This window comes from Phocoena sinus, chromosome 15, assembly GCF_008692025.1.
Source record: "Phocoena sinus isolate mPhoSin1 chromosome 15, mPhoSin1.pri, whole genome shotgun sequence".
NCBI lineage: Eukaryota > Metazoa > Chordata > Mammalia > Artiodactyla > Phocoenidae > Phocoena > Phocoena sinus.
The window spans coordinates 59051076-59258150 of record NC_045777.1 but is presented as its reverse complement, the minus strand read 5'-3'; the positions used below and the strand labels follow the sequence as shown (position 1 = coordinate 59258150).

At 48.4% G+C, this 207075-nt stretch overlaps 2 protein-coding genes across 2 annotated transcripts in view; one reads left to right on the top strand and one right to left on the bottom strand.

Annotated features, from left to right (window-relative positions):
- The first annotated feature begins 20673 nt into the window (after positions 1-20673).
- On the top strand, positions 20674-197433 carry LOC116740470. Its single transcript, XM_032606118.1, has 69 exons — positions 20674-20728; positions 25786-25946; positions 31051-31121; positions 32585-32750; positions 32827-32961; positions 33621-33795; positions 35682-35827; positions 41937-42040; positions 44089-44254; positions 51519-51704; positions 51832-51984; positions 53503-53647; positions 56035-56193; positions 56992-57116; positions 59449-59643; positions 66238-66393; positions 66984-67168; positions 68098-68280; positions 69393-69484; positions 70799-70962; positions 73052-73211; positions 73444-73523; positions 78048-78234; positions 79310-79465; positions 79893-80026; positions 81224-81382; positions 87415-87595; positions 92722-92933; positions 94562-94750; positions 95167-95306; positions 96345-96507; positions 96630-96716; positions 98928-99065; positions 99161-99280; positions 100407-100499; positions 103877-104094; positions 106142-106326; positions 119311-119619; positions 120285-120514; positions 120590-120727; positions 121716-121793; positions 132119-132326; positions 134940-135106; positions 136534-136646; positions 137701-137782; positions 141139-141276; positions 143917-144079; positions 146305-146426; positions 147011-147151; positions 148589-148702; positions 148803-148931; positions 149557-149718; positions 151096-151260; positions 154092-154260; positions 154679-154863; positions 155092-155184; positions 155336-155540; positions 156819-157003; positions 157085-157182; positions 159412-159596; positions 162262-162467; positions 162598-162778; positions 163502-163611; positions 163919-164035; positions 164180-164321; positions 164405-164535; positions 195185-195191; positions 197169-197180; positions 197270-197433. The coding sequence occupies exons 1-69, from the start codon at positions 20674-20676 to the stop codon at positions 197431-197433; spliced, it is 10173 nt and encodes a 3390-aa protein (XP_032462009.1).
- Positions 197434-204573: 7140 nt separating this feature from the next.
- The window catches only part of RMI2 (RecQ mediated genome instability 2), a 4840-nt gene continuing 2338 nt past the window's right edge, over positions 204574-207075 (bottom strand). The window contains exon 2 of the mRNA XM_032605763.1: positions 204574-205719. Within this exon, the coding sequence (XP_032461654.1) occupies positions 205571-205719 (149 nt within the window). The 3' untranslated portion in view covers positions 204574-205570. The remainder of the gene's footprint in view (positions 205720-207075) is intronic.

The window sequence follows — 207075 nt, the reverse complement described above, 5'->3', positions numbered from 1 at the left end:
AATTTTACAACTATCACTACAACCCATCTTACAACATTTTCATCAACCCCCAAAAGACACCCCATAACTTTTAGTTATCACCCACCCATCTACCCCACCTCACCACCCACCAGTCCTAAGCAACCGCTAATCTATTTTGCCTCTGGAGTTTCCCATTCCGGACATTTCATATAAATGGAATCGTATAGTGTGTGGTTTTCTTTGCATCTGGCTTTTTTTCTCTTAGCATGTTTCCGAGGTTTATCCATGTTGTAGCATGTACTGGTACTTCGTTCCTTTGGACGATCAGATGGTCTTCCGTTGTATGGCTATATCACATCTTGTTTATCCATTCATCTGTTGATAGCTACCTTTTTCTAAGGAATTCATGGTTCTAAAATGGCTACTCATTGTAGTGGCTGTTCAAGAAAGAATTAGCTGTGCGCCCTTTGTCAGTAAAATGATTATTAGTTTCCTTCTGTGTTCTTTTAAAATCTTTTATTATGGTAGCAAATCAAGGTTGGAACTTTGGAGGATGAAAGGGGCTTCTATGTATGATTATACCGGGCAACACATGTGAAGCAGGGTTGTGCTGGGCAAACCCGAGGTACAGATGCCCTTCCTGGGCCAAGTGAGAATGATGAATGGCCTTGTTCAGCGGGCCCTGGGCTGAGGATTCGGGGTCCTCGAGAAACCTAAGTGTGATTTTTTTTCAGGCCTGTCCAAGTGCTTTCAAAGGCTCTACCTGGCAGCCCCTGACCCCTGCCCGGGGGGTGGGGGTGGGGGAAGGCAGCTGCCCTCCCTGGCGTGTTTGGTGACAGCCAATGAATTGCAGCCTCTGAGGGGAGTTGCAGACAAGGGCCCAGCCCCCCCAACGCTGCTCTGCATACCTGCATTCCTAGGTCTTTTTATCTGAGGCCTCAGGCGGTGGTCTCCTTCAGGTGTCCCTGCTGAGGCCTCCCTGTGCTATAGGTGGGGAGGAGGGGAACCTTGAAGATGCTCTTCCACTCCTCTTCCCACCCCCGCCAGCTCAGGATCCATAAAACTGCCATAGACTTTTTGGGAGGCTCCCTCAATAAGTGAGAAAAGCAGCACGTCTGGGCTGATCCCCCGATCCTCCACGGGTGCCAGTTCCCTGGGGGAAGTGGAACAAAGGGAGTCAGCGCTTTCCCCACTGTAGGAAGTGACACAAAGTGTAACGCCTTTCATTTTGGGCTTGTTGCATGAATTGGCTGCTCTGACACCAGGCAGCTCCACCAGGTCTCTGCAAGCTGAAGCTGCGCGCTCCCGACATCAGCTGGAAGGGTTGCTGGACCTTTGATTGCGCAATGATGTCTGCGGGTGGGGTGGCATGGAGCTGGTGTATTGAATTTAGAATGTGCCGATTGTGACTGCCTGAAATTGGCACAAGCCACCCACTTGGGTCCTCGGGTAGCTCCCACTTTAGGGAAGTGAAAACCCCAGGGTCGTTTTGATTAAAGGGACAGTTTCAGTACTTTCACACCAAGGAAGTAAAGTCACAAATGTATTATTGACAGAAACAGTGGGGGAGGTGATAGTGCAGTCAGCTGTGGGGAGGGCAGTCTTCCATCCCAGGTCAGAGGGGTCGGGAGATAGACAGTGAGCACCTATGACTTACCGCCTGTGGTTGGGGCAAAGGCCACTCACTTTTCTCACGCTCAACTCTTAAGTGGTTATTTTTCAAAGCACCCTGGGAGAAACAAAGCAGGAGCTTGGCAGGGTTGGCGGGCGTAGGGGAGGGGAATCCTAAACTCAGATCCTACAAGGCTGGACTCCTGGTGTGAGCAGGGTTATCATACTGTAAAAAGTTTGGTGTGGACAAAAAAAATGTTGCCTGCTATTTCATTAAACAAAGAATGTTGCCCGCTGCCAAGCCATCAGCCACTGTAGCTGCCCCCGAGGGGAATTCAGGATGGAGAAAATCAGCTCCACACGCAACAGGCCAATAAATCAAGAGATGAGTTTTGGGGGGCAAGGAACAGCGACTTTATTCGGAAAGCCAGCAGAGCAAGAACATGGTGAACTAGTGTCCAAAAGCCATCTGCCCTGAGTTAGAATTCAGACTTCTTTTATACTAAAAAAGGAGAGGGTCAATTTCTGGTTCTGTTCAGGCTCCGAGGGGACTTGTTAATTTCTTTCTTCCTGCAGCCATTCACAGGTGGGCCTGGTCAGGAGGTTTACTGTGAGATAAACAAAGGTGTTTTAGCTTAAGGCTCATTACAAGGGAGCAGGGTTCCCAGAGATGGGCCATTGTAATTTAAGCTTATAGGCAACATCCCTTTCATGATTAACTTGTAACAAAAGTAATAGAATACAAAGGTTAAAGTAAAAGAAACAGATCCAATATGGGGTCAAATTTTTTCTTCCCTGTTACAACACTGGCCCTAGATAAGATGCATATCAAAGGAATAATTTCAGTGAGCCCAGACTTGCATCTTCCCATATATAGAAAAGCACAAAAATCATTAACTTGAGATGTCTGCTTTTGGTGATTAGCAATAATCTTTTGATATTCGATTACATGTTTTCTTCAGCAAAAACTCCTATATATCCTGGCTCTTCCCTTACCTCTTTGAAACAGTTCCTCAGAGCTATCTGCCCTGGGCTACAGCCCTTAGAAAGTCCCCACAATAAAATATAACTGGCAACTTTTAGTTCCTGCATTTTTTTTCCGTTGGCATTAGGCAACAACTCAAAACAGCTGTTTTCTCATCACAATTGACCCTGTGATGAGGAATACTAGAGGGAGGGGTGGGCTTCGCCCTTGACAAGATATACTGTCGGTTTTCAAGTGTTTCATATCCATGGCCTTTATGGGCCTCCCCACTTTCACCACGTCAAAACACCTTTTCACACTTCTTTTCCCTGATAGCACTGTGTCCTCATCCTTCAGGAGTTGCCAATATTACATCCAGACGTCTTGGCCCTTTCACTTATAAACAATTTTTAAATTTTATTTTATTTTTAAAACTTTCTTTTTTGGCTGCGTTTGGTCTTTGTTGCTGCATGTGGGCTTTCTCTAGTTGTGGCGAGCGGGGGCTACTCTTCGTTGTGGTGTGTGGGCTTCTCATTGTGGTGGCTTCTTGGTGTGCAGCATGGACTCTAGGCATATGGGCTTCAGTAGTTGTGGCACTGGGCTCAGTAGTTGTGGCTCACGGCCTCTAGAGCGCAGGCTCAGTAGTTGTGGTGCATGGGCTTAGTTGCTCCGTGACATGTGGGATCTTTCCTGGATCAGGGCTCGAACCTGTGTCCCCTGCATTGGCAGGCAGATTCTTAACCACTGTGCCACCAGGGAAGTCCTAACAATTTATTTCTGAATAAACATCATATGCCCCAGAACAAAATTCAAACGGTACCGAGGCAGGAGATAGATGGACTCCAGGCGAGGCACTTATAATTGGCCTCCTTACATTTCATAGGGCAGGAAAAGTGGGCTTCAGGCTGGACACTTACAACTAGCCTCCTGTTTGCATTTCCTGAGACAGGAGATAGGTGGGCTCCCGGTAAGGCATTTACCATCAGCCTCCTGTTTGCTCTCCAGAATGGAAGTAACCACTGAAACAGGGTAAACAGCCAGGCTTTGTCTCTTGTGGATGCCCTAATATAACAGTCATGGCAGGAACAGGGGCAAAACCCTGTTTGAGTAAAGGATCAAGCGATCACATATTCCCCCCCCAACACCTTGGGGTAAGGGAGATACCACACACGTGCAGGAAATCTCCTTGGGGGCCATAATGAGTCCTGCTTCTTCCAGACACCTTTGTGTCAGTTCCTGCCCTATATAAATGACTTAACTGCCTCGTTACTGCACTCCCTCTCATTAGGGAGGGTACCCATGCCCTTTCTCTCTAGGTGTGCATCTCTGCCTTGCTTCTACCTTAGCTAAACAAACTTGTTTCTCTGTGTGCTCTCCCACTAGTTGTGCTGTGTCTCTAATAATAAACTTTGTACCTGTTTTTACAGTTTTTGCCTCCATGAGAACTGAATTTTTCACTGGGGGCAAGAGCCAGGGAAGAATAGCTTCTGGCCTCTAGCCCTTGCTGGCCTGGTGGCTAGGATTCCTGGTTTTCATCCAGGCTACGCAGGTTCAATTCCTGGGCAGGGAACTAAGATCTCGCTTAGCAACACAGCTCAATTCTCCCTCTCTGAGATCAGTACAGTGAAGATGGACTCCCTTACACCTCTGGCCCCTCATCCAGTTTTTTACCCCAGACAAAACCACTGTTACCAGTTCCTGGTGGGTCCTTCTGAAACCGTGCAACTCACAGTGGGACTTGAACCCACATGCTGGGACTCGAACCCGGCCAAAACCCACGGTCTTCAAACTGAGATCACTCACCTGGTTTCAGGACTTAATGAAGCTCAGGTTCTTGATGTCTCATGGCAGAAAGAATTCAGTGAGAGACAAAGTGGTAGGTAAGAAGTGGATTTATTTAGAGAGAAACACACTCCACAGACAGAGCGTGGGCCATCTCAGAAGGTGAGACGGGCCCCAGGGTATGGGGTTGTCAGTTTTTATAGGGGTGGGAAATTTTATAGGCTAATATGTGGGAGGAGTATTAGTGGAAGGGGCGGGGATTTCCAGATATTGGGCCAGCGCCCACTTTTGATCTTTGTGGTCGGCCTTGGAACTGTCATGGCGTCTGTGGGTGTGTCATTTCGCTTGCTGATGTGTTACAGTGAGCGTATACTGAGGCTCACGGTCTAGCGGAAGTCTACTTGTCCGCCATCTTGGACCCATTTGGTTCTAATCAGTTTATGTCATGTCCTCGGGCTGTCATTCTTTCAAAGGTTGTGCCCTGCCCCCTTCCCTCCTGTTTCACTTCCAGAGAGCTCTATACATTAACAAGGGTATTTTCTCTCTTTTAACATACAATGGTGGCAGAAAACATGCAACACCCTGAATCCTGCTTTTTTTTTTTGCTTTAACAAAATATTATGGATCTGGCCCATTTTTTGTCTATAGTACATACAACTCCACTGTGTGGATATACATGTCCTTTGTGTAATTCACCTGACCTTGTACAAAGGACATGGCGATGGTCTCCAGTCTTTGGATATCACAGGCAATAATGCTGTGAAAGAGCTCGTGGATTTGTAAGCAGATAGGACAGTGGGTCCCCGGAGAAAGAACCGGGTATGGCTTTCTTGACATAAGAGGAGCCATTTTGGGCTTCCCTGGTGGCGCAGTGGTTGAGAGTCCGCCTGCCGATGCAGGGGATACCGGTTCGTGCCCCGGTCCGGGAAGGTCCCACATGCCGCAGAGCGGCTGGGCCCGTGAGCCATGGCCGCTGAGCCTGCGCGTCCAGAGCCTGTGCTCCGCAACGGGAGAGGCCGCAGCAGTGAGGCCCGCATACCGCAAAAAAAAAAAAAGAGTAGCCCTCGCTCGCTGCAACTAGGGAAAGCCTGCACACAGCAACAAAGACCCAACGCAGCCAAAAATAAAAATAAATAAATAAATTTATAAAAAAAAGAAAGAAAAAGACAAATACCATAAAAAAAAAAAAAAAAAAGAGGAGCCATTTTTGGCCTAAGCCATTTTGTGATCTAAGCCTGACCACAAGGCTTGCCCTTGAACAAGTCTCAGTAATTAGTCGTCTTAAGGGAAGTGAAGAAGTGCAGGAACAAAGCAAAAGTAGTCAAGAAACAATAGTTCAGCAATAAAACTGAATCCTAGTTCTTCCTCAAGGGATGTAGGTAACATTCTGATACAGTCTTTGATTTCTGTAGGAACTAAGGCCCCCACCCAGGTGGTGGATGGGATGATGTTGACCCTCCTGATTTCAATCAGCTAAAGCTTGGACTCTTGTCGAGGAATTCTATGCTGAATTTCCCTCTGCTCAAGCCCCTTCATGAATATGCACGTACCCTCAGTTTAAAACTCCAATTTTGCTCTTCGGGAGACACTGCCTTGAGAAAGATCCCTGGTGTTCTCCTCACTTGATAAAGTAATAAATCCTTCTCCTGCTCTTTGGCTTGGTTGTGTCTCTTGGCCTGATGCCCACCAAGAGGCGAACCAAGCTTTCGGGTAACAGGTTTCCTGTTTTCCCCACAAGCAAGTACAGTTGTAGGATAATGTGGTGGGGAGGTGGCCCCTGACGATATCCACGCACGAGTCTCTGGAGCCTGTGAATATGTCATAGCCCAAGGCCAGAAGGACTTTGCAGATGGGATTAAGTTTATAGACCTTAACACAGGGAGATTCTCCTGGATTATCTGGGTGGTTTCAATGTGGTAAACTGAATAATGGCCCCCAAATACATTCACATTCTGATCTCCCAAACTTGTGAATGTTACCTTATATAGCAAAGGGACTTTGCACATGTGATTAAGGTGAAAACCTTGAGATGGGGGAGTCTCCTGGATTATCCAGGTGGACCCACTGTCATCACAGTTGTCCTTAAAAGAGGGAGGCAGGAGAAGTCAGAATCAGAGGAGCAGGTGTGCCAGAACTGAAGCAGAGATTGGAGTGATGCACTTTAAGATGGAGGAAAGGGCCATAAGCCAAGGAGTGTAGGAAGCCTCCAGAAGCTGGTAAAGACAAGGAAGTGGTTTGTCTCCACTCAGAGCCTCCAGAAGGTATCAGCCCGGCCAACACCTTGTCTTTTTTAGTCCAGTGAGATCCTTGTCAGACGTCTGACCTCCAGTACAGTAAAAGAATAAATGTGTGTGGTTGTAAGTCACTAAGTTTCTTGTAATTTATTATCACAGCAGCCATAGGAAACGAATACTCCCAATCTATCACATGAGCCCTTAAAAGCAGAGAACTTTCTCTGGCTGGAAGCAGAAGGATGTAATGGAAGGAAATATTCAAAGCATGTGAGGGGCCACGAGAAAGGCCTGAGAAGGAATGTGGGCAACCTCTGGGAGCAAAGCCAGGCTCCCAGCTAGAAACAGAGACCTTAGTCCCACAATCACAAGGAACCGGGTTCTGTCAACAACCTGAATGAGATTGGAAGCAGATTCATCCAGTGAAATAAAATTCATATTTTATGGTAAGACCAGAACATTCAAGCATAAAAATTCTTCTCTGTCCTTTGGCCTCCTCTCTCCCCGCAGTGCGTCGTGTATCTGCATTGTGTTTCAACCAAACCTCCCCCATCTGCAGGAATACCTGCTCAACCATAAAAAGCAACATGCTCCCAGCATCACCAAGACAACTCCTTAAAAGATAACATTCCTTCGAGATCTTGTAAAGGGTCACATGACCCACCACAATGATGCTTAGATTTGGATTATAATCTGTCAATATGTCATTTGATGTACAGCCCTCTGTCCAAAAAAAAAAATTATATAACTGTGCCTTGACTTCTAACAGGCAGAACAATTTTCAGAGCTTTCTGAGACGCTCTTCCTGGGTTATAATCCTCAAATTTGGCTTGAAGAAAATTGTCCATTTCTTTCTTAGATCAACTGATTAATTTTTCATTGACAATCCCTAGAGCCTCCAGAAAGGAACACAGTCCTTGGCGGATTACATAAATGGCACATGGAAGCACACAGTGGAGTAGCAGAAAAGAACAAGTCAGATCTGTGATCTTTTATTAAAGAAAAACCAGGCACAGTGTTGCATATTTTAGGGCACCATTATATGTTAAAAGACAAGACAGAAGGAAGAGAGAAAATACAAGGGTTTGCTTGTCAACGTGTAAAATTCCCTGGAAGGAAGGATCCACCAGGGACAAGTGACAGCTTGATCTCAGCCTGTGAGGTTTGAAGTAGCTGAGCTATTGCTGCACCTGGACTTCTGACCTCCAGGACTCTGAGATCATAAACGGGTGCTTTAAGCCATTCGAGTGGTGGTAATGTGTGTTATAGCAATAGTAAAAAAAACTAGGTAAATTCCTAAAAAAAAAAAAGTTTTCTAAAAGTGGGTCCAAAGTAAGTGCACTTAAATTTTAGCAGCTGCTAAATTTCCTCCTCAAAGTTTGTGCTGATTTCTGCCCTGATGTAGTGCATGGGATGCTTGTTTCCCCACAGTGCAGCCAGAAGACCATTTGTCACAGTGCTTTATCTTTATCTGGTGGATGAACAGGATATCACATGGTAGATTTTAAAGAGTTTATTGAGGTATAATTGACATACGGCAAACCACACCTATTTAAAGAATACAATGTGATACATTTTGACAGGTTTATACTGGTAAAACCATGATCACAATCAAGGTAGGGAAAATACTCATGACCTGCAAAAGTTTCCGCATTCTTTGTTATGTAAATTCCCCATTCCATGCAACTAGTGATCTGCTTTCCAAATTTTCAGTTTCTAGAATTTTATATAGGGACCCCCATTCCCCGGTGGTCCAATGGCTAAGACTCCACGCTCTCAATGCAGGGGGACCTGGGTTCAGTCCCTGGTCAGGGAACTAGATCCCACATGCCACAGCTAAGACCCGTCACAGCCAAATAAATAAGTATTTAAAAAAAAAAAAACTTCAAAAGACAAGAATTTTATATAAATGGAGACATACAGCATGTACTCCCTGCCCCTGCCCCGGCTTCTTTCAGAATAATAATTTTTTTCTTTAAAATAAATTTATTTATTTATTTATTTTTGGCTGTGTTGGGTCTTCGCAGCTGTGTGCTGGCTTTCTCTAGTTGTGGTGAGCGGGGGCTACTCTTTGTTGTGGTGCGCGGGCTTCTCATTGCGGTGGCTTCTCTTGTTGCGGAGCACGGGCTCTAGGCTCGTGGGCTTCAGTAGTTGTGGCACGTGGGCTCAGTAGTTGTGGCTCACAGGCTTTAGAGCACAGGCTCAGTAGTTGTGGCACACAGGCTTAGTTGCTCTGCGGCATGTGGGATCTTCTCGGACCAAGGAACAAATGCATGTCCCCTGCGTTGGCAGGCAGATTCTTAACCACTGCACCACCAGGGAAGTCCCTCAGAATAATTATTTTGAGGTTCATCTATGTTATTTTATGTACCAATAGTTTGTTTCTCAGGACTTCTCTGGCAGTCCAGTGATTGGGACACCATGCTTCCTCTGCAGGAGGCGTGGGTTTGATCCCTGGTCAGGGAGCTAAGATCCCACATGTCGCATGGCCAAAAAAAAAAGTTTCTCTTTATGGCTGAATAGTGTTTCATTGTATGGATGTACTGAATACGTTTATCCATTCACCTGTTGATGGACATTCGGGTTGTTTCCAGTTTTGTTTTTGTTTTTTTTTTGTGGTACGCGGGCCTCTCACTGTTGTGGCCTCTCCCATTGCGGAGCACAGGCTCTGGACGTGCACGCTCAGCGGCCATGGCTCACGGGCGCAGCCGCTCTGCGGCATGTGGGATCTTCCCGGACCGGGGCACGAACCCGTGTCCCCTGCATCGGCAGGCAGACTCTCAACCACTGCGCCACCAGGGAAGCCCTGTTTCCAGTTTTGAGCTTTACAAACAAAGCTGTTATGAATATTTGTGTCCAAGTCTTTGCATGGACATGTGCTTTCTTTACTCTTGGTTAAATATCTCAGAATGGAGTGGCTGGGTCAAATGGCAGGTGTATGTTAGACTTTTGAAGAAACTCACTTGGTAGCTTTATTTTGTATTTCTTTTTTTTTTTTTTTTTTTTTTTTTTTTTTGGGTACGCAGGCCTCTCACTCTTGTGGCCTCTCCCATTGCGGAGCACAGGCTCCGGACGCGCAGGCTCAGCGGCCACGGCTCACGGGCCCAGCCGCTCCGCGACATGTGGGATCTTCCCGGACCGGGGCACGAACCCGTGTCCCCTGCATCGGCAGGCGGACTCTCAACCACTGTGCCACCAGGGAAGCCCTATTTTGTATTTCTTTTATGCCTGAGGTTGAGCCTCTTTTAGTTTGATGAAAATCTATTTATGCAGTTTTCTGTGAACAGGATGCTCATATACTTTGTCCATTTATTAAATAATCTGTCTCTCTAGCTATGTGTGATGCTATTTTCATCATGTGATAATTCCCATGTGTACTTGATTCCTTTCTGGCCTCTCTCTTTTCCACTTGAACATAATATGGAGGCAGAAGACACTTAAGCAGTAATTTACAACCCCTTCATTTTGCCAATGAATAAATGAGTCCAGAGATATCAAGTGACTTTTCTAAGATCACACAGCTAATTGAAAAAGTAAAAAGATGAGCTAGCACTCCCCTCAAACCCTGGCGTTTCCAGTCTCACTAACAGCCAACATGGAGCAGACTTTATTTCAAAGACAAAAGATATGGCAAAAAATAGAAGTCATACAGTGTCTGCTTTCAGATCACAATGGAATTAAACTCTAAATCAATATCAGAAAGACAGCTAGAAAAATCCTTAAATACTTGGAGATTAAAACACACTTCTAAATAACACGAGTCAAAAAAGAAATCTCGAGAAAATTTTAAGTATTTTGAACTAAATGAAAATGCAGCTTATCAAAATGTGTTGGGGTCAATAAAGGCAGTGCTTACAGGGGAATTTATAGCACTGAATGCATATATCAGAAAAGAAGAAATATCTAGAATCAATAGGCTTCTGCCTGAGGAAACTAGAGAAAGAAGAGCAAATCAAAGAAAGCAGAAGAAAAGAAATGATAAAAACTCGAGCAGAAACCAATGAAGTTGGAACAGGAAACCAGAGAGAATCAACAAAACCCAAAGCTAGTTCTTCGAAAAGATAAGTAAAATTGACAAGCCTGTAGCCAGGCTAACTAAGAAAGAAAGAGAAAGGACACAAATTGCTAACAGCAGAAATGAGGGATGAGACATATCTATAGATCCCATGGACTTTAAAAGGATAGTGAAGGAATATAAACAACTCTATGCCCATAACCTAGATGAAATGGACCAGTTCCTTGAAAGACACAGTCTGCCAAAACTCACCCACGAAGGAATAGACAATCTGAACAGACCTATATCTGTTAAAGAAATTGAGTCAATAATTAATAACCTTCCAACACAGAAATTACTAGGCCCAGTGGGTTCACTGATGAATTCTACCAAACATTTAAAGAATACATTATACCAATTTTCTACACTCTCCTTCAGAAGATAGACGCAGAGGGAATAATCCCCTAACTAATTCTAGGAGGCCAGAATTACCCTACTATGAAAACCAGACAGGGCTTCCCTGGTGGTGCAGTGGTTGAGCGTCTGCCTGCCAATGCAGGGGACGCAGGTTCGTGCCCCGGTCCGGGAAGATCCCACATGCCGCGGAGCGGCTGGGCCCGTGAGCCATGGCCGCTGAGCCTGTGCGTCTGGAGCCTGTGCCCCGCAATGGGAGAGGCCACAACAGTGAGAGGCCCGCGTACCACAAAAAAAAAAAAAAAAAAAAAAAAAAAACCAGACAAAGACACTACAAGAAATGAAAATTACAGACCAATATCTTTTATCAATATAGATGCAAAAAACCTTAACAAAATATTAGCGAATCAAATCCAATAATGTACAAAAAGAATTGTGCACCATGACCAAGCGGGTTTATCTCAACTATGCAAGATTGGTTCAACGTTTGAAAATTAATATAATTTATTACATCAACTGGCTAAAGAAGAAAAATCACAAGATCATATCAATAGATGCAGAAAAAGCATTTGACAAAAACCTTACATGCATTCATGACAAAAACTCTCAGTAAACCCTGAGGAATAGAGGGGAACTTCCTCAAACTGATAAAGATAATCTACAGTTTATGTCATACTTGATGGTGAGAAACTAGAAGCTTTCCCCTGAGATCAGGTGCAAGACAAGAACATCTCTTCACTACTCCTTTTCAGCATAATACTGGCAGTCCTAGCTAATGCAAAAATATAGGGAAAGGATATATAAAGTATATAGACTGGGAAGGAAGAAATAAAACTGCCTTTCTTTGCAGATGATATGATCAACTATATAGAAAATCTGAAAGTATCAACCAAAAAAATCCTGAAATTATTAAGCTATTATAGCAAGGTTGCAGAATGCAAGATTAATTTACAATAGCCAATTGCTTTCCTATCTACTAGCAATGAACCTGTGGAACTTGAAATTAAAAACAATACCGTTTACATTAGCACTCCAAAAATGAAATACCTAGGTATAAATCCAACAAAATATGTAAAAGATATACATGAGGAAAATTACAAAACTCTGAAAGAAATCATAGAACTAAATAAATGGAGAGAGATTCCTTGTTCATAGATAGGATGACCCATTATTGTCAAGATGTCAGTTCTTCCCAATTTGATCTATAGTTTCAATGCAATCTCAATAAATATCCCAGGAAGTTATTTTGTCAATATCAACAAACTGATTCTAAAGTTTGAGGAGAGGCAAAAGACCTAGAATAGCCAATACAATATTGGAGGAGAAAAGCAAAGCTGGAGGGCTGACACAACCTGACTTCAAGACTTACTATAAAGCTACAGAATTTAAGAGTGTTGTATTGGTGAAAATATAGACAAATAGCTCAATGGAACAGAATAGACAGCCCAGATATAGACCTACATAAATATACTCAGCTGATCTTTGACAAAGGTACAAAAGCAGCACAATGGAGCCAAGATAGCCTTTTCAACAAATGGTGCTGAAACAACTGGACATCCACATGCGAAAAAAAAAAAAAGTCTAGACACAGGACTTACACCCTTCACAAAAATTAACTCAAAATGGATTGCAGGGACTTCCCTGGCAGTCCAGTGGTTAGGACTCTGTGCTTTCACTGCTGAGGATGAGGGCTCAATCCCTGGTCAGGGAATTGAGATCCTGCAAGCCATGCAGCATGGCCAAAAAATAATTTAAAAATGGATTGCAGACCTAAATGTAAAACACAATTATAAAACTCCTAAGGGACTTCCCTGGTGGTCCAGTATCTAAGATTCCACTCTCCCAGTGCAGGGGGCCAGGGTTCGATCCCTGGTCAGGGAACTAGATCACTCATACTGCAACAAAGATCCTGCACTCTGCAATGAAGATTCCTCGTGCCTCAACTAAGACCTGACACAGCCAAATAAGTAAGTAAATAAATATTTTAAAAGAAAAAAACAAACAAAAAACAACAAACCTCCTAGAAGATAACACAGCAGAAAATCTAGATAACCTGGGATTTAATGATGACTTTTTAAATATGACACCAAAAGCATAATCCATGAAAGAATAAATTGATAAGCTGGAATTGATGAAAATTTAAAACGTCGGCCATGCAAAAGGCACTGTCAAGAGAGTGAAAAGAGGGGCTTCCCTGGTGGCGCAGTGGTTGAGAGTCTGCCTGCCAATGCAGGGGACACGCGTTCGTGCCCCGGTCCGGGAAGATCCCACATGCCGCGGAGTGGCCCGTGAGCCATGGCCGCTGAGCCTGTGCGTCCGGAGCCTGTGCTCTGCAACGGGAGAGGCCACAGCAGTGAGAGGCCCGCGTACCGCAAAAAAAAAAAAAAAAAAAAAGAGTGAAAAGATAAACCACGGATTGGAAGAAAACATTTGCGAAAGATACATCTGATCAAGGACTATTATCCAAAATACCCAAAGAACTCTTAAAATTCAACAATAAGAAAACACACAACCCAATTAAAGTATGGGCCAACAACATCACTGATGAACATAGATGCAAAAATACTTAACAAAATACTAGCAAGCAGACTCCAACAGCACATTAAAAGGATCATACACCATGATCAAGTGGGGTTTATCCCAGGAATGCAAGGATTCTTCAATATATGCAAATCAATCAATGTGATATACCATATTAACAAACTGAAGGAGAAAAACCATATGATCATCTCAAGAGATGCAGAAAAACCTTTGACAAAATTCAATACCCATTTATGATAAAATCCCTCCAGAAAGTAGGCATAGAGGGAACTTACCTCAACATAATAAAGGCCATATATGACAAACCCACAGCCAACATCGTTCTCAATGGTGAAGAACTGAAACCATTTCCACTAAGATCAGGAACAAGACAAGGTTGTCCACTCTCACCACTATTATTCAACATAGTTTTGGAAGTTTTAGCCACAGCAATCAGAGAAGAAAAAGAAATAAAAGGAATCCAAATCGGAAAAGAAGAAGTAAAGCTGTCACTGTTTGCAGATGACATGATACTATACATAGAGAATCCTAAAGATGCTACCAGAAAATTACTAGGGCTAATCAATGAATTTGGTAAAGTAGCAGGATACAAAATTAATGCACACAAATTGCTTGCATTCCTATACACTAATGATGAAAAATATGAAAGAGAAATTAAGGAAACATTCCCATTTACCATTGCAACAAAAAGAATAAAGTATCTAGGAATAAACTTACCTGAGGAGACAAAAGACCTGTATGCAGAACACTATAAGACACTGATGAAAGAAATTAAAGATGATACAAACAGATGGAGAGATGTACCATGTTCTTGGATTGGAAGAATCTATATTGTGAAAATGACTATACTACCCAAAGCAACCTACAGATTCAATGCAATCCCTATCAAACTATCACTGGCATTTTTCACAGAACTAGAACAAAAAATTTCACAATTTATATGGAAACACAAAAGACCCCGAATAGCCAAAGCAATCTTGAGAAAGAAAAATGGAGCTGGAGGAATCAGGCGCCTGGCCTTCATACTATACTACAAAGCTACAGTAATCAAGACAGTAGGGTACTGGCACAAAAACAGAAATATAGATCAATGGAACAGGATAGAAAGCCCAGAGATAAACCCACGCACATACAGTCACCTTATATTTGATAAAGGAGGCAAGAATATACAATGGAGATATGACAGCCTCTTCAATAAGTGGTACTGGGAAAACTGGACAGCTACACGCAAAAGAATAAAATTAGAACACTCCCTAACACCATACACAAAAATAAACTCAAAATGGATTAAAGACCTAACCAGGCCAGACACTACAAAACTCTTAGAGGAAAACATAGGCAGAACACTCTATGACATAAATCACGGCAAGATCCTTTTTGACCCACCTCCTAGAGAAATGGAAATAAAAACAAAAACAAATGGGACCTAATGAAACTTAAAAGTTTTTGCACAGCAAAGGAACCATACACAAGACTAAAAGACAACCCTCAGAATGGGAGAAAATATTTGTAAATGAAGCAACTGACAAAGGATTAACCTCCAAAATTTACAAGCAGCTCAATATCAAATAAACAAACAACCCAATCCAAAAATGGGCAGAAGACCTAAATAGACATTTCTCCAAAGAAGACATACAGACTGCCAACAAACACATGAAAGGATGCTCAACATCACTAATCATTAGAGAAATGCAAATCAAAACTACAATGAGGTATCATCTCACACCAGTCAGAATGGCCATAATCAAAAATCTAGAAACAATAAATGCTGGAGAGGGTGTGGAGAAAAGGGAACCCTCTTGCACTGTTGGTGGGAATGTAAATTGATACAGCCACTATGGAGAACAGTATGGACGTTCCTTAAAAAACTAAAAATAGAATTACCATATGACCCAGCAATCCCACTACTGGGCATATACCCTGAGAAAAGCATAATTCAAAAGGAGTCATGTACCACAATGTTCATTGCAGCTCTATTTACAATAGCCAGGACATGGAAGCAACCTACGTGTCCATCGACAGATGAATGGATAAAGAAGATGTGGCACATATATACAATGGAATATTACTCAGTCATAAAAAGAAATGAAATTGAGTTATCTGTAGTGAGGTGGATGGACCTAGAGTCTGTCATTCAGAATGAAGTAAGTCAGAAAGAGAAAAACAAATACCATATGCTAACACATATATATGGAATCTAAAAAAAAAAAAATTGGTTTGAAGAACCTAGGGGCAGGACAGGAATAAAGACGCAGATGTAGAGAATGGACTTGAGGACACTGGGAGAGGGAAGGGTAAGCTGGGACAAAGTGAGAGAGTGGCATGGACTTATAAATACTACCAAATGTAAAATAGATAGTGGGAAGCAGCCGCATAGCACAGGGAGATCAGCTCCATTCTTTGTGATCACCTAGAGGGGTGGGATAGGGCGGGTGGGAGGAAGACGCAAGAGGGAGGAGATATGGGGATATATGTATATGTATGGCCGATTCACTTTGTTATAAAGCAAGAGGGAGGAGATATGGGGATATATGTGTATGTCTGGCTGATTCACTTTGTTATAAAGCAGAAACTAACACACCATTATAAAGCAATTATACTCTAATAAAGATGTTAAAAAAAAAAAAAGTATGGGCCAAAAACCTTAACAGACACTTCCCCAAGGAAGATACACAGATGGCAAATAAGCATATGAAAAGATGATCCACATCATATGTCATCAGGGAAATGAAAACTAAAACAACAATGAATACCACTACATACTTATTTAAGTGGCTGGGCTCTGAAGCTGACAACATCAAATGTTGGTGAGGATGTAGAACAACAGGAATTCTCATACATTGTTGACAGGAACGCAAAATGGTAAGATTACTTTGTTTTTTGTCTTTTGTGGCTGAGTCGCACAGCTTTCAGGATCTTAGTTCCCTGACCAGGGATTGAACCCAGGCCACAGCACTGAAAACCCAGAATTCTAAACACTAGGCCACCAGCCAACTCCTGGTACAGTTACTTTAGAATAGGGTTTAGTGGTTTCTTACAAAACTACTTATACTCTGACCACATGATCCAGCAATAGTGCTCCTTAGTATTTACCCAAATGAATTGAAAACTTATGTCCACACAAAAATCTCCACATGGATGTTTATAGCAGCTTTATCTACAATTGTCAAAATTTAGAAGCAACCAAGATGTCCCTCCGTAGGTGAAATAAACTGTGGTACATCCAGACAATGAAATATTATTCAGCTCTAAAGAGAAATGAGCTATCAAGCCATGAAAAGACATGGAGGAACTCTAAATGCATATTGCTACGTGAAAGACATCAATATGAGAAGGCTAGGTACTGTGTGATTCCAATTATATGGCATTCTGGAAAAGGCAAAACTACAGAGGCAGTAAAAAGAACAGTGGTTGCCAGGGATGCAGAGGCTGATTACAGAGTATTTTTAGGGCAGTGAAAATACTCTGTATGATACTATAATGGTAGATATATGTCATCATACATATCTCCAAACCCACAGAATGTACAACACCAAGGGTGAACCCTAAGGTAAACTCTGGACTTGGGCTGCTGATGATGTGTCAGTGTAGGTTCATCAGTGGTAACAAATGGACAATACCATTCTGATGGGGGATGCTGACCATGGGGGAGGCTGTGCGTGCACGAGAGCACGGGGTATTTTGGAAACCTCTATGCCTTCCTGTCAATTTTGCCGTGAGCCTAAAACTGCTCTGAAGAAGAAGGTCTTACAAAATATGGCTGTAAGGACAAAATCTTCTGTGAAATCCTCTACCTATGTAAGAAGAGCTCACTGCGCCCCCTACTGGTCAGGTCCTCTCTGCCATGGGGTATCTCTCGCGGCAGCTCTGCAAAATCAAGCGTCTTTTGATGGTTTAAAAAGAAGTCATCTTATTTTTGGTAACTCTGACTTGGGTGTGATGGACCTTAGTTTATCCTCTGCCTTATTTCAGAAGTGGAAGCTCAGCCTCCAGTTGTCTGCCAACCCAATCCTGCAAATTCTTTCAAGGAGGAAGCAGGACCCAGTTTTCGTCGGAGGATGAAGAGGTGGGAAGGCTTGTCTAGGAGGATCTGATTGTGAATCAAGTCCTCGAGTCCCGGAGCTCCATCCTATCAGGGCATCAGATTTTTGTCCAGTAATGACAGACACGGGGAAGGGAGGCCAGAGATGCCCGGAGCCCTACCCCCGTCAACTCCGGTAGATCGGCAGACCCCGATGGTCATGAGAAGGGCCTGGGGGGAGGCGCTCCCCACCATGGTTCTGATTTTCCAGGCCTAGACTGTGATGTCGCTGTATTAACTGGGAAACACCACATGGAAGGTTGCACGGTTTTCTTTCAGATTCCTGACTCTGAAAGGAGAAGGAATCCAGAGTTGTGGGCAGAGACCAGAGTCTCTAGGAGGAAGAGATGGAGGAAGTGAAAACCGTTGAGCGAAGCTGCCCAAGTCAAAAGAACAGGGACTCTGGAGCAGCACTAGGTTTAAAATCCTCACAAGCTGTATGACTTTGGGCAAGTGACTTAACCTCTCTGTGTCTCTTCTTTGTCTGTACAATGGGATGCTGCTAGTTCAACCTTGCAGATTGTTGTTAGTGGGGGCGGGGGGGGGCAGGCGGGGAGGTTTGACTGAATGAGTTGATATTCAGCGAGTGCTTTGCCCTGTACCCGTACAGTTTTTTTTTTAAATAAATAAATAAATACATTTATTTATTTATTTATTTATTTATTTTTGGCTGTGTTGGGTCTTCGTTGCTGTGCGCAGGCTTTCTCTAGTTGCGACGAGCAGGGGCTACTCTTTGTTGTGGTGCGCGGGCTTCTCATTGTGGTGGCTTCTCTTGTTGCGGAGCACGGGCTCTAGGTGCGAGGGCTTCGGTAGCTGTGACTCAAAGTCTCTAGAGCGCAGGCTCGGTAGTTGTGGTGCACGGGCTTAGTTGCTCCACGGCATGTGGGATCTTCCCCGGGCCAGGGCTCGAACCTGTGTCTCCTGCATTGGCAGGCGGATTCTTAACCACTGCGCCACCAGGGAAGCCCCCAGTTTGTTTTTAATTGAGATATATTTGACATATGACATTATGTGAGTTTAAGGCCTCGAACATATTAGTTTGATACATTTATATCGCAATACGGTTGCCATTGTAGCATTAGCTAACACCTCTCTCGCATCGTATAATTATCATCTAGTGTTGGGAAAAATTCAATCTAGTTTCTTAGCAAGTTCAATGTTTACGATACCATTTTGTTGTCTATAATCACTGTACTGTGTATTAGGTCTCCAGGACTCATTTCTCTCCTAGTTGCAAGTATACAGTTTTCTAGTAACATTACGATCTATTCTTTGAAGTCCCGGGGAAATCTCTCCTTTGTAAATTGCCCCCAGTGACTCCCCACACAATAACCATTCCTTTCTAACCAGAGCTCTCCTTGGTACATTTCTTGTGTTTTTGCACGTGCATCTCATTTCCCTTCAAGAATTTTAGCTCCTCCAGGCCAGCCCTGTCAGATGTAGTTTTCTGCTTTTCCTCAAAGCATTTAGTAGCCCCCCAGAACACATCGAGGGCCCCCAGGCAGCTGTAAGCTGAAGGGCTGTTTGAATCTTCAGCCCTATGGGGGTTTCTGCACTCAGCCAGTGAAGATGTTTGAGCTGGAGGATGGGAAGGTGAAATTACTGGTTTCAAAATATAAAAGAAAATGGCCCAAGTCTAAAAGCCTGATTAGGGAATTCCCCAGTGGTCCAGTGGTTAGGACTCAGTGCTTTCAATGCCAAGGGCCCGGGTTCAATCCCTGGTCAGGGAACTAAGATCCCACAAGCCACGTGGCATGGCCAAAAAAAGACAAAGCATAATTAATTATTTCCATAAGACATGTGTCAACCAGTCAAGTGGGTCTTAATTCAACTTTAACAAAATTACATCTAACTGTTAATTGAGGGATGAACGAACAAACAAATGTGGCTTATCCATTTGATGACACAATATTCAACTATAAAAAGGAATGAAATACTGACACACACTACAGCATGGCTGAACCTTGAAAGCATGGTCTCACTGAAAGAAGCCAGACACGACAGGCCACGTATTGAATGATTCCATTTCTATGAAATGACCCAAAGAGGTAAATCCGTGGAGACAGAAAGCAGAGCAGTGGTGACCAGGGACTGGGGTGACAGGAATGAGGAATGACTGCTTATGGGGGGTGGGATTATCTCTTATGGTGATGAAAATGTTCTAAAATTGATTCTGGTGTTGGTTGCACAAGTCTGCGAATATACTAAAAACCATTGAATTGTGTACTTTAAATGGGAAAATTGTGTGATATATTATCTCAATAAAGTGGTTTATAAAAAAGCACACTTATTGTGGGAAGCAGGTGCATAAGAGGAGGGGCTGGTCCACGAGGCCTGCAGGGGCCTGATGGAGGTGGTGGCTGAGGAACTCTGCTGCCTGGAGCCTAAACACCAAAGGGTGCAGGTAGATGTGGGGCTTGGGATCACGTGTGAGAGGACCCCTGGCCTCCCAGAAGACTTGCGCCCCCTCTCTGCTGGTGGTCCTAATGTGTGCAGGAGGGAGGCCTTGGGCCTGAAGGATTGAAACACCCCTCAGCTGCTGAGAGCCGTTTCCGAGGCTGGGCTGGCCCTTCTCTTTGCTTCGCCCACCATGAGTGCTGGGAAAGACAAGCCCAAAATCAGACCTCAGAACTCGATAGTGGTGACGATTACACAATGCTGTGAATGTATTCAATGCCACCAATCGCCGCTTTAAAATGGTTAAAATGGTAAATTTTATATCTATTAGACCACACACACAAAAAGGCAAACCATGCTATGTTGCCTTCTGCCCTGAGAGCTTCATTTCCAAGGCTTGAAGAGGCAAACCTTTTTTTTTTCCCCCTAGACTGAAAAGGGATTTTTCCCCCTCACTGGTCAGAAGCCCCTCCCTCCCTCCCCGTGCTAAGAACTTTATTGGAGGCTCCTGACTGGCTGGGTCCTCGCCCTGGAAGCCACCTCCGCCCCTTCCCATCCCCAACTCCTGTGCTGGGAGTGTGAATTGAAGCTGAGCCCTTCGCTTCGGGAAAGAAGGTTCCTTTCTGGGCTGCTCTGAGCCGCTCTGGAGAGAGAGGCTGGCTGTGTCTCCCTCGGGCCAGCGGCAGTGCCAGCGCCCATGGGGCTCCTTGGTCTGGTCCTGCTCTGGGTGCTGACGGCCGCGACTTCAGGGAGTAAGTAAAGCTGCTGCAACCCTATTCCTTCCGGGGTGGAATGGCGGCAGCCCAGATGCACTGGGGACAGTGTTTTTATAGCCAAATGTATGTTTACCTGTCCTGCTTCTGCCTCCCTTGGTTTTGCCTTTCATGGGGCAAAGGAGGGAGAGATTACAGGTGGATCCCTCATCTCTCACTCCCAACTTTCACCAACATCCTCTGGAAACTGAGACCAGATCTGAAATCCTGAGTAAGAAAATGCTGACTTCCAGGCTCCTGAGCCTGGGTGCAGGGATGCTTAGCTGTCTGCAGGGATACTAATACTCCGATGCAGGGTAACAATGTGGAATGAACTTTAATTTGTTGTCTATTTACTGCAGGAAGGTACAGGACAGTGCTATCCATTAAAAATACAATGCAAACCAATATGTAATTTAAAATTTTGAAGCAGCCACACTTAAAAAGTGTAAAAAAAAAAAAAGCAAGTGAAATTAATTTAATAATTATTGTACTTAACCCAATATATCTAACATATCATTAGAAAATGTAATCGATATAAAAAGTATTAACAAGATATATTTCCTGTTCCTTGAAACCCAGTGTGTACTTTATACTTAGAACATATTTCAATTTGGATGCCAAATTTTCATTGCAAATACTTGATCTCTTTTTAGATTTCTTAAAATTTCAAGTTGAAAAAGTACTTTTGTATACTAAGTTGTTTCAAACATACTTAAAAGTTTTCCAATAATTGACTTGAGCACGGTTTTTCATTTAAATTTAATTAAAGATTTCTTCATAACGCCAGCCACATTTCACATGTGGCTGGTGGCTACTGTCCCAGACAGTGCAGGTCCGATCACAGCTGTTTTACTCACTGTATTTTCACCTATTTGCCTCTCACACAGCTGGTGTTTAGTGAATCTTGTGCTGGCTGGATATATAAATGAACGGGGATCACAACTGACATCTGAGAAAGCTGAAATGAGACTTGATTTCATTTCTGAAATGAGATGACATCAATTTCAATCCATTTCAGATCTCTCCCTAGAGGTGATGGAAAGATTTATTACCTCCCAGCACTCATTGTTTTCCCCTTCTTGGTTGATTTATTTAGTAGGATCATCCAATGGTCTTTGTTTGTCTGAAACCTTTTTTAAACTTTAGATATGTCTTTTTAAGTGCTTGAGAAATGGAAGGGAAACAGACTTGGTTCAAGCAGAATGCTCTGAGAACACACTTTACTCCTGGGAGCTTGTGTTGGACCTGGGCTTGTAGGCATCACTGCCCTCGCATAGCAGGGCGGAAAAGCAGATGTAGAGGTTCGGTGGAGCAAAGAAGCCAGAATGCTGGGTCTGTGCACAACTGGGAGTTTAAAGATTATGCACACACATGTTCAATCTGACGCCCAGGGTCCAAGTGATCAGAGTTGAAAGAAAGTTGAAAGGGAGACTGATTGACTGAAATGTCTTTGAAATGTGATTTTTCTATTGATATTCTACTTTAATGCAAAGAGCATTTTGTTGGATGAGCCAAAACATTCAGGGGGGAAGAAACCCCTGCCAAATACCCTAACATGTTCTATTATTTCAAAGGGTTTAAATGGAATGGTATAAAATGCATTTTCCCCCCATTCTGGGCAAGTGTATTTTTCTTAAGGGATTAAACAGGGTGGTATGTGTAATGATTACCAGTTGAGGCACAGTGGGGTGGTTTTGAGGATAGAAATGGTATTATTGGAACGTCATTGTATGAAAATGCCTGCAGATGGACCCCTGGCTAAGGCTGTTCTGGAAGGCTATGGATGATGCCCAGAAAATGCCCAGGCGTGTGGTTGGAAGGAAGGACAAATGAGGAGTTGACAGTAGGTGGAAATGGGGAGGCTTTCAGGTGACGTTGGGACAGGCAGATGGAGAGATGCTGACCCTCCCCAGGCAGGTGGTCTGAGGATGCCCTGCAGAGTGTCCTCAGCAGCCTGAGGAGGTCCCTGGCCGTTCTGTTCATACTCTGGTTGTTCTGCAGCTTAGATGGTGGCTAAATGAGGTGTTACGAGATCTGCTGGGGAGCCAAACTAGATAACCGTCCTTTACTGCTGTAGCCTCTGGGTCTTGCCTTTGTTGGTTCACCTGTTCCTTTATTCACTCACTCATTCCTTCATGATAATGTAGTGGTTAAGGCTGTGGACTCAGGGTGCCTGGGTTGAAATGCTGGCTGCCCTCCTAACTGTGTGCTCTCCGTCTCTATGCCTCAGTGTCTTTATCTGTAAAATGGGAGTAATAATTGCCCTTACCTCAGGGGACTCTCAGGAGATTGAAGGCGTTTAATGTATAAATTGGTTGGAACAGTGCTTGGCACACGGTAACTGCTGTGCAAGTGTTAGTTGTATTCATTCATTTAATCATTCCAGTCTGTCCTGGGGATCAGGAGCTGGGGGATACAATTTTGACAAAGGTGACCAAAATAATGAAATCATTAGAGTTTCACAAGCGTTATGAAGAGAATAGGATGCTAAGATAGACTACCAGGTCTGTATCAGAGATAGACACTGAGAGGTGAGGTCAGGGAGAGATGTTTTATTAATTGATTGATTGACTGATTTGCTGTGCTGTGTCTTAGTTGAGGCATGTGGGATCTTTAGTTGTGGCATACGGGATTTAGTTCCCTGACCAGGGATCGAACCCAGGCCCCCTGCATTGGGAGTGCGGGTCTTAGCCACTGGACCACCAGGGAAGTCGCCGGGGAGAGATGTTTATGCTGAGGCCTGAAGGAGCCTAGGATGTGAGAGCAGGTGGAAGAGTGTTGAGGCCAGAAGGAACAGCATGTGCAAAGGCCTTGAGCTGGAGAAGGACCAGCATGGCTGGAGGTCAGGAGTGGGGGTGAGATGTGGCCAGAGGGGCAGACAGAGGCCAGCTCTCATGGGAAGGCTTTTATTATGAGTGCATATGGGTTGGGGTGGGTGGGGTGAGAGACTTAGGGGCTGTTAAGCAGGGAGTGATGTGACTGGATTTAGACTTTTAAAACATGACTGCTGTGGGGGATGAACCGTAGACATGGGGGATAATTAGGAGGCTGCTGCAGTTGTCTAGGTGAGAGAAGATGTGGCTTTGCCTAGAGTGATGATGGTGATGGAGATGGGGAGAGAGAAGGATAGAGGGAGGGAGGGAGGAATGAATAGAGGGGGGGATGGATGGGTAGATGGAGGGAGGGGGGGAGACCTGATGGAATTGGCAGCATTTGCTGGCACATGGGACTTGGGGTGATGATAAGGGAAAAGAGGGGAAGCACACACAACTCCCAGGTACCAGCTCTAGCAATGGGGTGACGGTGATGCCAGTGCCCAAGATGGGGAAGAGCAGGGTGGGGACGGGGCAGGGAGTCACTCCCAGCCCCATGAGAGAGAGGAGAGCTGGAATTATCTCTTTTTGTCCCCTTGGCCCCCGGACCCTTAAATGTCCTATTTCAAGAGCAGGTCAGCAGCCCACGGGGTGGGGCTGTCGCGTGCCTCCTCCTGGCCTTGCCCTGCTTCCATCTGATTTGTGGTTTCAGAAATTCCAGACTCGCCGGTGGAGCAGGCGGCCTCTTGCATGACTTCATGCTCAGGTGAGCGAGTCTCTCCGGAGACCTTATTACACTTCTGGTGACGCTGAACCTGAGACAGGGCCGGTAGGTGGTTGGGGAGGCGAAGCTGACCACTGCCAGGTGTGATGAGGGACAACCCCAGAGGGCCTTGGCCACATTCCCAGGGAGGCCATTTGGGAGGAGCAAGACCCGTTCTGCAAAGGCCACCAAGTCACCAGCATTTAGAGAAGCAAATAGCACCCTCAGCTTAAAACGGCCTTAAGCCATCCCAGCCCTAAGGCCACTGGGCTTTTTCCTCATACCTCGTGGTCTCCAGGTGGAGTAAAAGACTTCAGCCAAGTGATTCTATTTGCATCTTGGGGTAGAGTAGATTAGAGAAACTTGGGGCAAATTGTTTGGAAAGAAGCATTTTGGGAATGTGAGATGTGGTTATATTTGAGCACAAAGAAATTAACATGAATATGTTAAGTCAATTCCAAGCCCAGGAAAAGGGGGAGGTGTCATAATTAATAATTTAATAGTATTTTGCAATTGGCCCGCTGGTCTAAAGAGAAGGTTCAAGAATCATAGACTCTGATAAACCATAATGGAAAAGAATATGTAAAAACGTCTATATGTGTATAACCAAGTCACTTTGCTGTACAGCAGAGATTGGCACATTGTAAATCAACTAGATTTCAATTAAAAAAATAAATAAGAAAGAAAGAAAGAATCACAGACTGCTCCCTAGATCTGATCTTCCCCAGAGCACCTACTTCACCTCCCCACTACCTCCAATACCTCCAGACTGGCCAGCCCTACGGCTCTGTTTTCTGTAAAGATCAGGATAATCTCTCCAACCCACCTCCTGCCCCCACTGATAACCACCAAGGCAGTAGGTGAGGAATCAGACTGCCAAGGTTTGGATCTCAGCTGTGCAACCTTGGGTAAGTTAGTTAGCCTCTCTGAGCCTTGGTTTCCAACTCTGTAAAATGGAGAAAATAAGAGTGCCCACCTCAAAGTTGTTATGAGGCTTCCATAAGTTAATATAAAATAGATCAGTGGTTCTCAACAAGGATGATTGTATCTCCCAGGGACATTTTGCAAATTCTGGAGACATTTTTGCTTGTCACAACTGGGGTGTGCTACTGGCATCCAGTGGGTAGAGGCTGGAGATGCTGCTAAACATCCTACAGTGCACAACAGAATTATACGGCCCAAAATATTAATACTGCCGAGGCTGAAAAACCCTGATGTGTATATAAAGCTCTTAGAAGAGGGCCTAGAACATGAAACACTGGGTAACATTTATTAAGCACTTATTGTTATTATCTTTATTTTCTCCTTCACTCTCTTGGGGTCTGCAGCCACCCAGCCTTCCCCTGAGCTGGGAGCAGGCAGCTCATAGACCAAAGGAGAGAGGGAGGTGGCAGTAAGGATGGCTAAGTAGTCCAGGTGGAGTTGAGTCTCAAAAGGTTTCGGATTGTCAAGGTGACACTGCGTCCTCTGCCCTCCAGGTTCAGCTGATCCCCACCTCCCCCTGGGCACCAGATACACCTATCACTTTTCCACCAACACCAGCACCAGCCTGCAGGGGGCCCGGGAGGAAGGGAGTGGCCTTGGTCTCCAAGGCTTGGTCACCCTTGATGTGCTTGGCCCCTGCCAGATGGCTTTACGGGTGAGTATCTTTGGGTAACCAGGAGGTCATGTTGACATGGGGGACGGCCAAGGGGAAGCCACAGTCCCCTGAAATTTCCCATTTGTCTGATAAATGGAGAGGAGCTTTCTGAGGAAGCTCAAATTCAGCGAGTGAGGGCTCTAGAGTAACGTGGGAACATGGTGCCATTTTGGTTGTAGGAGGTACCATGGTAGGTCCAGTGCGGGGAGGAGCAGGGGTTAAAGAAGGAGTGAAGGGTATTTCTTGGAGCAAGTAGAGCCACAGGATGGGGACAGGCTGTGTCCTTGGGAGGACTGAGGGTCACAACTGGGGAAGCTGCAAGTCCCAGGGGTGAGCAAAGTCAAAGCAAGTTAAGGTCTTGTAGACAAAGGAGCAGACTAGGGTGGACACCAAAGACTTGGTTGGGGCCTCCAGGCCTCCCCTGGGTTCCTTTGTATAGGCACACCTCAGAGATATTACAGGTTCGGTTCCAGGCCACTGAAATGAAGCAAATATTGAAATAAGGCAAGTTACACAAGTTTTTGGGTTTCCCAGTGCATATCAGAGCTATGTTCACACTATACTGTAGTCTGTTAAGTATGCAATAGCATGATGTCTAAAGAAAGTACATGCCTTAAATAAAAAGTATCTTATTGCTAAAAAATGCTAATTATCATCTGAGCCATCAGTGAGTTTTACTATCTAATAGTAACATTAAAGATCACTTACACAGCTCATGCTAACAAAATAATAATGAAAAGGTTTGAAATCTTTTTAAAATTACTAAAATGTGACACAGAGACAAAATGAGCAAATGTTCTTGGAAGAATTGTGTTGATAGATTTGCTTGATGCAACCTTCAGTTTGTACAATAAAAAATGCAATATTGGGCTTCCCTGGTGGCGCAGTGGTTGAGAGTCCACCTGCCAATGCAGGGGACACGGGTTCGTGCCCCAGTCCGGGAAGATCCCACATGCCGTGGAGCGGCTAAGCCCGTGAGCCATGGCCGCTGAGCCTGTGCGTCTGGAGCCTGTGCTCCGCCACAGGAGAGGCCACAACAGTGAGAGGCCCACGTACTGCAAAAAAAAAAAAAAAAAAAGCAATATCTGGGAAGCATGATAAAATGAGGTATGCCTATACTGGGCAGTGGTGGTGTTAGTACTGGCTTCAGTCAAGGTGGAATTATGAGGTAGATTCTCTTGGTGGTTGTAGGTTTCTTTTTCATCAAGATTTTCCTGAAGCTCCTCCATGTTCTTGCAAGTGGAAATGCCTGCCCATTCTTCTCTGTCCCCTTTCTGATGACTCTCACGTGTTTCCTGGACAAAGCCTCCCACCCTGCCTAAATGGTCTCTTAGTTTTCATTAAAGTCTTATGTCCTACTTGGGAAGCGTTTTTGAACTGGCTGGAGCACTTGCTGACAAGAGTTTCTCAAAACTGCTTTGGGGGATTCCCTGGCTGTCCAGTGGTTAGGACTTGGTGCTTTCATTGCCAGGGCTGGTTGGGGAACTGAGATCCTGCAAGCCAGGCGGCGGCAAAGAAACAAACAAAAAACAAAACCCAAACTCTTTTGTTATGTTTCATGTAGACCTCCGGATGGGGTCTTTTATGGGGTGGCTCTGAGCTGCCTCTGAATTCTTAAACTACCCAAAATGTTAGTCCTGGTCAGAGCTGCCACTTTACTAGTCTTTGCTGTCCTTTAATGTCTATCAAAACAGTAGTAGTTGTTTTTTCTGCAGGGCCAGTTTTCACAAGGCAAATTGTGTACTGTGGTTTTATTTGCTTGTTTGCTTTGTTTTTAGCATTAATAAAATTGATAATGTCTAATGTTGGCAAGGGTAGAAAGAATTGGCTCATTTCAAAGATTTGTGGCACAGGGACTTCCCTGGCAGTCCAGTGGTTAGGACTCTGCGCTTCCACTGCAGGGAGCGCGGGTCCAATCCCTGGTCGGGGTATTAAGATCCCACAAGCCACGTGGCGCAGCCAAAACAAAAAACAAAAAAATCTATTTGTGGCATAAATGGAAAATTTACAGCCACTCAGGATGCAATCAATTAAATATATTTTTGAGGGAAAAGGGTGAAAATAAGTATTGAGAACAATGAATTTCACTGATTAAACACTCCTCTGTAGCCACCCCCAGATCAAGACACCCCCATAACCGCCCTCATTCTCTCTTCCAGTCACTTCTGCCAAAGGCTCTCCTGAGTTCTAGCACCATAGATTAGTTTTGCCTGTCTTTGAACTTCTCTTTAAATATTTATTTATTTATTTAGGCTGCGGCGGGGTCTTAATTGCGGCATGAGGGCTTCTTAGTTACGGCATGTGGGCTCCTAGTTTCAGTATGCAGGCTTCTTAGTTATGGCACGTGTGATCCAGTTCCCCGACCAGGGATCGAACCTGGGCCCCCTGCATTGGGAGCTCAGAGTCCTACTCACTGGACCACCTGGCAAGTCCCTGAACTTCTCTTTAATGGAATCATACAGGATGTTCTCTTTTGTGCCTGGCTTCTTTTTATTTTGATTAAAAAAAAATTTTTTTTATTGTGGTAAAATGTACATAACATAAACTTTACCATTTCAAGTGTACAATTCAGTAGCAATAAGTATATTCCTAATGTTGTGTAACCATCACCACTCTCCATATCCAGAACATTTCATCATCCTGAACAGAAGCGCTGTACCCCTTAAACACTAACTCCCCTTTTCTCCTTCTCACAGCCCCAGGTAACCTCTATTCTACTTTCTGTCCCTATGAATTTGCCGATTCCAGGTGTCTCATGTAAGTGCAGTCACTTATCACAAACAACTCACGGTCAACTTGTGACCTTTTGTGTCTGGCTTCTTTCACCTTTTATAAGGTCTTCAAGGTTCATCCATATTGTAGCATGTAGCAGAACGTCGTTACCCCCCCCTTTTTTTTTTTAATATGATACTTTCCAGCTTTGCTTCTTTTTAAATATTTATTTATTTATTTTGGCCACGCTGGGTCTTTGTTGCAGCACGCGGGCTTCTTCGTTGTGGCATGTGAACTCTTAGTAGCGGCATGCATGTGGGATCTAGTTCCCTGACCAGGGATGGAACCTGGGCCCCCTGAATTGGGAGTGTGGAGTCTTAACCACTGGACCACCAGGGAAGTTGCCCCCACCTTTATTTTTAGAATATGTTGGTGTTGTATTTTAATTCAAAGTGTATATTTTTATTTTTAAAAATTTTTTGGCCACACCACACGGTATGTAGGATCTTAGTTCCCCGACCAGGGATCGAACCCATGACCCTGCATTGGGAGCAGGGAGTCTTGACCGCTGGACTGCCAGGGAAGTCCCCAGGACTTCATTCCCTTTTAAAAAATTAGGTTTTGTTTTTTTATTGTAAAAACCCTATAAAGTTTACCTTTTTTTCATATTTATTTATTTGGTTGCGTCGGGTCTTAGTTGTGGCAGGCAAGCTCCTTAGTTGTGGCTCACAGGCTCCTTATTTCAGCTCTCTGACTTCTTAGTTGTAGCACATGGGCTTCTTAGTTGCAGCACATGGGCTCCTTAGTTGTGGCAGGTGAGCTCCTTAGTTGTGGCTTGAGGGCTCCTTAGTTGTGGCTTGCTGTCTCCTTAGTTGCGGCACGCAGGCTCCTTAGTTGCGGCATGCGAACTCTTAGCAGCATGCATGTGGGATCTAGTTCCTGGATCAGGGATAGAACCCGGGCCCCCTGCATTGGGAGCGTGGAGTCTTAACCACTGCACCACCAGGGAAATCCCAATTTACCCTTTTTTTTTTTGCGGTACGCGGGCCTCTCACTGTTGTGGCCTCTCCCGTTGCGGAGCACAGGCTCCGGACACGCAGGCTCAGCAGCCATGGCTCACGGGCCCAGCCGCTCTGTGGCGTGTGGGATCTTCCCGGACCGGGGCACGAACCCATGTCTCCTGCATCGGCAGGCAGACTCTCAATCACTGCGCCACCAGGGAAGCCCCAGTTTACCCTTTTAAAGTGGGCAGTTCAGTAGTTTTTTTTAAAAAAAAATCTCTCTCCTGTCTCTACTAAACTTTTAAAACATATGCTTTAAAAATACTGTTATCATGGATAGCTTTCAAGCAAGTGGTCAGACATAAGCGGTATTGGTAATGTGGCCGAGGGATTCATTGTCCTGGACCACATCTCACTGTCAAGTGGAACTGTATTTCACCCTAAGATTTCAAGCCTGGGTTACTGGGGAGGTGACAGACCCTCTGTCGGGGGAGGGGAGCTGGTGTTGAGGAGACAGGGGAATTAGGTTTTAGACAAGATGAATGAGGACTAGTTACTTTGAAAAAGTGAAATCACGGGGCGGTGAAACCATGTGATACTATAACGGTGGATACATGTCATCATACATTTGTCCAAACCCATAGAATGCATGACACCAAGGAACCCATATGTATACTACGGACTCTGGGTGATAATGACATGTCAGTGTAAGTTCATCAGTTGTAACAAATGTTCCACGCTGGTGGGGATGTTGATAATGGGGAGGCTGTGCATATTTGGGGGCAGGGAGTATACGGGAAATCTCTGTACCTTCCCCGCAATGTTGCTATGAACCTAAAACTGCTCTAAAAATACTCTAATTTTTAAAAAAATGAAACCAGTCAGGTTAGGGATGCAGGTTTTAGGGGTGATTTTATTCATCTTTAGAGAGCCCATCTTTTGCAATAAGTACACACACACACACTCACCCTCCCAAACACACACGTGCAACCATGGTGGTACTGGGACATCCAAGTCTTTTATTCAAGATGACAACGCTTTTTTTTTGGTTTGCTTTGCAATCCTAACTTAGTTTTGTTTATACCGTGGAGCCATATGAATCTCTCACTCAAAGTTCCAGGGCCTTTTGGGGCAAAACGAGAAGCTAATGAGAACTTTCTGTACATTGAGTGGGGAGCAGAGGTGCCTGGCTATTTAAATTATTTATCCCTAGAGACATCCGGCATCTACCAGCCCGACACTAGACCCTTCCGCTCAAGGGATGGATCTCTCTGCCTAACCCTCCACGTGGGTCATGCTGGGTCCCAGAACTACTTTAGGTGGTGCCGGTGCTGGTGCGGTCCTGGAATTCCCCAGGAGAGGTCACCAGCTCTCCGTGCTTTCTGCTTCAGCTCCAACACTTCCAGGTGACATCCATCCTGCGGTCCAAGGTGGAAGTTCTGAAGGAGTCAGAGAGTTTGAGGTAAGACGCTGGGCCTTGCTCCCGATGGGGCTGGATATGTGAGCCCTGCTCCCTCTTCCAACGGCCGCCGGGCACTGGGTGCACCAAATTATATTGGAAGAACCCGATTCGGGTGACCCTGCTGCAGCAGAAAGAGGCTGTCTCGGACTGAAGTTCAAAGAGGTTCCACCTTTGTTTTGACCGTGTAAACTCCCAGACCAGACCATTGATGAGGACCACTGTGAGCTGTCGTGATGTGGGAGCCTTGAATGAGTCCACATTGCCTCAGGCGGCCTTCCCTTATCTGGTGGAAGGAACTCGCCCCATATTTTCCTGGCTGTCACGCCCAGCATGTCCAGATTTTGTGTCTGCCCAGCACCCTCTGGCCTTCATCCTTAAGAACATTCTGGAAGACACTGGGCACCCATTGAGGTCTGCCCTTCTCCTTCCCCACCCCCGCTGAGATGGGGGTTTTCCTGGAGGACCCATAGCTTCTCCCTTCCCAAGCCAAGCTCCCCTTTGTGACTCAGCCAAGCCTGGAATTCTCCCTGGGCTGTGTTTCCCAGGGCTCCCAGGCAGCCTCAAAGCTCAGTCCAGCCACCAGCCTGAGGACAAGCCCATCTCCACAGATTCCTCTTCCTTTTTTATTGCAAATTCACTTGTTAAAAAAATAAAGCCTTTGTGTGGGCATACAGGGATGGGGGATGCTGCTGTGGGGGCAGATGGAGCCCTACTGAAAAGCTTAGGGTGGTCTTCTCGGAGGGGACAGCCTGGGCTATTGTCCCTGGACGCCTCGTCAGAAATGCGAGTGGGCAGGGCTGTCAGCTCCTGAGAGACCAGACTGACACTAGCTATTCTGGAAGGGGCGGGCGCCATTAGCATTTCTCTAGCCCGAGGCCTGAGGCCCTGGGGGCTGCCTCCAGTGGGGGTAGGGTTGGGGGGCCCAGGCTCCACTGGGAGCTGGAGAGGGGGCGGTAGCCTCCCCGGGAGTTCAATAGGGCCACTTTTATCCCTCAAGATTCTGCTTGCTGGCTAGCTGGTGGGGTTTGGGGTTTTAGCATTTTCCCCTTTATCGTGGGGCATCTCTCTCTTCCACCTCCATCCACTGTCCACAAAGGTGGGCACTCCCCCAGCCCTCATCCCCGACCTGCCCCATCCCCTCCCTCACCAGGCCATACCAGACACTTTTTGTTTATTCAAGCTGGGTTGACACAGGTACATTTCGTCCAAGTGGCCGCAAGGTTGGGAGCAGCTTGGAGCAGAGAGTTGGCTGCCTCCTGTGTTGTTTGAGAAGTAGCTGGAGAGCTGAGCTGAGCAGAGGAGGGAAGCGGGACCATTTGGGGGGATATGGGGGTACCTGGGTGCTTCCCATGGGACTGACCTATGGGGTGGCGCGCAGGAGGGTCAGGGATGTTCTGGCCCTGATGCGGAAGAGGTGGCCTGGGACCTTGGAAGGGTCCCCCTGACGCCCGGTCCCCGCGCAGTGCCGCTCTGGGCCGCGTGCCGCTGCGCTTCGTCCTGCAGGCAGGGCGCGTGTCACGCCTGTGTCCTGGCCACCCCGAGCCGCGCTGGACGCTGAACGTGAAGCGCGCTGTGCTGAGCCTCCTGCAGGGTCGCCCGGGCACCCGCAGCCCCCAGACCGTCGAGGAGGTGAGGTTCGAGCCTGGAGGGGGTGGGTGGTCGAGTGAGGGGGGAGCAGGGGGCTGACTGGGCCCCGCTCGCCCAGGAGGATATCCTGGGCAGGTGTCCCACCATGTACCAGCAACGCGGAACCAGGCTGCACAAGACCAAGGACCTGGCGCAATGCTCCCTGCGCAGGGTGCGCGCCTCCCTGCGCTCCCAGGCCCTGCCCGCAGCGGAGGTGAGTACCGTGCCCGAGACCCTCTTTGCAGTGCCGCCTTCTTTCCCCTCCTCCCTCCTTAGCTCCTCTCCCTCCTTAGCCCCCCTCCCTTTTCTCTTTATTCTCTGCTCCCCCCCCCCCATCTCTCAGCCCTTCTGCCCACCACCCTGCTCCCCTCCCGCTGCTTCTGTCCTTTCCCTTGCCCCCACTTCTCTCATCCTCCTCTCCCTCCACCCCTCACCCTACCCCCTCTTCTCCCCTCCTCTTCCCCTCTCCTCCTCTTGGGTCTGTAGCTCCCTGCAGGTGAAAGTGTTGTGTAAATAGTAAGCAACTGTATAAGGATAAGGGATGATCCCTGCTAACACGATTATACAAAGCGTCAGCATCTAGAGGCCGATGCAGGACTGCAGACTCTGGTGGTGGTATTCATCTTCCAGCTGAGGCTTTATCGTTCCTCTCCTTGGGGTTACTGCTTATTGCACGTTCTTGCTTTTCTTGGCCTTCCACCTCTCTCTATGGGGAGGGGGGTGCTGAAGCTCCAAGGTAGCCCCCAGAGGGCTCCCCCGCAGCGGGCTGCCCCCCAGCCTTGGCCCTGGCTGCTGGTTTCAGGGGCCCCGGGGGGGTGTTCCCTCACTGCCAAGGCCTGGCCTGAGCCTCCGCCTCTTCCCCTCACGGTCCAGGAGGCCTTCCGCCTGACCTGCGTCCAGAGTTTCCAGGCCGGAGTGCTGGGGGAGGCATCCTGCATGGAGCTGGACACCGTGGGGCCCCTCTCCGGGGAGGCGAGTGCTGTGCAGATGTGGACCCTTTCCTCGCTCACCCTGCTGTATGAGGTGCCCCAGGACCCGGCTGTCGCAGGTGAATGAGGGTGGGTACAGAGACCCTTAGTTGAGCCTCACAGCCTCCTCTGGCCAGAGGGGCTCAAGCAAGCCTAGGCTCCATCCCTCTGTCCCTGTCTGGACACTCTTGAACTGTTTCTGAAAGTGACCATCGTCAGGAGAGTGAGCCTCTCTTTCTAGAAGTTTCTCTCGGCTCACATGGCCCAGGCTTGGTCTTGGCCTCCTCCCTGGGTGGTCCTCAGTGGAGATGGAATCTTCTGGTTCCCAGCTTTTGTGGGAGAATCCACCTTACATCTGATGACCTTTCAACCTGACCATTTTGGGGGCAGACTGACTCAGGTTTCCTGATTTTCTAGAAAGTTCCTGCCAACACGTAGCATCCCCTGGAGCTTGGGTCCCTTCTATGATTTCGCACAGAAAGAAACAAGCAAGGCATGCATCTGAGGAAAAGAGTTGTTTGTTTTTGTTCTTGTTTTCCATGGTGGAAAAATGGCTATTTCCCTGAATAATGAAATAAGGGTAGTTAGTTCTTACTGCCGACAGTTTGGAAGGATTTACTGTGGGCCAGTATCTGTGCTGAGGGCTTTATGGGGATTATTTAATTTAATTCTCATCATGACCCCATTAGGAAGTTACTGTTATTATTAGTTGTATTTTTCATTTAAGGAAAACATTTCCAAGAGATAAAATGACTTGTTTGAAGTCACAGAGCTAATGAGAGCTGGGACTTGGACCCCCGGGGTCTTTTCTTTAGCCCTGGTGGGTTGAATCATGTTTGCCTCGGAGGACAGACTCCCTGCCTGCACCACCCTGGGGAGAACCCAGCAGGTGGGGACTGAAGCCCTGCATTCCCAGCATTCCCTCTGGCTCCACAGAGCCCAGGCTGAGATCCCAGGCTGACCTGCCCCCTGAGCCCTCCCTCAGGCACAGACACTGACAGTGACTGGGACATCTAGTGTCAGGACCTGTGGTTCCCCGTTGAGTGGAATGAGCTTTTCATACATACATTTTTTAAACAGCTGTAGTTGAGATGTAATTCATATACTGTGCAACTCATTTATTTAAAGTGAACAATTCAGGGAATTCCCTGGTGGTCCAGTGGTTACAACCGGTGCTTTCACTGCTGGGGTCCTGGGTTTGATCCCTGGTTGGGGAACTAAGATCCCCGTAGCTGTGTGGCGTGGCCAGAAAAAGAAAAAAAAGTCAAGTGAACAATTCAGTGGCTTCTAGTAGAGTCAGAGCTGTGCATCTATCATCACAATCAACTTCACTACGTTTTCATCACCCCAAAAGAAACCTTGCACCCATTTGCTGTCACCTCCTGTTCCCTCAGCTCCTGGCAACCACGAATCTACTCTCTTCATTAGTCCATTCTGGACATTTCATGTAAATAGAATCATATAGTATGTGACTTTTTTTTTTTTTCTTTTTTCGGCTGCACTGTGTGGCATGCAGGATCTTAGTTCCCTGACCAGGGATCAAACCTGTGGCCCCTGCAGTGGAAGCGCCGAGTCTTAACCATTGGACCGCCAGGGAAGTTCCCAGTATGGGGCCTTTTATGACTGGCTTCTTTCACTTCCCAGAATGTTTTCAAGGTTCATGCATATTGTAGCATGTGTCACAGCTGAATAACCCTCCATTGCATGGATGAAGTTTTCATGTTTTCTCTGTCAGTCCCAAGAGGGCTTTGGAGTCAGCTTATTTGGCCATCCCTTACTGATGGGCACATAGGCTGTTGCCCGTCTTTTGCTGTTAGCAGTAACACTGCCATGATTTTCCTTATGCATGTTCCCCTCACCTGTTGCCAGAAACATGCTGAAGGAAGCGTTGGCAGGGTGAGGGCGTGGCTCCCAGGGGTCCTTCTACTCACTCTGGCATGTCCCCCATGCGGTCATCCCTGGCCAGCACTTCCCATCTCAGATCCAGACGATGGAGACTTAACCCCAAGCAGCCTGTTGTACGAATGGGAGGAGACACCGTCCCAGGCTACGGTGGCCATGGTGGCTGCATCAGTGAGGAAGCTGTGCCTGGCTCAGACCACAAGCTTCGAGGTAAGTGGCTTCTCCAGCCACAGGCCAGAATCTGCCTGGGGCCTGGTTCCCTGGGACACCTTCCTCTTCCTACCAGATCCTTTACGGTCTACTTGCTCAGATGTTCAGTATCAGGACTGCTGTGTACTGTCGGGTAGGTTGTGCACTGCACAACTATGCCTGGTTGTGAAAGCAAAGAAGGGGAAGAAATCTAGCTGGTGTGTGCAAGCCTTGGCCTAGTGCAGGTTGGATATGAGCTTAGAGGAGGCCTTTTTCTCCTCTGTCTGTCTTTGGGCAAATGGTCCTTTTGGGCTCATGGACTAACCTTCTGGACCTGGCCTGTCCTAGAGATCTCTCAGGAAATCTCCAGCCGTACCCAAGCCTCAGCCTTGAGGAGTTTCCACCAAGTCAAAAACACATGGCCCAGGCCTTCCTTGGAATTCCCAGCTGTTTAAAGTCAAGGGGTGGACATGATGTCGAGGTCTCATAGCTCAGAGAGGTTCAGAGGTCTCTGAGACATCTGTCTGGTTCCCTCCTTTGTGACTGATGACACTGTTTCTGAGAGTACCAAGGCCATGCTGTGATGATGTGCCTTCTCCCTGCCTGCTTTGTTCTGAGACAGAGCCCTCCACCTGCCTGTAAGAGGAGAGCCCTGAGGAAGGCGTAACGCCCTCCCTGGGGAAAGAAAATGATGCATCTGGGCTCCGTGTGGAGCCTGCCTTCCCACGTTCTCCTCCTGATGGGACCTTCCACATCACAGGAACAATGTTCCTATTGGCAGGGCCCTGGCTTGACTAGCCTGTGAACTCTTTGGTTTGTTCAGCAAGATGAGGGGCTTACTCTGTGCCCTTATGATGAATGAGACAGAAATAGTCCCTGCTTTCCCAGAGCCTAAGATCCAGCGTGGGGGAGATGGATGGTAACCATTGCAAATGTACAAGGGTTTTAGCTGTTGATGGGCACTGAGAGAACAGAGCGGGGATGTGGCTGAGTGGCCACCTTAGGCCAGGGGTCTAGCAGGGTACACTGGAGTTGAGACCTGGGCTGCTCCCTTGGGAATCCAGGGGACTAGTGCTCCAAAAGGAGGGTTTGGCCAGGGCCAAAGTCCTGAGTCTGAACCTCGCTGGGCGTGTTTGGGGAGCACGCAGCTCAGCCTGGCTGGAGCTCGATGGTGAGGACCGGTGGGGTCAGGTCCTGCAGGGCCTCGTGGTCAGGATGCCTTCCAGAACATTCTAGGCCCATAGTAATCTTTGTTGTAACATCCCTGCCATCCACAGCTCAGGGCTGGATGTCACCAGTGACATTTTGAGGACTTTCACTGTGTCCACTATTTCTGCCCATCTCAGCGTTGCTGATGACTTCAGCATGACAGCCCTAGCCTTTCCTGGAAGGCATTAAAGATGCTGGGATTTTTCTCATTCAAGTCCCAGGGCCTCTGTGCCGAGGAGAGAAGCATGGGGTGTTTTAACTTTGATCCCACAACAGCCTGGGAGGGTTCAAAATATACTTGCTTGTTGACTTGGGGTGCCGCAAATTTATAAATGCCTGTTTCACTGGCTGCTTTCATAGGACCGAGGACTTGGGGGCTGTCATGTACCCAGCTGGACAGAAGTAGGTCGTTCCAGGTGTGGACAGGGCTGGGTGCGGCACCACTTCTAGGCATGGTGCCAGGTGTGCCAGGCACACCCCCTGCCCTCCGGAAGCTCGGCTTTCTGGGCAGCACTTGGGTAGGGGGCCTGTCAGATATATGGATGCCCAGACCCCAACCTTTGACGTCCTGGCCTGGCAGGTCTGGGCTGGGAACCAGCATCTGGGTGCAAAGCTTTGTGTTTCTCGGTGTTGCTCACGTGAAGTCAGTGGAGAAGGATGTTGTGAGGCCAGTGCCCGTCCAGCCCCAGCCTCAGATCCAGGAGTGCCTTTACTGCCGGAAATGTCTCCATCTGGAATTCTCAGCACCAGAGGCCCTCACGGATGCCTCTGGCTGCGTGAGGCGAAGCGTTTAGTTCAGAAGAGAACAGGGCTGGGGGCATCCAGACTGGGGTTAGCCCCCCTCGGTCCCTGGGGGGCTGGGCTGAGATGGCTCAGACCCTTGTGTCCTGCTCAGATGCAGGAAGCAGAGCCAGGTCCCACTGCGCCTGGGATCATGGGCCCCAGGGTGCTGGGGAGACAAGTAGAGAGGGGAAGAGGGGTGAAGGGGGCATGTGGGGGAGGCATGAGATGCAGTTTTAAATGATGGATGCCTGGGAAGGCCTCACGGGGGAGGTGACGTTGAGTAAGGACCAGGAGGAGGTGAGGAGTGAGTGGGGTGGACAGGGGTTTGGGGGGGGGGGTGGACTGCCAGAGGGGGTGGGCCCAGCATGTACGCCAGGGCAGGAGCTGCACGGTGAGCGAGTTTCAGCACCAGTTTGAGTGGCAAGGAGGCCTTGTGACTGGAGCGGAGTGGGAGGGTGAGAGGGGACAGGGTCACCCCCTTAGGGGGGCACACAGATTGCTTAGTTCCCCGACCAGGCACTGAACCCACTCCCCCTGCAGTGGAAGCACAGAGTCTTAACTACTGGACCGCCAGGGAAGTCCCCAGATTGCTTTTACTCAGGGTAAATGAGGAACCTTGGAGGGTGTTGTGATCTGATGTACATTTCAATGCTCACATTCTGGCTGCGGGTGGAGAATAGACTGAGGGCCAATGGGATGTCGGGAGACAGGTTAAGAGGCTGTTACAGTAACACAGGTAGGAGATGAAGGAGGCTTGGTCTGGGGTGATAGTGGGGGTGGGGTGGGGAGAAGAATCAGATTCAGATATAACGTGGAAAAAAACATCTAAGAATATGTTGAATATGTATAAAATACGTTGAATATGTCATCAGTAAATACAGACTAGTACATATGCACATACCGAATGCATATTGAACACTCACACATGTACACACACATTATACGTTTTGCTTGTGTATAGCAGGGACTCGTGTGCAGCTGGCTGTTCACTGTTTCAGGGACCGGGAGGGAGCCAAGGCTCATGCTCATTGCTCTCTGGAATCCTTGATCTCGTGGACCTCGCGCGAGTCAGAGAGCAGCCCCAAGGAAAGGGCCCTCAGCCCTGCGAGGTGTGGTCCAAGCCCACCAGCTAGTGGCTGACAGAGCGGGCTGTTAGTCCAGGCAGCCTGGCCCACAGCGAGGATTCTCACCCTGGCACTCCTGACTCCTTGGGCCGCCTTGTGCACTGTCGGATGTTCTGCAGCATTCCTGAGCATTACCCACTAGATGCCAGCATCACCCACATCCCAGTCATGCTAACCCAGAGTGTCTCCAGAGGCTGCCAGCGTCCCCTGGGGAGCACGGTCACCCCCACTGAGAACCGCCGCTCTACATCCTGTGTCCTAAGCTGTCTCCTCCCGTCTGGCCCCCTGACTGGGCACTTCCCCTGACAGAGGTGGCTCGGGGCCAGGCGTGCTGTGGGCCTGTGTCTCCCCTCCTGGAGACTGGCAGTGCCGGCCCCAGAGGGTGCATGGCGGCTGCCCTGTATTTATAGTGCTAACAAGGAAGCAAATTGTTCCCACTAGGGAGGTCCCCTGGGCTGGGGGTGAATTACTAAGGGCCTTGTTCCTGAAAATGGCTTTTCAGGGATGCTTTGGTGCACATCAAGCAGTGCCTTGGCCTCCCCGGGAGGACTGAGGGTCCGTCGGTTACCGGGGGGACCGACCCCGTGGGCTTCAGCTAAGAATGCCTTTGCCCCCTCCCCATTGCTGATGGGCAGGAGACAAGATTGGTTTTTCAGTCTGGAAACAAAACCAGGACTCAATGGAGAGAAAATTCCCCAGCCTGACCCCTCTGCAGAGAGGCCCCCCGAGTTTCCACGTGGGGGGCAGCGGGCTGGGATGGCCAAGAGCCTGATGGAGTGAAGGAGAGGATGGGGAGAGAAGCAAGGCGGGTCGGGCCCCACCCCTTCCCAGGGCTGCCGGGGAGGATGCCTGGGGAGGGCACAGCTCCTGACCACCATCCAGGTTGCTCGTAACAGGACACCCAAGTCACAGATACTGATTCAGCACCGACTGTGTACAGCGAAGTGTGGACGGTGGTGTGCGAGGCTGGCTTGTACCGATTTGCCAGAGCCAATGGTTAGATTCCGGAAATCCTGCAGGCTGGTTGTTAAACAGACATTACTAAAGACTAAGTTATACCGACTTACAATGAAAATGGATCATATTCGAAACAAAGGTAACGAATGCTCAAAATCCTCACTACCGAGTTATCTTACTACATTTTAATCTGCACCGGAGGTTATTTGCATCTACCGCAGGGTGGACCTGTGACGCAGTGCTGTGCTTCTGCACAGTGATTCCCACGTCTGCGTTCAGTGATGGCACACGGGCCGCTCGTGATGGGCTGCAGTGGGAGTATTCACACCTCGGAAACGGGCAAACAGGGCTGGCTTTTCTTTTTTCCCATGGCCTTGAGTGTAGGACCCTGGTTAAGAGTGTGGGTTCAAGTCTCGCTCGGCCACTTAGTAGCTCTGTGTCCACTGGCACCTGACTTAAATGCTCTCTGTTAAGTGAGGATAATGACGGCCCTTCACAGGGTTAAGGTCAAATGAAATGGTCCCTGTAAAGTGCCTAGAACAGCACCTGGCACACAGCTGAGGCTCCAAACAAAGTAACCATTGTTATTATCGTTTGCGTAGATGTTGTTAGTGGCGATGGTGGGGATGGGCTTCTCACCGAGGAGGCAGGAATGACATCCTCCTTCCTCCACCCGCAAGCCTTCCGGGATGAGCTGCTACAGCCCCCTCCTGCTGTGTCTGGCTCTGGAAAGCTGTTCCTGAAGCCAACACTTGCAGCCCGAGGCCTCCCAGAGCAGGACGCCTGCTCCTGAGCGGATGCCCAGCCAGGCCCCGCGGCTGCACATGTGCTGGAGGTCTTAGAAGCAGATGTGTTCCGAGTCCAGGGAATCACAGACGATGCCCGGGCAAGGCATCCACCAGCTGGAGGGAAATGCACCTGAGCCTGTCCGGAAGGCGGCAGGCCTCCTGGGGTAGCTGCCCCAAACTAGGCCGATGCTGGCCAGGGCCACTCTAAAGGTGGTGGTCGGCCCCAACAGGGGGCTGCTTGTGTGTCCCGCATGAGGAATTAAAGGCAGAACGAAGGGTCCCCATCGGCTCCACCGGCAGAAGGCACACACAATGGGGATGCTGCCCAGACCCTGGGGGCAGACATGCTGGTGAGAAGGGAGGGGATGGGGGGGTTACGCTGGCCTGTGAGGGGCCTGTTTCGCGTTTGCGTCTTGCTGAGGTCAAGCTCTGTGCACGGGGACTCAGTCCCAGCTGCTCAGAGCAGAGGAGGCCCGAGGTGAGGCAAACCCGTCCCAGCAATAGTGGACCCCTGGCTGGGTGGGGTGAGGGCTCATTCTTGGCCTTGGCCAAGCACAGCAGGAAGCCAGGACCTCGTCACTCTCTCTGTGGCTTTGGGCTCGGGCCGAGGCAACGAATCTGAGACTGAAGAGGCACCGGGGAGGGAAGGCAGGATGTGGGGCCGGCATCCCAAGCCAAGCATCTCCTGAAACCCGAGAGGTGCGGGCTCTGAATAGAGTCCTTTATTTCCTTGAGTTTTTGGAGACTTGGTGACTGTGCTGGTCAGACCTGCAGACAAGGGGCAAAAACTGCAAACCCCTGTTGATTAGCCATCACTGCTCATAACTCTGAAAAACGTTCACATACTTTTTTCATTAAAAATATCAGAAGAGATGGCTATCTCACTAACTTTGTGAAATACGCTGACTCATTATAATAACTAGATTATAATCGTAGTGAACATGTATTGAGCTTTTATTAGAGCATAAAGCCCACAAATGCAGATGCCGTGTCTCTTCTTCACCCGCACATCCCTGGCCCCTAAAGCATGCCTGGCATGTAGTAGGTGCCCAATAAATGCTTGTTAAATTAAAGAAAAAGAATGGGCCAGCCTGTGTGCCAGGAGCTGGGATTCAGTGGAAGGAAGCCCAGACGAGCAGCCTCATCTCTTTGGGTCTGTGACACTGTAGGCAGGAGATCCTAGTGTTTCCAGCCATGCCTGGAGGCAAGGAGATGGATGAGGTGACCCTTGCGGTTGGGGCCTCTCACACTTTCCTCTCTGATTTCTAGGCCGCAGAGCTGTTCCTGACGCTGGTGTCTGAGCTCCGGGGCCTCTCCGCGGATGAGCTCATGGAACTCTGGGAACATTCTTTTTTCGAATGCCGAGACAACTGGTAAGGGCCTCTCCCCAAGTCGGGGGCTGGTCCAGGAGCTGCCTGGGGGTCCTGGTGGGCTGGGTAGTCTTGATGCTGTCCTAGGTCCTCATTGAGAGATGGATGGCGACACTTCAGCTCATCCCTGTGATACTGACTTGTCGTCCTTCAGTCTGGGGACGTCTGCCAAGAAGGCGATTAAGAGGGGAGCTTCCCACGGGGGCTTCCGGAGACTGGAGGCTGCAGGACCTGGCCGGATAAAGACAGGCATTGTTCCCTCCCCACACAGGGACCCTCTTGCTGAGAGCTGGAATTAGCATTCCAATGCGCCTTGGGTACCCTTCTCCTGGGGGTGGAGGGGTGCTGGGCAGGGCTGGGACCTGCCTGATGTGAGGGCAGCAAGGGGTGTAGAGAGACCCCCAAGCGTGGAGGGGAACCTCTGAGGACCTAACTCCATCGGCTGAGGGCTGTGCAGGGGAAAGCTTGCGGCTCCTTCCCCGAGTCCAGCCGTTCACTGGGCCCCTGAGATCCGGATTTCAGGCTTGTGAGCTTTTCAAAGGCTCTCAAAAAGATTTTGAGACCTGAAAAAATTTTATCTACTTGGAACTATGAAAGACCCCAAATCAACATTACCAAATGTCTGATTGAATGACCACCAAACTTAGTAGCTAATAATGCACAGATAACTTCCAAGCGTTTTATCTCTTATTCACTCATTTAATCCTCACAATGACCCCATGAGGTAGGTGGTTTTATTATTCCTATGTTACAGCTGTGGAAGGAAACCAAGGCACAGAGCAGTTAGGAAACTTGCCCAAGGTTACACAGCAGAGTCGGGATTTTTGACCCAGGTGGTCTGTGCTGCTCCATCGAATTCTTATGGGCTTAAAGATAAATGATATTTGACTTGGGCACATTTTAATTATCTTTGGTGTAGGAAGGGGCCCCTGAGTCTTCCTGTGGAGCTGCCTGTTCCCTTCGTGACTCACCCTACTTGTCACTCAGGATTTTCCCACAAGCCCCTGTGTCTCACTTGTCTACCTAGATGTTGGGAATCAGGGAGAGGGGAGACCCTCCCCAGCTCTAGAAGTTTCCAAGAGGACTGACACTCTTGAGAGAGTTTTCTTGCCCTCACCTCCTCCTCCATTTCTGCCCAGAGGCTGGTTTTCCAAGGCCCAAATCTATGAGGAAAAGAGAGGAAACACAAGGGCAAGAGATGGGAAGGACAGGTAGGACATTCCTCAGATGAAGTGGCCTGTGTTCCTGAGGGCTCACGCTCATCTTGGGGCTGGTCTTGTCATCAGCATTCCCATTTTATAGATGAGCAAATTGAGGCCAGAGACTATTTATGGGCAGATGGTGTGTGTGGAGCGGGGCAGTGGGGGTGCCTGGTCCTTTGTGGCCATGGATGCCACTCATCGGGGTTGATGGGGTGGGGGGGTCCCAATCTACCCCCTGCCCCGTGTGCCCTGCTGCCTCATGTGACCCCAGCTCTGGGAACCTCCCGTTTCTACTGTGACCTATGCACCCACCCCCGTTCAGTCATCATTTTCCTGTTTAGACCCATCATTGTGCAAAGGTTGGAAACCTTTCTGGAACTTCTCAACCTTTCGGTAATCTTAAAAAAAAAAAAAAAAAAGGGAAAAGATCCTGATGTTGGGTGAGAGCATTAGAGGTTTAATGGGAGGCAACCTGCTAATTGTTGATTCCTGTTCTATGCAAGGGGTTCTCACCCTACATGGTGACCATGGTTGGTTTCTGGAGAGCAGTGGGCAGGGACTCATGTCGCCCCAAACCGCTGTGTCTCCAAGGTGGGCAGCACTGCAAGGGTTTAGACTGGACCGCTGGTGTCTCTGTGGCCCTAAGAGCACAGGCCCCCGGCCAGGCCGCCTGGCTCCCAGGCCCGGCTCGACCCCTTCCCGGGGGTGCGAGTGTGGACAGGTCCCTACTGTACCTCCGAGCCTCCGATCGCTCCCGGATGACCTGAGGCTTCACAGGAGATGTCCTGGAAGGCTCCCGGGGTGTGTGGGTCACCTTCATGACGTTCCCTGGGCCTCTCTCCGTCTCAGGCAGCCGCTGGTGGATGCCCTGCCCTCTTGTGGCACCAAGCCTTGCGTGAGCCTCATGGCGGAGCTCATTGTGTCCGGGGAGTTGGAGGCAGATGAGACAGAGGCATGGCTCTGGTCACTGGCGTTTGTCCCGCAGCCCACAGATGCTATGGTCCACGCGCTGCTGGTGAGCCTCTGCATACCACCCCGCCCCGTGTCATCCCTCCCCTGCTCCACTGCTGATTGGATGCGGTGGGGAGGGGTGGGGGAACCTTCTGTCCTCCGGGCTTTGTGCCAGTGCCTCGTGGGACCAGTGGAGGCAGGTCAGAGAAATCCGGGTTTGAGTCTCAGCAGTGTCCCTCCCAGCTATGTGATCCTAGGCAAGTGACTTGACCTCTCTGAGCTTGTTTTCCAATCTGTAAGGTGGGGATGGAGCAGTACTTCCCTCTTGGGCTCATGGTGAGAAATGAGATGCTGAATGTGAAGCAGTTCTCCTGATGCCTGGCACAGAGTCCAAGCGCTTTAAATTAGAACTGCTATTATTCCTGTAATCAAGCATATTTAATGAATCTTGAGATTAGGAAAGCATGTGAAACTAGGCCAATAATTTCTGACAACACAAGGTCTTATTTAACCCCCACGATGCCTCTATGAAATAGGTGCTTTTATTACTCCCATTTTACAGATGAGGAAACTGAGGCCCAAGGAGGCTGGGTAGCTGGGTGATGCAGCTGCTGTGCCTTTCCCTTGGACCATGGGGGGTGTCCTCACTCAGCTGGTGGTGGGGTCACTTGTCAGTTCTCACCCTGCTGTCCCAGACTGGTAGTGGGCCAGGATTCAGAGGTCACCAGTGGGGAGTGGAAGCGGTGATGGGCCAGCCAGGGTCCCTGGACCCCTGTGCTGGCTGATGAGGGGGTCTCCAGCAGGATCTTTCAGTCCTCATGCTGGAGGGGCTCTGGCCACTCTCCAGTTGGAGTGTAGGGAGCATTCACCCCTGGCCTGACCCCTGACCCACAACTCCAGAGTTGGCAGTGGGGCTGTTCTAGGCTGTGATTGGCTCCATTCATTAGGGGATTGGGCACTGACTTGGAGCCAGACGAGGGCCGGGCCCCAAGGGGCATCACCCATAGCTCATGGCCTAGCAGGTGACACTCTGACCATAGGGACGTCAGCGCCATCCAGGGCCTGTGGAGGCTCAGCCAGTGGCGGGCAGGGTCGGGATCCCTGTTCCTTCTTTGTTTGTTCGGCCTGAATGCAGTGGCCAAAATCACAGACTCTGGTGCTTGATCCCTCTGCTTCAGAACCCAACCCTGTCCCTACCAGCACGAACTTGGGCAAGATGCTTCACTCTTCTGTGCCTCGGGTGCCCGTCTGTGTGGTAGGGGCAACTCGTAGGGTGATGGTGCAGACTAATAGTTGTTATGACGTGGGCTAAGTGCTATGTACGCACTGGTGTCGCTGCTGTGACCACTTGCCAGGAACACGCCGTGAGCAGAGCAGGTGGGTGTCTCGGCTGTCTCAGAGCCCAGGATCTTCTCTCACCTGCTTCTCGTAGGTTCTCATCCTGCTAGACCAGAGCTTGCACCTCTCTGGACTGTATTTGCGTGTTCTCTCAAACTGTCACAAGGATGCACATGTGCTGTGCTGGGCACGTGCTAGGGATGCAGGCTTGCTTTGTGCAGCCTGAAGCGGGAGGATGGAAGGGAGAGGGGGGTAAGAAAAAGAGGGAGGGGGAGGAGGAGGGAGGGGGAGGGAGGAAGGCAAGAGATTATTATTATTATTTTTTTTGCGGTACACGGACCTCTCACTGTTGTGGCCTCTCCTGCCACGGAGCACAGGCTCCGGCCGCACAGGCTCAGCGGCCATGGCTCACGGGCCCAGCCGCTCCGCGGCCCGTGGGATCTTCCCGGACCGGGGCACGAACCCGTGTCCCCTGCATCGGCAGGCGGACTCTCAACCACTGCGCCACCAGGGAAGCCTGGCAAGAGATTATTTTAACACACTTTTTATTTTAGGATAATTTTAGATTTACAGAAAAGTTGCAGATAGTACAGAGTTCCTGTACACCCCTCCCCACTTCCTCCATTAGTAACATCTTAAATCACCAGAAAGTGTTTGCTACAACTAAGAAACAGACCTTGCTACCTTACTGTTAACCAACTCCAGCTGTTCACATCCTACTGCTTTTTCCACTAATGTCCTCTGTCTGTTCCAGGGTCCCACCCAGGGTCCTACGTTGCAGTTGGGGGGGTGTGTTCTTACATTTTAAACTATACATTCAGTATATATATACTGAATGTATACATAAACTATACATTTTTTTTTTTTTTTTTTTTTTTTTTGCGGTACGCGGGCCTCTCACTCTTGTGGCCTCTCCCGTTGCGGAGCACAGGCTACGGACGCGCAGGCTCAGCGGCCATGGCTCACGGGCCCAGCCGCTCCACGGCATGTGGGATCTTCCCGGACCGTGGCACGAACCCATGTCCTCTGCATCGGCAGGCGGACTCTCAACCACTGCGCCACCAGGGAAGCCCTAAACTATACATTTTAAACTAAGCTAAACTATACAGGAGACTGCCCTGCTCTTAAGTATCCAGTTTGATGTTTTCACATCCGTGTTCACCTGTGCAACCACCCCTGGACAAGATATAGGACATTTCCAGCTCCCAGTCGGTGACCCCAAAGGTCATGGTGATTCTGACTTTTCTGACCATCACTAGGTTTTGCTTGCTTTGGACGTTCACACCCGTGGGCTTGTGTGCATCTGGAGTTTGGCTTCTTTCTCCCATGTTCTCTGTGAGATTCTGTCCGTGCCGCGTGTGCATGCACACGTGTGTGTCAGGACTTTGCTCTGTTCTGTTGCTGGGCTGTATTAATGGTGTGTTTTGCTGAACAGAAGTTCTTTGTTTTGGTGAAGTCCAGCTGATCAATCTTTTCCAGCTACTGCTTCACCTCCCCAAGGTCATGGTGCTTCCTATGTTTTTTTTTTTTCCTAGCAGCTTAATTGCTTGGCCTTTTGGGGAGGGTTGGTTTGGATATGAGGAACTGGGTTTGGCACAAGATGAATGGGTGTTAAAGCCACATTGGAAAAGTGGTCATAGGCTTAGGGATGATTTTATGTTTCCATCTTTAAAGATTAAAAAAGAAAGTTGAATATTTTAGGCAGACTTTTAATTGAATTATTTTTTTAAAATACTGTTTTATTATTTATTTATTTTGACTGCACTGGGTCTTAGTTGTGACATGCGAACTCTTAGTTGCTGCATGTATGCGGGATCTAGTTCCCCGACCAGGGATTGAACCCGGGCCCCCTGCATTGGGAGTGTGGAGTCTTACCGTACCCCTGGATCATCAAGGAAGTCCCGAACCAAACCTTTTAAAGTCAGAGATTTTGGCATTAAGATCTGGTGTTCTGACTCTTGTGAAGTTGAGGGAGGCTGACAATTCTGGACAGACCCCCAGGGCAGCCATCAAACAAGCAGGGTCATTACTGTCTGGACCCTCTTGGAACCCAGGCCTGACACTGGCCCAGCTGTCCTGGCCCTGTAGCTCCCAGGTGGGGCCTGACTCCCAGCAAACCAAGTGGCTACAGCTGTCCTGCCCTCCCCACAGAGCCCTCCCAGGCTTCTGGCTCCATCTTTGGCCCTGGGAGGGCCCAAGTCTGCCCTGCCTTCCTGCTGGCAGCCTTCCTGGGGCAGAGCGGGCAGAGGTGAAGGCCTCTGGCAGGCAGGAACCCTCACCCCGCGGGTCTGAGTGGCTTCTTTCAATCTTTTCATAACCCCTGCATCCCAGCCGAGCCCTGCTTTCCCTCCTCTGTGTTAAGAAAACAGAGTGTTTGTTTTCATTTGCCAAATCTGGAATAACATTGCACATGCTTTTCCAAGCCACAGGTCCCCGTTCCTTCCACAAAGGAAACACACACACACATACACACACACACACACACACCAAGACTCACATACGTATACCTGAAGACGGTTACATGGGAACATATGGGGACACACACCCACAGGAGGACACATATCCACACGTACCCACATATTGAGACATATTGAGACATACACACCAAGACTCACACGTGTACCTGGACATGCAGATGTACTCACACAGACATGCCATACATGTACACACACACACACACACACACCAGGATACACACACAGGGACAAGTAGGGACATCCACCCACACCTGGACACCCCCCCCCAGGATAAACTGGGACAAGTGTGCATTCACACACTGGGACTTGCATGTGTACATACGGGGACACACCCACGTCAGTACCTGTGCGCACACACGCATTGGGACACGTGCCCTGGGATATGCATGTACCCTGAGACACGTGCACACCTACACAGGAATTCACACACCCACAAACACTGAGATTCTAAAACACACACACACTGAGATGCACGCACACAGATACCCTTGCGTGGACACACAGACCTGGTTAAGACCATGAACCCAAGGGAAGAACAGCTGGTGCAGAGGCTGTATTTCCCCCAGGCTGCCAGGCGGTCCCTGCTCTGGGCTGTAGGAATAATAGAGGCCACTGCCTGATGCCCAGTGCCCGGGTCTGGTTTTCACGAATGAGTCCAGAATATGTATTTTGAGAAACAGTGAGTGCAGGGGGAGCGCCCAGCCTGGGAACCAGACCCTACAGGGTCAAGTTTGTCTCTACCACTTTCTGGCTGGGTGACCTTAGGCAAGTTACTTAACCTCTCTGTGTCTCAGGCTCTAAGCAGGTGACACGTGTGCCCTGTTAACAGCAGAGCCTGGCACATAGGGAGTGCTGTGTGTTTATTAAATAAAATACGTCTTTCTTGGTTTTCCTCCGAGAGGCCTAGAACCAGCGCTCCCCTCTTCTGAGCCCCCCGCCCCCCCCCCCACTTTTGTCTTCCTCTCAGCTGAAAGCTTCAGTGCCCTCGGGTAAGGGTGGCTGAGCGTCTGGGGGAGCTCTGCTGAGCAGCTGGAATGACCCTCCTCCGAATCAGCCTGGGCTGAGTCCCTGCCACTGTGAGGCCCCCAGAAGAGAGGGGCCTGTTTGAGCTGGGTGGGTTGGGCAGTCTGACCCCCAAAGGAGGGCTGGGTCTCCTCCTGCTCTTCAGGGAACCAGACTGAAAAGGGCCCCAACATGTGCTGTGGGAGAGTCTTGATTTTCAGGTAGTTTTCGAGCTGATTGACAAAAACATAGCCATTATTAAAAATTAAATGATCTAAGCTTGCAGTTAGAGAAATCATATTAAAATAAAGGTACGAGATGGATAATTTATTTATATTTGGTTGCATGGGGTCTCTGTTGCAGTGAGCGGGCCTCTGATTACGGTGGCTTCTCTCGTTGTGGAGCACAGGCTCTAGGCGGGCGGGCTTGAGTAGTTGTGGCACCCGGGCTCAGCAGTTGTGGCTCGCAGGCTCTAGAGCGCAGGCTCAGCAGCTGTGGCGCACCGGCCTAGCTGCTCCGCAGCATGTGGGATCTTCCCAGACCAGGGCTTGAACCTGTGTCCCCTGCATTGGTAGGTGGGCTCTTAACCACTGCGCCGCAAGGGAAGCCCCGAGAGATGGATAATTTCTAATGGTCTTACTATGCGATCCCGTGTCCACACCCTCAGGCTTATTTGCATTGCTTGTGTCGTGTGTGGACCAGTCACAGGAGATGTGCCTGCTGCTGACTCCCCATCTCTTCCCAGATCCCTTGTAGTGACTCAGCTCAAATCTCCAGGGTGGGAGCATTTACACCATGGAAATTGGCAAGCACTATACACAAGGGACTTTCTTATTTCCTGGGTCTGTTACCAAACTCAGGTTCAGCGGCTCACCACTAAAAAGCCAATAATTCGAGAGGCAGGTGTCAGTAGAAAGGAAAGTTGCTTTAATCAGAAAAGCCGGCAGTCTGGGGAGAAGGTGGACTTGTGTGTTGAGACCAACTCTGAAGATTCTGCTCAGCCATGACAGTTTTTAAAGGGAAACACGGGGGGAGAATCTCAGTGAATCACTGGGGCAGGAGATTGGGTTCTGCATTGTTCTGTGCATGCAGACTGGCTGACTCTCTCTTCAGATGTTATCTTGCCCGCGTGATCTGCTTGCAGGACTCCTTAGGGGTAGAGAGCTAGTTGGGGGTAGAGAGCTAGTCATTCTTTATTCTTACTTTCTTCTTTATTCGTACTTCTTTTTATCTAGGAAAAGAATCAACAGGTTAGGCAAGGCCTGGTGTGCATTCAGAAAAGCATAAGTCAGGAGGAGTTCGTTTTAACTGCTTAGTGATCTCATTCCTATAATTAGGCTTTTAGGGTTAGAGGGAGGACAGAAATGGGTGAACAGGAAAGGGGCAAAAGAGCTGCTTTCATCAGTAGGTGGGCTGGGCAGTTGCTCACCATTTACACTAATGCTACTGGCCGTGCCTTTCCCTTTGGGTTCTTTTGGATTGGACCCAGGGCCGCCTCTGTTAAAGACAGTCTCCACTCAGAGCACATCCTTTCCTCTTTCCATCTTTTTGCCCAACTTCCTATCGAGACCCTGGGAGAAGAGCAAAGCCAATGCTGGGTGCCCTCAAGCCCCCACCAGGTCCAGGACAGCATGGTCCCAGTCGCCCCAGCTGACAGGCGGGAGGTACAGTGGCCTGGGAGCTCTCTCAGCCCTTGCCAGTTCATCCCTCTCACTCCCAGAACTGGGGGCGGGTGATGCTCTTTGGAGAAAACCAGCCTGGCTGGGTGGCAGGACACAGCTTGTCTGGTTTCCGTCTCCCCTGCTGTAGACAGGGGACTGTGACCACTACTTGGGGATCCTATGGTCCCAGAAGAGATGGTTGGTCTCTCGTGCGGCTTTACAGAAGGGCGTAAAAAGCTGGCTTACTTGTTTTGCCCATTGATCACAGAGAGAGAACTTTGGTTTTATTTCTTACACGTTTCATACATCTTGGGAGGTGGCAGAGCCGTGCCACCACCCGGGGTGGGCCCTGACACTTTGTCGGAGATTCTTCACCATATTCCACCCAGAAGAACCTCACCACCCCCACCCTGCTCCCCCAGACTGGTGATGTAGCCCAGGGTTCCTCAACCCTGGCACTGTTGACATTTGGGGCTGGGTTCTTCGTTGTGGGGCTGTCCGCTGTCTTGGAGGATGTTTAGCAGCATCCCCGGTCTCTGCCCACTAGATGCGAGCAGCACTGTCCCCCATTTGTGACAACATCCCATCTCTAGACTTTGCCAAATGTCCCCTGTCCCCACACCCTGAGGTGTGGTTCTCCATCCTCGATGCACGTGAATGGTCATCTGGGGTGTTTTAAGAAATGCCCCATGCAGGTCCCACCATGGACAATTTATTCAGACCCTCAGGGGTGGGGGGCCGGGGCCTCTGTATTTTTAGGAAGCACCCTAGATCTGCACATGGCGAGACCTGTGAAGGACCACTTACCAGGCTTCTCGGCTGGGGTCGGGGGGCCGGTTTCTGTCCCCAGCCACTGCTTCAGACCCCGGAGGCCAGCCCCAGCGCCTTCCTGGGCATCTCAGCTCTGGTGCATAACCTCTGTGTGTCTCTGGACGGGCCCTGTGGGCAGCTGCCTGGTGTTGGCTCCCTCGTGAGGATCCTGGAAGACGCCTTGGGTGCCAACTGCACCTTTCAGGAGTCCTCAGATGCTGATCAGGTGAGGACAGCCCCATCCTGGGCACGGCCCCTTGATGGAGTCCCTGTCAAGTGGGCGAGCTGTAGGCTGAATGGGTGGGCTGGGCGTACCCATCAGGCCTCAAGGCCCCACCACTATCTTGTTTCAGCTCCAGCTCGTGCTGAAGGCCATTGGCAATGCCGGCCTGGCGGCCGTAGCTCTCACCCCCAAGCTGAGCACTTATGCGTCCCTGAGGAGCTGCCCGACTGAGATCCGGCTGGGGGCCATCCAGGCCTTCCGGAGGGTTCCCTGCTCTGCAAACGTGAGCTTCTGCATGTTATTTCATTGTGGTTGGCATTGGGCAGTAGTGGGTCTCAAACCACTGTTCACTTCTTTATTTGCTCACTCATTCATCACATTTACCGAGCGCTTGCTATATGCTGGGCACTGTGGTAGGTACTTGCGTGAACAGGTGTCCAGGTCTCTGTTCTCATAGAGCCTGTGTCTATGTGGGAGGCATATATTTATCAAATAAATATACAAATAAGTATATGATTACAAACAAACTATATATAAGCCACCTGTGCTGCAAACGCTCTGGTTCAGGGGTCGGCAAGACATGGTCCATGGTCTACATGCAGCTTATTGCCTGATCTTGTATGTAAAGCTTTGTTGGAACACAGTTGCGCCTGTTCATTTATGTGCGGCCTGGGCTGCTTTTTTGCTACGACAGCAGAGTTGAGTAGTTTGCAAGAGAGACTGCATGGCCTGCAAAGGCAAAAAATAATTGACTATCTTTCCCTTTACAGGAAAAGTTTGCTGACCCCTGTACTAGTGGGTCCTGTCTCACTTAGAGTCAAAGCCAGAGTCCTTATAGAGACTTATCAGGACCTGTGGTCTGACCACTGACCCACTAGCACCTCTTGGCTTCACCTCCTACTTCCCTCGCCACCTACCCCCCCCCCCCCCATAAGCCACACTAGTCTCCCTGCTGTTCTTCAAGCCTGCAGGGCTTACTTCTGTCTCAGGCCATTTGCATGTGCTCTTCTCCCTTCCTGGAATTCCTTTCCCCTGTATATCCCCAGGCTTTACTCCTTTATCTCTAGAAGGCCTTTACTTAGAAATCACTTTGCTGTCAGTCTTCCTTGGCTATTTCACCTGAAATTGACCTCTTCAAGCCCCCCACGCCTCCTGCTTCCCCATTTTATTTTTCCCTCTTTAGCAGTTATTATCACCTAATGTATTATATATTTCACATATTAACCTTATTTAGTGTCTGTCTCTGCACTAACATGTAAGCTTCAGGTGGATAAAAGCTGGGTTTGTCTTGTTCATAATTGTCACCCAGCACCTCGCACCTTGCCAGGCACATAATGGGTGCTCAGTAAATATTGCTGCATGAGTGGATGGGTAAATGGCTGTGCTATGAAGGAAACCAACAGGTGATGGGGCAGAGAATCACGGGGTAGGGGAGGTGGCTTGCTTAGGAAGGGGGGTCGGGAATACCTCCTGTGTGTCAGTTGCTGTGCTGTGCTGTTTCCTGTAAATGAAGTTTTCTTGGAATGCAGCCACGCCCACTTGTTTATCCCTTGTTACCTGTGGAAATTGATGAGGCTCTGGCTGGCCTGTGGGAGGATGGGGATTAGCAGTGACTGGGGAACCTACCACCTCCCACAACCGGGCCACAGGTGAGAGTGTCTAGAGCAGCTCTGGAGACGTCAGGAGAGCTGGGGCAGGGCGTCGGGGCCACCTGCTGGAGCCAGTGCAGATGAGGGGACATCGTGCTCCTGGGTGGAGGTGGGTGGTCCCTGAGTGATGACTTTCCCCCTGCCCGAGGCAGCGATCCGTGCTCTCCAGCCTGTACCAAAGCCCCAAGGAGGATGCTGAGATCCGCATCAATGCCTACCTGGCACTGATGAGATGCCCGGACGAGGAGGTGTTTGCCCAGGTGCGGCGCACCCAGGCAGGAGAGCCGTCCACCCAGGGTGAGCAGCTGCAGGTCGGGGTTGGGGGGCTGGGGCTGGCCTGGTGCCACCTGGTGGGTGCAGGGGTTCAGGAGCGTGCTCACGTTCCATCCGTCAGGTGTTCTGTCCCCTTCCCGTTCCCCTTCTCTTAGCACACTGTCTGGACAAGTGGCCTTGCATGCCCCCCTCCCCCACGTGGCAATTGAACAACCTTGGAGAAGTTGGTTCTCTGTGGTCCTCAGTTTCCTCATCTGTAAAGTGGGGTGGAAGTCGCTGAGTTCCCTTCTAGCCCTGGTCAGGTCATGGCACAGTACCTGGAGGAGAGACTCGAGGCAGAGGAGGGACAGTGTCTGCGAATCTCAGATCCCTTGTGGGGTCAGAGAGTTCCCTTTAAACAGGTGGAACTTCAAAAAATAGGTTCAACTAATTTTCAAAAAGTTTTTACATAATGTACAGTGAGTTGACATAATTTTCAGTGAGCTGAGAGCCTGGGGCCTGCCAGCCTGGGTTCAAATCCCAGGTCAGCCACTTCCTACCTGTGTGCCTTTGGACAAGTGACTAAACTTTTATGGGCCTCCATCTTCATCTGTGAAATGGGCATAATAACAATACCTCCCTCGCAGAGGAAGCATAAAATGAGTTGGTACAGGAAGACATTTAAAACATTGTAAGAGCTGTGTGCATAGCTGTTACTTTTAATGTTATTATCACCATTGTTACTACTATGTAGCCAAAATTTCAAAGCAGATGGCAAAATATAAATGGAAAGTTAAAGTCTGCCTTCCATGTCTCCCGATCCCTAAGTCCTGTTTCCTGAGGGTACTGACTGTGGCCAGTTCTCCTGTGTGTCCCATCAGAACGTGTAGGGTACGTATGGACATGGGCGTGTATCTCCCCAGTTCTCTTGTGTGTCCCATCAGAACGTGTAGGGTACGTATGGACATGGGCGTGTATCTCCTTAACAGCAATAGCGACTCAGGATCATGTTATACATGCCATTTTGCTCCTCAGTGCGTCTGGGAGCTCTTTCCACATCGGCACACTTGGACTCTGAGCTACAGCTGTTTGGTGTTCCACTAGGAGCTTAACCGTCATCGACGTTACCAGCCCCACCGATGGGCACTTAGGTTGTTTCAGGCCTTCTGCCATGAGGAGCAACAACCAAAATGAGTCTCTCTATATATCCACTCCTGGGCCCTTGTGCTAATCTAGCCAGAGGAGAAGTAGCCAACGTAAAGGGGCACACTTTTTTTTTTTTTTTTTTTTCGCGGTACGCGGGCCTCTCACTGTTGTGGCCTCTCCCGTTGCGGAGCACAGGCTCCGGACGCGCAGGCTCAGCGGCCATGGCTCACGGGCCCAGCCGCTCTGCGGCATGTGGGATCTTCCCCGACCGGGGCACGAACCCGTGTCCCCTGCATCAGACTCTCATCCACCGCGCCACCAGGGAAGCCCAGGGGCACACATTTAAAAGTCTGAAGTGATACTGCTAAACTACCTTCTAAAGAAACAGCAAACCCCGCTCCCTTGCCAAAAGGAAAAGAAATGGCTACAAGAACAGCAGACCGCTGTTGGCAGGTTCAGGGGTGGAATGGGGGTGGGAGAGGGGCCTGTTCTGCATCAATAGGCCACTGGGCCAAGTCCCTCAGAGGGCATCAGCCAAGGGACAGCCTCGATGGAGGCCCTGGGGTATCAGGCTTGCATGTTGCCTGATGGAAACAAAAGGCAGACTCAGCTCTGTTCCGTGTGGATTGTTCCAGAAGCTCCCTGCTGGGCATTCTGAGACATCCTCTGGGACAGGCAAGAGGACTGGGGTTCCCAGTTAGAATAATATCCTCCGTTGGACTTTCTCATTGGTGCTCTCATTTCATTTTTACCACTCTAGAGAGCCTCAGAGGGTCCCCATCGCGGACTGCATGTCACCCCTTTCCCAGCCCTGAATGATACTCAGTCCTTTAGGTCCAGGCACTGCCCTTGACTGATCTGCACAAACAGCCCTGAGAGATAGGTCATTATAGTTCATTTTACAGATGAGGAAACTAAGGCTCAGATAGGTAGAGTAACCAGCCCAAGGTCACACAGCTCATTAATGGTGGAACTGGGATTCAGACTCAGGGCTGACTTTCAAACCAGGACTTTGCCCACAATACCCCCCTTTTCCTTCTGGAAAGCATGTCAGAATGCCCTGCACAGGCTAGATTTCTAAGTTCCATTAAGGCACTGCTCTTTGCCGCCGTTTCTTCAAAGAGGATGTGGTTCTCAGTAGCTAGGCTCCTGAGAAGCCCCTGGTGGGTGGAAATAGCAGGACCCAGGAATGGGGGTTGCGGGGTCTTTTCTCTGGGTTGTGCCAGCTCCGGGTCCTCCCTCACCATTCCCCCCTCCCCTCCCCACTGGCTGCGCTGGGACTCCAGTGGGCTCCTTTGTGTGGAGTCACCTCCTGCAGTTGCTGGAGACGGGCGACCCCCTGAAACGGGCCCTCCGGGAGGCCATCCCTGAGGACATTGTCAGCCAAGAGTTCCATCCAGAGACCTGGAAACACTCGTCCTACTCTGACGTCACCTTCCGCTCAGGTATGGGCATCCTGGGCAGGTATTGTCCTGCTCTGGGACCACAAAGGCTTGGGGACCTGGGAGTTCTAACTCCTGAGGACATGTGGATCAAAGATACCATTTCCCAAATGTCAAATATTCACATGCCACTTCCTTGATTTTTTTATTTTTATCTTTTTGCTGTATCCAAAATAGCACCTGCCATTTTTGTTGGAAGAGTTAAAAAATAGTTAAGTGTGAGCCACTTCATAGCATTCAACTGAATAGTACTTCCATCTTTTCTCTAAACTGGTTCTTTTAAACTTACACTTATTCTAAAAGGAAACCTTTTATCCCTACCATTAGTGGAAGATCAGTTTAACTCTGTAAAAATAGGGTTATCCTAAAAAGAAATGCAGTATCTGTGAAACACTGTTGTTCAATTCTCATGGATCCTTGCCTGCCGAGGGCTGTGAATTTGAGAACTGCTTTTTCCTGGGTGAAAAAAGGAGATTAACATCGAAGAGAGACAGCTGCCTCCTTGTAATTAATCAGAATCAAGAAGGGACCCTGTTCTAGCTTAGGTACCCAAACCCCCTCAACTGCTCAGCAAGTCTGGGGGTGGGGTGCTCTGGCTGCCCCCTCTCTGCCTGTCAGCAGGTGTGGGTACATTTGTGACCCTTCTGTTCTGACCTTCCCTCTGCCCTTGGTAAGGCTTAGGTCTGAGCTTCCTATCCTGGCCAAGAGGATGCACTGTGTGTCTGGCCCTGTCTCCGGCGATGGTGGCCAGCTCCCACCCGGTTAACGGTGTGGTGTATACTGATCCTCTGTCTGTTCTAGCATCGGGCAGCCTGGGAGCCAACCTGGAGGGTACCCTTCTCTTCTCTCCGGCCTCCTTCCTTCCCCGTTCTGCCACAGCCAACCTGACTGTCCATGCCCTTGGTCGTGCCTTCAACCTCCTAGAGGTAAGAGGGGGCCTTGCTTCTCCTCAGGGCCTCTCCTGGGCTTGGGGCCATTCATCTATCTTTCCATCCATCACCTCTTGTATCTATAGATCTACTCTCACATCTTATACTTCCAGCTTTTGACGTCTACCCACCCGTCTGTCTGCCTATCCACCCATGTATTCACCCACCTACTGACTGATACATAAATCCATTCAACTACCACCCACCCCATCCCTCCTTCCCTCCCTCCTTCTCATCCATCTATGTACTTTGCATCGTCTCTCCATCTGCCTTCTCACCTACCCATCTATTCTTCCAGTTGTCATCCATCCACTCACCTATCCATCCTTCCACCCACCCACCCACCCATCCATTCACACCCCATCTGTCATCCATCCATTATTCATCTATCCATCTCATTAATCCCTCTCATCCATCTACCCTCCCACTCATCTCTCCATCTGCACTTTCACTCAATCATCTATTTATTCTCTCAGTCACCCACCCATCCATCCACCTAGTCACCTACCCACGTACCCATCCATCCACCTGCTCTTCCATACGTCTATACCTCTTCTCTGTCCATCCATCCACCTATCCATCCTTCTATCCTCATCCATCTGTTCATTTATGTACTTGTCTACCCACCTCTCCATCTACCCTCTCATTCACCTATTTATTCATCTACCCTTCCACCCACCCATACATCTATCTATCAGTCTCCTCACCCACACATCTCTTAATCTATTCTCCCACTTATCTATCCATCCTTGCATCCATCTATCCACCTGTCATCATTGGACAATATCCATCTTCTACCTGACATGTACCAGGCCCTGTGCTGGGCTCTGAGAATATGATGATGAACAAGAGAGACATATCTCTGCCCACTTGGTGCTCACAGCCCAGAGAGGTAGACAGATAAGAAATGAGTAGACACATTGATAAAACGATGGCAACTTTAAGTAGTGTGTTTAGGGAGGTGAAGTTTCAGCTGAGATCTGAAGGATGAACAAAAGCAGTCATGTGAAAAGCTGAGGTAAGAGCCTTCCAGGGAGGGGGCCCAGTATGTGCAGAGTTCCTAAGAGAAAGGGCTTAGTGTGTTTAAGGAACAGAAATAGAGTAGCAAACTTTATTTATTTTGTGTGTGTGCATCTGGCAAGTGTTGATTTTTCTTTATTGTCCAGCAAACTTTAAAGTAATGGATTGACTTGGGACCCTTCCATTTCTTCCCCCCAGGTCCCTGTAGCTTGTCTGAGGGAGGGTGCTCTGTGCCGTATCCCAACCCTTTCTAATTTATGGAGAACAGGGCACCTATCATCCAAACTTTGCCCGCGGGGCTCAAGGCTGACCCTCTGGTGATTTCTCTGCAAATGCTCTCAGAGACACTTGGATGGGAGGATGGAAAGAAGGGATGCAAGAGTGAGTGAACAGATGGGTGGATGGATGGGCAGATGGAAGGAAGGAGGGACTTGTTCGTTCATCCATCAAATTTTGAGAATCAACCAGCTCATCTGTTAGTCAGGGTTCTCCAGAGACATAGAACTCTTTCAATAGGATTATGGAGGCTGACAAGTCCCAGACCTGCAGTCAGCATGCTGGAGAGCCAGGAGAGCTGATGGTGTAGTTCCCGTCTGAAGGCAGGAAAAAGCCAGTGTGCCAGTCTGAAGGTAGTCAGGCAGGAGGAATTCCCTCTTATTTGGAGGAACGGCAGACTTTTGTTTTATTCAGGCCTTCAACTGATTGGATGAGGCCCACCCACATTATGGAGGGCAATCTGCTTGACTCAGTCTACTGATCTAAAATGTTAAAGCCATCCAAAAATGCTCTAACAGTAATGCCTGTAATAATGTTGGACCAAATATCTGGGCACCCCGTGGCCCAATCAAGTAGACACAGAATTAACCATACCACCAGGGGTTGAGTGTGCTTAGTGAATGAGACACAGGTCCCTGTCCTCATGGAACTCAGGATCTTGCAAGGGAGACACACAAATTAGTCTGAGTGTGACCTTGGAGTAGTGTGCTTGACACTCAGAGGAAGGAGTGATAAATTTGGCTGGGGGAGGGGAGGGAGAATGTGTGAAGGGAGTGATATGGGAATTTAGGGAAGGCTTCCCAGAGGTGGTGACATTTGAACCAGGGCTTAAAGAATCAGTAGGAACTTGCTTTGTGGCACTTGCCAAGTAGATCTGGAGCTTGATGACTTTCTAAGATTGTACCTCTTGGCACTTGGGCCTGGATGGACCCTGGGGAGCCGAGGGCCCCCTGTTCAAGCTCCCAACCCCATAGCTCTTGGTCAACCTTGTGACTGGGTTACTCCTCCCTGAGCCCCTGGCTTTCCTTCCTAGCTGGGGCTCCGGCTGGAAAATGCCGAGGAAATAGCCGGCAGGCTATTTGGCCCGAAGTCATTCTGGGGGCAGGAAGAGGAGAGACAGGCCCAGGCGGAAAAGCCCCCAGAGCCAGGACCAGGGCCTACACCACAGCCAGCCAACCCCGCCTGTCCAGGAGAAAGGTCCACAAAGATGAGAGACCTGCAGCGGAAGGTAAGGGAAACGCCCAAGCCCACCTCACGCCCACTCCTCTATGCTGTCAGGTGTCAGCTTGGGCTTTGGGACTGGGGGACCCAGATGTCCATGAACTCTGACCCTGCCCTCCCACCCCCTTACAGAAGCAAATTTCCGGTCCAGATCTCAGTAGTGAGCTGTATCACATACATAGAGAAGTGCCCACCTCATGTGTTTCCCCCAGTGGAACACATCTTTACAACGAGCGCCCAGACCCTCATCAGCTCCCCAGACACCCTCTTCGGCCCCCCCCTTCTGATTTACCCACCCATACCCAAGGGTAACCACTGTTCTGACCCCTAAAAGCATCAATGAACTCTACTTTAAAATCAGCTTTGTTGAGATATAATCAAACTACAATAAATGGTATGTGTTTAAAGTGTACAATTTGATAGGTTTTGACATATGTATATACCATGAAACCATCACCAACTAAATCAACATATCCATCACCCCCAAAGGTTTCTTTGTGCTTCTTAATCCCTTCCTCCTGTTCCCTGTTGTGATAGGCTTCTTCTGTCAAAATAGATGTTTGTATTTTCTGGAATGTTGCATAAATGGAATTATACAGCGTATACTTTTGTTTTTAAAGCATGTACTCCTTTTTGGCCTGGCTTCCTTTATTCAGTGTAAGTATTTTGAGATTCATCCATATTGTAGAGTATACTAATAGTTTATTTCTTCCTGTGGCCATGTAGTGGTTCATGGTATGGATGAACCACAGTCTGTTTATGTATTCACCTGTTGGTGCATATTTGTGTTATGTCCAGTTTTGGGCTGTTACAAGTAGGACTGCTATGAACATTCGTGTACAAGTCTTCATATAAATATATGTTTTCATGTCTCGGGTAAATATCTAAGGATGGGATGGCTTAGATCATACGGTAGTTGTATGTTTACTTGTGTAAGAGCTAGCTAAACTGTTCTGCGAAGTGGTTGTACCATTTTGCATTCCCACCAGCAGCGTATGAGAGTTTTAATTCTTGTACATCCTGGCCAACACTTGGTAGGATTAGACTTTTTAGTGTTTGCTATTCTAATTGTTTGTAGTAGTATCTTGGGGCTTTAAAGTACATTTTCCTAATGCTACTGATGTTGGGCATCTTTTAGGTGCTTACTTGTCATCCATACCTCTTTGGTGAAGTGTACGTTCAAATATTTTATCCTTTTTTAAAAATTCGGTTGGCTTCTTATGACTGAGTTTTGAAAATTCCTCCTCATTCTGAACACAAGGCTTGTATCAGATATGTGACTTGCAAATATTTTCTCCCAGTGTATGTCATGGTCTTTTCATTCTCTTAACAGTGTCTTTTGAAGAGCAGATGTTCTTGATTTCAATGAACTCAAGTTTATCCATTTCTCTTACGCATAAAGTTTTGGGTGTTACATCTAAGAAATCTTTGCCTAATGCAATGTTACAGAGATCCTTGGGACCCTCTGGAGATTTCTAGAGTTCTTTCTCTGTGTGGCTCTTTCCTCTCTTGTACTCTGCCCTGCAAAGTCCAGCTACCTTGGTCTCCCTGGACTCCCAGATCCTCAACCCCGAGAGTCTGTCATGCCCCGCTGTTCCCCTCCCTGCACCTCAGCCTGAGCTCTCTCCAGGCAGTAAGCTGGGGCTCACCTTGCTGTTTCCCATCTCTTGGGTTCACTGTCTCACATTACCTGATGTCTCATGTCTTGGGAACTTTTGTTTCATCTGTTGCTCCACGTGGGAAGATAAGTCCAGTCCTTGTTACTTCAATATGGTTGACAGCAGAGGTCACATCCAGCTTCTTTTGTGAACTTAATATAAATGGAATCATTCACCGTGTACTCTTTAAAAAAATGAGGTGAAGCTCACGTAAACATAAAATTAACTATTTTAAAGTCTACAGTTCAGTGACACGTAGTATATCCACAGCCTTGTGCAACCACCACCTCTGTCTAGTTCCAAACATTTTCATCACCCCAAGGAGACCCCACGCTCATTAGCAGTCACGCCCCGTTCCCTCATTTCCCAGCCCCTGGCAACCATTAGTGTGCTTTCTGTCTCTATAGATTTACCTATTCTGGACATTTCATATAAACAGAATCATACAATATGCGGCCTTCTGTGTCTGGCTTCTTTCACTGAGCACGTTTTTAAGGTTCATTTGTACTGTGGCATGTATCAGTACTTCATTCCTTTCTTTTTTCTATTGCACAAATAGTTTTTTAATTGAAGTATAGTTGATTATAATATGATAGTTTCCCGTGTACAGCAAAGTGATTCAGTTATATATATACATACGTTTATGTATACACACCTGCGTATATGTATACATACATACACGTATGTATATAAACACATATATGTATACATACATACATACCTGAATATATACACACACACACATATACTTTTTCAGATTCTTTTCCATTATAGGTTATTACAAGATATTGAATATAGTTCCCTGTGCTATACAGTCGGTCCTTGTTATTTATCTATTTTATATATAGTAGTGTGTATATGTTAATCCCAAACTCCTAATTTATCCCTCCCCAACCCCTTTTCCCCTTTGGTAACCATAAATTTGTTTTCTATATCTGTGAGTCTGTTTCTGTTTTGTAAATAAGTTCATTTATATCATTTTTTTTAGATTCCACATATAAGTGATAGCATACGATATTTGTCATTCTCTCTCTGACTTCACTTAGTATGATAATCTCTAGGTCCCTCCACGTTGCTGCAAATGGCATTATTTCATTCTTTTTTATGGCTGAGTAGTATTCCATTGTGTATATGTACCACATCTTCTTTATCCATTCATCTCTCAATGGACACTTACGTTGCTTCCATGTCTTAGCTATTGTAAATCATGCTGCTGTAAATATTGAGGTGCATGTATATTTTTGAATTAGAGTTTTCTCCGGATATATGCCCAGGAGTGGGATTGCTGGATCATATGGTAGTTCTATTTTTAGTTTTTTAAGGATGCTTCAGACTGTTCTCCATAGTGGCTGTACCAATTTACACTCCCACCAACAGTGCAAGAGGGTTCCCTTTTCTCCACACCCTCTCCAGCATTTGTTGTTTGTAGATTTTCTGATGATGCCCATTATAACTGGTGTGGGGTGATACCTCATTGTAGTTTTGATTTGCATTTCTCTAATGATTAGTGATGTTGAGCATCTTTTCATGTGCTTCTTGGCCACCTGTATGTCTTCTTTGGAGAAATGTCTACTTAGGTCTTCTGCCCATTTTTTGATTGGGTTGTTTGTTTTTTTGATATTGAGCTATATGAGCTGTTCATATATTTTGGAAATTAATCCCTTGTCGGTTGTATCATTTGCAAGTATTTCTTCCCAGTCCGTAGGCTGTCTTTTTGTTTTGTTTTTGGTTTCTTTTGCTATGCAAAAGCTTATAAGTTTGGTTAGGTCCCGTTTGTTTATTTTTGCCTTTATTTCTTTTGCCTTGGGAGACTGACCTAAGAAAACATTGCTACAATTTATGTCAGAGAATGTTTGCCTATATTCTCTTCTAGGAGTTTTATGGTGTCATGTCTTATGTTTAAGTCTTTGAGGCATTTTGAGTTTATTTTTGTGTATGGTGAGAGGGCGTGTTCTAACTTCATTGATTTACACGCGGCTGTCCAGCTTTCCCATCAGCACTTGCTGAAGAGACTGTCTTTTCTCCATTGTATGTTCTCGCCTACTTTGTCATAGATTACTTGACTGTAGGTGTGTGGGTTTATTTCTGGGCTCTCTATTCTGTTCCATTGATCTATATGTCTGTTTTTGTGCTTCATTCCTTCTTAAGGCTGGATAACAGTGCATTGTATGGATGGGCCACGTTTTGTGTGTCCCTTAACCTTGGTTTGTTTCCATCTTGTGACGATTGTGAATAATGCTGCTCACATCCTCTTTTTTTGTGTCTGACTTCTTTTGCTTAAAGTGTGTCCATGAGATCCATCTATGTTGCTGTGTGTACTTACAGCTTGTTCATTCTCCTTGCTGTGTAGCATCCCATGGTGTGACTATAACACAGTTTCTTTATCCATTTACTTTTGGTGGGCTTTTGGGTAGTTTCCAGTTCCTGGCTTATTATGGGTAGTACAGTGAACATTTTGTGCATGTCTCTTTGGTGAATATATGTGCACATTTCTGTCCAGTGTGTACCTAGCAGCGGAACTGCTAGGGTGTGTGTGTGCTTTCCCCGCTTTCCCACTTCATATTGTTACTTGAGTATTTTCTTACTGAAAACTCATTGTACGCATACATTTTGACACCCTTTCTGTGGGTGGGGTCTCACTTTACGTAACCGTTGCCCCAACAATAGACAATGAGATCGTTAGCATCTTTTTGCTCTTATAAATGTCATTTCCACATACATCTGGGGGTAATCAAGGTGGTGGCTGGGGCATTTGTTCAAACGTTAACACGTTTACTAACCACCAACTGTGACCCCAGGGCCCAGGAGCACAAAGATGATCAGGACGCGGTCCCTACCATCAAAAGCCTCTTGGACCAGATCTGGGGCCAGCAAGTAACTTGAATAAGGGCGGTGGGCTGGATATAAATGTTTTTTCTTAGAATCCACAATCCCTTTGGTCTGTTGTTTTCTCCCTTGTGATAGATTCACATCCCAAGATATATTTTGCACAAGCACAGTGACGAATGGCAACAGTCCTTGGCCTGAGTGTTGGAGAGACAGCAGGGAATGGTGGGGAGTATGGCAGTCAGGCATGTAGCACAGGCCTCAGCTCAGGGTGGCAGCCACTGCTCAGCTCTGAACACTTGTTGCCCCTTGTTGTGAGTGCAGGTTGGGAGGGAGGGGGAGACAGGCCAATAATTCTCTTTTTTGAGAAGCTGGCTACGTGGATTTTATAGAAAATCTCCCACTTTTTAAATATCAGAAATAAATTTAAAAGTACACACTGCATGAAAAATAAAGACCAAGAAACTGTCACAGACCAGGGCAGACTGAAGAGACATGACACAACACTAAATGCCATGTGGCACCCAGATTGGATCCTGGAATAGAAAGAGGGTGGGGTGGAAAAGTCCGATAAAGTCCAGAGTTTAGTTAATAACATGCCGGTGTTGATTTCTTAGTTTTCACCATGTTTCCTGGTCATGTAAGATGTTAACAATGGAGGAAACAGGGTGACGGGTCCATAGGAGCTCTCGGTACTATCTTTGCAACTTCAAAAAATATTTTCTTATTGGAGTAGTGTTGATTTACGATGTTGTGTTAGTTTCAGGTGTACAGCAAAGGGACTCAGTTATACCCGTACCTATATCCACTCGCTATTAGATTTTTTTTCCCTTATAGGTCATTACAGAATAGTGGGGAGAGTTCCCTGTGCTGCACAGCAAGTCCTTATTAGTTATATCTATTTTAGATATAGTAGTGTGTATATGTCAGTCCCAGTCTCCCAATTTATCCCTGCCTTCCCTTTCCCCCCTGGCAGCTATAAGATTGCTTTCTACATCTGTAACTCATTTTTGTTTTGTAAATAAGTTCATTTGTACCATTTTTTTAGATTCCACCTATAAGCGAATCATATGATGTTTGTCTTTCTCTGTCTGACTTACTTCACTCAGTATGACAATCTCTAGGTCCATCCATGTTGCTGCAAATGGCATTATTTTGTTCTTTTTATGACTGAGTAATATTCCACTGTATATATGTACCACATCTTCTTTAGCCATTCATCTGTCAGTAGACATTTAGGTTGCTTCCGTGTCTTGGCTATTGTAAACAGTGCTGCGATGAACATTGGGGGGCATGTATCTTTTCGAATTATGGTTTTCTCTGGATATATGCCCAGGAGTGGGATTGCTGGATCATATGGTAGTTCTATTTTTAGTTTTTTAAGGAACCTCCATGCTGTTCTCCGTAGTGGCTGTATCAATTTACATTCCCACCAACAGTGCAGGAGGGTTCCCTTTTCTCCACACCCTCTCCAGCATTTATTGTTTGTAGATTTTTTTGATGATGGCCATTCTGACAGACGTGAGGTGATACCTCATGGTAGTTTTTTTGTTTTTTTGTTTTCTTTTTTTTTAATTTTTTTTTTTTTTTTTTTGGCTGTACCGGGTCTTAGTTGCGGCACGAGGGATCTTTTTAGTTGCAGCATGTGGGATCTAGTTCCCTGACCAGGGATCGAACCCGGGCCCCCTGTATTGGGAGCAGGGAGTCTTAGCCACTGGACCACCAGGGAAGTCCCCCTCATGGTAGTTTTGATTTGCATTTCTCTAATAATTAGTGATGTTGAGCATCTTTTCATGTGCTTTTTGGCCATCTGTATGTCTTCTTTGGGGAAGTAACTTTTCTGTATGTCGAAAATTATTCCGAAATAAAGTTTGCTAAAACTCTCTCTCTCTCTGTCTCTGTCTCTCTGTCACACACACACACACACACTGCACTGGGCATTGAGCAGACTGTGCAGGTCCAAGAAAACACATATGCAGGTTCTGTCTCTGGGCCGTGAGTTTTGCAAGCCCTGTTCTGGACCCCACAAGCCCTTCACTTTTCTCTCCAGGAGCCCCTTCCCCCTCCCAAAGTCCAGGTACCTTGCCCGGCTAACCCAGACCTGTTCCTGGTTACAGGTGGCCCAGAGGCATCGGGAGCGGCGGGCACTGCAGTGTAAGCTGAGCATGAAGGTTTTTGGGCACGAGCTGAGCTTTGTGAACTGCGGGGCGATGGGGAGTCATGTGACACGCCGGTCCCTGAACCTGGCCGAGCTTGCTGTCAAGCTCCTGAAGGTACCTCAGGCTGGGCTTGGCCCCTCCCTGTCGTCTGGTCCAAAGATGTTTCCTTTGATGCTTTGGGGAAATACTAAAGTACTTTCAGACTTAAGAGCCTGGAATTTGGAGCCAGACTGCCCAAGTTCAAAAACTGGCTGTACCACTTACCACCTTGGGCATGTTGCTGAACTTGCCACGGCCTCAGTTTCTTTATCTGTGAAATGGGAATGATAGACTAGTAATAGTATAATAATATCTACTTCATAGAGCTGTTGAATCAAGTGACTTCATGCAGTAAAATTGCAACAACACGTTTAGAGTGTGCCTGGCACATACTAAGTGCTCTGTACCGCAGGCAGGGCCCACACCCCTCCTTACCTGGCTGACCCTGGATGCTTGACCTCTGACCATGTCCCTTGGTAAATTATCTTGGTTCAAACCCCAGCTCTTCCTGTTTCTAGCTACATGGGCTCGGCCGGGTTATTTTATCTGTTTGTGGGCTCTGTTTTCTCATCTGGAAACTGGAGACAATGATAAGGTCCCCTCTGAGGGCTGTGTGAGGGGTAAGTGAGGCCGTCACGTGCACTGTTATGGTCCTCTGACTGCAGGGGCAGGAAGTGCAGGTGAACCGAAGGCTGAACCTGGCCATGGAGGAGCTCACTTTTCCCACCATGTCTGGACTCCTAGCCCGGCTGACCCTAAATGCCTCGGCTGCCATCAACATCCAGGTCGGAGGGACAGCCAACTTCCAGCAGCGCTCGGATTTCTCTGTGAATGGTTATGTCAAGCCCAGGTAGCTGGCTCCTCAGAGCTGGGGGAGGTGGGTGGGTGGGGGCCTCCCCCTGCAGAGAGCTGGGGCATCAGCATGGGCTGGAGGGGAGCCCCGCTCTGCTGACCACCTGTTATATCAACTACTGTTGATGGAGTGTTTTTTGTGCCAAGAGACTTTGAGGAGAACGTGGGCGGCTACACCCACTTTACAGGTGAGAAGACTGAGGCTTGGCAAGGTGAGGTTCCATGCCCGAGGTGGCACAGCAGTGTGAGGCAGCTGGGATTCGTCTCGTGCCACAAGTCCACTCTTCCCTCTGCTTCCTCTGCCTCTGAGGGGAGGGGAGATGGGAGAGAGGGAAAAGCATTTAAGGCACATGGGCTCTGAGCCCACTGAACTCACATGGCCGCTCACGAGGTGGACACTTTCCTTCTTCCCACTAAGGGTTGAGGAAACTGAGACTCAGGGATGAGTGCACAGCTGACCCAGGGCCACATGGCACGAAGGATTTTGAGCAGAATTTGACAATGCTCACCTTCCCAGGCCTGCTGGGCAACTGTCCCAGCCACTAAGCCGACCTGTCCTTGGTTTCTGGGTCTGATGTGGGGTATGTGGGTGTCCTGTTGATGGCTGCTTTTTGACATTGGAGACTCTGGGTTTGGGCTCAGTCAGCTGGGGCTCCAGAACTGGCTGTCCCATGTCCCAACTGTGGGACCCACACAGCTGGTGTCACCTCGCTGAGCCTCGGTTTCCCCATCTGTAAAATGAGACTAGTGATGGTGAGGATTCGATGGCGATGTGTAGAGTGCTTGGCACACATGGAGTGCACGGTCAGTGGTGTCCATGGTGGAGGGGCTGCTCTGGCTCAGGACCACGGAGAGCAGCCGGGTGGGTTGGTGCTGGCTTTGCCGTTGCCTGGGGCTGCAGGATGCAGTTGTGTGCCTCTTCCTCAGCGCCCTGCTCCAGATCTCGGCACAGATGGGCACAGTGGGCACCCTGGGGCAGGCTGGGCTGAGGTGGGTGACCGGCGTCCGTGGCACCGCCAGCCTGGATGGAGGGATCCGGATAAAGAAGGGCCAGGACCTCAAGGTGCATCTGAACACACCCGAGGAGGCTGTGGAGCTGCTCCGCTTCAGGTGGGTTCCCGCACCTGGAGAGGGAGCCCGTGAGTGCACCTGTGTGCGAGCCAGGCTGGGCACAGGTGTGGGTGCCTGTGTCTGTGGGAGTGTGTGCACGGTCACCTTGCGTGTGCACCTGTGTCTGACCCCGTGTACCTGTGAGTGTGTGCGCCTAAGGATGCGCCTGCGAGTCTGTGTATGTGAATGTGTGTCTGTGGGCGTGTTTGGGAGAGTGTGTGCGCATGTCGGTGAGTGGGCTATACGTGGGCGTGCGTGTGTGTGCACATGTGTCAAGGTGGGGTGGGTGTGTCTGTGACAGGGACTGAGGGCAGCCTAGAGGTGGGGATTCCCACACTCCTCAGCAATTTCCGGGGGTCCCTCCTGAGGCCTGCTTGTCCCCAGCCCCCTGGAGAGGTGACACTTAGAGAACAATGATTTCCAAGGAAACGGGAGAAGCTAGGCCGCCCCCACCTCCACCTGCCTCCTTCCCTGTGCCCCACCCTTGCTGGAGGCACTGCTGCCCTCCTGACCCTCTCCCAGCAGCAGCCAGTAGAGTCCTTTAAAATGTCAGTTAAGTCCTACCGTGTTCCCCCCTCCCGTTTAAAATCCCTTGCTTGCTTCTAGGATAACCCCACTCCACAAGATTCTCCTGCCCGATGGAGGCCCTGCCCACCCCCCTCACCTGTCTCCTGTCACTCCTTCCTGCCCCTCACTACCCCCTTCCATTCTGACCCCCTCTCACCACCCTTTTATCTGTGCTACCAAAGAGCCCCCTTTTCTCCCACCCCAGGGCCTTTGACCTGCTGTTCCCTTTGTTTGGAGTGCTGGCTCCTTCTCATCCTTTGATTCTCTGACCGAATGTTACCCCTACAGAGAGTCCTTTCCGAACCCTGAGCTGAAGAACGTCCCGCTCTGTCTCCAGGACAGACCCTATGCCCATGCCGTGCCCTATTTTAGGTTTTTCACAGTGCTTGTCACCCTCTGTGTTCATGGAGTGTCTCCCCCACCAGTGTGCAGACTCCCCAAAGGCCTGTCCTGTTGATAGTGGGATTTGCCCTAGTGCCTTGCCCTGGTGGCTTTATGGTTGAATGAAAGCAACTCGCCTGGCACGTTCCTCCTTTCCCACCCAGCTCTCAGCTGTTTCTCATCACTGGGGATGGCATGAGGAGCCTCAGTCACGCTCACATCCCTTCTGAGGCCCAATCCTGTACCGACAAGGAAGGTAGGTGCCAGCAGGGCCTCCGTGTCATTGTCCCAAGATGGTTGTCCTGGGGGCTGAGGGGTAAGATGCCAGGTCCAAATTCCAGAGTTACTCTTCTGCCCTAAAAGTACTTATGCCCCTTAACTCAATGATGCTGCTTCTAGAACTCTACCTTATGAAAATAAACCAAAATCATCTTAAAATGCCCTGTGCCCAGAGATGTTCGTTGCATCATTATTTACAGAGCAAAAAAATAGGCAACAACTCAAATATCCAACAGTAGGCGAATGGCTTATTATAAGGGCCTTTGAGCTAAGAATAGGCTTTTACATTTCCAAATGCAGAAAAATAATCAAAAGGACTATTTCATAACATGAGAAATTTGTGAAATTCATATTTCAGTGTCCATAAATGAAGTTTTATTGGTGCAGAGCCACGCCCGTTGCCTGTGGCTTTTCTTCAGCAACAGCAGAGTTGAGTAACAGACTGTGTGACCAGCAGAACCTCAAATATTTACTATCTGGCCATATACAGAAAATGTTTGCCAATTCCTGGTTTAGTAAAGTACTGAGATATCCCATAACCTTTAAGCTCTGTAATGAAGGACATATTTTAATAGCATGAGAAAATTTTTTGATAGTAACATCAGGTGAAAGGCAACAAAATTGAAAACAGAGGGGAAGGAGGTATACCAAACAGTCACAGATCTTGCAGTCATGTTGGGGGTGAGGTGGGGGAGGGGCCTACTTAAATGATTTCTTTAGGCTAAATTCTGTCCTAAATGCTTGCTGAGCTGTTAATCCTCACAGCTACACCATGGGGCTGGAACTGTTATCACTCCCAGCTGACAGATGAGAAACACCAAAGCACAGAGATGTTAAGTAACTTGTCCAAGGTCACACAGCTGGGAAGTGGCAGAACTGGAATGTGGATCCAGGCATTCTTGCTCCAGAGTCTGTGTCCTACACAGTACTGCCTGACACTCTGATAGTCTACACCAGGGGTCCTCAACTGGGGACAATTTTTGGCCCCTCAGGGGACATTTGGCAATGTCTGGAGACATTTTTGGGTGTCATCCTGGTGCGGGAGGTGCTACCAGTATCTAGTGGGTTGAGTCCAGGACAGCTTCCCACAACAAGAAATTATCCAGACCAGTGTGTCGATAGCGCCAAGGCTGAGAAACCCTGGTCTACACAGGGTTACAGTTAATGTCTACACAATACTGTTTCTCAAAAGAATGTAGAGATGCTCCTTCTTTGCTGATGGGTGCATCCATGGCCTGCCTCGAGCCCTGTGGCTCTCTACTGACCACGCTGCCTGCTCCCTTTCTCACAGCGTCCCGCACTTGGGGCTGGCAGCTGTGCACTGAAGTGAGCTGGCCTCCAGCCGGGCAGCCCTACCTGCTCTCCGTGCCTGTGTTTGCGGCTGTGATGCTGAAGAAGCAGGACCGGGGGCTCCAACACTATCTGCTGGAAGCTGCCTATACCCTCCACCCCCCGGTAGGCCCTACGGAATGGCTCCTCCTTTCCCAGCCAGGTTCTGGGTCTCCCTAGGTCTTCTACTCAGGCCTCAGCCTTGGGGATCACTCATAAAGACATAAGCCTCCTCCCTGGAGCAGGACCAGCTGGGCTGGTCCTGCTGTAGTCTCCCTCCTGCCTCAGGACCCTTGCACATGTTCATCAAGCCAGGGATCCTCTGTCCCTGGCTTGATGACTTATAACTCTGAATCAATCTTCAGAGCTCACTTTAGGGGGGTCACCTCCTCAGTGAAACCTGCCCTGATTACCCGGAAGTGGTCATATTCCCTTGTTATGTGCTCTAGTACGATCATGTTCCTTCCCTTTAGATCACATTTGTGTTCATTACTGAAACCAGTTGGTTAAGATCTGTCTTCCCCACTAGTCACTCAGTTCCTGGGAACAGATCCAGTGCCTGTTTTTCTCACCCCTGTGTCCCCAGCACCTGGCACAGAATGGGCACTCAGCAGCCCCCTATCTGATTTCCCAGTTCCCGCTCTTGTCTCCTTACCATATGTTCTCCACCAGCAGCCAGACAGACCTTCCAAAATCCCAAAATGACTGTGTCCCTCCCCTGCTCAGAACTCTCCAGTGGCTCCTATTCCTCTCAGAGTAGGACCCACTCGCCCTGACCAATAGGCTTTCACTGATCCAGCCATGCCGGCCTCTCCTCCCCATCTCCGCAAATGTTTACCAGGCTCACCGCTCTCCAGACACACCGACCTCCTCCTTATTAAATGCCAAGTGCATTGCTGCCCCAGGGCCTTTGCACTGTTTCCTCTGCCTGGAACAGTCTTTCCCAGACATCCACTCAACTCCTTCCCTTGCTTCCTTCAAGTCTCATCAAATGCCCCCTCCTCAGAGGCAGCTTCCCTCCCTGACCGCCCAGTCCAGAACAACGACCCTGTCAGGACCCCTGACCCTCCGAGTTTGTCAGCAGAGTGCTCAGCAGCTGGTGGTGGTGAGCTGCTGGCTTACCTACTTCTGTGTCTGGAGGTCCTGTGCCTCCGCCTCTAGAATGTAGGTGCCAAGAGGGCGGGACTTTGTGTCTAACACTCAGTTGCATTCCCTGTGCCTGCAGCTGTGCCTCACACACAGGAGTCAACATTTATTGGTACTAAATGAATGACGATGATGCGGGGTTGGTTTTTTAAAAAATTAATTAATTTTTATTTATTTTTGGCTACATTGGGTCTTCTTTGCAGTATGTGGGCTGCTCATTGTGGCTTCTCTTGTTGCGGAGCACGAGCTCTAGGCACGTGGGCTTTGGTAGTTGTGGCACGCGGGCTCAGTAGTCGTGGCTCGCGGGCTCTAGCGCGCAGGCTCAGTAGTTGTGGCGCACGGGCTTAGTTGCTCTGCGGCATGTGGGATCTTCCCGGACCAGGCCTCGAACCCGTGTCCTCTGCATCGGCAGGTGGATTCTTAACCACTGCACCACCAGGGAAGTCCCTGGTGCAGGTTTTTAAAGGGGGCCCGTGTCTTAGGCTGTGTTTTCCCAGAAGCAGACTGGAGCCAAGGATTTGGGTAAAAGTGTGGATGAAGAAAAGACTCCAGGAGGACCCAGGAAGAGGGTGGAGAAAATAGGGTAGGGAAGGGGAAGAAGCTGAGCAGGAGTGATGGCAGGTGCGGTGGCAGCCTCAGCGTGATCCCTGGAGCAGGAGTTTATCTCAGAGTTTGGTCCCCTTGAGGCTAAGGAGCCGGGATGTTTTTCCCTCCTGTGCCGGAGGGCAATGCTCTGGAGGTCCCAGGTGCCAGGGGTTAAGAGCAAAGTGCACGGAAGCTGGGAGATGAGCATGCTGAGCTGGTCAAGGGGTCTGAGGGGATCTGGGCAGGGTGCCGATGGTGTGCGATAAGCCTCCTTCCCTGGCTGTTTGCTGAACAAACTGAGATCCTGTCCCTGTGGTCCTGAGTTGTCCTGTAGGACTCTCCTCCAGGATACGGATCCCCAAATTCCTGGTTTGGGGCTTCTTATCTGTTCTTAACAGGACAAGGATAAGCATAAGAACTCAAGTTTTTGAAGGTGGGGGGCCTGGATGGGTTCTTGATCTTGAGGACTCTGCTGTGTTTCCAGAAGGACTGCTGGCTCCCTCAAGAAGCCTCAGCCCACGTCTTCATGGGCACACCCAGGTCGGAAGTGCCCAGGGACGTCGGGGTGGATGTCAGCTACAGCTGGCCCCAGAGGAAGTTCCGGCTCAAGCTTCTCCATCCCAAGAAGAAAATTGAGTTGGACGGTAATGACAGTGTTCCTACCCATCACCGTGCCCTCGGCCATGTGCCAGATGCAGCCCGCTCACTGTGGATTCCTCAGCCACCCTCTGAGGTCGGCACTAAATATAGCCCCATTTTATGGGCGAGGAGCCACAGGCTCGGAGATTAGGAAGCCAGCAGGACATCCCCTGGTGAACACAGGGGCGGATCCAGGATATTGAACCCTGGTCTCTAAACTCTCGTTTTGTCTCCCAGGAAAGATTGACACTCTGCAAAGTGGCTGCATGGGTCACCTGGAACTGATACTGGACGACAGGGACGTCTACTACATCAAGGTTTGTTCCCTGTCCTCAGCCCACCGGCGTTGGCTCCTGCCACCTCCCTGGGCATTTCAAGCCCCAGTCCCTGTTTACTCATCACCACCTCCTTTGGTGTTTTAGCTGTTCTTCTCCTTCCACCTACCAATAACGTTTGTGACTTCTTGTTACCCAGAAGAGTAGGAAGAAGAACAAAATGAGCTCAAATCTCACCACTATTGATGTCATAAATTGATAATATTAGTAACACAGGAGCATGCTTTAAAAAATTCAGAGTAGAGAAAGGTATAAAAAGGTAAGTGAGGGCTTCCCTGGTGGCGCAGTGGTTGAGAGTCCGCCTGCTGGTGCAGGGGACACGGGTTCGTACCCCGGTCCGGGAAGATCCCACATGCTGCGGAGCGGCTGGGCCCGTGAGCCATGGCTGCTAAGCCTGCGCGTCCGGAGCCTGTGCTCCGCAACGGGAGAGGCCACAACAGTGAGAGGCCTGCGTACCGCAAAAAAAAAAAAAAAAAGGTAAGTGAAAGAGTGCCGCTCCCCAGATTTCCAGAAGAAATGTCAATGCACACACCAAGAGATCTGTATGAGTTCCCCAGGGCTGCCTTAATTAACAAAGTGCCCCAAATTTGGGGGTGCTTAAACAATGGAAATTTTCCCCTCACAGTCCTGGAGGCTGGAAGTTCAAAATCAAGGTGTTGGCAGGGTTGGTTCCTTCTAAGGGCTGTGAGGGAGAATCTAGTCCATGCTTCTCTCTTAGTTTTTAGTAGCCTCAGGCATTTCTTGGCTTGTAGATGGCTGTCTTCTCCCTGTATCTCCACGTTGTCTGCCTTCTATAGGTATCTGTGTCCAAATTTCTCTTTTTGTAAGTTTACCAGTCATGTTGGATTAGGACCCATCCTAATGACCTCATTGAATCATCTGCAAAGTCCCTTTTTCCAAGTAAGGTCACATTCACAGGTCCTGGGGGTTAGGACCTCAACTTCTTTTGAGGGGGAGCACAGTTCAACCCATAATACAGTTCAACCCATAATACTATAGATTTATAAAACCTTTGAGTTTAGTTTTATTCTTTGCATGCTGCTTTTTTTTTTTCAGTCAAAAATATATCTTTTTGTACCAGCACATACTGGTACAATTTAATTTAGTTAAAAAAATAGGTAATACATTTAAATGATTCCAAGTTCAAAAGGTACAGAAGGGCATAGAACTGAGCGTCTAGTACGATGGCCCCTATACACATGACTATTTAAGTGAGTCAGAGTAACAGAAAGTTAAAGATATGCTTTCTCAGCTGCACTGGCCACTTTTTAGAACCTTCCCATCATTGTAGAAAGTTCTATTGGTCAGCATAGGTATAGAGTTAAAAACTTTCCCTTACGCCCCTCCTCAAAGCCAATCATTGTTCATTTTCTGTGACTCCTCTTAGAAATCATCTATGCCCACAATCCCCAAATAGATATCAATATATTTCGCCCCCATCTTTTATTTTAAAAACAAGAATGTCTACCATGTATTTTGAATGGCCAGATAATAGTCAATGGGATGGAATTTATTTAGCTGGTTCCGTAGTGGAGGGCTCTGGAGTTTTTCCCGGGTTCTTGGTCTTATAAATCACCCTTCCACCTTCAGGGTAAATTCTTAGCAGTGGAATTCCTGGAGCAAAGGTGTGTGCATTTTTCTCTTCGTTATAGGTACTTTTTAAGGTTCTCAACCAGGAGGACCTGGATGGGACTCAGTGGGTCCATTGAAGCCCCTGCAACTGTGCAGAAGTTTTGTGTCTGTCCCCCTTCTGGGGAGAGGGTTTAGACCTTCCATCTGATGCTCAGGCAGGTCAGTGACTCCAAAAAGGACAAAAACAGCAGGTGTAGACTCGCTCCTGCCAAGCAGGACCTCTGGGCCCCTTTGGCCGTGAGTCTGATGATTCTGCCTCGGTCTCCAGTGATTTCTCAGAGAGGTCTGGGTTGAAAGTCTGGAGCCAGGGCTGGAATTTTTGCTACATAAACACACACTCAGCTCCTAGATCTGCTTCCTGTCCGGGTGGGAAGACCAAATATCAGGGGAGAGCATCTTCCCCCTAAAGCCCCAGCTGCTTGACGGCTGAGACTACAAATCGTTTTCAGAGCTCCCGGGAGCCCTCGAAGCAATCCCTGTTCACTAAGCGCACAAGTGCTGATTGCCTGCACCTCCCTGCAGACCTGCCTGCCGCTCTCCAGAGGGCTGTCTGCAGCCTGGAAACATTGGCCTTTAGAGAAACTCCAGTTCTAGCTGCCTCAGACCCATCATGATTAACGGTAACAGCTGGGGCTCTGGAACTTTCCAAAGCCTGTTCTCGGTGGGGGGGGGGGGGGCACGGGTGACTTTGACCCCGGGTCCCTCTTTTAGTCCTCTTGGTAAGCCCATAGGAGATGAGGAAACTAAGGCAGATGAGCTCAGGAATGCAAAGCAGCAAAGCTGGGTTCGACTCAGCTGCGTGTTTATGGGGTTTAAGGATGGCATGGAGGAAAGTGTTAGATTTCAGTGCCCCCTCCGCTGGGTGCAATGATAGAGCATCCCCAAGTCCCAGGTTACCTGGAGAGCCCCAGTTTACTGTTGACCCAGCTCAATATGATTAGTGGTCTCTTTAACCGTTAAGTGTCCTGGTTTGGATGAGAAATTCTGCAATCATCCTGTTCATGGGCTGCACTTTGAGAACAACTACAGCTACTGCCGAGAAGCTTCTGATACAAACCAGAGAAAATCATCTCCAAGACACACCATTAAGTGAGAGAAGCAGAGGAGAGTGGAGAGCCTGCATCTTTTTTTTGTGCAGAGTAAGAGGGGACGTGCACGTGTGTGATGGAGTGCACACGTACACACACGTGCGTGCACACGCACACATACACACATACATACAGGCTCATACATATAGGCCCATGCTGTCTCTGGAAGATGCCCAAGAAGTGGACACAGTGGTTGCCTTGAGGGAGACTGGGAGACCAAGAAGGGGAACGAAACCTATATTTTTCATTGTCTTTATTAACTTATTCAACGACTGTTTATCAAGCACCTACAATGTGCCGGGAAGACAGCACACAAAAGAGATACACAAAATTCTCTCCTTTTGGAGCTTACATTCCCATAGGAGAGATAATCAGTAAAATAAATAAGCAAATTGTTGTGATAGGAAAAGGGAATCAGTGAGCTGGATCCAGGGGTCTGAAGTTATGTGAGAAGAAGGGTCTGAGGGTTGGCTTCAGTTTTATTTTTAAAAATTTTTATTATTTAAAAAAATTTTATTTGGCTGCGCCGGGTCTTAGTTGCAGCACGCGGGATCTTCGTTGCAGCATGCGGGATCTTTCTTTAGTAGCGGCATGCGGGATCTTTAGTTGCGGCATGTGGGATCTAGTTCCCTGACCAGAGATCGAACCCGGGCCCCCTGAATTGGGAGTGTGGAGTCTTAGCCACTGGACCACCAGGGAAGTCCCACGGCTTCAGTTTAAAATAGACCGACAGGGTAAGCCTGATTGAGAAGATAGCTTTTAGCTAAGACATAAAGCGTGTGCAGAAGAGAGCCATGTGGTTCTCTGGGGGAAGGGTATTGCAAGTAAAGAGCACAACATGTACAAAGGTTCTGGGGCAGGAAAGTGCACCGAAGCACAGCCTGAGCCCCCGTGTGCTTGGAGCGGAATAGGAGAAGGGACAGAAAGGTGGGAGGACAGATCACGTAAGGCTTTGCCAAAGAGTGATCAGAAGAGAGTGATTTGTGACCGTTGTCAAGGAACAAAGGCAAAAACAGGATTTACAAGAGAGTATAAAGTAGTGGACAGTCTGGAAATAGGTCGTTTTTACATCTTTTGGGTAAACAGATCAGCTGGCAGCAGCAGAGAGGTCCTTGGGATTGGTCTACAGTTGGGGTGGCCGTCAGAGATGACAGCTGCCATGGCTACGGGCTGTAGTTGCTCTGGAAAACCTCAATGATGGAGACACAGAGCACGTTTGGGGCCATCTGTGTGTCCTGCCTCCCGGTGTCTGTGGGCAGTTTTGCCTGCGTCTGGCCAGGGCTGCACTGCTGACTTCCGGAGACAGTCTTGGCCTTGTTGGCCTTTGCAAGGACTTTGGCTTTTACCCTGAGGAAGAGAGGTGTGCCATGATCCTATGGAAGGGCTTGCCCTGGTCACCAGGGTGGGAGCCAGGAGAGCCGGGAGAAGAATGTCACAGGAACACAGTGGCGATGAGCAGGCTCAAGCTGGGGCAGTGGTGGAGGTGGCTGAAGTGGTCGGGTCCCTGAATATTCTGCAGGGAGAGCTGGCCAGAGTCCCTGATGGATTGGATGGGGTGTTGAGGTTGGGGGGATAGGGAGGAAGGGTCCTTCAAACTTATGTTTGAATTTGTAACAGAGATGACCTGTTTTGAACAATATTGAGCTTAAGAAATTGCAGGAGGATCAGCCTAGAAGCCCATTAGCCAGGCTGTGTCTCCTGCCCTCTGTCCGCTCCTGGTTCTTGCGGTCCGGGTGGAGCCTGCTGGCAGAGCCTGTCCCCTCAAGGGATGCTGGGGCCTTTCCAGGGCCGGAGCAACCTGTGGCCAGCAGCAGGTGGTGAGGCTCAGCGGATCGAGGCCCAGCTGGAGGTGAAACTGGTGACATCGGGCAGCCCTGTGGTCCTCGCCGGGAACCTCAGCCGGCAGGCAGGCAGCAGGCTGGCCTTCTCCGTGTCACTGAGCAACCTGCTGAGTGACCAGGCCCATGTGTCAGGTAGGAGGAGGGACCCCTTTCTGCCACTTTTCTTCAATGGCCAGGCTTGGGGAGGGGAGGGTGGAGTGCCCCACTTGGAGTCCCCATCACCCGATCCCCCAGTATTCACATTCCATCCAAGGAAAATCCAGGCTCTGTATCTGCTCGCAGCTTCTGCCTGAGTCCCCCAGATGCCCCTCCAATGCGCTCAACTGCTCTGCAGGAACCGTCAACCAGCACCTTTTGGGGTGTTTGGATTCTGACCCACATTACATGTCACACAATGTGTAAAAAACACATTTCGCATTTTGACCCGAATCGCATGGGGCACTGTTTGTATCTTGAGCATGCAGCCTGGCCTGGGTACTGACCAATCTGACCAGATGCCCACCCTGGTGCCAGAGCTGGCTTGGAGCCCTCCTGGCGATGCCGCTCGTGGGGTGTTCTTGGAGATTCCTGGGGAGTGATGTGAGTGGCTAGGGCTGTTGACTAGCTGGCCTATGCATTTTTTTTTTTTGCGGTACGTGGGCCTCTCACTGTTGTGGCCTCTCCCGTTGCGGAGCACAGGCTCCGGACGCGCAGGCTCAGCGGCCATGGCTCACGGGCCTAGCCGCTCCGCGGCATGTGGGATCTTCCCAGACTGGGGCACGAACCCGTGTCCCCTGCATCGGCAGGCGGACTCTCAACCACTGCGCCACCAGGGAAGCCTATGCATTTTTGATATTTTAACCTGCATGGCTATACCTGTGTGATCTGGCTGAATATCAGTGTAGCAGAAACAAGTTTCAGAAGGTGAAATTTACCTGATGATCCTTGATGCACTGTCATTTATGTTCTGGTCCATTCTATTTTGTTCTACTTTATTTAAAACTTTTGGTCTGGACCCACAAAAGTGACTTTTGGGGTTGCCACCTGGACAGTGCAAAACACTGTCAGTGGCCCTGATGGCAGCATTCCTTGGCGGAGACTCAGGCACTGGTTCTATCGCGATACCCACCTGGGCGGTTCCCACTTCCTTTCCTCACCTGGTGCTGGGGGTAGGGTGTCAGTCTCTGGGGCGCAGGCCATGACCACACCATGCCTGCTCTCCCCGCAGCACTGCTGGAGAAGAAGGTGGAGGAAGGGCAGCAGGTGGTGGCCCTGGATGGCGAGCTCTTCGTGCCAGGGCTTGTGGGGGTGCGCACCCAAGGCCTGCTGCGGCAGCGGGCCCGCCTCTGGACGAGCTCCCTGAGGATCAAGTATGGCCTCCTGGGTACGGCACCGCATGCTGGCTGCGGGCGAGGTGGGGAGTGGCCGGACCTGCACCGTCTCCCGGGGCTGTGGCTCCAAGGGCTAAGGTGCCACTGTCACCTCGGGTGTTTTGGCCTCACCATGAGGCTCCTTAGCTAGTGAGTCATCCCATTGGCTTTGTGTGGAGCTGAGCACCTGCCTGTTAAAAAAAAAACAAAACAAACAAAAAACACTACGTGTGTGTGTGTGTGTGTGTGTGTGTGTTGGGGGGGGACATAAATCGGTCTCTTAAAACCTCCCCATCGGCAGGTTCCAATGAGTGACATTAGGTGAGGCAGATCCAGGGGGCTGGCTGAAGCTGGGCTGTACTGGACGCTCCTCTGTTTGCAGTGAGGATGGAGGGCTACCTGGCAGAGGAAGGGCAGGGGTTTTTGGGTTGCCCTGCACAGGTCAGGCGAAGCAGCTGGTACAGGAGTGCAGCACCAGGCAGAAGCTGCGGGTGGAGAGCGGCTCAGAGGCCACCTACAAGCTGGAGCTGGACCACGAGCTCCACTGCACGCAGATCCCAGCATTCAGCCACAAGGTGGGTGCCGGGGCTGGGCGGGGGGTCTGGAGAGAGCCCCCGGGGTTAGGGAAGTGGTGGGTGAGCACCCTGAACCCATCGTCAGAGAGATGTATTTACTCAAGGTTGTGAATGGGAATGGATTAGGAATTGGAACTTTAGTCTCATCTTTCCCCTGTTCATTTGGTGTTTATTAAATACCTACTCTTTACCCAGCACTAGGGGAGAGCTGTGCTTAAGGCAGCACCTGGTCTCTGCCATTCCATTGCTGGGGGAGGGTGTGTGGTAGAGAGCAAGAGACATGGACCAAATCAAGGGAAACGTTAAGTTCCATGGGTGGTAAACAGGACGGAGGCCGAGAGAACGTAGCACAGGGGAGTCTAATTTGGACAGGGCAGCAGGGAAGGCTTCTTTGGGGGAAATGAATTTTAAGCTGAAAATTAAAATATGAGATAGTTCTGTTCCCAAGGAAGTGTGCCACAGGCAGAGGGAACAGCAAGTGCAAAGGTCCTGGGGCTGGAGGGTGATTGGAGCGGTTAAAGAACTGGCAGTTCATCAGAGTGGCTGGTGGGGTGAGCAAAAGGGAGAAGTGACTGTTCCTTTATTAATTGTTACGAGTTTGCTTCTCCCCCTGAACTGTTGCCCCCACAAGGGAGGGGGCTTCTGGCTTCTTCATTCCTGGCTATCTAGTGCCCAGCGAAGTATCTACTTGGTACTTGGGGGAAAACGTGTTCAGTGAGTGAATAAATGGATGAGCCTGTGTTGCCTCGACCTGTGGTTCAGAGGTAGGAGGAGACAGCGGCTGCCAGGAGCCCACAGGTGGGAAGGCCCGATCCACAGAGGATCTGTCCAGGGAGCCGGAGGCTGCTGTGGGAGAGTGAGGGCAGGGGGAGATTTTGGGTTCATATGAAGCAGATCAGGAGTCATCTTCCCATGGCAGCTGACTCTTTCTACTCCTTGTCAGGGCATGGACCAGCGTGGGGCACGTTAGCTTTTCACCTCGGGGCCAGAATTTAAGGGGACACCAGAAACTGTGAAGGTGAATCGTATTCTAATGCAATATTTTACAAGATCAAAACCAGTGCAAAAAAATCTGTGCTTCCTACAGAGCTGTCACCCCAGAAAAGCAAGCCTGCATCTCAGGGCGGGTGGTTGTGGGGAGGCTCAGGTCTGCGTACACAAGGCTTCCTTGGGGGTCTCCCTGGTGGGGTGTCCCAGGTCCAGCTGCGGCATGAGGAGGGCTCAGGCCACCTCCACTGGGAGCTGGAGGCGAGCTATGGGAGGCACTGGGATGACAGCCGCAACAAGAGGCACCTCCGCATCAACCAGACCTTCCAGAACGACTCGGGCCCAGCCCTGAGCAATTACTTCATGGAGGTGAGTCCAGCCTCCGCAGAGCCGCGTCCCTGGGGCTCAGCTTGCACATGGCAGCTGGGCAGCCCCGCTGCCTGTCCCTGCAGGTCTTGGTTGCAAGGACGCAGGAGCTAAAACTCAGGCTCAGAGACCTTACCTGTGGCATCTCCAGCCCCCTTGCCCCTGGGGCAGTTAAACATTTGCTGGTGTGCCAAGGGGCAGTTTGCAAGAGGGGCTTGGGAAATACAGATTTCCAGCGTAAAAATGCATTTTGGAAACGGTTCACTTGCAGGTTTTCCTGGAGGGTGAGCTCTTTTTGGTAAATCAGGAATAACTGAGTGCTTAGCCCCTGAACAGGTATGTGCTCTTATAAGGCACACGTTACCTTTCTGAGTTTCCTAATTGTTTTTAAAAGTGTTTAATTGTGGTAAAATATATGTAACATGACGTTGACCATTTTCACCAGTTTTAGGCATATAGATCAGCAGCATTAAGCACCCTCATATTGCACGGCCATCACCACCGTCTATCTCAAGAACTTTTTCATCTCGTAGAACTGAAACTCTGTACCCATTAAACAGTAACTCTCCATCCTTCCCTCCCCCAGGCCCTGCAACCACCAATCTACTTTCTGTCTCTCTGAATTTCACTACTCTAGGTAAATTCATATAAGTGGAATTGTATAGCATCTGCCTTTTTGTGACTGGCCTATTTCACTTAGCATAATATCCTCAAGGTTTATCCACATTGTAACATGAGTCAGAATTTCCTTCCTAGTCTGGATAATACTCCATTGTATGGATGGACCCCGTTTTTTTGATCCATTCATTCATCAGTGGACACTTGGCTTCCACATGTGGCTTGTGTGAAGAGTGCTGCTATGAACGTGGGTGTACTAATATCTGTATGAGTCCCTGGTTTCCATTCTTGGGGGTGTATATCCTGAAGTGGAATTGCTGGATCATACAATAATCTGACTTTTAATTTTTTGAGAAACTTCCATACTCTTTTCCATAGGAGCTGTACCATTTCACCATCTTAACATCAGCACACAAGGGTTCCAGTTTCTCTACATCCTCACCAGCACTTCTTAATTTCTGGGTTTTTTTTATAGTAGCCATCTTAATGCGTATGAGAATCTTGTGGTTTTGGTTTGCATTTCCTTAGTGGTTGATGACACTGAGCATCTTTTCGTGGGCTTATTGGCTGTCTAATTATCATCTTTAGAGAAATGTCTGTTCACATCCTTAGCCCATTTTGAATCAGGTTTCTTTTTTTCTTTTTTTTTTTTTTTGCGGTACGTGGGCCTCTCACTGTTGTGGCCTCTCCCGTTGCGGAGCACAGGCTCCGGACGCGCAGGCTCAGCGGCCATGGCTCACGGGCCCAGCAGCTCCGCGGCATGTGGGATCTTCCCGGACCGGGGCACGAACCCGTGTCCCCTGCATCGGCAGGCGGACTCTCAACCACTGCGCCACCAGGGAAGCCCTGAATCAGGTTTCTTGATTTTGTTGTTGTGGTTGTTCAATTGTAGTTCTTTATATGTTGTGGATATTAACGCCTTATAAGATATATAGTTTACAAATATTTTCTCCCATTCCGTGGGTTGCCTTTTTACTCTATGAGTAGCATCCTTTGTTGCACAAAAATGTTTAATTTTGATGTCGTTCAGCTTATTTATTTTGACTTTTGTTGCCTGTGTTTTAGGTGTCATGTTCAATAAATCAATTGCCAAATCCAATGTCACGAAGCTTTTCAATCCCATGTTTTCTTGTAAGAGTTTTATGGTTTTAGTTCTCATGTTTAGGTCTCTGATCCATTTTGAGTTGAACTGTGTATATTCATTCTTTTGCATTGAATATACAGTTTTTCCAGCACCATTTGTTGAAAAGGCAGTCCTTTCCCCCTACCATAAATGTGAGTTTATTTCTGGGCAATCTATTGTATTCCATTGGTCTATGTGTCTGTCTTTTATGTTGCAACATACTGTTTTGATTACTGTAGCTTTGTGAGACCTCCCACTTCGTTCTTCTTTTTCAAGATTGTTTTGGCTATTTGTGGGTCCCTTGAGATTCCATATGAATTTTAAGATGGACTTTTCTATTTCTTCCAAAAAAAATACCGTTGAGATTTTGATAGGGATTGCATTAAATCTGTAGATTGCTTTGGGTAGTATTGAACCTTAACAATATTAAGTCTTCCAATTCAGGAACACAAGATGTCTTTCCATTTATTTATGTCTTCTCTAATTTCTTTCAGCAATGTTTTGTAGTTTTCAGTGTACAAGTCTTTTGCCTCCCTGCTTAACTTCATTCCTAAGTATTAAGTTGATTTTAAATCATACCAATACTCCATGAATAAATTCTCCTTGTGAAAAAATATAACATTTAAAGTAAGGCTAAAATTCCCTTTCACAGTTACCATCACTTTTCCTGGTCCCCTCCTCAGCTGCCTGGAGAGAACCATGGTTATAATCTGGAGAACTGGAAAGGAGATCTTTTTCTATACGTTTGCTCTGTGGAGCTGTCACAAGCACTTAGTTTTGTTTGGTGAGTCATGTTGTATGTCCTTTAGCAATGGACCTTGGAGAACTTCACGTGTTGTTGTTGTTAATTAATTAATTTATTTATTTTTGGCTGCGTTGGGTCTTCGTTGCTGTGCACGGGCTTTCTCTAGTTGCGGCGAGCAGGGTCTACTTTTCGTTGTGGTGCGCGGGCTTCTCATTGCGGTGGCTTCTCTTGTTGCGGAGCACGCTCCAGGCACACAGCCTTCAGTAGTTGTGGCTCGCAGGCTCTAGAGCACAGGCTCAGTAGTTGTGGCACATGGGCTTCGTTGCTCCACAGCATGTGGGATCTTCCTGGACCCGAGCTCAAACCCATGTCTCCTGCATTGGCAGGCAGATTCTTAACGACTACGCCACCAGGGAAGCCCCTATTGAATCATATTCTTGATTGAAGTCATCCTTGGATAACCTTACCTACCTCTGATCATACCCTGCTTCTGTCAACAGAAGCAGAAGAAGTTTCTTATTTCTGGAAAACATCTGGCTCCAAGGGTCTTAGTGAAGAGATTAGAGGTTTGTGGCAGCATTTCTGCAAGCCTTCGTAAGCGTGGCAGACACCATGCAAGGTTCTGGGGAGACAGGTATGAGTAAGATAATCTTTATCTTTAAGAAGCTGACAGTGAGTAGAAGAGGGAAAGGCAGAGTGATCAATGGTGAGCCATTAATTATTGCCAGACTATGTGTCAGAGGCTTTGTTTGTATTATCTCATTTAATCCTTGTGAGGCAAGAATTATCTCTTCTCACTTTACAGAAGAGAAATGGTGTAAACAGACTTAGCTGAGGTCTCACAGCTACTATGTGGCAGAATTGGGATTGAAAGTCCAGTCTGCCTCCTTTCAAACCTCAGGCTCTTAGCCTCTTGGCTGGACTGAACAGTGCCAGACTTAATTTACTATAAAATAAATTTACTATAAAATAATTGACTAAATGATCTGTCAAGAGAAAACTCTTCCCAGTTCATTCTATGCAGCCATTATTATCCTGATGCCCAAACCAGAGGAAGACATCATAAGAAAAGAAAAACTAAAGACCATTACTCTTATAAACACAGATGCAAAATCCACAAGAAAATACTACCAAACTGAATTCAGCAATATATAAAAAGGATTACACAACATGACCAAATGAGGTTTATCCCAGGAATGCAAGGTTGGTTTAACACTTGAACATCCATCAAGGTAATACATCATATTAATAGAATAAAGGACAAAAACCACATGGTAATTTCAATAGACACAGAAAAGTATCTGGCACAACACCATACCTTTTCATGATAAAAGTACCCAACAGTCTAGCAATGAAAGGGCACTTCCTCAACCTGATAAAGGCCATCTATGAAAAACCCACAGCTAATATCATACTTAATGGCAAAAGGCTAAGTACTTTCCCTCTAAGATCGGTAACAAGATAGGATGTCAGGATGTCTGCTTTCACCATCTGTATTTAACATTGTGCTGGAGGTTCTAGCTAGGTTGATTAGGCCAAAAAGAAAAAAGAAAGAAAAGGCATCTAGATTGGAACGGAAGAAGTAAAACTATTTCTATTTACAGATGATACGATCTTGTATATAGAAGACCCGAATGAACTCACCAAAAAATCTATTAGAGCTAATAAATGAGTTTATCAAAGTTTCAGGATACAGGATTAATATACAAAAATTAGTTGTATTTCTCTACACTAGCAATGAAAAACCTGAAAATGAAATTAAGAAAGCAATTTCATTTACATTACCATCAAAAAGAATAATAGGAATAAATTTAACAAAAGAATGTAAAACTAATACTCTCAAAACTACAAAACATTGTTGAAAGAAGTTCAAGAAAACCTAAATAAATGGGAAGACATCCCATGTACTTGGATTGGAATATTTAATGTGAAGTTGGCAATACTTCCTAAATTGATCTACAGATTCAATGGTCCCCATCTATTCCTATCAAAACCCGAGTTATCTTTTTGCTAAAATTGACAAGCTGATCCTAAAATTCATGTGGAATTTCAAGGGACCCAGAGTAGACACAACTGTCTTGAAAGAGAAGAACAAAGTTAGAGGATTCACTTTTATTGATTTCAAAACTTACTTCAAATCTACGGTAATTAAGACAGTATTATGGTAGTGGTGTAAGGATAGACATATAGACCAACAGAGTAGAATTGGGAATCCAGAAATAAACCCTCGTATTTACAGTTAGTTGATTTTTGACAAGGGTGCCAAGATAATTGAAGAGGGGAAAGAATAGTCTTTTCAACAAATGGTGCTGGGACAATGGATATTCACGTGTAGGAGTATGAAGTTGGACCCTTACCTCATACCATATATAAAAACAAACTCAAAATAGGTTGTAGACCTAAATTTAAGAATTATGAAACTCTTAGAGGAAAACATAAGAGTAAATCTTTATGACCTTGGATTAGGCAAGGGTTTCTGAGATATGACACTGAAAGTATAAGTAATAACAAAAATACTTTGGTCTTCATCAAACTTAAAAACATTTGTGCTTCAAAGGACACCATCAAGGAAGTGAAATAACAGCTCACAGAAGGGAAGCAAACATCTGCAAATCGTATGTCTGATAAGGGATTTGTATCCAGAATATATGAAGAACTCTTACAACTCAACAGGAAAAAGACAAAGGATTTGAATAGATATTTCTCTGAAGAAGGTACACAAGTGGCCAATAAGTACATGAAAAGTTGCTTAACCTAATTAGTCAGTAGGGAAATTAAATCAAAACCACAGTGAGATGCTGCTTCAAATCCACTAGCATAGCTGAAACAGAAAAAAAAAAAAAAAAGACAATAACAAGTGTTGGTGAGGATGCAGGGAAATTAGAACTCATATTGGTGGGATCATAAAATGGTGTGACTGGAAAAAGAGTTTGGTGTTTCCTTAAAATGTTAAACGCAGAATTACCATATGACCCAACAATTCTACTCCTAGGTACTCAAGAGAATTGAAAACTTATGTCCACACAAAACATTTATAGCAGCATTATTCGTAATAACCCAAAAGGAGAAACAACCCAAATGTTCATCAATGGATGAATAGATAAAGTGATTTATCCACACAATAGAACGTTATTCAGTAATAAAAATGAACTTCTGACACCTGCTACAACATGGATGAACCTTGAAAGCATCGTGCTAAGTGAAAGAAGCCAGACACCAAAGGCCACAGAGGCCTTTGTATGATTCTATTTGTAAGATTCTATTTGTAAGCAATGATTCTATTTGTAAGCAATGATGATTCTATTTGTAAGCAATGTCCAGGCTAGGTAAATTCATAGAGACAGAAAGTAGGTTAAAGGTTTCTGGGGTCTATGGGAAGGAGGCAATGGGGAGTGACTGCTAATGAGTGCAGGGTTTCTTTTTGGGGTGGGGTGGGGTGGAGCAATTCCTGGTAGCCAGGGATCTCAGGTGGCAGTGGAGAGCCAATGGAATGTTCTAGGTCAGGAACAGCGTGATCTGATTTGCATCTTGGGTGTGGGTCTCCTCCAGTTTGTGCTGCAGGTGCCCGCGAGGCAGGTGGATTTCCATACGCAGCTGCACCACTTGAGCCTCCGCCAGCCCCACGTGGAGAGCAGCACATACCTGAAGGTGCAGTACAATGGGCGGCTGCCCTTCGTGGCAGGCTTGCAGTGGAAGGACACATCCAGGGCCACCCTGTGGAAGTGGGAAGGTGAGTGTCATCTAGGGAGTGTCCTTGGTTAGTGGTGAAGACTTCTGCCCTCTAGGCCTTTGCTCAAGCCATGCCCACTAACTGGAACACCCTTCCCTTTTGTTTGCCTGGGTAATTCAAGACTCAGACCTCACATGCGGCCCAGGAAACTTAAAAATCACATCCTGATTTCTTACCCTCATCCATAGAGCTCTACATTACAGGGCCTTGCCTACTTCTCCAACCTTATCTCACCCTACTTTTCCCATTGCCCATCATCCTGCAGCCCCACTGGCCTCTCTTCTGTTCCCCAGACATACCTCAGGGCCTTTGCACTTGCTCTTCTTTCTCCCTGGAACACTCTTTCTCTCCTTTAGAAAATGAATTTACCATGGTTTTATCCTTGAATTAATTTTTTGAACTTATTTTTATTGAAGTAATACAGAGTTTAAAAAGTGAATTAGACTATGACTTGGTAATTGTTGAAGATGGGTGAGTGTTATATGGGAGCTCATAATATTCTGTGTTCATGTAATATGTACTTGAAAAAATTTTAAGTTTTTAAAAGTTAAAATTATAGCCAATACAGTAATTTTCTGCTTCACGTCTTCCAATCCCAAATTTTGCGAAAATGGCGAGCACTGTAAATTCTTTTTGCTGTTTCTTATCAGACCATCCATCTTTTATAATAATCACACTTCTTTCTTTCTTTTTTTTTTTTTTTGCAATACGCGGGCCTCTCACTGTTGTGGCCTCTCCCGTTGCGGAGCACAGGCTCCGGACGCGCAGGCTCAACAGCCATGGCTCACGGGCCCAGCCTTTCCACGGCATGTGGGATCTTCCCGGACCGGGGCATGAACCCGTGTCCCCTGCATCGGCAGGCGGACTCTCAACCACTGCACCACCAGGGAAGCCCCACACTTATTTCTTGATTTTTATTTCATAGGCATTCTCAATATATTTCTTACTAGAGAGGAAGAAAATTTAACTCTTACACCAGCCCTTTTCACATGCCTATTTCCCTCCATCCCCCTAAAAGAGTTATAGTTTGTTAATAGTCAATGTTTACATCATTGTGGTGATAAATGTCCCTCACAGCTGAGGCACATGGTATACTAGGATTCTAACATTTTGTTTTTCCTGGAGCTATAAGAGCCTTTTTTCCCCGTTTGATTAGTTTTCTATTTTCCTCCTACTGATTATTCCCAGAATTTTTAGCAACAATGCAAAATTCTTCTCCAGGTTGTTGAACACGTCAGATCACTTACCAGTTTCAATCTGTTCTCATATTTTTCTTGTAGACCCTCTTCCTGGAGCCTCTGTTCTGCTGCTCCAGTGTAGACCAGTTGCACAGCTGTAGTCCTAGGGCATCCCCTCACTGTCATCCTGGGAGTGCCTTCCACTTCTCTGGGTCACAGCCCCTGCTTCTTGCACTCGTGTCACATGCACTCATGTCAACCACAAGTCTGTGGTTTCTTGGTTAACTTCTTTGTTCCGATGGAGTGCATCTTCCAGTAGCTTCCTGAGAGAGGGTGCATGGGAGATACATTCATTAGCTAGGGCTGCTTTAACCAATTACCACAAACTGGGTGGCTTTAAACAACAGAAATTTATTCTCTCACAGTCCTCGAGACTAGAATTCTGAAATTAAGGTGTCATCAGGGCCACTTTCTCTCTGTGACCCTGGGTAGAATCCTTCCCGCCTCTTCCTACTTCTAGTGGTGACCACTGAGGCTTCATGTTCCTTGGTTTGTAGCTACATTGCTCTAATCTCTGCCTCTGTTGTCACATGGTGCTCTGTGTGTGCGTCCATGTCTGTGTCCAAATTTCTCTCTTCATATAAGGACACCACTCATCAGATTTAGGGCCTCCCCTACTCCAGTATGATCTTATTTTAACTAATTTTATCTGCAATGACCCCATTCCCAAATAAGGTCACATTTTGAGGTACCAGGGGTTAGGACTTCATATCTTTTTGACAGACACAATTCAACCTATAACAGGATGTAAACATTTTGAAACCCTGAATGTTTAAACTCTTTTTTTTTTTTTTTTTTTTGACGTGGACCGTTTTTAAAGTCTTCATTGAATTTGTTACGATATTGCTTCTGTTTTATGTTTTGGTTTTTTGGCCGCGAGGTATATGGGATCTTAGCTCCCCGACCAGGGATGGAACCTGCAACCCCCTGCATTGGAAGGCAAACTCCTAGCTACCGGACCACCAGGGAAGTCCCTAAACTGTCTTTATTTGATCTGGCTGAATAGAGAATTCTAGGCTGGAAATTATTTTCCCTTGGGATTTTTGAAGACGTTGCTCCACTGTTGATTTGAATCAGTTGAGAGGTCTGGTGCTATTTGTGATCCATCATCTTTTGTCTATGACCCTTTTCTCGCTCTCTGGAAGCTTCCAGGAGCTTTTCTTTATTCCTAGTATCTTTAAATCTTATGATGATGAGCCTTGGCATGAATCTCTTTTCATTCACCGTACTGAGCACTTAGGCCCTTTCCATTTGGAGACACACCATTTGGGTCTTGGTAATTTTCTTGTACAGTTTCTTTGGTAATTTCCTTCCTTCTGTGTTCTGGAATGTCAGATGTTTTCCTCAGAAACTAAGCCTTTAATTTTCTTTCTTTTCTGTCCTTTGTTCTGTCTCTTTGTCCTTTTGTTCTGTTGTGAGGGCTGATTTCCTCAACTTCATCTGCCAGCCCCTGTACTGTTGTTTTAATTTTAGCTAGCTTATATTCCCAAGAGCTCATTTTTTGTTCCTGAAAGTTCTTTTCTTAGAGTGTCCTGCTCCATGAATACATTATATTCTCTTCTCTGAAAGCATAAATTATAGAATTGGGGGGCTTTGGTCTGTTCTCCCTGAGTTTCTTTTTTCTTTTTATTTCTGAAGTTCCTGTTAGTGGCTTTTCCCACATGCCAGGCAAGACTTGGATATGTGCTTTTGTTTAAGAGTCGGTCACTTGGAACTTGTTTGGAAGGATGCTCTATGTGTGGGGGGGTGGTGCTCTTTTTTAAAAACTTTATTTTATTGAAGTGTAGTTGATTTACAGTGTTGTGTTAATTTCTGCTGTACAGCAAAGTGATTCAGTTATACATATATGTGCATTTTTTTCGTATTCTTTTCCACTATGGTTTATCACAGGATATTGAATAGTTCCCTGTGCTATACAGTAGGACCTTGCTGTTTATCCATCCTATATATAATAGTTTGCGTCTGCTAGTCCCAAACTCCTAATCCATCCCTCCCTCACCTCCCACCCCCTTGGCAACCACAAGTCTGTTCTCTGTGTCTGTGAGTCTGTTTCTGTTTCATAGATAAGTTCAATTGTATCATTTTTTTAGATTCCACATATAAGTGATATCATGTGATATTTGTCTTTCGCTGTCTGACTTACTTCACTTAGTATGATAATCTCTAGGTCCATCCATGTTGCTGTAAATGGCATTATTTCATTCTTTTTATGGCTGAGTAGTATTCCATCGTATATATGTATGTGTGGACGTGCTCTTGTTGACTGGTGGGCTTCCCTGTTGCGTGGTTGGGTGGGGTCCTGGCTCTCCCTGAGGAGCTGGGGCCCATATCTGTGGAGCTTTTTTTTTTTTTTCAGTTACTCTGTTCTTCTGTGGAGCAATCTTCCCATCTCCTGTGGGACTGGTACCTCAGGGCAGGGCATTGGGCTGCTCTGTATTCAGTATCTCCCTGTTCTCAACTTGGCAGCTTACCCACTGCCCTCACTGTGTTGGATCCCCCTGCATCCTGGCCTCTCCGCCTCAGTTTCCCCACATAGTGAATCTCCCATCTCCAGCAGGAGGTGGGGGAGGGTTTCTTCCCTTTGACAGACTCCACTGCCTCTCATTTAGGGCTCAGCTCAATGGTTATGTGTTTATGGGAGCCTTCACTGACCTGCCTGACCTTAGTCTAACTCCCTCTTTCTTTTCCTTCCTAGCACTCAGCATTTTCTACTTAGGGTAGGTCTCATTGTATGTTTATTTGTTCGAGATCTCTCCCCCATCCCCTTACCACCCCCAGACTGCAAGTTCCATGAGGGCAGTGACTATGCCTCCTTGTTCACTGCCGAGTCCCAAGTGTCTCGAGCAATATTTACTGAATTAGTCCTTGAGTGATTGGGAGTATTTATTACAAAATATGAGAGGGGTCCAGCAACCTGGTTTTAGTTCATCATGGAAGGGCAAAAGTTTATGCAAAATGTCAACTTTTTTTTTTTTTTTTTTTTTGCGGTACACGGGCCTCTCACTGTTGTGGCCTCTCCCGTCGCGGAGCACAGGCTCCGGACGCGCAGGCTCAGCGGCCATGGCTCACGGGCCTAGCTGCTCCGCGGCATGTGGGGTCTTCCCGGACCGGGGCACGAACCCGTGTCCCCTGCATCGGCAGGCGGACTCTCAACCACTGCGCCACCAGGGAAGCCCGCAAAATGTCAGCTTTTTGATGATGGTGACGATTGGTCTTTACTCTTCTGAATGGGTGCTTCCTCTATCCCAAGACCCAGTGATCAGTACTGTTGTACCCATTTTAAAGATGATGGAAGCACAGGTTTGAAGAGGTCACACAGTTTGGAAGAGTAAAGGCCATGTTCTTGATCACCCCACCCCAGTGCCCCCTCTCCAACTGTCCCAGCATTTCTTTTGTCTAATATGTCATGAAAAAATTTCAAACATACAGAAAAGTGCAAAGAGTTGTGCAATGAACACCAACATACTCTCAACCTAGATTCTACCATTAACATTTTACTCCACCTGCCTTCTTACACATCTGCCCACTTAGCCATCCATCTTATTTGTTGGTGCAGGTCAAATGAAGTTGTAAACTTCAGTACAGTTTCACCCCTACACATTTCAGTATTGTATCATTAGCTAGAATTGCACACATCTCCAAGGTACCATTTGATGAGTTTCGACAGGTGCACAGACCCGTGACACCCAAGCGCCTGCCAAAATTCAGAACGTTACCATCATTCCAGAAAGTTCCCTTATGCTCCGTCCCAGTCATTCCAAGTTTTGAGATACGCCCATAGTGACCGTGATGAGACTATGGGAGCCTCTAGCTCGCTGCCTGCGCTCCCTTCTTCAAAAGCTCCCCTCTTGCCGGGGATGCCAGTTTCTTCCTCTCTGCCTCTCTTAGGAGCCTTGAACCTGGATAGTCCATGGCTGATGGTCTCGGCGGCTCACAGGCTGTACTGGCCCCACCGAGCCACGTTCCAGGCTGTTTTGGAGCTGACGCTGGGCAAGGCCTGGACCCTCAAGAATCTGGTGATGAGCATGGCCTGCAAGAGCCAGGCCCTCCACAGGGAGGGCAAGATCCACGTCTACACCCCAGCTACCACCTACCTCCGGGTGCGCATGCTTGGCCACACCACCTGCCCCTCACTCCCGCCCCTGCAGACAGGGAGCCTGATTTCCTGCAGTTTAGATCTGTGCAGGGGGTTAAAACCGAGGTCCGGGGTCGATAACAGGTCGCAGATGTGTGACATCTGGCTCACACACTATTAACGTTCTTCAGAATTTGTTGCCAAGTGAGTTTGGGAGAAGGAAACAAAATAAATCTCAATTTCCCATATTCTTGCTTAGCAGCTGGTAAAGTAAAATATTAAAGTCGTTTGAAGTGGTACCTCGGAAACAGGTAGACATCAGGCTTTTGCTTAATTCCAGAATGGAAACTTCAAGGATGTAGGTCAGCTTCCCACCACCTGCTCAGTGTAAGTCTGCTTCTTTGCACACATTTGATCGTTTGGCCGTAGAAGCATAACAGCGTTTGGAAGAAAACCAACCAGAGAAGGACTTCCCTGGTGTCACACATGGGATCCTGGCACATCAAGCCTCTCCCTGTGTTGGGATGATGAGCGGACACAGGGTGTGGTCCAGGCCTGGGGCCCAGAAGGAGGCAGCTCGGTGGGCATGCTAGGGGACAGCTCAGTCCCCTCTGAGGCAGAGGCCAGTGGCACCAGAGTGGAGTCGGAAGGAGCAGGTGACTCCTGGCAAGCTTAGGGACCCTGAGGAGGCCACTGTGTGACAGATAGACCCAGGACAGGATACAGTGTGGGGTTGACCAGCCCGTTCCTTCAGATGACCCAGCCCAGGGAGGGGCAGATGGTGGCCTGGTGGTTTGAAGGTGTAGCTGACTGATGTGCTGACAGATTTGCTGATGGATTGGTTGGGGGAGGGGGTGAAGAAAAGACAAGTAACCCCAAGTTTTTGGTTCAAGCAGCTGGGTGGAAGCAGGTGCCGTTTGCTGAAATGGGGAAGCCAGCAGTGAAGGGCCTGCAGGTTCTGGGGGAGACCTGAGGTCGGTGACATAGGGGGTAAGGTCTTGGGGAGTTCTAGTATTTGTCAGGAGGTTCAGTAATTCCCAAAGCCCATCTTGGCCCTGTCACCTCTCCTCGTGAGTCCCCCGAGGGAGCTGCGTGGACAAGGGACAGAGGCCAGCCGGGCACGAGGCACCTTGATGTTCCTAGTAGGGCTTGTGCCAAGGGCGCTGTGCTGGGGTACACAGCCCAGCACAGGGCTGAAGTGCTGTGCCTCCCCCAGCCCCAGTACAAGCCAAAGTAACACTCCTCCCAGGGCTCTGAACACCATGACGGTGATGCAGGGACAGAAAGCCACCTGCGAGCGTGTGCCCTTCAAGACACAGAGACCCTGCCTGCTAATAACAGTGGCTCAGTAGATCCTATTCCCTCCTTGAGCTGAAGGGAAGAGAGGGGAAGGGATGGTCTTCTCTGATAACTCAGATTCACTCTCTGTTCGGGGTTGAGAGAGAGAGAGCAGTTTTTCCTCTTTCCTCGTGACCCTGTACGGAACAACCAATTCTGCTTGGACCCATTGGGAAAGGCCTCGCAGAGATGGCATTGGAGGGGTTTTGAAGGATGAATGGGAGCTCACCAAGTGGAACTGGGGAGAAAGGACATCCCAGGAGGAGGAAATAGGGTGTGCAAAGGCACTGGCCAGCCTCTTCACCCTCACTGCAGGTTTCCACAGTGACAGCCGTAGCACAGAGCATCTTTCGCAGCTGGGGTGAAGTAGAATCAGCCTGGAGTGCAGCAATGCAGGGTGAGATCCATGCCGAGAACAGTCAGGACCGTAAGATCCTTCACGGCTGGTTGAAGGGCCCCCAGCAGGAGTTGAATTTAACGGTGGCCTACAGGCATACAGAGCAGGTAAGGGGTTCAGGCGGCCCGTGCTGGAGGCTCTGCCATCGAGAGACCCCAGATCCATCACCTGGGATGGGAAAGGGCTACTTGGCCTATGACCTTGGGCCTCCCTGAGCCTCAGTTTCTTTATCTGTAAAATGGGCCCCAGCCATATTAGCACAGACCTCAGAGCAAAGGTCAGCCACCTGGAGCTGGAAGCCCAAGTCCTTCGTTCCTGCTGGGCACCTGGGGCGGTCTGGCCATGGCAGTGTCCCTGTGCCACCTCGTGGTCTGACGAGGTGGAGGCAGCAGCCCTTCTCGGGTGGTCATCCCCAGGGTGATGAGCGGGCAGTGGGAGCTGCCCCTGGTGACCCCCAGGGCAGGATGTTTAGCAGCTTGGACCCTGCGGGCATCCCTCTGCATCCGCCTGGTCCTCGTTGCAGCCATGGAAGAGCCACGTGTCGCTGACGGCTCTGGGGGCCAGTGCCGGGGGCCAGCGTCAGGGCCTGCAGCTGGAGGGTGAACTGGAGGAGCTAATGCAAGACAGGAGGTCGTACCAGAAGCAGGGGACTTTCTTCCTTAGGTATGTTTGGCCCCTTCCCCCAGGCCGATTCCCCTGAGGTGTGGTGCCGGCATTGGTCTCCCCTTCCCCAGCATGGAGGGTCACCAGGGAGCAGGGTGTGCAGTGCTGCCTGGAGGGGCCCAGACAGAACCCAGAGCTCAGAGACGAGTTGCCCCCCGCCCCCCGAAAGCCCCCATGTCCCTCACCCCCTTCCATTAGTGTGCTACGGTGGGCACAGAAATCAGTTTCATCACCCCAGCCTGAAAACTGCTCTGGGGAACCATTTCAGTTCTTGGAGGCACAGGGGTTAAAAAGCTTGTTCTTTGTGGGGGGCGAACAGCACAGGGTTGGAGTCAACAGCCTGAAGTCCAGGCTGTGCACTGACCAGCTGAGGGACCTTAGCCATCTACTGTCAAAACAACAGCAATAACCCAAAAGTAACAGCAACTGTCATTTGCAAAGGTCTCATTCATTTCTTTCTTTCATTTATATTTATTGAGCACCTAGTATGTGCCAAGCACTTTTCTGGGCCTGTGGAGAACAGCAGAGAATAAAAAGGACAGAAATCCTTGCCCCTAGGGCATTTGCATTCGTGGCACATACATTATCCCTAATAACTCCACTGCTGTGTGAGTTGGGTATTATTATTTTAGCCCCCACTTGACAGATGGGAAGACTGAGGTACAGAGAAGTCAATCAAGTCCTTTGCTGCCCAAGGTCACAGAGCTAGTGAAAGGCTGAGCCTGGATTCCAGCCCCAGTCTGTGTGACTCCTGACCCCATGTGCTGCCTGGCCCTGGGTCTCTGCTGCCAAGTGGTGACCCCAGCTGTGTCCAGCTCACTGGGTTGTCAAGAGGGCACAGCGGGATGGTGAATGGGTGTTGATTGGCAAATGTAGCGCACAAGGGCTGCTGTGTGTCCTGATGTTCTTCTCCTGTCTGTGACAAAGTCTTAACTCTGCAAGACAGTGACAGGCCCAGTCTGAGCCCCTGGGCCACAGTTGTCCCCTGACCCTTTAATGCTTTAATGACTTCAGCCTGTTTCCCCCTCTCCACGCCAGGCACCCGTGGACTCTGCCCATCCCGCAAAGCATCCTCCTGCAGGAGACCTTCACGGCGGACAGGCAGCACCAGCGTTACTCCCTGGAGACAAGGGTTGTTCTGGATGGCCAGGAGGAGACCCTGCAGACCATAGTCCTGGGCTACCAGGCCGGGCACCCATATGTGAGTGGGCTCCAGGGTGCAGTGGGAAGGGGCCTGAGAGCAGGAGGGAGGGCCCTATCTGCCTCTGACCCATCTCTGTATGTGTGTGTGTGTGTGTGTGTGTGTGTGGTTGTCCCTCCCAGGTCTGCGCGGGCCTGACCCACCCATACAACGGCAAGGCCATCCCCAGGAACTTGGAGGGGTGCGTGGTTATGTGGAACCAGCACGTCGTAAGTGAGGATCCCAGAGACCTTTTCACCCCAGCGGTCCCCAGTTCAAGCTGTCATCTTCTCTCACCTGGATGAACAAAACATTCCCCTGCTTGAGTATTCTGTTCCACTTTCTCTGCCTGATCCAACCTACTTGACATTAGTCTTCCTAGGAGTGAAACTCGTTTTGCCTCTGTGTCCTTAGCAAATTATCTCATGTCTCTGGACTTCAGTTTCCTCATCTGTACAATGGAGACAGCAACCCTCTTACACGGTGGTTGTGAGGATCAAAGTGTAGTACAGTGGTCTCTCTCGAGTACTTACGACATGGCCATAGGCCCTCATCCAAGTCTCCTTCCTGACCCCTCTAGGAGTAGCATCTGGGAGGTGACTCCATTCTCCAGCAAGCATTTATTGGCACCTACTGTGTGCTGGGCCCTGGACAAGGAAGATAGTGGTGGTTTCTCCCTTGTGGGATATCCAAAGGCCTGAGGGTGAAACCGGGCCAGCTGTTGAACATGGAGACCTGTGCTTCTGGGACCTCACTTCCCCGCCTGTTAAAGTGGGCTGTAAGCAGCCCCCAGGTTTGGGAGCTGAAGTTCTTGGAGCTCCTGAGGGGAAACAGCAGGCAGGATGGCCACCCAGAACACCTGCAGAAATGTTTCCCAGTGATGTGTACTGTTTTCTAAACCAGACATTGCAAGATGGTGACGTGGGCCGGATCCAACCTGCAGATGCGTTTTGTTTGGCCTGGTCAGAATTTAAATTAAAAAAATAATAAATTATCAACATTTAAAATCAGAAGGCTGGGAGTAAAACCCGGATCTCTGCTTCTAATTTTAAAAAAATCAGAAGATCTGACCCACCCACCAACAACAGGCTAGAACCAAGTAGATGGGGATCCTTTAATGTAGTTTAATTTGGCTGTCCGTTCTTTTTAAAACCCTGTCTTTGTTTAATGACACACATTTTTCTCTTCTCTTGGACCTTTGTTTATTCTCCCTCCATCCAGCCTCTAAAATAAAGCTGTGTATTCTTTTAAAGATGTACACCAATGATAAAATTCTGTGGCAAGAAATTTTTAGCTTCTCAGTCAGCACAGGTGGGAAAAGGTGGCAACCTGCTACTTGTACGTTGCGTGGGCAGAAGCTAAATTGTTGTTGAGTGAATAAGTGATTAGCTCTGTGTATGCATTTCCTATTGCTACTATAACAAATTACCACAAACTTAGCAGCTTAAAACAACACAAATATATCTTAACATTTCTGGAGATCTGAAATCCAAAATGGGTTTCACTTGGCTAAAATCAAGGTGTTGCCAGGATTGCATTCTTTCTAGAGGCTCCAAGGGAGAATCTGTTTCCTTGCCTTTTCTAGCTTCTAAAAGCCACCCATGTTTCTTGATTCATGGTCCATTTTGCTAAAAGCTAGCAGCGTAGCATCTTCCACTCTCTCTGACTGTGACCCTCCTGCCTCCCTCTTATAAAAACCCTTGTGATGGGAATTCCCTAGTAGTCCAGTGGTTAAGCCTCCATGCTTCCACTGCAGGGGACACGGGTGTAATCCCTGGTCAGGGAACTAAGATCCTGCATGCCACGTGGCATGGCCAAAAAAAAAAACCCCAAAACAAACAGAAAAAAAAACCCTTGTGATTAGCCCACTGGATAATCCAGAATAATCTCCCCATCTCACGATCCTTAACCGTAAAGTCCCTTTTTCCCTGTAAGGTTACAAATTCACAGGTTCCAGGGTTGAGGACATGGATATCTTTGGGAGGGCGAATATTATTCTGCCTGCCACACTGTGAGTTAAACATTCTTCCACTTAGCGTGGCTTTGGCTTTGGGGTTTCAGACTACAACTACAACTAGTGATTCTGCGTTCTTCTAGATATTTATTGAGCACCTACTATATGCCAGGTCCTGTGCTGAGTGTTAGGAATGTAGCAGTGAATAGAACAGACTAATACCAGGGCACTCCCTGTGAATGAGACACAGGCCCTCAAGCCCACCCCACTAATCCTACCTGTGGGCTCTGGAGTTTGCCATACCTGTTCAAAGACTCCATGTTTACCTGCCCTGCACTTTCTCTCCTGTGAGCAGGACAGTGTAGACTCTGCTTTCACCCATCAATCTTGGGAACCACTTTAACTGCTAGGTTCCAAGGGTGGCCTCTGCGGGCACTCAGCGATGGGAAGTCCCCTCTCTCAGGGCCGTTGGTTCTTGTACACCCAGGCTAGGAACAGGGACGTCGAGGTCACTCTGAAAGTCAACCAGAAAGTCTTGCTGCACTTAAAGGGTCTGCACCATGACCGATCTCGGCGTGGGGAAGTCTGGCACAGCCTGGCCCTGGATGTGGCTCACTCCTCCCAGGTACCCATCCCCGCATCGGGCAAATGCTGGTTGGTGGCCTCCAGGCAGAACTTGACTGTTGGTGAGAGTAAAGGGTACTGTCTGTTCCTTCCTAGCTGAGGTTCCCCCAGGCCCTGAGTTTGGATGGGGACGTTGTCTTCAGGAGGAGTCGCCAGGGAGCATTTGACTGCGGTGTGGATGCACGGGCTGCCATCAACCACAGTGTCATGTCCCAGGTCAGAAGACTGAGTTCTGCCTCCTTGCTGAGGGAGGAGGGGATTTAATGTTAGCGAGCAGGTGTCCTGTATGGGACAGCACAGGAGGTGGCAGGGTGGCCCTGGCAAACTGACAACAGAGCCCTTATTTTGGCAGCGTGCATGTGATGAATCAGGATGCACTACTGCAATAAAAGCTTGCTTTACTGTGAAAGTTTATTCCCCAGTCACGTCACAGTTCAGTGTGGCTCTGCTCCACAGTCAGTCAGGGACCCAGGCTCCCTCCACCTTGTGGCTCTGCCCAGCTGGTGGATGGTGAGAAAGAGGGTGAGAATTATGCAGGAGGTTTTCATTGGCCAGGCCCATACGTAGTCCATGCCACTCCTGCCCACAGTCCGTTGGCCAGAACTCATCACATGACCCCACCCAGCTGCAAGGGAGGCTGGGAAATGTAATTTTAGCCATGTGTCCTGGAGGGAAAGGAAATACATTTTGGTAAATATATAGCAGCCACTGTAGGTATATTCATTAATTCACCATATACAGATTGTCTTTGCTGTGTGCCAGGCTCTGTGTGATGTACCAGGGCTGCATAGATGACTGTGTTTCTATTCCCATCTCCAAGGAACTTTCAAGTTCAAATCCCAGCTCCACTGCTGACTTGCTGTGTCACCTTGGGTAAATTACTTAACCCCTCTGAGCATCAGTTTTTCCAGTTCTGAAATGGGAATAGTAATACCAGCATATGAGAGCAGGGGTGATGATTAAATAAGACGATAATTGTAAAGCCAGCTTCCCAGTGTCTAGTTCATGGCCAGGGTCAAATAAATGGCAGCCGTGGACATGGGAGGCCTGAGCAGGCACCATGGCAGGGGAAAGAGGGGGTGCAGGGTCCCAGAGCTGTCCTCCCAGCCCCGTGTCTTGGGCCTCACTTCTCAAGCTTCCGAGTAATGCAGCCTCAGTAAGATTTAGGCTGAGAACCATCCAGGGAGGGTGGTGGCTTCTGGCATCTGCCATGGGGCCCAGGTTTGGGGCAGACTCTGGGATGACCTGTCCCTCCTCCATGCCAGCAAGCCACCTTCTGGGATTCTGCATCTCATTCTTCTGTTCCCTCTGACCATGCTTTTCCAACTCCCCCTCCCAACAGGTCTCAGTCCAGCTGAACGGGTCTGACTCCCACTTGGTGTTTTCCCTCCAGCTCAGACATCCCCACAGACCAGCATTTCTTCCAAACTTACAGGTATGGATGGTGGTCCCTTTGGGATGACCTCAACTACCTGCCAAATGTTGTCTCCAAGCAGCCAGCTTGCTGGGAGATGGGGTGGAAGGAAAGGAGGATGGAGACCCCGGGGAGGGAGCAGAGGGAGGGCCACATCACGATGTTAAGCTTAGCCAGACAGCCCCTCCAGAATCAAGAACAGATGGCAGGGAGGTTTCCAAATCCATCATTTGGAAGTGATTGTCCAGGCAAGAAGGGTTTTCAGTTCCCTGGCAGGGTGTGTGTGTGTGTGTGTGTGTGTGTGTGTGTGTGTGTGTGTGTGTGTGTGTGTGTGTAAGGATCACATTTCACCCTTGAAAATGGAGAGAAGCAGAATTTGTCCTCACACCCTGTTCTGTAGCTGGATTTGGGAGAAGCTGTATGATCCTTCAGAATGGCTTTTTCAACCCCAGAGTATTTTGCCCAGTGTGGGGTAGAAACACTAAAGGATTTCACTCTACAAGGAAAGGAAGGGGCAGAGAAAGGAGACCAGGTAGGAAGGTTGTGCTCTGCTCTTCCAGAGCTGGCTCCTTAGAAAGCCCCCCACGTCGGTTGCTTCCCTAAGGAAGCCGTGTGTGCTGTGTATGCAAGAATTAGGCCGTGGGCTGGGGAGATGGAGTTGTGGATGGGTAATCCCAACAGGGATGAGGACTGGAATTCGATAGCAATTTTTTTTTTTTTTTTTTTTGCGGTATGTGGGCCTCTCACTGCTGTGGCCTCTCCCGTTGTGGAGCACGGGCTCCGGACGCGCAGGCTCAGCGGCCATGGCTCACGGGCCCAGCCACTCCGCAGCATGTGGGATCTTCCCGGACCGGGGCACGAACCCGTGTCCCCTGCACCGGCAGGCGGACTCTCAACCACTGCGCCACCAGGGAAGCCCTTGATAGCAATTTTTAAATGGCTGCTGTGCCTGTGGGTTTTGAAAACTTGAGTGGAGCCTGAGAAGGGCTCTGAATTATGGAAACTGATCATTCTCAGAGGCACGTTTTTTTCACATGTCGGCATCGGTGAAATCAGATGTGTCTTCAAATCCACGCTGGTTCATTGTTTCATTAGCAGCCTTTTCACTTTCAAGGAGATATATAAAATCATGGCACATCTGAGGGCAGCTGGCATCTAGGATTTGAAACCGTGCCGTCGGTGTCATCAGTTGTAACGGGAGCTGATGTCCGTTGAGTGTTTACTGTGTGCCAAGCTCTGTTCGAAACCCTTTATGTGGATCATCTCACAGATGCCTCGTGGTGCTGCTGTCTCGGCATTCTGCAGATGAGACTGTGAGACAGAGAGAGGTGACGTGACCTGTACAAGGTCATGGAGCACATAAGTGCAGGATCTTGCATGGGGACTCAGGCAGTCTGGCTACAGAGCCCATGTAGCCTCCGGCACTCAAGGCAGGTGGTGGGTGGGTGGTCCTGCTGGAAGCTTGGATGCTGGGTCACCTAATGGGTTTGTAGTTTATTATTACTTTTTAAAGCAGCAGAATCCTTTGCTCACATTATCTCTGTGATTGAATGGGGGCTGGGGATGGGGGCAGGAGGCTGGCCTTCTCAACCCCATCCTCCCTCTTGAAATCCCTCCGGGGTATCTTTCCACTGGTGTTTCACAACCTAATTTTCATTATTGCCTCCCTGCCCAAGGAGACTTTTTAGACATTTTTTTCCTCTAACCGTCCCTTTTATGAAAATTTAAGTCCACAGATGTCCTGTATTTCTGTTATGTGCTGATGCATACCTATGCCTTATATAAGACGTTGTTGTTTATTTTAACCTACCTGCTAAGAACCAATTATGCATTTAGGGTGATATTGCCCCTGTTGAGAACACACACTCGGTAGGAACCCTCAGGCCCACAGAAGCCAATCAGAGAAAGAACGGAGTACCCTGGACCTTCCCAACCCAAGCTGCATGTTAGAATTACCTGGGGACCTTTTAGAACATACCTACCTGGACCCCAGCCTGGAGATGCTGAGTCGATTAGTCAAGGGGTCACAGGCACACTTTTAAAAAAAATTAATAAACTTCATTTTTTAGAGCAGTTTTACGTTTACAGAAAAATTGAGCAGAAAGTACGGAGAGTTCCCATATACCTCCTTTCCCCACAATACAGTTTCCCGTCTTATTAACATCTTGCGTTAGTGTGGTACATTTGTTAAAATTGATGGACCAGTGTTAATTTATTATTAACTAAAGTCTATAGTTCACGTTTAGGGTTCACTCTTTGTGTCGTACGTTCTGTGGGTTTTGCCAAATGCATAACGTCGTATATCAGCCTTTACTGTATCATACAGAGTAGTTTCACTGCCCTAAAAGTCCTTCTCAATCCACCGATTCCTCCCTCCCTCTCCCTTAACCTCTGGCTGCCACTGAGCCATTTTCTGTCTTTTTGGTTTTTCCTTTTCCCTGAACGTCATATAGTTGGACTCATTCTTGAAATAAAAGATTGGCTTCTTTCGTTTAGAATATGCAGTTACATTTCCTTCATGTATTTTCATGGCTTGATAACTCATTTCTTATTATCACTGAATAGTATTGCATTGCATGGATCTACAGTTTATCAATTCAAATATGGAGGGACCAGGCTGACTTATAAAAGCTTCCCATGTGATTGTAATGTGCAGACCGGGCTAGGCCAGTTTCTACCCCGTAGATGGGGAAACTGAGGCCCAGATCAGGAAAGGGGCTTCAGGTCCTGCAGAGCTGGTGGAGGAGTGGGCCTCGCTGCTCCCACCCCCACTCCTCCCCGCCCCCCAACCATTGCCCTGGTCAAGCCTTTGCTCCAGCCCGACCCCAGGTGTGGCCCTCTCCTTATGCACTGGGCACTCTCCCCTTTGACCTCCAGAGCTTCTAGGGGTCCTCTGGTCCCCAGGGCACACTGTTAGGAGCATCCTTTTCTGTAACTGAGCTGCACAGGGGTCCTCTGCTTTCTCCAGCAGCCTCCTTTCAGGGACAAGCATGAGTTTTAGAGCCAGGCGGGCCCAGGTTGAATATGTGACCCTCTCTGAGCCACAGTTCCCCCATTTGTAAGAAAGTAATCCCACTTGATATGTGGTGGAAAGGACAAGATGAGACTCTTCCTGGGCCAGGAGCTGGGCTCCGGGAAGGCTGTCCCTCGTTCTTCTCTCTGTCTCATTTCTCCTCCTGAGTGTTTGCAGTCTGCTGCATTTGATGATGCTCAGAGCTGGAGTGGCTCAGGAGGGCTTCCTGGAAGAAGGGGCCTTCTGCATTCCCAGCTCCCACAGACCCTTCCTGTCCCCCCTCCACTTCTGAGCTCTCTCCACTTCTGAGCCTTCTGCATTCCCAGCTCCCACAGACCCTTCCTGTCCCCCCTCCACTTCTGAGCTCTCTCCTGCCTCCCTGCAGGTGCAGGCAGCTGCTGGGCGCTACAAAGAGCGCAACCTCAACGGCTCCCTGTCTGTGCACGTGTCTGGTGAGGTGCTCCTTCTGCTGGAGGCCACTGCCAGCCAGGATACCTGGAGGAGCAGCCGGGGCTGGGGCATGAACGTCCTTCTCCGCCAGGAGGTCCTCAGAGCCCCCAGAGCTGTTCAGCTGCAGCTGTCCGGCAAGGTCGCCCCAGACAGGTACCCATCCCCAAGTGGCCTGTGAGGGGTGAGGGGGCCTCCGAGGTCAAAGGCCTGGCGTCCTGGGAGATGGAAAATCATCATCCAGAGGTGTCTCTGGAACCATGCCTGAATTACCCCCGTTTGTGCCGTTCTTGATTTTTAAGGCTTTGAGGGAATGGAAGGGAGGAGGCATTCAATTTTCCACTTTGATCTGTTTTCTTTTTTAGTTACAACAGCATTCATTTTAGATGACTTGAAAGATTATAATAATGAATAAGGAGTAAACCAAAAATCACTAGAGGCAGTCATGGGGAATATGTTGGTGTATTTCCCTCCAGTTTGTCATCTCTGACTGTATTTTCACATAATGACATGTTCACTATGATACGGCCTGGGATAGGGAGCCAGCCTGGGTTCAAATCCCAGCTCTGCCATTGCTGCCTCGGGAACCTTGGGTGAGACACTGTGCCCTTCTGTGCCTCAGTTTCTCAACCTGCTTCTTAGGGTTGTCCTAGAATTAACTGGACAGCACGTGTGAATTCCAAACCAGCTTCTGGCCAGCGAGAACGTTCGCTTCCAGCTGCCATAGAGCTGCTCCTTTGAGTATGGCACATTCTGGCACATATTAGGTCTCTGTTAAATGTTAGTTTCCTTTTTCCTCTGCAGTCCTAGCTTTGGCAGCTTTTTTTTTTTTTTTTTTTTTTTTTTTGCGGTATGCGGGCCCCTCACTGTTGTGGCCTCTCCCGTTGCGGAGCACAGGTTCCAGATGCGCAGGCTCAGCGGCCATGGCTCACGGGCCCAGCCGCTCCGCGGCATGTGGGATCTTCCCGGACCGGGGCACGAACCCGCGTCCCCTGCATCGGCAGGAGGACTCTCAACCACTGCACCACCAGGGAAGCCCCTGGCAGCTTTTTTGAATTCAAGGAGATTTAAGGCTTTGGACATGGTCCTAGGTAACCCTGTCCCCGGAATTACCATCTACGGCTGTCTGTCCACCTGCCTATTCATCCATCTGTGCATCTTTATTCCCAATCTAAAAAGGGTTTGAGGCAGATATGAAAATATATATTGTTCTGGGTCAAGAATTAGCAAACTTTCAGGAAAGGGCCAGATGGTAAATACTTTTGGACCTGTGGGCCATATGGTCTCTGTTGCGAGTACTCATGTAAATGAATGGGTGTGGCCGAGTTCCAGTAAAACTTTATTTACTAAACAGGGGGTGGGCTGGTTTTGGCCCACAGGTGCATAGCTTGCCAACTCTTGTTCTGGGTTTAAAAAAAATACATAAGGAAATTAGGGTGAAGGGAAGGAAAAATGGGAAAAATGGGAAGGTGCTCAAAGTGGCATTGGTAAACAAAATGCATGCCATTTTCTAGAGTGGAGCTGAAGATTTGTCTCTGGGCTTCCTAGTAGCCAGGGCAAAAAAGAGAAACCAACCAATGGCATTATTTGCAAACAGTGCCCTTCCTTATGGGAAAACACACGCCCCCTCACATACCTGTGTGAATGTTCACCAAGGAAAGCATGGCTGACCTTGTTCCTGGTCTTGGTACTTGAGGGAAGTATCTCTTATGGTGTCCTGTCAATAACATACCACAGGGATGATAGGGACCATGTCCCCTGCTCCAATGCTCCAGGAAGTTTAACAGCAGGCTTCCTGGGGCTGTTTTTTCCCTTGTCCCTCACCATAACAACATACATCGATAACTCATTAGCAATGTCAGCCCATCAACATCAGTAGTTCCATTTTTGCCTCCACTTTACAGAGGACGAGACTGAGGTTCAGGGAGGTCATGTCCTTGTGCAAGGCCACACATTGAGTGAGCAGTAGCCCTGGGATTCGAATTCATGTTTGACTGACCTCAAGGCCCATGATCTTAACCCCCTATTACCCTGTATCCCTGTGGGCTGAGGGCCAGTAAGGCAGTCCCTTGATGGGTCTGGACAGTGGGGTTCAGGAATGCACCTCTTATGGGCTGGCCTGCTTATTTGAAGAGGTAAAATACCATTTGCCTGCAGGGATAGATGCCAACGTTTTCCATGCCCCCATCACTTTCCTTCCTAGGATTTGGCTGTTTTCCAAGGCACTGCTAGACCAGAACACAGTGCAGCTTTTTCTCAAGGCATCTGAAGAGCAGAGGGGAGGCCAGGTCCTGACCCTGCAGAGCCAAGCCCAGCACACTTGGGCAGCCGTGCCCCGTCTTCTGACCCTCACAGGTGTGCTGAAGCAGAAGGAGACACTCACAGAAGGTGAGAGCCTGGGGAACGCCACGGGGCAGGGACAGTGGGGATCTGGCAAACACTTTCCGTGGGTCCACAGCGTAGATGAAATCCTATACATTTTCAAGTCCACTGATGCTCTGTTCCAGTGTCTGACACACTGGCGAAACCCCTCTGTCAGAAATTAATACCCGTTCAGACAAAGTGAATCTTCTGCTCTCTAAATACTAAACAGGCTTCCTTGTGCAGGACTTGTCAGAGCCTTAACGTGCTAATGGACGTTGGAAATATCCAGGTAGGAGAGTTGGGTGCAGTGTTCCCCAAACAAATTTTTTCTAACACTTTTTTCTCTTCCAGTTGTATTGAGATGTAATTGACAAGGAGCACTGTATAAGTTTGTGTACCACATAATGATTTGACTTACATACATCAGGAAATGATTATCACAAAGTTTAGTGAACATCCATCATCTCACATAGACACAAAATTAAAGAAATAGAAACTTTTTTCTTATGGTAAGAACTCTTAGGATTTATTCTCTTAACAACTCTCATATATAACAGAGCAGTGTTAATTATATTTATCATGTTGTACATTGTATTCCTAGTACTTATTTATCTTAATACTGGAAGTTTGTACCTTTAAAAAAAATTTTTTTTTGAAGTATACTTGATTTACAATGTTGTGATAATTACTGATGTACCGCAAAGTGATTCAGTTATACATATATACACATTCTTTTTTTAAATATTCTTTTCCATTATGGTTTGTCATAGGATATTGAATATAGTTCTCTGTGCTGTACAGTAGGACCTTGTTGTTTATCCATTCTGTATATAAAAGCATCTGCTAACCCCAACCTCCCACTCCATCCCTCTTTCAACCCCCTCTCCCTTGGCAACCACCAATCTGTTCTCTATATCTGTGATTCTGTTTCTGTTTCAAAGATAGGTTCATTTGTGTCATCTTTTAGATTCCACATATAAGTGATATCATATGGTATTTGTCTTTCTCTTTCTGACTTACTTCAGTTAGCATGATAATCTCTAGTTGCATCCATGTTGCTGAAAATGGCATTATTTCATTCTTTTTTTATGGCTGAGTAGTATCCCATTGTGTACATGTACCACATCTTCTTTACTCATTCATCTGTCGATGGACATTTAGGTTGTTTCCACGTCTTGGCTATTGTGAATAGTGCTGCTATGGACATAGGGGTGCGTGTATCTTTTTGAATTAGAGTTATGTCCAGGTATATGCCCAGCAGTGGGATTGCTGGATCATATGGTAGTTCTATTTTTAGTTTTTTGAGGAACCTCCATACTGTATTCCACAGCGGCTGCACGGACTTACATTCCCGCCAAGAAGTTTGTACATTTTGATTGCCTTCATCCAATCCCCGCCCATCCCCCACCTCTGGTAACCACAAATCTAATCTTTTTTAAAAAAATTGAAGTAGAGTTGATGTACAATATTATATAAGTTACAGGTGTACAACACAGTGATTCACAATTTTTAAAGGTTATACTCCATTTATATTTATTATAAAATATTGGCTATATTCCCTGTGTTGTACAATATATTCTTGTAGCTTTTTTATTTTATACATAATGGTTTATACCTCTTAATCCCCTACCCCATTCTTGCCCATCCCCCCCTCCCTTCTCCCCACTGGTAACCACCAGTTTGTTCTCTATATCTGTGAGTCTGTTTCTTTTTTGTTATATTCACTAGTTTGTTTAATTTTTAGATTCCACGTGTAGGTGATACCATTACAGTATTTGTCTTTCTCTGTCTGACTTACTTCACTGAGCAAAATACCCTCCAAGTCCATCCATGTTGCTGGAAATTGCAAAATTTCATTACTTTTTTATGGCTGGGTAGTGTTCCACTGTATATATACACCACATCTTCTTTTTTTTTTTTTTTCTTTTTTTTCGGTACCTGGGCCTCTCACTGTTGTGGCCTCTCCCGTTGCGGACCACAGGCCCTGGACGCTCAAGCTCAGCGGCCACGGCTCACGGGCCCAGCTGCTCCGCGGCATGTGGGATCTTCCCGGACTGGGGCACGAACCCGTGTCCCCTGCCTCGGCAGGCGGACTCTCAGCCACTGCGCCACCAGGGAAGCCCCACCACATCTTCTTTATTCATTCATCTATTGATGGATGAATTGCTTCCATATCCTGGCCATTGTAAATAGCGCTGCTGTGATCATTGAGGTGCATGTATCTTTTCGAATTAGTGTTTTCATTTTTTTGGATATATACCCAGGAGTGGAATTGCTGGGTCATATTGTCATTCTATTTTTAGTTTTTTGAGAAACCTTCATACTGTTTTCCATAGTGGCTGCACCAATTTACATTCCCACCAACAACGTACGAGGGTTCCCTTTTCTCCATGTCCTCGCCAACATTTGTTATTTGTTCTTTTTGGTGATAGCCATTCTGACAGATGCGAGGTGATATCCATTGTGGTTTTAATTTGCATTTCCCTGATGGTTAATGATGTTGAGCATCTTTTTCATGTGCCTATTGGCCATCTGCATGTCCTCTTTGGAAAAATGTCTGTCCATTTTTTACTCGGGTTGTTTGTGGGTTTTGGGGGTTTTTTTTGATGTTGAGTTATATGGGCTCTTTATATGTTTTGGATATTAACCCCTTATCAGTCGTATCATTTGCAAACATTTTCTCCCATTCAGTAGGTTGTCTTTTTGTTTTGTCGATGGTTTCATTTGCTGTGCAAAAGCTTTTAAGTTTAATTAGGTCCCATTTGTTTATTTTTGCTTTTATTTCCTTTGCTTTAGGAGACAGATCCAAAGAAATATTGCTATTGATACGCTTTATGTCAAAGAGTGTTCTGCCTGTGTTTTCCTCTAAGGGTTTTATGGTTTCTGGTCTTACATTTAGGTCTTTAATCCATTTTGAGTTTATTTTTGTATATGGTGTTAGAGAATGTTCTAATTTCATTCTTCTACATGTAGCTGTCCAGTTTTTCCAGCACCATTTATTGAAGAGTCATCTCTTTTTCTATGAGTTTGTTTTTGAAGTATAATTTTGAAGTACAATTGAAGTACAACACTGTGTTAATTCCTGTTACACAACATAATGACTCAATATTTCTGTGTTTCAAACTGATCACGATGTCTAATTATGATATGTCACCATACAAAGATATTGCACAGTTATCGACTCTGTTCCCCACATTGTGCATTTTAGACCTGTGACTCATTTATCTCGCAGCTGGGAGTTTGTGCCTCTTAATCTCTCACCTATTTCTCTCTTCCTCCCCCCCCCCCCCCCCCCCCGTCTCCCCTCTGGCAACCACCTGTTTGTTCTCTGAATCTGTGACTCAGTTTCCATTTTATGTTTGTTGGCTTATTTGTTTCTTTTTTTAAGATTCAACATATAAGTGAAATCATACAGTTTTTGTCCTTCTCTGTCTGACTTATTTCACTTAGCGTAATACCCTCTAGGACCATCCATGTTGTCGGAAATGGCAAGATTTCCTTCTTCTTATGGCTGAGTAGTATTCCATTATATATATATATATATATATATATATATATAGACATACACACACACACTACATCTTCTTTATCCATTCATCTATCAATGGACAGTTAGGTTGCTTCCATATCTTGGCTATTGTAAATAATGCTGCAATGAACGTAAGGGTGAATATATCTTTTCTAATTACTGTTTTCATTTTCTTCAGATAAATACCCAGGAGTGGGTTTGCTGGATCATATGGTAGTTCAATTTTTAACGTTTTGAGGAATTTCCATATTGTTTTTCAGAGTGGCTACATTTAATACTTTTTATTTTGACATGATTTCAGGCTTACAGAAAAGTGGCAAGAATATTACAAGGAATCCCATAGGCTCTTTACCTAGCTTCACCAATTATTGACATTTATCACAATTGCTTTATCATTTTTATTCTCTCTCTTTGTCTGTTTTTCTGTCTCCCTCTGTGTGTGTGTGTGTGTGTGTGTGTGTATAAGACATTATTATTTGCATATTTTTTTTTTGGCCAAGCCATGCGGCATGTGGGATCTTAGTTCCCCCACCAGGGATCGAACCTGCACCCCCTGCAATGGAAGCACAGAGTCTTAACCACTGGACCGCCAGGGAAGTCCCTAAAATTTTTTATTCTTGAACTGTTTTGTACTAAGCTGCAGACATGATAGTTCTTCACCCCTAAATAGTTCAATGTTTATTTCCTAAAAATAGACATTCTCCTACATTCCACAATACAGTTCTCAAAATCAGAAAATCAACATTTATGTAAGGCTGTTATCTACAAACCTTATTCAGATTCCGCCAGTTATCCCATTAATGTCCCTTATAGTAAAAGAAAATCCTGAATTGTGCATTACATTTAGTCGTATTGTTTCTTTGGTCTCTTTTATTCTGGATCAGTTCCTCTGTATTTCTTTCTCTTTCATGATTATATTTCAAAGTTTGTAGAATATCCCTCATTTGGGGTTTGTTAGATGCTTCCTCATGACTATTTTCAAAAAAGCCTCGTTGGCAGAATACCAGCTGATGTCATTTTGTCCCAGTGCTACTGGTGACATCAGTCTTGATCACTTGATTAAGGTAATGTCTGCAAAGTTTCTTCACTGTTAAGCATTTTTCCCCTTTGTATGCTAACTTCATAAAACAAGTTGGGAAGTACTTTCTTCCCTTCTGTTTTCTGAAAGAGTTTATATAAGATTAGTGTGAATGCTCCCATAATTGTCTGATGGACTCTAGGAGAGAAGCCATCTGGACTTTTCTCTGTGGAAATTTTTTTTTTTGAAAATGAATAGATATATAAAGCTATTCAGATTTTCTATTTCATCATGTGTCAGTTTGTGTAAGTTATATTTTTCAAGGAATTTGTCCATCTCCACTAAGTAGTAAAATTTATTGGCATAGTTGTTCATTATATGTGTTATAATCCTTTTCATGTATGCAAGATCTATAGTGATACCCTTGCTTTCATCACTAATAGTTGTTACTTGTGTTTCTTCTCTCTCTTCCTTATTAGTCTAACTTGGATTTCATCAATTTTGTTAATCATTTCAAAGAACCAAATTTTGGATCTGTTAATTTTCTCTCTTGTCTCTTTTCAATTCCATTGATTTCAGCCATTATCTCTATTATTTCCTTTCTTACACTTAATTTGGGTTTACTTTACTCTTCTTTTTTTAATAAGTTTATTTATTTTTGGCAGTGTTGGGTCTTCATTGCCGCACGTGGGCTTTCTCTAGTTGCGGCGAGTGGGGGCTACTCTGTTGAGGTGAGAGTGCTTCTCATTGCGCTAGCTTCTCTTGTTGCAGAGAATGGGCTGTAGAGTACGCGGGCTTCAGTAGTTGTGGCTCGTGGGCTCAGTAGCTGTGGCTCGCAGGCCCTAGAGAGCGCGGGCTCAGTAGTTGTGGCACATGTGCTTAGTTGCTCCGCGGCATGTGGGATCTTCCCAGACCAGGGCTCGAACCTGTGTCCCCTGCATTGGCAGGCGGATTCTTAACCACTGGGGCACCGGGGAAGACCCTTTTGCTCTTTTTTTATAGTTTATTTATGGCAGATCCTCAAGCCATTGATTTGTAGACCTTTTTTCTTTTCTAATATAAGCATATAAAACCATACATTTTCCTCTTAAGTTCCTTTAGCTGCATCCCACAAATTTTTATGTCATGTGTTTTCATTATCATTTATTTTGAAATATTTTCAAACTTGTGATTTCTTCTTTGACCCATGTATTTGAAGTATGTTGCTTAATATCCAAATATTTGAGATTTTTCTAGATAGCTTTTTAATATTAATTTCATTGTGATCAGAGGATCTCTTCTGTAGGATAAGTCTTTTAAAATTTGTTGTGACTTGTTTTATGGGCCAGTCTATATCTACCTTGTGAACATACCTTATGCACTTAAAAAGAATTGGTATTCTGCTGTTGTTGGGTGTCATGTTCTATAAATGTTAAGTCAAGGTCCTTGGTTGTATTGCTCTGCTATATATCTTTACTGACTTTTTTTGTCTGGTTATTGTATCAATTAATGAGAGAAGTGTGTTAAACTCTCCCAACTATGTGGATTTCTCTATTTCTTGCTTTCATTCAGTCTATTTTTGCTTCATGTATGTTGATGTACTAGTATTAGGTGCATAAGCAAATATGATTGTTATGCATTCTTGATGAATTGACCTGTTTATCATTGTGAAGTGGACTGTTTATCTCTCACGCAGTTCTTTGTCTTGAAGTCTGTTTTGTCTGATATTAACGTTGCCACTTTTGTTTTTATTGGAATTTGTACTGTATATATTTTTCCATGCTTTTTCTTTCAAATATATATTTCCTATATTTGAGGTACATTTCTTGTAGCCCACATGCAGTTGGATTTTGCTTTTATTTCTAGTCTGACAATCTCTGCCCTTTTTTTTTTTTTTTTTTGCGGTACGGGGGCCTCTCACTGTTGTGGCCTTTCCCGTTGCGGAGCACAGGCTCCGGACGCGCAGGCTCAGCGGCCATGGCTCACGGGCCCAGCTGCTCCGCGGCATGTAGGATCTTCCCGGACCGGGGCACGAACCCGTGTCCCCTGCATCGGCAGGCGGGCTCTCAACCACTGCGCCACCAGGGAAGCCCTCTCTGCCTTTTAATTATGGTATTTACTTGATTTATCTTTAATGTAATTATTGGTATGATTAGATTTGGGTCTACTATTTTGCTGTTTTGTTTTCTACTTTCCCATATATTTTTTTGCTCTTCTGTTACCCTTTTTTTGCCTTCTTTTGGCTGATTTTTAAAAAATTTTAGAACTCAGTGTTAACTTATCTGTTGCTCTTTCGACTATGTTTCTGTATGTTCTTTCACATTCTACTTAGAGTTTCTGGTATCATTTCTCTTCAGTATAAAGAATCACCTTTATAGAAACTAACACAACATTGTAAAGCAGCTATACTCCAATAAAAATTTAAAAAAAAAAAAAGGATCACCTTTCGCATTTCTTGTAAGTCTGGCTTACAACAATGAACTCCCTTAGTTTTCATTTATTTGAAAATGTTCTATTTTGCCCTGATTCTTGAAGGATATTTTAAAAATGCATATGTATATCTCTTAACACATTTAGAAGTTTTTCATATTTGCTTCTTCAAAGATTTCTTTCTGTCCCATTCTCATGGTCCTCTCCTCCTGGGATTTCTAATGCATGTGCTTTAGAAGTTTCTATATTGTTCCACAGATCTCTGAGGCTCTGTTGACCTTTTTAGTCTTTTTTCTCTTTTCTTCAGATATCTATCAATCTATCTTCCAGTTCACTGGCTCTTTAATCTTTCTTCTCCAAACACCAGCCAATAAAAATGTTAAGACCATCCAACAATTTCTTTTCAATCACAGATTTTATGTATTTTATTTAGTTCTAAAATCACCACTAGGCTCTTTTTATTAATTTATATTTTCCTTATATTTTTGAGCATGGTTGTAAGAGCTGTTTTAAAATCCTTATCTGCTAATTCCAATGTCTAGGTCATCTTGGGGTTGATCTCCCTTGATGATTGCCCTTTCTCTTACATATAGGTTACATTTTCCTATTTCTTTGTATGTCTAGTAATTTGAGATTGTATTCTAGACATTTTGAATGATGTTAAGACTCTGATTCTTTTATATTTCTCTAAAGAGTATTGTTATTTTTTTAAATTTTAGCATGCAGTTAACTTGGCTGGGCTCAAAATCCAAACTCTGTCTTTCCTCTGGTGGGCTGCAGTGGAAATAATTTTCAGCTCTTTTATCTTAGCTGGTCTGCTTGGAGTCTGTACCACCCTTGTGAAGTTCAAGGATTAGCTTTGGAGAGAGTTTATAGGTAGAATTTGGGATTCCCCCATGTGGCTCTCTCTGGAATTTCCCACTTCACTTTCCATTTGCTATTGTCACCTTGAACTCTGTTCTTTGATTCTTTAATCAGTAAGACCATAGATTTCTGTGTGAGTTTTCTTCACCCTGCATGGCACCAAAAAAGAGTAAAAACATACAACTCAACTATTGCTGGTCCTTTCCTTCAAGTTTTAACTCCCCTCCACTGTCTGCCTGTTTATGGTCAGTCTCCAGCCACTTCAGGTAACTGTTTCATATATTTTGTCCAGAGTGTACAATTGTTACCTTGGGAGGGTTGGTCCATTTAAGTGTCTCCACCATTAATGGAAATAGAACTTCTCCTGTGTCCTTTTGACATGTCCCTATCATTCCTTGACCACTTCCTTCCTTTATGACCAAAAAGATGTTTCAATCTCATGTTGTATTTTCCCTGAGATGGAATAAGTCATTTCTCCAAGGATTCCTGGTTCCTTTTTGTGCAAAACGGTATTTAGAAACTAAGATCTGGGTTCTAGGTGTATTTACTCCTACTGAAGTATCTGTCTTTCTAGGCCTTCTCAATGGACAGACCAAGAAAATATATGTATGTGTACATACATGCACACACACCTATATCTGTCTATCTACAGATAAATAAGTTTACAACCATTAGTCCTTAATTCCAATCCATCATCAAAAAGCTCATTCTGTTTCTTCCCCCTTTTCATATTTCTTATTCCCTTCTTCAACAGTAAGAAACCTGGCTCCAATTATTCACAACATATTTAGTTATTTCTTCAGCCCTAGGATACATAGAAAGTAGTCAGAATTACTAACCCATACCTTTGAGGAAATAAACCCTTTTAACTAGAATTCAATATTTGTTTAGAGTTCTTCTTGTCTTTGGCCTGAGGGTATAAATCTAAACACGGTGTTTATTTATTTTTAAATATTATTTATTTATTTATTTCGTTGTGCCGGATCTTAGTTGCGGCACACAGGCTCCTTAGTTGCAGCAGGCGGGCTCCTTAGTTGTGGCATGAGAACTTTTAGTTGCGGCGTGCATGTGGGATCTAGTTCCCTGACCTGGGGTCGAACCTGGGCCCCCTGCATTGGGAGTGTGGAGTCTTATCCACTGTGCTAGGAAAGTCCGCAAACACGGTGTTTAAATGTTAGTTGGAGTTAATCTCCCACCCACCCCGTGTGATGCTGTAAATCATTCGAAGTACAATTGGTTCACTGGTTTCTGTTTGTATTCCATTTTCAGGTTCCTCCTATCTTTATTGATTTTGTGCATTTATTTTTCAATTATGTGAAACATTAACAAGTTTCCAAAAGTCAGAATTATACAAAATGGGATCTTTTGCCCAAGCATCCTTGACCGTAGCACCCTAGCTGGACATCTGTCCAGGGCCCTGTGTTTCAGAATCTAAAGACTCTGCTTTCCCACCTACCTTGGGGGAATAGTATCATTCTCTAATCTTAATATTAACACTGACCCTCCTAATTCCTAATTGGTTAAATTGTGGCAAAACCAAATTGCATAATAAAATACCTGTCTAAAGATCAAATGACATGGGTTTGAAAAAATTTAGATACAATCAAGCAGCGTGCTGTTCTTCTCAAGTTTACTTTGAGTTACACTGATGGTCTCCCCTTCATCTTTCTGAAGTTTATCATTTGCAGCTGATAACTAACAGACCCTCATGCTGATCTCTTAACACACATTGCTTCTTTTTTTTTTGGCCATGCCATGTAGCATGTGGGATCTTAGTTCCCTGACCAGGGATTGAACCTGTGCCCCCTGCAGTGGAAGGGTAGAGTCTTAACCACTGGACCAGCAGGGAAGTCCCACGTTGCTTCTTTTTTTTTTTTTTTTTTTTTTCGGTATGGGAACCTCTCACTGTTGTGGCCTCTCCCGTTGCGGAGCGCAGGCTCAGTGGCCACGGCTCAAGGGCCCAGCCGCTCCGTGGCATGTGGGATCCTCCCGGACCGGGGCACGAACCCGTATCCCCTGCATCGGCAGGCGGACTCTCAACCACTGCGCCACCAGGGAGGCTCACATTTTTGAAGGCAATTATTGAGGTATAATTTCTTGGCGTACAATTTACATATGGGGAAAACCCCTTCAAGTTTTGATAAACTCATACAGTTGTGTACCCACCAACACAGTCCTGATACAGAATAGTTCCATCACCCCAAAAATTTCCTTCCTGCTGCTCACTGTCATCAGCCTTTCCCCCATCCCCTGTCCCTGGCAACCACTGAGATGTTGTCTGTCCCTATGGTTTGGGCTATTCCAGGATGTCACATGAACTGGAATCATACAACACGTAAGCTTTGAGTATGGGATCTTTTGCCCAACATAATGTGGTTGAGGTTCATCAAAGTTGTATGTATCAGTAGTTCTTTTTCCTTTTTACTGGTGAGTAATATTCTATTCTATGGATATACTGCAGTTTATCCATTCACAGCTGAAGGATATTTGAGTTGTTTCCCATAATTTCCAATTATGAATAAAGCTTCAATAATCATTGGTCTATAGGTTTTTGTGGGAACATATGGTTTCATTTCTCTTGGGTGAATACCTAGGAGTGGGATTGCTGGGTTGTATGGCAAGTATATGTTTATAGGAAACTGCTGGACTGTTTCCAGAGTAGCAGCACCATTGTCCATTCCCACCAGCGATGTGTGAGCGTTCTAGTTGCTCTGCATCCTCACTAGCAATCTGTACTGGCAGTTTTTGGCTTTGGGTTTTTTGTTTGTTTCTTTGAATCAGTCGAATTGTTTTTGTAGTTGTATCTCATTTTGGTTTTAATTTGCATTTCCCTAATGACTAATTTTGTCGAACATCTTTTCATCAGCTTATTTGCCACTTGTAAATCTTTTTTGGTGAAGTGTCTATTCAAACCTTTTGCCCATTTAAAAAATCAAGTCGCTTGTTTTTTGTTATTGAATTTGGGAATCTTTTATACAAGTCCTTTATCAGATATGTGTTTTGAGAATATCTTCTCCTGATCTATGTCTTTTTATTTTTTTAATGGTGTCTTTTGAAAAGTGGAGGTTTTAAATTTTGATGAAGTCCGATTTATCATTTTTTTTCTTTTGTGAATCATGCTTTTGATGGCGTATAAGAAATATTTGGCTGAGGCCACAAATTTTTCCCTCATTTGTTTTCTAGAAGTGTTATGATATTAGGTTTTAAAGTTAGGTCTGTGGTTAATTTTATTTATCTATTCTTGAAGTACAGTTGATTTCCAATGTTGTGTTAGTTTCAAGTGTATAGCAAAGTGATTCATTTTATATATATTCTTTTTCAGATTGTCTTCCATTATAGGTTATTACAAGATATGGAATACAGTTTCCTGTGCTATATAGCAGGACCTTGTTGTTTATCTGTTTTATATACAGTAGTGTGTATCTGTTAATCCCAAATTCCTAATTTATCCCTCCTTCACCCTTTCCCCTTTGGTAACCATAAGTTTGTTTTCTATGTCTGTGAGTCTGCTTCTGTTTTGTAGATAAGTTCATTTGAGTCATTTTAGATTCCACATATAAGTGCTCTCATATGATATTGATATTTGTCTTTCTCTGACTCACTTCACTTAGTATGATAATCTCCAGGTCCATCCATGCTGCTGCAATGGCATATTTTATCCTTTTTTATGGCTGAGTAATATTCCATTGCATATCTGTACCACATCTTTTTTTTTTGAATTTTATTTATTTTTTTATACAGCAGGTTCTTATTAGTTATCTATTTTATACACATCAGTGTATACATGTCAATCCCAATCTCCCAATTCATCACACCACCACCACCACCCCTGCCACTTTCCCCCCTTGGTGTCCATACGTTTGTCCTCTACGTCTGTTATACCACATCTTCTTTATCCATTCATCTGTTGATGAGCACTTAGGTTGCCTCCAGGGCTTGGCTTTTGTAAATAATGCTGCTATGCGCATTGGGGTGCATGTATCTTTTCGAATTAGAATTTTCATCTTTCCTGGATATATGCCCAGGAGTGGAATTGCTGGATCATATGGTAACTCTATTTTTATATTTTTCAAGAACCTCCTTACTGTTCTCCATAATGGCTGCACCAGTTTACATTTTCACCAACAGTGTAGGAGGGTTCTCTTTTCTTATATGGTTAATTTTGAATTAATTTGTGTATATGTTTGGGTAAAGTTCACGGTAGTTTTTTCACATGTGGATTTCCAAACAATTCAGCACATTTGTTAAAAAGACTATCCTTTTCCCGGTTAGTTACCTTTGCACTTTTGTCAAAAATCAATTGACAATTTGTGTATGGGTCTATTCCTCGATTCCACACTGTTCCATTGACATTATTTCACACTGGTTAACATCTTGTAGGGCGTGGTGACGTAGGGCCCTAAAATGTAAGGAATTTGTAAAACGATGATTTCAAGATTCTGCGAGAAATTTCCATCTTTATAGAAAGTGCTCTGGACTCTGTGATAGAGATTAGCAAGAGCTCTATGTCTGGTAGCACGGAACAAGGGTGTCTAACCCAGCTTGGGGGTGCAGAAAGGCCAAGCAAGGCTTCTTGGAGGTGGTGACCTCCGAGTCAAACCTTGAATGAAAGGAGAGAGGTATAAGGGCACTTGAACCACGACAAGACCCTACTGGAGCCCAGTGGGGTCAGGAGATGTAAATGGTTCTGATAAAAGCAAGAATTTCTCTAAATGCATGAGTTATGTATTGGAATGGGACTAGCTTAAGGGTGTGGAATCTTTTTCTCAAGTGGGTGGAAGAGACCTCTGAGCAATTTTTCTCGCCGTAGAATTCCAGGTTGGACCCCTTGAGGCTTTCTGGGTCTCAGTTTTGTTGTCTGTAAAATGGGGGCTTTCTGTCACTTTGATCTGTGACTCTCCTGAGCAGGATTCAGCGCTGGTGTTAACAGACACGCCTTATCAGGCTTGCTGCTTTTTGGCCAAAGCTCTTTTATTTGTGAATTAGCTTGCTTGGTCCTCGGAGCATCCTGCAGGAGAGGTGGTTTAATTTGGTCCATTTCCCAGATATGCTCTCTCCGACATGAATTAGAATTTTATCATGGATCTAGGAACTTCCTGCCCCAGGATTCTTTGCCTTCCTTCCCAAAGCAGCCTAGTACCCTGGGCTGACCCCCTTCTTTGTATGGGCTCTCTTCCATCCTCTGCAGGTACCATCAAGGTCACTGCCGACTCAGCTGTGCTGGGATTCCTCTTGCGGGACAAGCATGAGAAGGCAGGGAACAGCACCAGTGTGCACAGTGTGACCTGCATCCTTGTCCAGAATGGCAGCCAGGCCTTGCCAGGAGAGCTCCAGCTGAGGGGGCGACTGCAGGCCCAGACGGGGAGCCTTGAGGGCCAGGCCAGCCTCCATGCTGACTCGGCCAGCCTAGCTCTGGGTGGAGTCTGCATCTGGGGCCCTGGGCACGGCCAGCTCTCGGTCACACTGAGTCACAACATCAGCACCTTGAGTGAGGCAGGTAGGAGGGGTGGATAGGGCCCAATGGCTTCCTCCCCCAAAGACTCCCAGGGCCTGAAGCCTAGGGAGTTAAAGGAGCCCCCAGTCCCCAAACCCACCTTCCAGCTCTATTTCCTCCCCCTACCAGCTTCCCCCAGTGCCTCCATCTTCCCTGGGCTGTTATTCAGCCAGAACACTGGTTGCTACCCAGTACAGACACACCTCCAAACTGGAGGCAGGCGCCCTTGCCACTGGCCCCTCCCCCAGGACTCCCCGCCCCCAGTCTGGCTTCTCCAGCTTGGAAGCCTGGTCTAGCAGGGCCTCCAGGATGTTCTCGGCACTGTGGTTAAGAAATAGCTTGGACACCCCCAGCTCTAGCTTCTTGGGGACATTTCCATGGGACCTGGGGGGGCCCAAAGGTGCAGCAACAAGAGGAGAGCACAGGATCAGACCCCTGTTCCCCTCGTGCTTTCTGAGAGCCCATGCCCTGTCTTTGGGGAGGTAGGAATCCAAAGGGGACACGGGGCCTATCACTTGCTAGGTGTGGCCATTGTAGGTAGTAGGTGGGAGCTGGGGGGGTTTGTCTACCTCAGGGCTCAGGGGACCCTCCAGAGAGAAGGAGGGCTGTCAGTGACCCCGTTCTGGCTCCCGTGTTGTGTACCATCTTCTGGTTCCTCTCATCCCCAGGACTCCCCTCCCAGGCAGAGATGTTCCTACTGCACAGCCACGTGGCTTCCAACCTCTCAGTGCACGTGACGCTGCGTAGTGCAGAGCGTCAGCTGGATGCTGCGCTTGGCCTGGAGGGCCCGGTCACCAGCGCCCTAGGCAGCCGGCTCCGTGCCAGGCTTGGCCACACGGTGCCCCGCCTCAAGCACCGGGGCCTCCCCTTCTCCGTGGACGGCCGCGGGCACTTGCAGGTGGGTGAGGGGGCTGGGCCCGGGCCCCGTGGGGGCAGTGGGCCTGAGAGACACCCACAGCTTTGCTTCTCCCAGAGCGTGGGACCCAGTCTGGCGGTCGCGCTGGTGGTGAACGTGGATGGCGATCAGCTTCGTGTAGCCCTGCAGAGGAGGGGAGCCGGCGGCCGCTGGGGGCTGGCCCTGGGGCTGCACCACGGTCTCTCAAGGCTCCAGGTAAATGACCCAAAGTCCCCATTTGGGCGGGGCCCACTGCCTATGCAACTTCTCTAGTCACCTTCCCAGCTCCCACCAGCTTGCCCCTCCCACCTCCCTAGCCCCTCCCACCAGTTTGCCCCTCTCACCGTCCCAGCCCCTCCCACCTTCCCTCCCAGCCTCTCACCAAATTTCCCATCCTCCTTTCCCATCCATACTTTCTCCTTTCCTCCCACCCTCTCCTCCCATCCATCCACCCTCCCTTCCTTCCTCCCCACCCTGCCTTCTACTCTTCTCTGTCTTCTGTCCACTTGTCCTCCTGTCCCTCTGTCAACGCTCCCTCCCCTGCTCTCATAAATGGAAGTGTATTTGAGGCAGCTCCCTCAGAGGCACTCTGGGTCTATCTAGTAAAATGAAAACTGCTGAGACTCTCACCCTTCAGCTCGTGTTCCTGGTTACCTCCCCTGGAGAAACCCAGAACACTAGACAAGGAAACACACACACAGCTGTCTTTTGCATTGTTCTCAAGAACAAAAGGCAGGAAACCACCTCTGGGCCTGGCACAGGTGTGGCTAAACCATCCAACGTGTCCGAGTGTCAGGGTGAGCGAGCCAGCCATGCGGCCCGAATCCAGCCTGCTTCATCACTTACCAATTGTGCGACTTTAGTCCAGTTGCTTACTCTTTCTGTGCCTCAGTGTTCCCATCTGCAAAATGGGACTGTTAATAATCCCTGCCTCCCACGTTTACCTTGAGGATCAGATGAGGAACCCGTTAGAACCTGGCACTCAGGTTACTTCTGTTTTTTTCTGGTTACTTCTGTTTTTGACGATTCTGTGGGTTAGCACTTAGGTCTGCACAAACCTCTCTTTGGGGGTTATCTTCCCAGGGAGGCCTTCACAAAGGAAGATGGGGTCAAGCTGTATCTCAGTACTCTGTCCAGGGTTAAGATCGGGGAGAGACACCTCATGCCTACACATGCCCCCTACCCACCCTGCTTGTCTCCCTAGGTCAACTGCAGTGGCGACGCTTCGCCTGCCCAGCTGTCAGGGCTCTGCTGGGGGGACGTCACTGGGTGGCCTCACGAGGTACAAGGGTCTCTGTCACAGGCAGGGCAGGGTGGGAGATGGTGGTCTGCCTCCGGGGGGCTGGGGTGGGCACAGGCTGAGCACCGGGGGCTGCCTGCTGGATGGCTTAGGGCCTGTGGCCACTGCCAGGCCGACCCACATGGTCCCCTCCTTCAAGCCCTTCACGTCCCCAGTAACATGCGTCTGGGCTCCCAGCCCTGAGGGGACCCAGCCCAACCTGACAGCAGATGGGTGGTTCCTTCTGTAAGCACACTTAGACAGGGACCCAGAATCCAAGTGTTTCAAGCCAGCCTCTGCCACGGGGAGCTGGGCTGGTGACAGGCATATCTCGGTCTTTCGAGGGAGACAGACCGTGGGGCTCACAGGCACACATGCTGCCCAGGCTGGGGCACAGCACAGCTTAAGTAGCTCTGAGCTCTCGCGGGCCAGGGTGCAGGTGGATAGTAGGTCCTCTCCTTCGAAGGCAAGGCATGGCTGGGAGACCTGAGCACAAGGCCCGGACTCCCTGATCTCCAGCGGGGCCCTGTGGCTCCTGGGCCAAGAGCTGTGGGTGAACTGGACATGGGGCGGCCACTGGGGTTGCCTGCGGACCTTGTCAGTGCTGCCCTGTGGGCAGCTGAGCGGGCAGCTTGTGGTAGGCCTGGCTCAGCTGAGCTCTCAGTCCAGTTGGCTCTGGGGGGCCAGCCAGTGAGCACAGCCCTGAGGACGGCCTGGGGGAGGAGGAGGACAGAGGTTTTTCTGCTCCTGAGGATCTGCTCCGGGACCAGGCAGACATGAGCCTGGAGGTGCTGAGTGGATGCTGCAGGGTATCTGGCCTGGGGCACTGCCTGGGGGTCCTGGGAGCTGGTGCTATGGGCTCACCGCCTGGCTGTCCAGATAGAGGGAACATGGCCTCCTTGGGAGGACTGTTTCTGCCAGCTTCACCTCTGTGAGCGTAAAAGATGCAGTACTTTCATGCCTCCAGCTTGGCAGTGGTAGCAGCTCCACCCAGTATAGGGACCAGAAAATCAGACCAGCAAAACTTCCTGCCCAGACCTGCCACTCACCTGCTGTGTGACTTTTAGCCAGGCGTTAACCTCTCTGAGCCTCAGCCTCGTCATCAGTAAACTGCAGGTGGCAACACCTACCTTACACTGTCGAGCATGAAATGGGCCAGCGCATGTCAGGTGCCATCTCAATTTGGTATCTTCTCTTTTGGCATCGTTTCAGCTACCAGGGAATCATGATCTCATTTTACAGATGTGGAAACTGAGGCTCAGGGAGGTGAAGTCACCTTCCCAAGGTCACACAGTGGCCTGAATGGCAGGAGGGTTAGCCAAGAGAATTGAGGATGAAGATTGAAAGGGTCTTATTGAGCTAGACAGATGGGCTGCCTCCCCCCAGAGGAAACCTAAGACGGAGGGGGCGCGTGGAGTTAGCAGCTACACCTGTGAGAAAGACTCAGGGCTGGGGCGCGAGGGTGACTTCGGCAAAGACTAACTGAGCGGGAAGGTTAGGACAAGAGCCATGAGTGGACAGCCCTTCCCTCTGAGAGCCGTGGTCTGGAATGCCAGGAAAGGGCTGGAAATTGGGCATTCCTTAGTCCTAGAGCAGGTCAGCAACGTCCAGGCGGGAGAATCCGTGGGCTGTGCCCCGTGGGCGGCCACCCCGAGCTCCGTGGCTCCTCTGTGGCCTCCATTTAGCTGTGGTGGGGGTGATACGTGCATTCACCCTGTCGTCAGTGGTGCTGTCCCCACCCCAGGTGGACAGATGAGCACTGGGTGACAGGAAAGGGCTGAGAGCAGCTCCTGGTTCTGTCACGGGTGTGCAGACACTCCAGGACCCCCAGATACACTACTTAGAGATGCAGTGACTTCCATTCGAGGCGTTAAGCGGGACGTGTCCAGACCAGAGAGGTTGAGAGGCCCGAGGTTCCATTATGGAAAAGAGAGGAGGAAACGGGAGAGAGGACCCAGAGGCCTCATGGGGAGCGGGCATCAGGGGCCCTAAAGTGCTCTGAACGGTCGAATTTCTTGACTCCCTGGGAGGCCGGTTTCAGCTCTTCAGAGAGAAGTGCTTCACGTGAGCATCACCTGTTAAGGGGTGGTGGTGGGTGCCCCTGGGGGATGGGGGCTCCCTTAACCACCTGTGGACAGGCAGGCGGTGGACACACTTGGTGGGGTGTTGTAGGGACACCCGCTCGGGCTCACCTTGCCTTTCTTGGCGGCAGAATCCAGCTGTGCTTACCTTGAATGGCTCCTTCCTGGTCCACGCCTTTGGGGCCAGCCTGGCGGCTCAGGTATCTTCTGGGGACACTTTCGCCCGGGCCCACGTCCACACAGCCTGCGGCCGCCGTGCCTGCCTGGACACCAGCCTCCAGCACACATGGCCTCCACTTCAAGCGCTGGGGGTACCCCCCGACAACCACATCCGAGTGTCCGTCGGGGGAGACGAACCCCCCAGGGCCCAGCTGGAGGTGGCCCTGGGCCCATGCACCCTGACTGCCCATGGGGACGTCAGGACAGAGGCCAACACCACACGCAACTGGACCCTGGCCCTGGTGAATCACTGCCCCCTGCTGGAGGTAAGCCCCCACCCCACCGGTCAATGTAGGTTCCCGCCTCCCTCCACAAGTTCTTAACCGCCTGCTGCATGCCCAGCTCTGCACTCAGCATGAGAAACTTTAGTCTTTTTTTGCCGTTGTCACTTGAATTGGGGGACTCGTTGACTACAAAGCTTTGAGCCAAAAATGGGACCAGAACTGAATTTTCTCCCCTTTTGCAAAGGGCCTTCCTGAGACACGGGTTCCCTTCCTTTCTGGGGCTCAAGTTGATTCTGTTCTCACATCTCACTTCCCCCGTTCCTGGGGTTGAGGCTCCGGGAGTGGTACTCGTCAGGCACGTGTGCTGAGTGCCCTCCGAGGCCCCTTCAGTCCTCAGCCCTGGGAGGAAGGGGCTGCTTGTACCCCTCCTTTCATTCCCATCTTGGGTCCCTGCCCCCACGTGGGGTGCGTCCTGGGCCCCAGGGGAGCGAGTTGCTTAAGGTGTCTGCCCTCCAGCCAGTGAACATTGATGTTAGTGATGTATTTCCAATAGCTGGTGCTTTCTCGGTGCCTGGCTCTGGGCTCACAAGTATTAACTTTCTTACATCTCCCAGCAACTTATGATGCTATAAATCAACTCCCATTTTAGAGATGGGTAAGCTGAGGTTGCAGGTTGGAACAACCGAGTTAGTGGTGGAGCCAGAACTTGAGCCCGAACCTCTCCATGGGATACCCTTGGTATCAGTGACCTTGCAGAGGGAGGTGCTGATAGAGTTCAGGCTGTGGGTCCACCGCTGCCCTCTTTGCACCCAGGCCCGTCTCCAGCTCCCCCACCTTGGCTTCTGGAGCTGCCCCTATATCTGACAATTTTCCCCATATTCCAGGCAACTGGAATCCCACAGGCCCTGCACTCCAAGGGCCGCCTGAGCTGGGGACCCTGTGAATTCGACCTGGCCGCAGGCCTCCGCAGTGACCACGGAGACGCCCACCTGCAGCTGGCCCGTACCTGCGGGGCCCAGCCTTCTGCCCTGGGGCACCTGACCCACTCCCTGCCCCTTCTGGGTCGCCTGGGCCTGCCGCCCGGGAGCGCCATCAGCCTGACTGCCCGGCCCGGCCCCCGCACCAGCCACGGCTCCCTGGCCCTCCGGATGGGGCCGTGCCAGCTGCGGGGTGTGCTGGAGCAGCAAGCTGAGAACCATAGCACATGGACACTGGCCACTGAGCCGGGCTGCCCGCTGCTGGAGGTGAGTATGGCGGGCCAGCAAAGTGACTGGAGAGGCAGCTTCCAGAGCCCCTGTCAGCGTGAGGCCTGAGCCTGGCTGACACTCCCGTCCAGGGGCTTCCCAAGACCCCAGCTACTATTTCCCAAAAACCCTGTCGGATACTTGGTTCCTCTTATCACTAATCCCGCATTCCCATTCGGCAGATGAGGAAATCGAGGCTGGGAGAGATTAGAGGCACGCTGTGAAACTAAAGGACCACAGATTCAGAATATAAATTCTGAATATAAACTCTTATAAAATTCTGTCTTCTTAGTAAAATTCTGAGGGCAGGAAGGGAATGAGGGAAGCTGTCCTCAGCTGACAGTGGGGAACAGTCACATCTTGGTTTCATAACCTGTTAAAAACCACAGGCTGGGTTTTATCTGAGCTGAGAGATGGTCTGAGAATTGTTCTGTGATGTTTGGGGGAGGGGAATCCCTGACGCTGGAGTCTGGGTCAGCAGAGAGGACTGGTGCCCTCGTCTCAGTGGGACAGGTCACTCCCCTGTCTCCTGACGGAGCTTCCTGGGCACAGAGACAGGGTCTGGTCCACTCGGCATCCCTGAGCATAGGGCTGGGTGCCCACGGACGCTCTGTCAGTGTTAATCAGGTCAACACAGGATTGGGCCATGAGACAGTCGTGCATCACGGGATAAAGCAGTCTGCCCACTAGAACTTCCTATGATGATGGAAATGTTTCATTATTTGATATCCAGGACAGGAGCTGCCAGCCATGTGTAGCTTAAAATGGATTCACTAGTGCTATAGAAGAACCTGAATTCTTTCTTTTACTTTCTTTTAATTTAAATTGAACCAGCCCCAGTCTGAAGCACAGACTGAAGACAGATCAGGTTCAAACCTTGGCTCTGCTACTTACTAGCTATACGACCCTGGACAATGACTTCGCCTCTTTGAGCTTCAGTTTTCCCGTCTGTGATATGGGGCTATTACCTACCCATTTCAGAGCCATCAGATAGGGTGAAGAGAGAACATTCTTGTGAGTTACTCAGCCTGAGGCTGTGCACGTACTGAGTGTTCTACGATGGACAATTGTTGTGTATTACGATTGCTGCCGCAGTTACGATTGCTGCCGCAGTTTGTCGTTACCGTAATGGGGGAGGGCCACGAGTTGGTAGGCAGGGCTGGAGGGGTAAGAGGGTAGAAGATGGAGAATCAGGGTCACTCCTGATGTGGGACCACCTTCCGACCCCGCTCTCTGCGGTCCTGCAGGGCCTGGGCCTCCCAGCAGGGCTGCAGCTCAGTGGCTCCCTGCAGGCCTCAGGTAGGGAAGCGGAAGCTTCAGGGGTCCTCGCAGCGGCCGGCCAGACTGCCTCCCTGACCTTGGCGGTGGCCCTGCACCCATCCGAGGCCACACTTCGAGCGAAGATGAGGCACACGCTGCTTTCACTGCACTCCATTCCCCCAGAGACCTCGCTGACCGTCCAGCTTGGGTGGGAGGCCGCACACCAGCTGGGCCTGGAGCTGCACGCGGGGGCCTGCGAGCTTTGGGGCAGCGGCGAGCTGCAGCTGGACCCCGGGCTGCAATGGCGGGTGCTGTCCGAGAGCTCCTGCGAGGCCCTGCAGGTAGGTGTGCCAGGGGTGAGCAGGAGGGGTGGGCACCAGAGTCTCCAGGGGACAGGACGGGCCTCCTTTTTGACCACTGCCCAAACCAGAGAGATCGGGTGAACCCTGGAGGGATGGACTCCTCAGATACTTATTGAGGAGCTCCTCTGTGCCCTGGACATACACCCATAAACAAAGCAGATATGAATGCCTGCCTGGGGCAGACTGGCAACCCCCAGAATAAATCACTGAACTGTGGAGTGTATCACACAGTGGTGAGGGCTAAGGGGAGAGAGAAAGTGGGAAAGGGGGGCGTAAAAAGCAGGGCAGATATTGCAATTTTATAGTCGGTCAAGATTGGCCCCAAAGACAGGATGACGTTTGAGCACAGACTTGAAGGAGAGGAGGGAGTAGCATTGTTTTGTGTCTGGGGAAAGGATATTCTAAGTATGGCCAGTGCAAAGGCCCTGAGGCAGGGCTGGAGAGGGAAGGGCATTCTCTAGGACTGGGGTCAGCAACCCATCTCTATAAAAGTTCATATAGTAAATACCTTTGGCTTTGCAGGCCGTTCAGCTGCTGTTGTAACTGCTCGGTGCTGCTCTTGTAGTACAAAGCTCCATAGACAATATGCACTATGTGGGCATGTCTGTGTTCCAATAAAGCTTTATTTACAACAGGCAGTGGGCTGGATGTGGCCTGTGGGCCATTGTTTGCTGACTCCTGTTTTATAAAAAGCCCATGGGGTGGGAGCACACTTGGATTCAGGATCCATCACAGAGGACTGGATAGAAATTGCATGTGGGTGTGAGAAAAAGAGGGGAGTGGATGGCGACTGTGCTTTTGTCATACATGATGAGAGGTCTGGGGCTGCTGTTCTCCGAGTGGGGAGAATGGTGGATGGAGGAGGAGGGTTGGGGAAGTGGTGTCACCAACTCCAGGCCTATTTTGGATGTGTTAAATTTGACAGGGCTCTTAAACGCTCAAGTGGAGATGTTGGGGGCAGCTCTCGAGTCGGGAGGTCGGCTGTGGTCTGGACTGGAGGGCTCCACCTCTAGGTGGTCACATTTAAAGCCACAGACTGGCTGACATGGCTGTGGGGTAGGTGGAGACTAAGCGCTCAGGCTGCAGAGCTGGAGGGATGAGAAGGAAGTGGCCAAGGGTACCAAGAAGAACAGGCCAAGAGGAGGAGAAACGCCAAGGGAGAAGGCTGGGGAGGAAAGGACTCCAAGAGGAGGGAAGGGTTACCAGAGTCGAACGCTGTGTCAGACAGGGAGAGTTGGGCAGCCGACCTGGGTGCTGGGAAGGCTGCCTTTGAGGCCGGGAAGCGCCAGACTCTGAATGGCAATTCTGCCCCGTCTCTGGTGACCTTGAGCAAATCACTGTTCCTCCCTGGGCTTCAGTTTCATCATCATAAACGGGGTGCAAAGGCCTCCTCCTCTCTCAGGATTAGACGAAACCACACTGCCGATGTGCTCTGGGATGTGCTTGCGGGAGCAGCAGAGAGAGTTGCCCACGTGGGCCAGCCTTGCAGGCTGCTTCCTGGACAGGCTCCCGTCTGACTCTTGGGAGCAGGTGTTTGAGTTCTGTGCGCCTGGGAAGGCGGAGGGGATCGGGGAGGAGAGGTGGGGAGATGCACGTTCGCAGCTGCCAGTGGTTGGAAGACTCTTGGCCAGTTGGTTTCACAGGATGTGGTTCTCTTGGGTATAAAGATGCGATCCTCGTAGTTTGGGGAGGTGGAAGGGGGTGGGGGAAGCTCGTTGAACTGTGCAGGGCTACCGATGTGGGGACCTTGGGCACTCTGGGAACCTGATCAAAGTCACAAGCCCACTCCTGTAGAGACTTTCATGGGCACATGCCCCATTTTGTGGTCAGTTCAAGGGGGATTATAGCACCCCTCCCTGATGCCCACTTGGGACCCCACCCTAGTTAAGAAGCCCTGCTTCCATCTCCTTAAACCCCTCCAGGCCCTGGGGGTCCCGGGTCGAGTGGATGGCTCTGGCTACATCATGGTGAACTCCGTGGCTGTGGACGCCCAGGTGCTGGTCACCATGGATGCCAACACACTACGGGGGCTGTTCATTCTCAATACCACCGAGGTGAGGGTGTGGATGGGTGGGGTACCCAGGGTGGCCTGGGAAGGGGTGCTGAGGCCACGTGCCCCCGAGGCCCGAGGAGAAGCATTTGGATACCCGCGGAGCTCCAAAGAGGACCCTGGCACATGAGAGCATCAAGGTCCACGAGTAGAGGAATGAGGCTTCCAAGGAGAAGTCCCTCAGCTGTCCTTTCCCCTTCCTAACTCCCCAGGAGCCACCATTCATACGACTTCTTTAATGTCATGTTCATGGAAGCACACAGCGTGCTCCCTTTTGCATCTGCCTTGTTTTGTTCGACATTATGTTTGTGAGATTCACCCACTCTGTGTTGATTATCCTTTTTCACTGCTGTATAGTATTCCATGGTGTGCCTCTATCACAATTCATCTATCTATCCTATCCATTAGCACTTGGACAGTGTCCGGTTTCTTATTGTGTATAATTTTATTAATCACATACGTGTTTTTATTTTATTTAATAAAATTTTATTTTATTTTATTTAATTTTATTAATCACATACGTGTTTTTATTGTGGTGTAATATGCATAACAGAATTTACCACCTTAACCGCTTTTTAGTACACAGTTCAGCGGTATTAAGTATGTTCACATTTTTGTGCAAACATCACCACCATCCATCTCCAGAACCCTTTTCATCTAGCAAAACTGAAACTCTATACCCACTAAACAATAACTCCTCATTTTCCCCTCCCCCGAGCTCTATTGCTTTCCTTCCTTTTTAAGGCTGAACAGCATAGCTTTGGGTGGATGGACCAGATTTTGCTGATGCATTTATTCATCAGTGGACACTTGGGTTGCTTCCACCCTTTGGCTATTGTTACGAGTGCTGCTATGAACACGGGTGTACAAATATCTCTTCGTGATATCTCACACGAGTCTTGGTTTCTCTTGCTCTATTGTAGACCCAGCAGGAGGTGAACTTGCTGCTCACACACAACCTGCTTCAGCCCTTGGCCCTCCCAGCCCACATCCTGCTGGACCTGACCACCGAGAGGCTCGGGCCCAGCTACAGACACACCCTGCGGGTTGGAGTGGATGGCAGACAGGTGGGGGCTCTGCTGACAGGACCTTGGGGGACTGGGGGCTGTGGGGATGGCCCAGCCCAATGGCCCCAGTCCCACGGTCATCCACCCTGACAGGTGTCCAAGGAGCTGACCTTCACTAGGTGGCCAGAGCACTTCTCCCTAGACTACACGTTCCAGCACAACATCCCCACACTGCAGACGCTGTGGGTGGAGGACAAGCTGGGCCTGCAGGTCAGCCTCAGCAAGTACCAGTGATAGTGGAAATCATTCATTCATTCATTCATTCAACAAACCTTTCTGGAAATACCTCGGAGACAAGGGGATGGTAGAACAAGGTTCGGACCTCCCTCTGAGCCTCAGTCTCCTCATCTGGAAATTGGGGATGCTAATACTCATTTTCCTTGCCCAGCCATGTGCCCCGGGGCTGTTACACACTCTCCTCCTCCAGAGCTCCCCGCGCTCCCAGCAGACCTGGCGCTTGTCCTCAGCCCTCTTTCCCCGTTTTCCACACACACTCCCTTCGTGGGCTCATCCAGTCTCACACCAGTGCCATCTCTGCACTGCCATGTCCCCCATTTCTCCCTCCACTGAACCCCAGACCCGTAGACCCACCTGCCTGCTGTATCTCCACTCAGATGCCTGGCAGGCACCTCCGACTTGACTGTTCCAAACCAGACAGGCCAACACCCCTGACCTGCCCCTCCCCGTCTCCCCATCTCGGCAAATGGCACCTCGTCCATCCTTCCAGTCGTGTAGTCAAACCCTTGAAGTCAACCTGGATTGACCAGCCTCCACCCAGAAGCCCCCCAAGAGTCACCTCATTAGCACAAAAGACTCTCCTATCACCCAGGAAATTCTAAGGGACTTAGGAGCTCCATGTCAGATGCTCCTGTCACCCCCCTCACTCAAGAATTTACAAGGGTACAGGGGCTCTGTGTCAGGACTGGGGTCAAAGACCAAATATTAGCAGGAACCGGGGCAGAGACATCTATATCTACATCTTTCTTCTTATTTCATACCCTTCCTAGCCTCTTCCCAGCTTCCTCTTTTCCATCATCTTCCCATTGTTTGACAGGTGACGCCTTTGACCTTGTCCTGGTCTGTCTCCCACTGCTGGTGTTTAAGCTCCACGGGGTCAGACATTTCTGTCTGTCGTGTGCATGACAGTATCCCTGGGTTTAACAGGGCCCAGCGTGTAGTAGGTGCTCAGTCAGCATCGTTGAATGATGGAGTGACACTTCCCACTTTATAGAGTGGGTGACATAGAGCAGTGAGGGGCCTCGCCACCTGTTGCCACGCACTGCGTGTTCGGCCAGTGATGGCTGCTGTGCTGTCGTGGCTCCAGTGATTAACTTACGTACATATGGTGGGGAGGTTGCGAACTCAAAGGCCTTTGAGGGCCAAGGTGTATATTTTTAACTTTTTGAAAAAATTTTTAAAAGTTTTATTGTTAACTTTTTTATTGTGGCAAAATATGTATTGACCATTTGAACTATTTTAAAGTGTACAATTCAGGGGCATTTAGTACATTCATAAACGTGTGCGACTACTCTCTAATTCAGAATGTTTTCATCGCCACAGATGGGAACGCTGTACCTGGTAGCAGTCACTCCTCAGCAGGCAGAGCCCCTCGCCACCAGCAAAACAGCACACGTGTAGTTGGCCACGTGTAACCCAGTTGTTCCTCCAACCTGCTTCCTTGAAGGGGTCCTGGTTCTTCCCATCCCAGCGGCATGGGCATGGGTGGTACAAAACCCCAGGGTTTGTAGGAGCTGGTGCCAGCTGGGCTGGGCTGATGCTCTCTGTGCAGGGTGGTCCAGCATCTCCTGGGTGTCATTCCAGGTCTCCGTGGACGTTCACGACAGTGACTCTGGCTTTGAGAATTCGGGACGCGTCTCGGCAGGGGCCACGTCTCTGAACTACTCTGTGAGCTGCCATCACCGCGATGGGCGCCTGGAGCTTTCTGGCTGGAGTGAGCACGACAGCCAGGCCCTATGGCAGGCGGGGTTCCCAGCAGAGGCCCGCATCAGCGCCGAGCTGCAGACACGCGGTAAGGCCACCAGGCACTGCCCATGGATGAGAGCTGGCTTCCCCCATGTGGGGACTGCCCGCCAGCCTAAGGCCCAGTTGACCCTGAGCTCCAGGACTAACCAGGACACCCTTGGCCTTGGAGCCGCACTCCTAAGGGAGCGTCTGTTCACTTCCCAGGGCTGCCAAAGCAACGTACCATAAACTGGGTGGCTTAAAACAACAGAAGTTTATTCTCCCGCAGTTCTGGAGGCCAGAAGTCAGAAATCAGGTGTTGTCAGGGCCATGCTCCTTCCAAAGTCTTCAGGGGAAGATCCTTCCTTGCCTCTTCTAGCTCCTGGTGGCCCCAGGTGTTCCTGGGCTTGTGGCTGCAGCACTGCAATCTCTGCCCCTGTGTCTCTGCCTCTTCTCTTCTTTTTATGAGGATGCCAGTCATCGGATGAGGGCCCATCCTAATCTAGCACCTCATCTTGGCTTGATTACCCCTTCAGAGACCCTATTTCCAAATAAGGTCGCATTCACAGGTCAGGGACTTAGGACTTCAACATAATTTTTAGGGGGAAACAGTTTAACCCATATTGGAGGAGGAAGGGAAGATGACAGTGATAAGAGCCACCATTGATGGAATGCTTACTGCATACATACCAGGCAAGTCCTCAATACACAGGAGCTAAGGGAATCTGCTCAGCCATCCCATGCACACCAAGGGAAAGTTGAAGCCCCCAGTGGGGCCTTCAGGCCCTCAGGAGCCAGACCGTAACCTCTGACCTCTCTCCTGGCCCCTGCTCATTCCACTCCTTGATATTCCTCCAGCGCATGAGGCTTGCTTCTGCCTCAGGACCTTTGTACAGGCTGTTTCCCTCTGCCCAGAATGCTCTTCCCCACAGTCACTCTCTCACCTCCTGTGGGTATTTCTCAAATGTCGTCTCCTCAGTGAAGCCTTGCCTGCTCCCCCTATTTATTTGCACCCCCACCTCTCTCCAGCTCTCCCCATCCCTCTCCCTGGCTTTGTCATTCAAACATACTGTGTAACTTACTTTTTAAATATCTTTATTTCTCATTGCCTGTCTTCCACTCACCCCACACTAGAATGTACACTCCACAAGGACGGGGATGATGTTTGTTTGCAGAGTGACAGATAGTAGGTGTTCAATTAATCATCTGTTGAGTGAATGTGTGAACATATGAGAGAGGGGTTAGTAACACCATCCCCGTTCTGCAAGGGAGGAACAGAAGTACAGAGAGGTCGAGTCACTTGTTCCGGGCTACACAGCTGGTTAACGATGAATCCAGGTGGTATGACTCCAGAGCCACCCTCTGACCCCTGTGTAGATTGTGGAGATCAGGATCCCTGTGTGTCCCCGAGTCCCTTGGGTCATCTTCTTCTGGTCTCAAACTCTTCCATCCTCAGCTCTCAGCATCCGGTGGGGTGGGCGGGGGCCTGGATCGGACAGGCGACTGTCTCGGTGTGCGCTGACCTCACAGACTGCTCTGAGGAAGGGTTTGTAGGGGGTGTGGGGGGAAAGTAATAGGACAGTCGTCCCAGGGATAATTTCCACACTCCAGTTGCCCGGGGCCAGGAGGCCTGGTGTGCTGGCCTCCAGCCAGGGTGACCTCTCACCCCCCACCCACTGCCGTCCCAGTCCCTCAGGGGGCGTTTCCTGCCTGGCATCAGCATTCTTGGTGACTTCCCACAATCTGGAACCTCCCCGGGCAAGAGGACTTGGTCCCCTTCACTGTGTGTCCCCTCATTCCTCATGCCCCCCCACACACATAGTAGGTGCACGTGGTTGAACATTGCATAACGAAGGAAGGAAACGACCCCTTCCTGAGACCTACTATGTGCCCCATGCACAGGTGTTCGCAGATGTGGTATCTCAGTTGATCTTGGCAATGTCCCTCAAGGTGGGTGGGCTGTGCCCACTTTATAGGTGAGGAGATTGAGGCTCAGAGCTGCCAGGCTTGTCTGTGTCTGCCAGAGAGGGCCACCCACCCTGCTAGGCCCAAGTGGCAGGTGACAGGGCTGGGCCAGATCCTGGACTCTCCTTTTCTGGAGAGTTTTTACCTGCTGCGAAGATGAGGGGCAGCCCAGCGGGAGGCAGGGGACTGGAAGAGATGCCCCTGTGGGGTGGGAGGGGACAGAGACCCTCCAGCCTGGGCCAGGCAAGCTGCAGGTCAGTATTATTTGATATTGATTTGATATTTGATTGACCCTGAAGAGACGCATCATTGGTTTGTTCATTCCCTCAACAAGTACCGGACACCTATGATGTGTCTGGCTGGGGCTGTGCTAAGTGCTGGGGTTATAGCAGGGAATGAAACAGACTAAAGGCCCTCCCATCATGGAGCTGACCTTCTGGCAGGGGAGAGAGCAGGAAGCGCTGGGAGGTACTTTAGATGGGCAGTCATGGGGGGCTTCTCGGAGGAGTTGTCCTATCAGCAGCGACTCCAGTGAGAGAAGGAACTGGCCAGGCCTAGACTGGGGGACACCTCCTGACAGATGATGTCACTGGGACTCAGAGAGGTGAAACACTTGCCCAGGGTCAATCCCACTGGTATCCTCAGGGTGCGACCCTAAACTGGGAAGGGAGGTGAACCCCAGTCTCTAGCAGCCTTTGCCATTCTCTGCCTTTAGAGACCCAGACCCAGGCCCGTGTGGTCCTCCAAAGTGGGGATGGTGGGATCAGCGTGGACGTGGCAGCCCTGGTGGCCTGGCCGGTGAACGGCCCTCTGGAGCTGGTGGTGAATGTCAGCCACACGGCGCCCGCTCTCCGGAGGCTGGGCCTGCCCTTCGCCAGCCAGGTGAGGAGTGGGTGGCCAGCCTGGGCAGGGGCAGGCTCCCTCCTAATTCTGTCAACTCCCATCCTGTTCCCGGGAACAGAGGACCACTGTGTGCACGATTGACCGGGATGCTCTTGCCTTGTGTCTCTCCAGCACTTTACAGTTTGTAAAGGCTTTATTAATAATAGTAATAATTGTAACCAGTGTCTACTGAGTGACCTCTGTATTCCCAGCTGTGGGGCTGGTGTGGACTGGCCCCCTGCATCTCTGTGTTCCAGTTCCTGATGCTGTGTCCTTTCCGCCCTTCCACTTTTTAATCAAAATCAAAGCTCAGCTTCCATTTGTAGAGCGCCTACTGCGTGCCCGGCACCATTCTAAGGGTTTTATATGCATTGACTCATCACCTGACACCCCAGCGAGAGGCAGAGCGGCACAGTTGTTACGGAATGCCGTCTCCGGAGGTCAGTCCCAGCTCTGCCTTTTGCTGGCTGTGTGGCCTTGGGCAAATTCCTTAACCTCTCTGTGCCCTCCATCTCCTCATCTGTGAAATGGGGATAATAATTGTATTGATAATGTGGGGGTTGTGAGGATGGAGCGAGGAATACCAGTAATGCACCTGGGACGGTGTGTGGCTGGAGCAGATGCTTTAGAAGCTTTTGCTGCTCTGGTGGTGACGGTGATGGTGGTAAGTATAATCATCATCATCTCTGGGTCACACATGAGCGCCTAGGTGACCTGCCCAAGGTCACAGAACAAGTAGACATCAAAATAGGGACTCAGGCTTGGTACGGGGCCCTTCCCTGAGATGCTCGCCGCCAACAACCTCTGAGAAAGGAAATGTGCTGTGGCCCCACTGCATGGCGCCGTGTCCCAGCCACTGTCATTTGGTGTGAACTCACCTTGCTTGGCTGGGCCCTCCCACTCCCCCACGAGTCACAGAGCGCACGCATCAAAGCCTCTTTTCCAGCCTCCTGTTTTGGACTATCCAGCAATCCCCCTGCCCCTCACTGCACTCTCCTGTGGGAGGAGTCCTGGAGGGCCAGGATGTCACTGTTCACAAAGAGGGTCTGTGTCACTGTAACCCACAACGGAGCAGCCCGAGCTCCCTTCTCCCCTGACTTCATCTGAATCCCCTTTTCCTGGCCTCAGGACCGGGTGATGGAAGACCTGTGGGGAGGTCATTCTTTGCCGACGTCAGGGGCGCAGGTCTGCACTGGGGGCCCACAGTAGGCAACCTGGGCTGCAGTAAGGGAGCCAGTCCAGGCCCTGCCCAAGGGTCCTCACCGTCCAAGAGGTTGTTAGATGGGGCCAGGCCTGATGGGCGTCTGCCACGCCGGGCTGGGGGGGACAGGGACATGCTGGGGCTGTGGAGCATGGCCTGGCCTGTGAGGGTCCTCAGGCCCCTACCCTCCCCACACCTCACAGCCTTCCCCCACATCCCTCTTCAGCTCATGTTCTGGGAGCTCTGGACAGAGGAGGAGATGAGTTCTTCCCTGCAGCTGACCTGTGATTCTCAAGCCTGCCTGGTCTTCAACATCCGTGGCCAGAACCGGGCGCTCAGGTGAGGGGTTCTTTACACTCTGGGGGCCCTGAGAGGAGAGGAATGAGTGAGGGAGACCACAGCTGAGCACTCCTGACCTACAGCCCCACTGCACAGGTGTGACAAGGGAGGCTCAGAGAGGCCAAGTGACTTACCCAAGGTCACACAGCTGATAAAATATCTTTGACCTCTGGGGGCAGGGCATGGATGAGGAGTTCTTGGTCTCACAAACTAAATGCATCCCAGGCCTCGGGTACATATTAGTAACTATTACGGCTCTTCAATCCAGGGACCTACTGGGTGCCGGGGTCGGGGGTCTTACAGTCAGATGGAGTCAGGTGGCCAGTGGTTCTCACCTGGGGGCGAGTGTGCCCACCCAGGAGTGTTTGGCAATGTCTGGGGAAATGTCTGGTTGTTACGACTCTGCATGGGATGCTACTGGCTCCTAGCGGGCGGGGGCCAGAGGTGCTGCCAGACTCCTGTAACGCACAGGTCAGCCCACGACACTGAATCGTGTGGCCCAAGGTGTCAGCTGCGCTGAGGTTGAGACACCCTGGTGTAGAGGCACCACCAGGCCAGGACAGCCCCCAGGGCTGGCAGCAGTCGGGAGCCATGAACACCCCAGCCTGAAGAGGCAAGGAAGGGGTGCTGTGTGCACAGGGCTGCTGGGAGGGAGCCCGGGTTTAAATCCCACCGTCTACTCTGCTGAGCCTCCACTGGCCAAGCCCGAGGGGGCCCATCAGTGGGTCTCCAGAAGACGTGCCTCCCGGTACCACCCAGCCCCTGTGCTGAAGGGGAAACTGAGGGACTTGCCCAATGTCCCTGCCCAGGACCAGGCAGAGGCCAAGCTGGGATTCAAACTCAGGTCGCCTGGGAGCAGGCTGCAGCCCCGACCATTACAACCCATGGCCCTCAGGCCTCGGGGCGTGTGAATAGCCCTTTAACGGCTATTCTGCTGCTGTGTTCCTGAGTCTCCACCCCTCTGCTGGGGAGGTTGGCTTGGTCCTGACCCGGCCCTGGAGGCCCTGGACAGGGTGCCCTCAAGCCAGACCTCTCACATCCTCTTTCTTTCCAGCAAAGAGCTGCGGCTCTCAGGCCGGCATCACCTCCCCATCCTCCTAGGCTGCTGCCCCAGCAGAGCCTCAGCCTCAGCCAAGGTAACTGTGTCCCCGCCTCCCTTGAGCTCCTAACTGGTTCCAGATGCCCTGCCCGAGGCGGGTGTGGAGAGTGTTAACACATCCACATCTGTCTGCCGGCTGCACAGGCCCCCGTGGGCGACTCTCGGAAACCCCTGGCTCCAGCTTTCCCAAACAGGCCCAGGTTTACATTCCTGGGCTATAGCCCCTGCGGCCCCCAGCCGGGCCCACGAGACCCTTAGGAGCCAGGGGAGGCTTTGCCCGCCTGGTGCCTGGTGCCACCTCACCCGGCCTGGCACGCTCCCGGTCGCTGGATCAGATGACGCAGCCTTTGAGCTGAGCCAGCATCACCTCCCAGGTGTCCCGTCTGCCTTCCCACGGGTCTTTGCGTGTCTTCGTGCCCTTGTCCACAAATCCCATTTTTACCTGAAACCCCCAGCATCTCCCGCACTCATGCATCTGCCCTGTGTGTAGCATCTGGAGGTCCTGGGGGAAGACAGGAGGACCCATGAGGCCCACGATTCCCCCTCCCTCCGTGTTGCTGCCATTGTTTATTTCTGTCTGCCCCTCTTCTCCAGATCAGGAGATCCTGGAAGGTGCGCCCAGCACCTGGCACAGGGCCCAGTACGTAGTAGGTGCGTGTAGTGAATGAATGAATGAATGAATGAATGAATGACAGGATGTGTAAATGAGTGAGTGATTACAATCACCAGCTGGTCACTTCATTATCCCACCAGCCACCCAGTTTTGTTAAAAGCCCTCCCTGCCCTGGGCCAGGCTGCCTTTGTTTACAGAGCACCTACTGTGTGCCAGGCCCTGTACCCACACATCACACAGAATCTCAGTGCTCCCCAGATTTCACTGCACCATCATTTGGGGAACCTCTTAGTTTTCCCCTAATCTTTATTTTGAATAATTTCCAACCTATAGAAAAGTTATTGTAGGACAGTGGATATTTACCGATCGGTTTTTTCCCCCGCTTTATTGAGATGTAATTGACATACAGCACCGTATAACTTTAACATGTACAGCATACTGATCTGACTTACATCTGTTGTGAAATAACTACAGTAAGTTTAGTCGACATCCATCATCTCATAGAGATACAGAAAAAGAAAAGGAAAAAAAAATTACTTCCTTGTGATGAGAACTCCTAGAATCTCCTCTCTCTCTTTTTTAAATTAAGTTTTATTGGAGTATAGTTGATTTACAATGCTGTGTTACTTTCGGCTGTACAGCAAAGTGAATCAGTTGTACGTATACATATATCCACTCTTTTTTAGATTCTGTTCCCATGTAGGTCATTACAGAGCATTGAGTAGAGTTCCCTGTGCTCTACAGTAGATCCCTATTAGTTATCTATTTTATATACGTGTATATATCAATCCCAATCTCTCAATTTATCCCTCCCCCCCTTTCCTCCTTGGTAATCATAAGCTTGTTTTCTGCATCTGTGACTCTGTTTCTGTTTTGTAAATTGGTTCATTTGTACCTTTCTCTTCTCTTAACCACTTTCAAATGTACCATCCAGCAGGGTTAACTGTAGCCATCCTGTTGTACATACATCCCTGGTATTTATCTTATATCACCAAGTGTTAATATCTTACCACATCTTTCTATTTATACTTACATATGTTATATACATTTGTATATTCGTACACATATTTTCTGTATTATTGTGAGTTAATATTGTTTCTGGAGGCATCTCTTTACTCCTAAATACTGCCGGGAGTATTTCCTATAACAAGGGTATTTTCTTGTATAACACAACAGAATTACAAAATTCAGGAAATTTAACATGTGACATAATACCATTATCGAATATATGGTTCATCATAAAATTTCCCAGTTGTCACAGTCATTCTTTTGCAATAATGTTCTTTCGAGCGGTTTTGTTTTGTTTGTTTTAAATCCAGAATGCAGATCAGGATCATCCAGGGTATTCAGTTTCTTAATCTAGAAATTCAGTTTCTTAATCCGAAATCTCTTTAGTTTCTTAATCTAGAACAGAGGTCTGCAAACTTTTACTGTAAAGGGCCAGATAATAAACATTTTAGCCTTTACACCCAATACCCTCTCTGTCGCAACTACTACCATTGTAACAAAAGAGCAGCGATAGACAGTATGTAAATAAATGGGCATGGTCGTGTTCCAATAAAACTTTATTTACAAAATCAGGCAGTGGGCCAAATTTGGCTCAAAGACTGACCCCTGATCTAGAAATTCTCTTCCCACCGCCTACATTTTATTATTACACTTTTCAGACACTGAAAAATTAAAACAATTTTATAGTGAACACCCACGTACCCATCACCTAGGATTTTTTCATTCATATTTTGCTCTACTTTATCACATAGTTCTCCATCCTTCTTAATTTTTGATGCATTTCAAAGTAAGTTGCTGATATTGATATACTTGCCCCTAAGCATTTCATTGTCATTAACCACATTAAAGAAGAACTCCTGCATTGCACAAGGATTTACTGTGTAGCACAGGGAACTGTATTCAGTATCTTGTAATAACCTATAATGGAAAAGAATCGGAAGCTGTATACCTGAAACTAACACAATATTGTAAATACGCTATAGTTAAGTTTTTAAAAGAACTCCTGCATTGACGACTTTGCAGTGTTCAGGAAGTTGTTTTGCAAAAATCTTCCATTTGAATTTGTCAGATTGTTTGTGTGAGACATGATTCAGGTTGAACGTTTTTGACAGGGGCGTCACTAAATTAAAGATGCTTCTGGAGAGCTCTTAAGAATACCAGTTCTTGACCCAGTTTCCAGAGGCTCTGTTTTTATAGGTCTTGGGTGGGGGCCCAGAATCTATATTTTCGGCAGGTGCCCTAAGTGATTCTGCTATTCAGCCAGCCTGGAAGTTAGCACATTATTTCATATAGTTTTCATATCAACTCATTAATAAGGTAGGTATCATTATCCCAATTTATGTGATAAGAAAGTGAAGGTGGTTATGGAACTAGCTAGAGGTCATTCATTCCATACCTGCTAGAGCCCGAATTGGGGCCCTGGTCTGTTTAATGCAATGCTTGTGTGTTGTCCTCTGCAGTAGACTGCCCCCTGCTGTTCACAATGGTAATACAACTAGAATTCTTGCCTGCCCGCCCCAGGCTGGTAGCTATCTACAAGTCAGTGTTAACAGCATGAAGGGCACAGGGAGATTGTTGTCATGGCCACACCTGGTGGTCTAAACTGAGGTTCAGGACCCTCCCGTCATCAGAGTTTGTCCCATCCAGGGAGCTGTGCGTCTTTCGGGTCCGGGGCTGTGGGAGGCCGAGCTTGCTTACAGAGCCAGCATCTTCCTCAGTGTTCCGTCAGAGACTTGGATGAGGAGATCTGACTTGCTTTTCTTCTGGCCCAGCTACGATACTCTGAGGGTGGAGCCGAGAGCACATTTGCCTTGATGGTGGAGGAGCATCATTTCCACGTTGGCTCCAGGCTGCTGGCTGCTAAGAACAGTCTCACCAACATCATCACGCTGGAACAGACCTTCCCCCAGGTGCGTGGAGGAGGCTAGAGCCAGGGCTAGGGCAGGCTGGGAGGCTCCTGGGGCAGCCCTTTGAGAAAAGAGGAATTGTCCTGGTTCCTGGGAGGATCCAATGTAGGCAGAGCTGTGATATGGGCAAAATTTGCTGGAATGGATTCTCAGCTGGCCTCTGTATCGATCCATCCTCCCTCCTTCCCTCCCCTCCCTCTCTCCCTCCCTCCCTCCCTCTCTCCCTCTCTCCCTTCCTTCCTTCCTTCTTTCCTTCCTTCCACATTATTTATTGAGCATCTACTAGGTGCCAGACCAGACACTATTCCAGAAACTGGGGATGTTGCTTAGAACAGGACTGATGAGTCCTTCCTTCCTCTCATCAAGTGTACAGTCTAGTGGGGAGATTGACCAACAAAAAAAATCAAATAAGAAAATATACCAGATGATGATACATACTATAGAAAAAACAAAATGGGGTGATATGAGTGGGAATTACTGGGGAGCTATTTAGGTGGCCAGGAAAGGCCCCACTAAGGAGATGACATTTGAGTTCGCTGGAGATGACAAGCAAATATCAGCCATTTGAAAATCTGGTGGAAAGAAGATACACAGACGGCCAACAAACACGTGAAAGGATGCTCAGCATCACTAATCACTAGAGAAATGCAAATCACAACTACAGTGAGGTATCACCTCACACCAGTCAGAATGGCCATCACCAAAAAAATCTACGAACAATAAATGCTGGAAAGGGTGTGGAGAAAAGGGAACACTCTTGCACCGTTGGTGGGAATGTAGATTGATACAACCACTACGGAGAACAGTATGGAGGTTCCTTAAAACACTAAAAATAGAAATACCATGTGATCCAGCAATCCCACTACTGGGCATATGCCCTGAGAAAACCATAATTCAAAAAGAGTCATGTACCACAGTGTTCATTGCAGCTCTATTTACAATAGCCAGGACATGGAAGCAACCTACGTGTCCATCAACAGATGAATGGATAAAGAAGATGTGGCACGTATGTACAATGGAATATTACTCAGCCATAAAAAGAAACTGAGTTATTTGTAGTGAGGTAGATGGACCTAGAGTCTGTCATACAGAGTGAAGTAAGTCAGAAAGAGGAAAACAAATACCGTATACTAACACATATATATGGAATCTAAAAAAAAAAAATGGTACTGATGAACCTAGGGGCAGGACAGGAATAAAGACGCAGATGTAGAGAATGGATTTGAGGACACAGGGAGGGGGAAGAGTAAGCTGTGACAAAGAGAGTGGCATGGACATATATACACTACCAAATGTAAAATAGATAGCCAGTGGGAAGCAGCCACATAGCACAGGGAGATCAGCTCGGTGCTTTGTAACCACCTAGAGGAGTGGGATAGGGAGGGTGGGAGGGAGGGAGACGCAAGAGGGAGGGGATATGGGGATATATGTATGCATATAGCTGATTCACTTTGTTATACAGCAGAAACTAACATAACATTGTAAAGCAATTATACTCCAATAAAGATGTTTAAAAAAAAAAGAAGAAAAGAAAAAAGAAAATCTAGTGAAAGAGCATTCCAGGCAGAGGGAACAAGATGTGCAAAGGGCCTGGGCAGGAATGAATTTGACATATTTGAGGAATGGCCACTGGGCTGGAGCAGAGTAAGTGAGGGGGAAATGGTGGGCAGGAGGGGGAATCCAATCATGCAGGGCATGTCAGGCCACAGGGAAGAGTTTGGATTTTATTCTCTCTGAAATTGGACACCTTTTGAGGACACTACCCAAGGGGTGCTTTCAGATTCCTCTGGTTGCTGTGGGCGGGGTGGGGGGGACCTACAGGGGACAGCAGAGACAACAGTGAAGAAGCCGGTGAGCAGGGCCAGAATGATGATGTCTTGGACCGAGGTGGGGGCAGTAGTGATGGGCTTTAGAGACATTTAAGAGTCAGTTCCCCTCGTCCCACCAAAAGTCCCCTCCACCCTCCACCTGTGGCACCCACCAGCAGGGAGAGTGCTCCTTGCTGAGCCTTTGCACAGGCTGTTCCTTCTGCCTAGAATGCCCTTCCCTGCTTATTTTCTTTCTCCCTCTAATATCTTTTGTGGCTACTCTTGTCACTTTGTCCCACCATTTTCTGTCTCTGTGACTGTCTCCCCACCAGCCTGGAGCCCCTGAAGGGCCAAGGCCAGTCTTGGTTATCTTTGTACCCCAACCCCCAGCACTGGGTCAAGGACATAATACGTGCTCACTAAATGTTTGAGAAATCCTACTACCAACTGCAGCAGCCCCACATGGCATTGTCCATGGGTCCAGCCCTGGGCTGAGCACATCACACCCATTATATCACTGAAGTTGGCACTGTTATTCTTACCCCATTTTATACACAAGGAAATGAGGCCCAGAGAGGTTGGGAAACTGGCCCAAGGCCACACAGCTTGGAAGTGGAGCTGAGAGGCGGCTGTCCTCTTTACAGGGGGCGTCGGTCTCCTATGTCACACCCCTTGCACCCCCTCACTCCCCTCCCTTACATTATCTGCCCAGCCCAGTAAACTGTTAGAACTTTGTTTCTTGTGTTTCCTCTTCTGAAAGCTTCTCTCCTTTCCTACCCTCAGCAGGAACATGGGCCGGGTTCCCCTGTGACCCAGCTCCATCTTTCTCTTCCAGCTCCACACCCTTCCTGGGGAGCTGGTCCTGCAGACCTCATACGAGCGAGCCCGTGGCACCCGTGTCCTGCACCACATGGTGCTGTGGGACGGCCAGGAGATGGCCATCAACGGGAGCCTCTCCGGGCCCTTCCTCAAGCCCACCGGGACCCTCAGCCTGCAGGGTGAGTCTCCCAGCGGCTGCAGCAGGGGTGGCCCATTCACCCAGTCACTCAGAGCACCATCATTGAGCACCTGCTTATCCCAGGTGCTGTTCCAGGTGCTGGGGATCCACTGGGAAATAAGATGGCCCAGGTCCCCGCCTTCAGGGAGGCAGGCTGTGAGCAGGGACACATACTGAACAAGATAACGTCAGGGTGTCTCCTAGAGAGAAGGGCTGAGAAAACAAGCAGGGCTTGGTTTGGGGTCCTGGAGCTCCTCCAGGTAGGGTGGTCGGGGAAGGCCTGTCTCAGGAGGTGATGTTTAAGCTGAGCCCCGAGTGACAAGAAGGTGAAGCTCTGGGGAGATCATTGCAGGCAGAAGGAACAGCAGGTGCAAAGGCCCTGGGGTGGGAACAAGCTTTGTGGCTGGAGCAAAAGCAGCAAGGCCAGTATGGCTGGAGTGGACTGAAGGGAGGAGCAGGGGGGAGATGAGGTGGGACAGGTCAGGGGAGCCAGGTCACACAGGATCCCAGGCCCAGACAAGGAGTTGGGGTTTTACCTGAGCGTGTTAAGACAGGAGGGTAGGGCCAGGGCGTGGAAGGTGTGCCAACTCTGAGCATCCCCGAGAGGCTTCAGAGCTGAGGCTGACAGACTGAAGGTTGGCAGGGGAGGTGAGTGCAGCCCCAATGGTGGCACCCGTGACCCCTGCGGCCCTCCAGGAAACAACCCTGTCCCCAAGGGTCTATGCACACAGACTGTCAGTTAGTGTTTGAGGAGCCCCCTTACACAGAGCAGAGCCCGACCTGCTGGCCTGCCAAGCGGGAGACACGGTACAGACCCTGGCCCCGGGGGCACGGCTTGCTGAGTGGCCCAGTGGAGTTCCCCATGATCACGGTTGCCACACATGTGCCCTGCAAGGCAGAGGAAATGAGAAGATCCTCAGCATGCCAAGGCGGTATGTGTATGCCCTTGTGTGCATGTATGAGCGTGTGCATGCTTAGGGGCCCATGGGTGGGCTGAGCAGTCCGTGGACCCTGCCATGTGGTGACAGAGCATAGGAGCCAGCAGGTCAGGGGTGGAGGGAATGAGGGGTGTGTCTCTGTGTGTGGCATGCAAATGTGGTCAGTGCTCCCTGGACTGGTGACCAGATGATGCCTTGAGAACCAGCTAGTGCCACCGTCTCTGGGCACAGCTCCCCAGAGTCTGTGCGGGGACAGGCAGCACCCCTTCCAGAGGGCTCAGAGGGCAGCATGGTGGCTGTTGTCTGCACTGGGGTCTTGGTGGACTCCTGCTCTGGGGGTCTAGGAAGGCAGGACCAGTTGGTTGCCTCACAGGATGGGATCAAGTGGTGCAGGAGGTCAGGGCAGCTGGACTCAGCCTTAAGGGATGAAGGAAGAAAATCTAGGGCAAGGAGACTGTCTGCTGTGAGGCCTCAGCTATGAAGGTACCACCTGTGTCACACCCCAAGGTGGAATGAGATCATAGGGCAGGTGAGTGAGGCCAGGTAGGTGTGGGACATTCAGAGAGGCCTGGGCAACCATGAGTGTGAGGGACCTGAGAGTGATACAAGAAGGAGACTGCATCAGTCAGTTATTTCTGTGTAACAAATGACCCCAAACTCAGTGACTTACAGTAATGAGCATTTATCACTGTTCATGGGCCTGTGGGTCAGCTGGGCAGCTCTTCTGGTCTTACTCACGCATCAAAGTCAGTCCCAAGTTGGGTAGGTGGTGCTGCTGATCTTGGCTGGGCTTTCTAACGCGTTCGGGGGCTGGCTGCCTGTCAGCTGGTCTGGGACAGCCTCGACTGAAACATTCAGGTTCTCCTCTGTGTGGTGTCACCATCCAGCAGGCCAGCCTGGGTTTGTTCTCACAGTGGCTGGGCAGGGATCCCAGAGAGCCAGTGGGAGCTGAGGACTCTTTAGGCCTAGGCTGGGGTTTGCCAGTGTCAACTTCACCACATTCTACAAGCAAATCACAAGGCCAACCCAGGTTCAAGGGCCAGGGAAACAAATTCCACCTCTTGATGGAGGGGGTACAAAGCCTCGTTGCAGGAGTAGAGATTTGGAGTTCTCACGGGGACACTGAGGTACTATACTGAGTGGTATGGGGACCAAATGAGGGTGTAGCTTCTGAATTTTGTGCAGGTTACCTGAGCGTGTGGCCCCAAAGTGGCCCCCTATACCCTCTCGGCCTCGAGCTGATGTCCTCAGCTCACGTTCCCGCCCCTCCCTGTGTCCCTGCCTCCAGGGGAGCTCACCCACCTGCTGCCGCTCCCCCTGCCTCGGCACTGCAGCCTCCGCCTCGCCTCCGAGCATTCGCGACGCAGCCACCAGGATGACCTGGTCGTGGGCTGGGATGGCAAAAACCAGGTAGGCGTCAGGGCTGGAAGGATACCTGGGAAGCCCACCCTGTGGCCTGAGTGGGGCACTTGGGGCCCTGCCCTGCCCGAGGAGCCTTATAGGGCCAACAGGGCTGGGCCCCGGTCCCCAAGGGACCATTGGAAGGGCACTGGGTGGGAGGAGGAAACCTGGGTCCCAGTACCACCTGGGACAGGAAGACCAGTGGCTGACGCATACTGCAGGCCTCTTGTGTGCCAGGCACATCAGCCCCATTTCTAGATGAAATTGAAGCTCAGAGAGGCATGAGGTCTTGCCCAGAGTCACAGAGCTGCTGGAAGGCAGAGCTGGGATTTGAACCCATGAAATGCCTCCAGCCACCACAATGTGTCACTCCCAGTCCCATCTTTGTCATACGCTTGTCCCCATCTGCTTCTCTCCGTGCCTCAACTTACTCCTCTGCAAAATGGGCTGAAGCTCTTGGAGGGCCCCCCACAGTGCTGGGCCAGCAGCCCTCACTCCCATGACCTTGATGAAGAAGGTTGCCTGCACTGGGTGGTGGGGAGGGGGTTGGACTCTCTGGGGGAGCCCTCCCCGTCAGCCTGTCCCCTCCCCAGGTGGTGCTGTCCTCCTCTCTTCGTCTGGGAAAGGGCGAGCTGGCCGCCCACCTGGCCCTGGCTCACCCCTTCAACCTCTCCTGGTGGCGGGCCGAGGCCAGTGGCCTTGCTGAGAGCAGGGGTGGCAGGCAGAGCCGGCAGGTGAGCAGGGAGCATCTGAGGGGCCCTGGATGTAGGGGTCTTGGGGGTTGGTGAGCTGCATGGCTGAGCCCACGGGTGGGGCATCTGGGACCACATGTGGGGGAGGAGGATCCCATTTGTTCATCAGAGACAAGGACATCTCTGGAATCACAGATTCCTGAAGCTTGGAACCCCAAAGGGACCTTCATTCATTCCTTCATCGGTACCTTATTAAGCACCTACTGTGTGCCAGGCAGTGTTGAGGTGCAGACACAGTCCCTGCATTGATAAAGCTCACATTTTAGTGGGAGAAACAGTTACAAGTATGTCCAATTCATCACTGAAGTGTTCGTTTGTTCAGTCAGTCACTGCAGGGGTTTGAGCAGGGCAGCTGGACTCTGCATCTGACTGGGAGGCCTTGGGCAGCTCACAGCACCTCCCTAAGCCTCAGTTTTTTTCTTCTGTGAAATGGAAGACAGTAGGCCAGTGTGTGCCGGGCAAAACAGGCAGAAAGACCAAAACTCGAGCAAATGAATAAATAAAGAAATTAAGAGTTGTGGTAAGCACCATAAAGAAAGTAAGGAGGGTGCTAAGAGAGAGAAACATTGGAGTAGTGGGGGGGCTACTTTAGATGGGGTGGACAGCGAGGGCTTCCTGGAGGAGGTGGTTTGTCAGCTGAGGACCCGCGGATGGGGGGGAGCTGCCTGTGACAAGCTGGAGAAACAGCGCAGTCCAGGCAGGAGGAACAGCAAGCGAAAAGGCCCCGAGGTGGGAACGGGCTGGGTGCTTCAGGAAGAGCCAGAGGCAATTAAGACCAGGACCGAGGACGCGATGGGGCAGGTGACGGGGGAGGTGAGGGCAGGAGAGGGGCAGACCACGCAGGGCCCCTCTCTTGGCTCGGGCTGCCATAGCGAAATAGTACAGGCTGTGTGGCTTAAACCACAGACGTTTATTTCTCACGCTTCTGGAGGCTAGAAGTCCAAGATCAAGGTGCCAGCATTGTCAGGTTCTGGTGAGAGCTCTCTTCCTGGCCTGCAGCCATCTCACTGTGTCTTTACGTGTCGGGGAGAGAGCTCTCTGGGGTCCTTCTTACAAAGACACTAATTCCATCATGACCCCCCCCCCCGCCCCAAACCTCATCTAACCCTAATCACCTCCCAACGGCCCCACTTCCTGATGCTGTCACATTGGGGATTAGGGCTTCAACATATGAACTTGTGGGGTGATGTGAGTCAGTCCACAGCAGCCCCACGAACCCCAATGAGGGACTCCGATTTCATTCTGTCTTTGAGAATGATGAGTCTGGGTGTTGAGAATGAGGAGTTTTCCATCTAAACGCCTCTGGCCTCCCAGCCTGAGCGTGGCTCTAAGCTCTTACGAACGCGAGCCGCAAGAGGAGGCACCGTCTCCACTCCCCATCTCTCTCCTCCGCCCGCCACTGGCCCCATCTCCTTGCAGGTACAGCTTGCCTGGAATGGAGGGCAGCCTGCGACTTTGCAGCTCACCTGGGCCGACAGGTCCTTGGCGCACAGCACCTCCTGGGATGGTTGCGTGGCCACCTCCCCGGGGCAGGTAGGTACTGGCTGCCCTGCTGAGCAGGCACGGGCCTTTCGCTAACTCTGAGCCCTGTGTTGCCCTCCCTCCCCCCAGTCACGTCCTCCATCCTCTTCAGCTCCAGGACACCTGGGGCCTGGGTGCCCTCAGGGCCTGTGGGGCCTTAACACAGACCCCAGCCGTGTTCAGCGAGTGGCTCGATCTCTCCTGGGACGGACGCCGGGTGCAGCAGAACCTGACGTATGAGGTGAGGCCTGGGGGGTTGGGGGTCCCCACCTGCTTCAGGAAGTGCCTGGCTCTGGGGCCCTAGGGTCCTGGGTGTAAGTGTTGGTTGTGCTGTGGATCCCGGGTAACTCATTTCTCCACTGTGAACCTTGGTTTTCTCATCTGTGAAATGGGTGCAGTAATCCTTCCCTGACTGGAGTGTAGTGAGAGCTCCGGGAGGTAAGGAAAGCAAGGCGCCCAGCATGAGGCAAGCACTTGGGGAGCAGACGGGGAAGGAGCTTGTGATGCCAGTGGGCTTCTGGGGAGGGGTGGGGGGAGGTCGGGAGGTCAGGTTTCCAGAGGTGTCAGGGTCAAGGTCTCTCCAGCAGCATCGCCTGCCTGGGGCTCCTGATGGGCTATGGAGAGACAGGGACAGCTAGCCCTGGAAGTCCCCTTGCCCCTTCTGGGTCTCCTTAGGCCCAGCCCCCCTCAGTCTCCCAACAGAAGTCCTGCTCAGAGTGTAAACGGATGCTGTGGGGCCGACCAGGGCTCTGATGGTGGGATTTCTGGCATCTCCCTCCTCTTGTGAGGGTCTCCTGACTGCCGCTGGCCATGGGCACTCTCTCTTCTGGGACGAACCCCCATCCCACGGTGCCTTCTCCTTCCAGAGGCACCAGCCATCCCGCCCAGACAAGATCCGTGCAGAGGCCACACTGGAGCGCGTCCTCACGGCCTCCTGCACCACGCAAAGTTTCCAGGGAGTCATGGAGACTGACTATGCCCACTGGCTGCGCCATTCCCTGCATCTGGGGCTCTGCCACCTGCCCAGGGTGAGTCTGTCCCAGGGAGAGGCCCAGGGACCCTGGTGGTGAGGAGAGAGGAGGGTGCCCGCCCAGGTCAGGGGTGTGAGTGAGGGAGCTGGGTGCCATCATCACAGCTCTGCACATGCCACTGGGCGACCCTGGGCAGGGCTCTCTCCTCTCTGAACATCCAGTGTTTCATCTGAAGGATGGAAGATGCAGTTGGTTCCAGCATGTAGGGTGATTGTGAAATTTAAGATGTGACACTGGGAGAGTGCTCAACGCATAAACAAAAGCTGCTGCTTTCGTCGTTATTGTTAGGGGGCGGTGTTGGGAGCCCTGTCCCCCCAACATCCCCCCGAGTTTGTTAGCTGGTTGGTCTTTCCTGCATTCTTTCCACCTTTCCTTCCGCCCACCCACCCACCCACCCATCTTCTCAACCATCCAAGCATCCATCCGTCCATCTGCCCACCCTCCCATCCTCCCTCCCATCCTCCCTCCCATCCCTCCATCCATTCATCCCTCCATCCTCCCATTCCCCACATCCCAGGGGTCAAACATTTTCTGTAAAGAGCCAGATGGTAAATATTTTAAGTCTTGCAGGCCATATGGTCTCTGTTGCAACTCTGGCATTGTGTCATGAAAGCCACCATAGATGACATGTAAATGAATGGGTATGGCCATTCCCGATAAAAATCTATCTACGGGGACAGGCAGCGAGCCAGATTTGGCCCATGAGCCACAGTTTGCCAACCCCCAATCTGTTCATCCATTCAGAAAGCATTTGTAGGTCTTACCTCTGCCAGGCTCTGTTCTAGGTGCAGGGGCAAGGATGGTGAAAGGGACAGACGAGGTGCCTGCCCTCCTGAAGCTCACAGTCCAGTGGGTAGAAGAAGAAACAACAGACAAGGTGCATGATGTGCAGTCAGGTGTGGTGGATGCTGTGAAGGAATGAAGCAGGGAGAGTGGACAGGGGATTGCAGGGGGCCTTGCTGACAAGTGCAGACTGCGGCGGGAACAGCCAGTGCAAAGGCCCTGTGGTAGGAGCATGCTTAGAGTGTTTGAGGAACACAGGGTGGCCCTTATAGAGAGAGCGAGAGGGCGAGGTTAGGAAGATAACGCAGACCCATAGGACCTGCCAAGGAGACCGGCTTCTCCTCTAAGCGCAATGGGAAGGCAGAGGCTTTGAGCCGGGTGGACAGTGTCTGATTTGCATTTTTTTAAAACTTAGCCTGGCCGCCAAGTGGAGGAGGGGCTGTGGGCTGGGGCAGGAATGGAGGCTGGGAGACCTGATAGGCTATTGTGACAGTCCTGGCATGAGGGATAGTAGCCTGGACCAGGGCATAGGGAGAGGAAGCTGTGCTCCTGCACCTCCCTGACCACTGACACCCCACCCTTTCGTCCCAGGCCCTCTCGGTCTCCGGGGAGCACACCTTGGGCAGCGGTGGGCTTCTGCTACACTCCAAATGCCAGCTGGGCCTCGCCCCAGACCCAGACCACAGCCTGCACCTCAGCCTGACCCTCCGCAACCACAGCAGGCCCCGGATGCCTGACTTCTCCGGGGAGCTAGAGGTAAGGTGGCTGGGTCGGGGCTGCCCACCCCATAGGCAGGATACTCTGATGTCCCTCTGTCCCTCTCTGCCCAGTGGACCACCACTGCCTGGGTGGCCCTGCCATCTAGTGGCCAGTATTAGAACTGCAGACTGGCACCCTAGTGGGGACCTGAGCTTAACTGTAGGTGGGACCCACTGTGGCTGGCCCCCCCACCCTGAGCAGCTCCTCTGCTGCCCCAACATCAGCCCTTCTATAACCGAGAGGCAGTGGCTGGACTCCCAGGGTTTGAATCCCAGCCCAACCTCTTCCTGGCTAGCAACGTACTTCGCCTCTCTGTGCCTCAGTTCCTTCGCCTGTAAAGTGGCGGATAATCATTGCACCTACCCTACTTCCCATGGCATCAATATCGCAGGGATTAAGTATGTTAATATGTATAGATTGCGTAGAATAGTGCCTGATACAAAGCAGCCACTAAGTAAGTATTAGCTGCTATTATTATTAGCTATTATTGGCCGAGTCTTCTCCTACCCCTTCCACCTCCCAGCGGCCCAGGGAGGTAGAAGGGGACAGAGCTGGGTTCAATACCTGCTCTGCTCCCACCTGGCCAAGGGCTATTGGGAAGGGACCTCTTTGAGCCCCATTTCCTCATCTGTAAGTGGGGATCAGGTATATTTCACAGGGTGGTCAGTGGGGTTCTGGGCACCCCTCCCCTCCACCCACACAGCACGGGCATACGGGAGGTGCTCCATAAGTGCTGTCATCCATCCATCTCTGTGTCTCCCTGGCTGGGTGACCTTGACCTTGTGACTTTCCCTCTTCAAGCCTCAGTCTTCTCTGTCAAATGGGAACAAATCCCATGTCCTTCGCAGAATTGTTGGGAGGAAAAGAAACAGAGTTTGCACAGCACGTGCACACAGTAGGTGCTCACGAGATGGGATTTTCCTTCCAGCATCTAGCGCTGGATGAGGCATTTCTGTGTCTGGAGCTCACTCAGCTCCTGTTTCCGAGCCCAGCAGCAGTGGCAGTTTCAAAAGAGTTTTCCTTTCTGAGTTTCGCCAAGGCTGGCTCTCGTTTCCCCGTTTGCCAGCCAGGCCCCCAGCCACTCCCGCACCTGTAATTCGGGTGCCCCAAGGCTCACTTCCCCAGAATCGGAGGACTGGGAGTGAGCCCCGTGGGGCCCAGCCCGCGGTGGGCGGCCAGGGAGTGGCTGGTCCTCCTGCTTCCAACCCGAGCATGTGCGCAGCTGGTTCTAACCGCTTCTCCCCTGCCCACCCCCTCTCTGCTTGCCCCATTTTGGGGTCCGTGGTGTGGAGAGAGGCCTTTCACAGCCTTGTTTGGTCTCTACACCAACCCGGTGGAGAAGAGGGACAGATTCGGGAGGTCAGGCACTCACCCCGGCTGCTGGGGTGCTCGCCACTCAGTGACAGTGACTAGGACGGACACCTCAGCTGTGGTCTGCAGGACACCCCCCCTCAGGCTCACCTCATGCACTGTGAAATCCCCTAAGGATTCCTGGGCTCCACCCCTCCCACCCACTTAGGAAGCTGCATGTTCATTGAGCACCCTGAATTGGATTCCTAGGGCTGCTGTAACAAATTAGCCCCAACTCAGTGGTTTAGCACGACAGAAATTTCTTCTTTCACAGTTCTGGAGGTTAGAAATCTAAAATCAAGGTGTCAGCAGGGTTATGCTCCCTCCAGAAGCTCCAGGAAAGAAGCCTTCCTTACCTCTTCCAGCTTCTGGGGGCTGCCAGCAATCCAGGCGTTCCTTGGCTGTGGCGGCATTATTCCAATCTCTGTCTCTGTCTTCACATGGCCTTCTTATAAGGACACCAGTTATTGGGTTTAGGGCTCACCCTAATCCAGTATGACGTCATCGTAATTTTATTTCATCTACAAAGAACCTATTTCCAAATAACATCACATTTACAGGTACCAAGGGTTAGAACTTCAACAGATCTTTTTGAGGAATATAAGCCCATAACACACCACACACACACACACACACACACACACACACACACACTGATTCCTGATAAATTTTGAGAACCACCATTCTATATCTGATCTTATAGATTTTGAAACTGAGGCCCAGAGAGGGTAACACACTTACTCAAGGCTGCACAGCTTGCTAGCCGCAATATCTGGACTAGAATACAGAGCAGCTGAATTCAGGCCAGAGGTGGCTCCCCTCCCCTACAACGGCTTCTTAATCAGCCCATTGGCCTCCCCCCTGCAAGGTCTCCCTAGGGTTCCTTCTCTTAAGGCCTCTGAGGCTTTTCCTGCCTTTGCCCCACCCCATTCGAAACCCTCCTGTCTTGTGTCCCCTTCCCTCAAGGCTGGTGGCTGCAAGGGCTGGGATAAACTGCTCAGTGCCGGCCTTTATGCCAGGTGCTACCCACGATGTCTCCTTGAACTTGTGGAGACATTTGCAGTGGTTCTCAGGCAAACATGGAAAACCTGGCCTGTAGGTGGAGACACCTGGGCACTAGGAACGTAAAAATGCCAGTGCCCAGCCCCTCCCCCAGTCAGTTAAGTCAGAATCTCTGGGGTGAGGCCTCGGCAGCAGGAATTCTTAAGCTACTTGGATGCTGTGCGCCGCGCTTGGTTAGGTCCCTGGATGTGGATTTTAATAAGCGTTTTCTGCGGTTGGTAGGATTCTGAGCCCTGTGGCAGGGGTGGAAGGTGGGGGGACCCAGTGCCCCTGAAGATGTGGAGGCGGGTGGGCATTGCCTTTTCCCTGCAGGTTCAACCTCACCCTCCTCAGCCACCTCTCCCTGGGCCCGGGGCCAACAGGGGCCAGAGGCCAGAGGCCAGGCTGCACTCAGGCCTCTGCCCTTCGCCTCCCAGCTCCGCGGCCCCAAGGCTCAGCAGTTTGGCCTGCTGGGTCGGGTCTCCACCTCAGCTTCTCGAAGCTTGGTCCAGCTGGAGGGAAACGTGGACGACGGGGACGAGAAAGTGAGGCTGTGGGTGTCCCGGGCCCCGAACTGCTTCCAGGCCTCGGTGGCCCACAAGGAAGGTGAGTGGAGGTACTGGTGTGGCTCAGCGGCCTGGCCAAGGCCCCAGCTTGGCCCAAGAGTGGACAGAGATTGGGGTGCTGAGAGCTTGAAGTCAGAGGAAACCCTGGTAGGACTTGGTGGCACCCCCAGCTTGGAGGTGATGATGGACTTCCTGTGGTCACCTGTGGTGCCAGGAGAGGCTGGGTAAGTCTGGACCAGAGGTGGGTGTGGGCTGGGGGATGGGGAAGAAACCAGGTTTCAGGGGTTTGGAGGTTGATTTAGGCAGCTCAGTTCAAGGCCCTCAAATCCTTGGGCCTTTGAGACTCTGCCTGTGGGCAGTGGGGAGCTACAGAAGGCTGTGGAGAGAGGGAGGAGTGGGCAGCTGGGAGGCAGATGGACGAGTCCTGGGTACAACGGTGGGTCCCTTCCTGGCCCCAGGGAGCCAAGAGGAGAGTGTGGTGCTGCGGGCATGTGCTCACAGGCGGACTGCGGAGGTGGAGGCCCTGCTCCAGGACAGCGGGCAGCCCATCCAGCCCCTGGGACGCCTGACCCTGCAGGCTGCCAACCAGAGCCTCCGCTTGGCTGCATACGGCTGCCAGGGGACCCTGCTGGGCCACGTGGAGGTGAGAGGGCCAAGGGCTGGGGGGAGGGGTGTTATTCCTACCCACCCACCCCCACCCTGCCCGGGCAGAGGCCACAGGACCAGGATCCCTAAGTCCAGGAGTACCAAGGAAACCAGAGGCAGACAGCCCATAGTGTGGCCAACACATCCCTGGGCGTTGCTGCTGGCACCGAGAGCATTCTGTCCACTTCATTCCCATGAGGCCCAGCCTGTCCCTCTGTGTCCGCAGTCCAGGGTGGCTGCTCTTGGGTCCCAGGTGCAAGCCCGGCTGGAGGAGAAGATCCATGGCTTGGACGCCTACGTGAGAAGGTTCCAGCGCCTGGTGGGTAGAGTGCGCTGTGATGTCGGGGGCACCCTTGGAGAACGGGAGGGAGCGTGAGGCTGTGGGGGGTCACCCCTCTGGCTTGTCCCGGGCCTCCCTCATGGACGTGAGGGTCTTCTGGAGCTTTCTGTGCCCCCGTTCCCCTGCCCAGGTGCAGCCGGCGGGCGCCCTGGATGGTGCGGCAGGCTCCCTTCTGCAGCTGTGCCAGGCGGGGCTGGGGGCCGTGCGGGAGAGTGGCCGCGTGGTGGCCGCGCTGTGGGACCAGAGCCGGGCCAGGCAGGGGCTGACACATCGCGTGCCGCTCTACCTGGAGAGGCTGCAGGCAGGGCTGGAGCAGCTGCGGGATGAGCTGGAACGTGAGTGCAGGAGACAGGGCGTGACCCTGCACCCAGATCCACACCTGATCCCAGGGCCCCCGACCCCAGGTCCCTCACACTCGGCCTGCGGTACTGGTTCAACCAGAAAGGCCACCTGATTTCTGGCAGGCCTGCAGCCCAACTTCCTTTAGACCCTCTGCCTTATTTCTCATGGATCTAGAGCCTTCAGACTTTTGGAACAGTGTCCATTCTTGTCAGTCTCCAAGCTCATATCCCTCGTGCCTGCTGCCTTATCTCTTCTGGGACTGCTGCCCAAGTTTCTTCAGTCCCCGCCTGATTTCTTTTGGCTATATAGCTTTACTTCTATCAGGCCCACTGTCATAGATTCTAGGGCCTATTTCTGGTTCTGTGATAAGCACCAGTGAGACCGTGCGGGTCGTGAAGGCTGCTGTCCCGAGCGCCCTCCTGGCGGTGCTGGGACGCCCCAGCCTCTCCCAGGAGCACCAGGGCTGACAGCTGGCCCAGCAGGGAGCCCCAGGACCCTGCCCCGCACCAGGGCGGCCATCCCTCTGACTGGCCAGCGCTCGGGCCAGACAGGCTATTAAATGTACTCTCACCCCTGCTTGTGTCCCTTTGTCAGAATCCCAGGGCCACCCCCAGCCTCGTGATTCACTAGGACTCACAGCTCTCAGGACATAGTTGCACCCACGGCTATGATTTGCTACAAGGACAGGATACAGAGCCAGGTGGCGGAGGGACAGGTGCAGGGGAGGTTCTAGGGAGACCAAGCACGAGCTTCCAGACTCCTCTCCCAGTGGGGGCACACAGGACTCCCTCCACTCCCCCAGCTTTGAATTGTGACAACATGTGTCAAACGCTGTCTGCCCGGGGAGCTTCTTAGAGACCCTGCGTCCAGGCTTCTCACTGGGGGCTGGTCACGTAGGAGCCTCTGCCTGGCACAGACCAACATTCCAGACTCGCAGAAGGGGGTGTTCGGCGTAAACCACATTGTTCGTGCAATCCAGGCACAGTGAGGCCCTCTTATCAGGTCTGGGAATGGTGGGAATCCCCCGGAATCCAGCCAGGGCTGACCCTGTGAACCGGCCTTGCAGTTGGACAGTCTCAGGCCTGCCGGGCTAACTCTTTTCCAGTCTCTAGTGCCACCACCTCATTCCAGGTCACAGGCCCTACTTCTTTCCTGGAGGCCCGGGTCGCCGGGGGGCTGGTTTTCCTGTGTGGGCCTGGGATGCGGGTAGCAGCATCTCACCTGCCACCAGGACCGGGAGGCCTCACGGTGGGTGCTGGCTGCCTTTGCAGAGCCCCTGGCCACGCTGAAGGACGCCTACTTGGAGGTGACAGTGCAGCCCCTGGACAAGGTGTGGCAGGAGCGGGCCGAGGAGGCCGTGCAGCAGCTGCAGGCCTGGGTGTCCGGGACGCCGGGGACCTGGGGGTCCGGGCCCATCGCAGCGGCGCTGGAGGCCACGAGGGGCGCCCTGGAGCTGGTGAGGTGGGGTGAGGGGAAGGGAGGCGGCCCTGCAGGCAGGGATGGCCCTGATGGCTCTCACTGCCCCCACCTGCTCCAGGCCACCCACCAGATGCTGTCTTGGGCTGAAGCTGTGTTCTCACAGGCACTGAGGCGGCTCTGCAAACCCTTGCTGGACCTGTACAGCTTCTCAGCCAGGTAACTTGTCCCCTCTGGGGTCCTGCCCCACGCCAGGCACACCCTCCGTCTCATCTGCTCCCCTGACAGCCCTTCCATAGAGACATTTTTAGCCCCATTTTACAGATAAGGAAACTGAGGCTTATTCTTCATTCCGTGGATATTTTATGAGCACTCTTTGAGCAGGTGCTGTTTTAGGTTTGCAGACGCAGCGGCGAGTAGGATAGATCCTGGCCCTCACGAGGGCCATGGCTGAGCAGGGAGACGGTCACTGAACACAATGACCAGGTTATCTACCCTCAGGGGCGGCAGGCCTTCCTATAAAGGGCCTGAGAGTGATGTGTTCAGGATTTGTAGCCCAATGGTCTCTCACGTAGCCTTCGTTTTTTGGTTTTGTTAAGAATCCTTTAAACAGTAAAAGCCATCCTTAGCTTGCAGGCCATTCCAAAGCAGGACACAGGTTGGAGTCGGCCACGGACCACAGTCTACCGACCTCTGAGCTAGTATGTTAGGTACCAAGTGCTACAGAAAAAAAAAAAGGCAGGACATGTGGGTTGATGGGGGCATTTTATTTTTATTTTTTAAATCTTTTTGTTTATTTTGGCTGGGGGGCACGCGGGATCTTAGTTCCCCAACTAGGAATCCAACCCGTGCCCCCTGCAGTGGAAGCGCAGAGTCTTAACCACTGGACCGCCAGAGAAGTCCCCGATGGGGGCATTATAAAGAGTGAGGCTGTGGTTGGCTTCAGTGAGAAGGTAGCATTTGAGCAAGGGCTTGAGGGGTGAGGGAGTGAGCCGGGTGCACATCATGGGAAGAGCGTTCCAGGCGGAGGGCACAGCTGGTGCAAAGGCCCAGGGGTGGGAGTGCACTTCCTGCTTGAGGAATCTGAAGGAAGCCAGGGGGCTGGAGTGGAGAGTGGAGGAGTCCGGCGGGTAATGGGTTCCGGGCAGCCTGAGGCCTTTGTCTCTTACTCTGAAATGGGAACACACAGGAGATTTTGAGCTGAGGAAGGACATGATCTACCTTTCATCTAAAAAGATTCCTCTGGCCCCAGTGTTGAGAATAAAGACTGGGGGCAGGGAGGGGGATAGAAACAGGGAGCCCAGTTTAGAATGGTCCAGGCGAGATGGGAGAGTAGCTGCGCCAAGCAGTGGCAGCCGTGGAGGGGGTGCGAGGCAGTCAGGTTCCGGGTGTTGTAAGGACAAGCCTGTAGGACTGGTTGACAGATTGGATGTAGGTGGTGAAAGAGAAGAGCCAGGGATGACTCCCAGGGTCTTGGCTTTGATGACTGGAAGGGATGGAGGGTCCATCTACGGAGTAATGGGGATGACTGGTGTGCAGGGAGCAGCTTGGAGCTCTGTTGGTTTCCTGTGGCTACCATAGCAAATTACCACAAGTTCAGTGGCTTAAGCGACACAGATGTGTTCTCGTGTAGTTCTGGAGGTCAGAAATTCAAAATGAATGTCAGGTTCCTCCGAGAGGCTCAGGGGATAGCCCTTCCCTTCCCAGCCCCTGCAGGCTGCCTGCTTGCCTCGGCTCGTGGCCCCCACCTCCATCTTCAAAGCCAACAGGGCAGCATCTTCTCCCCTCTAACTGTTGTCCTTATATCTTCTCTCTGACCCTCCTGCCTCTCTTATAAGGTCCATTGTGATTCCATTGGCCACCTGGAAATCTGTCTCAAAAATCTTTAGTGTAGTCACACCTGCAAAGTCCCTTTGGCCTCCTAAGATAACACAGTCATAGGTTCCAGGGACTTGGGCGTCTTTGGGGCTGTTGCTCAGCCTGCTGTGGTGGGAGTGGATGGTCTGGAGCTCTTTCCGACCTGCTGAGTTTGAGACGCCATCAGGACACCCCACTGAGGCAGCTTTCTGAGGCCTGGGCCGTAGAGCAATTTGGAGGTTTTGGAGGAGTCACTGGCCCTGAAGGAGCAGCAGAGCCAGCTTCAGGGACAGGCCTGAGGAGCCCCTTCCCCGCACAGGCCGGAGGCCCCGCCAAGGCACATACGTTCAGGCCCCTGGCAGGAGATCAGATGCCTGCGTCCTTAAGATAGGACAGTCATTTCTACCCCCAGCCTCCACCTCGTTGTGCCACCTCCCCAAACAAAGCCTGTGCCCTCCCTAAGAGGCTGATGTTCCGTGGAGGTCAGCTTGCACCGGACCCTTACAGGGCCATCCTGCGGCTGCGGAAAGTGAGGCTCCGACAGGCACGACTTGTGCTGGGGGTCTCCCAGCTCCTCTGTGCTCCCTCCAGGGACCACTCAGTGGTGGTGACACTGCCGATGCTGCCTGCAGGGGACGAGCCCCTGGACGTGGCCCGGGTGACCAGCCACCTGGTGGAGGAGAAGCTGCTGCGGCCACTCCGAGAGCTGTATGGGACCAGCGTGCTGGCCGAGTACCACCGGCTCAAACGCCGTCTGCTGGGGGCCCCCTCTGGATGTGAGTCCTACACCGCCCTCCTCCCCGGGACCCCTCTACCCTTTGGAACGTGGCAGCAGGACCTGGCAGGGCCAGATAGACAGTGGGACCATCCGCCCAGTAGTACAGTAGCATTGTAGTACTGGGCCCATCTGATCCCAGGCTGATTCCAGAGGTTACTGGGCTTCCCAACGTCAAACAGGATGAGGGTTGGGCTGCAGATCCAGGCTTTTGTCCAGAAAGTAAAAGCCTGAGCCTGGAACCCAGCGCGGAGGCGTGGCGAGGGACTGAGGGCCAGGGCCAGCTCCCTCCAGGCAGACTCTGCAGGAGAAGCACCAGGCAGACCTCCAGTTGCAGCCGGAAGGCCACTAATTGAGTCCAGACTGTCCGTCAGGCAAGGCCTGGAGCCACAGGCGGTGCTGGGACCAGACACAGCTCTGGGGGCTCTGGGGGCCCTGGGGGCTTGGAGCCCCTGGAGTTTGCATCCGCTGCCCTGAGCGTGATCTGGTGAGTCTCCTCACCTCTCTGTCACCTGGAGGGGGCAACGTGGCTCACTGGTGTGGTAACGGGTGTGTGCCTTTGGTGCCTGGCAGGGTCTCGAGTCAGTGGGAAAGCTTGGCAAGGACTGGTATGTAGCATCGGGTCTTGTGATCTCACAGGTGGGAACGCGGAGGCTTGGGCAGGTGGGAGCCCCCCCCCCCCCCAGAGTCTGGGGTACTTGTCCGCTAGGCAGCGTGGCGACTGGAAACAGCCTGGTCTTTGGGTTCCATGCGTGCGACCTGGGACCGGCCTGTGACCTTCAGCTCTGACACGGGGCTCCTAGTACCCTCCTCGTGCGGCCATCATGGGCTGGCACGGGCCAGCAGCTGCCGGGTACCTGGCCTGGGCGTGTGTTCAACGGGTGGGGCTCCTCTTACCCGACCCCCACACAAGCCTCTGCTCCGCAGCAGCGCTGGCTCAGGGGGTCCGAACTGCCCTCTCTCGGGCCACCTCCTGCCCACCGTGAAGAGGGCTGGGCCTGGCCCACGTGGCACCTCCCTCCTGTTGGATGGAGCCTTTGGCCGTACTTTTTTTTTTTTTTTTAATGAAGACATTTGACTTTTGTGGGGGCATTCTGTTGTTTCTTTTTGACAAAAATATTTATTATTTGGCTTCATTGGGTCTTAGTTGTGGCATGCAGGATCTTTCGTTGCAGCGCACAGGCTTCTCTCTAGTTGTGGCACGTGGGCTCCAGAGCACACGGGCTCAGTAGTTGTGGCACGCGGGCTGTCTAGTTGTGGTGTGAGGGCTCAGTAGTTGCAGGGCATGGGCTTAGTTGCCCCATGGCATGTACGATCTTAGTTCCCTGACCAGGGATCAAACCCGCATTCCCTGTGTTGGAAGTGCAGAGTCTTAACCACTGAACTGCCAGGGAAGTCCCTGTGTCATATTTTAGATTCCACATACAAGTGGTATCATGATAACCTCTAGTTGCATCCATGTTGCTGCAGATGGCATTATTTTGTTCTTTTTTATGGCTGAGTAGTATCCCATTGTATATATGTACCACATCTTTATCCATTCATCAGTCAATTTAGGTTGTTTCCATGTCTTAGCTATCGCGAATAATGCTGCTGTGAACATAGCGGTGCGTGTATCTTTTTGAATTAGAATTTTGTCTGGATATATGCCCAGGAGTGGGATTGCTGGGTCATATGGTAGTTCTGTTATTAGTTTTTTAAGGAAGCTCCATACTGTTCTCTGTAGTGGTTGTACCAATTTACATTCCCACCAGCAGTGTAGGAGGGTTCCCTTTTCTCCACATCCTCTCCAGCATTTGTTATTTGTAGACTTTTTAATAATGGCCATTCTGACCAGTGTGAAGTGGTACCTCATGGTAGTTTTGATGTGCATTTCTCTAATAATTAGCGACGTTGAGCATCTTTTCATGTGCCTATTGGCTATTTGTATGTCTTCTTTGGAGAAATGTTTGTTTATGTCTTCTGCCCATTTTTCGATTGGGTTGTTTGTTTTTTTAATATTGAGCTGTATGAATTGTTTGCATATTTTGGAAATTAAGCCCTAGTTGGTCTCATCGTTTGCAAATATTTTCTCCCATTCTGTAGCTTGTCTTTTCGTTTGTGATTTCCTTTGTTGTGCAAAAGCTTGTAAGCTTGGTTAGGTCCCATTTGTTTATTTTTGGTTTTATTTCTGTTGCCTTGGGAGACTGCAGGTTGCCCATTTAAAGTGTCTGATTCAGTGGCTAGTGTGCCATCCATCACCACAGTCAATTACAGAACCTTCATCACCCCAAAAAGACACCCTGCATCCCTTAGCTCTGTGTCCCCATCCCTCAGCTATACCCCCAGTCTACTTTCTGTCTCTGTGGATTTGCCTGTTCTGGACACCGCGTATGAATGGAGTCACGTAACACGTGCCCTTTGATAACGGGCTTTTCACTCAGCGCAGAGTTTCTGAGGTTCGTCAGTGTTGGAGCGTGCATCACACCTCATTCACCTTAGGGGACCCCTAGAGCTCAAGTCATCTTGAAGCCAGAGGTTCTTGGGGACAGACCCCACTCCCCACGTGGGCTGCCCATGAGGAGATGGGCCAGGGAGCAGGCTCTGGACAGGCTGGGCTGCCCCGTGGGCTCAGGTCCCAGGCACAGCGGGCCCCACTCCCCCTGCGTCCGGCCTCTTCTCTGCAGACCACGCTGTGGTGGCCGGCACCAGGCATGTGGTGACCTTCGACGGCCAGGTGTGGGGCATCAGTGCCCGCTGCGGCAGCCTGCTACTGGCCAAGGACTTCGCTCACGACACATTCTCGCTGACGCTAAACCGGGCGGGCTCGGGGCTCACGTCCCTGACCGTGGAGTTGAACCACACCACCCTCGTCCTCTACCCCGGCCTGAAGGTGAGCCTGCAAGAGCGGGGGGGGGGCGGGGGGGCACGTCGCCCAGACACTTTCCTGCCTCCTGTCACGTCCACACACCTGTGCCCTGTGGAGACTGTCACCTGTCCTGCTCAGCCCGTCTGGCCCACAGACCTACAGGCTGTACAACTCCTCCCTGCCTGGGGAGAGCTGTCTGGACCTGGATCTGCCTCCCGCCAAGACCAGGAGGAACAACGTCCCCAGGATCGAGCTGACCAGTGAGGACGGTGTCTCTGTTGTCTGTGACCTCCACGCCAGCCTCTGCAGCCTGACTCTCAGCGTCTGGCAGCACGGTGGGTCTGGGCCCCCAATGGCGGCCTCTGAGCCAGTGCGGTCAGCTTCCAGGGCTGAGACCGACAGATCCCAGTGGGCAGCACTCCGAGTCCTTGGGAGGCTGTGGGCAGGAGGCCCAGGGACACTCTTGGGCCTCTGCTGCTCCTCGGGGCTGACAACCCAAGTGGGTACCAGAACAGCCCAAACAGCTCAGAACTGGAAGAGGGTCAAAGGCCATCTCTCCCAGCTTTGATCACGTCCAGCACTGGGACAGCCCCTACTCCAGCGGCAGCGCAACTCTGGGTGCAGCCCCGCTGGTTGGCCGCTGCCCCGTTTCAGGCGCTGCAGCGCGCACGGCCTGCTCCTCACGTGATCCTCCCGCTGCTGTCCCCTGGGACACGTGACATGACCCAGGCTAATTTACGGGCCCCCCCACTCCTCCAGCCACAAACATCAGGGCCCGGCTTTGAGCCCAGAGCTCTGACCCCACGTTCTGCCCCCTTCTCTGGGACGTGCCGCTCCCCTTGATCTGGTTGGGCAGCCCCAGGAACACTTGTAAAGAGCTTGCATCCTGACCACTCGGGATGGGGCTGGTGGATGGGGGAGGGAACAAATGCTTTTCTCAGTCCTTTTTCTCCTCTCCCTCTGGTGAAGTTTCAGAGCCAGGACCGGTGTTGGGGGGGTCAGGCGTGGAGGGTGCAGGGTCTGGCCAGCAGGCTCTCACAGCCTTTCCTGCCCCACAGGCCTGTCCGCTGGCCTTCTGGGCACCAACGACAACGAGGCAAGCAATGAGCTGATGCTGCCGGACGGCACGGTGGCCAGCAGCCTGGAGGAGGTCACCCCCGCCTGGCAGGTGAGCTGGCTAGCCAGCCCTCCCTCCCTCAGGGCCGGGCGTCATCACTAGGACGCTGTGGCTGGAGAGGGGAACAGGTGTGATCCAGGCGCGCCCCGGAGAGGGAAGCCTCTGTGTGGATTGGCCGTGGACCTGAGGAGGGTGGGGCCCCCACCTCCGAGGCTCCTGGGCCTGCATGTTCCACACCTGCAAGGAACCTCTCAGTCCGAGGGAGTGGTGGTTCCCTCCTGGGGCTGCAGCCCCCAGTGGAGCTGCCTGGAGAAAGGAGGTCCAGGCAGGAGCCTGAGTCTTGGGTTCGTCTCCCCAGGTGGGTGGTGACTGCAGGGCCATGGAGGAGACTCGGCTGGCATGCCCGGTACAGAGCCTCACCTGCCGGGCCTTCTTCCAGGACCCCCGCTCCAGCCTGGGGAACTGCTTCGGGGTGGTGAGTGTGCAGCTGCAGAGGCCACTCGGCAGGGGGACTGCAGGACAGAGAAGGCCCTTGCCCTGATCGAGCCTATAGCCCTCCTCTGTGCTGCTCCCCAGGGTGTGGTGGGCAAGGACACTGACTATGGGTGCTGGATTTCAGGTGGACCCCACACCCTTCCTCAGCCTATGTGTCCAGGACACCTGTGGCACCCAGGAGCGCCAACCTGCCTGCAACCTGGCGGCCGCCTACATCCACCTGTGTGCCCGGGGCTTCGTGCCCCTGGACCCTCCTCCACAGTGCGGTAAGCAGTCTGACCCCTGCCTGGGGGCGGAAGGTTGACCTCTGCCTTCCATCCCAGAGGGAAAACCGATTCTTTTCTCTTAGCTTCCGCCGAGAGGACAGGCACTCAGTTATTGTACAGTGAGCTAAGAGTCAAAGCAAAGTTATGTGTGAAGGAGTACTTATTAAGAAAGAGAAAAAGAGGGCCACAACCTCCACCTTCCACCCCAGGTCCAGTGAGCCCTGTGACATACAGCACAGGAGATGAGAGCTCGGGGAGGCTCGGGGAGGTCAGGCAGCTATGAAGTCGGCTGCTGAAAACTCAGAACCACAGACTTGCTGTTAGGGGATGTGAATGTACACGCCCTACAAGGTCTGGGAACCCCTGGGCACACCTGAAACCAAGGTCGTGCATGATTCCCACGGCTGAAGTCCCACTACACAGACACAGAAGTTGGCGACTGCAACAAACAACGGCAGTGGACCCCCTGATAACAGAGCAATTATTCATGAACCTCGCAAAAGAACAGTTAGTAGTAGTAGCTACTGGGAGGAGGAGTGGGTGTGACTACAACAGGGTGGAAAAGGGAGATGTTTGTGGTGATGGAACAGTTCTGTATTTTGATGGTGGTAGTGGTTACATGAATCCTCACCTGTGACAAAATGTCATAGAACTATACACACACACATTCTACCAATGTCTGGGTTTTGATATTGTACTATAATTATGGAAGATTTAACCATTGGGGGAAATGGGATGAAATATATACAGGACACTCTGTACTATCTTTGAACTACCTGCAATTCTATAATTATTTTAAAATAAAAAGGCTTTAAAATTAAATATAAAACATCAGAGTCACAGTTTTAAGGCAAGTTGTAATAATTTACTATAACTGTTCCAGAGTATAAAAAGGAAACCTTCCTCTTCCTACCTCATTTAAAATTTTAATGAAGTTAGTGTTATCTTATGGGAGACAAAAACCCGAGGACAATACAAGAGGAAAGTTAGAAGCCCAACTGCAAACTCGAACGTAGATGTTACTAATATGTTAGTGAAATTCAAAAATACGTTGAGACATAAGCTAAGAAAACATCTTAACCAATTGGAAGTAATCTCTGGAACCCAAGGATGGTATTTAAGAACAGTGTACTAAAGTAGGCAATTTAAACTAGGTAATTCAAAACAGTCCTTCTGGTGGGCTATCTAATAATGTTAAACAAGATAGAGAAAATGGGGTACTGGAAATATCTGGATCAAAATCCAGGGGAAGACAGGAGAGTGACATCAACAGGTGGCAGGCTAGGAATCTACAAATCCTCAGTCCTCCATGGAAACACTGAATATAGAACAATATATGGACCAAAGTAGCTTTGTGAGAACCTAGAAACCAGTTCAGCAGCAGCAACAACCAAGTGACTGCCTGCCTGAGAAAACGTCTCACTCTAAATGCAGGAAATTTCATGGCATTTGTGCTTGACTTCCACAATACAGTTTTGAAGAAGCCAGCTAGCTCCTGGCTCATCCCTTGGGAGGGAAGGAAAGGAGTGGAACTTGCTTGCAATGTTCTGACTTGTCTGGGACCTGCCAGAGGAACAGGTCTCTCTTGACTTAGTGACGATGAGAATGGTGGCATAGTTTGGATATCACGTGGGTGATTGCTGAAAGCAGGAGTGGGTGCTGCTGCCAGAGGCAGCTGCAGGGAGTCTGCAGTCCTGTAGGTGACTGGGAGCAAGACTTTGGACAGAGGAATACAATACTATATCTAAGCCCCTGAGAAGAAGCAGGGGTGAAAGCTGGGGAAATTAGGACATTTAAAAGCAGCTGTGTCTACTGGGGATGTGGAGTTAAAGCACACACTCAGGCCCAGGGAAGATGCGCCCATAGAAAGTATTTGAGAGAACCCTGAGCTTTCATACCAGGTTGATTAGTGAAGGCCTTCCCCTGCACAGGGACAGTCTGCAAAGAATGGGAGAGGTGGATGTCTTTTCAAATGCCCAGTTCCAACAAAAGATGACAAGACATACAAAGAAACGGTGAGATAGGGCCCATTCAGAGGAACACAGTAAATCTCCAGAAACTAACTCTCAAGAAACATAGGCCCCTTATTGACAGGCTTTAAAACAACTGTCTTAAATATGCTCAGTCAGATGAAGGAGAAGAAAGATGGCAGACAACTAAGTGAAATCAGGAAAACAATATATGAGAAAAATGAGAATATCAACGAAGATGTAGAAATTACAGTAAACAAATTCTGGAGGTGAAAAATGCAATTTGTGCTGTCTTCAAGGGACTCACTTTAGATCTAAGGACACACACAGGTTGAAAGTGAAAGGATGGAAAAAAATATTCCATACAAATAGTAACCAAAAGAGAGCACACTTTCAATAATGGATAGAACAACCAAAGAGAAGATCAATAAGGAAATAGAGAATTTGAACAACACTGAAGATCAACCAGACCTAGCAGATATATACAGAACACTCCGCCCAACAGCAACAGGGTATCCATTTTTGTCAAGTGTACATTGAACATTCTCCATGATAGACATTAGATAGATAGATATTAGGCCATAGAACAAGTCTTAATAAACCTCTAAAAACTGAAATCATACAAACTATTTTCCAATTGCAATGGAAAGAAACTAGAAATAGCAGACAGAAAACTGGAAAAATCACAAATTGTACAAAATTAAACAGCACACTCTTAAACACCCAATGGGTCAAAGAAATCACAAAATAAATTAGAAAATATCTTGAGACAAATGAAAACAAAAACACAACACACCAAAACTATGGAATTTAGAGAAAGCAGTGCTACCAAGGAAATGTACAGCTGTAAATCCTCACATTAAAAAAGAGCTCAAATCAACACCCTAACTTTACTCCTTAAGGATCCTGGAAAAGAACAAATCAAACCCAAAACTAGCAGAAGGAAGGAAATCATAAAGATTAGTGCAGAGATAAATGAAGTAGAGAGTAGAAAAACAAGAGAGAAAGTCAACAAAACCAAAAGTTGGTGTTTTGAAAAGATCAACAGAATTGACAAATCTTTAGCTAGACTGACTAATAAGAAAAAAGAAGACTCAAGTAAGTAAAATCAGAAGTGAAATAGGGAACACGACAACTGATTTTTACAGAACCAAAAAGGATTATAAGAGAGTACTATAAACACTTGTGTGACAACAAATTGGACAATCTAGATGAAATGGATAAATTTCCAGAAACATATTACCTGCCAAAACTGAATCACGAAGAAACAGAAGTCTGAAAAGACCTAAAACTAGCAAGCAAATTGAATCAGTAATCAAAAACCTCCCAACAAAGGAAAGCCCAGGACCAGATGGCTTCACTAGTAAATTCTACCAAGCATTTAGAGAATTGAAACCAAGCCTCCTCAAACTCGTACAAGAAACTGAAGAGGGGGGCTCCCCTGGTGGCGCAGTTGTTGAGAATCTGTCTGCCAATGCAGGGGACATGGGTTCGAGCCCTGGTCTGGGAAGATCCCACACGCTGTGGAGCAACTAGGCCCGTGAGCCACAACTACTGAGCCTGCGCATCTGGAGCCTGTGCTCTGCAACAAGAGAGGCTGCGATAGTGAGAGGCCCACGCACCGTGATGAAGAGTGGCCCCCACTTGCCACAACTAGAGAAAGCCCTCACACAGAAATGAAGACCCAACACAGCCAAAAATAAATAAATAAATTTAAATTATATTAAAAGAGAAAAACTGAAGAGGGAACATCTTCAAATCCATTTTATGAGGCCAGAATTATCTTGATACCAAAGCCAGACAAAGACACTTCAGGAAAACTACAGAACAATATCCCTGATGCATATAGATGCAAAAATCATCACACACAAAAAAATACAGTTGGCCTTCCATATCTATGATTTCCACATCCACAGATTCAATCAACCACGGATTGAAAATATTTGAAAAAAAATCCAGAAAGTTCCAAAAGCAAAACTTGAATTTGCTGCATGCTGGCACTATTTACATAGCATTTATATTGTATTAGGTACTATAAGTAATCTAGAGATGATTTAAACTATACAGGAGAATGTACATAGGCTGTATGCAAATATTATGTCACTTTATATAAGGGACTTTATATAAGGGACTTTAGCATCCACAGATTTTCGTATCCATGGAACCAATCCCCGTGGATACTGAGGAACAACTGTACTGGCAAACAGAATTCAAGAGCACATTAAAAGGATTATATACCATAACTAAGTGGGTTTATTCCTGAAATGCAAGGATGGTTCAACATAGGAAAATCAATGTAATACACTACATTAAAAGAATGAAGGAAAAAAAAAAACCATGACCGTCTCAACTGATGTAGAGAAAGCATTTGACGAAATTCAACACCCTTTCATGATAAAAACACTCAACAAACTAAGAATAGAAGGAAACTACCTCAACATAATAAAGGCCATATTTGACAAGCCCATAGATAACACCATATTCCATGGTAAAAGACTGAAAGCTTTTCCTCTAAGATCAGGAGAAGACAAGGATGCCTACTTTTGCCACTTCAATTTAAAGTAGTATCAGAAGTCCCAGCCAGAACAATAGGTCAAGAAAAAGAAACAGAAAGCATCCAAATTGGAAAGAAAGAAGTTATCTCTGTTCTCAAATGACACAATCATATATATCTAAAAAACTATGTATATGTAGAAAATACTAAAGCTTAAAAAAATTTAAAGACCTATTAGAATTAGTAAACAAATTTGGCAAAGTTGCAGAATGTAAGTCAACACACAAAAAACAATTGTGTTTCTATACACTAATGAGCATTCCATTCCAAAAAGGAAATTAAGAAAATAATTCCGTTTACAATAACATCAAAAAGAATAAAATACTTAGGAATAAACTTAACCAAAGAGGTGAAAAACTTTTACACTGACAACTACAAAGCACTGCTGAAAGAAATTAAAGAGGATACAAATAAATGGAAAGATATCCCATGTTCATGGATTGAAAGACTTAATATCATTAAGATATTAATACTACTCAGTGATCTACAGATTTAATGCAATCTCTGTCAAAATCCCAATGGCTTTTTTTGCAGAAATATAAAAACCTACCCTAAAATTCATACAGAATCTCAAGGGGACCCCAAGTAGCCAAAGCAATCTTGAAAAAGAACAAAGCTAGAGGTCTCACACTCCCTGGTTTCAAAACTTTTAACATAAGCTACAGTAATCAAAACACTGTGGTACTGGCATAAAGACAGACATATAGACCAAAGGAATAAAATAGCCCAGAAATAAACCCTTGCATATATGGTCAAATAATTTTTGACAAGTATGTCAAGACCATTCAATGGAGAAAGTATAATCTTTTCATCAAACAGTGCTGGGAAAATTGAATATCTACATGAAAAGAATGAAGTCGGACCCTTACCTTACACCCTATAAAAACATTAGCTCAAAATAAATCAAATACATAAATATAAGAACTAAAACTATAAAACTCTTACAAAAAAACAGGGGGAAAGCTTCATGACATTGGATTTGGCATTGATTTCTTGGATATGACAGCAAAGGCACAAGCAATAAAAGAATAAACAGACCAACTGGACTTCATCAAAATTATAAACTTCTGTGCATGAAATGACACAATCAACAGAGTATAAAGGCAACCTATGGAATGGGAGAAAATATTTGCAAATGAAGTAACTGACAAAGGATTAATCTCCAAAATATACAGACAGCTCATGCAGCTCAATATCAAAAAAACCCAAACAACCCAGTCAAAAAGTGGGCAGAAGAGGGGCTTCCCTGGTGACACAGTGGATGAGAGTCCACTTGCCAATTCAGGGGACACGGGTTCGTGCCCCGGTCTGGGAAGATCCCACATGCCGCGGAGTGGCTGGGCCCGTGACCCATGGCCACTGAGCCTGTGCGTCCGGAGCCTGTGCTCCGCGAGGGGAAAGGCCACAACAGCGAGAGGCCACGTACGGCAAAAAAAAAAAAAAAAAAGAGTGTAGGTCAAAAAATGGACAGAAAACCTAAATAGACATTTCTCCAAAGAAGGCATACAGATGGCCAACAAACACATGAAAAGATGCTCAACATCACTAATTATTAGAGAAATGCTAATCAAAACTACAATGAGGTATCACCTCACACCAGTCAGAATGGCCACCATCAAAAACTCTACAAACAATAAATGCTGGAGAGAGGGTGTGGAGAAAAGGGAACCCTCCTACACTGTTGGTAGGAATGTAAATTGGTACAGCCACTATGGAGAACAGTATGGAGGTGCCTCAAAAAACTAAAAATAGAACTCCCATATGACCCAGCAATCCCACTACTGGGCATATACCCAGAGAAAACAATAATTCAAAAAGATGCATGCACCCCAATGTTCATTGCAGCACTGTTTACAATAGCCAAGACATGGAAGCAACCTAAGTGTCCATCAACAGGAATGGATAAAGATGTGGTACATATATACCATGGAATATTACTCAGCCATAAAAAGGAACGAAATTGGGTCATTTGTAGAGACATGGATGGACCTAAAGACTGTCATACAGAATGAAGTAAGTTAGAGAGAGAAAAGCAAATATCATATATTAACGCATATATGTGGAATCTGAAAAAATTGGTACAGACAATCTTATTTACAAAGCAGAAACAGCGGCACAGATGTAGAGAACAAATGTATGGATACCAAGGGAGAAGTTGGGGGATGAATTGGGAGATTGGGATTAACATATATGCACTATTGATACTATGTCTAAAATAGATAACTAATGAGAACCTACTGTATAGTACAGGGAACTCTACTCAATACTCTGTGGTGACCTAAATGAGAAGGAAATCCAAAAAAGAGGGGATATATGTATACATACAGCTGATTCACGGTGCTGTAAAGTATAAACAAACACAATATTGTAAAGCGACTATACTCTGATAAAAAAAAAAATAAAATTGGTCAAAGGACTTGAATAGACATTCCTCCAAAGAAGATATATAAATAACCAACAAGTACATGAGAAGATGCTCAATATCACCAATCATTAGGGAAATGTGAATCAAAACCACAATGGTATATAAACTCACACCCATTAGAGTGGCTGCTATCAAAAAATTAGAAAATAGTGTTAGCAAGGATGTGAAGAAATTGGAACCATCATGCACTGTTGGTGGCAATGTAAAATGGTGTAGCTAATATGGAAAACGGCATGGCAGTTCCTCAAAAAAATTAAAAATAAAATTACCATATGATCCAGTCATTCCACTTCTGGGTATATACCCCAAAAGAATTGAAAGCAGGATCTCAAAGATATCTATACACCCATCATAGCATCATTATTCACAACAGCCAAAAGTTATAAGCAACCCGTGTCCATCAGCAATTGAAGGGATAAGCAAAATGTATATATACACACAATGGAATATCATTCAGCCTTAAAAAGGACGGAAATTCTGACACAAGCTACAACATGAATGAACTTTGAGAACATTATGCTAAATGAAATAAGCCAGTCACAAAAAGACCGATACTGTATGATTCCCCTTCTATGAGGTACCTAGAGTTGTCAAATTCATAGAGACAGAACACAGAATGATGGTTGCCATGGGCTGGTCTAAGAGGATAATAGGAGTTGTTTAATGGGGACAGAGTTTCAGTTTTGCAAGATGAAAAGCGTTCTGGAGAATGGATGGTGGTGATGGTTGCGCAACAAAGTGAAAGTACTTAACACTACTGACCTGTGCACTTATTAAGATGGTCAACCTTTTTGTGATGTATATTTTGCCACAACTAAGGATCTTTTAATTAAAAAATTTTTACTGAGCACCTACTTCATATGCTAGGCATGGTGATACAACTCTAAACACTGAACTTATAACCACTGTAATTATAAAAAACGAACACACTTTAAGGAGACAAAATTCTAAGAGCAAGAACCAGCAGAGTCAGACAATAGACACAGACCCACAGGAATTCAGAAATGGGTTTATCCAACACAGACCATAAATTTCGGCAGGGATAACAAGCAACTCATGCAGCTCAATATCAAAAAAACAAACAACCCAATCCAAAATTGGGAAGAAGACCTAAATAGACATTTCTCCAAAGAAGATATACAGATGGCCAACAAACACATGAAAGGATGCTCAACATCACTAATCATTAGAGAAATGCAAATCACAACTACAATGAGATATCACCTCACACCAGTCAGAATGGGCATCATCAAAAAATCTACAAACAATAAATGCTGGAGAGGGTGAAGCTGGTGAAGAAAAGGGAACCCTCTTGCACTGTTGGTGGGAATGTAAATTGATACAGCCACTATGGAGAACAGTATGGAGGCTCCTTAAAAAACTAAAAATAGAACTACCATATGACCCAGCAATCCCACTACTGGGCATATACCCTGAGAAAACCATAATTCAAAAAGAGTCATGTACCACAATGTTCATTGCAGCTCTATTTACAATAGCCAGGACATGGAAGCAACCTACGTATCCATCGACAGATGAATGGATAAAGAAGATGTGGCACGTATATACAATGGAATATTAAAGGAATATTTAATATTCCATTGTATATATGGAATATAAAAGGACCCCAAAAGGAACCATAAAAGGAAACGAAATTGAGTTATTTGCAGTGAGGTGGATGGATCTAGAGTCTGTCATACAGGGCGAAGTAAGTCAGAAAGAGAAAAACAAATACCGTGTGCTAACACATATATATAGAATCTAAAAAAAAAGGTCATGAAGAACCTAGGCGCAGGACGGGAATAAAGATGTAGATCTATTAGAGAATGGACTCGAGGACACGGGGAGGGGGAAGGGTAAGCTAGGACAAAGTGAGAGAGTGGCATGGACATATATACACTACCAAATGTAAAACAGAGAGCTAGTGGGAAGCAGCCGCATAGCACAGGGAGATCAGCTCGGTGCTGATCTAGAGGGGTGGGATCAGCTCTGTGCTGATCCCCCCTAGAAGGGTGGGATAGGGAGGGTGGGAGGGAGACGCAAGAGGGAAGAGATATGGGGATATATGTATATGTATAGCTGATTCACTTTGTTATAAAGCAGAAACTAACACACCATTGTAAAGCAATTATACTCCAATAAAGATGTTAAAAAAAATTTTGGCAGGGAACTAGAAAATTTTTAAAATATCATATCTGGAAAGAACCAAAGATATCATATCAACAGATGGCAGAAAAGGAATTTAATAAGACTGTCTAATGCTCATATTTTCTTTTTAAAAAATTCTCTTAGCAAATGAGGGCTAGGAGGGACCTTCCTTAACCTGGTAACTTGAGGTATTTGGTATCCAGCCTTTAACATCACAGTTGATGGAGAAACATCAGAAGCAAGGAGATAGACACTCTTTCTCTCTGTTTCTATTACATATTGTATTGATGACCCCATCACACTCAGTAAGACCAGAAAAAGAAATGAAGTACAGAGATTAAAACTCACCTGCTGGGACTTCCCTGGTGGCACAGTGGTTAAGTATCTGCCTGCCAATGCAGGGGACATGGGTTCGAGCCCTGGTCTGGGAAGATCTCACATGCCGCGGAGCAACTAAGCCCGCGAGCCACAACTACTGAAGCCTGTGTGCCACAACTACTGAAGCGCATGCGCCTAGAGCCCATGCTCTGCAACAAAGAGAAGCCACTGCAATGAGAAGCCCTCTCACCGCAACAAAGAGTAGCCCGCGCTCGCTGCAACTAGAGAAAGCCTGCGCGTAACAACAAAGACCCAACGCAGCCAAAAATTAATAAATTAAAAAAAAAACAAAAAAAGCCTTACCTGCTGATGGTGTGCCTTGCCCAGAGAGGTGCCGAGGGTCTTCCTGGGTCTGTGACCCCTAAGTTGAAGAGGTCCCTGCTTCAGTGTGAGCTGGATATCCAAGGGGTAAGGCTGACTCCTTCTGAAAGTAAAGAGAAGTCATTTAGATGTCACCAAATGTTCTGGAAACATCTGAATGTCCCTGCTGCTTTCATGACCTGGATACCCTCTCTTCATCAGGACTCAGCCCCTGAACTCCCCTCTACCCCCCACTTTGGGTGCACCCTCCATGCTCCCAAAGCATCACGTGCTGGGGTTCAGCCCTCTCCCAGGCCAGGAACTCCTGGGGTGGGGGTGAGGGCATGTCTCACAAGTGCAGGGAACCATCTAACCATACCCACTGCTCTTCCAAAGGGGGAGATGTCCTTTTAATGAGGGCCACTCGAGGCCTGACCCTGCTGGGCCTACAGCACGCCAGGGGCTATAACAGGGGCCCTCAGCTCGCTTCCAGGAAACGGCAGGAGCTCCCTGTCCTCTGGGCCTACAGCGAAGCCTTACTTCTTTTTTCTTTGCAGTTTGAGATTTTGCCTGAGCCAGCACCAGGCTGCCAAAGATTTCAGACTCCCTCTCCTCCTACCACAATCCCATCTCGTCAGCAAGCTCAAGATTCCTGTCTGGGGCAGGACAAGCAGCACGAAATGCCAAGAAACTCAGAGAAGACCAGGAAAGATACAGATCCAGGAAAGAAGGGCTGTTAGGCATTGATTTCAGAATGCTTCTGGGGGCGGTAAAGCCCACACTGGTCTGGGTAATGCTCCACCTCCCTCAACACCTGCCCTGTAATTCCAGGAGGCAGCCTGGCCTGCCGGGCCCAGCTCTGGAGAGCGGAAGCCACTCCAGCAACTGTTCTGCCTGAGATATTTAGTCACTCGCTGGCTGCTGTTTCGGAAGCCTCAGCTGTATGAGCCAGGCTGCCCCGGGTCTCCTAGCCTGGGATTGGCTTCCCCTGCCCTCTTCAGGGTCTCCCCTGAGGCATGAGGATCCTTGAGGGGAAACTGATGGTCCCAAATCCCTTAACCACAAGCCTGGTTGGGTGCTTCCCTCTTTGGGGTAGAGCCTGACTCTAAGACTGAATGCTCCAGGGGGCCGGTTTCCACAGACGTGTGCTCTGCACCTGGGCACTCAGACCCCAAGAGTTACAGCCCTAAAAGTTGTTCACTTTCTTTGGGGGGAGGCTTTTCCATTGAGTTTTCAACTGAAAAAATAAAGCTGGCAGATTCCAAGAACATGTCCATTAGATTGCTGGGGTTAGCCATCCACTGGAGAGATTGGCTGGGGGATGGGGGCGGTGTTGGGTGGCTGTGAAACCTGCCCACCAGTAGGGGGTTCCCAGGGCCCTCTCTACACCAAGTCCAGAGTCCAAAGCAAAGGGTGAAGCTTCAACCATGAGGCATGGGGCCACCAGAGGGCCAGACGCCAGACTGTCCCTGGCCTCCCCATACGTAAATGCCTGGCACACAGCAGATGCTCAGTGAAGTTTAGAAGAAGGAGCTCTAGAGAGTTTTAGAGTTTTTAGGAGTGAATGGGAATCAGGGAGCCGGTCCCGCTCATTCCCACACTCTGGAGGGAAGGGGGAGGGGATGGCTGTCGTGATTGATTGAGCAGATGCCATGTTGCCATGGTTACAACTAGACGATCCCAGAGTACAGGCACTGCTCTTTGAAAGACGTTTGCTCTTAGACTTTATAATAACCCAATGAGGAGTGGACGATCCCCACGTAATAGAAGCAGCAGGCTCAGAGAGCCCAGGGGATGTACCCAAGGTCACACAACTAGCAGATGGCCAGGCTGGCGCTGATCCCCAAGGCTGCCCAACAACAGCCATCTGCCTTCTACATTCTCAACAGCATCGTGCCATCTACAGGCACACCTTGTTTTATTGCACTTTGCAGATGTTGTGTTTTTTTGTTTTTACAAATTGAACGTTTGTGGCAACGCTGCGTCGAGGAAATCTATCAGTGCCATTTTTCACAGAGCATTGCTCACTTCGTGTCTGTGTCACATTTTGGTAATTCTCACAATATTTCAGACGTTTTCATTATTATTATATGTGTTATGGTTTAATTAAGGTATGTACATTGTTCTTTTAGAAGCAATGCTATTGCACTTAATAGACTACAGTGTAGTATAAACATAACAGACGCAGTGGGAAACCAAAAAATTCACGTGACTTGCTTCATTGCAGCGGTCTGGAACTGAACCCCAGTATCTCTGAGGTGTGCCTGTAGTCTGCCACTTACTTTAAGAAAGAGTCAAATTAACTTTAGCCTTGTCCCAAGCCATAATGTGTAGTGCTTGTTCATCCTTTCCTAATATGCATCAAAACAGCCCATAAGCCATGTGACGCCCAAGCAGAAATGCACCCACAACTGTCTGAAGTGCTGTGCTAGGCCTTGTTGCTGGGAACTTGGCTCCGGAGGAGGGAGGGAGACAATGGAAGAGAAAACTGGAATGCAGGGGCCTGAGCAGGCCGGAGATAGATGCGCCTACAATCTGCAACCACCTGTAGATTTCTAAATCTGTGCAATGGCTCAGCGATTTCTGGTCCAGAAAGGAAACTGCAGACTTCCCAGCCTGCCTCCCAGCTCTGTCCCTCACATGCTTACCAGGAACCCAGCAGTGGGCTGGGCACAGTGGGTGCCCCAGGAGGGAGAGCAGTTCTCCCTTCTCCAGGCTGATTTAAGATCAACACTTGGCAATTTGGGGCGTGTGGGTGGGTGTGCATGCACATGTACGGCATTTAAAGAAAAACAGAGAGGGAAGGATTCCATTAAAAATACCTATAAATATTCAACCCTCAGAATGGGAGAAAATATTTGCAAATGAAGCAACTGACAAAGGATTAATCTCCAAAATTTACAAGCAGCTCATGCAGCTCAATAACAAAAAAACAAACAACCCAATCCAAAAATGGGCAGAAGACCTAAATAGACATTTCTCCAAAGAAGATATACAGACTGCCAATAAACACAGGAAAGAATGCTCAACATCACTAATCATTAGAGAAATGCAAATCAAAACTACAATGAGATATTATCTCACACCAGTCAGAATGGCCATCATCAAAAAATCTAGAAACAATAAATGCTGGAGAGGGTGTGGAGAAAAGGGAACACTCTTGCACTGCTGGTGGGAATGTGAATTGGTACAGCCACTATGGAGAACAGTATGGAGGTTCCTTAAAAAACTACAAATAGAACTACCATATGACCCAGCAATCCCACTACTGGGCATATACCCTGAGAAAACCATAATTCAAAAAGAGTCATGTACCAAAATGTTCATTGCAGCTCTATTTACAATAGCCAGGAGATGGAAACAACCTAAGTGCCCATCATCAGATGAATGGATAAAGAAGATGTGGCACATATATACAATGGAATATTACTCAGCCATAAAAAGAAACGAAATTGAGTTATTTGTAGTGAGGTGGATGGACCTAGAGTCTGTCATACAGGGCGAAGTAAGTCAGAAAGAGAAAAAGAAATACCATATGCTAACACATATATACGGAATCTAAGAAAAAAAAAAAAAAGGTCATGAAGAACCTAGGGGCAAGATGGGAATAAAGATACAGACCTACTAGAGAATGGACTTGAGGATATGGGGAGGGGGAAGGGTAAGCTGTGACAAAGTGAGAGAGTGGCATGGACGTATATACACTACCAAATGTAAAATAGATAGCTAGTGGGAAGCAGCCGCATAGCACAGGGAGATCAGCTCGGTGCTTTGTGACCACCTAGAGGGGTGGGATAGGGAGGGTGGGAGGGAGGGAGATGCAAGAGGGAAAAGATATGGGAACATATGTATGTGTATAACTGATTCACTTTGTTATAAAGCAGAAACTAACACACCATTGTAAAGCAATTATACTCCAATAAAGATGTTAAAAAAATACCTATAAATATTCATACCTACAGCAAACAAAGAGCAGGTACAGAAAAATTTCTTTGAAATTGACTCGCCATGAGATAACTTAGTAAAATGTGGGAGAAGGCAATTCAAAAGTAGAAAAATACAACTGAGGAGTAAACATTAGGCAGAAAATTTAATTTTACTGGTAATCAAATATGAATGAAAATAGTGATTATAACTTAATCTACTGCAAAATAGATACATAAATAATGATACCCAGAACTGGTGAGGCTGTCAGCAAAACTCATCCCCTCAAATTCTGTAAAGGGCAGTTTCAATTAGTACAACCTCAGTAGCATGTTTTGAAAGTCTTAAAACCATTTGTTCCTTTGACCTAATAAGCCCACTCCTGGGCCTTTATCCAAAGCGAGGGAGGGAAGAAAGACATAAATGATTCCAAAAGATTTCAAAATAATTTCATTATTCAAAATAATGGAAAATTAAAAACAGCCAACAGGGAAATGATTTTTTAAAGTTGTATTAGTTGCAAACATTATCTTGAACTCATCTGTCAAAAAGTTCAGCATGAGGCAATGTATTAACATGAAAAAAAGATTAGCCTCCAAGTAAAGCAGAAGACAAGACAGCATAAAAATCTGCACTAATAGTGACTGCATATGGACAAAAGCTGGTAGGGAATAGAGGAAAATGAAAACAGTTCATATGAGAATGGCAGGACACTGTAGCTGATTATTTTTCTTTTAAAATTTCCTTTATAAATATTATGATGCTTCTTGTCCCAGAGAGTTTTTAAAAATTAAAAAGTAAGGAGGGGGCTTCCCTCATGGCTCAGTGGTTAAGAATCCGCCTGCCAATGCAGGGAACATGGGTTCAAGCCCTGGTCCGGGAAGATCCCACATGCCACGGAGCAACTAAACCAGTGTGCCATAACTACTGAGCCTGCGCTCTACAGCCCGCGAGCCACAACTACTGAAGCCTGCGTGACTACAGCCTGTGCTCCGCAACAAGAGAAGCCACCACAATGAGAAGCCCACGCACCGCAATGAAGAGTAGCCTCTGCTCACCACAACTAGAGAAAGCACGTGCGCAAGGAAGACCCAGTGCAGCCAAAAATGAATGGATAAAATTAATTAATTAATTTTTTTAAAAAAAAAGGAGGGAAGGAGGGAAGAAGGAAGAAAGCAACCCAAGTGTCCATCAATGAATGAATGGATGAAAAAAGTGGTCTTGGGCTTCCCTGGTGGCACAGTGGTTGAGAGTCCGCCTGCCGATGCAGGGGACACGGGTTTGTGCCCTGGTCCGGGAAGATCCCACATGCCACGGAGCGGCTGGGCCCGTGAGCCATGGCCGCTGAGCCTGCGCGTCTGGAGCCTGTGCTCCACAACGGGAGAGGCCACAACAGTGAGAGGCCCGCATACCGCAAAAAAAAAAAAAAAAAAAAAAAAATTGGTCTCTCCCATAACATTATGAGGTTAGAAATCAACTACAAGAAAAAAAGCTGTAAAAAACACAAACACGTGGAGGCTAAACAGTATGCTACTAAACAACCAATGGATCACTGAAAAAAATCAAAAGGAAAACCAAAAAACACTTAGAGACAAATGAAAATGAAAACACAATGATCCAAAACCTATGGGACACAGGAAAATCAGTTCTAAGAGGGAAGTTTATAGCACTACAGTCTTACCTCAGGAAACAAGAAAAATCCCAAACAAACAACCTAAACTTAAACCCAAAGCAACCAGAGAAAGAACAAAACCCAAAAGTTATCAGAACAGAAGAAATCATAAAGTTCAGAGTAGAAATAAAGGAAATAGAGACAAAGAAAGCAATAGAAAAGATCAATGAAACTAAAAGCTGGTTCTTTGAAAAGATAAACAAAATTGATAAACCTTTAGCCAGGCTCATCAAGAACAAAGGAAGAGGGCTCAAATCAATAAAATTGGAAATGAAAAAGAAGTTAACAATGGACGTCACAGAAATACAAAGGATCATGAGCAACTATATGCCAATAAAATGGACAATGTAGAATAAATGGACAAATTCTTAGAAAGGTACAATCTCCCAAAACTGAACCATGAAGAAATAGAAAATATGAACAGACCAATCAGAAGCACTGAAATTGAAACTGTAATTTAAAAACTCCCAACGAACAAAAGTCCAGGACCAGAGAGCTTCACAGGTGAACTCTATCAAACATTTAGAGAAGAGTTAACACTTATCCTTCTGAAACTATTTCAAAAAATTGCAGAGGAAGGAACACTCCCAAACTCATTCTGTGAAGCCACCCTGATACCAAAACCAGACAAGGATACCACCACAAAAAAAGAAATTACAGGCCAATATCACTGATGAACATAGTCACAAAAATCCTCAGCAAACTACTAGCAAATCAAATCCAACAATACATTGAAAGGATCATACACCATAATCAAGTGGGATTTATCCCAGGGATACAAGGATTTTTCAATATCCACAAGTCAGTCAGTGTGATACACCACTTAACAAATTGAAAAGTGAAAACCATACAATCATCTCAATAGATGCAGAAAAAGCTTTTGACAACATTCAATACTCGTTTATAATAAAAACTCTCCAGAAAGTGGGCAGAGAGGGAACATACCTCAACATAATAAAGGCCATATATGACAAACCCACAGCTAACATCATATTCAACAGTGAAAAGCTGAAAGCATTTTCTCTAAGATCAGGAACAAGACAAGGACGTCCACTCTCAACACTTTTATTCAACATAGTTTTGGAAGTCCTAGCCACAGCAATCAGAAAAGAAAAAGAAATAAAAGGAATCAGAATTGGAAAGGAAATAAAACTCTCACTGTTTGCAGAGGACATGATACTATACATAGAAAATCCTAAAGAAGCTACCAGAAAACTACTAGAGCTCATCAATGAACTCAGTAAAGTTGCAGGATACAAAATTAATACACAGATATCTATTGCATTTCTATACACTAACAACAAAATATCAGAAAGAGAAATTAAGGAAACAATCCCATTTACCACTGCATAAAAAAAAACAAACCTAGGAATAAACCTACCTAAGGAGGCAAGAAGACCAGTACTCAGAAAACTATAAGACACTGACGAAGACATTGAAGATGACACAAACAGATGGAAAGATACACTATGTTCTTGGATTGGAAGAATCAATATTGTCAAAATGACTATACTACCCAAGGTAATCTACAGATTCGATGTGACCCCTATCAAATTACCAATGGCATTTTTTTTTAAAACAGATCTAGAACAAAAAAAATCTTTAAAATTTGTATGGAAACAAAAAAGACCCAGAATAGCCAAGGCAATCTTGAGAAATAAAAATGGAACTAGAGGAATAAGGCTCCCTGACTTCAGACTATACTACAAAGCTACAGTAATCAAAACAGTGTGGTACTGGTACAAAAACAGAAATATAGATCAATGGAACAGGATAGAAAGCCCAGAAATAGACCCGCGCACCTATGGTCATTTATCTATGGTGAAGGAGGCAAGAATATACAATGGAGAAAAGACAGTCTCTTCAATAAGTGGTGCTGGGAAAACTGGACAGCTACATGTAAAAGAATGAAATTAGAACATTCTATAACACCATACATAAAAATAAACTCAAAATGGATTAAAGACCTACATGTAAGATCGGATACTATAAAACTCTTAGAGGAAAACATAGGCAGAACACTCTTTGACATAAATCATAGCAATATCTTTTGGGATCCACCTCCTAGAGTAATGAAAATAAAAGCAAAAATAAACAAATGGGACCTAACTAAACGTCAAAGCTTTTGCATAGCAAAGGAAACCATAAACAAAACGAAAAGACAACCCACAGAATGGGAGAAAATATTTGCAGATGAAGCGACCAACAAGGGATTAATCTCCAAAATATACAAACATCTCGTGCAGCTCAATATAAAAAAAAAAAAACCAAACAACCCAATCAAAAAATGGGCAGAAGATCCAAATGGACATTTCTCCAAAGAGACATACAGATGGCCTAAAAGCACATGAAAAAGTGCTCAACAATGCTAATTATTAGAGAAATGCAAATCAAAACTACAATGAAGTACCACCTCACACTGGTCAGAATGGCCATCATCAAAAAGTCTACCAACAATAAATGCTGGAGAGGGTTTGGAGAAAAGGGAACCCTCCTACACTGTTGGTAGGAATGTAAATTGGTACAGCCACTATGGAGAACAGTATGGAGGTGCCTCAAAAAACTAAAAATAGAGTTGCCATATGATCCAGCAATCCTACTACTGGGCATATATCTGGAGAAAACCAAGATACATGCACCCCAATGTTCATTGCAGCACTATTTACATAGCCAAGACATGGAAGCAACCTAAATGTCCATCGACAGATGAATGGATAAAGAAGATGTGGTATACACACACACGCACACACACGCACACGCACACACACACACACACACACACACAATGGAATATTATTGAGCCATAAAAAGAACAAAATAATGCCATTTGCAGCAACATGGATGGACCTAGAGATTATCACACTAAGTGAAGTAAGTCAGGCAGAGAAAGACAAATATCATATGATAATACTTATATGCAGAATCTAAAAAATAATACAAATGAACTTATTTACAAAACAGACTCACAGACTTAGGAAAAAAAACCCAAAAAGACAACTTTTGGTTACCAAAGGGGAAAGGTGGGGCAGAGGGATAAATCAGAAGGTTGGGATTAACATATACATACCAGTATATATAAAATAGATAATCAAAAAGGACCTATTGTATAGCATAGGGAACTCTACCCAATACTCTGTAATAACCTATATGGGAAAAGAATCTGAAAAAGAACGGATATATGTATAACTAAATCACGTTGCTGTACACCTGAAACTAACACAGCATTGTAAATCAACTATACTCCAATATAAAATAAAAACTTTAAAAATAAAAAAGTGGTCCCTCCATGCAATGGAATACTATTCAGCCTTAAGTAGGAAGAAAATTCTGATGCATCTTACAACATGGATGAACTTTGAGAACATTATGCTAAGTGAAGTAAACCAGACATAAAAGGACAAACATCATAGAATTCCACTTATCTGAGGTTCCTAGAGTAGTCAAACCCTTAGAGACAGAAGGTAGGTGAGGGTTGCCAGGGCAGGAGAGAGAGGGAAGGGTACTTAGGGTTTAAGGAGTATAGAGTGTCAGTTGGGGAAGACCAAAATGTTTTGGAGATGGATGGTGGTGATGGTTGCACAACACCGTCAATGTATTTAATGCCACTGAATTATCCACTTAAAAATGTTTAAAATGGTAAATGTTATATGTATTTTACTACAATTTTTTTTAAGGAAAATAGAAAGGAAGGAAGGAAGGAAGGAAGAGGCTCAAAGGATTTTTTTTTTCTGAAATTGAGGGGCTGGGGAGCAATGACCAGTGCATGTTTATAGGGACAGAAGCCTAGAAGGTGTGCGAAGGTAGCCACAGCAGTGAGTGAGGAGGAGGAGGAAGGAGGTAGAGACAGCTTGGTGAGGAAGAAAATACCCTTTCCTACTTGAAGGTGGAGTTCTAGTTTCAGGGAAAATAACATGCAACCCATTTGCTGGCAGAAACTTGTGTAAGGAAGGGAAAAATTGCTTTTCTCTCTTCCCATCTTAGGTTCATTGGCTGGGGCCCTGTAAATGAGACTGAGCAAAGACAGACAGAAACAGAAGTTTACTAGCACCCGCATCAGGCATGCACATGGGAGCACTCAGAGATTAGTAGCTCAAAGGAGTGGTTAGCACTTGGGCTTATGTAGCATCGTAACAAAAGAACAATACATTTTTAGAAAAGTGACCAGATAAAGGAAAAGGACTTGGAGCTTCTAGGGGCAGTAAATTGTGGTGGGAGGGTAAATATATGGGGAACTAGGGGTAGAGAAAGGCTAGTTTTTGGCAGGATTTGTTATGTAGATTACTCTGTGCAGACAAGGGTCTAGTGTCTCCAGTAATTAACCTCTGTCCCTCTGGTAGAGAGGAGGGGAGACACATTTACATATTACGTCCTGCTTTTAGGCGAATAAGGGGAGGGCAGAGCTTTTCTTATATCTGCTTCTCAACTGCCTTCAGCTCAAAATAACCATTACACCGAAGTAGCATATTTTGGGGTGCCATGTTCTGCTCCCCTTCACCACCATCAGTCCCACTCTTGCCATGTGTTGGGGTTACGACCAAATTAAAGGGTGGCCATTGTTTAAGTGTGAGCCTGAGTTTTACAACAGAAGTGGAAGAGGAAAAACAGTTCATGTTGACCCTTGTCAAGTGAGGAGGAAAGTGACCCAGTCAACCCACATCTTATGAAAAACTTAGCTTTTATTACCTAACCTCGCTTTTCAATTCTTTCCAAAGACAGGGAAGGAGTGGGTGGAAATGAGGTCACGCTGAAGCACTCTGGCCAGTAAACTTGGAATTGAGCTGCCTGGAGAGGAGCAAGATGCTTGACTGTCTAACAAAGATGCTTTCCAGTGAGTTCCTGCTGCCCCAGGGGGTCTGGGATGTGATGTGTGTCTTAGTGTATTTCTCCTTGGAAGCATGTGTCCATTTCCTGAATGTAAAAGTTTTCACAAATTAATAAATGAACAGAAAAATGCTGACCTTAAGTCAATCCAAAAGTTGTTTTACTGGGGGGGGCGGTGTTGAGCTAATCAAGACGAGAAGGGGACAATCAAGGCTGTCTATGCAAAAAAAATTGAAAACTTAGAGGAAATGGATATTTTCTAGGGGGAAAAAAAAGTACCCACAAGTACCAAAACAGAAAGCATCTAACTAGACTACATGAAACTACAACCATCCCCCAAGCCCCCGTGGTGGTGGTGGTGAGGAACAGAGCCTGATCTCAGGCAGGGATGGTTTCCCAGGTGAAGTCAGCCAGTTTAAATGCTAACTCCAATGCTATTTAAACTGCTCCAGGGCCTAGAAGAAGAAGAAACACTTCCAAATTCTTGATCAGGAACCTGTGGAACACTGATGCCAAAAGCCAACAACTATAGCACAACAAAGGAAAACCACAGGCCAATTTCATTTATGTAAAAGTCAGTGCAAAAGTCCAAAATGAAAGATTAGCAAATAAAATCCACAGGAACATCAAAAGGGAAAAATCACCAGAACCGAGTGAGACTTGTACAGTACAAGGACGGTTTGATATTAGGACATCTTTTAATTCACTTTATATTAATATATTAGAGAAGAAAAATCATGATTGTAAGAGATGTTAAATGGCATTTGACAATATTTACCCATTTGTTAGAAAATCTTTCACAGAATCAGAAAAGGGATACTTCATTAACATGATAAAATTACACACACAAACGAACGCACACACATCCAGCCAAAATTCAGCATCATTTGTGATGGCTGGAAGCAACAAGTTCCCATGAGACTCTGGAACAAAAGAATGCCCTGCACCACTACTTTGTTTGGAAGTTTCTAACTGATGAAAGTAGGCAAGAGAAAAAATAAGCAATTTAAGGAGAAAGAAAGAGGGGAAATAATTATGTTTACTCTGGAAACTCCAAGAGAAGCAACCAAAAATGTGGCAGGCAGTGAGAGATTTCTCTAAGGGGTCAGATAGAGAAGTAACCTACCAAAACAACTAGCTTTCCTATGTACAAACAGCAAGCAGCTGGAAAAGTTAACAGAAGAACATATCCCGCTTACAACAGCACCCCTCCCCAGTAAACCTCCCAGAAATAAATGCACAAAGATGTGTACAATCTATGTGAAGAAATCTATTGAAAGCTGCGAGGGATGTAAAACACTACAAATGCAAAGAAAGCCATACTGCATATGTTCTGATCTAGAAAGGTTCAACACTACAAAGATATAACTATCAATACCAAGCGTTAGGGAGTGTGTGGGACTGGAGCTCTCACGCATGCTTGTGGGAATGTAAGATGGTGTGGCCACCCTGGGAAACTAGCAATTTCTTAAAAGTTAAACATAAATTTACCATATGGCTCAATGATTCCACTCCTAGGTATCTACTCAAGAGAAATGAAAATGTACACTCACACAAAGACTTGTGCACAAACACCCGTCAGCTGTTAAATGAATAAACAAAAGGCAGTTATGTCCATACTACAGGATGCCACTCAGCAATGAAAAGGAACAGAGGTGAATCTTAAAAACATGGTGCTAAGTGAAAGGCAGATGCAAAAGACCACATATTGTATGATTCCATTCATATGAAATGTCCAGAAAAGGAAATTAGACAGAAAGGGAAAACAGGTTGTTGTTGTCTAAGGATGTGGATAGAGAAAGTGGCTGCAAATGGGCACAGGGAATCTCCTTGGGTGATGGAAATGTCCTAAAATATGTAAAGATGGCAACACAACTCTAAATTCACTAAACATCACTGAAATGTATGCTTAAAATGAGTCATTTTTATAGTATAAAAATAAAGCCATTAAAAAAGTAACTTCTCGAGGCTTCCCTGATGGCGCAGTGGTTGAGAGTCCACCTGCCGATGCAGGGGACACGGGTTCGTGCCCCGGTCCGGGAAGATCCCACATGCCGCGGAGCGGCTGGGCCCGTGAGCCATGGCCGCTGAGCCTGCGCGTCTGGAGCCTGTGCTCCGCAATGGGAGAGGCCACAGCAGTGAGAGGCCCGCGTACCGCAAAAAAAAAAAAAAAAAAAAAAAAAGAATTGAGGAAAAAAATTAACTTCATAAATTTAACATACAAATAACATGATCTCAATAAAAATACCTCACAGGGATATACGTGCATGTGTGTGTATATGCTCATGCATATTTTTTTTTTTTTTTTTTTTTTTTTTTTTTTTTGTGGTACGCGGGCCTCTCACTGTTGTGGCCTCTCCCATTGCGGAGCACAGGCTCCGGACGCGCAGGCTCAGCGGCCATGGATCACGGGCCCAGCCGCTCCGCGGCATGTGGGATCTTCCCGGACCGGGGCACGAACCCGTGTCCCCTGCATCGGCAGGCGGACTCTCAACCACTGTGCCACCAGGGAAGCCTCATGCATATTTTTTAAACTAGACAAGCTGATTCTAAAGTTTATGAAATTTTGGGCTTCCCTGGTGGCACAGTGGTTGAGAATCCACCTGCCAGTGCAGGGGACATGGGTACGAGCCCTGGTCTGGGAAGATCCCACATGCTGCGGAGCAACTAAGCCCGTGCCCCACAGCTACTCAGCCTGTGCTCTAGAGCCCATGAGCCACAACTACTGAGCCTTCATGCTGCAACTACTGAAGCCCGCGAACCTAGAGCCTGTACTCTGCAACAAGAGAAGTCACAGCAATGAGAAGCCCACACACCACAACAAAGAGTAGCCGCTACTCTCCACAACTAGAGAAAGCCCGTGTGCAACAACGAAGACCCAACGCAGCCAAAAATAAATAAATAAATAACTTTACAAAAAAATAAATTTTATGAAATTTTAAATAACCAGAATATTTCTGAAAAGAATAATGAAGTAAAACTAACCCTACTAGACACTAAATCAGATTATACTACAGTAATTAAAACAATTTCATACCAACAAATATCTATGCATGTATATGCATACATACGTATAACAAATCAATGGCACAGAAGAAAAAGTCAAATACACACAATACATTCAAAAATGTAGTATATAAATAAGACTTTATTTCAAATCAGTGGAGAGGGGGCACTCTCTGGTTACTGGTACTAGAACAACTGGGTAGCGTCTGGGATAAAACTTGTTAGGTCCCTCTACCTTATTCCTTCCACCAAAATAAATTCTGAATGAGTAGATGATTTAAAATTAAAAAATTAAACAGTAAAAGTACTAGAAGAAACTTTTTAAACCATCTCTTGTTAGGGAAGTCCTTTCTAAGCATGACTCAAAACCCAGAAATCATATATATATATATATATATATATATATATATATATATATATATATATATATATAAAATAAAAAGTTGTAGAAGTTTGCATGGCCAGCCCCAAAGGATTATCCCTCCCTCATCATAAACAACTCTAAAAGTAAACAGTATATATATACCAGTTGTTTGCAGGAATTGGGCAGTGCAGCACACAGCTGCAATCCTTGAGAGAAGGGAAGTACATGAGATAAAATCTCACCATGGCTTTCTTTGGAAAGGAGCACTTTCCAAACTGCTGAGTGAGGATGTACAGTTCAAATAGAAAGCAGCAGTCTTGTTAACTGGAGGAAATGGAGATCAGAGTTCAAGGATGCTAGGGAATTTGGGACTTCCAGGACAAGGCACAGAGCGGGAAGGAGCCACACAGAAGGAGGCACAGAAATCTGCACAGAGGATCCTCAGATCGTTGGCCAAATTCTAAACCATGCTTGTATACAATGAGACTCTATGAGGTGTAGTGGAAAACCCATTCTAACAAAGTTGAACACCAAGCCTTGATATGTTCAAAGGTGATCAGTCACTAATTTAACTCTCTGCAAGAACAAAACTCAACATTCTTTAGAAGAAGATAATAGATCTGGAATTTTTACATGTTATCCACAATGCTCAGCATAAAATCCAAATTACTAGCTATGTGAAACAGGAACACACTGTTAATAAAAGCAGATCCATGCATGACCCAGATGTTGGAATTAGCAGACAAGGACTTTAAAATATGTTAAAGGGCTTCCCTGGTGGCGCAGTGGTTGAGAGTCCGCCTGCCGATGCAGGGGACACAGGCTCGTGCCCCGGTCCGGGAGGATCCCACATGCCGCAGCGCGGCTGAGCCCGTGAGCCATGGCCACTGAGCCTGCGCGTCCGGAGCCTGTGCTCCACGGTGGGAGAGGCCACAACACTGAGAGGCCCGCGTACCGCACACACACACAAAAAGAAGTTGTTCACACCTAAGAGAAATGATCCTATGTGGAAGCCCAAATCTGCAGAACAGGATGAGAAACAATCCAAAGAACTGATTTTTACAAGTGTTTTACTCCAGCTAATCTGAATTGGGAAGGAAAGGATAAGAAATTTTACCCTTCTCTCTCGACTGGGCACTACAGAGAGATCTGGAAGAGCTGACTGGCAAGAATTTTTATCCTCCACTGGCTTCTGCCAGTTTACTCAGAATCCCATCTTCAGGCTCCAGAGCAAGTAGGGCATCCCAGTGGGTCTCATCTGGGTCACCAGAAACTGAAGGGGAGAAAACATAATTTTCCCTCTATCCTTCCTAGTTCTTGGCTGAGACTTTTGTAATAAAAGATTAACAACAGAAAAATGAATAGAAGTTTATTAATATGTCTACCTCATGTAAACATGGGAGATACTCGGGGTGGGGGGGGAAATGAGTTAACACCCCAGGTGACCTAAGCCACCAGCTTAAATGCTATCCTCAGCTAAAGACAAAAGATGTGGAGAAGTCAGTTGTGGGGAGGTTACCAGGAAAAGCATAGTTAACAAGGGTAAGAGAGGGAGGCACCCTTACAAATAGAGATTTCCTTTAAAAATGTAAATTTCCCTTACAAAAGGGTAACTTCTGCTCTGTTTTTAAAGCTTCTCATGTATCTGCTATTTCTCAAAATAATCAGCTCAAAATAATCCTTTGTCAAAGAAACATATTTTGGGGTGGCATATTCTGTTACCCTTCAGTACTTTTGGATGGAATGGTTAAAAACTGAGAAATGGGCTTTTTTAATGAGGAATACCAAATACTATACTATCTGTTCCCTAACTTCCAAGTAAATGTTTCTGTTTCCTAGGAGCCAGGCACAGCTCTGAGATTCCTGTTTCATTAGGTGTTAGGAGTCCCTTTTTCCAAAAACTAGAAACAACCAACTGCCCATTGACTGATGAATAGATAAACAAAATATGGTCTATCCATGCAATGGAATATAATTCAATCATAAAAAGGAATGAAGCACTGACACATGCTATAACATTGATGGGCCATGAAAACATTATGCTAAGTGAAAGAAGTGTGAAAATTAAAACAGAAACCTCATTTAAAATGGAGTCAGGAGGCCTGAAGGGGGAGTTCTCATGCCCCACTACTGGATGTCAATCCCAGACCCCAACCTTGCATCTCCAGAGTACTACTTTACTACCCCAGCAGAAGGAAGATTTTCTCCTCACCCAGCAACTGCCCAGCCAATGAGAGACTGTCACAATTCAGCGAGTGAAAAGCCACTACACTTCAAACTCCCAGTTTCCTCCAATGGACTCTTTGTTTATAACAGCCCCTCCCAACTCTCCTTTCATCCTCTATACAAGAACCTGCCTCTCTTTTGTTCTCTATACTTGCCTGTGGCTCGCCATGGATTGCATGTCCTGAATTGCAATTCTTTGCTGTTCCCTAATAAACCTATTTTACTGGTAAAATAATTGGCTGTTTTATTGTTTTAGGTCAACAGAAGCCAGACACAAAATGCCACGTTATATGATTCCATATACAGGATATGTCCAGAACAGATAAACCCAAAGGGACAGAAAGTAGATTCATGGTTGTCAGGGCATGAGGGGGATGGGAGGACTGTGGGGAGATGATGGGTATAGAGTTTCTTTCAGGGGTGATGGAAATGTTCTGGAATTAGTGGTGATGGTCGCACAACCTTACGAATACACTAAAAACACTGAACTGTACACTTTAAAGGGGTGAATTGTATATTATGTGAATTATACCTCGATTCTTTAAGAAAGACTAGTAGGAGAAGGAAAGTGCTGCAAATGGTATTTTGGTTTCATAATAAAACAAGGGATTCTCAAAAAAAAAAAATACGAAAGAAAGGAAGGAAGGAAGGAAAAGAAAAAGAAATCTCTTTCAGTTTCTGCAGACTTCTTTCATCCCCCCATCCACCCACCCAGAGAATATATTGTGTGCTCCCACCCAATCAGATAAAAGGCCTTTGTTTGCCTTTGAATTTGGAGCCCAGCAGGTAAGATAGAAATGGGTCCCAAGTAAAGAGAGAGGAGTCCCGCAGCCCTACTTAGATCTGAGCCTCTCATACTCCATGACCCACTTTACCCAGTAACAGCCTTCCCTTCCTGTTTACCATCTGCAAGAAAGAATAAAGTGGCACTCGTTTTTCCTTTTTCACCAATAATTTATATATGCCAAACTTTGCAAACAATGGTTTCCTTAGCAACCTCTGACCCAGTCTCTTCAGATACAAATTGCTCTCCAGGTGAACTGTCCTTTTCCAGCCAATCTAAGTTTATTTTGAAATCTCACTTAAGACAGAAAAGTTGAGGTTTTCACAAAGGTTGGCCATGGGCAAAGCATTAGCAGGAATGTCCAGGGCTGAGGGCCAAAGGCCAAGGAAACAAGGAGTAAGTGCTTTTACCATGTTTTAGTTTATCCTTCCATGCCCATGGTTAGTAAGGTCTGGCAGTAATGGATTTGCTTTTGAAGTTCATCAATTTGGTCTGTTTTCTCCAGTAGCAGTAAAAAAAAAAAGATGCATAATCCAAAATCACAGATAGGACAAATTAGGAAAAAAAGTGCTTTTGGAAAATGTTGACTTGGGGAGGGACAATTGTAACACGTCATTGTCTGGTTTTACTTTGAACCCTGGGAAAGATGATCAGACCAGGTGTCCACGCTCAGGGACCTTCTGTTCTAGAGAAAAGACGCTGCCTGGAGCCCTGCCCCCTCTTTGTCACTGCATGTCACACTCAGCCCACCTCTCAGCTCTGCTCATCTCACTGCCTTCCCCAACCAACAGTCTAGAAAAGAGCCGTGTCCACTCACCCAAAGGGTAGGGTGGTCACCCGAGTACTGTGGACCAGCTGCCTGCCTTGTGCTCTCTCTCCAGACCAGGGCTGGCTTCACAGGTGAGCAGAGTATACAACCAGGGCCCTGTGCTCAGAAGGACGCGCACACTTTCCTGCATGCTCTGTGTCACCATCTTGATTCTTCATTTTTTTTTTTTTTTTTTGGCTGTACCGTGTGGCATGCAGGATCCTAGTTCCCCAACCAGGGATTGAACCCATGCCCTCTGCAGTGGAAGTGTAGAGTCTTAACCACTGGACCGCCAGGGAAGTCCCTTGAATCTTAATTTTTGAATGAGGGGCCCTGCATTTTCATTTTATACTGGGCCCACCAAATTTGGTGGCAGGTCCTGCTTCAGAGCTGTTTAACGCAGGTCCTCAGGTGACTGGAACAGGTCAGAGTGTCCATAAAACAAGGGGCTGGCCAGCCATGGGACCCCTCCCAACAGGGAGACCCATCCCTGGCTCTAGAATCACTGTCTCGGAGCCACTTCCTAATGGAGCCTTAAACAGCTTGGTAACCGACCCCGAGACTATTTTCAGATTGGCAGCCCACCGCTGCAAAAGCAGGTCTGTTTCACATAGCTGTGGCATTAATAGTAACAAGAGGGGCCAGTGCCAAAGGACTAGGACCTGTTGTACGCGTTCTGTGCTAAAAATTCCTGGGAGGCACAGGACCAAGTCTGTCCTTATGGTGTTACTCTAAGTGGCACGTCCTGAGCACAAGAAGACCTGACCATCCTCTTCATCTGTGTTGGAGCACCTCTCAGGGGTGTACAAAGGCGATGTTTGCAGGATGGCTGGTAGCACCCAGCGGTTGGCCAGCTGTGCCTCAGTGGCCCTGGTGGATCAAACCTACAACCCAGCTTAGTCACCCTGGGCTCCAAGCCATTCCCAGCTGCGTGCCGGGATCTGAAAGGCCCTTCCTTTCCCAAAAAGCCTCTTCTGGAAGGAAGTGAAGACAGAGAGGAAACCACAAACCCTTATAACTCTAATAGCAGCGTCACCTTTTGGTCCACGGCCCCCTCCTAGAGACACGCTAGGAGGGGGTGGGGTGGAGGGATGGGGGAGGGAGCTGCATGTGCTGCATTTCATCCTGAAACCACCCTGGGGAGGGAGGGTGTCATTCTCCCATCTTTTTTTTTTTTTTTTTTTTTTTTTTGCGCTACGCGGGCCTCTCACTGTTGTGGCCTCTCATGCTGAGGAGCACAGGCTCCGGACACGCAGGCTCAGCGGCCATGGCTCACGGGCCTAGTTGCTCCGCGGCATGTGGGATCTTCCCGGACCGGGGCACGAACCTGTGTCCCCTGCATTGGCAGGCGGACTCTCAACCACTGCGCCACCAGGGAAGCCCCATTCTCCCATCTTATAAGCAACGCCATAGTGGCTGTGAGAGATGAAGCCCAGGCACTGAGAGAGGCCAGCAAAGCCGGGACAGGGACATGCTGAGTCTCTCTGACCTGGGGGCCTGAGGTGGGCCATTTGTTTCTACAGCACCTGGACCAGAGGAGCGGTGGTGTCAGCCAGGGCTGAGTTTCACTCTGCTGACAGAGGCTTCCCTCTTAAGGACACTGGTGGGGCAGGGCCCAGCCAGACCATCTGTCCCTGGGAACATTCTCTTACAGAGAAATCCAGCAAGGAAGTGACCGTGGGACCATCAACTTCTGCATCTCTGAAAAGAACTTCGTAAAAGAATGGAAGGAGGCAAGCACTGTGCTTACAATCAAAGGCTCAGGGGTTTCTCAGCTCAGGGAGGACTGCTGACAGTTTCCTTTTCCTATCTGGGTCCCAAATTCTGCCTCCAGATTTCTCAGTTCCAAAGGCTAACTTTAAAGCCAGAATCAACCCCTACTCTCTGCTATGCCTGACACCTACCCCTTGGCCCTCGCCAGGAAGGCTGGTGACCCACCAGGTCTTTGCTCCCCTAGACCGAGCTGGCAATAGCTGTAGGACTCTCAGACGCAGGCATGAGCTCTTTGCCCCCTTCTTCACCGTAATGACCACCCTGGGAGCCTATTAGCCCCCCTTAAACCTTCTGGGAACACGTAAGGCCTGAGCACTGCAAAAAGGATTAAGGCAACCGAGAAGAGGCATGTTTTTCCAATTAGTTATAAACCACCCATATTGGAACTTTTGCAAAACTGGCCACTCGCTTATGCATTATCCACGATTCCTCATTCTTTCTTTCTGCATTAATAAGTTCACAAGGTTTTCAGGCAGACTTGGTACTAAAGGCCCATAACCATGGACTAAACGTGGAATAAACCATGTCAAAGTGCCTACACCAGAATCCCAACGCCAAAAGTCCCATCTTCCGTGAGCCGTGCAACGAGGGAGGAGATGGAAATTAACCTCTACCTACCAAATATTCCCCACCTCAGGCTATTAACACAGTCCAATGCGTGCAATTACCTTTATTTTGGATTTGGATATACATTTTGCTATGCGCATACGTTTTTAAAAAGATTTTCCCTGCTGACATTTCTACCCCCTGTCAAGTCTGGTCCAGCCTGCCAAGGAGAGGAGACCAAGGTCCCAAGCCATGAGCTCATTCTCCTTAAAGAGCCGTGTAAGAAAGTCAGGCAATGTGGGGAAAGCAAGGGAAACGCCATTCTCACGTCTACAAAGTGGGTCTGACAATGGATAGGGCGGCTCTGGCAGCAGAAAGAGAACAGCAGGAATGCCAGAGCATCAGTGCCGGATACAGGCCTCCTGGTGAGCTAACAAGGTCATTCTGATTCCCATTTTGCAGATGAGGAAACAGGCTTGAAGAGGCTGTGCGTCCCAGGCCACACACACTTTGAGTGGTGGTGGAGCTGGGCGCTGAAACCATGTTGTCTGTCTCTAGAACCTGCTTGACCCCTTACGCTGCTGCATCCAGTGGGTCCTTGTGATGGACAGAATTCTAAGAGGCCCCCTCCCAAGAGTCCCACCCTTGGTGTATACACATCTTCTCCCCAGTCATTCAATCCAACACTAATCTAGGTGTGTCTGTGAAGGGAATTTAGAGATGTAATGTAAGTCCCAAATCAGCTGACCTTGAGACAGATGGGCCTGACCCTATCGTATGAGCCCCTTAAACTGGGGCTGAGAGGACAAATGAAATCAGATTGGAAGCACAAGAAGAATTTGACACTGTTTGGGGCTTGAAGATGGAGAGGGCTACATGGCAAGGAATGAGGATGGCCCAGGAGCTAAGAGCAGTCCCCAACTTACAGCCAGCAAGGGAAGGGGACCTCAGTCCTGCAAATGCAACAGTGCCGTATCAGAGAAGCCGCTGAGTTTGGGCCGATTTGTTAGGAGGCACTACAGTCCCTGACCAATGGTCTGGAGCACCAGTCCCGGCTGTCACACCTTCCAAAGACTGCATGCTCAATGCCTCTCCAGGCCTCCGAGGCCTCACGCTGCCCCTTCGGGCTCCCACAGGCCCTTAGAGCACCATTCTTTTCTGCAGGAACCAGGTAAGTGCAGTGAGAAGAGGACTGCCCTTGGAATTAGAAAATTCTGAGCAAGTCTTGAGCCTCTCAGGGCCTCACCTGCTTTAACTGCTGACCTCAGGGTGAGCCAGACAGCTCTACACCTGTGCCACCCAAGACTACCTGTAGCCATTAGCCACAAATGGCTGTTTAAATTCAAATTCATGAAAATTAACTAGAATTAAAAAGTCAGGGGCTTCCCTGGTGGCGCAGTGGTTGAGAGTCCGCCTGCTGATGCGGGGGACAAGGGTTCGTGCCCCGGTCCGGGAAGATCCCACGTGCCGCGGAGCGGCTGGGCCCGTGAGCCATGACTGCTGAGCCTGCACGTCCGGAGCCTGTGCTCCGCAACAGGAGAGGCCACAGCAGTGAGAGGCCCGCGTACCGCAAAAAAAAAAAAAAAAAATTCAGTTTGGTGAGTTGGCCTGCCAGATAAAATACAGGGCTCCCAGTTAAATTTGAATTTTAGGTAAATAGATAATTTTTTAGTATAACCAAGTCCCAAATATTGCATGGGACATACTTATACTAAAAGAAGTTTTCGTTTCTCAAATTCAAATTTAATTGGCCAGCCTTATTTTTTTTTACTAATTCATTTTTCAGGACAGTTTTAGATCTACAGAAAAATCATGACAACAGCAGAGTTCCCAAGTACCTCACACCCAGTACCCATTACTACTGTCTTACATTCATATGGTACATTTGTTGCAATTAATGGACCAATGTTACTATGTTATTATTAATGAAAGTGCATACTCTATTCAGATCTCCTTAGTTTTTTCCTAGTGTCCTTTTTCTGTTCCACGATCCCATGTTACTTTGAGTCATCACGCCTCCTTAGGCTCCCCCGGATTTAAACAGCCACATGTGGTAGTGCTCAGTGTGGATCCAGAGCGGTCCAGCTTGCCCTGGCCATGACAATTTCTCAACCTTTCCTTATTTTGATGACCTTGACAGTTCTGCAGAATGTTTAGTAGAATGTCCCTCAACTGGGATTTGTCTGATGGTTTTCTCATGAGGAGACCGGGGGTTATGGGTTTGGCGGAGGACGATCACAGAGGTTAAGTGCTGTTCTCATCACATCAGACCAAGGGCACATGCCTTCTTTCTTTCCTTTTTTTTTTGACCACACAACACAGCATGCGGGATCTTAGTTCCTCAACCAGGGATTGAACCCATGCCTCTTGCAGTGGAAGCATGGAGTCCTAACCACTGGAGCATTAGGGAATTCCCAAAGGGCACATGCTTTCAACATGACCTACCACAGCTGATGCTGACCTTGATCACCTGGTTGAGGTGTGTTTGTCAGGTTTCCTCCACTGTGTTTACTCTTATCCTCCTCCCCCCACCCCGAAGGTGTCCTCTCTGGAATGGAGTTACCACACACCGCCCGTGCTTAAGGAGTGGGAGGCATCCTGTTTTTTGTTTTGGGGTTTTTTTGCGGTACGCGGGCCTCTCACTGCTGTGGCCTCTCCCGTTGCGGACGCGCAGGCTCAGCGGCCATGGCTCACGGGCCCAGCCGCTCCGCGGCATGTGGGATCCTCCTGCACCGGGGCACGAACCCGCGTCCCCTGCATTGGCAGGCGGACTCTCAACCACTGCGCCACCCGGGAAGCCCATCCTGTATTTTTATTTACTAAATTTGGCAACCCTATCAGTGGTACCTGCCACATGTCAAGTGCTCAGTAGCTACCTGAGGCCAGTGGCTACCATAGTGGACAGCATCAAGTCAAAGCACACGGGCTGTCCAAACATGGGTTGTTCACGTACCACCCCCCACTACCGTTCACTTAACATTTTCCTGTAAACGGGCTCACTTTTAAAAAAAGGAAACGGAATATCACTACCTTACGACATCATTAGCAGCACCGAGGATGCCTCAGGACGTCCAAGAGTGCTTGTAGGTGGTCCGGCCCAGTTCCTCCCTGTTGGCTTTTTCCATCCTCTGTTTCTCCTCCTCTTCAGGGAAGCTGGGGGGTGAGTGGCCCCCTCGGTCCTGGTCCTATGGGCTCCTGAGTTCTTCATTTGTCCTTCCTCTGGCCAAGGCCCATTTCCCCTGGACGCAGGATCCCCAACCGAGGAGGCAAAGCGCTCAGCAGTCAACCAGTGCGGGGGCAGCTCTGACTTCCGCCAGGTGCCTCCAAGCCAAGAAGCTGTAGATCTGCAGCTGCTACACCTGGTTGATTATAAGACTTGCCTGGAGAGCTTTCTAACGCTTATATTTTCCTGAGCCCCACCCATGCGGATTCAAATTAAAGATGTTGGCAGACCAGTATTCATAGCAGCACTATTTACAATACAGTAGCCAAGACATGGAAGCAACGTAAATGTTCATACACAGATGAATGGAGAAAGAAGATGTGGTGTATATATATACGATGGAATAATACTCAACCATAAAAAGGAATGAAAGGACTTCCCTGGTGGCGCAGTGGTTAAGAATCCGCCTGCCAGTGCAGGGGACACGGGTTCGAGCCCTGGTCCGGGAAGATCCCACATGCTGCGGAGCAACTAAGCCCGTGCGCCACAACTACTAAGCCTGCACTCTAGAGCCCACGAGCCACAACTACTGAAGCCCTCACGCCTAGAGCCCATGCTCTGCAACAAGAGAAGCCACCGCAATGAGAAGCCCATGCACTGCAACAAAGAGTAGGCCCCACTCGCCGCAACTAGAGAAAGCCTGCATGCAGCAAGAAAGACCCAACACAGCCAAAAATAAATAAAAATTTTAAAAAAAAGAATGAAATAATTCCACTTGCAGCAACATGGATGGACCTAGAGATTATCACACTAAATGAAGTCAGAAAGAGAAAGACAAATACCATATGATATCACTTATATGTGGAATCTAAAATATGACACAAATGAACTTATCCACAAAACAGAAATAGACTCACAGACATAGAGGACAAACTTGTGGTTACCAAGGGGAGTGCGGGGTGGGGGAGGGATGGATTGGGAGTTTGGGATTAGCAGGTGCAAACTATTACATATAGGATGGATAAACAACAAGGTCCTACAGGGAACTATATTCAATATCCTGTGATAAACCTAACGGAAAAGAATATGAAAAAGAATATATATGTGTAACTGCAGAAGTTAACACGACATTGTAAATCAACTATACTTCAATTAAATAGATAAATAAAGATGTGGGTAGAGAAGAGGTTAAAAGCAGCCCAATGGGGCTGGTAATCAGCCACATTAGACAGCCCTGAGGCTGCCGTGCAAGAGGCCCACGCTGGGCGGTTCTCTGGGAAAGTCTGCAACCAGAGGCAGCGCAGTTGTACCCTGAAACCCCAGGGCAGGGCCTGAGTCTGACTGATGTTTTAAAACAGGCACTACCTGTTTGATGAGAAGTTCTGGTTCTGCTTCTTCCTCAGTGGACACAGTATTAGGTGTAACAGACCCTTCAGAGAAACTCCTCTCCTCTTCCTTCTTGCCCAGGTGGAAGAGAAGCTTACTTAGTATTTTGTTATTTTCAGGTGCTAGAGCCTCATTGTTTCTTCTTTCTTCTTCTTTTTCTGGCCCATAACACATCTCTGGTCCCCTTGGATCAGGGACAGAGCTAGACTGCATCCCCTCTGGGTTGCCACCCATTGTATTTTGGGAGATTAACTTGTTTCTTGGGATCCGCAGGTTCACAGATAGAAAGGAACTGCTCTCAGGATGAATTACGTCCAGACCCTCCCCCCACCAGACATAGATAATTTAGATAATGAGATTTGGCTGAGATGTGGGACTGAGTTGTGCTGTAAATGGGATGAGATCTTCGGGGAACTTGGGACCAGGTGAATGTATTTTGCATTTGGGATGGACGTGCATCTTTGTGGGGCAGAGGGCAGGCTGGGTAGGCTGAATGCCCTGCCCCAAAAGTGTCCATGTTCTAATCCCTGGAACCTGTAAAAATACGTTACCTTTCAAGGCAAAGGGGACTTTGCAGATGTGATTGGAGATGGGGAGATTGCCCTGGTGAGCCTAATCTAATCACAGGAGTCCTTAAAAGTAGGGAAATTTCTTGGGCGGTAAGAAGGAGAGATGAGGCAGAGTGGGAGGGCAGAGAGACAACCACATGTCTTTTGTTCATGTGACTTTTCGTGTCACCGAGCCTGGAACTTCTCAGGAAGTGCTTGGTGACAGAAAGGCCAGTGAAGTGAAAAAATTTTGAGCACCTGCTAAGACTGGATTCTATAACAGCCACGTAGACAAGTTACTTCACCTCTCTGACCCCAAATCATCCCTTTTCTACAGATGACAGAAATAAGGCTCAGAGAGGTGAAGTGACTCACCCAAGGTCACCCAGTTAATAAACAGCAGGGCTGAGATTCAAAAGTGGGACCATCAGAACCCATCTGGTTGCCAAACTCTACCCACCCCATTAGGGCTTGGCGATAATGGGCGAAACTGCCGGGGTGGACAGCCTCGAAACTGCTCGTGGCCCCATTTGTTCCTTTGCTTCCTTCTGTGGCTTTTCATTCAGGTCACTGGCTGTCAGCCCGTTTCTGATGGAACGGGGCAGCTCTGCCCGGGACAGACCAGCAGAGGGTGCTAGCACCCAAGAGTAAAGACCTAACGTTCCCAGAGGGTCTGAGGAGTTTCTCAGAATGAAGGCCCTGGCCACTTCTCCCATGGCGAGGGACACCAACTGGCCTGAGACCCATCTCTGCCATAGCCCGCTAGCCAGATGTCCTTGGGCAAAGGGCTCCACTTCCTTGGTGGCACTTTTCCCAGAGGAGGGGGAAAGCATCTCCCAGGGGCACTGACACAGAATGAAGTAACACAGGGGAAAGCTCCTAGCCCAGTCCCTGGCTTGCAACCCTTGGTTGAATTTGCATTCTTTATCAAGAGATGTTCCATGATTCTCATAGGACTATAATTTCAGATTCTGCCCAAACCACATGAATCTTTTATTTTGACTCAGCTGTCTCTCTCCTTTTCCTTTTATGTTTTTTACCAAGTCTTCCCTATTTGTACTTCAGAGGGCTCTCAAACATTCTGGCATGCACCCTCAGGCCAATTATAAACTACCAAAGAAGACTGATTCAAAAGGCCCTCTTAGATGGCCTGTCAGGGGGCTCCTGGCATTTGGGAACTCTGGAGTGTTGAGTGTAAATTCAAGAACACGGTGCTTAAAAAAAAAAAAAAAAAAAGAACACGGTGCTTTTCCATGTGTTTCCTCTGCCTTCCTACCTAAAAACCAGCCATTCACGGAACATTTACTGACTGCCGTGTGTGCTATGCATGTACGGAGACAGATAAATAAGATACAATCACATCACCAGAGGCCCCTCCGACAGGGACAGAGATACTAACAGACATTTCAGAACAATTTATGTGCCTGTCTACAAACCGCACTGGGAAGGGGCATCTAATCCAGTTCCCATGACCCTACCATGTACCATCCACTTCACAGACTGACCTCCAAGCCCAAGGTGAGGGCTTCCCTGGTGGCGCAGTTGTTGAGAGTCTGCCTGCCGATGCAGGGGACAGGGGTTCGTGCCCCGGTCCGGGAAGATCCCACATGCCGCGGAGCGGCTGGGCCTGTGAAGCCATGGCCGCTGAGCCTGCGCGTCCGGAGCCTGTGCTCCGCAACGGGAGAGGCTGCAACAGTGAGAGGCCCGCGGACCGCAAAAAAAAAAAAAAAAAAAAAAAAAAAAAGCCCAAGGTCAGATAGGCAAGAGCAGGACCAAGACTGCTCAGGTGTGGCTAAGCCTCTCTCTCCCTCATCCTCAGCAGGCAGGGGCCCCTGAAAGTCATCCTTTGCACAGGCTCCACGATGTCTGCTAAATGTAGGTCACTATGGCCGAGGATGTGTGTTTTCCCCTCATCCTGACACACAGGCAGCTGCTCAGTGAATCTGGACCATGGCCTGAGGTTTAGTAACACCAGCCTAGCCCATTTGGTGGCCCAACGGATTTCAGGGCCGCGCAGTCACAGCTGGATTCCTGGGGTTCGAAGATGATTCTGTCTGCGGTGTGTTCTCCAGGTTCTTTGCCTTCTCACCATTAAATCACACACAACAGGCCAGGAGACAAAACAGTCGACTTTTTCATGTGGTCATTCCTTCTCCTTCCTGCTTCACCTGATGCATAAGAATTTTGCGGTAAAACTTCAGCTTTACAAGAATATGCAACAGAAAGAATTAGGGAACTCAGTGATCCAAAACTAGCTAAATGAGGGTTTTTTGTTTTTTTTTTTCTTATAATGTAAAGCAGTTCCAAGAAAAGTGAAGTCACAGCCCAGGGTGCTTATTTTCAGTTCTTAGAAAAGAGCCAATTTCAAAAGGGAAGCTTTGCAGCCAGAGCACACAGTCTGCCCTTGTCTGGTGAGGGGAGCTTGCTGATAAACCAGCTTTGATTTGGCATCAGAAAACTAAAACCCCCGCCCGAGATGCATTTTCATTTGTGATGTCAAGGAGGAAACGCTAGCCGAAACAGTGAGAGTTCTTAATATTCAGGGAAACCGCAACAGCTCAGCTAACAGCTAACATGCTGAGATGGCACACTGCCAGCTCGGAGCCACCGGGAGCCGTCAGCAGTCTGTGCGGACTGTCGGAAAAACATGGGACACCCTCGTTTTCCCACCTCCCACACTCCTGAGGTTGTTCACTGCCCAGGCGACGATATCGGCCCAATCAGCAGTTTTCAATCAGGCATTTGTTACCAGAAGTTAGGTGAGGACAAAGCGGGCAGGATATGGTTCTCAGCAGCCTGGGTCAGTCTTCTAGCAGAAGAGCCCGCGTCACATAAGGGAACCTCAGTAGGGTCGACTTCGGTTTTAAGGTCTTCGGGAGGCTACCACACACCCAGCTCAGGGGCTACTATTGGGAAACCCATACTAGTTTCGGAATAAAGTGTTGACCTAAGAATCCTATAATAGAGAGGCCATGGACTACATCAAAATTAAATGTCAATGTAATCAAAAGCAACTGGTCAACCGTCCCAGACAGAAGGAGCCTAAGGAGACAAGATGACTCCATGTCATAGGGTGTCCTGGATGGGATCCTGGGACAGAAAAAGGACATTAGGAAAAACACTAAGGGAATCTGAATAAAGGATAGAGTTTGGTTAATAACATCTCAGTGCTGGTTCACTAATTGTAACCAATGTGTCATATTCATGTAAGATGTTAATAATAAAGGAAACAGGGTGCAGGTGTATGGGAACTCTTTGTATTGTCTTTGCAATTTTTCTGTGGATCTAAAGTTATTCTAAAAGTATATAGGGAATTCCCTGGCAGTCCAGTGGTTAGGACTCCACACTTTCGCTGCCGAGGGCCTAGGTTCAATCCCTGATCGGGGAACTAAGATCCCGCAAGCCGTGTGGCGTGGCCAAAAACAAGAAAAAAAAAATAATAAAAATAAATAAAAATGTATAAATTTTTTAAGAGGCAACTAATGGATGTGAGTAGGAACTTACTGCTCTTCCTAGCAACAATCATTTGGGGCCTACCATGTGCCAGACACATGTAAAAGTGATTTACACACACCTTCGCAACAGTGCTGTGAGCTCGGTATAATCTACATTTTATAGGTAAGGAAACTAAAGCACAGAGAAGGTAGGTAACTTGCTCACAGTCACACAGCAAGTTTAAGACAAATGAAGGGCTTGGGGGCTTCCCTGGTGGCGCAGTGGTTAAGAATCTGCCTGCCAATGCAGGGGACATGGGTTCGAGCCCTGGTCCGGGAAGATCCCACATGCCGCGGAGCAACTAAGTTCGTGTGCCACAACTACTGAGCCTACTCTCTTGAGCCCACGAGCCACAACTACTGAGCCCGTGCGCCTAGAGCCTGTGCTCCGCAACGAGAAGCCACTGCAATGAGAAGTCTGTGCACTGCAACGAAGAGTAGACCCTGCTCGCTGCAATTAGAGAAAGCCCACATGCAGCAACAAAGACCCAACGCGGCCAAAAATAAATAAATTATAAAAACAAACAGGGCTTCCCTGGTGGCGCAGTGGTTGAGAGTCCGCCTGCCGATGCAGGGGACGCGGGTTCGTGTCCCGGTCTGGGAGGATCCCACATGCCGCGGAGCGGCTGGGCCCGTGGGCCATGGCCGCTGGGCCTGCGCGTCCGGAGCCTGTGCTCCGCAGCGGGAGAGGCCACAGCAGTGGGAGGCCCACGTACCGCAAAAAAAAAAAAAAACAAACAAAAAAACAGTGCACACTTTCCAATTTCCCCACCTTTAAAAGAAAATGCTAGAGTTTAAAATTATGGCACATCCAAAACACTGACAACATCAAATGTTGGTGAGGCTGTAGAACAAGAACTCCATACACTGCTGATGGGAAAGCAAAATGGTGCCGCCACACTGGAAGATAGTGCTACAGATTGAATATGTCCCCTCCAACGTGCTAGAGACTGAATCTGTATTCTCCCTAACCCAAATTCATATGTTGAAACCTAGCCCCCAGTGTAATGGTATAGAGGTGGGGCTTTTGGGAGGTGAATGGGATCAGTGCCCTTACAGGAGACCCCAGGGAGCAACCTTGCCCCCCTGGTACCATGTGAGGACACAGTGAGAGGACAGCCACCTGTGAAACAGGAAGCAGCACCTTGACTTTGGCCTCCAGAACTTTGAAAAGTAAATGTCGGATGTTTTTAAGCCCTAGCTCTATGGTGTTTAGTTATGGCAGTCTGAGACAGACAATCTGGCCGTTTCTTACAAGGCTAGACATAGGCTGACCGTGTAACCAACAATCGCGCTCCCAGGCATTTACCCTGGTATGTTGAAAACCTATGTCCACACAAAATCTGCACATGAATGTTTACAACAGCCCTATTAATAATTGCCAAAAACTGGAATCAAGTACATGTCCTTCAATAAGTGAATGGATAAACAAACTATGGTACATCTATCCAGTGGAGGATTAGGATAAAAAGAAATGAGCTATCAAGCTACAAAACTACATGGAGGAACCTTAAATGCATATTGCTAACTGAAGGAAGCTGGTCTGAAAAGGCTATAGACTGTGTGATTCCAACTATATAACATCCTGGAAAAGGCAAACTATGGAGACAGTAGAAAAATCAGTGGTTGCCAGGGGTTACGGCAGAGGGAAGGATGATTAGGTGGAGCACAGAGGACTTTTAGGGCAACAAAACTATTCTGTATGATACCGTAACAGTGGATACGTGATATTATGCCTATTGTACGTCACAAAGCATGACCCCTAAGTAAACAATGGACTTTAATTAATAATAACGTATCAATGCTGGCTCATTGATTTTAACAAAGGTACCACACCAGTGCAAGATGTTAATAACGGGGGAAACTGAGGGAGGGCATGTAAAGGTCATCTCTATAGGTTGTGCTCTTTTTTGTTTTTCTAGAAATCTAAGCCGCCTAAAAAATAAAATCTATTTTAAAAACTATGGCATAGAAAACAATTTACTAGTGGTAGAGATAAATAATCCAGCAAAACTCCATAGCAATGAGGAACATAACCTGACCCCCTTGATATTTACAGTCTAAGGTAAAGTGAAGGTTGTGTAAGAAGTGAAGAGCTGCCACCCAACACTGAACACAATCACAACAGAAGGACATTCCCTACCAAAAACAACGTAAAGACTCTAACCAGGAGGCTGCCTCCTCGCAGTGTCTCACCAAAAGTTACGAGGCAGAAGTTTAGTTCATGCCTGGAAGTTGTTCTTAGTCTTGATTTTTAGTTTCAACAAGAAATTCTGAAAGTGTTTCAACAGCCCTAAGTGAAGGAAGAAGGGCAGACATCATCGTCCACATCTGCAGGGAATGGACCTTACACATTTAGGGCTGAGTGGTGTCTGAAGCAGAAAGAGGGCTCTGTCTTTGAGAGGCCCCAGTGCCTGCAGTTAGAAAATGCCGTTTGACTTGCAAACTGGATACGGAGCTGTTGATGGAGAAGCCTGCCGAGCCATGAGGTCATTCCATTTTTATGCAGCCTCTTTTCCTGCCCATAACCACACACTTTACTCTCTTCTGACAATGACTGAGGTTCAAATTCTGCCTCGTAAAGTAGGGTTGCAGTGGTAATGGAAAAAGTATCATCACTTGTAAAACTTGGAAAACGCAACATGAGATTTCTGTGTGCTTTAGAGAGAGAGAATTAACACACATAAAGCAAAAAAAAAAAAAAAAAAGGAGAGGAAAAAGAGAAAGAGAACAAAACATCTGCTTTTCATCAGCAAACAGTCATAGCAAGGGGCAGCAGGGGCTGAGTTCACTGGAGTGTCCCAGCATTTAGAAATCCTACATCCAGACTCCTCGAAACAAAGCTCTCTGATAAACTTTTGAGAAATACATATTGAGTGATGTCCATGAAATCCATACGGTATAAGAATCTAAGTTGTTTCTGAATTTCGGTTGTTTTTATCGACGGTTCCAACATCCTCTAAGGAATATTCCTGTGTAAATCTTCCACTTCCAGCTCCCACATGCTTTCATGGAGGGGATTATCAGAAAGATCTGTCATCTTCACAGCCTGCAGGCATGGCTCCGGGTTGCAGGCCTGAACCACTCCCATCACCATCACATACTTTCCTAGAAGAAGAAAAGTGGTAAAGTTCACATTGATAGAGAAGATAAAAACAAAACAGACACCTTAAGTCCTTGAGAGGGCTTAAATTTATCAGGGAGGCAAACTGGAGACAAAAAAAAAGTAGAGAGTAGATACCAAAGTGCCAAGGCAGCTAGTGGTCAAAATACATATATTGCCAACAAATTCCGCATTTAACCTGGAGAATGACATTTGTATCTTCTTTGGTTTCTGGTTTTAAAATGCTAAAACAGGGACTTCCCTGGTGGCGCAGTGGATAGGACTCCGCACTTCCAGTACAGGGGACCCGGGTTCGATCCCTGGTCAGGGAACTAGATCCCACATGCATAACACAACTAAGAGTTCACGTGCCCCAACTAAGGAGCCAGTGAGCCGCAACTAAGACACCACACAAGCAAATAAATAAATAAATATTTAAAAAAATAAAATAAAATGCTAAAACAAAATCACAGCACACTGCATAAAGCTATCATGCCCAAAGAGTGGAAGAGTCTCTCACATCAGAGGAAGAGTTGTAATTAGACAGACTGCTCTAAGGCGGGGCCTGAAAACCCGAGCTTTTCTCTTCTCCCTGTTCCTTGCTCCATGCCAGAGCCTGTGACTGGTCTCTGCACAGGACTGGTCCCCCTTCTGCAAAGACAACCCCTGACAGCCCCAAAGCAAATCCAATTTTCCCTTTATGTTGCCAAAAGAGCTGGGCAGGTGGTGGCACCCCCATGCCACTGTTATTGCAACTGCCTGGGACCAATGCCTGCCACCTCCTGCCGCCAGCTGGGCATACACAAGCAAATCAACAAGAGGGCAGGCTGCCATCACAAGGATCTAGTGACATATTAACCACGACGCTATTCCCATTCCCTTGGGGAAGTGGCTCTCCTTGAAAGCAAAAACGGCCAGTCTTTTTTTTTTTTTTTTTTTTTGCGGTACACGGGCCTCTCATTGTTGTGGCCTCTCCCGTTGCGGAGCACAGGCTCCGGACGCGCAGGCTCAGTGGCCATGGCTCACGGTCCCAGCCGCTCCGTGGCATGTGGGATCTTCGCGGACCGGGGCACGAACCCACGTCCCCTGCATTGGCAGGCGGAGTCTCAACCACTGCGCCACCAGGGAAGCCCAACGGCCAGTCTTAACCACACAAAACTCAACTGTGTAAAAAACCCCAAACACAGCAGGAAGGGCAGGCACGTCGCCAGCCCCCACTGAGTGCCCCTGCGAGGCTGCTTTAATCACACTGCTTCCAACATCAGGACTGGGTTTGTACTCGGGCCTGGGGCTCTGACTGAAGGAAGCCAGGCAAGCTGACACCTTACCCTCTGGTCTATCAGCTCCTGGCACGGCGTACT

Bases quoted from the DNA above. Each gene is read 5' to 3' on its own strand.
- LOC116740470 (XM_032606118.1), top strand. From the start codon at position 20,674: ATGGGGCTCCTTGGTCTGGTCCTGCTCTGGGTGCTGACGGCCGCGACT. The intron at 96,508-96,629 runs GTGAGTGGGCTC...TGTCCCTCCCAG, and splicing joins ACCAGGCCGGGCACCCATAT to GTCTGCGCGGGCCTGACCCA. The intron at 100,500-103,876 runs GTATGGATGGTG...GCCTCCCTGCAG, and splicing joins CATTTCTTCCAAACTTACAG to GTGCAGGCAGCTGCTGGGCG.